The following is a 267,471-nucleotide window of genomic DNA, read 5'->3' as shown; positions in this document are numbered from 1 at the left end:
CTCCCATCCCGCCCTTTTTTCATCCGCTCCGTGCTTTATGTGACTCTGTCCGTTCATAATCAGAGTGACAGACAGACGCTCCGCAGATAAAGACGCAGAGAATGAAAGGGGAGAGCAGAGATTTTTGTTTGTGTGTATGTGAATGCTCGCAGTTGGGTGGGTGTGGGTGTGAACATCCCAAATATATTACCCCCCCCCCCCCAATTCTTTATCTTATGTGAGCTCAGGGATGTGTCATCCCAATCAAGAATGTATGACATGACTGAGATCTGTGCCAAACAACCACAACTGATATACAATTGGTGGACAGTGGCTCAAGAAGGTCAAAAACCCTACAGACTTTTTTCAGCAACTGCATAGCATGCCATCTAGTCAGCAGTAATACACACACCGGTTTCTTCTGGTCTGTGCCTCTACAACACAGATGGCTCGAGTCAGTGTAATTACCGTGGACAATGGGTGTGGTAGCCCACAACCAGTGCCACCACAGGCAGTACAACACACACACACACACACACACACACACACACACACACACACACACACACACACACACACACACACACACACACATGCACACAATGCATGTACATGCAGAAGCGATTTCAGCAACCAGTGGAAGCAAGGCAGGATTATAATTCCTGGACGGGGTGTTAAAGAACCAACAGAGGTGTAATATGTACATAGGGTATGGATGATTCATACCACTGGTGACGTGAACAAATGCACACACATGCATGTGCACATACTCTCCTTAACTATCTCTGTACTTTGGCTTTCTTTTTTCATTCACCTATTAAAGTGTTACAACTACCTCTGACGAATTCCAGCAAGCGATCTTACATAATCAACTTCAGACGGTATTGTATGAAATGTCAGCAAAGTTAAACACTTGTTCAGTTATAATTCTTCATGTGGAGAACCTTGACGGAGGAGAAAAAGGTTTCACTTCTTGTGTGACAGTGAAAAGAGGGAAGATGGGTCGCTGGATTAAAAGGCGTGTAGGGTGAGAGCAGACCGGATGAAAGAAAAAACCGGCAGCTGAGGGGACAACAAGTGCAGCAGGGTGGCGGTTGATGCCTCCCCCCACACACATTCACCCTCCAACCTCACCCCTTCGAAACGGCAAGAGCAAAAAAAAGGACAGAGAGAGGGAAAGAGGAAAAGAGAGCAAAGCTGTGGAGAATAAGGAATGGGAGAGAGAGAGTCAATGGGTTCTTTGTCATCAAAGAACTTGTTTATTTTCAAGTTTGCCAGTCCAACCGTCGCGAGACACATCACAGATATCACTCCTTCTGTCTCTCTGAATCACTTTTTGGCCCTCATTACACCAAAAAGGGTCATAAGGGGTCGAAGTTTGAACACTTTCAAGAGAACAGTGATTCATCAGTCATTGTCAACCAATATTTTCTTCTCTTCTCAAAGAACAAGAATTTAAAAAACACATCTAGGGTGTCCAACCGTCTATGTTGAGAGTCAAGGCCTCTACACAGTTATCCTCTGTCCACATTCTCCCTCCCTCTCTCCCTCCCTCTCTCCCTCCCTCTCTTCCCCAGCTGGTATTCGCACATGAGTAATGGGATTACCACAGCGAGTGGTGAGGGTGGTGCAGGAGGGAAGGAAGGGGGTGGGGAGGGTGACGTTGGAGGACAAATGAGACAGAGGAAGAGGGGGATCAATGGGAAGGCTGAGATGGCAACAAGAGATCCACCTTGAAGAAGTAGAAGAAGACAAATGTGGGATATGGCTTGATGGTGATAAACTATGACATATATACACACAACACACATATATAAACTTCTGGCTTCTTCATGATAGCTCCAAATTTGCACCGACTGATTTCTCAGATTCAGGGCCACTTAAAGAAACCCATCATGACTTAGGCTACTATTTTCATCCACAAGGCCCTAGACAGAAAAACCGCACTCTCTTTCTGTTGAATTACCATGGCAATGAGGGAGCTATTCAAGAACAAAAAGCTCCTTTTGCGGTGAGTAAAGTATGGAAAAAGCAAGCGGCCAGTGCCCATATGAAAGCGGGGTGGTGGGAGTTGGAAAGAGAGGGTAATGTGAGAGCGGGTGGAAGGCACAGAGAATGTGTGTTATATTAAACCAATGTCTGGCAGGGTGTCAAGCCTGTAATATATACAGAGAGCGAGGGGAGAGAGAGGGGGAGAAAGAGCAAAGGAAGGGAGATCAGTTAATTTAGCTCCGGGGACGTGACATTGATGGACGGGGGCCGTGGGGGAGGACTGAGGGGAGGCAAAGGAAGAATGAAACCTGTTCCGATGAGGAAGGGGGACAGAAGAACGTGAGCGAGGCAGGAGGGGTGTTGAGGAAGGTGCAAGTGTCAGGCTGGAGAGCAGAGAGAGGTATGCCTGGCTGTGTGACAGTAGCTATATTGAGCACAGCGTGTGTGTTGACACTGTCTCCTGTATCTCACTGAGGAACAAACTCTTCCTATTGGCACAGTACAGAGCTTCCTCTTCCCCTCTGTGACCAAAGTGCATGCTCTCTTCCTCCCATCCATCTCCTCTGTTTTTCTACCTTATCTTTGATTAAAATATATTCCCAGTCTCACCATTACATCTGTCTTACTCACCTGTTTCCACTCAGTACAGTTGCTTTGGACGCAATTTTTTTTTCTTCATTCTCTTTCTTCTGTCAGTCGTATTCAGTTATGTTTTATTTGCTTGAATGACAGGACGCTATTAATGCATGAGCAACAATTAAGCACTCAATAGAGGTCAGACCTTTGCCAAGGCCTAATATCCCATTGGCATTACTTTTACAGCCAACATATATGTGACAAGAGGAGGGAATAGTAATACTAATAATAGTAAGTGCTAACTTTTAGGTCCCTGTTTTGGTTAACGGTCACCGCTCTCATCAGCACTATTTCATTTTCCGCAGAAAAGCTCTAAATACTGACTGCATACTACCTGCTGAGCACCAAACAGCACACAAAGTTAGCGAGTAGCTGGTGAACATAGTGGAGCATTTAGCAGCCGCAGAGCCAGATACTGTATTTCCCTCAGGAGTTGGTGGAGACCAAAAACAGAGCTAAAAGGAGATTGAATTTTCACCAGGTGGTCAAAAAAACAACTCCTAATAACTGCTACTTTTGCTCTGTGTCAGTTGGATGTGTAAATGGGGGAATATTTGTGAGCATGTTTGCCATGAAAACAATCATTATTTGGAGCCCTTATAGCAATATAAGTTTGTCATGACGGCATTGTTAATTTACACCTGACCGAGTAGAGAAATTTGGTGATTTGAAATTTGGAAGTCTAGCCCAATGGTAGCACGGCTAGACAAAAGATCAGAGAGTCAGAACTAACTAGATGTATCCATAAATCTGCGCAGCAAATTAATGCCAGTTTCTCTGCCAGTTTCAAAGTCACAAATAGATGGAGGGAGGTGATCACAACCTTTACTGCTTTGTGGGGATAATGAAACGATTCAATTGTAACAATAACAACATTCAAATGTTAAAATGATTAAATAAAAAAATATATAAGAAGTACAGTACCAATATTCCTGACTCTGTTCCCCCGCTTTTATCTTATCTTTATGTTTCTGAATCAATTCTGTGTGTGTGTGTGTGTGTGTGTGTGTGTGTGTTGCATCTACTCTATGTGCAAAAGAGGCCAGATCCAGTAACAGCCTAAGCTTCTCTCTCCTCTCTCTCATCCTCAATTAGTTATCCTCACACCGGGCTAAGTCTGGGTCACTCTCCCCCTCCTCAGATTGGATCACCCAGAGGTGCTTGGCCGCCAGCCACCAAATACCCTCCACCCACCCAACCAATACCACACGCTCATCACATACAGAGAATAGCCCTGAGCCCTGGACAGATGCCCCTGCAGCCACATAACACCCAGAGGCTTGTTTCAAACATGAGTTCACATGCTTAACTGGGGGTGGGATGCAACAGCAGATGACGTTCAGCGGTCCTTCACCTGTTCAACTTGGGGATATTTTGATTTGATTGATTTGAGTTGAAAAACAACATTTGAACCAAAACAAGTAATACTGAACAGTGAGACCAGCTCGTAAACACACAAACTACCCCCTCTTTTTCCAAAGGACGATCTGGCAGAATCCGTCTCCTTGGCCAGTACCCTCAGTACACCCCTCCCCCCCCCTCCATCATCAGCTGGGCATGGAGACAGCAGGCCTGTAGGTGGTTCAGCTATGTGTCATACATTACATGCCAGTGCAGGGGAGGAGGACTGACACAGAGCATGTGTTACACTTGCTCAGTTTGATGTGCTCTGCCCTCGCACAGGCACCACTGTGGGTGGCATAGATATGTGTCATAATCACCATCATCCTTTGCTTTGTCGGATTTCTCCTCATAAGTGCGTGGCATGTGTGTGTGTGTGTGTGTGTGTGTGTATGTGTGTGTGTGTGTGTGAGAGTGAGTGAGTGATTGTTGCATTTCTATACTGTAGATCCCTTTGTGGAGGTGCCACGCCGTGGGCTCATTCACAGTGTGGGAGCTGCTGTTATACAGTGGCACTGATTCATTTTTTCTGACCTGTGTGTGCCATTGTGTATTGTAGCAGTTTGACACCTCATGTTTTACAATTATGCAAGTCCTTAAGTTATCTATTTACTGTTTTGTGAGTACAGTATATGCTCATGAACAGAATATAGACAAAATAATAATAATAATAATAATAATAATAATAATAATAATAATAATAATAAGTAGAAGAAGAAGAAGCTATAAAGATTTTTTTAATGTGTCAAAGAGAAAATTCAAAACTCAAGATCACCTCCCCAGGGTTTTCCAGGGCTTTCAACATCTCATCATTGGATGGAGAGGACCATAAATAGCTGTATTTGCTAGAGAAAACCCTGGAAAATATAGATTTATTTCGTCAAACTACTGTTTCCAAAGTCAAAAACATTCACAAGCATCCCTTGTAATTGTTGTGGCTGTCTAATATATTGTCCACATTTAAGAAGACAAAGAAAAAGAAGACATACTTTGTTAAACCCTGAGAGGAAATTAAATTTTTTCCACTCTGTTATAACACACATTACACAAACATGAAAATACACACCTGAAATACACACACATGCAAACAGTAACTATGCACATGCATTACTGTAATTGGAAAAATTTCAAAGCAAATTATTATTGTCAGGTCATTGTCAGGTATTATGAGACTCACATGATTGACTTTCCTTGTTTGTTTCTTGGTGGGGCATATTAATTAACTCAGAGACCCAGGTGTATGGAGTGCTCATGCATAGCAGCAACCGTGTTGGACTGAGAGAGAGCCTAAACCTAGTTGTTTTTTTCTATTTTGCTAGCACACTAAACTAAAATTGTGAACATGGAATGTGAAAGTTCACTCTTGACCTTGGACCTTGAAGGTGCTGTACTCGAAATACTGAAAACAAAGTGGTTTGGGATTGCTTCCACACAGCTCTCACAGACCGTTCCCCAACTCGTCAAATACCAACGCTTTGCCAAGGCTCGCATCCTGGTTATTGTTGAGTCGCTTTAAATCAGCGGAGAAAATAAAAGTAAGCTGTATGGAGGGTTTTTATGGGCGGCGGGAGCTCTATGTGATGTGTCATTCAGGGGGGCGGACGGCATCCCTGCTGTGTTTGTGTGTGTGTGTGTGCGTGTGTGTGTGTGTGTGTGTGTATGTGTGTGTGTGTGTGTGTGTGTTTCTTAGTGACGTTCAGATCTCCATAAAACTGAAGGAAGGTAGATGAAAGAATGGAGGACGCAAATGTACTAAATGACACATCCTTATCTCTCCCAAAGCGCACTAATGTTAATTTCCGTGGAGTGTCAGCATCCTGCCTTCATTCAGATTTTGGGCTTTTTATTGACAAAGTGAAGGCAGCGGGAATGACAGAAAAGATAAGAGAACAGAGCAGCTATAACATATTCACAGTCTCACTGCAGGATATTTATGTGATTATGATTACACTATTGTTCTACATTTACCCTGAAGCACTAAATTGTAAACACTTGGATTTGAATAGATGGCAGGAAGTCAAAGAATAGTAGCAGCATAAAATTAAAGTTCACCAGGTCTAAAACTCTAGGCTTGATACTTTCTTCTTTCTTTTTACACACACACACACACACACACACACACACACACACACACACACACACACACACACACACACACACACACTGAACAAAGACAATGTCAAGACAAGGCCAAATATATCTGCCATCTTTCAAGAAGTAGATGAATGGAAGAACATTGATTAATTATGTGTTTTTAAAGAGATTTCTGTTAAGCTGAGGTTATGTGGTATCGATTGCTATGAACAAAAGGAAAAACGTAGACCAATTCTTGAAGTTAAATTAAGTTGAAGTTCTTCAAAAGGCTAAAAACTATGGCAATGTCCTTGTTGTACCCACTCTAAAGGCATGTACATTTATTTGTGCTATACTCTTGAAAGTAAAACTGCAGCAGCAGAGGATACAAGAGCTTGCTGAAAACAATGTTTCTGGTTGAAAGTTTCAAACTTGTTATAGCTAAAAGTGATGTCACAGAGTGCTGGAGTTCACTTCACATCACTTCACATCAAAGTGAGAAGTTAAACCACTGGAGGGCAGCAAAGACACCATTTCAGGGGGTGTAAAATGAATCTTTAAAGGTGCTCTAAGCGATGTCACGCGTTTTTTAGGCTACAACATTTTTTGTCACATACAGCAAACATCTCCTCACTATCTGCTAGCTGCCTGTCCCCTGAACACTGTAAAAAAAACCAAAAAAAAAACACGGCCTCTGTAGACAGCCCAGGCTCCACAAACGCCAACAAAAACAAACTGTGCCAACCTGCACCACCAAACATAACTAACAGTCTTCCAGCATTCCAGCCATTAACCGACAAGAAGGATTTTGGGGTGGGGGTTGGGGGGTTAGTGCGCGGAAGCACGGAAGGGAGGGGGAGGGACGGGAGGAGGAGGAGGAGGAGGAGGGAGGAGGAGGAGGAGGAGGAGCAGTAGGAGGAGGAGGAGGAGGAGGGAGGAGGAGGAGCAGGAGAAGGAGGAGGAGGAGGAGGAGGAGGAGGGAGGGGCGAGCTAACCTCGTTTTGTTTGACAATACTTTGAACGTCAACAAGAAGTAACGTCAGCCAACATCGCTTAGACATTTAAACATTTAAAGTATATTTGGTGCTTTGCAGGTGAACTGGGAAGACGGAATTTCTGAGTTCCCATTTGAAAATGTCAACTGGAATTCCCCCAGAAGTTGGATTTGTGACTCGGAAACTCTCCATCCCCGACATCACAATCCAACATGGCTGCTCTGAGCATCAACAGTAGTGAAAGCTGTATGAATATACTGTTTTTAGCACATCTGTCTCATGTGTCTCTTTAAATCAGTTGTACATATAATACTCTCCATCTTCTATTTGTGAACATGTTGCTAGGGTGTTTGTACATGCAAAACACTGAATAATGCTAATTATCTGGTATTGCTAACAATGGCTAACCTGGCTAGGTCTCCCCAAGGTGTTAAATAAAATGGTTTACCAACTTGTTACTGCAACGTTTGAGTATAACATCATTCCCAGTTCTGACCTCCGACTTCCAAGGTAGGCCAAATGGAATGCAGCATCTCTCTCTCTGAATTCATATTTACTTCATGAAGATCACATCCTGCTTTTAATTTAATGACACTGTATTGACTTTCATACACCAGATTTGAGAACCTCTTTTTTTTTTTTTACATGATTCCTATGAAACTGCAATTTAATGGTAATTGATCAATTGTCAGTAACAATTACTTAATTTTTTTGGCATTTTGCTTCATGATTTGGTTCCAGGAAGCTGGAAATAAATGTGTCATATAACCACTAGGCCATCAGGACACATCAACAATATTTCAGATAATTTATTCATCGTTTAAGTTATTTAATAAGCAAAAATGACAACCAATTACTGGTTCCAGCTTTCAAATGTGAAGATCTTTTATTGTTATTCCCAATAAATATAAATATTGTTATTTATTGTTTATCGTAAATTCAATGTCTTTGGATGTTTGACTGTTTGTCGGACAAAATAAGCAATTAAAAGACACCACCTCGAGGTCTGGAAAGTTTTGATGGACATTTTTTACTACTTTATGACATGTTAGGAAAGTAATCCCTCCTGATAAATAACTTGTAAGTTGACTTGGAAGAGGCACTCACAAATCTGGTGCCTGAAAATTACCAGCTGAAATATTTGAATTATTTGCATACTAAAATAATCCTAATCAGTGAGAAGATTTTTTCAGTGAGGTAAATGCATAATTTTCTCAGTAAGCACACATGCATACTCTTTCCATGTGTGGCTTTGGTAGAGGGCAGGAGGTCGATGGGTGAGGCAACAGTAGCTTATACTGACACACACACACACACACACACACACACACACACACACACACACACACACACACACACACACACACACACACACACACACACACACACACACACACACACACACTGCTGCTTAGAGAAGGAAACGAGATCTGTCTAGTGGCACTTCACCGCTGGCACTGTCTCTCACTGGCACCAAAAAAACACACACACAAAACACACACACACACACACAACACACACAACACACACACACACACACACACACACACACACACACACACACACACACACACACACACACACACACACACAAACACACACACACACACTGCTGCTTAGAGAAGGAAACGAGATCTGTCTAGTGGCACTTCACCGCTGGCACTGTCTCTCACTGGCACCAACACACACACACACACACACACACACACACACACACACACACACACACACACACACACACACACACACACACACACACACACACACACACATACACACACACACACACACACACACACACACACACACACACACACACACACACACACACACACACACATACACATGCACTGGCAGTGTTCCTGGTTAAACTGACAGCTGGCGTTCTGTCTTCTCGTACGACTGACACAGTGAGGCCTTATTCGTAGCCAACTCCACCTTTAGGGTTCCTCCAAAGCCAAAAGAATTGCTACTGTGTTAACTGACTCCTCACCTAACCAGATATGTTGCTCTCCAGTTACTCGCTTCATGCCATAGTGTGGTTTTACAGTCATGGAGAGTGACTTTCATATCTAAGACGATGTCAAACATTTAGTGCTCTAACAATGACACACACAAACTTATGATCCCCATCAGCTCCCTCCTATAATAACTATCTGGAGATAGCATGACATTTTGACTCAGAAAAGTTACGTGGCATAAATAATGTATACAAGAAAAGTATGCGTGATGCTCTTTGTAGAGCATTATAAACCTGGTTTAAAAAAATAAACCAACATTAAACAAAGTGCAGTCATGGAAGAAGTACAATGTGGTAAGTAAAGTTACGAATTGACTGTTTCCAAGGTCAAGAATGAACCTTAAAGCTCAACAAGTGGGGAGTTTACAAATAAAAATTACACATGGTGGTTATTTTGGGTTGCCTTATTTTGGGTTGGTTTACTGGACATTTCTAAATTTAAATTATGCAAATGTTTTATGGTGTCTGGTCCAAACCTTCTAGGGTGAGGAGGGGGTTGTGTTCACATTGGGCTGATTTGGACTCATTACCTCAGAATTTCTATTTCTGCAACTCAAAATCTTACATAAGTAAAAAAAGTATTAACAGTATAATAAGTATTAACAGCTAAATGTTCTTGAAGTATCAAAAGTAAAAGTACTCAATATGCAGAAAACTGTCCCCTGTGGATGTTATATTAATGTATTAGTAATACTGATTAATACGCATTAATATGTAGTTTTTATTTTGTTGTTGTGGTAAGAGGATGTTAAACTACTTTTAATTATCTTGAATACTGTTGGGTAGTAACTGTTAAATACATGTAATGCGGTGAAAAGTACAATATTTCCCTCTGAAATGTAGTCGACTTCAAATGTCAAGTACTTGAGTAAATATACCTATAGTTACATTCCACCATTGAGTATATATATATATATCAGTATGAATGAGATATCTACAAAATGGCTACATTTTGGGAAAGAAGAAATATTACATATCGATGCGACAACACAGCAACACAGATCTACCCGAGTCACCCTGGTGATAGGATCACATGCTCACCACAGCCGTCCGTGACTCAACCCGGAGGTGGGTGTCTAAAAGCTGTCACACTTACACACTCCAGCATCCTACCTCAATCATCCACCTACTGTGCCTCACAGCAGAGGGAGGTGGGGGGGCGGGGGAGCAAGAGAGAGGGAGACAGACTGAAGAGGAGAGGCAGTTAACAAGAGAGGGAGACAGTGAGCCAGGAGAGGAGGAGGAGGAGGAGGAGGAGGAGGAGGAGGAGGAGGAGGAGGAGGAGGAGGAGGAGGAGAAGGAGGAGGAGTAGAATGCATGGAAGGAGACAAACCATCAGACAGAGAAACAAACACTTCTGGATGAGAGATGCAATATTGTTTGTCAATTAGCAGATGCCCCCTGACTCAGCTGAGATAAAATAAATGGAGGGACAGATGAAGATGATCTGACTCCTGTTCTCCCCCCACCAACAAGTCTGTTGGGTGAGAACTTATCTGCAGGTTGTGGGGACTCAGGATGAGTCCTTGCAGCTCTCTTCTACATGAGTTCTTCAAAGTGTCTACATTCAGTGGGTAATCATTGCAGCTCCAAACCATACCATATAGTGGTTAGTTTAGGTAAACAACCCAACAGTAATATAAAAAGTAACACTTACTTTGGGTCAAAACAAGCCATTGTCTCAGACTTTGATTTGTGACCTAATGGTTTTCTAGCCAGCGTAACTGGGTAAAGTGAACCCAGTGCTGAGTCGGCGCTGTATCACTGTACCACTTCTGACCCTGTGTTTTTTAATGTGCAGCTGGTTAGTTCAATCACTTCCATCAGAGCTTTTGATTCATTGATGTCGAGTATGGATTAAAGAATGGAGTCCCATGGAAATATTTATAAAACATTTCATTAATTGACGTCTATTTGGAAAAGGATTTGTTAAAACAATAGAAATGGAAACGCTGGAAAATGCTGGAGGGAGTTGCCCTTTTAAATGCCTGATTAAAACCTGTATTCTTAATGAAATTTGTGAATTCAGTTATTCATTTCACTTTGAAAACTGTATTTTGAAATTGATTTTGAAATTCCATTATTCATTTAGGCATTCATGAGTCTATTTTAAATGGTGTATTTATTGACTTATATAATTTGTTATCCTATTTATTCATGGATTAATATATTTATTTGTAAATTATTTTATATATTTCTTCTTTTAATTGGCCGTTGATGAAATACTTCATGATTTTGTCTATTTATCTATGCTTTCATAAGATAATAATAATAAAATAAAATAAAATATTTGACTAATTCCTGTTTTTTTGTCCAATTAAATATCAATTAATGAACGCTTTATAACTTTTTCCATGACACTTGTGGTCCTCCATAACTGAGAGGGTCACACAGCAACAGAAATATCAAGAATGGTGGTTGATGTAGTGTTCGAGGAAAGATAGCAAGTCTAACAGCTCCCTCCTCTGGTTGAAAAGTAGCACCACAAGATGAGGTACATTTCCTGTTTTGTAGATGAGGTTTCTCCAAGTGAAACCTGTGGTTCAACATGAAAACTGATATACAGAATAGAGAACAAACAAGACAAGAGGCAGGGGAGGGGATCATCTGTACAGTTTTTGTCTCCTGTTTTATTTGGATGAATGAAACACTTTCAGTTACAAAAATGACTTAAAATGAACAACACTGTACAATGAACAAGTAGAGTTATTTTTCTTCTTTTTTTGGTTTTCAAGATAAATACACTAAAAGGCTAACTTGCTACAACAAGGGAGAAGAATGGGGGGAGACAGAGAGGGAAATGGGGATAGGAAGGTAGGAAGGGTGGGGGGCTGCTCACAGGATAGAAGACACAAAGGGAGGAGTGATGGCAATACAACCATACTTGCGCGCGCGCACACTCGCACACACACACACACACACACACACACACACACACACACACACACACACACACACACACTGACTATTGTGACAGGGGGAATTAAAGCTATGTGTACTAGGAAGCTGGCAAACATATGTTACAGTTGACCGTACAGTTCATGTGTGAGTGGTTGGTTGTTATCCGAAGAACAGGGAATCTTTTTACTCGTTTTTGCAAATTGCTTCAGCGAACCACACCCATCCCACTTTTCAGCAACCCCCACCCAGTCAGGCACACACATGCTCGGTCACAGGTGGAAATGTAATAGACTGAGGCTCTCCCCCTCTTTAACAGCTAACAAGAAGAAACCACTTCCAGAGAAAAAATCTTAAACTTCCCTTTGTTAATGTTTGACAGTTCACTCTTTCTCACACACACACACACACACACACACACATCGAGGGGTAAAGGTCAGACAGGTAGACGTTAGGACCAAACATTGGGTAAACCAAATGAGAAAGGGGGGAGGGGAGGGGGTGAGAGAGGGCTTATGGGAGTCAAGCAGTACTCTCCGGCAGCACGAGCGGAAAGGACAAGAACTTAAGAAGGATCAGAACAGCTACAAAGATACCAAGAGAAACTTCATCATCATCATCATCATCATCATCATCATCATCGTCATCATCAAGATCATCATAATTATGAGAAGATTATTTTTCCAATGACAAATACTTAAAAATATACATTTCATCATCATCTTAATTATCATCTTAATTATCATTATTATTATTCCCCTTTTGATAGCTGAGGTTAACGCTTTAAAGACCGGCTCGCTAGGTGACGGAGGAGCTAGGAAGGGATGGATGGACAGAGAGAGGTGAAATATGCAGTGGAGGCGTTGTGTTGATGAGAAGGTCAAGTTAGAGCTCTTTGGTTTTATTCTTTAACATCTGACTCCGTTGCTGTGGTGCTGGAGAAACCTTTGGACTAAAGCTGTATTGTAGAAGAGACAGAGTGAAAGAGAGAGAGAGAGAGAGAGAGAGAGAGAGAGAGAGAGAGAATAAAGGGATGAAAGAGAGGAAGAGCATGTATGGCGTGGATGAGAGTGGGTGGTGGAGGAAGTAGAAGCAGCTTGTTTGTTGTTATTTTCTTTACTCTGCTCGCCGTGTCTCTCCTTCTCCAACAACAACTACATCCCTCACGCATTCATGTCCAGAGAGATTTGCTTTCTAATAGATTTTTACGTATCTTGACATGACAACTTCAAGTATTGATGCTTGCATTTTAAAGGAATAGTTTGACATTTTGGGGCTTTCTTGCTAAGAGTCAGATGAGAAGATTGAAACTACTCTCTCAAATCTGTATAGTAAATAGCCAGGGCATGGTTAGCTTAGCTTAGCATAACAGATTGGAAACAGGGGAAAAACAGATAGTCTGGCTCTGGCCAAATAAGGTGGAAATTATGAATCACTTTGCTAATTTAAATAGTTTTGTTTAGTTCAGTTCAAAGAATCAATCACTGAATATTTTCCCTTTTTCTAAAGCAAAGTGAATGCATCACTGTTGATGCATTCACAGCAGTAAGCAAACACATCACTCTTCATAAAAGCTGACATTCTAACTGCCTTCATTTCAGTGCCAAGTTCAGCCTGTAGCTGGTTAAAATTGTTACTTTCAGTACAAAACTAGGCCTACACAAGCTCTTTTTTTTAAGAGGAACCGCTCAGCAGACACTTATTTGCAACAGCGTTATCACAGCATAATTATTTATGTGGCTTTCAGTGTCTTTCGGTACCCTTTAAACCAGGCAGTAATGCACTGTAAATCTACGCTGAGCTAAAAAACAGTGCTCTCAGTTACCAGTGAGGGGAGCCTAACAGCTAAAAGCTACTGATTCAGTATATATTCAGTTTTGTTTGAATATGGTGCTACTGATTCATTCAAGTGCTCAGAACAAAATTGGCCTACCAGCACCTCCGAAGTTTAGTAATTCAAATATTTTAAAGTGTAAAATGCCAGTTTGTGGTTGTATAGGGGTTTCATTAGGCCGCAATGACTTCCTGTAGTCGTGTAGGATCTCATCTAACTCTCGGCAAGAAAATGAATAACTTTATTTCCTTAAAAGTTAAGCTATTCCTTTGAAGCTTCTTTGATATATGCTGCTGTAAACATACATCTCTAAACCTGTAGAGACGATGTAATTGGGTGGAGAGAGAAAAGAACATGCTGCCATTTAAGCCATAAGGAGAAAAGTAGAGTTACTGAACACTTGGGTGGACATCAGGATTATAGGGAGTGTGTACATCGTGCTGGATCTCATGGTGAGGCATTGACTTTGGTATCATTCACTAAGGGGGTATCCCCACCGGAGAGATGAACACAATACACCCGGTCCCTCAAACCCTGAGGTTCACAAAAAGGTGCCTCGTGAGAAACGCAGCAGAGCTCTGCTTCTACTTCCTCTGAATGCACAGAGAGGGCAAAATAACAAAATGATATAATCACATGCACACCTCTCCCTCCAACTTCCACTGTCTCAACACACACCGAGTCGTGAGAAGTGTCTGGATGTGTCACCTAGCAACCCCGGTCTCAGCCATTCCCCAGTAACCTGCCCTACGGCACTCCCTGGTGCACATGGACATCAACTGGTCAATATGCCCCCTCATCAGGCAATGAAGACCTAAAGGCGAGAGAGGGCTCGGCAACCTTGGTGATAAAGCTGCTCTGAGGTACTAATCTTGAAGCTTTTTTAAGCCCAAAAATGGATCCAGATATAATCCTAGATCTGTGCCAAAGAGCAGCTTTAAGCCCACAGTCCGTGTTTGACAGGGAGGAAGCAGTAAGGACCATATATGAGGAGAGGGCTGTGTTCAAAGCTCAACACAGACAGCGGGGGTGTTTTCCAGGGGGACAAGGTGTGTGCGTGTGTGTGGCCCGGAGCATGAACCAGTGGGGCCCTTTGACCTCAAAAGGTACCTTCTGAATCCCATGGAGAAAACTGCAATCTAGTCGATGATCTGTTACTTCCCAATCCCAAACCTCTGTGTGTGACTCCATTAGGACAACAACCTTTGACCCAGCCTTACTGCGTCTGCTCCCGGCCACACAAACACGCTCTCCACACGTACCATCCAGGTACCCTGATCCCCACTTGAACCCCGCATTTTAAAGCATTCATCTATTTGGTTTATCATCAAAGAATATGAGGTATATGATGAACTATCTCTCTTTTACATCCTACAGTGGATGAAGAAACCAACTTCTAGAAAAGTGGAAACAAAAAAACTGAAAAAGAGACAAAGTAAGAAGTTAGAGGGCAATTTACGGCTTAAATTCCAAAATCACCCTCTTCTCTCTTGACTCTTTCTTTCCTCTATATCTAGTAAAAAACTTTAGCCTTTGCCCCAGTTCATCTTCTTCTTTTGTGTTTTTTGGTAGTGTAGCTGTAAAGCTTTCAGTGTGTTCTCCCTGTGGAGAAAATATTGAGGACAGAAGCAGCACCACGTCTCAAAGAACACCTCATGCTATAATTTAGGCAGTTCTTCCACATATAAACTACATTTATGCATTCTCCATCGAAACAGAATTTTAACTTGCCTTGTTGTCTTATTATCAGGAGAAACAAAGACATCTGTCCGTCTAGAAAGCCTCTACCAATTTCTTTTTTTCCCCTTGAAAATTTCTGCAAATGATGAGGTGTTCGTCCACACAGTGCTGCCTCTCACTACTGTGAGCATCCCCTCCCCTTTGGGAGAAGAGTCGTCTCAGTAAGGAGGAGAATATCTTTATGGCTGACCACCCAAACAGCCATATTCTCTTATTAAGACCCTACAGGACATTTGGTTGCATTTCTGGTATTATTTGGTTTAAAGAAGTAAGAAAGAACATCAGCAGCGGGCAAAATAAAATCCATCACAAATACATCCCAGAATGTGAAAAAAGCACCTCTAGAAATAAATTAACAAATAAATAGCAAGGCAAAAAAGATAACAAGCAAATAAATCAACCCTACCCTGAATAATAAATAGTACAATCAAAGTCTAAATCAGCATTAATAAGGAGAAATAAAAAAGTCCAAAGAGAGATAGTTAAAATTTTTGGTCTAAAATCAAGTTATTATCATCAATGTTTTTTAGGATCTTTTTTTTTTTCTCAGTCTTTTTTGTACGTTTTTTTTCTTTTTAATACATTAGCGATAAGTAAGCAGTAGAACATAGATCTTTTTTCTACAAAATCTATAGTAGCACTAACAGATACATTCCGTCTAAGAGTCAATGTGGAGAAAAGGTTTCACCTTCAAGGTGCAAACCCCACATCTAAAGTTTGGTTCGTGAGACGATTCTCGTGTGTCGACTGTTTTCTGGTGTGGATCAAACCAAATATTCTTTGGATACATTTACGCCCAACTCTCAAACTGTCAACTTGACTGAGGCCGCTGCTGTGTGTATTATTCTGTGTCTGAAGTGTGTATAATGCCGTCTCTGGGGTCAAAATTAATGACAAGACATCACTGCGGCCCCTATTCATTTATTTTTTTTTTTTTTTTTTTTAACCATTTGGCCTTCCATTAACACTTAAGCACAGAAAAACGCACGGTTTTACCTCATACAAATTGACCCATTTCTGTGCCTCATGTTCCTGTTCCTCTCTACTGTGTTTGGTTTGGTTCAGTATTTGGTTTGGCATTTTTAAGGTTTGCTATTCAACTCTTTGTTTTTGGCTTTTTGTGTCTTTTTTTCAGCCAAGACAGTCTGTTTCTTTATCTAATAAAAATCTGGAAGCTAAATTTTCACAGTATTTTTTCCAACCACCTGATAAAAATTTCTAGCACGACTACGAAAAAAATAAGGAGCTCTTGTAGTAAGTAAGCGAGTACGTTATTCCAAATGAGTAATAAGCACTAAAGTACAGTACATAAAACAGCATCAAGAGACACAGCAGAGATAAACAATCAGAACCAACCAACAGAAAAATAAAAACAGATTTTTTTTTTTAGAAGATTTCAGTTCAGTGAGGTCATTTGCGTTTAGCTCCATCCAGGACCAGAGAGCTGAGCTGGAGAGAGTGAGAGGCAGAGGAGGAGAGGAATTGTCCTTCTTCTGTCCACCTGTCTATCTGCCTGTCTATCTATCCCTTCAGCCATGCTACAAAGTTTCAAAGCTGGGCGTATGCCGCAGCCCTAAAGCTAACAGACAGACAGACGGCTTCACCTATTTCAACGCCTGCACTTTGTTCTCCTCCCCTCCTCCCTCCAGCCACAGTTGGTTAGGGTTCTTTTTGGTTTGCTTCTGTCATTCCTTGGGTTGTGTGTTTTTTTTGGTTTGGGTTTATTTTTGGTATCCTCTTACAAAAAGTGTGACGCCTGCTCCCCTTCACTACAGTGTGTCCCTCCTTCGCCCTGATGTCCCAGCGTACCCTTCTTTCTGGGGGTTCGGAGTAAAGGATCAGTTCCCTAAATAAAGCTTCCCCCGTGGGTTTTTGGACGGGCCAGGTGGAGGGCATTACACCAGGGGGCTTACGTCCTGTTCCCTGCCCCTCTGTGTCTTTATTGTGTTCATATGTCTTGGCCGAGGCTCCTTAAGAACAGCCCAGCCTTGAGAATGCTTTGGTTTCCATTTGAGAATTAATGGCAGTCTGAGGTGGAAAATGACAGTGAAATGTGATCGATGGAGTGATGATGGAAACAGACAAATATCAGTAAACATGTCTAGACAGACAGGTGTCGGGGCGTCTATACTGATTGACGAGGCAGGAATGAGAGCTGGCTGTGACTAAACTTGGCTTTATTGACTTATTTAGCCTTCAGTCTCAATGGTTATTACTTTAAATCTCCAATCACAGCCCTATTTCATACTTTCAAAGTGGCCGCCACTCTTAACAAACATTATTAAGTCATTTTCAGTGTGTGAAGTTTTCCAGGGCATGTTCATTTAGCCATGGAGTCACTGATAATGGGTTATCTTTAAGAGTGAGGAAAGAGTGGTCTGATTAAGAGCACATAATGTCAGATGTTTAGGTCTTAATAAATTCATTCACACCTCGAAATCAACTCGCAGCGTGCCAACTCTATTTTGGATCTACAGCTCTTGGTGAGCATCTTTTCACCTGCGTCTTCTCTGTCCCTGCAGAATAGTCACGTTAAAAACAAAAATGCACACTGACAACACAAATGCATGTGATGAAGACAATGACGATGACACTGATGATGATTCAAACCCCAAAAGCTAAGACTAAAAAGGAAATAGCTGCGACAATAAATAGGAGTTGGATTGTAAAATATCACTAATAAATAATTGAAAAAGACATCCCAACTGTACTTCTCAAAACAGATACTTAGTAACAAGCCTCTGTCAAGGAAATGTGAAATAAAAAGGAGAGAGGAAAGCTTTCTATGCTCTTAGAACCAGAGGTAGGTAAAGAGACTAACACATTAGAATACAGTGGCAATCGTTCATACATGAACTCTTGACTGGTTCAATAACAATCTTTTACAAAATTATTCAATATATCTAGCATGAAAACCTAAAAGAGACACATGAGCTGACACAGACAAGATGAGTCGATGGCAGGATGGATTGGCTCTTGATGTGTGTGTGTGAGAAGCAGTAGTACAGTCCTGGTCCTGGATAGCTTCAGTATTTACACGTCCTTTGAATAAAGCTTTTCTCTCCGTATTTTTGGTTTTTGGTATTTGGGATTTTGGTATGGTTGTCGTTTTTTTTTTTTTTTTTTTTGTCATTGTGTATTTCTCCTCCACCTCCTCCTCAGGTAAATTTTTGGTTTAAACTTATCCTCCCTACTCCTCTTCCTTCAGACCCGCAGCTTTTCAAAATAATAAAAAAAGGGAAAACGTAAGCACAGTTCTCCTCTCCATTTCTTTTTTGTCCTTGCCGCCATTCCTTTGTCACATAGTAAAGTTATCTTTTGTCATTTTTGGTTTATGCACTTCGACATGCTTCTCTGCCATCTCTTCGTTAAGGAGTCATTGGTTTGTTTTCCTTTAGAGAGAAAGAGTGGAGAGGTGCCATGTCGATAGCACGTGTTATTGACAAAAAGGTCCCACGTTGCCTCCTCTCCATATGTTTGGATAGATAAAGATTTTTGGTTTCAATTCCCCCCCCCCCACCCTCCCTCCCTCCCCCTCTCTTTCACTTCTTTCTCTCCCTCTCTCCTCTTTCATTCTGTGTATTTTTGGCATCGAAAGACTGGGAGAGAAAGAGAGAGAGAGAGCCATTGCAAAAAAATAAAATAACAGAAGAAGAGCGCAAGAGAGAGAAAGAGATAGCTTTGGTGTGAAAGGCGATGTTCTCGTTTCCTCCTTCCTCCTCCTCTCTGATTGGCCCTTGGCGCTGTCACTCAATCTTGGCTCCGCCCAGAGAGGGCGGGCTGTGTGCCATTTCGCTGGAGGAGCAGGAAGAGGCGGGGCTGGAACAGGGCGAGGGGGAGCAGAGGGTGGGGCTGATGCTGCTGGCCGAGGGGAAGGGGGAGGCCTGGGAGGCTTTGGCTATGGCAGCGCTGAGCAGTCCAGCGCCGGGGTTCTGGCCCATGTGGAGGAGGGCGGGGTGGTTGAGGAAGAAGGAGGAGGGGAGGCCCCCTCCCTGGCTCCCACAGGCCCCCAGCATCACCTTACTGGCCCCCTCAAGACTGGAAAGGGGCAGCTGGCCACCACTGGCTGCTAGGGCTGAGGGAGGGAGCGAAGAGAAAAAGATGAAAGGAATATTCTACTTTTACAGTTTCAGAATCAACTTCATTTCATTAGTAAAATGCAGCCCTTTAGAGTCGCTGTTTGCTGTGTTTTAAGTTATTTTTTCGGGTTATAAACTCTCTGTCAGGCCTCCTCATCTACCACTACTGAAATTAATAATTTCCTACAGTACACAGCCAAGCCACATTAAGTGCCTGAACTTGTTGTATTCAGCAGAAGCAGGTCACCACCTCTTTAAAATGGAAAGCATAGGGAGCGGCCACAAGATGCTCACAGTTCGGTTTCCGTGTGAAAAAGTGCACCTGTCTGTTTTTTGGGGGGAATCATTTAAGTGAGAGTTTAGAAACCTTTAACTTAAAAAAACAAACACAATTTCAACACTGTGCCAATAGAGAATAACTGAATATTATCTGTAGCAAGATAATCTTTTGGGATCAGATACAGCACAGCAACAGGTAAGCTGACATGAGTGGTCTGTTGTTATGGAAACAAGGTCGACAATTGCCATAGAAATAAAATGGATTTCTATGTGAATAGCGCTTCATGCAGCGCATCTATCATTCAAAAAATGCTACATGTGTGTGCGCAGCCTAATAATGTTTGTGATTGCATAGCAACAGTAAAACAGATTTTTTTTTCTCCATTGGGGACAAAGCATTAAGCACCCATACTACTCAAAATGTCTTGTGGTTGCACTGCATCATGGTCTGTTGAGGCTACTTTTGGTGAAGAAATTGTTATTTCTGCCTATTCAGTGATCAATCTCTTGATGTACGAGCATTGAACATCAAAGTGGCGTGAAACAGTAAATCCAAAATGTGGCTCTTTCACTGTGACTCTGAGGGTCACTCTGATATTTGAAGTTGATTGAAACTGAAAACGTTAAATGAAATGCCAGAAACATCCCCAACAACAGTGTTTTCATCAGCGTAAAATGTTGTATGGTACATTTCTCCTTTAATTATCAACACATATGATGATCACAATGATGAAATGAAGAGATGAAAGGCTAAAGATGAGTGTGACAGCACAGACGCACACACAAAAACGTAGCCCATGCATCAACGTAATGATCGTCACACACATGCACACACTTGATGGGATGGAGTCATGGATGTTAATAGCAACATATGAGAAATGAGTCATTCTTCCTCTCTACAACTCTCTCTGCCTCAGCTGCTCCGTACTCTGGATGAGCAAACACCCTCGGCTGCCTATTCATCCGCGTCTCCAGTCTGTATTCTACCAGTGCGATTTGATTCACCTACCATGCATAACTGTATTAGTCATCATCACACTTCTATATTTTAATAGATCTCCCTCCCCTTTTTCATCATCTTACCACCAAGTATGATTAAAAATTAGGCTGACAGTAGTCGGGACTGTTTGGTCAGTTTTGCAGGATTGTTTTTTCTTGTGCTATTCTTATAGTGTTCTCAAGTGTAGGAAGGTGTGTGAGAGGGGATGTGTCGTGCACAGTATGTGTCTGAGTTTGAGAATTTATTGTGTGTATAGGAGTGTATAAGTGTAATGTTTGTGAAAGTGTTTGAGAGGAGAATGTATTGCCACAACATAAAAACTTGTCTCTGTGTATTTTTATTCTGTGACCCTAAGATTATATTCTGTTTATGCTAAGCTTTCTCTTTTTTTTTTTTTTAACTCTCCCAATAAACCCATTTCAGCATCTCTCTTTCTCTCTCTCTCTCTCTCTCTCTCTCTCTCTCTCTCTCTCTCTCTCTCTCTCTCTCTCTCTCTCACACACACCTTGGATAGTGGCCAGGGGATTGTTACCGAGGAGGGCTTGGTTCATCCCTGTGTTAACTCCCATCACAGTGTTCCTGTTGTATCACACAAACACACACACACACACACACACACACACACACACACACACACACACACACACACACACACACACACACACACACACACACACACACACACACACACACACACACACAAAAAAAAAAAAAAAAAAAAAAAAAAAAAAAAAAAAAAAAAAAAAAAAAAAAAAAAAAAAAAAAAAAAAAAAAAAAAAAAAAAGTAGTTTTAGCAGCAAGAACAAAAAAAAAAGCGAATTGAAGAAACCGGAGGGTAAATATAGCCCTGCACATGTAAAGAGCAGTAGTTAGCTGACAGTTGGCTGTACAGATGTAAACAAGAGGTTAGAAATGCAGAAAGAAATAGAACAACATTTTATAAAACACCAAAACCCTCATTAGCTATGCATTTATTAGTGCAGTTAGAAGCAATTCATTACAAGAACTCAGTATTCTGCACCAAACAAAAGTGCACTGTGCTGGATCATCTGCATGTGTGTGTCTCGGTCGCATTCACCTCAAGTTTGCAGCAAAATCGGTGATGTAGTTAGACACGTCACCGTTCTTTTTACCCATACGCCATAAGCTGTGAACACAAGAACCACACACACACAAACGCACACAGGGTTAGTACACTGCAGCACAGGGGAAGCAGTGGTGCCCAATGGCATGTTGGGATATCAGTGTGTGTGTCTGTGCACGCACAAACAATCACTGTGTGTCTGTACAGTATCAACCATTTAACTACAAACTGCAGGTGAACCGAGCATAGAGCAGGACAGTATTTGTGGTGACCATTTTATTGAAATGTATGGTTGTATGTGGCACTTTAATATTTTGCCTAAATGTATTCAGTTGTAGTGGCCACAACTGAACACATTTACTTCGAAAGAAAACCAAACATAAACCTAATACTTCAGTTCCCACAAATTACAAAAACGACTTTCTCCCCTTTAGTGGTATATAACCAGGCAGTAGCCTTTGTTTAATTTTCCAGAAGTTTTGCAATATCCTTAGCCATCATTTTGAGATTTTTGCTGCTGTACCAATATAATACAGATGCATGGAACTTGGTCTGTGGTGCTCCCTGCAGTGAAACAGAAAAGTGTGTGGGATGTTGCCATTCTGTTGAAGCATACTGGCCCCATTTAGAGACAGATATCTTAAAACCTGGCCAAATAAAATGAAAACTATCTGATTGGCCAGATATCCCTAAAGGTAAGTGGGGAAAAATGTTTTTTTCTTACATAATTTGGGTGAACTGACCCTTTGAAAACCGAACAACAATCCCTAACAATTTCCCTAACAATAATTGCCGTCAACTAAGTGATGGGGGAATCCCAGGCGGTGTATTGTAAACGTCTCTCGTCTCTTACCCTGTGTTGAGGTTGAGTGTGCTGTGGCTGGGAGTGGCTGGGCTGGCCGTGCTGCGGGGAGGAGGAGGAGTCACCGGGGAGGGTGCGGAGCTGAGAGAGGGGTGGGTGGAGGTGAGGCTGGAAGTCAGGGAGCAGACGGGCGACATGGTGGTCACTGTTGTGCTGAGACTGGTCACGGCCTGCGACAGCTGGCTGGACATCTGGCAGAGAGAAAGAAAGACTGAAACTGAAACTACATAGAGCTGAAAAACAGGGACATGCTTAGTTTCCTCATCATTAAATTATTACTATTCATTAAAATACACAACTAACTAACAAGTGCAAGAGTGATGTCCAGGTTGGATATTTACCATGTGAGGGCTGTAGCAGGGCGGTTTGTGCGTTGGTGGGGCAGTGGGGGGCTGGCTGGGCAGGGGAGGGGTGGCACTGGAGGGATTGATGCGTTTCTCTTTCTGCCGGTGGTTGCAGAACCAGACCCGGATCACCTCCTTCTCCATGTTGAGCTGCTCTGCAATCGACAGGATCTCTTCTGAGGTAGGCTTCTGGTTCTGAAGGAAGGGAGAGAGACAGGAATTCAGATAATTTCAGCAGTGCTATATTTCACCCACATGAGGCAGAAAGTTAAAAACACCAAGACATACATCTTTTGTATTAACACAAAGAGCAGAATTTGACATTTAAAAGCTCTGCGGAAAAATAAGGATTTAACAAATTTCTGTCCAGTATTTAGATGAGGCTTTACAATTTCATAAAACCCCTTTTTTTGTTACGCAATGAGCTTTTTTAAAATGTCTAATGAATTACAATTTTTTAAAATTTATTTTACCGTCATGAATGCGCGTTCCAGGGCCACGCGTACATTCGTCTCGATGCTGGTTCTCTTCTTTCTGCGGCGACCAGGAATCCCGTCGAAGCCCATAGAGGGAGAGGACAGGGAGCTGGGGCTGGGCATGGTACAGTCTGTGGACATGGTCTCTGATGAAGGAAAGGAAGCATAAAAATAGACTGTATGTCAGACTAATTATAACTGTTGCATACTTTAAACATAAATGTAAAGGACTGTTCGATGAAAACTCACCTGCATCATTGAGCCACTTCTCCAGCAGTGGCTTCAGCTTGCACATGTTCTTAAAGCTTAGGTTGAGGGCTTCAAAGCGGGAGATTGTGGTCTGACTGAAGTCGTTGCCATACAGCTTCCCCATGGCCAAACCAACATCTCCCTTGTGAAGGGATAAAAGAAGTACAGTCAAAATATATCAAAGAATAAGAAACTGCTAATGTAACCAGCACATGCACTCATACACAGTGTTTCTCCCTACCTGTGTGAAGCCCAGTTTGATGCGTCTCTGTTTGAAAGTACGGGCAAACTGTTCCAGCTCCTCCAGGTCACTGGGCTCCTCAGGGTGAGAGGTCACTGAGGGCACCGTGGTCACACCGCTCACCTCCATACTCTTATCTCGCTGTGGCGGGTTCGACGTCAGAGGAATGAAAGTGAGAATGAGAGGGAGGAGAGAGACAGAGGTGTATGTTTATCGCTAGTGCAGAGGCTGTGTTTTCCTTTTCCACAGATCTAAGCTTGAAAGTTTCCTCATACCTGTGCTTGGAGTCCCATTCTAGTTGAAGCAGACAGCAGGCTCCCTTGGTTTTGCTGAGGTAGCGAAATGAGATTTGGTGTCGATAGGAGTCCTGAGAAAAAAGAAGCAAATTTCCAACTATAATTATGACCACAAAAAAAATATTTCATGTTAACGACTTATTACTGCCAAAACCACTAAACACTATCCCAGTAAGAAGCCTGCCCACCTTGCTGGCCCTGCTGTGCCTGTGGGAGGAGGAACTGGGCAGGGGATGGGAGCGGGTGGCCGGGCACTAACACCAACTGCTGAAGCTGCAGCAACTGCTGGATGTCCTTTTCAATCAAGAGAGAATGGACAGATTAGAGAGAGAAAAAGAATGTATGACTTTATTAGAGATAGACAGATGGCTCAGTCACACAAACATGTGTTAGTATGTTATCTCCACCTGAGGACAGGAGCAGATTTGGATGTACAGAAAACATTGAAGGAGGAGGAAAAACTTACGTATGAGAAAATGTGGAAACTTTAAAACATTAAAGATATGATAGACATGTGAGAATAATAATGTTTCATGGCTTGATACTGGTTCCTCAATCAAGCCGCTCAGCAGGAAGTGGCTTTGATTGGCAGTCAGTACCTGGGCGGTGAGCTGGATTGGCTGGGAGAGGGTGAGCTGGGGTGGATGAGGTGGGACAGAGACACTTTGGGCTATCTGTTCCTGTGTGCTCTGTCCCTGGGACTGTGATTGGGCCTGCTGCCCCGTTTGTCCCGCCTGCTGCTGCTGCTGCTGGGCTTGCTGATTTGCTGCTGCGACTGCCTGAGCTTGCTGATTTGCTTGGGCAGCTGCGTGGGCAGCATGAGCGGCGTGTGCTGCACTGGACTGCTGCACAGCTGCAGCCAGGAGCTGTGCCTGAGCCTGCTGCAGCAACAGCTGCTGCTGCGCTGGCAACAGAGCTGTTAACTGGCGAAGACAAAGAGGAGAGGAGAGGAGAGGAGAGGAGAGGAGAGGAGGAGGAGGAGAGGAGAGGAGAGGAGAGGAGAGAGGAGAGGAGAGAATTAAGATAAAGTAGAAAATAAGGAAATAGGCAAAAGGAGACAAAGAAGGAAACAAAGTGTTCAAAAAGCAGCACAAGAGAAGCAAGCAGGGTAAAAGCAAAGCAAAGTGTGTGTCTGTGTCCTTATATTATAAGTTAGGCTTACCCCTGCTAGTTGGGAGCCGGTCAGCATGAGCTGTGTATGTTGCAGGGCCGTCTGTGAGGGGGTCGGGCCGTGAGAGAGAGGAAGGGCCGGGGACATCTCACCACACTCCTCCATCTTATGCTGTGTGCAAGACAGGAAAGAGAGCGGCAAATGCAGAAGATCATTAATTTAAAAAAACATGCATGTATCCAAAACATAAATCCTAAAATGAGCTTTATGCCTCCAGAACATTCTCCTTATCTCATTGCTGAAAACAGTATTTACACTTCTCCTTTCCAAGAAATTGTAGAGAATAACTGTTGAAAGCATGCCTGCACTAAAAAGTTTAAATTAGCAAATATTAAAAAACACAGAGAACCACTCTTCCCCAAACTTAGAATTGGTCAAAAAGACCAATTACAAACATATTATTTCAACTACATAAGCTTACCTGGCTTTTCAAGACCATGATAGGCAGTGTTGATTATTAAAATTCTATGGGTATTTTCAGATCAATGCTGCTGATAATCAGTAAGCTGATGAGAACTGTGTCTCTGTCTAAGGCAATGAGAGTCCACTAGTCTCTCCTTTCCTTGCACAAAGGGATGATCTCTACTCCCAGGATAAGGCATGTTTAAACTGGCAGGGGAGGGGGCACTTCCAGCGTGCTGATTTGCATATCTCCTGTGGTATGCAAATTAGGGCAATTTCACCTCTTGCTGAAAGCTGTAGCATTATAGATTTATTACAATTCTCATAGGCTTTGTGAAGGGAGAGTCATCATCATACTTTCAGTGAATTTGTTTACATTCAGGACAGGGTGGAGAGACACATTATGAACCTTAACGTTGAACGCAACAAAAGAACAATTGAATGCGCAGAGCTGAGGCAGCTACACTGTCAATAAACCTATTGTGGGAGGTTAAAACACAAAAGATGCACAAACATAAGACCAGACATATGTACAGACATGCACAGGCAGTTCAGTAACATGGACACACACACACACACACACACACACACACACACACAAAACATTGAGGGGTAAAGGTCAGACAGGTAGACATGAGGACACACAGAGGCCTACACACTCACCTTGCTGCTGCTCAGGGTTGGTGAAAGGGGAAAGGGATTGACTTTCATTGACTGAGCCTAGAGGAGATGGAACAGACTTCATATTAGAAATTAATTTCAAAAATGACTTTGAATGCATTATATTTAATTTAATCTATATTTTTTACTATTACAAAGATTGTATTTATCAACAGAATTTTTTTTTTTTAAACAATTTTGATCTTTTTTTAACAATTGTGTTAGTGATTTATAAAGAATGCGAAGATTTGCTGCTATTCTCTCTTATATTTTATTGGCAATTGAATATGTTTGAATTTTAAAATGGTTAATCAGACAAAACTCGCTATTCAAGATGTCTTCCACGCTTCTGAGGAACTGTAAATGGCATTTTTCACCATTTCTGACATCATAAGGACTAAAGGTTTAAAAAAAAAAAGAATACAAAATAATCGATAAAATAATCAAGATAATCAATAATGGAAATAACGAGCTGTAGCCTACAACTATCTTATTTTTTGTATTAATTATGTAGATGAAAGAGGTGGGAGATAAACTGTTAGAATCACAGGAGTCAGATGTACCTGGTGATTTGATTCAGGTCCATTCCGCTCTGAGTCTGTGTGGGAGGGAAAGGAAAAAGTGAGAAATTAATCACGTGTTAGAGCACAAATGCACAAACAGACAAACTGCGATATACGGTATGATGCATGAACTACTTTTTATATATTATTTATATTGATGTACTTTGTATATTTGCTGCCACTAACAGCAGCACATCTTACCCGTGCCCTCCATCGGTGACTCAGCCCCTGCTTTCTCTACCTCTACTGGCTTTGACATCCTGATATCTGTAACAGGAAGACACAGATAAATAAGTCAGCAAGGTTGATTCTTAAATCTGTGTCAGAGAGGGGAAAAAAAATGCAGACAGAAGCAGAACACATTTACGAAGCATTTGATCCGAATCTCGATGACGAAAGGGGAAAGAGGATGGCCAGGGCGTTGTTTTTTTAGATAGGTTAAGAGTGATTTCAGGTCACAGTCCTGTACAGTCCTACACACTGTACAACAAGCATTGTGGCTGAATCATTCACAAGTTGAATCCAGCCCACATTCATTCATTATTTCCAATTAGTGGTTTAAGAAAAGAGTAGGTTGACCCAAGGTGTTCTAAATTTAACTCAAGGTGTTTACGTGGGAGCAACTCAACGCTAAAAATGTCTCGTGTTGTGTGTCATTCATTACAAGACCACATCACTTCCTGGTTGATACTGTATTGGGACAGTCCCTATGGCAACAACAGTGAAGTGAGGGAGGCAAGAAATTCTCAAGTCTTTAATTTGATCTATTACAAAAGGAGTGGAGTATTTTGGCAGCAGAGAGTGTAGGAGAGATGGGGATGACAGTTTTGAAAGAATAAGTGTGTGTGTGTGTGTGTGTGTGGTTTACATGTCTGTACACATCTGTGTGTTTACTAGTGTTGTTTTATTAATCACCCGATGGTATCATCTCACTACAAAACTTTTTATTTGTCTGAAACCACAAACTGAAAGACGATTTTTTTGTTTTGTCCATTTGAAACCTTTTTTTTCTCTCGCTCTTGTTCTCTCTCCCCCTGACAAGCACACACAATCACACACACACACACACACACACACACACACACACACACACACACACACACACACACACACACACACACACACACACACACACACACACAGACGTAGAGCTACTTCCCTTTTGTGAAAACATGCAAATCTGCCCAACGACCAACTAATTATAACTGCCACCTGCATAATAAACTCTCAGTCTCCCTCCTCATTTTTGTCTCTCCCCTTTCACCCCTTCCTCTCCCTTTATCATTCCTCTCCTCATCCTGTTGTTTCTCACGTTGCACATGAAAGAGACACTAGACACTATATGTTACATTTTAATTCCACCATCAGCTTATTGCTGTGGTTTTATCAATATGAAACACTAAATACAGAAAATACTCTCATAAGACTTTCTGCAATGCCAGCAAGCGGTCAAGCCTGGTTTTCACCATCAGGGGGCAGCAGTAACACATGGAGAAGATGACTGCTCCACTGACCGCCACTGACCTGATGCCATTATCAAATGACCAAACCATCAGTCCAGTGCAATCATTATAAAGAACATAACTTAAAATGAGCCGCTCCCTGATCAAAAGCCCATTTAGCAGCACAAACACGTTTGTTTCAGTGAAACAAATGTGAGAACAGTGGACTTTGGGAAGTGGCAATCAGCTAGAAAAGCTTCACTCTGCCACCACACTTATAACACTGGGTCAGAACACACACACACACACTGACCACAGGATTTCCCTCAAACTTAACAGACTTCTGCAAAAAGCTAATTTGGTCACCCACCATGTGGATGCAAACATCTGGTTAATCTATAAGTAGATTGTGTTGATTTGTGGTTTTCCCATCATTACATATGACTCCTGTTTTGGCATGCCACCATGGCTATTAGTGAAACCAAAAAAACTGACCAATGTTGCTCAATTTCTGCAGTGTACAATACCAAAGCCAAATCCACCATATAAAATGATTGTCCAGCTCATAAAACAGCTGTAATGTGAAGTTCCCAAAGTACTGCCGCTGGTACTGTACTGCCTACTCGCAGGACACCCGGGGAAGGTGTATATTGATTCATGGTTCAAAATGGCCTACAGACAGTAGCATGGTGGATAATGTGGTCAGTAATACAGTAGTGGGACAGTATATCAAGATGCTGTGTCTTTTTCTCACTTCCCCTCCCGACTTCCCCTTGTACCGGGTTGAACGCTGAGTGCTAAACCCAACACTTACTGTCAGCGATGCTATTAATATTAGCCTGATCTCTACCTCTCTTTCACTCTATCTTTTTAAAACCTCCCCTCTCTTTTTCAACACATTGCTGCACACACACAAACACAACAAATTTTACTCGACACAGAGCAGAGTTACATGTTATGAATGTTTTTACGATTTTAGTGAATTTGTTTAATTAAGTGTGGGAAATAAGAGGCAGCATCTCTTATCAGTGGATCCTTGTTCTTCTTTGCATATGTGGTAAAAAGTTAATATACATAGAAGCATTTCTTTCAAAGTACAAGGTTAAATTACTATGTCTATTTCGTCCCTCATTAAGATGTTGTACTAATCTTACAGCAAAGCTCAGGGTTTACCTTCTACCCAGCGAGACCAGAGAGCTGCACTATACTCACTGTATCTTAAACAGAACAAATTTAACGCTGTATAATCCTGTGTCATGAATAAATGATGCAATAGAAAATGAACAAGGAACAACAGTGTCTGTGCTCAGACTGGACTGTTTCTGTTATTCTCCTCTGGGTATTTTGGCTAAGATGAAACTCTACTGCAACTACCCTGAACCCCCAACCCCCACTACCCCTCACCCACTTCCTGATTCAGGACACCACCCCAGCCCCAAGGGGGGTGTCTGGGAACTGGAGTCATCATACCTACTAACTACGGATTTCAAAAACCAAGAAGCGCTAATTGCAAATAAATATTTTTAATTTAGAAACTGAGCGTCAAATACTCGGCTATCCAGCTCAACTGCTTTCGCACATCTGGATGAAGATAAAGACAGAAGTTGATGTAGAAATTTGAGAATGAAATAAGGAGCTGAACAAAAAAAAATGGAAGTATAAATAAGTGAATGAAGACAGAATTTAAGAACAAAGCAAGGAACTGACGAGGAAAATCTAACAATAAAGTAAGACGCTAAAGGAAAACTTAAAGTGGCACAGCAGCATCATTATAGTCTGTGCCGCTGACACTGTTGGTTGTTTTATCAGTGTTAAGTTAAGCATTGTCAACTACACAAAAATTACTAATGACTTAAAATGCTAAATATGAACAAATTAAATTCCTTATGAATAAAAATAAATGCATATATATATATATATATATATATATATATATATATACACATATCACTTTGGAAGGCATTTGTCAATGAGAACCTCCCTGACGGTTTGCAAAATTATGTAAATGTTTCAGTTAAAAGAAATATTTTTTTTCACTTATTGCATTGATGCACTTTGAGCAGATGAGCGAGGTTGTAAATGCAGGAGGGGAGAAGACTTTAGTGATGGTACCATTAATTAAAATTGGGGAAATTCCTAATTTAGTCACTTATAATTTTGGCATTAATTAGCCAAACTGCAGAACTTTTTAAATCAACCTTAATAAAATGTACAAAATGCCTCATCATTTTTAACTATGCAAAATGAATATTAATATATTATATAGAAGTTTTTCTGACATTTAGTTTTCTTTGCATTAACCATAACTATTACTCTAATATGTACCTTTGTTTTATTTGCATTGTGATCTAATGTCATGTATCCTTGTTTGTTGCAGTTTGGTGGTCAGGAGGTATCACCCTGGTCAGAGTAATTTACCGGAGGTCACAGTAGTGATCACATCAGGTGAAGATTTGACTCGGTCATTTTTAATCCATGAATCACTCCATAAAAATTTTTTATCAGCACATCAAAGACTGAGAAATATGAGCTAATTGACATTTTAAAATTGATTTCTGGTAATTGGTGAGTCAGCTAACAGCCTGCTGTGCTTTTCTGTAAGTCTCGCTGGCGATCAACTAAGACTGTGTCTGGCACTTCTCTCAGCCTCAGCTGACCACCAAAACAAGGCCGAGGGGCAAGAAGAGTCTCATTCTTCTGCTTTGTTTTCATCAATTTTTAAATACTGAGGATGACAGCATTTCCCCTTTTGATTATCTGGATTTCTTTAAACAAGTAGTTTTGTGTCTAAGGTTTTAAAAATGTGTTTTGAATTAAATGACATCAATCTAAATATCAAAAGGGCAAAATAATCATCAGTGCAACCCCCCACAACTCCAACACACACACACACACACACACACACACACACACACACACACACACACACACACACACACAGAAAGTTAACACCGGTATCAAAGTTGCACGGGTCAGCTAATTACTGTATCTATAAACTGAACAGAAATGCAACATAACCACACTGCTAAACAATAAAAAGAAAAGGTGTTTTACGATGACAAATGATAAATAATACCAATATAGAAAATTACTGGCAGCAACACTGTTTTTTCATAAGACATTTTACTTTTTACTGTATTTTCCTCAAGCTTTTTTAGCATTCAGTATTCAGTATAAGCACAACTATATACACACACACACACACACACACACACACACACACACACACACACACACACACACACACACACACACACACACACACACACAGAAAGTTAACACCGGTATCAAAGTTGCACGGATCAGCTAATTACTGTATCTATAAACTGAACAGAAATGCAACATAACCACACTGCTAAACAATAAAAAGAAAAGGTGTTTTTACGATGACAAATGATAAATAATACCAATATAGAAAATTACTGGCAGCAACACTGTTTTTTCATAAGACATTTTACTTTTTACTGTATTTTCCCTGCGTTTTTGCTTCAGTATTCAGTATTCAGTATAAGCACAACTATATACACACACACACACACACACACACACACACACACACACACACACACACACACACACACACACACACACACACACACACACAAAGGCATGCTATGGGATGGCGAGGTGTCTGACCTTTCCCTCTGCCTGCGACAGGCGTCCACCCATCAATCCATCCATCCATCCAGCCACATCTTTCTCTTCGTACCACCTCTCGCTCTTTGATGTTCTCTAATTAGCTGAGCTTGTTAGACCCAATGGCATTAATCAACAGCGTAGACACAGTTCTCTTTCTTTCTCTCTCTCTCTCACACACACACACACACACACACACACACACACACACACACACACACACACACACACACACACACACACACACACACACACACACACACACACACACACACACATACACACAAAGCTTAATTGGTTGTGGTAAATGAAGGCCAGCAGAGAGAGAGCTGCACAGACAGTCACTCACCTGGCAACCACATACTGAAGAAGTCCTTTGCCGCTATTGCTGCTGTCTTGGTCATATCTGTGTCTGTGTGTGAGAGAGTGTGCTCTACGTAAAGAAAAACTCTCACTCTCCCCCTCTGTCTCAAACCAAAAAGGAGGAGTGTATTAAATCATATGGTTGAGAGAATTACTCTCTCTCTAGTCCACACCCCCTAAGCCCCACCTCCTCCCCACATCCTGCAACATACAACAGGAAGTAAGCCTCAAAAGAGTAGGAACTCAGCACACAGTAGAGAAAAATACAAGATTAAAGAAAAAAGAAAAGGAAGGGGGACATGCAAGAGGTTAGAGAGTGGGAGAGTGAGTGAGCGAGAAGATCGAAGAGATAGACGAGGAGAAAAAGAGGGGGATGACGGGTGCTGACGGAAAGTGATGGCGCGGCTGGAAACAGCCACTCACACACACACACGCTCACTCACACATGCAAGAGAAAAACAGCAGGCTTGACATTCTGACCGAAGAGCGTATGATACATTTGCACGATATATGTGACCCAGCGTACCTTCAAAACCTATCCAAAACTCAACTGAGCAGAGTTTTCTCTCAACTCTAAGATGTTCTCACAAGCTCTCGTAGACTGTTTTGTCTACCATGAGTCATGACAATCTCTCCATGGTCATATCTGTGTCTATGTGTGGCTGTGGGGTTGTTGTTAGTGAGAACATCAGTGGGAGTAAGGTGGTCCGTCGAGGGAGTTTGGCACCAACAAGAGAAGATGTGAGACATCCTCAGCCACAGCTCCACTCTAACCCGAGCAGAAGGAAAAACTCAGTCACAACACTCACTGTACCACTGACCACCACCACATTGTGGGCTGCACATAGTGATACACCAAAGAAAGCCACATTACGAATCTCTACATGTGACGAAGAGATGGGGCATGGAAGTGGAACATTACAGATGAACTAGATATGAGCTACTACCAGTGGTGCCCACTAGGATTAACAGACTAAGAAGCTGCCAAATAAGTGAAAATCTAGAGTCGGGGAATGATCTCGCGGAAGCAGAATAGCATGTTTCAGCAGAAATACTGTCTAGATTTTCAAATCTGGAAGTGTCAATGTGCTGCCCTGACAGTAAGCCAAGCCGACCACAAGGTGGCACTCTTGATTTAATCCTGATGAACAAATAAGATCCATCTATGGAAGAGGGGACAAGGCAGACCACCTGATCACCCCACCCCCTCCCTCCCCTTCCTTCTCCCTTGGTCCGAGTTCACTAATTCAAAAGCTAACGGCAGCAGAGTTCCCAAGTTTAACCTTATAAATACTTTATGTGGTGATTTACAACAGCCCAATGTACTGCTGGATAGACACTGAGAAATGCATATGGTGCTGCACTGGAGGTGCTCCCTGTTATACAGAGAAATATTTTTAAATCTGTCCTCATACATACAAATACTGATGTTCTGAGATATGTAAATATATATTTACTATGAGGACAATATCAGTACAAAAACTTGGGCTTTCTTAAAAGAAAACTCACAAATGCACAGTGTTTTCGGTAAATAGCTGGATATAGCCTACAGCTAAGACGATCAGTCGATTTATGATTGGTCATCCAACAGAAAATTAACTGTCGATTTTAATAAGCGATTAAACATTTCAAGTATTTTTCAAGCAATAACGGTGCTGTTCTTTGTAATATATATAGTAAACTGAATGTTTTTGGGTTCTGGCCTGAAATTGGAACACACACAGATTTTTATGATGCCACCTTGTTTTATGACATTCTAGAAAGCTATCTGTCAATAGTTAGTTACAGCCAGAGCAATTTGATTCCCCACTTCTTTCTTTTTTAGGTGGTGCTAATCAAACAACCAATATCACATTCCAACACCTTAAAGTGCAGGCTGGATACCAAACAGACTTACAGCCTGAGACAAATCTTCAGTTTCATCAATTTATTTGGCCAAATTTTTTAATTTCGTGATAATATTTTGGCCTTAGCAGGACATGCACGGACAGACTGCCAGGCCCGTCCCCAACAGTGACAGACTGCGCATTGGGGAGGGGGCGTTTCTCTGGGTCAGAGGTTGTCTGGGCAGCCCGGCTTTGGCTATGACCTTTGTTCAAATTTCAATCTACACACATAACTACCTAAGTGTGCGTCTTTGTGCATGTGTGTGTTTGCATATTTGTTTGAGTGGCTCACATAGGTGGCTGGTGAATCTAAGTGTGTGTGTGTGTGTGTGTGTGTGTGTGTGTGTGTGTGTGTGTACAGTTCATGGCCATGGGGGGCCTTCCAGCCCCAAGGAGATCTGATCCTTGGTTACCGTGGAGACCAGACCTAGCAACACTCCAGCCTCACCATTTAGGTAATTTTGGGCCACATGGTCACACTAGATAATAAACTGGGACATTATTAACTTGGAAAATAGACTAAATATATAAATAATTATATATATTTCAAGAATATGAGTTATGTTTACACAGTGTGTTTTGGTCACCCCCAGAAGTTATGTTTTTACAGTCTCACACACACACACACACACACACACACACACACACACACACACACACACACACACACACACACACACACACACTGCTGGTGGGACCCCAGAGAGGAAGATGGGGGAGGCTGAGGCCTCTAGAGCGCCATCAATCACTCCACTGTCAGAGAGAGAGGGAGAGGCAAGGAGGGAGGGTCACTAAAAGGGAGAAAAAGAGGAATAGTAAAGAAAAAAAGGAAGGGAATGAAGGAGAAGGAAAAGAGTGATGGGAATGAAGGTGAGAGATAAGGAGATAGGAATAAAAAGATTGGAGAGAAGATGTTAGCTGGGGGTGAGGACGCTGGGAGAGGCTGTGTGTGTATAATGGGTCATTGCAGGGACAATTCAGGGGTTTCCAAACCAGTTCAGTATCCCTCTATGGCTCGGTCCTCCTATATCTAGTACAGCCTCAGGCCTGGAGCACACACTGGCTCTAATTCATATAATCCATCATATTCCTCTCCTTATAGAGGGGACAGAGCACGGCTCGGGGATGGACCCACCAAGTCCTACACAAAGTCCGACAGCTAGACTCTATTCTACAAGGTGAGAGATTTAAAATCCAGTCTAGTGTATAAGTGTGTGTGTGTGTGTGTGTGTGTGTGTGTGTGTGTGTGTGTGTGTGTGTGTGTGTGTGTGTGTGTGTGTGTGCAGGTGAAGCCCCATGAGGAGTTGCTGGATTATAAACAGTAGGTCTAGCAGTGTGGAGACTACAGAGGTTGAGGTTTTGTATGAGAAGCAGCAGGGGCTAAAACACACTCACACTGTTGGCTACCATGGGACCTACGCCATCTCTCACACACATACACGCCGCCTACACCTTTACGACACCTATTCCTCTCCTGTCCTAATACCTCTCAATCGCTCCTTTTCCTCTGGCCCCTCCGCCCGTCCATCCTTCTCTCGCATCATTCCCCTCCTCTCTATCATCTCTGCAGCCCATAGGGAGCCGGGATTGTCTAGACAGACATCGCTCTCTCCCACGGCGCTACCAAGGTTGAAGCTCAAATCTTTTTCTTTTGCTCCTCTCACCCCCTCTTCTTCTTCTTCTTCTTCTTCTTCTGGCACAAAAGCTGAGGGTCTACTGGGAAGGACTGGTGGCCTTTATAGCCGGCTCGAGGAGCATTGAGGCCACTTTAGACCAAACTGTCACTGACAAGGCAGGTTGTTGTATAGAGCAAGCCTCCATATTCACCCAATTAAAATACAAAAAAATGTGTGTACTTAAGTTATGGCAGGCATAGTCTATGTGCTCTCCTTCCACCCACCCATCGCCTTTTTCACCTCGGTGAGTTTTTCAAACGCTCTCATCATCATCCCACTCATTTCTTGCGACCTTCCCCCTTTTCTTTCTCCAATTCAAACTTTCTCTTCTCCTCCTCTGTCTCTCTTTCTCTCTCAGACCTGCTGGTCAGCAGCAGCTGTGACATCACTGGCCACTGTTCTCAGCTCGGATTGGACACTCGGCCACGTTGCCAGGCAACAGCAGTGAAAGGTCTCAGTGTGAGCGTGTGTGTGTGGCGTGCAAGTGTATGTGTGTGTTTATGTCTGTTTATAGCTACGTGAGTGAAAGGTGTGTGAGCGATTTTCCTCGCCTTGCCCTTTATCTGTGCATGAAGAATGATCAGAACAGATCTACTTCTATGCTTTATCTCAGATCAAAGCATGTAGATGATTGGGCTGCATCGCCACTCTCCTCCACCACAGAAGAAGAGGGATGTGTGTGCATTGCCTTAATGAAAAAGAAAGATGGTACGAGTGTGCGGGCGTGTCAGTGTCTGCACTTGCATCGAACAAAATAAATGTGTATGTTTGTGTCGAATACGGGTATGTGTCTGTATGTTGTGTGTGTGTCTAAATGTGTGTGTATGTATGTGTGTAAGCCCCCGGGAGCGGGTGGTTATTGTATCTGACACAGCGGCTCTTTCTTGCGCCTCATATTTCTAGGCCGATCGATTCCTCTGACTCCCGACAAGACAATAATCGCACCTCCCTCTCTCACTCCATCACTACCATTATTACTGACCTCCCCAGGGAACGAATAGGGTGGAGGGAGGGAGAGAGAGAGGGATGAGGAAGGAAGGAAGGATGGAGGGAGGGAGGGAGAGGAATGAGAGGGGGACATAGAGCTGACAAAATGAGCCTATGATGATGAAAAAGCAAAAAGGGACAATGTTGAATATGAGGCGGCCTGGAGAAGTAACATCAGCAGGGTAGAAAGGAAAAGAGGATGAGAGCGGGGAAGTTAAGACATGGTGATGGAGGGATGAGGTCCAAGGGAGAAAAGAAAGGAGGAAAGACAAGGATGTGACATCTGTGTGAGGTGATAGAGTGAAAGAAAGAATGAGAGAAAGCTAAAACATTACAGGAAAGGACGGGAATGAGGCCTGAGCAAAAAAAAAAAGAAAAAAAGAAAAAGAAAAAGCGAGCAATATAGATCACGGCGAGAAAAGAATGGAGGACACAAGTGAAGGAGTGCAGAGACACGGAGGGCCGAACAGAGGGACAATAACGGAGAGAATTAGTGGAGGAGAGATGAAGGATTCGCACTATCTTCTCCTAATAAAGGAGAGAATGAGAGACAGGGAACAAGGGAGGAAGATAGAGGGGGAGGGAGGGTGGGGGTTAGACTAAGGTGAAAGAGGGAGAGACAGAGAAATATATAGGAACACACTCAGCCTAATACACACATAGAGCGATGGTTGTAGCGCTGTGGAGGTCAGCACTCAGAAATATTATTAAATTGACAAGAGTACAATAGTTGATTGGCAGGCCGACTCCTGCACTGCCATTCAGTGGAGAATAATGGAGACATGGACTCACACATACACACAAAATGCATGCACATCTGCAGTTTCACAGAACAATCAACACAGCACGTAGAGATGTAGACACACACACAAACGCTGTCTTTTGTCTGTTTCGTCCCTGCACGGGTGCGTCCGCGGTTGCCTGCACGAGCCTGTCACTGCTGTGTCTCTATGCTTTGAATCCAGATTACAATTACAGTAATTGGCTCTCAATTCTAGGGATTGCGGTTTGACCCCCTCACCTCTCTCTCTCTTTTCTTGCTCACTCCCTCATCCATCCCCACACATTTTGCTTCTTCCTCTACCTACCCCCCCCTCCTATTCCTCATCAATATTCCTCCACCTCCTTTCTACCTGTATCGCTACATCCATCTTTCTCTGGGTGCAATCCCTCCCTCTCCCTCCCTCTTTTTCTCTACCTTTCTTCCCCCTCCACATACACACTTATCCCTAGATATAACTATCCTTCCTTTCTGTTTTCCATCCATCCTACTCCCTGGCTGTTTTACTACTTTCCCCATCATTCCACCATTTTTGCCACTTTTCCTTCCTCAGCTACCCCTTCCTACCTTTCTCTCCAATAGTTGGGGAAACAGGGAACCTATTGTCCTTTATTCATGCTGTATTTATTATGGAGAGATAGCCGTTCAGCTATGCAGTTGGGGGGATATATTGTGCATTTGGGGAAAAGAGGTGAAAGAGCGATAGATAAAAAGACGGAGGTAAGGATAGGGGGTGATAGAGGTGGTGGTGATGGTGATGGTGTGTTGGGGAGGTGGTGGTGAAGCGAGCGAGGAGGAGGAGGGGGGTTAGGAAATTGGTCTGGCTAGCGGAACAGCTTTTCACCTCTCTCTCTCTCTCTCTCTCTCTCTCTCTCTTTTTCTCTCTCTCCCTCTCTTTCCCTCTCCCTCTCTCTATTCTGCTTTGTATTCTGCAGAGATGACAGGGGGAAAGCTTTATTGCTCCGAGTTTGTATCGATCGGGGCCCCTCTAAGGGGGGAGGCCGGGGGACGCGTTGAGCAGGCCCTTTCTCAATGACTGCAGCTTCAACAACCACCCCCCCTGCCCAAGCTTCCCCTCCTCTCCTGCTCACCCCCCTCCTCCTCCTCCTCCTTACAAACCCTCCTCTTGCTCGCTTGCTTGCTCTGAAATTCAAATTCAAGGCTCTTATTCTCAAAGGTTAGGAGAGGGAGAGCACAAGAAAGCAAGAGAGACAGAGAGATTGAATGAAGGAGAGATGGAGGCGTCTGGCTTCTTCCCCTGACTGAGGCCCTGAATGGAGCTGGGATCTGATAAGAAGAGCCCACAAACACAAACAAGGGGAGAAATAGAGAAATAAAGGAGAGCAAAAAAATGGCTAAGAGGAATACTTCAGCCCTCTTCTTTTCTTCTTTATATCCTTTCCCCTCTCACTAACTGCCCCCCCATACTGTATGTCCATTTTTTTCCAAGGTAAGAAGGATTTTGTTGACAGGTGAAGACTGAGGCGGGTCTGGGCATGCATAAACCTTTCTGCTTCTGTCCTCGTTAGAGAGACACGAGGAGAGCTGGGATCCACAGGAGCCAGAAAGAGCCCAGGTGGATCACACAGAATACTCTATTTATCTATTTCATTGAGTGCAAAATAAAATAAAAAATCACCTCTCACACCGGCTTGCAAAACAGAAATCTCAACAAAGCAGAGACAAAATCAAAATAACAAATCACCGCGCTTCAGCCTTCTTTTTTTATATCTCTTCTGTTTGACAAGCATTAAATAAAAAGGGGGCAAGACCAAACGTCAAAGCCACAGCCAACTTACCAAATACTCGACTCACACATGCACACACACACACACACACACACACACACACACACACACACACACACACACACACACACACACACACACACACACACACACACACACACACACACACACACACACACACACACACACACACAAACACACACACACAATTTATCCGTTAATGGCATGCACAGTGCTGCAGTGAGGCTGTCGAGAAGAACAGATTGTCCGTCAGGGAGTTACAGGGTTCAAGTCCATGACCAGAGGGCTAGAGGAAGGTTAGGGGGTTGTAGGTTCAACTCCCATGGGGCAAGGAGGATCCCTGCTGTCTCCCGTTCGACCCCAACCCTCCCCCCTATAGCTCCTCCAGGACAATATAACCCCACTGCTTCACCTCCCTCCACCCTCCTTTTCTCCTCTCCATCCCGCTGCTGGCCCTTTTAAGCCCTGCTTAGTCTGATCACACACGTGTAAACCTGAGCCTAGCCTCCAGACTCTCTCCATTTGTCTCAGATGTGCACATGCATGCACACATGCTGGCCTGCTCATAAACACACACACACACGCACACGCGCACGCGCACGCACGCACGCACGCACGCACGCACGCACGCACGCACACACACACACACACACACACACAAACACACACACACACACACACACTCATCCAGATAACTCACTGATGCACAGACATGTTTATAAAACTCCAATACACTCTCACAATTCAAATACAAATGATTTGCTCTTGCTATCTTCCGTTTTCCCATATTACAGCAAATCGTTTTATTTTTGACCTAAATCAGGATTGATACGGATTCTTTCCTTTTCCAGCGCCAGCTCACTTACTCCTCTTGTGGTAAAGACCAAACAGAAACACAGCATTGCCTCAGCTATCAGTTGCAACAGATGTGACTAGATATGGGATATTTGTGTAAACATTGGATACATATACTGTATATATATTGTCATTGATATTACCTGTGTGGTTTATGTGCAGCTCCAGATTGAGTTCTGCGATAGACTATACATCAGAGACTGCTGGATGCTACATGCCTGATTCATAGAAGAAAACACAAACACGCACGCACGCACGCACGCACGCACGCACGCACGCACGCACGCACAATAACCTGCAGGCCTATAACCTGTCTTGTTGGCTGGATGGATGGATACATTATTAAACACACAGGATTTCATATGTAGAAACAGAATATGAATGCTGCACTGGGTCTAACTGTGGACATACACTTGCTCGCTCTAGTCTTCACGCTTTTTCTTGAAACTCTTTAACTTATTACACTTAATATTTACTTAATATTGTCATTCTGTTTCTCCATATTGTAATTCTAATATGGCTACTTCTGTTTACTCTGTATATACAACACTTATTGCACGTCTGTCCATGTTGGAGGAGGGATCCTTCCTCTGTTGCTCTTCCTGAGGTTTCTCCCTTTTTTCACACTTAAAGGTTTGTTTTGTGGAGGTTTTCTTTCACTGAATTGAGGATCTAAGGCTAGAGGGGGATAATGTACAGATTTTAAGGCCCTCTGAGACAAATTTCTGATTTTGGGCTTTATAAATAAAATGAACTTGATTTGAGTTGTGCTTCTTTATTAAAAGGCTCTAATTCACCAGATAAAATGTGTAAAAACTGTCTGCCTTGATGTCACAAATGAGAGATCTTATTTTGGAGAGAGGTCACAGGCAATATGGTGAATGTATAATGTCATCATACTGACGATCATGGATCAGAGTCATCATAGAAAGCTGCCATAACAGGGTAAAAACCGCTGGATCCTACTGATTAACCAAAAGGCCCACACATAAGGAGAGGTCGAAAGGCAACTAAACCACAGCATGAGCGCTGTGTGTGTTTACATCTGTAGGGCGGGCGGGCCGGGCCCTGGCTCTCACGGTAATCAATGAACGAGGGAGGAAAGGGAGGTAGCGGGCGAGGCAGGGATGTGTGTGGGGGAGGGCGGGTGGGAGAAAATCGGTAAAGAAAGCAGGTTATCTCCTGTGATTAGGGGAGGGGGAATCCCCGTCTGGAGGGGAGGGGAGGGGAGGAGGTTGGAGTGGGTGAGGAGGGGTGAGGGAAGACCGGGGCTCATTGATAAAAAGAGAGAGAGGGTGGGAGAGGGGAGAAGGGGAGACTATGTTTGGCATCGAGAGAGAGCAGACAATTATCTGTATTGATTAGAGCGGCCCAGTACTGTGAAGACTGAGAAAACTATGACTGGATCAATAGAGAGAGAGACGGAGAGAAGGAGGGGGAGAGAGAGAGAGAGAGAGAGAGAGAGAGAGAGAGAGAGAGAGAGAGAGAAAGAGGGAGGGAGTTAGAGGATAGACAGACCAATAGAGAGAAACAAATGACAGAGATAAAAGATACATATAATGCCAAACATAAAGAGATAGAAACATAGTTTATGGTGCAAATCGAAGTCAAAGACCCAAGGTGGCATAAACGGTAAGAGGTGAGTGGGCTTTCAATGAAAGCACAAGTAGACACATTACATTGTTGATGCCATTACTCTTTATCATTGATTTGCCAGCACAACCACAGAGTTCATTCAACAAGCCCACCAGAGCCCTCCCGTTACCACAGCACACAGCTAATCAGAGAGAGAGGGAGAGAAAAAAAAACATTATCTAAATACACACTGAGCGACCACAGCCTGACCATTGAGACTGGTGGACTCAGACAAACCTGGCAACACAGAGAAAACTGACAGTTCTGCCAACAACAAAAGGTTGAGACCTTGGATGTATTAATAGGTACTGAAGTAACTTAACTGAATGCTGCGTCTAAACTGGTGCCCCATTTAGTCCAATTAAAATTGCACACAAAGTTTTTCAGGCTTCCGCATTTTTCCGAGTCCTTTACCAGCTCCCTGCATACATGAATGTCATGAAAATATTGACTATACACTACCGGTCAAAAGTTTGGGGTCACTTAGAAATTTCCATTCCACTCCATTATAGACAGAATACCAGCTGAGATCAGTTGCATTGTTTTTTTTAACCAGGGCAGCAGTTTTCAGATTACATTATGTGCTTACATAATTGCAAAAGGTAATGTAAAGATTTACAAAGAATATGTTTAGAGCATTTACTATCTAACTGGGATGTTTTGGGACCGATATGAGAGATATGAGATTGCTATGGACAAAGTACACACAGCGATGATAAGAGCAAATTACTTTTAACAACGTATCCACTTAATTTAAATAGCTCACGCTACTGTATTGTGTGAACAGTTAACTTATATGTGGCATTTTCTTTTGTGGGGTGCAAATGTTCCATAAAAACAAGTTCCTTTCCGAGACCATTTAGCAGAGCCACCGTCACTGCGTTCGGAGCATAGAGCTGCCTAAGACGATTGTGATTGGTTTAAAGAAATGCAAACAACCCAGAGCGGGTTTTTTTTCCTATCCCAGAATGTATGTGTGGTTTAGCACAGTACTGTGGAGAGACTAATAGTGTAGTAATTTACTAACAAATGTGTTTTTTTCTTCCATTGTGATTTATTATACATGCATTGTAAACCTTTGCTCTGGCAATACTTTGCTTAATTATGGTCCTGAGAGAGAGAGAGAGATAGAGAGAGAGAGAGCGAGAGAGAGAGAGAGAGAGAGAGAGAGGTGAAGAGAAAGTATTTCAGATGAGTGAGGAGGGAGAGAGTGTGTGTGTGTGTGTGTGTGTGTGTGTGTGTGTGTGTTGGAGCAGGCGGTGCTCAGGTAGGGGGCCTTACTGTGGGGCCTCTTTTTGTCCAGAACAAAAAACAAAATGGTGGAATAGGGCTGGAACAAAAGGTACATGGGGAAAAACAGGAGAGTGACAACCTGTGCTGAGTAAAAACATCCTGCTGGCATGCACGCACGCACACATGCATGCATTCAAGTACACACACACACACAATCCCTAATCAGACCCCATTGAGTGTGTGTGCAAGTACCCATTTACTACACTTCCGTTCGCAACTTACATTTCATGGAATCCTTGCGCCCCCCCCCCACCCACCTACCCCCACAGGGGACCACATCTGTCATACCTTAATTTATTGAACATTACAAGATGATAGAATTCAGCCTCCTAGTCTCTTGATATCATTTGACACTGAAGAGGAACATATTGTCAGAAAAGGTTTATACAAAAGCAAACAAATAGATGAAAAAACATAAACTCTGAATATAGGAGCCGAGCTGGATATTGAGGAAACCTTTGGTAAGGGCGGAAAATGTCAGGTTTGACAAATGACCTTTTAAACATGGAGCAGATGTAGAGAGTCATGTACACTGTGGACAGAGGGCAGCTCAACTGTCTGTCTTTTAACAGCAAGTGAAAAGATAAGCGTCACTGTTCCATACTGTTGAAATAAAACACTCACAAGTTTAAATCAAAATCTGGAACAAACCAAAGTGATTCCTAAATCAAAAGGGAATTTTATTCTAGCGGGGAAAAAGGTGGAAAAAGCAGTTTTGGATGTGTAATAAAGCCACAGAGGAAAATCCAAAAAAGACAGAGGGGAAGTGTACAAAGGCATTTGAGATGGGGTGTAACAGGAAAAAATAAATAAAGTAAGAAAAGAAAAATGTGACAGAGACAGAGAGGAAGGGGAGAACAGGGCATGAATTACAGGTGTGGAGTTATGCATGCATGACATCACTGGACCCCTCCTCCAGCCCTTGGGAATGGGCACCTTGGAAACGGTCGCTAAGGGAACAGAGTACTGAGAGAGAGAGGGGGGGGGGGACAAGATGGTCGAAAAAAGAGGTACAAGACAGATAGCTAATGAAACACTGAATTCAACCTTAGTAAACGCAAAGTCATGTGGTCGGAAAAAATGTTCATTCCCTAACAAACGTTTAACAACGTTTAACTTCCTAATGTCTCATTCAGCAAATGGGCCACCTCTGCCCATGGTGGGTGAAAAAGCAAGCTCCATCACAGCTAGAGCCTGCATTGTCCTCCTCCCCCATATACTGTGACCTCTCATCCACTCCAGTCATTTAGAGAAGGGAGATTTAGTGCAGCACCGATGCAGCGTGATGGTAAAAACCAGCACATGATAGAGAGGCAGAGATGGCCTCGGGTCTCCGGTTTTATACATGGAGAACTATTGATGGAAAAACATGTTGATGGACAAAGAGAAGCTGGTATAGTGAAATGTTGGCTGTTAATATACAGTATATGGGTGCTTGGAGGTTATTTCGACCAAGAAGCTAGAAGCTGTGTAAGTGGATTGAGAAATTGAAGTTAGCACACAACACCCACTTTGGTCTTTTGAGATGTCGGAGTAATGAACACACAAGCCCGAGCCCACAGCAAAGAACCTTTGTGCCATTCTGACCTCAGCTAACTCTCCTCGTCCCTGCAGACGATGCAGTGTCCACACTCACGCACACACACACACACACACACACACACACACACACACACACACACACACACACACACACACACACACACACACACACACACACACACACACAAACACACACACACACACACAGCGGCTGAATGGATGCACTTTGTCTGCCTCTGTCCCCTCCTTTTGAACAGTAAACAAGTCATTCTCAGCTCCCAACTTTAAGGCCCGATCAACATTACTACATCAAATAACTGCAGCTGCAAAAAAAATATATATATATTTTGCATCACCAAAGAGTTGCAGAGTTTATGCACATAACAAACACCTGCAGCATATTCGCAAAGCAGTATCATATACATATCAAAGGCTTAGATTTGGTAAGTAATATAGATTTGGTATGTATGCATAATATGTGATCAATATCTGTTGCTGAATAAAACATGCTGCTGGCTTTTGACAGGCCGATTTGAAATGGAGATGCTATGCTAATACCAAAGGCTTCGATGAGATTGGCCCTGAACCCTACACATACCAGAAGTTCACATTTAGACGCTCTCACCTGCACTCTCCATAATGCATGAGCTGCCTGAATATATATCACCCCCCGCACAGCTCAGTCACACACACACACACACACACACACACACGCATCCACGACAATGCGGAATGTGCGGAATGTGTGCACAATGACAGGGGTTTATATGCACAAGATAGCCATGCACACCTACATGCTGGCACATACTGTATCACACACACACACGTGTGCGCGCGCGCACACACACCACACACACAACAACACACACACACACACACACACACACACACACACACACACACAGCTCCCCACAACCTAAAGACACTTGCTCCATGGTGAGAATCTGATACCAGATGTATGTTGAAAAGAAATACAGCAAGAATAAAAACTGCTATTTGGTTTCAGTAAAAAAAAAAAAAGAGAAAAACTAAAGTTTGCTGTAATTTAGAAGCAGCGTTTGGCACCCTTAAATCTATTTTCTATTTACTGAGAAAATTTTGTAGACAGAAAAACAAGATAACTGTTTTCAAAGCGATTTCTATGGAACATGTCAGGGCCACATCCAGTAAAAACTAGAAAAACAGATGAAACACACTGTTTTTCTTCTTTGATCAAGTGGTGTGAGACACACAGACAGTGCTTAATCAAAACACTGGTAAGCCATCCTGAACTTCTAGGCTTTCAGCAGCAGGAAACAGGGTCAGGGTTGCAGAACAACTCAGTGTGAACTGGACTGGAGTTTGTGTGTGTGACGGCTTGTGTGTGCCTGTGTATGGGTCTGCTGTTTGTGAGAGACCATGTAAGTGATGTATGTTGGCTGCCAATTAACACACACACACACACACACACACACACACACACACACACACACACACACACACACACACACACACACACACACACACACACACACACACACACACACACACACAAGGTAGAGTCAGCCAAAGTGAGGAATGAGGAATTGCAAGTTAGAAAAGTAAAGACAGTTGAACAGTTAATATTACAGCTGGGAACATTACAGCTGGACAGAATATGATTTCTATACATTCTTATGACAGCCAATAGTAAATATGCATTTACAGGGTAGTATGTCTATTTTAGAAGACAACTGAATTTATGTAGTGCTTCCATCTCTCTGCCCCTGCTGGTCTTTAACCTTGGCCTCTGGTGCTTCTGCCTATCGCAATAAAGTCACCCTTCCTCCTCTTTACCTCTTTCTACCTCTCTCTCTCTCTCTCTCTCTTTCTTCCTGCTCCTCCTCTTCTCTGTCTCTGTCTGTTCCCCCGGCACCACTGTTGTCCACTGTTCCACTCATTCATAGTAAACACTATTGATTTTCAGCAGGGAAAATAAAAAAAAAGGCCATGAATTTTAATGCCCCTATCTGTCCCCTTCTCCATCTCTTCCTATCCCCCCTGCCTCTCCCTTCCCTTCACCCCCCTCCACCCCTTCTTTCCTGAGGGGAGGATAAAGAGATGGGGATCGTGTGTGCGTGTGTGTGTGTGCGTAGGTGCGTGTGTGTGCGCCGTATGTGTGAGTGTAAGGTGGTGCGGGGAGGGGGGTTGCATTTCTCATTTCCCAGCTGTGCCTCTCTCACACAACTGCTCCCCCCCTTCCTCCTCCTCACCCCATACACCTCTCCTTCTCCCCATCCTCTCCTCCTTCGTTCTTCTTCTTGTCCCTCTGTCGCTCCCCTCTCCTCTTCACACCGACTTTGACTCTGGGGAGTGGAAGCAAACGAAGCTCTCGCACAGATAGGGGCAGTCCCATTCTGCTGGTGCACATGCACTTAAACAAGTGATACAACTGCCCATCGGTCAAGGCCATGCACAGGCAAGACAAACACATACATATAAATGCCCTGATTTACACACACATAAACACACACACAGGCACCAGCGACACCAGCGACACCATTCCTTCACCGTCACCACATTTCAGCAGCGGTGGAGCCAAGTATTTAAATTTCCTTCCATTTTACTCACTTCCTTTTGCCTTCCAATTACTTCCTGCTCTATCCACGCTCTTGCCCCTCTGTCTCGTTGCCTTCATCTACCTTCGAACACCCCTCCACCCGCCCCCTCTCCTTTCTTTTATCTACCTCCCTTGCCAGGCCTCTCTCTCTTATACTCTATGTATTGATTTTGCTATAAGCGGTGTCCCGGTTGCGACAGGTTAGCGAAAACAGACAAAGGCAGACTTCATCAACCAGCGTTAAACACAGGAGCCACGTCCTCAATAATCACTCCATCACACAAAAGACGACGAGAGAGAGAGGGAGAGGAGGGAGTGGAGAGGAGCATGTAGAGAGTATTGACAAATAGCGAGGAGAAGAACAGAAGGGAAAAAGGGTGTTGGAGTATTTTCAAGGTTGTCTTTTTGTTTTCTTTAATTTTTAGGAAACACATGGACATATTCCACCGCTTGGCAGGGGCATCGGACTGAGGGAAACTGGGCCCTCATGTGAGGAGGACCAACAAAGATACTAGAATGAATAGCTGTGGATGAGGGGAGGGGCCATAGAGAATGTCTTGCTTCGCCCTGGCACTGCCGCCTGAATTAGACACCGGGAAGTTCATGCAAACACACATGAACAAACAAAAGTATCATGTCTTAAAATTTGTGATCTTAGCTGCATTTGTCATTTTCTTTGACAAGCACCCTTATTTTATTAACCTTGGGACTTGGCACATGCATACATTTGAGGCATGCTTCATGTTCTGTGCAACACCAGCTCCAACTAGTATCTGATTGAATTTTAGGTTCCTAAGGAGGATCTTTCTTCCACTAACCTCATTATAACAGCAAGTGTATGTGAACTTTGCTGGTCTTTTTAAAACAGTCTTCATTTGTGTGTGTGTGTGTGTGTGTGTGTGTGTGTGTGTGTGTGTGTGTGTGTGTGTGTGTGTGTGTGTGTGTTACATGCATGTGTGTGTGCATTTATGGGTGTGTGTGTGTGTGTGTGTGTGTGTATGCAGACGGTTTTCATCTCCACTTAATCTCACGCTCCTAATTCAGAGTGTACAATGAGCCGCCTAATAGGATGTGACTGGAGCGCCTGCTTTAGCGCTAGCTAGCTAGCCGCTAATGAGAGAGCAGCCACAGCCGGAGAATCAAAGCGCTTCATCAGCACTCCTAATTACTGTAAACCTCGTTAGCTGGCTGGAGAGCTAACGTCTGCTCTCGCTAACAAAGTACATCCAAATATAACACGGGCCTGGCCTGGTGTGTCCAAGTGAGAATCAAAGACTGTGCTGCTATCACACCCTGTGATTTCATTGTTCTAGTCTGTGTTGCAATTGCAAATACAGCAGAGGAGGTTTGTTGCTATTATGGCGGAAATGAAAAGCAGAGGAATAGATACAAGTAAAGTTACCAAATACCAAGTTCAATACCAAGTTTGCATTGTTACGACATTTTTCCAACTAACTGTGGGGCTGTGATATAGTACACTGAGGACTGAGGGTGTTAATGTTGCCCATCTATGAAGCAGCAGGTGTGTGGACAGCAGGTTTCCATGTAGCTCTGTCTGTTTGGCCGCTCACCCCCTCTCTATCACTGATCAAAGCACTTCCTTTCGACCCCCCCACCACCACCTTCTGCTGTTCCCCCCCCAGCTCCTAACATAATTTGACTGATGATTACACTTGTCACTCAAGGCAGCATGTGGCCAATTAGGAAGAGGAGTGAAGGAGGGGAGGGGCGAGCAGGTTGTAATGAAGGGGGTGGGCAGCAGGAAATTTCGGTTACAACTTTTCAACGCTTGTTCCACTCAGGTAGCCTTTTTAGCTCTTATCTGTGGGAGAAACAAATATTCGTTTTTGTTCAATTTTCCTTAAGAGACTCAAGAAACATCCACAAGATGCTCTTTCTTCTCCTCTCTCTGACCTTGTCTCATACTCTCTTGGCCACTTTCTCTCCATGTTCCAGGGTAATCACAGACTCATTTAAAGTCACTTTTGTACACTACCTCTGACTGGTGGTTAAGAGTGTGACCGCAGACTAGGCTTTTATGGGCCTTAATGTGTCCTACAGACACTTTGGCAACCAGGCTGCTGCAGCCTAAGATGCGGGCAGAGAGAGAGAGAGAGAGAGGGGGGGAGAGAGAGAGAGGACAGGACATATGAGGCCAACAGCCATGTCGACTTAACCAGGCTGAAAAAAGGGGGAACGAAAGAGGATGAAAGAGGAGGGAGGGAGAGGGACGTGCACGACAAAATGGACAGAACATCGGAGCGTCAAAAGAAAGGGGAGAGAGAGGTCACTTAGTCACTCCTTCGGCACCCCCCGCTCTGCGCCTCTTTCCTCGTCCCCTTTACAAGCAGACAAAGGGACAGAGGGGTGCAGCCCTTGTAAGGGAGGAGGGGTTTACGCCTCCCTCTGTCTTCCCCTCTTTCTCTTTGCCCCCTAATATTTATAGACGACCAGTGAATATTGTTGGTATGAATAGATGCAGGTAGAAACACACTGGAGGTGCATCAAAATCTAAAGTTCTATTAATTTATCCTGGAAAATTATCTATTGAAATATGTTTTTAAAGTTTAAAATTAATCAGATGTATTTAAAAAACAAATCTGGAGTATGTTTTAATATCCTGGGACTTGTTTTCACAAGCAATGCAAGAAAGAGTGGGACTATGCACTTATAAAAGAAAGGCAGAGTAAGAGAGATTGCACAAGGCAATGAGAGGGAGAAGAGGTGATGGAGTACAACAGATTAATTTCAGAACAGAGTGCTCCTGCCGAGAGAAGGATGGAGAGCAGGAAGGATATAGGGGATAAAGAAAAGGGAAAATGCAGAGAAGAGAAAAAGAGGAGGGAGATTAAACATGCATTTAACTCTCTTAAAGGGCTGAGCTGCTTTTGGAAAGTCTCCGTTGTGTACATGTGTGAGCGGAGTGCGTGTGCACTCTATAGGGTGCATTTGCGATGATGGGACATTGCTTATAGCAGACATGTTCGCTGCCTCCGCCTCAAAACCTGATCGCTAAGCACTCTCATCCACCCTCGTCTCTGAAGGACAGCAGTGGAACCCCAAAGGTTAATAGGACCCCTTTATTACCATAAATCTTATCAGCTAAATGAAATGGAGAGAAGGACCTCTGATTTAGTCGTCCGCTCTGCTGGGCTAAGGGGAGACACCCAATAAAACCCCTGGTCTTTTTTATTATCTAAATGTACTGGCACATGTGTGGGGTGGCAGAGGTTACAGCCTGCAGCAATCAACAACAAAAAAGACAGAGGCTGGCAAACACATATTGTTGGTGTGTTTATGAGAACAGTCATCTCAGCGAATAGACTGTCCAGTCCTTGCGTGTTTTGCTGCAAAGAAAGCTCTGGTTCCTCTGACCAGAGGAATGTCTGCTGCTGAGCCTTTGTGCTGATGTTTGAATAAATCAGGCAATCTTGGTGAAAAAAAACAACACTAAAATCAGATAATCAAGAGTTCAATATGGTCAGTGGGAGTTCAAAAGCTTGTTGGACTGCCTAGTCTGATGTGGGTGATTGGTGGCATGTGGCGAAGCCCACTCCAACCCTGATAACAGCCAGGCCACCACTGACTGAGCGTCCACACACACACATACTCAGAGCACAACAGGATGTCCCCCATGTAGAGGTCAAGTATGCTTGAGTTCTCCCTATGTACGTCATCTCTATGTTATTGAAAGAGAGAGAGGGAGAGGCAATGAGAAACAAAGTAAGAGGTATAAATCAATACCCAGAATGGAGTCAGGTGGTTTGTATGTGTTTATTCCTGCTGATGTGTTGATTAACTGCCCGCACACCCATGAACACAAGCTCCATCTATCCCTCTCTGTGTGTGTTCTCCAGGTGATAGCTCAGATTAAGTGGCCTGCTCACCCGGCCTCTGATTAGGACTAATGCTGGGCTGTATTTCACTGGACACAGCAACTACGTGCACACAATTATTCCTCAGAGTGCGAGCTTGTGTATGTGTATGCGGTGTGTGTCAATCCAATAATATAGTGAGTATGGACCACATTCAAGAATAATGGATGGCCTATAAATGCTACTCATCAAGCTCTGAATATGTTTGCATGATTTTTCTTGCTGTGTCCTGCTGTATCTGCTCTGAGTGTCTTTGTAAGTGTATGCATATTTAAAAGCATATGGGTAAAGGTCATTGATTGGCGAGAGTGTGTGTGTTTATATGTGTGGGGTAATGGTTATTAATACGCTAATGGCTGATGTACTGTATATGTGTGTGTGTGTGTGTGTGTCCACGTTCGTCCCGTTCCCCAGGAGAAACTCAATACCACTCACTGTTGCTAATGAGCTTTGGGACCTCATCAGCATTAATACTACATTAGTCTCAACCAACACACACATCAATGCACACACACACACACACACACACACACACACACACACACACACACACACACACACGGATACAGCCAATTAGGTCCACCACCTAACAATAACAATATATATATATACAACCTACTGCTGCACATGCACACCTATGCAAAATCCATAAAAAGGTAAACAGATAATAGGAATTTATAACACAAATAGCAGTTATCATTACACATTTAGATGTGTGTGGATTAATCATAAACTGTATAACAGGTTTAATTCCCAAATATATCAATTTAAACAGAATATTGTCACCTTAAGTATATAACTACAAGAGCAGGTGATTACATGCTCAGAAATTATGCTATGCTGTAATAAACAAGCCATTTCTGTTGCCAGATGATTTTAGTAATATCATATTTATACTTTTAATAATTGTCTTGGAGCAGGATTTCAAATGTGGTTAGTCTCATTGCATTAATGCATCAGTCAAACATAAGACGTCACTGCTGTGGCTCCTTTGGGCCCCTTTACGTTGTCAAACTGTGTCGGGCTGACATCTACGTGAGCCTAATATACGTAAATAGCCAAACAGATAGCCCATTAGCTCCTAAAGCATTCTGCCATCAGCCTGCTGCATTCAGAACTCTGTAGCTGGCTCATATACTGCAATCTAATTCTACTACCACAGGGAGAGGGAGGAGATAGAATTGTATTGTGACAGAGAGCAGGAGGGAGTGGGCGGAAAAGGAAGAAGAAGAGGAGAGAGAGGGCTACAGAGAAGGAGAGAGGTAGCTTAATGCAATAAAGCATGTAGTATTGACATCTTTCTCGTGTCTATTGATTCCCCATTATGTTGCTAACAAACCCAGGTTGACATTTTGTCATTTGCAATCATGTTAACACTGCGACTTGCACGCTCCCCTCCACAAATCGATCTATACCTACACACACTAGTTGGCACGTGTGCTCATGCTTGTGAACACACACACACACACACACAGACAGAGACACACACACACACACACACACACACCTTTCTCTCTCTCTCTCCCTCTTTCTCAGACAGACAGAGCAAATGGGTAAGCACATGCATAGTCTCACATCAGCCATCAAAGACATGTGCCAGCGCCCCATAAACATGTAGGAATGTCTTGAAAGTAGCCAGGAAGCACAGACACAGAACTGTAGATGTGGTGATTGATGGATTAAGACTGAACATTTTTTTGGAATACACTGTATGTAATAAAAACATCAGATTGGCCCTACATGATCAGAAAAGGTTATGAGGAATACAAATAGCAATAACTGTATGCACCTCTGTCTGAAATTCAGAGACAGTATTGAAGTGAGTCTAAAATCTAAGGGGTCTGTGTGAGAGTTAGACAGTATATGGTAGCAGATAGAGGTTAATGGTGTGTGACAGAAGGTGCATACCTGAGATAAACTGAATCTAGGTGTTTGTGTAAGTGTATGTGAATGAGAGAGAAAGAGAGAGAGAGAGAGAGAGAGAGAGAAAAAAAGCTCCAGTCTCAATGATGTCCCATCATATCATTTCATATCAAGCCCTGCACTGTGTGGAAAACCTGCGGATTCACCTCTATGTCCCATTAAACTTTCATACACCAGTTAATGCTGATGGCTTCACAAACCACTTTACTACACATACACACGCATAGTTCACATAGCAGCGGCCCTGACCTGTACCTTCACAGACACAGTGCCATTAAAAATAGAAGAAAACCTGGATCAGTTACTGCAGCTCGCTATCCAGGTGGAAAATGGCCTAACATCCTTGTTTTATGCTATATGATGGTTCTTCTGTTTCATGACGATGTGTATGTGTGTGTGTGTGTGTGTGTGTGTGTGTGTGTGAGCCCCCACAGGGGTTGTGCATGAGTGCTCGAGGCCTGTTGTAACATGAAAGAGAATACAAACACAGGGGGCAGAGAAGGGTCAGGTGGGGCCAAATCAAACTCTCCTGCTGTGACCTCTGACCCCGTACAAAGCTCCAACTCAGTGGAGTCAAGGCGCTGCCACTAGTCAAAGAAACAAGTTGACTGAGAGCTTGAGTCAAAAGACCTTAAACTCCCCTGAACACATGTGTGTGCAGGTATTAAAATGAGCTACCAGTGCCGGTTGGGGAAGCACAGATTAGAGCTCAAGGGCACAAGGCCTGTAATAGACAACAAGTTATTGAAGACACTTTTGTGGTGTGTCGACTCTATCTTGGTATTTCTGTGACTAAAAACTTCCAAGTGATGCCGTCTCTCGTTGTTTGCCAATGCACAATTCTTGAAGAAACAACAGCGCAGTCCTGTTTCAGTCCTGAGGTGTTGAACTGACCCTGGACCCTTTTAGCAACAAACCCTCTGAGTTTGAAAAGGACAGCACCTTGTACTGTGTTATCAGAATGGAATAAAATCAGCATAGCATTGTGAATCACTGTTATCCCACCATCTAAGGAATCCAGCAGCCTGTGTACACATCCCATCAGTTTGCCTGCTTATTCAGATGCTGGCCCCGGCCCGGGACGCTGCAACATAATGGCTCGCCCGTGGTTTACTCTCACCTCTCAAGCTCAAACTGGGTTTTCCTCTCCCTCCTCATTTTTCACTATGTCATCTACTCTTACTTTCACCCACTTCTCCCTCTCTCCCGCTCTCTCTTTCCACATTTTTTTTTATCTCATTCTGACATTCGCCATTTTTCAACATGCGGAGTGCAAAAACTCCTCCTCCCTGGTCCTCGCTCCTTCCCCTCGTCCTTCTTCCAACCAACCCCTCACCCCTCTCTTCTGTGTATATCTCTAAAGATATAGGTAACAGGTCCCTCTCATCCCTCTCCCCCTCTATCACCTATCCCTTCATTGTCACATGCTGTGCACTGCTGACTGATTATGTGGAGTAAGGGTGAAGCCTGGCATCTCTGAAATCAAATGGGCTTGAACTGATCTGGAAATGAGTGGAGAGCTGTGCACTAGGGGGAGAAGACTGGCCCTTTAAGATCCCATCCATCGAATAAGGTGCACACCAGCTACATTTACGCACCATTACGAACTGATAGCCAGTTACTGTATGTATATGCATTAGTGAATAACTTAAATACTGAGATGCGTCAGAAATAAAAGCCCATTGACCTCATATTTTATTTTCTCTCAATTCCCTTTACTTTGCTGTCTTTTAAGTGTGCACACACAGGATAGAAAACATAATAGAGCCAGCGCATCCTTCCCTCTCCAAAGATGTAGTGGGGGAAATGGCTGAGCAGCTGTTGCATGTCTGAGATACAGTCGTAGCTGGACTATGCTGGAGCTCTCTCACAACGACAGTCATAACATACTGAAGCCAGCCTGGCTGCTCCCACCATGCGTCCTTTTATTCCGCTTCAGCGCAGATGAAACGCAGACGGCGCCCCGGCCCCAGCCGGCACCCTCCCCCTCCCTGACTCCACACTCCCTCTGCTCCTCCGCTTTCAACCGTGCAGCAGCCAAGCAGCGATGGGACAGAGAGATGTGCTGGAAGTCTATTTCCAGTGGTGTTTACAAAGATGCGAGCCCCTAACCAGCATGCAAGTCAGAGCCACAACAGTCACCAGGCGAATCACAGATGTTCGCCAAGCTCACAGCCGAGTCACGAACATATTATCTATATAAATAAAACACAATGTCAAAACAGTATGAAATCAAACGTGAGAATAACGGTGTTTTCCTGTGTCCTCTACTACGTTCGTACTCCTCCGTGTACCTACTCTCTTCTTCTATCTCCTCCTCTCCCTGCTTCCACCGGCCCAGGAATCGATCTCCGCAGGATCGATAAGTTGGCATGAATATTCCCTGCCTGCCGAGAGTCTAGTTGGGGAGAGACGGAGACGGAGGCTGAGGCTCAGGCGCAGGCAGTGGAGGAGAGGGGAAGGATGGGGACAGAGACAGGAGAGAAATATACTCGGAGAAAGGGACATAGTCGGAGTGGAGATTAAGCAACACACGGATGGAACAGTGGCGCATCGTTCCACAGAATGGACAGCAAAAACGGACATTTTACGCAATTAATTTTCAATCAGTCTGGACATTTCAGATCGCTCGGGAAAGCTTCTGTGATTTGAAAAACCGCCCCGCAAGTGTAAAGGACTCCGTTTAAGCCTTCAAGACGAGCCGGAGGAGTGTGTGTGCGTGTGTTAGTGGGTGTGTGCGCCGACAACTCTCCCCGCTGCAAGTGCATCGGCACAGAGCAAAGGCGGGGCGGGTCTGCATGGCTGACTTTGGCCGACATGGAGGATGTGTAGCAGGAAGAAGAGAAAAAATGTCTTACCGGAGTTGGAGCGAAGAGCCAGAGGGGACTTGAGACGCCAGGCGTTGAGGTCAGGGGCAGTTCTCTGAAACACGAACGGCACTGGCAAGGGAACAAACATGATCTTCCTCCGGCTTCTTGTTTTGATGCAAATAATCTGACAGAATTGCTGTAATAAGCTCTGTCCTCTTCTGAAGCTTCTGTGTCTTCGTCCGTTTCTCTGGTAGACAGCTTTGGGAAAATATTTGGTATGGAGAGCTCACAACATTCACCGTTAGGTGTGTACACATGTAGGCAAGCGGCGCCCTTTTATTTACATTTGTGGATGTCGACTGGTGGCCGGCATTAGTTTTGGTGTAAATGTGCATAGAACATATATGTAGGATGGTCCCTTGAGTGCAGCAGTTATCTTACATACAGTCCAGACTAACACACAGACGGATAGAGAGGAGATCAGACCTCACTTCTGCAGGCTACCGGAAAAGTTGTGTTACAATTACAGGCCTATTGTAGTGGCGTTATATCAAAAGGCTGTATGTCACCTGCCTGTCGTTGATGCACCTGCGTCTCTCTGTTACCTTTGCACTGCTAGAGCGTTCTCCTTGAGTAAACATAGAGCTTATTTTATCCTCTCACTCCCTCACCAGTAATGTTTCCTATAGGTGTGAAAAGACATGAGAACAGTCGCTAGCCTACTCCTGTAGCATCACCAGGCGGGCTGAGCTTTGGTATTCGTTTTGCAATTTAAAACAGCACAATAAATGATGATACATAGAAAGAGGCAAGACAGTGTAAAAAGGCCAGCAGAGTTAGAAAGTCTTATTTGGATTTCTGTAGTATTTGGTTTGATCTATTGTATTTGGTCTCTAGCTGCACGCGCTCCTTCTTCTCTCTCCTTTGCATGAAGGCTACATATAGACATTCATCCGCTCGCGCAAAGCAGCGGATCGCGTCGCGAGCACATTTAAAACAGCTTCAATAAAGGCTATCATCAACAAATAAATAAACAAACAAGTGGGGGGTGGGGGGAAGGCTGCACGGACTCTCACACGCACACAAACACAACGCGCGCGCTTGGCCCTGACGCCCCTCCTCCCTCGTTCTCTGTCACAAGGCAGTAATTAAAACGCAATCAATCGATAGATAAATAAATACAGCGAATAAATAAATAATTTAAAATACTAAAAACGCAAAACAACGGAAATAAGAAAACGTATAGAATCCGGTTATGGTCTCGCGTTTTTTCGGAACACTTGCCTATCTCCGTCCATCCGTCTGTGTGTCTTTTTTGCCTGTCTGTTTGTCCCCGTTATTATCGGGAACCCCAATAGCTCATTCGACCCGGCTCCCTCCAGGATTGTAGCGATCTGCCACTAGGATGGCCGCAACATTGAGGCGAGAGAGGACCCGCTACTACTCACACATCACCACCCCACCCCCGCACCTCCCTCCCTCCTGCCCCTCACTCCCTCCTCCCACCCACCCCCATCTCCCTCGTTTTCACTACCGCTGCAAAAGGTATCCTGTATTGATTTCTGGATTTTTTCCCCCCTCTTAATAATACCGGCTATAATGATGCCAATGGTGATCAGTGCATTACAACCGGCCTGTTTGGGACGGGATGAAGACCCGATAGGAGAATCCATGGATACCTATAAGTGCTTAACGCTAATACCTACCATAATACCCAGCATGTAGACAATTAAGTTATCTCATCACTGCTGTTTTTATTAATAAGCTCTCCTGAGCGGACGAGAGTGTTATTCAGACATAGAAAGACAAGAGCGACCACTGCTGTTCCAAGAATGAGAAATGTGAAGTTGGTTGCAGGCTAAAAGGACTTTTGGGGGGTTTTGTTTTTTAAACCAGTATATAAATACTATGAATGCACAAACTACAACAATATATAAGTAAATAAAAATACATAAGAGAGCCAAGGTGTCAGGGGATGAGTTCCTCCATGATTGAGGTGATCACCACCTCTCTCTCCTCCCTCCTGCTCCCGGATCTTGTTCCCTCCGTCCGGGACACACACACACACACACACACACACACACACACACACACACACACACACACACACACACACACACACACCCCCCCCACACACACACACTCTGGCCTCCCCAGCCTCGCCTCCTGCCCTCTCCCTCCCCGGCACCGACATGTTACACGCTGTCAATTACAGGCCAGCATCAGTCAACGCCGGGCGCTTACACACCAGATTATTGTCGATATAGATTTTTAAATAGAAAAATCTATACCTTAAACATCACAGTCAATACGGGCAAATCAATAGGAATGAGCGAGCCCTTGCTCCTGTAGGGCCTGAAAGCCCCATCCGGCAGGACTGTTAATACTTGCTCACTTAATGCTGCGGGTGATTAGGCCTGTTTAAATGGAAATTGCACATATGATTTTGCCATCAGCATCAGACTTGTCATCAACAGACAGCCATATTGTCAAGAAATGTGTGCTGCGCCCTAAACTGGCATATTCTTAATTATGAAAAATATGTCATCCTTTGTAGTAGACAACCTGGTTTTATTGTCCTTCTCCCTCCGCTTCACGTATGACAGATGACATCCGCAGGTCCAATGAGGGAGAGGAGGGGAAGGGAGCAAGAGCAGGACAGAGAAGCGAGGAAGAGGAGAGAGAAGTAAGGGAGATGGAGGAATGAGACATGAAGAGTAAGAAGGGAGGAAGGAGAGGAGGAAAACTGATAGTAAAGAGTAAGGTGAAGCAAATGACAGAGAATGAGGGGAAAGGAAGTGAGGAAAGAAGAGGAGAGAGGAGAACGAAGGAGGGAAGGGAGAAGTGACTAGTTGTCCTTCAAAGACCCCCTTCTTTCCACAGAGGGAGCCATGCGCGCCCCCTTTCCCTCCTCCCTACACTCCTTCCAGACAAAAGCAATTATTTCTTGTAGAATGTAGTGTGGTTGTGCGCGTCTGTGGAAGAGAGGGATGGAGGGAGGGTGTGTGAGATTGAAAGAGGGGAAAATAAGATGGTGTTGGAGGGGTAGAGGAGGATGGGGAGGTGAGGAGGAGGGATGCTTACACCTACAGCATCCACCCCTTCGTCCTTCACACACTCTTCTGACCAAACTCTTCTTTTTCTTCCATCTGACATGACCGCAAAGACAACATAACAGAAAACTGTCAACTACAGTAAGTATTCACACGTGTAAAAAGACACCACCATCAAAGCACCTGCACATGAATTTCAGATGAATTCACAAACCGGCAGAGGATGCTTGGATGTCATTATCCTACAGTAGATGTAAGACCAAAAAACTTTTAAGGGAGAAACAAACTCTCTTCTTTCGCTGTCTTTTTCTTTCTCTCATACAAGTAGACACGTTGGCAAGTACAATTCACACATTAAAACACACAGAATACAAAGACTGAGATACCTGGAGATGACGTCTATCTAATTTTTGTCTTTGATTCTGTCCATCTGTCGATCTGTGTCTACGGCTGACCACCTAAATTCAGCGGAGTGCCCCCCTTGGTGTGTTTCATGCTTGGTGCCTACAGGGCCCCTGCAGCGATTCGGTCTGTACAGTTTCACTCCCCAGGGACCCGGAGAGACCCATGGGCCCAAAGACATAGAGAGAGAGAGAGAGAGAGAGAGAGATACCCTGGGGTGTCACTCCAGCCAATAACCCCTGCTGGACCATTCTCATCGGGGGCCCACACGGTCCTGATTGCCCACCTCCCTCCCTATCAAGCCTCCCAATCCATACAGAGATATATAGCTGGTTCCATTGTTTTCTAGGCTGTATCTTCCCCCTGCTGTATTGAAAAAATGCTTCTCCAAAATTGTCTCTTTCTCTCTCTTTACCTCTATTTTCTAACATAGAGTAATACTGTAATGGATGTAATATTGGATACTAAATACTAGCAGTAAAGTCCAGTGATCAAGGTTGATTATTGTATATTGGGCGTACAAGATATACATTTTTTTTACCATCATAGAAATATAATACAAATACAAATTATTTTTCTACAGGAGTACCCTCTGTATTTTCTCTCTACACAAGAATGGTCACTGCTTTCCTATCAATTACAAAATGAATACCGCTTTTACTTAGAATACAAATCATTGTACTGTATTTAGCACTATCTACACTCTATGGTGTGCTTTTGCAATGTAGTGATATTACTTAAAAGAATATATATAATTTCAATATTTATCTTTTGCAAAAATTATAAACTACTGTTACAATATACGACTATACAAATTTTCTCATGATGGCAAATGCATCTTTCATCTGTGGTCTATCTGTTAATAAAATATATGGATATCCTGTATATTATTACAATTCTTCCACCTGATCATTAATGTATGAAATTTTTTTTTTTTTTTTTTTTTTTTTTTTTTTTTTATATGTCTTTTTTATGCTAACAACTGTTATTCAGGAGTGTTTTATCAGATGTAATTGCACTACATTTCCCAAGAACAGGCACAGTATTAATGTCATGCTTTAATAAAATAAAATAAAAGTAACGATTGTTGAAAAGTACTTTGTTTGCAGATGGTGGTTTGGTTAGGTGTTTATTCTCTCCTACACTAGTTACAAACAAATGTATTCATTGAAAGCAATTTGTTCAATTCCTCACCAGAACATGTTTTCCATGTCATGTGCTGTAGGTCAGCATGTGGCATGAAATATTTATCCAATCAGAAAGAGCCAGGAGTATCCTTAGGCTATACATTAGTCATAACATGGACCATGCATTAGTCATATAGTTTATTGCACTCTTGGTAATTGCCTGTTATTCATTTTGAATGATTGAGTTGAATGGTTGAAAACACAGTGTTTAGAATATTATATAACAATTTGTTTTTATTGTATTGATGCAGAAGAAGCAGCAGCAAGTTCTTACTGAGGAATTATTCTTTTGCCTCCATAAAAAGATTGTGTATCTATACAGACTGCATGTGAAAATTGTGTGCGTGTGTGCAGCTGTTTCTTGTGCACCTTTCTATGTTTGTGTGTGTTTTTATGTGTGTATGACCCAGCTCATCCGCGGGTGTTCCATCCACGTCATGGTCGTAGTTAAATGGTGATGTCATGTTGACAAACGAGCTGGTTGAATTAAATTCTCACTCATCAATAACAGCGTCGGTCTGGAATCAATAGCAGCCAACAGTTGCGTTACTGGCTCTGTCAGCGGCCTAACAAGGCCCCATTAGAATGGACAACGCTCTCTCACTGTCGCCCCGTCCCGTCTCAACCCAGCAGCACAAAGCGCAAACGCACTCTTCTCATATCCTCCCTGCACACACACACACACACACACACACACACACACACACACACACACACACACCAATAACACAGCAAAATGCAATATTCACATAAAGCCATGCTCTGACATGATGTATAGATTTGTCAAGATAATATGGATATGATGCATGGGCTTTTATGAGGTTTGTTTGTTTGTTGTCTTTTGCCAGTGTGTGTGTGTGTGTGTGTGTGTGAGTGAGAGAGAGAGAGAGAGAGAGAGAGAGAGAGAGAGAGAGAGTGTGTAGTATTGTTTGTGCATCTTGGTTAGTGCCAATGGCAAGGTTGTGCAGGCTTTGGATCCCAACCACAGAGTTCAGATCCAACCAAGACCCAATCAATCCAAGAAGACACATGCAGGAGTAAAAGTGAGCTGTGTGTGTGTGTGTGTGTGTGTATAAATGTCAATGCCAAAACTCAGATACACACTCACATACACAGATACACATGTTGAGACAGACGCGGACACAAACCATGACTGTACACCACTATCTCCTTCCTTTCACTCCTGCATCCCACCACCTTCCCTTCTTTTCCTTTCCTTTACCGTACAAGCAGCTGATCCAGCTAAAGCCCTTGTTCTTTCTGTATTCCTTGTCTTTTTTATTAGTTTTTATTAACTTTGCCTCCCTCTCTCTGTCAGCACTCTCAATAATCAATGCTGATATATTGCCAATATCCAGCTCAGTCCCTTGTGCCATCTTTCACGAGGCTCTGTTATTGGGGGAGATTCGCCCAATAATAATGATATTTATTATAGATATTTATTATCTGGGTTTGTGGCGCACCCTGCTGAAGACTAACATGCCGAGAAACACACCGCACAGACACATAAATGCACACGCACGCACGCACACGCACACACACAATCTCTCTGGGGCTCTTTAATTTACACTGGTAATATCAGGCGATTATTCCCAATACAGATAGTGTAGGGTTATCAGCAGTGTTAGCACACAGTGGCCGTAACAGTATTCACTCAACATTATAGAGTCCACTGCACCTGAATGCGTGTGTGTGTGTGTGTGTGTGTGTGTGTGTGTGTGTGTGTGTGTGTGTATAGAGCCAAAGGTTCACCTATGGCAGCACCGGCCTACCGGCGCTGAGCAGTGTTTAGAAGCCAAGGGAGGGTTGATGGGAGGGGTCAAGATTCAAACAGTGCTTGGTCAGGGGAGGGGATGCAGTAGAGAGGGGACTGGACAATCTGGCCTCTCGCCCCCCCGCCCCCCCTCCCAGGCCTCATCTACACCCCCTCCATCCCTCCAGTAGCCAGGGCCCCAGACGGTAATCCACCCCAGTGCTCCTCATCCTTTCATGTATTGATTTCCTCTCCTGCGCCACGGTTACATGTCGCACCCACGTCATTGGGTCCTGGCTGCCTCTGCTACCACCGCCTGCCCTCTCCGCCTCACCCGTCCACCCAGCCCCCCCCCCACACACACACACACACACACACACACACACACCTTCAACAACAACAACACCAACTAAAAGAGGAGGTGGGGAGGAGAGGGGAGAAAAAAAAGAGTAGGAGGGGGGCTAAAGGGAGGAAAAAGAGGGCAGATAAAGCACTGCAGTATTTCAGCAAGGCAACCAGCATTTTAGAGGGATAGAAACAAACAGGAGAAGATGGAGAGAGAAATAACAGGAAAAAAAATCTGCCCCCGGGGGTTGCAAAGGATATTGTGGAAATAATCAGAGTGCGACACACGCTGGAAGTCCATGGCGAGAGATTTATTTCGAATTTGTCTTCGACAGTGAAATTCATCACTGAGTAGGCCTGTATCTGCTCTAATTCTATAGACACGTTTGGATGAATACGAGGAGCCATTGTTCCATTTTGTGAGAAAAAATTCATTATTTCAGCCACAATGATTAATCGATTTGTCAATTAATCAGCAATAATTTTATTATAGTTTAGAATATTTTTTGTTTAATTGTGTAATAGGCCCAAATTCCCTGGTTCCAACTTCTTCTCATGTAAATATTTCCTGCATTTCTCTGTTTTATATCCTTGTAAACTGAATATCTTTGAGTTTTGCCCTGTTGGTCTAACAAAACAAGATGTTTGACTGTTTTAAGACTTAACCTTATTACTTAACTATTTAATTTCCCTTTTCACCATATTCTAAAATTTTACAGATCAAACCGCTCTAAAACCCATCATTATCAATAGTTAAAATAATTGTTTGTTGCAGCACTATAAATACACTTAGAATAAATAGTCCAGTCTGCTCAGAAGCTCAAATGATCCTATCCTTGATTTATATAATTCAAGACAACCCCTACTTTTCTAAAATGTATTTTAAAGCTGGAGGCTTTATCCCTTTTTTTTCTTTTAAATCTCACACTTTTTTGATAAAACTCTTAACATGAACATTGATATGAATTTGTGTTTGTTAACATCCATGTGATCACTATATGCTCAAAAGTGTATCTAAGTGTGTGTGACATCCCCAAGTGAACGGATAAAGTATGTATGAGACAACATGCTGGGAGTACGACAGGTCAAGGTTATGTTTTGAGTGTGTATTGGATGAAGCTTGTGTGTCTGTCTGTGTGAGAGGTGTCTGTGAGCCCAAGGACAGCGTATGGATGTGAACGCATTGCTGTTGTGCTGTTGTGTGTCTGTCTCTGATCATATGTGTATATGTGCATGTGCTGAGAGGGATATGTCCGTGTGTGTGTGTGTGTGTGTGTGTGTGTGTGTGTGTGCTGAGCCTGCAGGTTCCTACTTCTCATCTAAAAAAGCGGTTAGTAAGAGTGACCATCTGGCAGTTGGAGCCTTATTGTCTGTGTGAGCCTGCATGCGTGCGTGTGTGTGTGTGTGTGTGTGTGTGTGTTCTTACATGTGCAATCTCACATGAGTAAAGAAACGTTTTCTTCATTTATCCATGCGTTTTCAAACCAACATGTATGTGTGTGTGTGTGTGTGTATGTGTGCATGTGTGAGAGAGCGTGGGCTGTAAGGCCATCCCTATCACCAGAGCAAACACAGGCCCCATCACTACAAAGCAAACAGCAGCTCGGCCCAGCGTATGCATTTTAAACACTTTATCTCTCATTGTCTAGCCAACACACACTCTGCGATAAAATAATATGTTATTTTAAATTTTCTGCAAATGCAAACTGCCAACAGAAAATGTAAACATTTAAAGCTTAAGCAAAACAATCTCCTCTGTCAGTGTCATCACCACTGTCATTGCCAGCTTCACCATCTCCATAATAATGCAGCCATTAAAGAGCATCCTTTAAAACATCATACATTTAATGTCACTGTAGCGCAGCAATACATTATTCCTGACAATGGAAGTGCTATTGAAGTTTTTTCTCTCCATGTTGCTGACAATAGTTGCTTTTCCTCGCTTGCCATTTGAAAGCACTTATCTTAAGTGGATCTACAAAGAGTAAATTGTAATTGCAACACAGTAATGCTATATATGGTCCATATATTGTGTGTTGTGCAAGGCACTCAACTACACGCTGAGACAGAAAAGCAGCAAATGACTAGAAAAGGTTAGCACAATTTGGTCAAGTACAGAGGCTACAGAACGAAAATGCTATCAACTAAATGTCTGAATTTCAGCCTCAACACTTAAGCCAAGAAAAGGTCAAATGCACACACAGACGCACACACAAATATACAAACAGATGTAAAACACATATGTTCTTGTGCACACACACAAAAGGAGACACAGTTTAGTTCTCACACACACACACACACACACACACACACACACACACACACACACACACACACACACACACACACACACACACACACGGATACAGCCAATTAGGTCCACCACCTTCAGAGAAACACCAGTGGGCATGTAAGATTCAGAGTCCAGTGGGCCTCTAAAGCCTAACACAGTCATAAGCCAGAAATAACACACACACGTCTCCAGTAGGCTCTGCAGACCATGTGAAATAGCAAGGCAAAGACAAAACACTCCATTCCATCACTGACATTTCCAATATCTGTCTATCCCTCATAAACCTCTGTTCGCCCATAAAGTGACTATTCTTCACAGATGAAAATGTTCCGTCCGGGCGGCTACCAGGCCGGTAACTCACTCACAGTTCCTCCTGATGCTTGATGTAATTACAAAAGTATGGATTCTCTTTACATTTTACAGTTTTTTGGCTGGGATACAGCCAGATGTGTTAAAGATAAAAAAGCTTAAATTATGACAATATATTCAATTGTAAATTTGGTGTAGTGATTTAAAAAATTGTTTATTAATCAGTGTTGTTTGCTCTTTTGTTTCTTCTCTGCATGTATCTACCTGCGCTGTGTTGGGAAGCTTTTTCAGTCGACCATCCCTTACAGCTCATAACTCTGTTCCCCCTCCTCCCCTCCTGCTCTTCTTCTCCTCCTATCACTCTGTTAATTCACTGCACTGTCACCGTTCAGTGTATTTACCTATCACCAATCTCTTTCCTTTTCCCTCTTCCTCTCCTCTCAATCCTTTTCTCCATCTCTGCCCCTGCGAACGGTGAGACTGTGTGAGTGAGCGTGCAGGAGATTTAGAGCGGGGATCAATAAGAAATTTAAAAATCAATGCACTTAGCGCCAGGAAATCAATGGGCCTAATCGGGATGCCAATCGGCCCAGTCAAAACAATTAAGAGGGTAGAAAAATGTTTAACAACCTCCTCTCTCTTGCTTACATAGACACAGGGGAGAGAGACGGAGGCCTAAAGAGGAATATCAGAGGCAGACAGAGAGGGATGAGATGGAGTGATATATGGGAAGGAAAGGCTCAGGAGAAAAAGCTCAAAGCTTAGACCCAAGGAAAGCAGGATTGGAGGGAGGGGCTGAGAAAGGCAGGGAGCGAGGGACTGGAATGGAGATAAAGAACAGTAAAAAGGAAGAATATGATGCAGTGGGGTGACAGTCATGAAGGACAACAGAGGAGAAAAGGGAAAGTTGAAGGATGTGGGTGGAAGGACAGAGCCAGATTCCTAATCCACACTTTTTACACAAATATTTTCGCTTTCGTTGCAAAAAGAAACATGTAAAAGATCTGAGGGTTACAAATAAGGTTACGGTTTGTGATCAGACACACAAAAGTAATACCCTCCCTCTGGAAGTGGCGCTATTTGGTTCATCAAAGGCATCCAAACCAGCTGCTCCCTATGGTCAGAGACAGTACAGTGTAGCACTCATCCTCACCAGACAGCCAATCAACTGACAGCCCAATCACAAACAACCCACTGTTGAACACTTCCAAATCAACGACATCAAAAAGAAGACATTCTCTCCCTGTTGAAGCGTCCAATCATACCGAGTGTTTGTCAGGCCGGGCACCCAATGAGGAAGCTGTGGATGAGTGCGGGAACGGCAAAATGGGTTGGCGTGTGGTGGGGGGGCTAATTTGGGGTCAATCAATAGATCTCCCCTCTCTCTATCTTCTGCCTGCTCACCACGCTAAAATCAATGGGAAAGCCAATAGTTCCCCGCCCCAGTGTGGATTAGTGAACACACAACTAATCAGCCAGTCACTGAAACTGACATCTCAGCTATTAACCTATTGATACAGGAGACACGTGTTAGACACACACACACACACACACACACACACACACACACACACACACACACACACACACACACACACACACACACACACACACACACACACACACACATTCCAATACATACAGCTGCAGTAGCAACGAGCGGAATATGGACAAACAAACACACAGAAAGGCTGTTTGAAGCTCCGTTTAAATAGCAGACACATTCGTTATAAATCTTATCTCATGTAAAATTAGAAATATTCCCAAAACAATATGGCCTGTTGCCCAGTGGTGTGATTAAGAAAGCAAAACTCCGAGCAGTGATGCTTTTTTAATCTCACAAGTCTGATAGTTGAGCTGTTTAACTATTGGACTGACCATCAACACCAACAATGTTCTCTGATTCAGAAGCAGCCAAGAGCCAGTCTCTCTCTCCTCTCCTCCCAGACATTACATCACATCAAATCACGTGCCTCATCTTTTCTGTGGGATCCCTGGCTTTAAGGGTCAAAGGGGGGACTCAAAATGACTCTGTGCGGACGTCAGCTTCGCTCTAATTCAGGTTTCAGCCACTGGCCAGCCAGCCAGCAGCCTCCGATAAGGAAAGAGGGAGTACTGTACATGTTCGAGAGAGAGAACGCGTGTTTGCTTGTAACACGGTGGCACATTGCCGGTTCAGACTGGTATATACATTTGACATATACAAGAGATTTTATAATAACTGGTTGTCAAGATATTGTGATAATAAACAGCAGAAGCATGCTGAAATTTCACTATTTTACGAGTTACTTTTTAATATAATCCAAACATCTGATTTAAGGTACATTTAACTGATAAGTGATTTAACATATGCCTGTCAAAATCACATTATGGACAATAAATTGCACAACTTAAAAGAAAACCATTGCCGGGGTTTGATGCCAAAACACCTCGCTGAGTTTCCTCAGGAAGATAAAATAATATGTACCTGGCTCTTAAGAGGAGCACTACACAAGGATCATTTTTCAAAAATAACAGCCTGACTAGCTTTCATCCCTTACTTTTGAAAGCTCTCTTGTTTTCTGAGATTGCCTCTCCTTCCTCTGTTCCTCCCCCCTCCCCTCCCCTCTCTGTCATGTTTTAGTTTTCATATGTTGGTTTTGTTCTTCCTCATTTTCCCCTTGTGTAAAAAATGAAAGGCTGAAAATAGGATGAGTGAGGGGGAAAAAAGGCAGGAGGCAAAAGCAGCGACTGTACATCAGTGAAATCACTGTCTGCAGTGCTGAGACTGCTCTCTTCTCCGCACTGACAGTTACAGACTTCAATACAGCCCCCAACCACATCCATATACATCACACTCTGCAAACCAAACCTTATCCATAGACAATGCAAAATTCTTCCTTTGCCCAGCGTTGAATTACTGTATACCAATGTGATATTCTTACAGCATGACAAGAGGAACAGCATTGATCAGCCACAGGCAGCTGCATAAAAACACCCTTTAAATTGCATTCAGACGTACAAGCTATTTGAAAAGCTACATGCATGTTTTTTGAATTAGTTATCAACCATGCACATTGTAGTGTGACAGCCGAGGCAAAGCAAGGATAACTGTCTGTCTTTTCCTATCTCTTTCTTCTTGACATCCTTTCCGCAATCCTTTTTCACACGTTAAACGCACAAAGAGAATGGAAGTGAGAGGCGTATGAATAGGAGTAGATTTTTGTTTTGTTTTTCTTTTCCTCTCTTCGCAGACTTTATTTCCATGGTTGACCCATCATGAGAGGCAGGCAGTCATGGCTCGGACGACATGCCTCTACATTTAGGCCCAATCCACACCTCGTCCTCCACACTGTTGTGGTTGTGATGGAGATGGAGAGCGAGAAACTTATTGAGAGAGAGAGACCTAGAGGAAGAGAGCGGAGGAGAGAGAGAAAGTGTGAAGGGGTATTGTTGAGCTATCCAGGCAAGTCTGGATGCATTGGTTCCGTATAACATTCCTATTCCACTTCAACAGAAGGATGCTGCCATTCTGAGAGAACGCAATCCTGATTTCTCGCTTGAGACCCAATATCTGCACCATACAAATAGGAGGATATGGAGGGAATGCGATACAGACTTGGAATATGGCTCTTTCTTCTTATCCTGCTCAGCCATATTGATGTTTTTGAGCCTTTCATTGCTCAGCCAAAATGAAGTCTTTCAGGGCCGGAGCCATTGACAGATTAAGAAAACATATCCTATTTTGTAGGACATGACAGAGGCTTACTTGTTATCTGAATAATATGAGGGCTGCTGAGGTGGCACGGAAACACTATTTGTGAAACATTGTGTGGTTAAACTCAGGGGTGAAATTACAGCCCGCTCTCACAACAAAAAAGTCAAACCGTGGAAGCGAAAGTACTTTTTCACTGTGGTTTAGCATCAATTTAGCTTTTTTCCCTTTTCTTCATCAGCTTATAGGGGGGGTAAAAAACATAACATTTTGTTATATAATTGATAATGGAAAAATCAGTCACTGATTACTCTCCAATATCCATAACCAAAACTTCTAACTTGGCCCTCAGGTAAGGCTGAAAACGTTGAGCTATAAATGGCAACACTGCTGAACCCTCACACAACAGAGAGACTGACAGGCTGGAAATCACGAAAGCCAAATCACAGAAAATTTATCACATCAAACAAAATGGCCGCAGTGTCTAAAATTGGTGGAGGAAAAAAAAATCTCTGCCATGTGACAACTGCACAATAATTTTTGCTACATAGAAAAATGGCATTAGTTAAGTCTACATTTAAATCTAGCACGAGAGGCAAGCAAGCAACATATAAAAATAGAGGCTCAGCAGAGATTTAGTGGCAAAAAGAGGATGTGTGGATAATAACAAAGAAAACAACAGGGGGGAAAAACTGAAAAAAAGGTCCAAGAGATGAACGACAGAAAATAAGGTGTGCTGCAGTCATCTGGAGTGTGTAAAAGGGTTATACTGAGATGTGGCATGTTCAGATGCGATAGACAGAAAGGAGAAAAAGGAGGAGGTGGGTAAGAGAGAGGTACAGGGAGAACAATTGAAAAAGGGCTGGTAGAGAGAGGGAAGAAGAGATTTAGGATTAAGGAACGAGTGTGGGGTAAAAGGAGAAGGATTAGGGGTTTGGGTGAGAGTAGGACAAAGTGAGAGGTGGGCAGGATAGAGGAGGGGAGAACAGGAGAGCAAGAGACACAGAAAGAGAAACTGCACAGGGCTTTTGACAGAGAGAGCAGGGATAAAAAGATGTATTTTTCCTGCCTCTGTTGTCCTCCCTCTCCTCTGGACAACTTCCCGCTGCTCTCCCCCTCTCTGCTGCCTTCCTCCTCTGTCTGACACAGTGGGAAGATAGGAAGGAAACCTAATCGAGCCAGACACACTGGCTGCTCTCTGCTGACACTCACAGGCGGAGGGCGGGCACTACAAATTCTGCTGACCAGCCCAGCCGAGACCCCCCTCACCTATCGGCCGGAGCGGCCATCAATCCGGCACAATAGCCTTAGGGAGGCTGTATGAGATGGGATGTGAGGGAAGGGGATGTGGTCCTGCGATGCTCAATGGGTAACGCACAGCACTAACACTGTCAAGAATTAGGAGTTTAATGCCTGCTGGGCATGAGAGAAAATATGTGGGTACTGGCATCCGTCACTATAATGTAAAGAATGATCTGGCATCCGATAGTATTGGTAAAAAAAAGGGCTCATATGATGAATAACCATAATAATCACACTTAAAACCTTTACCATTACAATAGCCTGGAACATGTGGTTGATTAATTGATTAGTTGATCAAAAGAAAATGGGTTCTAGTTATGAAAATAAATGCAATAATAAAATAATGCAGTAATCCTCTAAATAATTTTACAAGAAAAAAACACTTGCTTAGTTCTGTTTCATATTTAGTAAAATGTGTATTCGATTTTTTTTTGTTTATTACAGAGTATATTATTGAATTATAAAAAAAATCATTACACAATAATGAAAGTAAACTTTGCACATTTGCAGCTGATAAGTAGAGAAATGCATTTGCGGTGTTGGAGCACTATAGCAGTTAGAAATAAATAAAACTGTGGTACTGATTCTGTTACACAACTTAATGTAAACTGTATTAGAACTGAATTTCAGATAGCTGTTGTTTATACATCTGATGCATTTGTTTGTCACATAAAAGTTGTGCAATTGTCCCAGTATAGATGGTAAATGCTGGTAATTGTTTTTATTTTTGCAGAATTAAACATTGTTATATCCACAGCTTGCACCTATATGAAAGGAAAGCTGCCACCATCACTGCTTGTAGCCATGCAACTAAAAACAGCAGTTCCACAAGATAGTTGAGCTTACAGTAATTTTGTTTTTTCTTGTCAAATTTTAAATACTATCCAGACTCCAGGCCTCCTCTGACACTTCAAATCATACCTTAAAAGAGAAAACATTATTTAACTGTTGTGCTCACCACTGCGCATGAAAACGGTATGTATGTTTTCATTTTAAGATAGAAATCTACAGGATTCAGGTGTAAACTGGCGTATACAAAAGCATGGGTGTGGCAGGGTGCCAGGGTGTGAGCATGTACGGGGTCCAAAGCTGTGGCAGTGGGGCCGACGCTGGGCTACGTCCTGCAGGTAAAATGGACGAGGGTCAGTGTGTGTATGTTTGTGTGTGTGTGTCTGTGTGTGTGTGTGTGGGGGGTGTATGCCTCCCAGGTCATTGTGTGGGGGGAGGTAGTCATTACAGACTGACCGTTACGGTGACAAGCAGTGACACACTGAGGCTTCACTCGGGGGAATTAGATGGTGGACAGACGATGGGATGTGCAAAGGTTGTGTGGACATTGTACACGCGCTGAATTGTTCTTTTTTACTCTCTATACATTAAGTAGCTATGTGTGTACATGTGTGATTGTGATGCTGTGTTGCCATATATATATGTGTGTGTGTGTGTGTGTGTGTGTGTGTGTGTGTGTGTGTGTATGTGTGTCTAGGCTAGATAGCACATATTTGCTAATCTGGAAGGGGTAGCTGGGGAAGGGGGTAGGGTCAGAAGCCGTGGTCAGGTGTTAATTCACTGCTTCAAACCAGAGCCAAGCACCAAAACAAAAACCACAAGGATATATTCAAGGTCCAGTGTGGTTACCACCTCTTTGTCCCTCCCCCTGCCGATTTCATCTTTAGACTCCCCCTTGCTCTTACTTTCCTCCCTTCTGTCCTAAATTTCACCTCCTCTAATTCCATCTTCTCCCCCTCTCCCTATGCTCTCTCCTCTCGCTGGCCGGTCCAGTACCACCTTCTCCCCCAGCTGTTAGACACCCAAAGGTCATTCTGTCTGCAGGGTCATCAGTCTGGGATGAAGCTGAACTTTGACCCCAAGCCCTTGATGTATTCCAACCACAAACCCGCAGACACACTCACATAATGGGCATGTGTGGCCTCACAAGAGGCCTGCTTCATTGTGGTCATTTTTGATCAATTTATCACTTCTCTTTTGTCACTTATTAAAGTCTGTGCTGGTGAAGCTTCACTCTGTGCGGCTGCTGTACTGGTTGAGTGGTCAGGTTAAGAAACGCAACGCCATGACAACAGGATCCTTTCAGATGATTAATTCAACCACCATTTATCAGCTAATCAATGTGGCGATGATCGTGAATTGCCCATTGATTACACTCAATAACCACAATTGATACATGACTATGTGGGGAAAAACAAATCCTTCCACAGGACACAGACAGAGTCGTCTGCAACGTGTACTCACAAACCCAAAAAAAGACAACATGACGTTTGGACAATTTCTCTTCATTTTCCTCAATAGCAAAGTAGCCTAGATGAAAATATATTATTGACATTAAGCACCGCACTGACAATATGCCTGACTTTTTGGTTATCCTTAATAGTTTCTATGTGTAATATATAGTATGTTTACACCAACCATAAGCTACATCTTAAATATAAAGACATTATATTTAAATTAATATATATTATTAACACACGTTTTCATAATATTTTTCCGTAAGTAGACAAATTATTTCAGAAATTATTGAAACCATACGCAGTACACTTCGCAGGGCACTTGTCTTTCATTTTGGGGTGGAAGTTTTATATTTAGGCAAATGCTACATTTATATATTCTGTATATACCTACCGGTCACTGCTGGCCCCTTCTTGTCACAAAAACGATGAATCGTGCAACTGCAATCTTTCCGCCTTAATTGAGGGACTGGCCAAGCGACCTTTGACCTGGGGTCATTACCGCATTGTGCACCGGGCCGCGGAGAGCAGCCACACCATTTGGGAAAGGGAGTCGTGAGCAGAAAATTGATTAATTTTGTATGGCCTGTGGTGCTTGATAACAACTAGAGGTGGCCAGTAACAAAAAAAATTTATAGAAAAATCTACATCAAAGCCTACAAGAACGATTTCGCTTTGAGACACCAAAACTGAGCCAATAAACCGTTTTATGAAATGAGCTTTCGGACAGGCTGTATAGACTTTAACATAAACCATAAAATTGAATGTATCGGTTGTGTGGTCTGTTTCAAGTTGATAAGGTGACAGGGTGTCAGGATGCCAGTTCTCCAAAAAAAAAAAAAAAAAACTGCCCCAGCTCATATACAGGCTTATCATTGTAACATGCATCTCAATCCCATTTGGATAATCTAAGAAATATCAATAATCACTTTCCCTGAAAACGCTGCTTTTAAAATCCAGGCAGAATTATAGGCTATTGAGACCTTTTTATGAAGATACTGTATCGGGATATCTGCTTGCAGTTTTATTTTTCGAAATGTGCAGGTGCCATCACTTAATTAACAGCCTTTGAATATATTCTGTGTTTTTGACTTGACTCCTTATTATGGAAACTTTATAAAACTGCAGGTATTAGGCTATACTCGTCCTGATACATTTACAAGCAAGTCAAATTGCACTTTAGATTTATTTTACCTCTTCACTTTTCACATTTTTATCCGAATAAAAGAAAAAGAAAGGTTTTCTAAATATTTTCTAAATAGCCCCTGTATTGTAACGATTGTCTTAGGTCTAATTTGTTTCCAATAGAAACGCGTCCGTACGAGTTTATGTTGTCTTTTAATGCGTTAAACTCAAACAGTCACAATGCTGTCTGCTCTTGTGTTATATTTACTTTATTTATATTTGCACAAGACGACATTTTAAACAATTACTCCTGGTAATACCAGCCTGACAATGTTTGACAATATTTGACAACAAATACATGATTAGACCAATAAAAGCGAATTACACACACTAAGGTGCAAGTAAAATAAAAGGCCTGCTGAATATGGGAATTAGAGTTGCGAAATAGTTTTTTTGCAATTTAAAAAAAAAAATAAGCTCAAAATTAAAATCGAAATTTTTAACACCCTAAAGGCTGTATATCATACTCTGTTTACCTATACCGCTTTAAACACTGAAAAAGGAAACAATAAGTAATTACATTTTATTTAAATAATATGCATACATCCATAAATAGATTTTTTGGCGTAACAAGTTCCGCAGGATAGGCTGCAATATTGAAAAAGGATCAGAACTCGGAATTAGTCTTAAAATATTAATATGCAGAAAACATCTGCATGGAAATTTACATATTCTCAGGCAAAACGTAAACATGAACACCTGTAGACTGTCGATTTAAAAAGCGAAATGAAGTTTTAAAAAAAAAAAAGTTCGATATGACCAATAACTTTGAGTCGATCTGTGGATGCGGAGCGATTTGGAAATTTTGACTTTAAATGCAAAGCAACAGTGTTTAAAGTTCTCACCACAACTGCAACAGAATTCAAATTCTATTCGCTTTAAATTCTGGGTTTTAATTTAATTCCAAGCAACATTTCAGTTATAAGTTAAGTTATGGGTATATTTACTGTTCAATTACGCAAATCATTTGGAATAGTCTATTTAAACACACAAACTCACACACACATGTTGGCATATTGACATTGAAATTACACTGAATGGTTAGGACGCATATAATGATATAAAGAGACCACAACTCAAAACACCAACTATTGACGAGCATTATTATCATTATCGCGCATTAAGGAAACGTTTGGACACATGAAAAAAATTAGCTGTTGTTAGCATTATTATTTGACCTACTATTATTAGATATTAAGACGCAATATAGGTAAGTTTAGGGCTCTCGTGTGAATAAAGCATTATTTATCTATGGAGCAAGCATGAATATGCAACTAAGAAGTGATTTTAATGAAACATCCTTTTCTTAATAAGAGTGGTGCATAATATGCAAACTGGGGTAAAATAAATTACCCAAATACATGACATGACATATCTTGAATAAAAAAAGCGTCTCTTTTTCTTGCCTTAGAGCTGCATTCTCAACGAGAGCTGCCGGCTGACCACCGTGCTGTGCCTCGGTCTCATGGGGTTTAAAGTGTGTGCACTGTGGCTCACACTTCTCATGTTTGGCTGCTTTTTATGATGGCGACTCTGAGCCGTTCGCACCTACAGCTTGGTGTTTTTCATTATACAAAGGCACTACTAAATTAATCTATAACGAGACGAAATACGCCCTCGCAATGGCACGTCATACAGTTTCAAATTTACCTTAAACATACGTTGAAAAGCTCGCGTGGTGACGTGCAACATCTTGGCTCTAAAACCGGCAGTATAATCTACCTTTAGATTACATATTTACCTCCCAAAATCAAATATGCAACCCCGGGACACTCAGGCCTTGTGACAGTGTCGTCAGCTGAAAGTAGAAACAGAATGATTCCCATCAACACGTTTTGTTTTGAACATGTGAGGGCTTGTAGAGGCACTAGTGAGCTAGGCTACATCCTTGTAGTGTGTATTATTTTAATGGAGATCAAAGGTCAAGCAGAAATGTGTTTGGAAACCACATCTGAACCAAACCGCAGCAGTGATCATTCAGGACCACTGCCTGCCCCCTCTAAGGTGTGTGTCTATCAGTGCAAACCGAACACATGTTATCACAACGATGTTTAAGCGATGTTCTGGTGGTGAAATGACAGGATTACAGGACTTTGTTACGCGGTTTTAGACGATGTGGCTGCAGAGTTTTGGTAAATGATCATCGGGGACCGTGCAGGCAGCCAGCGGACAGCGGGAGCTCAGCAGCCAAGCAGAGCGAGAGGCAGGCAACGGCAGGGAGGTGTCCACTGTCCGCTCTCCTCTTCTCCTCTCTGCCGGTGCGAGCTCTCTGCTCGGCTTTATAAAGCCCATAGATCCCCTCCTTTTAATTGATTTTCTCATAATTAACTCAGTCTGTCCATCGATTTCCCTTCGGCGGCGTATCAGCCCTCACCGTGCAGTTGTTATTGTGCTATCTGCGGCCATCGGGATACCGACGAGCAAATATCGACCACACTGATTAAACCCCTCACGGCGCAGGTGAATGTGGCCGTAAACTGCTGTGTTACAGGCTACATTATGCACAAATTAAGACACAGGTTTCCCATTAACACACCGGCCTGCGCACCCACCTGTGCGTAAAGAGCGCTCTAATCAGCAGTGGCCTTTCACAATTAGGAGTCAACAACACAGAGGACTGAAAATGAGTCAAAGGAGTTTATATAGTGTAAATCGCTTTCTCTATTTAAACATAATTTATCTCCTCAAGCCAAACCTCCATGCCACCACATGTGCATACATTCAAATGTGAGCGTCGTTACGCGCAGAATAACAAACTGCATACAGCAACAGTGACAACAACCACACTTCGTTCATATGAGACAAGGAATATAAACATTAGCAGATGATGGGAGAAAGCATTGCAGGTGCAGAGCTGCAGCGTGACTTCCGTATATGCATAACACACAGAACATATTCCAAATCAAATATTCCCGCTATAATACAACATGCAGAGCAGGCAAGAAGACACAACGCTATTCGTCCACAGAGCAAAGGAGCAAGGGAGGGACAGAGAGAGAGAGAGAGAGAGAGAGAGAGAGAGAGAGAGAGTCAGAACACGAGGGTTGCCCCTGTGAATTAATTTCTATCTAATCAATAAAAAAGAACAAGACCATCCCCGCACAAAAAAAAATCATTAGGACCGATATTTTTCTAGCCCATCTCTCCACTGCCTTTCCCAGGGACGATGCCGTGAGTGCCGGGCTCCCCTGCAAGTGGATTTAAATCTTTCGCCTTTTGAATTGACACAGAAAGATTGTGATTTGAGAAAGGGAAAGGGGGAGTGTATATTACAGCTTAGGAGAGGAATGGTTAAAAGACACATGGAGGAAAAGAAGTTAAGTCTGCAGGATGCATATCTGAACCATCCCTTCACGCGCGCCCCTAGAATCATTTCCTTGTTTTTTTTGTGGATGTGAAAATTTACCAGTGCTTCCATCGGTGAACGTCTCCATCCCCGCCATGCGAGCAGCCTGTCTGGACAAGAGAGGGATGGAGAGCAAAAAGATGGGGGAGAGGGTACGGGGGCAGAGGTGTGTGCAAGAGGGGCCAGTGCATGGGGCGGCTGATCTGGGTTGGGGGCTCAGCATTAAACTGAGGGGTGGAGGGGTTAGAGGTGAGGCGGGGTGGGGTGGGGGAGGTTTGGAAGGATATGGCAACACCCTAACCTTTCATGTCCCCCTTTTCTCTCGCTCTCTCTCCTTGTCCCTCGTTGTCCCCGTTCCTCTCTCAATCTCTCACCCTCGATGTGTGTCTCTCAGCGGTTTCCATGGCAACCCGGTGGCTGTGCTGCTGAGGAGAAAGAGCTCTGGGCGCGTGCACGAGACAGGGAATGAGGGAGCAAGGCGAGACGGTCGTTTGCAGTGCAAGGTGGGGACCATGAAACATCTTAGGTAATTAGCAATCAGAGGTATTTCAAAGATGAAATATAACTGCACAAACCTCATGTTATGTTCTTCTAAAGATGCCAGTTTGCCAGTGTGATAGAGCCCATTTACTTTGTAGGGGCAAGATGTTTCAAGGAGCCAGCGTGACCCAGCTGCTGAGTGGCCTGCATAAGAATGGCATTGAGTATGTACAAACAACCATAAAGTTCTGCAAGGTTAGATTTTAAAAACGGGTTACGGGAGGTTTTACTCTAAATTCTGTAACTTCATGACATGACAGATGTTTCTGATAGTGAATATTCAGCAGGAGCTCTGCCGCTTTGAACATGAGGCCTGCTTAAATTGGTAATTCATCTATATACTGCCACCTACAGGTCGTAGAAAACAGTCCTTCCTGCTCAGCATGAGAAACGTGCAGGTCCTTTCTGCTCACACACTTACTAACAAGAGACTTACTACTTACTAACTTACTAACACTTCATTCATTTGGTTTGCATCATTCATTTGATTTACCAATGCAACCGGTCTGACATAACTTAATGAAGAAAGTTACACCAGATGTTGTGCAATGAAATACAATCTATTCTTGCAAAACTGAATAAGGAATACATCCAATAAAAATGGGGAATGACATGCAGCAAAGGGCCACAGGTCGGAATCTAACCCACGGCCACTGCGGTAAGGACTGAGCCTCTGTACATGGGGCGCACGGTCAACCAGGTGAGCTACCCAGGTGCCCCATATGTTGTCTTTTTTAAAATCTCTTTTGAAATCTGTTGTAACTGACTATAGCTTTACAACCACACGGTGCAGAAGTAAAAAAAGGAAGAAGGCGTTCGAGAAGATCACCTAATCTAATTTTCTCTCCTCAATAAAAGCCATAGAATTTCCCCCATCAGAGAGATGTACCATATGCTGCAGGGTATACATATAATAAAGGCAGCCCCAGTGGGCCGGCAGAAGGCTGTAGTGTCTATCAGCTTTAGATGACACGTTTCAATAGGAGACTGATTTAGGCCTGAGCTACCACAAGATGACTTGAGTCTCCATCCAATCAAAGAGGTGCGAAGAACACCTGCGGACAGTGGAATAAAGTCTACAGGAGGATGAGGACCGGTGTCCTGCAACACAACCCAGCATTACATTAGCTTTTGCACCCCAATACAATTTGCACCATGGAAGACAAGGCCACCTCTGATGCCTCTATGAAGTGTTTTAGGCAATAAACCGAAGTCACCTCGCCACATGTTCAGTGTGCTATGGTGTAAAAAAGAAAATAAAGGCTGCTTTATACATTTGAGTCCAAGTTAATCCCTACTGCAGGTTATAGAAAGTGAAAACACATGTTGAAATTGATCAATTCATTAAAAAAACACTACGGTTTTATTATTTGCAATTTTGGCTCAATCATTGTTTCTCTCTTACCATGCTCCCCCTGGTTGTTTGGTCCCCAGGCTACTGCAGCACAAGGGCTGCCACTGTCCTGCCCCAGCTCCGTAACCATAGCAACGGGATCTTTGACCCCGTCTGTGGAATCCTTGACCTGGATGTATATCAGCGAGGCATCAAAGGAGCCTATTGGCTGAAAGCTGCTGCTGTGCTGAAGCCGCAGAGGAGGGGTGACTGTGGCAGTGGTGATGGGGTGTGGGCTCTGAGGGTCAGTAGCAGGCCGAGAAGATGGGAGGATTCTGGGGTCCGCTGCGGCTGACGTACTCAAAACATCCCTTCAGCTAGGGGTGCAAGATATATCGACTCAATATCGTTATCGCAATATCACGTTCATCGAAAGTGCCGCAATAAGTATGCAATATTTTCTTTATTTTGTGGAGCGCTGCATCTCTTCAGTTGGTTGTGCGGCTTAGTTGTGTTTGATTTAGAGCCCGCTTGAAACGCTATAATGATCATCATTTCATTGGCCAGTTACTGTGGCATTTGCACGTTAGCGCACTGGTCCAATACATGACAAACCCTATGGAGCATACCACGTGTGTACATATTTCAACAGAGTGACAGTGTAAGTGAAGAAATAGAGACAACAAAACGGAACGAATCACAGAAGCTAAATAAAAGTCGTGTCTGGTAGTCTTTATTTATTTATTTTATACTTTACAACCAGTAAAACATGTCCTGTTCTGTAGACATGGTCATTATTTATTCATTCATGTTGGACCAGTCCAATATGACTGTCAGTTGAAATAAACCTTGTGTTGTAAGAACATTTGTTTAATTACTATTTTCATGCATTTTCCCATAATTTTTGTAATTTTACCTGTTTAAAAATATCTAAATTAATATCGATATCGCAATATTCATAATCAATATCGCAATATCACATTTTGTCAATATCGTGCAACCCTACCTTCAGCTGTGGCTTGTTGTGCCTTGATCACTAGCTTTGGACAATGAGGGTGTTATTTAAAGCATAAAGACATTCTGATACCATTCTGATCTGACACCACTATCATATACTGTATGTCTGTAAGTATTAAGTTAGAGCCAGCAGCCAGCTAGCTTAGCATAAAGACTGCAGACAGGGGTGAACAGCTACCCTAAGAAAAGAAAATTCCAATAACCACCACCCTTAAAGCTTACTATTTAAAGAACTCATGGCATCTGGCCAAGTAATAGTACCCCACATAATCGACTGTGAAATCACAAATTGTTAATATAGCATGTTAATTACTTTACAGGTGCTGGTAGGCAGACTTTGTTACCTTTGGACAGGCCAGCTGTTTCCCATGTTTCCCAATCTTTGCACTAAGCAGTTTATAACAGATACATATATATGACAGTTGTATAGATCTTCTAAAGATCTTCTTGGCTAGAAACATAGTTCACAAAATGTGAAATTATTCCTTTAAGCATCCAGACTGATTGGAAGATTGTGGAAGACTTTCTGCACAGATCTGTTCTGGGAGACACATTTCTGAGGTTCAGTCATAGCCATAACGAGTGATGCAGTAGTCTGAGCAAGTTTTAAAGCAAGATGAAATAAAAGGGTTGGAGATATGTCAGTGGGTGTAAAGCTGGGTCCAGATGGTAGCAGTCCAGTTGTTTGAGGAGTGTCATGGAGATGCCTCAGAGACCTAATTCCTCTGGGAGAGGGCAATCTGTTGGATAGAAGGGTGGGACTTGTTGAGGATGCTCTGCCTATAACTTGTCCTTGGATATTTGTGAGCATTATTATGTTCCTGAGTGCTCCAGATATGCGCCCCAATTTCTTTGACAAACAAATCTCTCATAGTGGCAGGGTCATCCAAGTGAGAGTCATTGTTGCAACACGGCAGCATCCTTTGAGTTGGATCTCTGTAGTTTTGCAGACTTCTCAGTGCCTGGGTCTCCCTATGGGCATCACATCACTGGTCTTGCTTTAAGACTGGGTGTGGTAAGAACTGGGCTTTCAAGAATCTCAGTTTTCCCCAAGGCAGGCCTGGGGCAGTTTAGCTGGCCATCAAACAGGCCTACTCTGAACAGTGTAGAAACAGCCCTATCAGGTTTTTCCCCCCGAGGGTTGGTCCCGCTTATTGTTCTCCATGATGGCTCGTCAATAATAAAACTTCATTGTACACTCTGCGTTTTTAAAGAGGTGGGGGGTGTCAGAGTGCTCTTAACTGACCTAATAGTGTCTTTAAGTCAGCAAGTGACAAGGAAGTACAGCTAAAACAGTGCCCTAAATATTTAAAACAAAAGAAAGAGACACGAGAGATCTGAGAGCAGAACTGAATCAACAAGAATGGGCCCCGAAATGTCAATAAAAATGACAATTAATTTAGCTTTGTTGCACAGCATCGATGGCTGCGGTTTGTGTGCACAATGGATTAAAGAAATATAAGTTAATAGATAAATTATTTACATTTTAAAAACTTTGGTTATTAAAATAAATTATAAATCAAAAAATCAAATCCGTTTTTTCCTCTGTGTCTGTTCATATCAAATCTGAGAGGTTCCTTCACTGGTCTAAAATGCCATGATGAACTAATTAGAAAAAGTCACCCGTCACAGTGCTTGCAACTGAAATGAGGAGACTCTTCAAAGTGCCCTTTAGCCGACATTTACATTATTTATTAATGGCTTGAAGGCCGCGTTGGTCTACATCAGAGCACTTAATTATGTCTAAGGAAGTCCAGCGAGTCAAAGACCCCACTCAATATCATAAACAAGCAACACGTATGTATAAAAAAAAAACATTTCTTAAGGTTACATTGAAACAAACATACTGACTCATCTCTGCCATTCCTTTTTAACATAAATATTGATTTAGCATCATCACAACTCTGATCCTGAAAACATACAACTTGACACAAGGCATAACATTCTCCCTATTTATTTTTGCCCTAGATTTTGAGGAGGTGCCATAATCTTTGTAGTACTACATGAATGTTAAGTATAATGTCATACGGGAAAGCACATACATTTTCTTTTAAAAGCAGAAAGAAAAGTGCACAATCTTAAATTTACAGGACAGGACTTTAGCTGTAAGGTTGTTGGCAATTTAATCGGGAGAAAGGCTATAAAGATTTTTTGAAAACGAAATGAAGAAGCACCATAATATCCATTTAATAGCTTAGGAAGCCATGAAATACATTTTACTATAAGTATCACTCATTTTGGTTTAAGAATCCTTCTTAACATCAGCAGTTTCACTGTTATTTTGTGCCTAAAAATGGCAGCTAAATGTATACTATAACTAACACTACGGTTTGTTAAATGTTCAGTTTGTTCAGGTGTAATTAATGATTTTTTTTAAACTATAATTTTAGGTACTATCTATAGGAAGTTATCTTGTGGACAGAAAATTACATTTTCATAAACCTATAGATAATCTTAACTGGAAATAATTTACATATTGTTTTGCAAAAATTCTAAGTGTAAAAACGTGTCTTACATCCTACAACTCAACACGCAAACCAGCAGTTTTGTGTAATTACGTACACTGTAATTGCTGGGCCTTTAAGCATGTGAATAGCACAAGGAAGAAAGGTGGGTCGTTTGAGAAGACGTACGAAGCACACACACCATTCTTGGGTTTCATCATGCTGACAGCTTAGAGCAAGGAGAAATAATTAAGGATCTGATCCACAGTGACCTGCACTCGATGAACCTCTTCAGACCGTTTGGGGGCAGGAGGAGGGCACACTCCCACTAATACAGGTACGGAGGGCGAAGGACTGGGAGAAAGAGATACAAGATGAGACAGAGGGACTTCAGAAGATGACAAGTTGTGCTAGGTGTAAGGGGTTTATGCTGATTTGTATAAGGCTTATTTTCAAAACTTCCTACAGGCAAAACAGCTGAAAAACTCATGCACATTGTATGGCACATAATATATAATTTTTGAAAACCGTAACAGCTGTCTGGTTATGAGTGTTTTAACAAGTACTTTATGTCTATAACAGCTTGTCTACAGTGTTTCTTAGTTGACATGGACAACTTTGGTGCTCGAGTGACAATTTTTGGAAATTTGAGTAACACAATCGTTAAGACGTGCGTTTCCATAATGTTCTTCTCTTTACAAAATTGGCAGCAAAGATTTACATTGTAGCAATTTTAGTTATTGGTTCAAGAAAGGTCAATGTGCAAAAACATCTTTAGGCCATCAAACCTTTATTATTCACCAAATATATCATATATAAAGATTTCAACAAAAAGAATTGGCATACCAAACAAATGTTTTTCTTTAACAAAAATGTTCCCCTGAATTATTATTTTTTAAGTATTTTTTTTTATCTTCTATGACTAATACAATCACACATAGAACAAATGCAAGATCAAAAACACACTAAAGTAAACATGGAAATATGTCCATTGTCCTCTGCCTTGCCCTGCACTCAGACAGTAGCAAGACTGCCTGCTTAAGTCGTGCCTGCATGAAGGGACTTGGAGGAGGGGCCTTATTGATCGTCTTCTATGAGTGAAGTCCAGGCATTAGTTCCAGCAGGGTGAGTAGACAGCTGTCCGTGAGCCACTCTACTGGGCCTACATAGCAGGGCTGAGTGGAGCTGGGATGTGCACTTTTGATTTTGATCTCCCCAACATCACTTCTATTGACCGACGCACTGTCCTGTGCTTTACTTGCTGAGAGAAGCACTTGCTGAGGCCTAGCTTGAAGCCCGGTCACAAGCCACCATTACATTATCCGAGTTGCTGTTGACAAGCTTGGGATGATGAGTCTTCCATGGTCCGCTGAGGCCTAGCCCTAATCACTGCTGTCATCTACTGGCAACTGCCGTATCCACTGACCACGGCAATCGCAAGTCGAGTTATCGTGGCACACATGGGCTGAGGATCCCAGGTTTGTTATCTAGGTGTATATGCGTGGGCTCCGCTCTCCAAAGTTGAACACAAAGATCAATCTGTACTGAGAGCAGCCTGCTTTTCCATCTGTGCTCAGTTCTCACACATTTTTAAAGATCAGAAACTTTTTTGGCATGTTTCTTTGTCCTTGAAATTAGTTTAATTAAAGAAAAGTGCCAGTTAACATTATCATTCAAGTCCAAAACCAAGAGAATTTAGAGCCATCTTGGAATCTGAATGCCCACGGTCTATGCATAAATGTGGAAAAAATGGGCAGCAAACACTTGATTACAAGTTTGGTATCATTGTGGCCCATTTAATTTGTGTACATGCATGTACGTGCGTAGTCTCAACCTTGACCGTGAGCATTTGACTGTCAACAGTATGTAGGTTATGTTTTTTTTTATTATTTGTGGCACATCAGTTGTCTTAACCTTATTTAAGATTAATAATGTAATGAGGGGCTTACCACTTGATCTTTTGGCACTGGCTTGCTTTCTCCTGTTCTTACTGAGACTAAGAACAATCTTGATACATCGTGTTTCATCCTGGTGTCCTACAAAGTAGCACCTGTGCATGGATCCCAAGGGAAAGCACATTGATTCATTATTATTCCATGTTCTTTCACAAATAATGGTAATGTTTCAACAAAATAATAATGATAATTCTGAAAATGTAAGGCCAGTTATGAACACAAACAACAAATGGTAAGAGCTGCCATCTAGTGGTTAACACATGGATTGCAACTTGCAGAAGGAGGCCTGTAAAATGCTTACAAATTCGCAGCATTCCCTACTTTTCAATTTATCAAAGCTAATACAATACACCCCAAAGAGTCTTATCAGCCTATACAGCCCAGCGAGTCTCTGTGCGCCCACCATTACTAGATGAAAACATTCTCCTAGCTCTCAGCAGCATTCGGCCCTCCTCGTAGTCATCCTGATCCACACTGATCAGCAGACGGACGCCCTCAGTGCCTGCTGCCATCCTCAGGGAGTCAGTGATGAAGACTCCCTTCAGGGCCTCCAGCAGAGCTCCGCTTAGGTAGTCACTCCAGAAGGCCTCCAGGTTGTCCAGCTCTGTGAACTTGATGTCGCAGACAATGGAACCCAGGTCTCTGGAACGAAGCAGGGAGTTGGCCTGGCTGAACAATTCAAACTGTCGCTCCAGGGGCTGCCGTTTGTCCGATGAGACACCCTCACGGAGTGCCGAGTCATGCTCCAGGTATTCGGCCCGGACACGCAGGCGGATATCTGATAATGGAAGAGGTAGGAGGAAGGTAGAAAATAGGGGTGACAGTGTGGTAGGGGAGAGTTAAGGGGTGAAATAATGATGGGGAAAGTAGATGTAAAAACATAAGGGAAGGCAAAGATATAGCAAGGTAAGGGGGGAGGAAAGAGAGAAAAAGAGGACAGTAGTGGAGGATGAGGAAAGATGGAAAAAGTGAAAAGAAGTGAACAGTCAAATTGGAGTAGCCCATGTTAAGTAACGGACAGAAAGGGAGGGGTCATGAAATCAAAACAGAAGAAAAACAAGGACAAGACAAAATCGTTAAAAACAGCTTATCTAAGTTGGTGCATTATATTAAGCAAGGATGAAAAAATAAAAAAGGGGGGGGGGGGTCAAGAGCACCAAAGGAAGATTGTGACCCAATAAACTGAATACTAAATGGACTGGAAATTGTACACTGAAATGCTTCAGGATATTTTTTTTGTCAAAAGGGCAAAGATAATGGTGCAGCAGAGCAAAGAAAACTGCTAATTATGTGAGGCACTGGAGCTAGACCAACCCAACTGTGTGCATTTTCTTGCGCTACATACTGCTGTGACCCGTTTAGCTTGTTTTGGTGAAAATGACATTTTGGAGCATTGAGAGAAATACTCTGCAACTGAACCAGTAGTCGAGTCCCTTTTCTTCCCAGGCAATTCCATCATTTTAAGTATTAATGTCAGCTGTTAGCTAGATGACTGCAGTGATCAAAAGAAACCGATGCATGAGAATTTTCAGTGCGACATCCTGCATGGTCTACAAAAATCATGGCTATAGAGTTCATGTAATGAATAAATTGAAATTAAATTGACACCCTGAGCAAAAATCGTGGTGGCAGTAATGAAAGCAACTTAGCAGTGTTAAGCCATGGAGTGGCTTTCTGTTCCAGCCCGGTGTTTAAAAACAGCAGATTCATTCTGATGAACATGTTTAATACCGAGAACAGATAGCTGCTGGAGTTCCGCAGTAACAGTATTGGTGGTCATGCAACAGCGCAGCGAGAAAGATCAGAGGATACATACTGTACTGAGTAAGAGCACCGCTGAGATCGTCCCCCATGTCATTATTCCAGAGCTTCGAGTGGAAACCAGCTGCTGACGACTTTTGCTGCAACAAAAATCCATCCCTTCCACTCAAACCCCTTTGGTAGAGGTAAACAGCATCTACTACCAATAACATCCATTTCACTAGAAACATTCTCATGTCTCATTGCAAAGTTGCGTAGAAACATTTTTTCCAAGCAGCCATAATTGCATCTCTAGGTATACAAAACCCAGCCTAACCAAACCTCTTTTTTTGAACGTTTAAAACAAGAGACTTATAAGGTGAAATCTTAAGGTGGAGTCTGCGATTCTGGAAAATGATTGTTAGGATTCGAACTCAACACCCAAATAAATACATCCCTCCCTTCAGTGTTGCTGAAGGGAGGGATGTCCCTCTTGCTCCCACTGCCTTCTCTTTATACATCTATGGCCTTCCCCGTCCTGCGCACGAGCACAAATGGATCAGATAGACGCTGAATTTGAAAAAGAAAAAAAAAGTGTATTGGATTAGAATCGCAGACTCCACCTTTAAAAGAGGAAACAAAAAATAAATAGCTTGTCAAAATGTTAAATGCCTTTCAATGTTAGAGTAAACTGACAGACTTTTTGGAGGAGTCTGAAGCATATTGGCACATAACAGAATAGGTCTATAGAATAGTGTTTGAAGCTCATACTTGTACTCTCATACTACAATGACAGAGTCTCAGTTATAGTACAGAATCATTACAAGAGAGCACCAAGGACCCAACTTGAACACTTAAGGTCTATACCTGGTTAACTATACGGTAGCTATGACTCCACTGAAAATGTTTTAACTCAAGAGTCACGTTTACCCCTTCTTCATTCATATTTAGTTTGGGGCTACGGGGTAGGCACAAGACTCCAGAGGGATAAAGTTTGGAAAATGTCAACATTAGAAATGCAAATGTTGAATTAAGGCATTGATTTTGCATGTCTTAACATTTGTAGGAGAGCACTGGCAAACACTGGCATTTGCATTCATGCTTCATAAGGCTGTAATTAGAGAACTACAAAAACAAAGGACTGGATCAAAGGGGATGCTTAATCGATAAGGTTTAGGAAATGTTTAAAATATGCAGGGTTGGGGATAAGACTTGCAGATGGAGATCATTCAATTTACAATTTAGTTTGCTCGTACAAAGAAGGCAAAATGTTTTTCTTCATAGAGGCATTATGGTACATGAATACTGAGAATATGAAATACTGACATTTTACAGGAATAAGACATTTGTGATTTGACAAATTATTAAACCCTGTCTCTATAACAATGTCTTAAATACTGAGGTTATTACCTTTCTTCAGGTCAATCCATTGAGAATACATGCAGATACAATTTGATACATTATTTTGTTACAGATCATGACTGTCTTCAGAGAATGTAAATTCATCCCCCTTTTTTCATGTATTGTTTTGCAACATTGATTAACAGTGGACTGCTAACAGCCGGTAAGTCTACTTCATGGCAAAAACTGCATCATGAAGACAAACATTTAAAAACAAAAATGGCAACGGTACAAAAAAGAATTGTCCAAAAGCAACAATACTCTTTAGTAGAGTACAATCAATCATAAAAAAAGATGGTAATCTGCATAGAGCATGCTGTAATTAGAGTGTTGGTGCAACAACTGTGGACAATGGAAACTCTGAAAGTGCTGCGATGGGAGACACTGTGCACACAACCAGGTGCAGAGGAAGTCAGTATTTAAATAGACAATTACAAGACATCTCTGAATAAAGTCAAAAGTGGGTGTTTTTATATTTTGACAAAGTCCCCCATGTTTGGCATAAGCCAATCACTGTTCACCAACAAAACTATAAAGTGTGGTGGTAGCAGCATCAGGCTACGGAGATGCTTCTTTGCAGCAGGCCCTGTATTGCTCGAGAAGGTAGAGTGTAAATTGAATGCAGCAAAATACAGAGAAATCTTGGATGAAAAACCTGCTGCTGTCTGCAAGAATACTATGACAGCAGAATAACCTATGAAGTTGTGCAGATTTGTTTATACTTCGACAAAGTCTTAATCTGTTAATCAGTGTCAAAAACACATGCACTGTGATTCAATGTTGCAAAATAAGGTGGGGGTTTGAAAACATTTTGTTTGTACAATATCCTTGCAAGCATGTTGACAAATGAGCAGTGACAGGATGTGTTTAAGCAGTTCGGTATTCTGATTTATCACAAAATGTCAAATAGGGCATCTATTTGTATGTCACCTAACTTTTTGCACTCTTAAAACAATATTCAGTACGGACTCAGTGAAATATTAAGTTAAAGCGCCGTTAACAGTTCGACCTTTTGGATAATTTCACTGTGTGAGGGCTGTGGCTATGATAAACAACCGCCCTTCATGCAATTACTGTATTTATGGATGGCCTCCATTTCTGCTTTCCCATTTCATACTGAGCAGGATGGAGGTAGAGATAGTGGCACTGAGGAGAAGGCCATTTAAAACCACAGGAACACAATGATAGTCATTTTGTTAGGGTTACAGAGCACTTCATGCTTCATCAGACACAGAGACATCCACTTAGACAGGACATTAGGAGGCACAGCTTTCATTTTCTCACTTTAAACACCAAGCCCGTTTGGCTTCCTCCATCTCACCCCCCCACCCCTTCCAAAAAAAAGTTTAAGTACCCATTTACGAGGAGTCACTTGGCACGGAGAGCTTCAACTCTTTATCGATCCGCTTTTCTGCTGAATGACTGACCAAGAGTGTGGAGAGTTAGAAGAGTATTGAGAGACAGGCAGACAGAACTCTCTTTTCCCCATAGACAAAAATCACTCTCTGTACCAATTTGCGTAGTTTGAGCATTTAGAGTTCGTTCTCTCCCTCTGACTGTGTGTAAGGAGGATACTGTTTTCCTGACACACAGGTTGGTCTGTTTAGAACTGCGAACACAGAGAAAGGAGAGAAAGAGAGAAAGAGACAAGCACAAGTGGGTTGGACATCTGTCGACTGGGTCGTTTTTTCAACATCAAGCAGGCATGGCACAGCACTCACTTCTCTTAGTTGTAATGAAGTCTGAGTCAGGGCAATAGTTGGTACTGACAAGTTAATCAGCTCAGCTTTACTGTAGCTCTATAACATGGTAGTGTCTAAGTGGGATGCTTGGGACTACTCTTACCTTGACCAATCCCCTTACCCTCACCTTCACCAACCCATTATTTAAGCTCCAACCATAACATTAATCAGATATGTCCATTAGACCAAGTAAGGGCCTTCACAAGCATCCCATTTAGATAGCACAAAACCACTACTGAGCTGAGGGTACAGACACCTTATGGGCATTTGTAACCGCAGTTGTCATTGTCAGAATGTAATTTAGACACTTCACTGAAAATGATCTGAGAGATGAATCATGACAAGAAAGAGTATTTGAGGTCTGTTTAAAAGCTAGGGGCCAGCATTGGACTGAACCGCCCTATCTATCTCTGCTCCCTCTTGACAAACGCACATCCAGGGCTCACACGGGGCACAGAGATAAGATACAGCAGGAGCTTCCTTCAGCAGAGCACTGTTGGGTTATTTTCCTCAGAACTGCTTGAGTAAAAGGTTACACGGGCATTTTTTGATACGGATGTCCGTTGGCAGCCATTTTAGATTCTCTGACATGGAATACGGGATCAGTCCTTATGAAAGGACGGGTAGCTGTGCAGAATAAGCATTTTCCTTTTAACTTGAGACTCCAGAGCTGGCTTACGTGAAGTTTCAGTTAGCCAGTATGAATTGAGTTGATTGAATCGTAAGGCAGATGCTTAAAACCACTCGTAATGAAGATAGTGTGAGAGTAAAGGATGGCCCCAAACCGTTTCCCACAAGCGGCAAAAACTGGCACCTTCACAAACATGTCCAACATATTTTTATTTTGTGTTTGCAGGTTAAAGACTGGGCTTTATTGTTCCAAGTCAGGCTCTTCAGTCTATTAATTAGTTGTCATTTACCAAGACCCAAACCATTCAAACATTAACCACAGATAACCTAAAGATAAACTTGATAAAACCAATTGATTGTTGTCTCTTTGTTTGAATAGAAAAAAAAATACCATAAATGTATATATAATGTCCCTACTTATGTATTAATATTGCATGTGTTGACTTTCTCTCAAATTTCACCAGCTTGATTGTATCTCCTGATATCTCCTGTAACACAACTTGCAAACTCCACCCTCTAACGTGGGAAGACCTCAGGTCACAGTGAGTATACTGCTATTTACACTCAGCCAAGTATTTGACCGCATTTAAGAATATGCCAGATTCAAATTGGAAAATAGTACAGTGGAACAATTAGGGCTTAGCTGCTCATTTAAAGTCTTGTGAGATCCTTAAAGCCGAAGATACACTTGCTTTTTAACCACTCGTTAGCATAGACAACCTCGTAGCGTTATTTCTGAGTACCTCCACGGCCAACGGATCAAACGATGAGATATGCGAGGCAGCAGCCATGCGTTTGGTAATGTTAAAAGCAAGTATATCAACAGCTTAACTTGTCTGGTAAGGATTGGTTCTCTTTATTATTTGCAATGTTTAGCAGCCACATTCAAAATAAGTTATTTTCTTTTTCAATATAATATACAACACAATACAAATATTAGCTATAATAAACAGAGCTAAACTATAAAAGTGTTTTGATCTAGGGTCTCAAATGCTATCTAGGTAACAAAGACTCACAATTATTGCAGGGCTTTCATCAACTTACTTTATAGTCATGTAATAGAAATGTGTATGTCAACACATGTACTATGTACATTTATAGTGAAAACAGACAGCCCTACCAAGACATAGAAGCAGTCAGTTGTCAGTTGGACATGTTTGTGAAAGCTCGGATATTATCCGCAGAGAATTTAAAAATATACTTTCTCTACATACAGTTTATCCCCATTATTGTGGTTTTAGTGAAATCAAATTAGTTGTCCAGAGATCTTTGTTGAAAAATCAAGTTGAGAAATCAGCTGAAAATGTTTTTGAAGTATTTAAGGCTTACTGCTGAGGACTCAGTTCTGTGAAACACTGACACCAACCCTTGTCAGAAATAGATAAGGAATCATCCACAGAGCACAACACTAAAGAACATTACAGGATGAATTTTTGAGGAGCAAATTACGTTTCCTGAGGGGGATAGGGTAGGGGGCAGCTACATTATGTACACAAGCATCGAATACAGAGCAAACGGGCAGCACCAACCCCTGTTGTAACAAGGCGTAGAGCCTCTTTTACCTTAGGCATCGGCCCAGACTTGTGAGAGAGCACATGACTGAGTTGATCACGCACACTGCAGTATGTATGGACTGAGTGGAGTGACAGACTTTTTTGTTTTGTTCCTCAGTCTCCCTTCTGTCTCCATGATCCATTGTGTCTTAGGTTATTCGATCTGAGTCACAATCCTGAGTCAACCTGGTGGAATCAAATGTGGAGTCAAGACAGCGACAGGTTTATAGTCACAGGCACATCACGCATCCTGAATAGCTAAGAGGGCTGTCCTCATGGAGTATGAATCATCAGTCTTTTGTTGTAATAAGTATTTCTGACCAATAGGCAATGATGGACGTTCAAATGAAATGTTTAAGAAGGTCTGCATGATAACTAAGCAAACTTCACACAAAAAGGCAAAGTGTTATGTCAATATTATTGTGCTGAGAGAAACTAGCATTGACTGATTAAAAGACAGGCAATAGTTGAAACGTGGAACAGGACATTGCTAATGGATTACATAGTGCTGCTTTCCAGTGGAGTTAGATTGTTTCAAACAACTGCTCAAGAGAATTTTTCAGGAATATATGTGAGGTTTGACAGTCAACACTTGTGACAACTTTGTATCAAGCTTGACAATAAAGCAGAACAAGGGTTGAATCTAGTTGTGACTGGACAGCTTCTTTTAGTATAGAGTAGACAAAAGGACAGGAGACAACCTACCAGTCTGCACTCTTATCAATAGCAGCAGATGAACAAAGGCCAATGGGTTAGAGACAAGGTGAAATGAGGGAAAAGAATGTCAAGATGGAGAAATGGATAGGGCGACAAAATCCCCATGATGTTGCATGTTTAATTAAGACAGTTAAGGAGATACGGTAAGTCTATACATAGTCAGAGCGTGAAAATGAAAACATCATGTGAACCGCTTGAGTATAAAGGAGATGTCAGTCAACTGAAAGTGAAGTGCAAGCTAGTTTCTTTCTGTCCAACAGTTGAATCAATTGTTGTGAATCAGAGATTTAAAGTCAGCATCCGCTGCTCAGACTGCGAATAAGGTGTTGACTTTCTGGTGCCATGAGACATTAAACTAAGTTGTCAGACCGAAACATAATTGTAGTAAGTGTGGTACACAAAAAAAAAAAAAAAAAAAAAATCATACTTTGTTAAAAAATAGCTCAAAAGTCACGGCCTATGTAGCAGAGACATATTTTATACCCAGGTGATATCAGCAAATACATAGTTAAGTTCTGCAATATTTAGCTTTATGTTCTTTTGCTGTCAGGAAGAGTTGCGGCAAATGGGACACTGGGATTGACAAAAAAAAAAAAAAAAAAATCTATAACATTGGTACACCTGGCAAATGTGTCCTTCATTTTGATTCTGTGACAATGACACCATAGTAATTTAATTAAAAGGGAAGTTGGAAAGCAGATAGAACGATTGAGAGTCCTAGTTTTAGTTGTGGCCAAACACAGATTATTTTTTGGTGGCGCATTCACATGGGATAAAAAAAAAAAAAAAAAAAAGTCTGTATTTTAATAAATTAACTGACATTATCCCCAGATATATTGTCATGGCTCTGTCAAAACTTTATTTTATAATTTCCAATGCAGCCAAAACAACCCCAAATCACAGAGATGCCGATTCACACAGGACTAATATTAACATGTAACCTCTGTGTTTGGCGAAATATGGTAGGTAATTTGCGGTGGAAGTTTTACTTGACAAATTATGGACATGGCAGATTCACACGAGATTAAGATAACAGACAACCTCTGCACCCATTACAAATTACCAGAGAGGTCCCCAGGTAATACTAGTTCCGTGCAAGGATATGAGAGTTGTTTATTATTTTCAAACAACAAGCGCATGCTGCCTGGATCTACAACAAAGGAACAAACGTATGTTTAAAACAACTCCTCTTTTGCTGGGGCAGTGGCTGGGCAGTGGCTATAATTTTGGAACGGAGTAGTAGCCACTATAGACAGTTTGAAAAAAACATTCAGACTTGGTATACAAACTCCTTAACTCAAGCTGAGGTTTAGCATAGACAAACAACATCAGAATTAAGGTGACAAAACAAGGATAGGTGGTGTTAACAGATTCCAAATGAAATTAGAGCTTATACGGTTAATGAAACGAATGGAAGGGAGAATTATCTGCAAGAGAAAATGGCGGGATGAAGACAGGAGGGGAGAGATGAAAAGCTAAAAGAGAGACAGGTTAAGAATGCTGGGGTTGCACTTACTGCAGGACGCTTTATGTGGTAGTGGTAGAGGAGGCAGTGGCGGGCCCTGTCTGCTAGTTTTCTTGGGCTTGCGGCTCCAGCCATTTCCCCTCTTCTTCCTCCTCCTTGCAGATGGCCCAGGCATAGGAGGGTAAATACCTGACAGAACATGCATGGAATCAGTTTGTGGAATTTGGACAATAAGACATGAGCATTTTGTTGTGGGATTTGCGGTTATCCTGTTTTATTTCTTTACCTGTCTGCCCCATTTCTGTTAATTGCTCCATGCTTATCAGTTTCTGCTTATATCTGATAAAAACATCCTTTCCTCCCCCCATGTAAAGTTCACCACAAGCATATGGTATGTAACCAGGCACTAATATTAGACCTAGGGCAGAAACATGGTCCATGCAAGTACGCAAACACAAATTACGTCTGGCCCAGCTGGCACAAATGTGCGTCCCTGGTGAACATACTGAACGTGTGCTCCTACGGTGAAGGAAACAAACGGCAGTCCTCTAGGGGACAATATAAAGATAATCAGAGTGTTTCCATGACCACAGTAAACAAAACGCGTCTATGGAGGAATGTGCACTGCCGTGCTTTCTGAACAGAAGGACGAAAAACAGACAGTGGGATGTGTGTCTGAATGAAGACGTGACGAAAAGTCATAAATATGCCAAAGCATACGGACATGTTCAGCTACAGCTGGGATAATTTTGAGCAGAAGTGAACCCAAAAAGAAGGGGTCAGCTTTATCTTGCCGTTTCATGCTATAGCACACCTAGCAGCAACGCTCAGACTCCTGCTCGCACTACGATTTTTAGGTGACACATTCCAGAAGGCAACAGCGCATGAAATCGATCTTCTTGGGAAAATCCATTTAGACTTAAATGGCGTACATGTACATTTCTAGCACAACGGCAGCAGGATGGAACAAACTAAATTTCCATGTCAGAAATGATGCTAGTGCTTCATCACCAAAACTGATTGATTTTGACTGATTAAAATGTTTGTGGAAACACTGTAGTGTATACTTCCAGTGAGCTAAATATTATACTACAGTGCACTTACCAATTCTCGATTGCTGTGTGAAATATGGAAGAGGTATTTCTGTCTGTCTGCAGTTATGTTGCATTCCAGAGGCGCACACCAACTCTCTGTTCTCTACTCCATACCTCTGTCCAACTCGCTCTGGAGATACTGAAAAACAAAAACAATGACAAGTATTTTGGTTAGTGTGAAACCATAATAGAAGTTATCTTAGGACACTTTTCATATAGAGCTGGTCTAGACCACACTCTTTAATTTCTAAAGACTCAACATTCCCCATGAGCAAGCACTTGGCGTGGCGGCGGCAAAGATAAACTTCCTTTTTAACAGGCAGAAACCTCAAACAGAACCTGGCTCTAGGTGATAATGAGCACCGCTGTGATTCATCCTCACCTGTCCTCCTCCTTTTGTGGGACACTAAAGGCAGCAGGTCATGGCGAGTGAGGACTCTCAGTAGTTGCAGCAGTGGCTCCAGGTTGCCATCACTAAGGTATCCTCGCCTCTCCAGCTCCAACAATAGCTCAAGGCCACTCTTGGGCTTATATGAGGCCACTAAGTGATGCTGGGAGCCCTGAGGCTTCAATCGCATCCAGGCTTTTAGCAGCTCAGGACTCGGGGACACGCCCAAGTCATCTGGATCGCTGCCACAGGGCTCAACTGTCCAACCTGTTGGGTCAAGGGGGTGTGGTGCAGGACAGGTTTCATCCAGAAGGAATGACAACACGTCAATGTCAGTCTCTGTCAGCTGACAACCAACTACGTCAAAGACCTCATGGAGAGACAACATCCCATAGTAGTTTAGGCACTCTGTTTCATCCCAGTAAAGTGAGTCCCTGAGTGGGCACTCTGGGTAATGCACGGCGGCCATGGGTCTGCCTATAGCCCCTCTCCACCTTACCACCTGTGTTAAACTGTTCAGGATAAAGAACACAAACATACAACCATTACATTAGACCATGCATTAGACATGTAACACTCTTAACTCTCCAACAGTAAAGTTACGAAATAACATATGATTCGTTCCAACCACGAACATAAATAAAGTAACGCTGTGCTCTACTGCAATATAAGTATGTAAAATTGTACTTGCTTTTTCCTGTAGAAACTACATCCTTATTTAAGCTGTTTGACCTCTATTTAATGCTATTGTGTACTAATCCTAAATTATATTCCGTATAGGCAGTTGTTAAAGAGATAGGTTTCTGGAAAAGCTTGAAAATACCACTTCTAGAACAAATGACAGCCAAGACCAGTAAGACACATTCCTCGTGAACTAGCAATTAACAAAAACCAACAGCAAGCCGTCTGCGGTTTGTTTGTTGCTAATGTTAAGGTAACCTTTCAGCGCCACGAACGTTCTTTAGTCATGTTTCAAAGCCCGTTTTAGCAAGCTCAACAGTCTTACCTGTTTTTGGTTTTAGCTAGACGCGGTCTTGAAACATGCAATGCAAACTTTTGTCAGCTAGGACTGTGCTTCGTTGTCTTCGTTTCAAATCAGCTGGAATCCAAAGAGACAAGGCGTTCCTCCAACACGAAGCAGCAAACGTCGGCAAATTACCCCTTGGCACGTTACGTAATTATGTCTGTGGAAAAAACATTTAACAAAATGCACTTTAAACAGCTGTTTAGCTAAATTACCAAACTTAAATGAAAAACAACAGCCACATCTGGTGTACTATGACACATATAACAGATACCCCGTTTTCTAGCTAGCTATACAAATAAATATATCGTGCATTTGCGATAACGGATTTGACTTCCTGGCTAAGAACGTTAGCTAGCTAGCTACACACAGGCCTTAGTAAATACGGGCCCTGGGTGATATCAGTGATAACGTAATACAAACGGGGAGAAAAGTATTCAATGTATTTTGAAAGCGATATTTAATATACCTGAAAACTAACGTTCCTAGCATAGAGGTTCCTTCCTAGTCATTAGCGTTGGATGGTCTGGGCGACTCCCGTGCAGTTCCGTACGGGCAGTAGCACAAAAACACTGAAAAACTGACCAATTACAGCCCTCCGCCTATGCCTCTGCTTGCTAAATGACGTACGGTCACGTTTTTATTTCACTGATCTGCAGTCAGATGTTCTCTGCGAGCTGCCTTATTGAATCAGCACAACTTAAAACAGACAGCCGATCCCAAGTCGGCTGATTTAATTCTATTGTCATAGCTTGAAACAAACACATGAAAACATGTAAAAAAAAGAAAAGAAAAGAAATTATTTTCAATGTGTTAGCAACCAAACCGAATCTTTCGGGTCAAACATAAAACATTAAACACCCCAACAACCAGCAAAAAAAAACAACTGTCCAAATTGATAGAAAATATTTTATCTTCACAGTTCAGTTTTTGTCATTAATCTGATTTTACTTTAAAAAGTCAGACTTTATTCTCAGAATTCAGATAAATACTGTTTCTTTACCCCCAACCAAAGTTGAAATCATGTCAATAACGTTAGTCTGCTCATATAAAAAAATAAATTCAGTTTCAAGAAATCTTTTAAAAAGTCTTCAGTGTTATTTTTATGTATTTGTTATGATATTATTAGGATATATTGCTATATAAAGCTGGACACACTCAAATATGATAGTAATGTCAATAAAATAAGACACGTGATAAATAAAAAATAATATATGTTTTTATTAATAATAAAAAACCCTACAGAAGATGAGTAGTCTCCGTTGCGGTCACTAGGTGGCGGTGTTTTGCGTCTAGACAGCAGGAAGTTAAATAACATCCACATCACATCCGTGAACCAGAACAGCAACAAAAAGGTTCTTCGATCAGTCCCACCAAAGTTCTGTTGTAAGTATACTTGGTTATACGATTATAAGTTGCCTCTTCAAACAGGTCTGGTCTTCTTTTTAATCGTCTGAAATATCCACCCACCGGCGCGATGTAACGTTTATAAATATGTATCTGCCTGGACCTGAAGTGGACATGAACGTTAGCGTAGACGCTAGCTGTTAAAATCTTTTGAACCAGCAAAGTTATCTTCGCTACACATTGTTTTTATTTAACTATACTTATGTACTGAATTTAGTAACGCTATTCAAGTTACTTTACAAATGAATACTTTAGGGATGTATGCTGGCAATAGTTTCTTCAGGGTCCTATCTAGCTAGTATCCTAGTGATGTGGCAGTGACCAAGCCCTTAAACTAAAAATGTCCACTACCCCATACTGCACTGTGGCTAAGCTAGTCTCCTTAGTAGTAGTAGTAGTAGTAGTAGTAGTAGTAGTAGTAGTAGTAGTAGTAGTAGTAGTAGTAGTTAGATGCCTACACCACATTTATGCAGAAATAAATGTGAAGTGTAGGCATATAACTGCTGTTATGAACAAAATAGTTGCTCATGTATTACACTTGCTTATTGATTTAGTTATAGTTCCACCTAATAACCATTCTGATTACTCTATCAATACAGACTTCAACTAATTGAAATTCATAAGGATTCAACCCTTCACCTTTGTGAAGCTATAACCAGCTAATGTTTGGTGTTTTGTATTTAATAAATACCTTAACATTAATTGATGAGTTATTTATCTGAATTGGACTTGATCAATTATCTGACAAAGAGAGAACTGATTAATCCAGTAAATGTGTCAGCAGTAGCGCTAGACATTTTTTTTTATACCAGTGGTTCACTAAATTATGATTCAGAATAATTAGTTTTTTACAGTTTTTGACAAAAACCTTTGATACCCAGCACTACTATATCTGGCTGTTTTGTTGGTGCCTGATATAAGCATCTGCTACATCATGCCAACCTAACTGTAGACAAAAATAAATGGGTAGGAACCAAAATGATGTTCAAATGATTTGTCTTACTCTTGCCCTACAGCAGACAGTTTATAGATGCCATCTGGAGCTCCAACGGGGGAGAACTGTCTTGTAGACATGGAGAGCAAAGCTGGAGACCTGTTCAGTGCTGAGGATGCTCATCCAACTGGCACAGGTGGAGCTGGAATCTTGGCAAAGTAAAGGATAAATATTTGTATTTATAGTCTGATGTCTGCTTAACTAATCACACAATTGTAATGATAATGCTATTATCATGAGGGCTTGTGATTCTATATTGCTTAAATTTCCTAAACCCTGTGTAAATATACTGAAGTACCTGCTACTATTGGTTATTAGTCTACAATGCAAGCAAATTATGTGAAATTGTCTCTCCTTATTGATATTTAAGGGCCTTTATGGGTACTTACAGTCAACAACTAGTCTCTGTAGGCTTGTTTTGGAATTTCGTAATACTTCTCTATGTATTCAGTTCTTATTGTCTTTGTCTTACTTCATAGGCTCTGGCTCCCCAAAGGCCTCTCAGTCGGTATGGCTAAAGAGTGGATCGACAGGCGTCGAGTGTCCATTCGACCATGGGCCAGCTTCGTGGACCAACGCAAGTTTTCAAAACCCCGCAACTTTGGAGAGTTGTGTCAGAGGGTGGTGAAAAACGTGGAAACGTTTAACAGCAACTATACCTTCATCTTCCTGGGTCTAATCCTCTACTGCATGTAAGGCAAATAAAGAGGAAATCATTTTGTGTCGTTTTGTCAGTGGGAATGTTCTTACTTACAGTCTTACCCAATACACACATGGACTTTCTTAGAGGGTTTTGGCCACTGGGTATATTAGAAAAGAAAAATGGAACAATCTGCGTAAGATTTGATTGAAAAGTAAAATACAATATTTTAAGGTTTAAACTAAATTAAATCTACAAATGCTGCTATAAGTAACGCCAACTTAATTGGACTGTTAATGTTTCTTCCCCTCAGTATCAGCTCTCCCATGCTACTGATTGCCTTGGCTGTGTTCGCTGGTGCCTTCTACATAATTCACCTCAAGTCCTTAGAGTCCAAACTGGTTGTCCTCGGTGAGTAAAGCTGTCAGGCATGCCTTGAGTTGCAATCCATTCATTCTGTACCTGCGAATATAGTGAATTCTTGAAATCACCATGCACACTGGAACCATATTCCAATATGAACCTTTGTGTTTGTACGTGTCTGCTAAGATAAGTTAAGCTTCCCCAGATAAAGTAAAATATTTTTTTTATTGATTTGTTTAGAAAATATGTGCTTAGTTTAGTTTTTTTTAGAAACTTGTTTTTGTTTCAATGAATATTAAATGGTTGCATCATATTTCTCTGTGATTTAGACAGGTCAAGAAATAAGTTAACTTATTTAAGAATAGAATAAATGCATGTCTGCGGCTGGTAGAAGAAAATCAAATATATCTTTGAGCTTTTTATATTTCTTACCACTCAAGCCTGCAAGAGGTAGCACAAAATATTTGTAATTAATGGCATAATATTTTTTTTGGTCATTTTCTTGTCAACCAGGCAAGGAGCTGACTGTCCCTCACCAGATGAGTCTGGCCGGAGCTGTTTCTCTACCTGTGTTCTGGTTGGCCGGAGCTGGAGCTGCAGTCTTTTGGGTTCTGGGTAAGCCAAACCACATTATTCTTGATATCTATAATTTTTTGGGGCATGCAGGATTATTTGTTGCAAAGTGTAACTCCTATGTGTTTTTTTTAATATTATTTCCATAGTAAATCATATTGTTACATTCAATGAAAGTCTCTGTGTGAGAGTGTCCGCTGCATTCCCTTAATGTATTCGTAAATGCATATAGACCCTCTTTGTCTAAGAAAAACCTTCTTACTCATTGTTTTTCCCATTACATTCCCCTTCCCTTCTCCATTTGTCACGTCTCCTCGCAGGAGCGACGCTGTTTGTGATTGGCTCTCATGCTGCGTTCCGTGAGCTGGAGGGATCCGACTTTGAAGAGCTCCTAATGGAGCCTGTGTGAAAAGCAGGCTGAACCCTCAGCGTGTGCTGGTCGACGATCAGTCATCACTTTGACCCTGTAATCACGTTAGCCCTGGGGGGTTGAGGAAGAGCTGCTCCTGGATCTGTTCCTTAGCTATCTGTGCATCCCATATTCCCTGTATTAGAATGCACCTTGTCTTGCCTCTAAAATAGTTGTTGTTGTTACAGTCTATATTGCCTTTTATTCAAACTCATTCATACACATAACATAATTTCTTAATAAGTATTTAAGCACATACAAATGTTATGCCTTTCCCTGCATATGTTATACCTTGAATGCCTCTGGTTTGTGTCAAACAGCCTCTCGCTCCCTGCAATGTCCCTTACACAGTGACATATCTTCAATTCAGGAATCTCTTATATTCTTTATCGTGATGTAGACATCTTTAGAAATAGCTTCTGTGTCTAAACCATCTGACAAGATTGCTGCTGACGTATGTAAAGATAATGTATACAATAAATTCAATGTTTGCAATTCTAAACTGCTACAAAAAAAATATAAATTTTCCAAAGGACAAGTGCCATTTAAAGCTTTCAAAATCTCGTATATAATGATCAATACTAAATGTTTTATTCAACAGAATACAAAAACACATTTGGTATCTCAGATAGGGTACATAACATAGATCGGTTGATGAGAAGACATCTTAAAAGGTCAGTACATAGTAATCGTGTTTGGTATTAGGGATAATATGGTACTTTGGTGACTGTTTTTGTGCATATTTATCAGCTCTACTTACAACATTCTACAGATGTAAAGGTCATTCTTTAAACCTGAATTATTTCTTCTTTTTTTTTTAAATTCATTATTCGTTTGTTTACATTTTGATGTAAGCTGGGTGTTTTTGTATTGAAATTACATTTTTGGAAGTGCAATAAACCTGATGTAAAGATTGAGATGCAGTTCTTTGTTATTTTGCCTTTTAATTAGTTTATTGTATTTGTCTAGTCTAAACTACAGTTGTTTCCTGTTTGTGCATCCATGGCAGGAGTTGTAGTGAACTCAGTGGCCTGTACATTTTGTCATTATTCTGGTTGGGTCTGAATACACAGTGGAATAGGACAGTTCCAACCCTTGTGGCTCCTCTTATCTATCTCTAGCACACCAAACACTGCAGCGCTCACAAACCCCCTCCTGTCCCCCATATGGTCCCCCTCTTGTCCCCCTTTTCATGTGACCTCTGTGACCTGTGCTCAGCAAGAGGATCCCGTACTCAGGTTGCCATGGCAATGACCTTGGAGGGCCCCCAGTCAGACACACACTCGTCCACAGACACACTCGCTTACACACTGCGGCAAAGGCGAGCGATCGATATTCTATTATACGGAGGGTGGCGTGGGGGGGAGAGAGGAGAGTTGCACTGCAGTGAGCTCACTGCAGAGACACAGGGGAAATTAGAGAGAGTGTGAGTGTGTTTGTCAGTGAGAGCGACAGAAAGTGGGTGTGCATGCAAGTTTGTGTGTGTATGTATGAGCAGGAGACACTGCATTTGTCATTGCACAGTGGTAGAGCAGTGCCAGAAAGTTTTTGTTTTTGTGTCACTCAAAGGGACATGTTCTAAATGTTCACAGGATGTGGCAAAGTGACCTCTCAGACCACCCAATCCTTATCTCTCATATTATAGAGCTGTATATTATGTATAATTTATTTGATTTGTGTACTAGGGGGGCAATAAGAGGTTCATTTAAAATAGATGACCCTTGTGGCACAGAGAGGTAGCACAATTACATTCTGTTCCCTTAAGATAAAAATACACTGCCTTGCTTTATTTTCAGGAATGTAACCTTTTGGAAATAACTTTATTAATCATAAATGTTGACATTGTTCGCTTTGAAAGACTGTCCTCTTGACTCTCATCCTGAAGCTCATGAATGTTGATGTCAGACAAGGCTCACACATTCACAGAGGTTTGGTGCATTACCCTGGGCTGCTGCCAACTCTTCCTCCTATGGCACTTAAACATTATGCAGTCTGATGTTTGATGTGGATATAAATTCACAACACGAGGTGGCATCCCATCATCTACTTTCTCATTTCCGAAGTGTTCCTACGACTGAAATCAACCAATTTGCACCCAAATGTGATTAAATAATGTCAGATAATTTAATCTCATATTTAAAGACGTGTCGGAATAATAGTCTTATATATTCCAGTAAATAAAAATTACTTTTAAGTTCTCAATTCATGTTGGAAGCTATCCCATATACATGGGGTGAGAAGGGGTATTATCATTAACACGATACAATCGACAGTAATACTGCCTATCACAATATGATGAATTAAATGCTACCATAGGGATTAACACCTCTTTTGTGCAGTCTTAATCAAAATGTAACAGCTCTCACAAACACATTATTTGTTAGAGGTCTATTGTAAGGGATGGCATTACATTCCTTTTATTTTGTATATAATATGCAACCTTGATGAGTGATGCATATTATAAGCCATTTTCAAGAAAATAGTAAAAAAAGAAGAAAAACTAAGGGATATGAAAGACATGCATATTATTCAAAGTGTGAAGTGTTGTTTTCAATGAGTAAAAAACAGATACAGAAAGAAAGACACACAAACAGGTCTAGGTTGTATTAAATGTTCTAGATGTTTATTGGTGTTGGTTTAATTTTTTGACACAAATGTTCTACTAGTTCAGTTTTTTTCTTCTTCTTGAATTTCAACTCTTGCAGCCATCTGAGATAGACCCAGCCTGAGACCGCTGGCTCTTCACTGGTCTCGTACATATACATGAACACAGACCTGGGTCTGACCGGGCTATACCAGGAACTGCACTGAACCAGAGCAGGACCCGATCTGGTAACAGACCCCAGGTGCATGGTCTCATCGTCACGACTCACCACATCACAGCACACTGCACCACATCATACCTGCAGTGACAGGAACCTGAATGCCTTGGTTGGTGTCTTGTGTCTTTTTGTAAAAACACAACCGAAAACCCTGCTCTGCTGTTACCGTTTTAGAATAGCCTCCTGAAAAAACAGCAAAAATAACTGAAACCAAATGGAAAAAAAGAGAGACACATATCTCTTGCTTTTTCCTATTTCACCAATATTGTTATTGTTATTCTTCATGAATGTATCTCTTGAGCTGTTTTTCAACATTTGTTTTTTTATTGTTTCATTTAAATTCAGTATAGAATTATATAGATTTCCTAGAGCACACAGAAAGATTGAATTGTATTTACCAACTTGGGGGGAGGGGGGGTGTACTGTAATAGTTATTAACAAGGACAATGGTTCACACAGTGCACACAAACAGAGACAAATGGGGCAGGGGTAGGGGAGGGGAGGGGTGTGAGAGACAGAGGGGGAGAGAAGGGGACGCCATGGGGTGTGCTTTGTTAGGCCTAAATGAGGAAAAAGCAGCTCTCACGTACCCCCCCTCCCTTCATAGAAATAAAAAAGACAAGTAAAATCATTGAAACCCCCCGTACCCCACATATTAAAAAAACAACAACACTGTGGCTGTTGAGAACTCAAGAGAAGGAAAATGGACGTAGTGAGAACGACAGGGAGATGACCACTCCGCTGGTCCTCCACAGACAGGAGACGGAGGCAAGAGGTGGCAGTCGAAGTGGTGTCGGCGGTGGGATCTCACTGTGTGATCTTTATATTTGTGTGTGTGATTGGAGGACAAGCAAAGGGTTGGCGAGGAGGGAAAAGAGAGAGGGGAACAAAGGTATAGAGACAGACAAGGACAAGAGAGCAGGGGAAGAACAGGGAGGGGAAGGAGCTGGATGGCCCTTTTTTGCAGAGCGTAGACACTCCCTTTGTATCCTTAGCTCATTCAAATCTACATACACAATATGCAGCTGCCGTTTGGTAGATATATTGGTTTATGTACACAGCAGTGAGAGAACACATGCAAAGAGTATCATAGGAGAATGGGGAGAAAGGGGGGCGGGTCAATGTAGAAAGTTGTAAAGGTGCTTTTGCTGTTTTTAATCTTTGGGGCGGTTGTGATGAAAATTGCTTCAAAGCGGTTTTTGTCTTTAAGGGGGGGAGGGAGAGGGGGGGAGGAGGAGGAGGGGGGCATCTGGAGGTGTGTCTTGCCAGGGGATGGAGTGACAGGGGAGAGAAATAAGTGGAAGATGTAGGGGGTTTGAGCAAAGATGCTCCATCGATCAATAGTATGTCTCCCTTTCCACCCAACCTGGATTGCAAATGAGAGAAAGAAAAAAGAGAAAAGTTCAGTTAATTCAATGTTTTCAAGTCATATTTTATAAAGATGTTTCATTAGTTAAAATACTAGTTCAATATTTTGGGAAGTACACTGCTGCCACCAGTCAGTTAGCTCACAGAAATAGTCCAGCACAACCTACTTTGGTTTAAGGGGTATAGCGCTTCATAAAAAGGAAAAAATACTAACCACCAGGGTTCCTACGGAGGAGAAGTTTTCGGATTTCATCATAAACAAAGATGAGAAAACTGTAGGGGAACGCACAAAACCACCAGCTAGGCCTGTGGGTAAAACAAGAGAACAACAAGGATTACAAATAATCCAGAACAGATTACACAAAATGTCTTAATATCAGAGTGACTGCATATGTATCCATGTGATACATGTGGTAATGGCACTCACTTTAGAGGATACATCCTGAGTGCCACATCCATGCCTGGGCAGTAGGACAGGAAGGCAGCCAGGGCTGTCTCTTCAAACAGGCCGAAGATCAAGATCTTGTTCCTGGGTTGAGAAACAACAAATATTAAAGAGGAGAAATGACGATACAAAAATTTAAATTTAAATTCCTTCTTCGTCATTCCTTCTTTAGATCATATTATGCCAAAAAGATAAATTACTGAAAGGACACAGTATATCACAGTACACTTGTCGGACTCACCTCATGCCCTGCTGGAACACAGAGTTACGTCTGGTCTTGCAGATGATGACATCAGCCCACTGCACGACTACAATACTGACAAAGAAGGCTGTGTGGCATGTGAACTCCACAATCTTCCTCTGCTCGTATGTCTGAGGGAAGGAGAGGACAGATACACAGTAACACGATGTATCAAAACCTGAGAAACACACCTAAAGTTCACTTAAGCACACAAAAACTACACACTTACCCATTGCTGCCCATAGCTGTCTTCCAGGTCGTTGGTAGAGCGGTCATCCCAATTTAGCCTGATGCCTACTAGTTGACTGGGCAGGAAACCATTTTCAGCCAAGATGACAAAGTAGGCGAAGAAGCCTCCCAGAGCCTGGATCATACCTGAGGAAAAAAGACAGAGAAAGATTTCAGAAAGGTGCAGGGATAATCTGGCAGTTGTTTGTGAACAATAAAAAGGAGGGTAAAGTTGATTTTAACACAAAATTACTTTCAGGCAACCAAGATCAAATGTCAATCCCAACCAAAGACTCATAGCTTGGATCAGCGCCACCAATCTTCATTACACCTACCAATTTGTCCATAGGCAATGCTGATAAGCCTCTCATTCACCAACTTGTCCCTGGCTGGGTTCCTGGGCTGACGCTTCATGATGTCACTCTCAGCTGTTTCATAAGCCAGTGAGATTGCTGGCACCTGAGGGAAGAGGGAGACATGGGAGCTTTTAGTACATTAGGACGGGTCATATCAACAGGAGCTGTACTCAGTGATGCCTGTGTGCAAGCGTAGAGCTGCCTTTGTCGTAAAAGACAGTGAGTGTTTGATCAGCTCTCACCATGTCAGTTCCCAGGTCAATACAAAGGATGGTGATGGTTCCCAGTGGCAGGGGGATGTTGACGATGATAAAGAACAGGAAGGGGGTGATCTCTGGGATGTTACTGGTCAGGGTGTAGGCAATGGACTTCTTAAGGTTATCAAAGATCAAACGGCCTGAAGGGAGAAAAACAGACAGGTTACATCAGGTACTAAGTCCTACTGTTTGAGTCTCTGAAACCACATGTACATCCTCTAATCAAGCATCACATGTTCCAGTTCTGTCCTTGGGGTCTTCTCACCTTCTTCCACTCCTGTGACAATAGAGGCAAAGTTGTCATCCAACAAGATCATGTCTGCAGCTTGTTTGGACACATCTGAGCCAGAGATTCCCATGGCAACACCAATGTCAGCCTTTTTCAGCGCAGGAGAGTCATTCACACCATCACCTGTGACAGCTACAATGGCACCCTGGGAGAGAAGAAGGAGGGTGAGTGATGAGGTCATAAAGCATACATTCATAGAAAAGTTATATCTGTTAAATGTATTCATCCCTCATTTACCCAGGTATTTTGATTTTAAAAGAGACCTACTTATTTTCTACAATCTATGCCAAAGCCAGAGATCAATACTCTTCATTCATATGACCATACGTTTATTAAAGTCAATACTTCATGAATAAACTGTATTGGTGTCATTTTGAACAACACTGATGGCAAAACATCCTCAATGTTTTCAAGACCTGAACAGATGTATTTCATTTTTACATCTTTCAAATAAAATTTTAGAATTAATTAATTGAATTTTAGTCAAATTAAGATAAAAAAAAAGTTCAATCTAACCACCTCAGTGAAAAAAAAAGTATCAGTCAGGCAATCCTAATTCCACAGATAACTAGCGCCATCTGCTGTTGTAAAAGTGTAATGCTACTTTTAAGTCTAGTCACTGAATGTCCACAATGTAATTGCAAGAAAAAAAACATTGTCTTCTATTCAAACCAATATAAAGCATGAGGGCACCACTGCTTGGATTAGATATTTGACTCCTACTCGTTTAAGTCATACCAAACCTTTTACTGTCAATAAGGCATTTTATCATATAAAACAATCTCAAAATGCTCTAACCAGTCTCTGGCAGCCCTCTACAATGATGAGCTTCTGTTGTGGGGAGGTCCTGGCAAAGACAATCTCTGTATGATTCCTCAGGATGTCGTCCATCTGATCCTGAGACAGATCTTTTAGGTCTGTACCGTGGACCACACAGGCCTTGGCATCCCTGAACACAGACATTGAAGCGTTGATGTCTCGTAATTTACCATCATTTGTATGCAATGTGTTTGTTCTTGTGTGATTATTCTTTACCTGGGGTTGACCTGGCTGACAGGTATGTTGAGACGAGCTGCAATGTCCTCCACTGTCTCGTTGCCCTCTGAAATGATGCCCACTCCCTTGGCAATGGCCTTGGCTGTGATTGGGTGATCTCCAGTGACCATAATGACCTAACAAGATCAACAAAAATGACATTTCATTACATGATCTCACAAATGCATTTTGACACAGAACCTTACTATAAAACACTGTAAGGAATAAAGATATCACATATTAGGCGTGTTAAAAAAAACAACTCACCTTGATACCAGCAGATCGGCATTTGCCAACAGCATCAGGCACAGCAGCACGGGGAGGGTCGATCATGGACATGAGGCCAACAAAGCAAAGGTTGTCTGTCTGGAAGTTGACATCCTCTGTGTCAAAGGCAAAGCCCTTGGGGTACTGATCTTCTGGCAGCAACACATGGCAGAAACCTGGAGGGAAAAAGAAATGAGTGATTTAGTGTTTGATTTGTGATGTGAATCAACCCAGATCTTCTATCCCTACTTCAGAAAAGTACATTCAATCTAAGCCTAGTTTTAATAATTCAACAGATCTTAAGCTGAAAAATAAAATGCTTTTTATATTATCTTGAGCTGTTGCAGATTTTGGAATTTGTCAAAATTTATAAATTGCTGTCACCTCTGATGTCAAGTATGGGGTTTTTACGCTAATGAAAGCACACCACTATAACTGCAACTGGTGTCCTTCAAGTAACATATCATAGCTGTCCAGTCACTGTCGCATAAAAAAGATTTCTAAATTTGATTTGGGTGATTTTATTTTTTTGATTTGAGTTTCTTTTTGGGTTGAGAATAGTCTTTTACCTTTTGTGGTAGAGAAACCCTTAAAAACCTTAGACAATATCAACAAATTTGTTGTCACAAAGGTGAAAACAGAGCCGTTTTTCTTTTTTATTCTGGAGATAAATGTTTTTTTGCTGGACAGTACTAGAAGGGTATATGTCAAATAAGCTATTAAGTAATGACTAATTGTTTTCCCATTAAGTTAAATTAAAGGAATGTTGCATTTTTTGTTAAATGGAAATGTAATATAGTATGGGGAATTACTAAACAAAGTGGAAAAGACATTTTCCAATTACTTAAAATCCCAATTTTCTCCTTTTGAACCTCAGGTCATGGTCATACTGTATTTACATTAAATTACATTTCATTTAGCTGACGCTTTTATCCAAAGTGACTTGCAATTGTGCATTCAACAATGACAGCTCAAATTCAGAACAGCAAGAATTACATAGAAGAAGTATATTAGCTTGAAATAAGGCAAACTACTAAGTGCCATGTGTAAGTGCAACATGTAAGGGCAATTTTTTACTATTATATGTAACCATCATCTTCTTAGCCAAGGTGCAGTCAGAAGAGATGTGTTTTTAGCCTGCAGCAGAAGATGTGTAGACTTTCAGCTGTCCTGATGTCAATGGGGAGCTCGTTCCACCATTTAGGAGCACTTTCTCCAGTTCTATCTATCCTTACCCAGTACTCTCTCTCCCAGTCCTCCCAGCTCCATGTAGGCATTCTGGAAAGCTTCCTTCAACTCCTCATCCATAGGTTGCTCCTTCCCCTGCACCAGGATGGTGGTGCAACGGTCCAGGATCCTCTCAGGGGCTCCCTTCATCACCAGCAGGTAGCGGTTGTCATTGGGATCCTCTGTCTCATGCACTGAGAGCTAGACGAGGAGAACGGGAAGTTAATGTGATGAAGTGAACAGGGTGTTTGTGCATACGTGAGTTTAATTTTGTGTGCACAGCTGTAATGCAACCTGTTACTTACCTGGTATTTGTTGGTGGAGTTAAAGGGGATCTCAGCCACCTTCTTGTTCCTATCCCTCATTGCCCTGACTGAGCCGCAGGAAAGCTCGATACACTTCAGCAGGGCTGACTCTGAGGCATCGCCGGCCACGTCACGCTTTAGGATGGGCAGTGAGTCTTGTCCTGCTTTGAACTGAGCACGGTTACACAGTCCAGCGACACGAGCCAGAGACAGCCATGTCACTGAGCTCTTGTCGAAAGAGGCACCTGGAGCGGGAACAGAAAAGTGAGTATTCTTAACCTTCATGATTCCTAGTGATCATTTATCCCTTCAACAGTAGTAACATATTTCATCAGCTGTATGCCCTGTCCTCACTAACCAGACTGGTCCTCGGTGGTGTCAGCCTCGTGGATCTGGTTGTCAAACCACATGTGGGCCACAGTCATCCTGTTCTGGGTCAGGGTTCCTGTCTTGTCGGAGCAGATGGTGGAGGTGGAGCCTAGGGTTTCCACAGCTTCCAAGTTCTTCACCAGGCAGTTCTTCTTAGCCATACGTTTGGCAGTCAGGGTCAGACATACCTGCAGACAAATACATGTATGATGTTAAATAATGCTAATTATCATTGTGTTTGTATGTATCACCTATGATGCTCCAAAATAGAATTTCTTGATGCCAAGTAAAGTGAGTTCATGGTACAATTAAATAAGAAGCAACCAAATAAATATATATTTTTAATAGCACCTTTCAAAATGAAAGAAAAATGCAAAAAAATAGCACCAAGGTTATGCAATACTTAAAAGCCTTAACTAAATGGAATAACAAACATGTTTCCATGAAATGGAACAATGTGAGCACTACAATCAGCAAACAAACACAAAGAAAGGAAATAAAAAAATTGTGTCCAAAAAGAAACTAATGAGAAACGATAACAGATTGCAAAAAATATACCACACGATACCAAAGTATCTATTTCAGGAGCAATTGAAAAGGGCCAGTATCTTATTATATGTCCACTTACAGTGACTGTGGCCAGCAGCCCTTCAGGCACGTTAGCCACGATGATGCCGATGAGGAAGATGACAGCCTCCAGCCAGGAGTAACCCAGGATGATGGCCAGGATAAAAAAGGTGACGCCCAGGAAGACGGCCACACCTGTGATAATGTGGATGAAGTGCTCAATCTCTTTGGCGATGGGGGTTTTGCCAGTCTCCAGGCCAGAGGTCAGAGTAGCAATGCGACCCATGACTGTACGGTCTCCGGTGCAGATAACAATGCCACGAGCTGTGCCTGGTTTGGAAAAAGAACAGAAATATAATGTAAAATAGAATTTGCAACATCAGTGCCTGTGTGATTAGTCCTATAAACAAAAACAATCTCAGTTACTACTATACAATTACCATTACATTTTAGTATAAGAGTAAAGTTAGGTGTAAACGTTATTACTTGGCTCAAATTAGTGGCTTTAATTCAAACCACAGGCACACAAGCTTATACAAGCATGTAATACTATTGCTATGGTGACCATACCTTCCACACAGTTGGTGGAGAAGAAAGCAACGTTTCGGGTCTCCAAGGGGTTGTCATGGGTACAGTCAGGTGACCTGCTCTGAGGTTCTGACTCGCCTGTTAGGGAGGAGTTATCAACCTAATGGGACACAGAAAAAGTAAAACATGTAGTTTCATACAACAAAAAGGAAGCATTTGAATGTGTGTGTGTGTGTGTGTGTGTGTGCACCTTGCAGCCATGGGCAGAAACCACCCTGATGTCAGCAGGGATCCTGTCTCCTCCCTTTACTTCAATCAGATCTCCGCCCACCACTTCTTCAGCATTGATGGTTACCTTCTCTCCCTCACGGATCACCAAAGCTTGCTGCAGGGAGAAATCAGTGATGGTTAGCAAATACACACACACACACACACACACACACACACACACACACACACACACACACACACACACACACACACACACACACACACACACACACACACACACACACACACACACACACACGCATTGGACACTAGAGAAACATGGACTCTCAGAATATGGGGAGTTACAGCAGAACGCAAAGAGCTTTTCCATCCCTTTATGTGAAAATAACTTTAAAGTAAAAATACCGTAGGCAAAATGAAATTCAATCATTCATTTTTATTATTTACACATGTGCTTTTCCTACTGTGACAAGTCAAAATGTCTTCCGTGAAAAAGGTATATATGCAGTATTCACCCTCTATCTCAGTGGCAGGCAGAAGGTAAAGTGTGTCGGCTTACATGACTTGAGGCAACAGCGTTTCTGCTAAGTCACATTATTCCAACCCATAATTTCTGTTGTCTCCCAAACATCATAAAATATTCACTTTAAAGGCTATATAGTCAATGTCCCCTTTCCAGAGGAAATCAAAATAAGCTTTTACTCATACGTTGGTTTCTTTTGAGCAAACATATTCACCTGAGGCACCATGTTCTTGAAAGACTCCATGATTTTGGAGCTCTTGGCCTCTTGAAAGTATGAGAAGCAACCAGTAATGACGACGACAGCTGTGAGCACAATACCTAGGTACAACTGGAGAGAGAGACAGAGACAGAGAGACAAACAAATGTGAGTGGCACTGAATCCAGTAGGTGTGATGCTAAAAATGCTTTGCCGAGGTGTCATTTATGTTTGGAATTCAGAGTCAGAAGTGTGATGGATGTGTTAAGGGGGTGTGTAGCTGGGCCAGTGTGTGTATGCATGTGTGTTTGTTTCTTTGTTTATTTAGATCCCCATGTGTATGAATTGCTCACATTGTCTCCTGCAGGTTCGTCCTCAGTGGCTGCCTGGATGGCGTAGGCCAGGAAGCAGAGGATGGCTCCGGTCCACAGCAGGATGGAGAATCCACCAAACAGCTGGCGACAGAACTTGACCCACTCTGGGGTGGTGGGAGGAGGGGTGAGAGCATTGGGACCATCTCTGATCAGATACTCTGCTGCCTTGGCATTGGTCAACCCCTGGAGGGAGCACAGAAGAATTGGGATGTGTAGTTAGCAGAGAAAGGCAGGTCTGCACTGATGCAAAGCCGACAAAAGCACACAGTTTGTTTCAGTTTGTTAACATTCTCATGTTTCTTTAGTATGTCTTTGGGGTTTAGGGGACTCTTGGTGTGGAATGCCAATTGTCTGTAATAAACTAATAGAAGTATGCCACCTAGTGGCCAACTGGAAAAACAGTCTCAAACCATAGCTGCAACATGGAGAGAAATAAATATAATCGACTCACCTGGACAATGTCAGTATTGAATTTCCTGCATACTTCCTCTATGGACATCTTATGTTCCGTCTGAAAACAAAATAAAATGCAGAGATAATCAATACTCTGCATGGATCAGTATGTTTAGTAGTTGCCATTTTTTGCATGCAAGGACAATTAGTAAAAAATAGTCCAAATTGAAACAAGCCATATGCTAATAAATAATGAAAAGGAGTTTTGAGCTTTTTGTATCAATTTTAGAACATCCAATGACTTAATGGCATACAATGTAATTGGAAATGTACTCCATGCATGCAGTTCACCTGAGAGATAAGAGTATCAGGGCAGCCAGATTTGGCGACCCAGCTGTCTGATTCTTGCACTGGGATGTGGGATCAAAGTGACGACCTTCTGATAACAAGTCACCCCTCTTACCAGCAAAAATACATTTGTTTTGGCCTGCATGAGAATGATTCCCCTTCTTTCCAATAGAGTTGGTGTCAATTCACTCTCCTTTACTATATCCTCAAAGAATATGTTCTTCAAAAGTTGAAAATCATTTACTTGCATCCTAAAAATGCATGGATTGTATCTAAAAATCTTTTGAAATAATGAAGGAATTGCCAAATTAATCAGCTTTTGACTGACTGGATCAAAAGTGAATGGGTCTCAAGCCAGCATTCAGTTCCACAAGTAATTCAGAGATAAGAAAAAGCTTTACTTACAATGGGTACTTCCTTCTTCAGGTCATCCATGTCCTTGGCTCCCCCCTTCTTCTTCTTGGGGGATCGGTCAGCTTTGTCCTGTGTGGTGGCAACGCGGTAACTGTCTGACCGCCCATACTACAGACACACACACATGTTTTATACATGCCTTCGGACTAGATTAAGGAGATAGTAGCATGTGCGCCCTTGTGTATAATCATAAGTGGTCTCTGGGCTTATACATGTTTATCCAAAAAACTATGCTTAAAATGCATTAAATGCTTTATTGTTCAGAGAGCTGTACTGTCTGGTATTCTAACAGTATGTACCAGTAAATGACTGCAACCATAATAAAGCCAGTGGGCTTTATTGAATTCCCCATGAGGTTTCTGTCTTGCACTATACACTAAATAATGTTGTACCCTTGTGAAGTGGCCTTGTGAAGTAGCCTGTATTTTGTAAATCATTCTCAGTTTATGAGGAGGATGAAGAGCCTATAAATAAAACCTATTATCATAATCATTATTTAAGACGTGAAAGATAAATGCATTACCATGGTAGCTTTGTTTTTTCTGAACATAAATATCTACATTAAGAGAACACTATCACCACACATTAAAGGATGTGCCTCCTGTCTACTCTGCCATATCCATTTGATCTCCACTGATCAAAAAAATTGTCGCTCTGATGTCAACAGCCTGATGGACACATCAAAACTGTAGGTTTGAACTAATCACTTCTTGGTCTTTTTCATTTATCTAGCAGGAAGGACTAAACAGAGAGAGCAGAAAAACAGAGTTTATACTCATCAAAGGCTTTCTGATTAGATTCTAGTATGTTCTACACTATAATACCAGATAAGCTACATCAGAGACTGTCTGTTGTTCCAGGTACTGTCCTTACTATAACTGTCCCCTCAGAAATTAGATAATGTTGTTAAAGTAGACATGAGTGGATGATAACAATAAATAAATGGAGAGGCAAGAAAACAATCCCTCCCAGGAGGTGTGATCGGGTCCTCGTGGTCAGGCCCTTCACTGACACAACCAAATCATCAAGGAAACTGCCCTTGATGGCAGATCAATACAGTCAGATATAAACTGATGGGTTCACAGAGTAGCAAAGTCCAGCTGATATGGAAGCCACATAACTTACCCTGAATCAGACAGAAACATCAATACCTAACTAATTAACTAATAATCAATGACAACAATCCTCCTAATTAAGGTATGCGTCTCAAAAAATGAGGTTAAAGGTTAAGATTTAATTGATAACTTAAATTAGATAAGAGGTACTGGTTGTGTGTTCCTTCACAGAAAATCAAAAACCCAACTGTGTGCTGAAATTCACTGAAATAAAATGAGCACCCTCTAGTGGTACAACCAGGTAGTACCATTATTAGGAGTGCCGCATGCACAGGTAATTGCTGCTTAACTACTTTGTTTGCATCTGATATCATAGTACAGATATAAACTACAAAGGAGCAAACTGATCTGTGCTTTGACATAATACTAGTATGTTTACTTTAAAATAAAATCGGTAAAAAGTCACTAATCAAACTTAAATATTTACAAAAGCACTAGTTAGGAAGTATGAATTGAGATCCCAAGTCCTCCACAAAAAGTCACACACCCGAACCACACCAAAACACACACACCTGCAGTGCGACAAAATGTGACTAACAAAGATCAACTTGCAACATTTTTCACTTTGGGGGCTGTAATTGTACTGCTGTTGTCCAAAACTCTTGTGGAAATTTGCATGTTGTAACAAAGACCTGTCTTTCTGGTTTGTCATGATAAAAAAAGGCTTCATGAAACATCATGTGAATGACAACTCTCACTTGCATAATAGTAGAGCGTAGGCTGCTCAAAGGCTGCTGCTGAATTCAATGTAAACAATGAAACCATTCGTTCAAGCATTTCTGTGGGAAGGAGCTGTTTGACCTGACTGCAAATACACACTCAATCACACACACACATGCAAGCACACATAGTTCTGCAACAAAAGAGCAGGTGAGCAAACCTCCTGCCACAGCAAGACCAGGCAGGCCTGGTGAGGCAAAGACTGCAGAGACTGATGCAGTGGAAAAGTACTGCTGCTCATCCCCTCTGAGACAAACCCTGAATGTGTGTGTGTGTGTGTGTGTGTGTGTGTGTGTGTGTCTCTGTGTGTGTGTGTGTGTGTGTGTGTGTGTGTGTGTGTGTGTGTGTGTGTGTGTGTGTGTGTGTGTGTGTGTGTGTGTGATTGAGAACGAGGGGTGTGTATGGGGGTGTTGGTTGGCATAAATATGAATATATTATATGTATGTATTATACATTGGAGAATAACTGAATGTATGACAGCTCCATAAGTCTATTTAGCAATCAAGGTGTTGAATAATATAGAAAGTTACAGATTTACTTCTAATCAGCTGTCAAACAGGCACCGTAATCTCACAGATGACAGACTGGCAGGTGTGTAAGTAAGCATTTGTTGGTATAACACTGTTGCTGTGGCTAGTTTGTCCACAGACAATGAGCAACGCTGCAAACACACATTAAGAGAGCATTGTCTGCTCAATGCCGCACCTGCTCTTGTGAGCATATGCACACTGAAATTGCTAACAAAAATATGGACACACCTATGGGACACACACAGGTCTTTCTCTTTCTCTCCCTATCACACACACACACACACACACACACACACACACACTTGCCTAGACAATAGATGTGGTCGGGAAGGAGATGGAGAGTGCCAAACAAAGCGATATGTGGTGAAAAGTAGAGACATGGAGAGATGGATGGTAAGGGGGTGGATGACAGACACGGTTGGGCACATGGAAAGGGAGACATCAGTGGGAGGTGAGAAGCAGGGACAGATAAAAGACTGAGAGAGGCATGTGGAGAAAGGGACAGAGAGTGAGTGAGAGAGAGAAGAGCTGTTGTCACCCTTATCTTATGCCTCTAATTAGATATAGACCAGCAGTCTTTGTCTGCTGGCTCTGTGTCAGTGTTTGACCAACAGTGACCCCACTCTAATAGATTGTGCAATCTTATTAATTGTGTGTGTGTGTCACTTTAAGCATGTGTTGTCATATGCTAATAGATTAAATTCCCACTCCGGGTGTCTGTGTGTGTACGTTCGCACATGTGAATGAGTAGTTTTCATTGTTGATCATTTTCATCACTCATTTCATAGTTTGCATGACAGCATGACTCAAAAAGAAAAGAGAGCTTGCTGATTTATCTTGTGTCTGTGTTTACAGTATGCTGAGTATGTTAAGTGCTTTATTTGTGTGTGTGTGTTAGCTTCTCCTTTTGCCCCCTTTATACAATACCATGCTGCCTGATAAGATTTGTCCTTGTTGCACCTACAGCATAATGTTAACATTTTTGCAAAAACATGAAACAAGTAAACCTTCAAACTATATGTCTGTCTACATTTTAATCTGTTAATATTGTAGTTAGTTAGTAGTATTTACTGCTCTGTCTATATATCCGTCTCTGTTATCTCCACCCTGATTTTAATTATTCAGCAGAGAAAGATAAAGTCTATATTGTGTACATATACAATTTGAGTATCCTTACATCTGGCAGGAAACATCAAAGTGTGCCCGCCTGTGTGCGTCTTTGTGGGAGTCTAGCTGTCTCACACAGCTCTGGGTAAGGTAATGAGAAAGGAAACAGAGACTTGTGGCTGGAATTACAGACGCTTGCTCTTCCACAAATGCACACTGACGAACAGACTGATGGACCGACACATCTCTGACATTGTCAGGATGCTCCTCTATGGATTACATAGTGCAATCATTTACATCCAGTTACAGATTGGCTTATTAAAATCTACTTAAAATATCAATAATTCAACAAAGTAAATTGCATTGTATCTGGTTGTGTGTTTCATTTGATCATAAATTATTCTGCAGGCCTGCTCTGGTTAACCAAACTAAATCTTGCATTTTATCCTCATGTAAACGGCTGTGATGAGTGATTGTGTTTGGAGGGCAAGTAACCATGGTGGCCGGCACGGCCATTGGCATGGTGATGAAGCTCAGCAGTGGCCCAGTACTCCTTGGATCCCCTGATGGGATACGGGACAAGTAAAAATTGATGCATCTGTAACAGTTTTCACTGCTGTATAACAAAGACAGGCAATTGGTTCAAGGAATTGGTGTGTGTCTGTGTGAGCAGAGGTGAGTCATTTTGTTGGCTACAGTCCATATGAGGAAGGGCGATGTTGAATGAATGAGAGAGAGACCAAGTGATTGTGAAATAATACAACAAGATAGTCCTGAGAAGGAAAGAGCTGCCACTCTATGTTTTAGGAAGAAATGCAGAGTGGCAGTGTATGAGAACTGGCTACAAATGTCAAACTTTGACTTCTTACGTACCATAAAACTACTCAGTTGTAATTTCTTTTGGCAAACTGTAAATCAAATGTTACTACACTGTTATGTTAGGGACTCCTTTAACAGGAAGAGCTGATGTGCACATATACACAAATGCTTGTTCCTCTTCATGTGGAACTCATATGAGGAAGCGGTTTGTAGGTGGAAGAAATACTACTCTGTTCCATTTTATAATTTGGCATCCGCCACAGTATTTTTCATTATGAGTCTACACTTCCTGTTTGTACAGAGCAGCCAATTGCATGGATCTCATCAGCTACTCTGCACTGACCATGTGAGAGCTACATAGGGCCTTATTGTGTCATCATTGCTAATTTCACTTGTGCTCTGGGCTCTTGGAAACTGTTTTACAAAATGTTAAGCCAATGATGTATGTTAAGGTTTCATCCATGTCAGCTTCTCTTGTAGTTCAGTGAGACGGCTGAGGCTGCAGGTTGAAGGCCCTCTGTCTTCAGTCTGGCCCGTTGCTTAGCTCATTCACGACAAATCGTAAAAAGGTGCCATTGTGAACGTGCATCAATTAAATCAATAAATTTGTATTTGTCACATAAAATCTTACGAGGTACAATTCCAGCTCCTTCAACTTGTGCAAGATTCATCATAAAGCACAATGTGGCCGCCAGATCGGCACACAGAAAAAGAGTCACCCGGTTGAATGGCGCCCGCACTCCAGGATCCAGCCAAGTTTAGGCGAAAGGACACCACAGCTAAGCTACCGCCATCCCGCTGGAAACCGCCATCCAGCTCACCGTCCAATGCCTGCACACTGGCCAGCATAGGTCTGTCTGTCAGAAAGGCCTATGCACATTCACAATATAAGTATCATAAACGGCAGCGTGTTGCATGTAATTTATGTTTTTAAAATAATAATGCATTGTTGACAATTCAATTTATTAAAACTGGATCTCAACCAGATGTTGCTGTCCCTCTCTATGAATTGTTAAATAAACAGTGTGTGTGTGTGTGTGTGGGGACCTCAAAATGTAAAAAGGTAAAATGTGTGCTGGTTTGTAATTTCATTTTAGCATCTGTCAAAGATGTGGACTTGAGACTTGAGACCATTTTGATGACTTGATTAAATTCACTGTCATACTTTTTGTACTAGCTATACAAACTAGCCAATAATTTTATTAGATGGGTTACTAATACCTTGTCATTTCACTTTATAAGGACCAGATAATACAGGTAAGAGTGCTTTATCTTGGGACTTGACTTACCTTAACTCAACTTGATTTGACATAACCTGTTACTTGACTTGCCCCCCAAAAAATAACTTGAGACTTACTTGGGACGTGAGCAAAGATGACTTGGTCACAACACTGGCAGTTGTAGAAATGCTAATATGCATGTGGTGTGTATATGTGTGTTGTTGGGTGTGTGTGTGTGTGTGTGTGTGTGTGTGTGTGTGTGTGTGTGTGTGTGTGTGTGTGTGTGTGTGTGTGACCTTGCAAGGTCATCGGGCCATCTGCTGTTTCTTGCAGCAGGATGGCTGGGCTCTAGGCCACAGTGGGGGGCTCAGGCTGTGGACCGAGGGACATAGCTGTTGGGATTAGCTAGTCTGATTACTACACTGGATTAGCCCATGCGCTTCATCCTCTCTTTATCTTTCCAACTCTTCTTTTTCTACAATTCTCTCTTAGGAAAAAATCAAATGCATAAATGCTGGTTCCACATTCATCATTAGGTCTTTGGTTTGTTGGTGAATGTCTTCTAACAGTACTGAGTAAACTAATGGATTAGATATACTATTATATATCTAACATAATTTTAACAGATGATTAGGATTTGACTGCATTATAAAAGAGAATGTAAAGATAGTATTTTTCTTATCTGTATCAGCCTTGAGAGTGAGATGAAGGCTTCTTATCTTTCTATTTAACAGAGTGAGCAGACATCAAAAGGAGGAGGTTCCAGATATCAGACTTAAAGAAGAAAGGGAAAAGATGGCGTAAAACTGTTCTGGTACAACAGTCCCCGGGGGACATTCTCTTACGATGTGTGGCAGTTAAAATTAAACAAGTACACGTAATGAATTAATCCGATTGAATAGTATAAATATATAGAGAAATAAAAAGATTGTGGCCGCTTAAGAGCACTAAGAGAAAATCTTAATCTCTAAACCACATAAACACAAAGAGACAGGTATAGAAGAACTCTCTTTAGCTCTCCAAGCATATGCATTGTGCTCTGTCACCAAACACAATCCAAACTTCAAGTTGTAACCCCTCCTGCCCCCCCCCCCCCCCACACTCACACTCTGTTGCCTTCTGTCCGTCCCATCATCATCTTCATCTGTTTTACAGAGACAGTTGTGTAACTGTGTATCTTTATAATGTAATGCACTGTCCACCCCCATGAGCTCAGAGGGATATATTTGCCCTGTAGTTTGTGTGTCTTGGCGTGTGTGTGTGTGTATGTGTGTGTGTGTGTGTGTGTGTGTGTGTGTGTGTGTGTGTGTGTGTGTGTGTGTGTGTGTGTGTGTGTGTGTGTGTGTGTGTGTGTGTGTGTGTGTATGTGTGGGTGGCCTGGTCTAGATTAGCATTGTAAATCTTGGTTCAATGGTACCTAACATGGCATTTCACCATGTTGTGAGAGAGGGCACCTTAGGACTCCTCAGCAGGTAGCTGATCAAACAGATATGTCCATGATGTGTATGCATGTATATTCATACACACAGCTACTGACTGTTCAACTAAAACAAATATCCATTTGCATATGAGATTTTCAAGCACATGATCTGTATTCAGTATGTCTAAATGAATGGAAAATCATTCACAATTCACTATTTAGGAATAACATTACTGCTAAACAACAGCATTACATGGTAACAAAGTGCAAATCAAATACAGCAAGGTTTTGTAAAATGATATGTTTTAAATTTGAACAAGCCTTTGTCCATTGTGGCTGCACAGTGTTACACTTTGTGCTTTGATGTATTCACACATGCACACATTTACAGTCACACAACAAACATAGACACATCTCCAGGACAACACCCAGAATTAGTCATGTTGTTGTAGTCAGGCAACCTAACCCCTCTGAATCGCTCTCATTATGGGAGACCATCAACACGTCAATGTTAGAAAACTGTTAGTCAATCACTGTGTCTACTGTAATCCTGTTTCAAAGTAATGTATGAAGGAGAAAGCACTGACCTTTACATTTTATTAGCATCACACAAGCTGCTACTGAGCACACAGCTCAGACTTTCTCCTGTTTTTTTTGCAAAGGCACAAAAGAAATCTGCACTCTATCCTTTAGCTGTTCTCTCACTAAGGACATTGCCCTCATTATAGTGGATTTTTACTGATCAAAGACAGACAAAAGGCTTGAAGGGGACAATGAAGAATAATTTCAAAGGTCACCATATTGACCTTAATTGACCCCTAGGCCACAAGGCAAAAAGATCCCAGCTGGCTGTGCGGTCAGAGAGATCATTGATTAGATCCTGTATGGGCATGCTTTTCTATTGGTTCCTGCAACGTGTTGGACAGATCAGCTGTGGTACAATGCAGCCTATCAGCATCAGGCAGCAGGTGCAGTGGGGAGGGATGTGCAGTACTCTGCACCAAACTGAGGGCTGGGCCTCTGCAGAGGCCACACACATCCAACTCCTGAACTACCGTCCACTACCACCTTCTAACATCTTCTCTATCACTGCACACGCCTCACTAGTGCCACTGCCAATATAAAAGAACAGGCTGTTGTAGAAACCTTTACATCGTGACACAGGGAATTAGTGAGTCTAATCGAAGTCCTATAGGGATTTTGGCACTAACAGGAGCGTCTCCTCAGCCATAATGCATTTAAAGCAGCTCAACCACACCCTTCGTCACCAGCTTGTATGACCTTCTGACAAAGCCTCAGTGCTGCTACTACACCTTCATCTCTCTATAGTCCCCCATCACTCCTGAGGCACCGGCCCACTTACACCACACCTCTCCACCATCACGCTCAGCCTTCAGTCAATGCCCTATGAAGATCATTCAGCCAACCCCATATCCTCTCCCTATCCCATCTGTCTCCTGCCCCCCTGATAACCAATCCCACAATGCACAGCAAGAGGAAACAGGAGCCATGGTAATGTGAGCCTCAGGTCATTATCCTGTAACAAGATACAGCCAGGCAGCTCTCTCCCACCATCCTCTGTCATTTTAAATCCCTCTCTCGTTCTCTCTCTACACCTGCAGACCAGCCACTACTGCCCTTCCTCTCTCTCTCTCGTTCTCTCTCTCTCTCTCTCACTCTCACACTCTCTCTCTCTTTGTCCCTCTTCCTTTTCAGCAGTGGCACCCTCCCCCATCAGTGTCATGTGTCTGAAGGTGAAAATCTCCTCCTATAGTCTCATCAGCACCAGCCATGTATAGCTGCGCCAATGCAGAGGGAAGGATGAGCAATGAGTGGTGTGTGAGTGAAAATACATTTCTTAGAGATAATCTGCCAAATTTAGACTATATCTCTGTGCCAGACAAAATGTACCGGTTGTCTCCCTAGCATCCCTGACACATGCCCAAGCTTTGCTCTATAGCATCACTGCTGTCTCTAAGCCCTTTGCTTTCTGTGTGCTCCTGGTGCCAGCCTATCACAGCTCTTTACAGGGAATTTCCACACTAGAGGCCCCGCCCCCGGTTTGACGCAGAAGGCACGTCGCAAGCTATGCCCCCTGCGGCCTTGGGAAAGGACAGCTGGCAATGCCATCGCACAGTGCGCCAGTGCAAAATTCGGGGGAAAAAAGACAGAAAGAGCGAGAAGGAAGTGTGATACTCGGTACACGTATCCATCCATGCATCCATCCATCACGCCATCCCCTCATCCATCTATCCATCCCCTTTGTCTTTCAGGGTGACCTCAGCAGGCATCGAGTGAAAGTCAAGGAAACACCCTTCACAGACCGCCATGACGCTCTTATTCTGTTTTATAATGTCAATTTCTGGAGAGCTGCGGCATCTTCCGAAGTGACACACCAATCCCTTCCACACAGCACCAGTAGCCTACATGCGCAAGCAGTCCCATCCCTTTTGACGCAGTCCCCCCTAAATCCTACATCTGAACGTCTCTACCGGCAGAGATGCTTGTGTAACTGCGATGACATCGGCTTGTACTGCCTCTACAGCTGCAGATATATCTCAGCACCGCACGGCCCCTTGTCTGCAGAGACCTGCCACCGCATCATTCAGCAGACAGACCGCGGTCGGAGATTAAAAATCACAATTCACGCAGGATGGAGATGGAGCAGAAATTGCGCAATGGCTCACACCGAGAGTAGCGCCGCGTTTTTCCACTTGCCTCATCTGATTAATTTGCATGCCGTTTATCCAGATAACGCATAACGGTGCGCACAGCAGATAGGAAATCTCATACTGGCAAACGTAGCCTAAATGTAACAAGCACATCGTGTTCCTGGTGTACTGGACGACGCATCGTTTCTTTAATCTATAGTGTATAAATGTGCTCACTGTCGGTGATTATCAAGATCCGTTATGTCACAAATTAAAGGGGAAATAAGCTGGTGAGGCGCTTATTCCCGGTAACCGCATTATGACGCATGGGTCATTGAGGGTGCTGAGGATGAGACTCCTCCGCTGATAGCGTCCAATGTAAGGACGCGATGGGCACAGTATCTCCCCGGTTCACCGCCAGATGCTTCTCCTGTGCTGGACCAGACCGGAGAGAGGGCAGTGCCAGCGGGGTTTAAAGCAGGAGATGACATGAGAGGGATGACGGGGGAGGGGGGGGAGGGGGGCAACGAGGGCATGAAGGACATCACAGTACATCGTGTTCATTCATCACCGAGGAAGTCATATAGCATAACGTAGCTAAATGTGTGCCTTCAAATCCAAAAAGAAATATCATTTTTTTAACCAAAGGCCAATGGTAGGTATACAGAATAGGTTTCTAACTGGGCCCCCCTCCCTCTCTCCCACACGAGAGCTCTCGGTTAAGAATAAACCGATTAGGCCTACCGTGGCTGGCAAGGTTATAGTCAATGTAAGGCCTATCAGAGACCTGAAATACATATGACACACTGACAACCTCTAAACCACACACCTACTCTAGCCTACTTGTGACACATTGGCATCGGCTTCCATTCATATGTGATCTCGGTGCCTATTTAAATTGACCGAGTGAATGAGAGAAAAGGACACCAGCCAATAAAATGTCAATATATTTATTCAAGTAAAACAATAATTGTATTCAAGTTAAAACCAGGCTAAATATCAAATTAAAGTGAGCGGTTAAGTTCCGCTGCTTTCTATAGACGCACTAGACAGGGGCTACTGGCTACATCAATTTGTCGCAGTCTAGGAGACCAGGGCAAAACATAGTTCCGCATTAGAGTCAACGCCACTCTAACAAGATTCGCATAAAGGAAAAAATGGCATCACATCAGCCCTTCCTCGTCATGAGTGAAATATCAGGCTACCGTTAATTTCTCAGGCCACTTCAGGGGGGCTACAACGCAGTTAAAAAGTTGGAATCGTCAGTCTTACCCCCATGTTGACGCAGTCACTCTTCTCCTCTCAGGTGATGCACGGCTTGAGAGGTGTCAGCCTCTCACGTTGAATTATATCAAAATGGCTTGCCTTGAAAAATAAAAGAGAATATGCTCAATTTTCAGGGTTGCTTAAATGAAAAATGAAAAATACGTCATGGCAGTTATCTAGCCTATAGATCTGACAAAATGTTTTTCTTTGGTTAAATAAACGGTCTCTCAAACCTTCCAAAGCGTTAGGCTACAGTTTTTTCCCCGTAAGACGTCTTTCAAATGGAATGCGGTCTCAAGCGGAGCATCACGCGGGGATGGGTTTCCTTCCTCTGCTCTCTGATACTTGCGGTGAAAGACCGGGGAAGCTACCGAGCCGCACTGCTACCTTTTCAGGACTTGATCTCCCTCCGCGGCTCTGCCGGTTACCGCAGTACTCCTCTAGCCACACCACTCCGCCAGTGGAAGAAGCGCCGCCTTGCAAATGAGTGACTCGACTCACGCAGCTGGCCAATCATAATTCGGAGTGTCTCATCGGTGATGGGAAGGCTGACCAATTGGTTTCGTTTCAGTCTTCCAGCGGGCCAATAGAAGGCCCATTCTGCCCCTCCTGCTTTACTGCAGAATTCCGAGGCTTGCAGCCAGCAGCATCGCGAATCTCTAGGCTGAAATTTCATATAAATGGACGCACAAGGTTAGATCATAGTTGTCGTGTATTTGTTTGTTCATCATGCAATATATTTATATAACATAAAATAGTGGATTTTTGTGCATTAATGCATGTGATAAGCATCCTTCGATGTCTCTTCGGCCGTGTTGGTCCTGTCATGAGCATGATGTGCACCTCGTCACTTCAGTAGTGGGCCTTGGTGCAGCAATACAGTCAGTGTGTGTGTGTGTGTGTGTGTGTGTGTGTGTGTGTGTGTGTGTGTGTGTGTGTGTGTGTGTGTGTGTGTGTGTGTGTGAGAGAGAGAGAATGCAGATAAAAAGACATGAAGTCAGAATCATATTTAATCTTATTATTTCACACTTCACAGTAATGTCATTGATGTGTTATTGCACAGCAGGGCATTGGGCTGGAGTCAACCTGACTGCCAGTGCATCAGGTGTACAGTTTTGACGGTGCAGAGTCAGCAGTTTTAGCTGATGTGGTGAGACTTGCACTCACCGGCAAAGGTAAAATACTGACATGGGCATAGACCTACCCCAGTGGAAGTAAATAATCAAGTCTGGCTTGTTTCAGCACTATAATCTGGGGTCTTTGGAGCTCCTACTCTATTTGACATTTATGCGGGCAGTTGTAAAAATGTTATCTACTGATGACGTGGGATTGGCTGCATCAAGTATCCATACACCGAGAGAGGAATAATCTCATCTAACAAATCAGACTACATTCTTTAAGCACTAGACAGGCAGAAAGATAGAGACACAGAGAATTATAGAAAAGAGACAGAGGGGGAGGTATGCCAATGGCAAGGACAGTGTGGGCATAAAGGACAAAACATGATAAAGAAAATGAGTATTTGACAGATTGTGTATTTTTCTGTAACAATGCTAAAAAAAAATTCAAAGACAGAGAGCATGAGAGAAAGAGACAGAGGACAAGTGAGATGAGGCTGGTCGTGAGTTGCCATTGCAGGGTGTTTTTCTTCTGTGGTTTTCACTAAAGGGACAATGCAGCAGTGAGAGCACAAATGCTTATATTCCCTGAGTTGCATATGCACACTAGCACACATATTCGTGCATGTAAAGCCATGTCTGATTTGCAAAGGAAAGCTGAGAGTCACGCTTGCTGTCCCTGCAGCAGATTGTTGCCATGCCTCACTGCCTTCCTTGCTGTAGGCCCAGACGATGACCACGCAGCACCATGAAACCCCAGAACATCAAAACTGGGTTAGCTCTGGGTTACAGTTACAGTCAGCTTCAACTGTTTTTAAACATGTTGCTATATGTTGCAGTTTTCTTTTAAATTTAAGCTATCTGAAATATTGCAGCTGACCAACTAATAATAGCACTAATTAAATTTAGCAGTGAGCTATCATGTGTTTGTTTATATTTTGTAACCTTCTACCATGGTGTAAAGTTTCAAATACACATTCTGTTCCCAGTGTGGCAAATCCCAACCATACAGCACTCACAGGATGTGAAAGCAAATGTTGACACTTTTACTTTACATTACTGTGATACCCAGGTCTGGTTTCCAAATAACACTTTGCATAGCTTATATGAATGGCAGGCTACTAGCTAGCACTGTGTAGACATTTCACTGCTATGAAAAGCAATATGAATATACTGTACACATGTTATTTAACCATCGCCAAAATGTGGGGATGGGTATTAGGCTTAAATCAAGCTATACAAGGGATGTAAAGTAACAGAAACACCAAATAAACTAAAAAACCTTTCAATAAAAAAAACTGTTTGGTAAAGCTCACGATTGTTTTTTGTGTGTGAATGAAGTCATTAATTGAAGGTTTAATTCGATGGATGGAGATTTTTTGAAGGGCAGCTTTAACAGTTTCTATTATTTTGCCCACCTAATGTCTACAGTATGACTGTTTTCCTGTGACTGTTAACTAATTTCTTACATATGCAATGCATATTGAATTATATAGCTTTACAAAATCTTTGCATCCTAGAAGTGTTGAGACATGTATAGCATATAGGAAACTGTAAGGATTAACAGATTTTGATCCTGAAGCCCACAGTGCTGCCCATGAAGGCGACTTTGTCACCGTGCTGCTGCTAATAAAGTTCTTTTCAATCTCATTTCAACCAAAATGGCTGACAGTAGTATCCTTCCTTAACCTCTGTCATACCTTCATGTTTCTTACTCCTTAGTGCCCCCCACCACCACAGACCTCCCTGCCTTGCCGGAAAAAAGGAAGACCCCCCCCCTCCCCCAATTGTAGGTCTCCACAGCAACAGCAGTCAGATGACCTTGTCTCAGACTTGTTCTGCTGAGTCAGAAATTGAAGGATGGGTGAGGGGGATGCAGGCAGAAAAGAATACCATGGAGAAAGAAAGAGAGGGAGAAATGGATGACACAGAGAGAAAGCTGGTTATTCTAGGTGATTCCGGCTCTGTGGATGCTGCTCTTGTAGACAGTGCAGTGTCATACTAATTTACATGAAGATCAAGATGTCTTGAAGCGTAGCTGTCCATAGATGACTCAACCAAGAGAGATAGAAGGCACTGTGCATGTGTGATAGTGTGCGTAGTCAGTGCTTTTGGAAAGTATGATATCAATGTGATAGTGTGTTAATTTTTTTTAAAGCAGGGTTGTATGGGGTCCTTATCCATAGTCAGAGTATTACCTACAGTACATGGTGATCGGCACGCCCCCACTTTGGTGTTTTAAAGGGTTTGTTCGGATTCACCAAAGTCACACAATAATACAACTAACCGATGGAGGCAGCGTTAGAACAGAAACTCCTGTGTTCTGCAAGGTAAAATTACTGTTTTTTGTCAAAGGAGTGTGGTGGCTTTGAAGAGAGCATAGAGGGATATAATGGCTTCAGTTCCCTATCGGAAAGGGCTGCTTGATGGCAAGGTAAAGTGGTGAACATTTTCGAAATTTAGCATACACTTAAACTGATATTGATTTTTTTAAGTAGGCCTTTTATAGGTGGCTAAAATACGTTTTGCTGCTGCCCGTGCTGGCCCTGACCACAGCAGTACGTTTCTTAGCTTCCGTGTTGAGGCTCCTGCCTGCTTCACTACAACATTGCTTACAACCCACTTAAAAAAATCTGAACTATCCCTTTAAAGTGTACTGTATGAGTCAGAGCTGCTGATGAATATCATATGTCATGAGGCGTTAGTGTCATGGACTATGTGTGTTGTTTAGGAAAATGTGTGGGCAAGACTAAAATAGAGTCAGTATATGTGCAGCAAGTGTTAGTGTATCTATATATGAATACACTACATAGCCAAAACAACCATTACATTCATATGTGATTGTTGAGCAACTCATTCCAAAACCACAGGCATGAAAATGGTGTTATAACAGCCTCCACTCTTCTGGGAAGGCTTTCCTCAAGATTTCAACATTTGGCTGCAGGGATTTGATCCCATCCAGCCACAAAAGCACCATGTGAGGTTGAGCACTGATGTTTGGTGATAAGGCCTGGCTTACAGTCTTCATTCCAGTTCACCCCATAGATGTCTGATGGGGTTAAAGTCAGGGATCTGTGCAGGAAAGACTTGTTTTTCCACACCAAACCAAAAAGACAAATTTCTTTATGGAATTTACTTTGTGCATGACTGCATTGCAATATTTAAAAAGGAAAGGACCTCAGCCAAACTGTTGCTGTGCAATGTTGGGATCACTTTATTCTATAGCGTTAAGATTTCTCTTTATTGGATTTTATAGACCTAGCTCAAATCACGATATATATTTGAGTGTGTGTGTGTGTGTGTGTGTGTGTGTGTGTGTGTGTGTTTGTGTGTGTGTGTGTGTGTTTGTGTGTGTGTGTGTGTGTGTGTGTGTGTGTGTGTGTGTGTGTGTGTGTGTGTGTGTGTGTGAGCGCATGAAGGTGATCATCCAGCTAATCTGGTTTTATAAATGTCTGACATAATCTGTGTTCTACTCACAGTGTCCAGAAGGGTGGAAAAGAGGCAGAGACAGAGAGAAAAGGGGAGAGGAGGAGAGAGAGAAAGAGTGACAGGAACAAAAAGAGGATAGTGCTGAGATCTCAGGGGATAGATGAAGGGAAGTCAGATGGGATTAAAGAGATGACAAAAAATAGGCGTGAGAAGAAAGTGGATGAAGAGAACAAGCAATAAGACAGAGATGAAAGGAGGAAAGAGCCAGGTGGGTGGTGGAAAATTCCTCTGGGATTTGGCCTGGAAACAGTGACACATGACTGTCAATGACGGTTCAGTCATGAAACGGGAGATGTGTGGCAAAGGGCAAGAGAGGAGAGATGCAGGGTAGAATCTGTATTCACAAATGGAATGCAAAAAAACCGAAGGGAAAACAACAATTTGTCAATATTAAAAAATATAAAAACTTAAAAAAAAAGGAGCAGCACAACTCATTTTCACATATGTTAAGAATGTCCGGGAGACTTTGATTACTGACACAGAAGCATTTAATGAATTCTCAATTGAGGAGAGTTTAGGATTACACAGTGCAGTGTAAGTGCCATCCCGACTCTCTGAAGTTCCTGTCTTCCTGAAGGTGTATTTAAACGCATGCTAAAGGCGTTAAGTTTAGCTGAACCTTCAATGTAAACAAAGATATCGCAGGCGCCTAAAACACAGATGGTCTCTCTCTGGGAAGTATGCAAAAGTGTGGCAGGCCCAACGACCTCCAAAAGGAGACTGTACTGAAACAAAACATTCCCTTATCATGCAGCTGCCTAGATACCCTGAATCCATAGAGGCACAAAGTTGAAGTACTTCTCTGCCTGGAAAGGTTATGAGGTTATGTTGGACAATGACTTGAATGAGACCTGGGGTACCACTGTCTCAACTTAGCATGAGTTCGTAAGATGGAAATTCCACCACAAATATAATGGAATAGGTTTGTCTGAAATCAAAATCCATTGGTGTGTGGAGAAGGAGTGAACGTACAGGCAGATAATTGGCAACTAGAAAGAAAGAAAGAGAAAAAAGGATTTATATTTAGCAGTTCTATCAATAGCCTATACTTGGAGAAATAACTGACAATACAGCTTAAGGGAACAAAACAAGTGGAACAACACATGAAACTGTACTGAGCTATTTCAAAATCTTCCTCCTCTTCAGGATTATTATTTGGTTTTCATGTTAACACATTTCTTTTTTCTCTCCTACACTACTATATTGCAGTGTGCATAATGTTAATTTTGTTGTTTTTTCCTCAGAAAAACTGAATACATTGTATTACATTTGTATACACTTACATTGTACACCTTGTGCAACTTGCTTTGGTAGAACTGGACTTATTATGGCTGTACCAATAAAGCACAATTTGAACAGGGCATGTCTTTTTTGGGTTTTATAAATCTGGGGGTAATTAACATTGTACAATTAAAAATATACACATGGTGAGTATTTTATAGGCTTTGTGATTAAAGTATTTTAGATACAGTATGTTCAAATATGACTTATTTTAGGCAACAAGGTCACCACTCCCTGTACTAGAAAAAAAAACAAGAAAAAAAGGTTTTTCCAGCCCTGAGAGGTGTAACAAAGCTAATAGACCTTTTTCACGGGCAGACATGTTGACATGTCATAGTAGGAAAAGCACAGGTGTATTCAAAACCATTAATGATGGCTGCATTCCACTTAGGAGAGGCCCTGGTATTGTGCATGCTGACTCACTGAAATAGCTTATTGGGACACTTAATGGAATTGAGCCATTGTTAAGGTTATCAATTTTAGCTGTGCTTTTCCTACTATGACAAGTCAAAATGTCTGCTGTGAAAAAGGTCCATACAAGAGGGAGGGAGATGTCAATCAAGGACTGTGTGTTCACACCCACACAGTGCTGAGAGGACATCTAATCAACCCAAATAATTGAAATCACCTGTGTGGGTTGATCATGAGCGCGCAGGACCTCTAAAGATTCAGTATTTTTTACATGGCTTGGAAACAGCATTTAGACTTAAAAGCTGTGGTAGGCGTTATGTTTTTGGGGCCGTTGGACAAAAATTCCATAATAACATTTCAGCATATTGTAATTTAATTGGTTTGAGAGAAAACTAGGCTTCTGCACCGCCTCCTGGCTCTGTTTCCAGGCTTTAGAATCTAGCCCATGACAGGAGACTTTGGCCAATCACATTCATCACACATCATCTCAGAGAGAGAGAGAGAGAGAGAAAGAGAGAGAGAGCATTCCTATTGGCTGTTCTGCACATGCTGACAGAAAGGGGAGAGTGAGAGCTGCAGAAAGAAGTCTCACACTAGCCCTGAATTCAAATGGACCTTTTTCACTTGTCATAGAAGGAAAAGCACAGGTGTTACTAATAACATTAACGATGGCTCTGTGCCATTTGAATTTCAGTAACCCACGCCAGCAAGCCAGCATGCACACCACAAGGGCCCTGGACCAGGGACATGTAATAAAAAAGCCTTTAATCATGTTATTAATTACACCTGTGCATTTCCTGCTATGACATGACAAAATGTCTGCCAGGATTACATTTGAAACCTTCTCAGGACACAATCACACACTTGAGTGCACACATACATGGACATACATATGCAGTATATTAGTACTGAGTTATTGATGAGGTATTCATCAATTCATGTGACAATCAACCCAAATGCACACATGATTTCAAGTTGCCACTATCGTACATTATTTTCAGTCACCTCCTTTCTCTTTCCACCTGTACTGGTTCTAAATAATTTCCTCTCCTCCCTGCATCCTCCCTATTGATTTATAATAAGAACTTGATACCGGATCCCCAAATGGTGGCTATTCAGTTCAATGGATGGCTTCTTATAATAAATACATGTTGCTCACACAGACAGTATATAATGGAACAAACTGCCTGCAAGCTTATCCTGTACTATACGGTAATTCCCCTACTATGTGACACAATCGTTAGCCTATTTTTACAAAAACGTTTGCTACGGAGCCATAACGTGAGGTACAAGGTAATGGAGCCTTTTACACATTGTCGTGTTTCTTTAGAACTAAACAATGAACAAATAGAATCTTTAAACACTTCAGATGTAAAGTTATTCGCTGTCAAGTGGCGCCAAAATGAATGCTAGTCAGTGGAATGCTAGCGGGAGGTGATGGCCAGGTAGGAACAAAATGGCACCATAGGAGGTTCAAGTTCTGAAGCGAAGCTTACCCCCTTGGTTGCTCACCATATAAGTTTCTCAGCTTCCGGGTTTACTTGTGTGATATGCAGCCCACTGAATATGCACAGTAGTGTTTCTCTCGCTGGCCCCCCCACAAGGTTTTGTTCAGCCCATAGACTTTACATTGTGGTGACATCACAGGTTTTTAAATCGCTTTTATCGGCTCAAATTAGTTTTTCAAATATAATAAAGTCCATGGATTAAAAAATTATAATAGAAAGAGAGTTGGCCTTGATGTAGTTCGAGGTGTCCTGGCATCAGTTTTACAGACGTCTCTTTCAGAATGGTGGCCTATGGGGAAAATCCTTTTTGGGCCGCAGAGGGATTTTTTGTTGCAAAAGCATGTGGCCGCTGTAGAAAATTGGCTGAGGAGCGCCCTTCCTGGGGGCCTGGACCTCCCTGACCCCTCCTCCTATACTCCTCCTCTGGTAGCTGTCCTTACTGCACCATCGCTACTGCAGCAAAACCCTGCTCCATTTTAACACCATGGGCCCTATTTTAACGATTTAAGTGCACGGCGTGAAGTACATGGCGCAGGTGCGTTTAGGGCGTGTCCAAATCCACTTTTACTAGTTTAATGGTGAAAAAAAGGGGGCAGGCTTTGCGCCACGCTGTGACGGGTGCTAGATAGGGCCCTATGTTTTTTTTTCTTGTTTTACTACTCTACCTACATCTTAGCTTTATAATACCACTTAATACCACCAATCTGAGTAATCTCTACAAACAGCAAACAAAAAATTGCACCATACTTTTAATGTGAAGCATCTGCACTCCTTCGAAAAATCGTTTTCTGATTTAAGTGGATTTGATTGTTGAAATAGTCATTGCTTTCAGATGGTTTCCTGGAAGATCATTAGCTGCTAATTTGTTGTACTTGAGTCAGTAGTTTTAATGTAACATCTTTTTTTTCTAAACTCAGTAATGATTAGATGGCACATCCATCCACCTGTTTACCATTTTATGAAACTGCTTTTAAGGAGGTATTTATTCTTAGTATGCCCCGAAAGCACACTTAAACTTCCATTAAGACTTCATAAATGCTAATATGCTAATATTCTGCCATTAAAACTTGATATGATACCCGTATGGGTTCATATTCAAGGTTCATATTTTAACATTTGACTCCAAAATGAAAAGTCAAACTATACTTTTTGTAGAGAGCTGTCTTTTCTTAACCGGAATAGTATTGTTGATTATGCAGAATATTTTGTACTGTCACACTGCCCCATTGTTACTTCAGCAGCTAAACCCTGTTTATCATAGTACATTACCTTTATCACTGATGATAAATTTCATACCACCTCCATTTCAAACTTTTAATTATTGTATCAGTCCACTAATTACGTAGAATGTGAAAAAATATTATCTCAGATTAAAAGGAATGCACTGCAAACTGCCCTCAAGATAGATTCATTAATTCACCTTGTTGATTGTAAAGCTTTATTATCTGATGTTTTTTAGGATTCTTGTAATTGTTTTTACTAGTTATTTTTGGCAATTGTGGTCGTCAAGTCTATGTTTTTGTTGTTGTTGCTGTTGTTGTTGTATGCCAGTTGTGTGATTTTCTAATTATTTCTTGTTCTCAGGTCTGCACTGTTGTCCCGAATTAGTTGACTTTACTAGAAATTTGCGTGGAAACCTGTTGCTTTAAACCATCTAAGTTTTTACACAAGGTGAAACTTAACAGGTTAAGTTGTATTTACACAGAGCGGTGAGTTGATGCAGTAGAAAAATTAAGTTGACATTAGTAGTCATTACTAAAAGTCCTTAGTAAACATAAATAATTTTTTTCTGGAGTCATGTTCACTAAAATAAGCATGTTAAGTTAAAGCTTTAGTGCGTAACTATTTTATATTAATGAACGTCCGTTACATTTAAGCTGTTGCCAAATGAGTTGATACAAAGGTCTCACTTTGCCAGAGCCCCCTCCACAATTGTGAAATTGTGCTCTGGTTTAATGGCATTTCTTTAAACCAATCAGAATCGTCATGGGCGGCGCTTAACTTCGCACAGAGCCGCTGCAAAATAGTTGTGTGAGAGAAAACTCGGACAGATAGTCTAGCTAGCTGTCTCAATTTACCCTGCAGAGATCTGAGGAGCGGTCAACAATAGTCCTCATAAATCCACCAAATTTAAAATTCCAACACAAAGAAAGCAGAAGGAAAAGGAAAATATATGCATTCGGCGGAATTTCCTGCAGCACCGGAGCAATCCCGGAAGTGGAACGTGTAGGATATAGACTAATACAAAGCTAAATATAGCTGCAAGCAGCAATGAGGGGGCCAAGCAGTACACTAGTAGGAATGGCATTGCCATGGTATGAGCAAGCACTCACAGCAACTTTGATGGCAATTGGATAAAGAATGGCTGAGATATCAGCTTATTTACTTTGTTACAGTGCCCCTAGAGGCCAAGTTACACCAATGTCCTTGTGCGCGCTCACAATCAAGTGCCAAGTCCCTGTACCAAGTTTGATTTTGATATGTAAGTGTTGCTGAGATATGAGCCTACTTCCTGTGATTATAGCGCCCCATAGTGGTCAAAGGTCACCAAATTTATTTTACGTCCTCGAGATTGGGTCTTGAATCTGTTAGAAAAATCTGAAATTCGTAATCGTTTGATTTCTGAGGAGGAAAAAGAAAGGCTTGGGTCCAATTGAAGATTAAAAACAAAAATACTTAAGAAAACAGAATGATGAAATGACAAGACACAAAGCAAATGTTACACTGTAGCTGACAGCGGACTGAATCATGCTTCTCCTTGATGGAGTCACATAAAAACAGTCTCAAATCTTTCTCAGTATTCCGAATTTATCCCAAAGGAGTTGAGGGTGGTTCCTCAAATTAAATCTTTCCGTATCAGATGTCTCTCAAAAGAAAAGGTGTTAGTTCCCAATTCATGTGTCTTGAGGCCACATCCGGTCACAGGATCCTACCAAGTCGGTGTCAATTGTTTCCAAACTACAGGAATACTCATTCTTTGTCCTAATCAAGTCTGGCCCAACAGTGGATGGTTCTCAAAGCTGTTTAAACAATAGGTCTTCTAGAGCTTCTACCTCTATGCTAAATAAAAGACATTGACTTAATCAATTTCTTTAGAAGCTAGGGTTGGGGTGAGGTAGTCGATTGCTGATTCTGGTGTGATGAAATCGGTATTGATTCAGTGTATTTTTCCTAGCTGCAGTGTTCATTTAACTAAAAGTATATTTTTTTATCAGACATCACCAATGGTTTAACTTTTTAGAAAGACTCCAAATGTATTGTGCTTCCTCAGGATAGGGTCCCAAGTTCATGTACCAAGTTTGGTTTTGATACGTGAAAGCATTGCTGAGATATGAGACTACTTCCTGTGATTATAGTGCCCCCATAGTGGTCAAAAGTGATCAAGTTTCTTGAGCCTCCTCCTAATTGGGTCACGAGTCCAAGTATTGAGATTGGTTTTGATACGTGAAAGCCTCCCCAAGATATGAGTTCACTTCCTGTTTAGCGGCTTCGCCGTCGATTTCAATTGGCTGTGACGGCATTGACTACCGGTAGCTCTCTCTCTCTCTCTCTCTCTCTCTCTCGTAGCCCTTTCACGGAGCTCCCGCAGCTCTTCGTTCAATAAACTGTCTGTATACTTACAAAGTTCTCAATGCTTCGGTTAACATGTAGGGACCCTCATTATGCTACCGTTGAAGTTTGGCGATACTTTGAGCCTTTTTAGTGGTACAAAATAGCGATCTGTTTTTACTTTCCCTGTGCCCCGAATACTAGCGTTGTAAGCTAATCAGCGGTCCGTGCTAGCTTCTTTCAAGCTACAAACACATTCGATTAGCATGAAAACATGTCCCAGAGAACGATCGAGTGGGTACACATCTGTTATTAACCCCTAGGTTAATTTTGCGCCGGAATTGTCCTTTAAGCCTATCAGCTCCACAAAACTCTCTCTATACTTTGCCTGGAACGCTACCAAGTCGTGAGTCGTGACTTGAAGTCGTAACTTACGGGTTGAAAATAATGACCTCTTGAAGAGTCCATCATGTTTTTTTAATCCTCCTGTCCTCCTTGGCTACTAGCGACTGTGTGGAAGAGGGGTGGGGGTGGTGAGTGATCACGGAAGGCTTGAGTCATGTGGATACGCCAACAGTTTTGTTGTCATTACTTAGAATTCCTCATGGTGGAGACAGAAACTACGCACTACAACTTTAAACATGCAAAAGAATATAACACATATAAGACACTAGGCTATTTATCACTACTTAACAATTAAGATTATATAATTATTATTTATTATTATTTGTTTTCCTTTTTGGCGGTATAGTTTTTAGAACAAAGTATTACACACGTTTGTTCCAATAAAGCAGAAGGGAACGCTAATAGCTATTTTGAGTGTATGCCGTAAGTATCTATTTTACATGCCATCAGTCCCCACCTGGGTCTCGGTCATGGTGCAACAATAAATAGACATAAATAGGCAACGTAAAGGAATTCTGCATATTGTAATCAAAACAATACACATACGATTGTGTAGTACTACAGGTTATGTTTATTAAATGAAGCGCAAAATATGTCGCCGACTAGAAATAACTAGTATAAGCTAGCGCTAGCTAACGTCAACGTTAGGAAGCCGCTAGCTAACTTTGTCGTGACTTTGCCTGGAACGCTACCAAGTTGTGAGTCGTGACTTGAAGTCGTAACTTACGGGTTAAAAATTGTGTCTAGAACGCAGCAATAGGCACAGAACAGTTCAAATGACCCCGCCCTTCCCATACAGAAACCATCCTTAGTTATCTCTGCTTAAGATGATCTGTGCACTGCATTCTTAAGCTGATTATTACAAACAACTAATGTGATTTAGTAATGAATATGGTTTTTAACAAAACATGAAAGAATAATTAGTGACCACTAAAAAGTTTAAATATAACTAAATTTGGGTTTACAGTGTGTCTTGAAAAATGATTAGATACAGTTTATATAAAAGCATTTATACCGTGTAAACAGATAATGTCTTTTATGTTGTAGGTTATTCTTACAGTTAGAGATGGTCCGATAACGATACCAGTATCGGTATCGGCTCCGATAGATACTGCCTAAAACGCTGGTATCGGGAAGTACTGGAGTTTATGCACCGATCCGATACTACTTAATAAAGCCCTAAAAAAATCTACTTTAAAGTAGTTTATTTATGTTCTTTTTCCGTTATAACTGACTGTCAAACTGGATAATAAAAGAAAGTTCTGTGGCGTTCATTGTTTGTGTTTGTTCATGTTTCACAAAGAGTTTAACCTGAGCCAGACAGACAACAAAGATAGAAATAATATCACATCCATACAGGGATAGTAGTATACAGTTGTTAAAACATAATAAAATATATGACACAATGGTATCGGATCGGTACTCGGTATCGGCTGATATGCAAGTTCAGGTATCGGAATCGGTATCGGGAAGCAAAAAATGGTATCGGGCCATCTCTACTTACAGTAGTTAAAATGTCTTACTTTGACAGGTGATTTCAGAAATAAAGAAACTTACAAGGCCTCTCTTTTCACTGAAGCCTCTCAGCCAGGAAAATATTTTTTGTTCACTACTTTCTATGTAGCTGAAATGTAGACTAATTCTCTGCCATATGTTTTCACCTATACTGAATTTTATAAGTTGTTAATTATCTGACTTTTATTTCTCCTAGTTAAATCCTTTTATTATTTTGTTAATGGTCATGTGCACATGAAGGTGTTTTCAGTTACAATGGCTGATGCCTTGGGTGCAAGGCAGGGTATTACATGATCTCACCAAACTCTACTGCGGACTAATACCAATAATAAAGGTGTAATTGTCATACCCTGAGGAATATGTCAATCAAGTACAATTTCTACATGCCCACACAGTCCTGAGAAAAAGTCTAATTAATCAATCTAAGTGAAAACACCTGTGTGGGTACACAGTGGTGTGATGTAAAGGGGCCTTAAAAAATACTTTAATATTTTGGGAAATACGCCTCTTCACTTTCTTGCTGAGTTAGATGAGAAGACTGATAACACTCTGTTATCACAAGAACCCCAGGAAGTGTGAGAGGGGCTGGTAGTTTGTTACCTTTGGACAAAGCAAGGCTAGTTGTTTCCCCCTGGTTCCAGTCTTTGTGCTAAGCTAAGCTAACCGGCTGCTGGCTGTAGCTTCATATTTTCATTACAGATGTGAGAGCGGTGTCACTCAAACTATCATCAGTGGTATAAATAAATGACCTTATGTACAGTATTTTTTATATGAGTTCTCATATAAAAAAAAATACTGTTCATAATGTAACATTCTTGAAGTACTTAACAAAGCATGGTCATTTGTATCTAATGCCCGGATGTCAAATTGCTTTATAAATGAGGTCACTAGGATGAGGGAAAACGGCTTTTGAGTACTACGATTATTCAGCAGATTAGCAGATGAGCTTTTCACCTAAAATGGACTGATGGACTCTGTAAAACCTATTAAGTGGTGCACTCCATTTGTAAGAATTTTTCAGAAGTGCTCTCTTGTCTCTCTCATTTTATCAACTACCCTTAAATCCTCTTTCCATTCCAGAGAGAGGCTGTGGTAGCCATTTTGCTGACTGTCTATCTGCCCGAGCTGCTTTGAAGCTGTTTGCTTTGTGTTTTTTTTTAGGTCTGCTGAGCTTGTAGTGTGCCATGCTCACTTATCAAACAAATAATAATAATAACGGTTTGCATGGTAAGCATGTACAGTAAGCAGCCTCGGGAGTGATGGGAATGATGAGTGTGGTAGCAGAGCTGTAGTCGAGCCATGTGCTCTGCAGGGGAACTGGTCCTTTAATACCCATCAGCCAACGAAGCAGAGGATGCTGGGAGCAGGTTGTCCTTGGAAACGACCTTGCAGGGGGGCTAAGGGATGAAAGAGGGAAGAGCACACATAAGGGGCAGATAAAGGATAGTAAAAGGGGGATTGGTACAGAGAGTGCAGGGAAGATGAAGGAAGCAGGGAGTGAGGGGAAAACTCACAGCAAAAAAGATGTAAAATGTGTTCATCTCTACCAAAACTGTGCATTTACTACTAAATATAACAGATGATACAATAAATAAAAACGATAGACGGATAGCCAGATAACAGACAGATGAATGAGATATAGATAGATAGATGATAGCACTAAGAGGATTTAAAGTTCAGCGACATAGTTCTGTCTCATTCCACCTCTCTGTCTCTTCCCCTCTCCCTCTGTGACAGACATGCGACGTCAACCCGTCCAGATTAAATTGACAGCATGCCACACACACTTACATTGCATAAGAATTTCTCTGATGAAAGAGAGGAATAAGAATAGGGCCCAGATTTAGAGGGGGTAATAATGTGGCTACAAAATGTGTGGTTGTAGTTGGGGGGTGAGGATAAAGAAGTCTTAAAAACTTAACTTAAATATTCTAATTGACTGCCTTGCCGAGAGTTAGATGAGAATGTCAATACCACTTTCACATCTGGATGGTAAGAATGAAGTTACAGCCAGCCGGCCAGCTTAGTTTAGCTTAGCATAAAGACTGGAAAGAGAGAAAGCCTTGCTCTGTCCAAAGGTAGGAAAGTCTGACCAGCAGCACCTCTAAAGCTCACTTATTAACACATAATATCCTGTTTATTTAATCCATACAAAAAAACTAACTGTAAAAAGGACAAGTTGTGGTTTTACAGGGTTTATGTACCAGACTATTTCTTGACAGAGAGCAGTAACTTCCTGAGGTCATGCCGACTTAATAGTCCAACACATAACCCATCAGCCAGGCTAGCTGGTTCCATCTGTTTCCAGTCTTTATGCTACACTAAGCTGACGTCTCCTAGCAGTAGCTTCACATTTACCGTACAGACATGAGATTGGTTGATCTTCTCATGTAACTTTTGGCATGAAAGTGTCCAGTTTCCAAAATGTGTACAACTAATACTTCAAAAATAAAATTTAGACATAACTTTTTAAACTTAAATGAGATACAAGACTGATTACGCTTCTAAACACTTTCATTCAGTATTTAACAGCATTTGATTATAACCTCCCCGCTAATCTCGACAATAGCCTAATGATGCGTTCACTTGCAGAGGCCTCCGCCATATGTGGTGTCAGCAGCAGACACAGTAGTGCTGTGGCCCCACCAGATGTGTTGCTGTGTGTGTGGCCCCATTCTGTTCAAGATGATTGAGTGCAAGTATGTTTGTGTGTGTTTGCATCTGTGTGTATCTGCCTTTGTGTATGTATATGAGAGATATTACAAAAGAAATAAAGACTCTAGTGTGTCTTAATATGTTGGCATCTGTGTGCGTCAGCATACTTGTGCATGCACAATGTGCGTCATTATGTGCTCTCTAGCCATGGGACTATTGTGTGTGTTAGTAGGGGGCTGCTGCTGCTGCTGCTGCTGTGCCCATTGAGTCAGTGTGATTGAGTGCTAGCCTGATGCTATGCTAGCTAGGCAACCTCAGCAATGTTTTCATTATTGCTACTCTGCTTGCTAATGTTAATAGTTCATTTGTCTTCTGAGTGTATGCCATCTGTGTGTGTATATGTGTGTATGTGTGTGTGTGTGTGTGTGTGTGTGTGTGTTTATGTCTTCTGTCCCCCAGGCTTGTCCACTGGATGTCTATTTGTGACCTTATCCCGAGCTCTGTTCAGACAGAAAGAGGCTGCTGTGTGCTCATTACTGTAAGACTCTCGCAGACATTGTTCCCTCAGTGGGAGTGTGGAGTGTGTGACTGGATAATTGGCTCTTCACTGGCCACTGCTTTGTCCCCTCTGTGTGCATTCACACGTACAAGCAGTAGCCCAAATGTAAGCGGATGGTCTGTGAGAGCCATGTCATGTGTATGACAGGTACTGTACATATGACATTGATCGTGACTGAAGCACTCGTTATTCAACAGCTACATAAGGTGTAGTGTAGTATTGAATAGTAAAGGGATCGCTAGCTGTCAGGGTCATCCTAATCAAGTGACCCTGGAGACTGGAGCAGGTTGCCCTGGCAACTATAGCGGTCCTCCTCCTCTCCATCCTCCTTTCATTTCACTCCTTGTCACATTACTTATCTGTCGCACATGCTGCACACACACATCCAGACAAGATGTTCATAGCAAAGGAGCATGTTTAAGATACAACTAAGAAATGCACAGTTCAGTGTAACAGGCGAGTCAGAGCCAAAATTAAATTATAATAACTTTACCTGCATGGGGAAGAGAGGGAAATGTTAGGGAAGAAGTAAAGGTGAAGATGTATGCAACCCACATCAAATATGTATGTGCTACCTTCAACCAAACATCAAACTACATCCCCATTGTATCCCTCCCCTGATGCTAAGAAGCTGGTCTATTTATCTCCTCAAAGCTGGATTTTGGATTCCTGCCAGGAGTGTCCAGCCTGCTGCTCGGATACTAATTAGAGTCTGATCACACCACCAATTTCCTCCACTAACGTTACTGGCTATGTCTGTGCCTTTATATACTACTGATTTATATTATATAAATATTTATTATATAAATATGTAATTTCTAGGAGAGTGGGTTGATTTTCCAACTTCTTATCAGATGTCCTTTTGACTCTTTGCACCCCCTTAATTAAGCTCTGCATTAGGGGAAATTCTCATCAAATTCTTTTAAGGAAAAACTCAGGAGCAGCACATCTCATTTCACATATGTGAAGAAGATTCGGGAGACCTTGATGAATTACACACAAGCATTTAATGATCACTCAATTGAGGAGAGAATTTAGGCAGGCAGTGCAGTTTAACCACGATGTGTTTTGTGTCGTGCCGTCCCAACTCTCTGAAGTTCTTCCTGAAGGTGTATTTAAACACATGCTGGAGGCGTTAAATTAAGCTGAACCTTCATGGTTAACAAAGATATTGTGGGCGTCCAAATATTTCAGCACAGATAAAATGTGTTGTGTGTTTACTTTCTCTATGGCCTTGGCAGGATGAGGCAGCACTGCCTTATCATACAACTGTTACGTCTGCCTTCTTCCATGAAGACACAGAGTTAAAGTGCTTCTCTGCTTGGAAAGGTTATGAGGTTATGTTGGACACTGACCTGAATGACCTGGGTACCACTGGGTACCACTGACAGTGGTACCTGGGTACCACTGTCTTAACTTACATAGCATGAGTTTGTAAGCTGGAAAGTCCACCACAAGACCTTAATCTTTACTGCATCCCAGCCTCTGAAATGAACTTTCCCACATCTATAAATAGCAGTAGCTGTTTAGAACAGGCCTCCAGACTATGTTGTGTTATGTGTCTATTTATGGCATTGGCTCTTAATTATTTTAATTCATCCTGCATGTTCTTGCATCCATGTTGTCCTCCCCCCCCCCAATTCTAAAAAAGCTGCAAGTCGTCTTGTGTCTTCTACAGACTTTTACTTGTACACTCCGTCCTTCTCACTCACACATTGCTCCCTCTCTTCTTCTTCTCTCCTTGTTTTCCTCTACATCCCTTTGCGAACGGATTCAATGGTGAGTTTAATTCTAGCGGTAACACGTCAGTTGCACTTGACTTTTTACTGCCCTAGATATTTGCGTCTTACATATGCATTTTCACATCGAACATCTTGAGTGTGTGTGTGTGTGTGTGTGTGTGTGTGTGTGTGTGTGTGTGTGTGTGTTTGTGTGTGTGTGTGTGTGTGTGTGTGTGCAGCATGTGTGAACAGATGAGCAATGTGACCGGGGTGATCCTAACGGCTGATTGGCTAATTCCCTGTCTTCTGAACCGTCCCATGATGCTTAGAGGAAGTAAAGCTCCCAAGGTTATGCATGCCAACAGATGGGGGAGCATGCGGCTAGCAACAACTGCACGCACGCACGCACGCACGCATGCACGCGCACGCACACACACACACACACACACACACACACGCACACACGCACACACACACAGACGGGTGAAGCAGAACTTTATCCTTGGCAAAGCCTTGGGGATTTTCACATTTCCATTTAAACTGCTAAAGACATGTTATAGCAGTAAATCACAGGTTATTCACATCCTCAGAAGAGCAAGGTGGGAGAAGGACAGAGGACGGTGGGATATGCTCTTGGAAGCAAACCTGTTTAAAAAACCTGCTGTCTTTTTTGTTATTTGTTTTGTGTTGAATAAAAATAGTGCTGAAACATCAATTGACAGAAATTTTGAAAAAAAGATAATGATGGTGATTGTTAAGAATAGCCATTTCTCAAGAAAAAAAATTTAATTTTGCTCGTTCATCACTAAACTTCTTGGTTTTGGACTCTTGGTTGCACATAATCTTGTACTTTGGGAAAATTCTTAACCATTTTCCAATAATTTAAGGGCTAAACAAAATGAAACACATCTACGGATTAATTCATTTCGAAAACAATTGATATGTGCAGCTCTAAACATAAACTAAGTGCATCCTCACATTGTTATGTCTATGCTGAAATCCAATTTGAAACTCTTCAAATTTCAAACACTTGAAACAAATTAGATGATGGCAAATCATTTTTGACTGGAAAACAACTGACTTACAACATGAGCCATCTCTATAATAATCGCGCAAACTCCATCCACTGATGAAGACCATAAGACACAATTGAAAGGTCCTGGAAACAATCACAACAGTAAGTTTCAAGTTAGCAAACAAGTTTTGCACCAAAGTGCTTTGTAAGTAGACCTTAAATTCAGATTTCTATTACAATTATTTGTTTTAGTCAAACATTAGACACATATTTTTTTATATATATATATATATATATATATATATACATATATAAGAATGGATCTTTGTATACAGCCCATATTGAGTGCCTGGCAACACTTACTTACTTAGAGTCAGATAATCCACAATCCAGCTGTTTAACTAATGCTGATGTATTAGCCACATTATTCAGCCTGAGGACACTGGTAGTGGCAAAGGTCGATAAGGATTAAGCTCTGCCCTATTACATACTGTTTACTTACAGTGGACAACTAATGTTAGGAGGTTAAACTACATCTGCTTGACAATAGAACTAAGGAACAGACTAGGTTATAATATAAGGAATATAATTAGGACTGACATCTTTGTGTCTTCCATCTGCTGACTGTGCTTGCAGATTCCATTGATAATTTCAACCCTTGGTGTGCTGTTTCTCTGAGGATTATGTAGGTTATGAACGAACATCTGGACACACCCTGGCAGGCCAACAGGCAGCCCCCCCCCCTCCGCCCTCCCCACACACACACAACTAAGTAATGATTCATGCCATGTTAGCTTGCACATGCTAACACGCTGTGCTACTAAATCAAGGCTTGTTTACTCTGAGTCGGACCATTCATTACTCTGTGAAAACAGATCATTATTCAAGTGTTTCCCTGGCAGCCATTTGAATGCATTGGTGTGTCTGTGTCAGAGCGTGTGTTTGTGTATCAGACAGCAAGGTTGCACGTGTGCCCAGAAATGTGATTTCGTATTGAATAGAAAGGGGGCTGATGAAGGGGAGGGAGTTTGGATGAGGCACTCAGTCGTTCAAATGTTGTGTCATCACTGGGAAATGAAACATCTGGCTCTGTGGTGGTGGTGTGTTGGCCTTGGCTGGCTGGTTTCACTAATTTACTCACTCAGTTGCAAACACAGAGTTACCCAGGCTGATTGGGAAGTCTGTCTCTCTTAGTGCTGGGGTAGCTCTATCGTAAATAATCCAGGTTAAACATATTGTGTTCATTTTATTTTAATGAACAGTCCTTATTATGACAAACATGTGGTGTACACGTTGATTTTGGTCCTGTTTAAAGTTGTTTTTGTTTGATTATTTGTTTATCTACATACAGTATGGCTGACAAATTGATTGAATAAATGAGTGCATAAATATAATGAAAGCAGATGCTTTTATACACAGAATGACGGGTCATGATAAATACATAAATCAAACTGTAGGATATGGTGTTCAGGGTCACCAGATCTCAATCCAATCGAGCACCTATGAGAGATTTTGGACCACAGCGTTAGTTAGACAGAGCTCTCCACCACCGTCATCAAAAAACAAATAAGGGAATATATTTTGGAAAAATGGTGTTCATCCCTCCAGTAAAGATCTACAGACATGGAGAATATATACCAAAGAGCATTGAGGCTGTTCTGGCAACACATGGTAGACCAGCATCTTTAATTTATCCCCCATCTGTAAGTCCCGGACACTAAAACAGGACCCCCCCCCCCCGCCCCCGGTGCCCCCAGTGCTGTGTTTATAGGATTAACACTTGTGTGTGTCACTTTTTATTGCACATGACTGATCATCACTACACAAGGATGAATTACCATCCAAGTATATGAAAACCTAACTGGTAGTTTTATGACCCCATCATTTGCTATCTCATCCTGCTGATTAAAGCATATTCCTCATCTGCTGCATCAAATTCATATGTTATAAGTGACTATACTTCATGACGACTAAAGGTCCTAAAACCCTGTCTCCTCTCTGTCTCGCTACCTTGTGAAAAAACCATTGAGAAAATGTGGAGGCGGTTAAGGGGAGTCACTCAGCATGTATAGAAAAGTGATGTAACCTGAGTTGATAGCATTAAGTATAAAACATAATTTTAAACCAAATGGCATCATGACTGCTTCTGGGAAACAAGCTGAAAATGTCACACAGACACACAAACATGGTTGCACCCATGCAAACACGGCAACTATTCACAACAGGCAACACTGTGTTTAAAGTGCTCATATTATGCTTTTAGGCTTTTTCCCTTTCCTTTATTGTTATATTGTTATATATCTTTTTGTGCACATTATAGGCGTACAAAGTGAAAAAGCCCAAAGTCCACCCCAAAGGGACTTAACATCTCCAACAGAAAACACTGTTCACAAACTGCTCCAAACAGCTCTATTGTAGTCCAGCCTTTACTGCCGTGACAAACGTTCGTCACTTTGTAACACATTATAATGCTTGCCTAGCTGCTAGCATGGCACAGCCTCATACTTTGCAACTGACTAGCTAGCAGTGCATGTGCGACTCCCAACAAAGATGCTCTACTGTGTTTTCTGCCCCCAACGGCTCCTTCCAGGCAGCGCTGCCTGGAAGGAGCCGTTGGGGGCAGAAAACACAGATAAACAACAAAGATGGAATAGAAGTGTGATGCTTCACTTGGTAGCTAAAACAGAGAGCTCAACACACAGGGTGAAAAGAGGAGCTGCAGCAATATGCAGTACAACAAAAAATATATTGTTTTTTGAAAATTAAACCACATAAACCTATTCTGGTACAACCTCTAAATACAATTATGAACCTGACATGCACTTTATGTGCATTTTACTATTTGCAACATGTATTTATCTCTCCTCCACCTGGATAATTGATATGACACACTTTATATTCTCAACAGGTATGTCAGCACGCACATATTTTTTTTTTGGTGGCTAATGTTAGCAAACGTTTGATAGGTTGTGCTTGACATTACTTAATTACTGACATTACTGAGTCAGATCACTGACCTTGTATTTTCACCATTATTCTGTAATGACCACTTGGGGCCACAGTGGCGCTCCTCAGCAAAATGTGCATTGGCTCGTTTTAACGTTCCATTTTTAGGTAATTTGCCTGATATTCTTTGTTCATTATTACAGAGTCATAGATGATTATATCTTATAAAATATATTTCAAGTGTTGACTTATACTATTTAATCTATGCTACAATGAACATTATTCTTTAATGACAACAATCATCTCGTAAACACAGTCATCGCCTTTTCCTGGACAAAAATATTAAAATTTGGGTTAAAACTCCTCCAGTATATAAAATTGTAAGTTACATCACTATGTAGAGAAATTCAAAACATAGTATATCTGCATTCACTATGTAAGTGTTGGTCCTGCCTTAGGCATGTAGAGAGCAAAGTGCTGTAATATTGAAAAGGACCATTATCAGTTTGTCTGATGGATGACACTGTTTGTTCTGGTTGTTTGTTTCAGTCATATTATGTAATTGTGTTTTGCTGTTACATACAGTTGCAAAGAAAATACTTAACAATTACTGTAATTATATCATTACAAATGTGTCAAGTTCTTTCACATAGAGAGGGCAGTTAAGTTTTCAAATATTTCTGTTTTCATAACGTAGTATGTAACTAATTCGATTTAACATGACTCGAATTTTCAAAGTGAGAACATTGGGAAACGAATAACACACACATTTGAACCAATCTGAGCCGAGCCAGGCCTCACCCAGCTGTTTGTTAGTCTTGTCTGCCCCTTCACCTTTATCTCCTCTTTAATCCCCAAAGCCTCTCTCTCTCTCTCTCTCTCTCTCTCTCTTCCTCCTTCACAGCATGTACCTCTTTATCTATTCCACCCGCTCTATCAGTTTCTCTCTCTTTCCATCCCTCTCCAGACACACATGCCTTCGCTATTGCGAGGGTGTCTCGACAGTGACACTCACCATGGTGCCAGTGTTCGTGCCCCCCTCGTCCTCTTGCTCTCCTCTCACACAGTTTGTCCTTCTGGCCTGGTGTTCACATAATTAGCCCCATTGAGAGATGATGGCAGAAGGAATGGAAAAAAAGAGGGAAGGAGAGAAATGAAGCTGAGAACAGGTGAGTGGAAAACAAGGCTACAATCATGGATTCCTAACTTACAATCTTCCTAAACTACTCCCAGTTTATTTTTTAAATATCAGCACCTGAAAAACTGCAGACACACATTCTGTCTCCATGGGGGTCCACTCGTGTTAATTTAATCCTCTAATAGGCTGTAAGGGTTAGTATCTACATCTAAAGAACCACTGAACCAAATCATCTTACTTAAGAGAATATTATTTAACTTTGTTAAATTGCTGCTTAATTCTGACCGTATGCTTTAATCTGTATTTCTTTCTTAAAATAGATATTCAAGATGGTTCAAGGTATACTCAGCCTTGTCAGGCTAAAACAGGCCTGTATTTAGAAACGTATGTGTGTCTCTACTCACCAACCAAGCCAACAGCATGCAGCCAAACATGCTCATCATTGTCATACACATGATGAGCCTGGGCAGATTTTCTCCATCAGGTCGCTGGTGGCTAAAAAGAGCACTCAGGTTAAGCCTGGATGCATGATGGATGTTTCTTTGTCTGCCTTTAACATGTGTTGCCACACATTTGTTTTACTGACAGTCAAGGTCACCTAATAAATCCTGCCTTACCTTCTTTGCAGGAATCAAATCAGCTGTTTCCTCCATCCCCCATCTTTTCTTTCCATGCCGATTCGCTCGATCCCTCTCTTCTGCCTCTATTTTTAACCAGCTTAGCAGCACTGAAGGCATGCAAGGTTTATTCTCTGCCTTCTCCTTCACTCATTACCTGGCTGCCAATTCACAAAGTCTGTTAATCCCATAATGCTGCAACTGCACAGATCACTGCTAGTTTAAAGAGAAGATGGCAAAGCGTGAGAACAGTTTCCCTTCAAGAATTTGTTCTATTCTGTTCAACTCCATTTGATTCTCAAAAATACTTTAAACTGAACTCCTCCTCTTTGCCTATCTTTACGTCTGAGTACTCCATTGACAGTGTGTGCATTCCCACCATACTAATGTAACACTCCTTCGATCAATACATATACAACCATTAGAGAGAGTTACAACTCCTGCTCGATCCCCAGATCGTATTTATTGATCAAGACATTTATTTAGTAGGCATCTTAAAGTATATTGCAAAGTCAGCATAGGCAGGGGTGTACTGATGGATGGGAAGGGTACCAAAGAGGAAGTGGATATATATATATATACAGTGCCTTGCGAAAGTATTCGGCCCCCTTGAACATTTCGACCTTTTGCCACATTTCAGGCCTCAAACATAAAGATATAAAACTGTAATTTTTTGTGAAGAATCAACAACAAGTGGGTCCCAATTATGAAGTGGAACGAAATTCATTGGCTATTTCAAACTTTTTTAACAAATAAAAAACTGAAAAAGTGGGCGTGCAAAATTATTCAGCCCCTTTACTTTCAGTGCAGCAAACTCTCTCCAGAAGTTCAGTGAGGATCTCTGAATGATCCAATGTTGACCTAAATGACTAATGATGATAAATAGAATCCACCTGAGTATAATCAAGTCTCCGTATAAATGCACCTGCTCTGTGATAGTCTCAGAGGTCCGTTTAAAGCGCAGAGAGCATCATGAAGAACAAGGAACACACCAGGCAGGTCCGAGATACTGTTGTGGAGAAGTTTAAAGCCGGATTTGGATACAAAAAGATTTCCCAAGCTTTAAACATCCCAAGGAGCACTGTGCAAGCGATAATATTGAAATGGAAGGAGTATCAGACCACTACAAATCTACGACGACCCGGGCCGTCCCTCTAAACTTTCAGCTCATACAATGAGAAGACTGATCAGAGATGCAGCCAAGAGGCCCATGATCACTCTGGATGAACTGCAGAGATCTACAGCTGAGGTGGGAGACTCTGTCCATAGGGACAACAATCAGTCGTATACTGCACAAATCTGGCCTTTATGGAAGAGTGGCAAGAAGAAAGCCATTTCTTAAAGATATCCATAAAAAGTGTCGTTTAAAGTTTGCCAAAAGCCACCTGGGAGACACACCAAACATGTGGAAGAAGGTGCTGTGGTCAGATGAAACCAAAATCAAACTTTTTGGCAACAATGCAAAACGTTATGTTTGGCGTAAAAGCAACACAGCTCATCACCCTCGAACACACCATCCCCACTGTCAAACATGGTGGTGGCAGCATCATGGTTTGGGCCTGCTTTTCTTCAGCAGGGACAGGGAAGATGGTTAAAATTGATGGGAAGATGGATGGAGCCAAATACAGGACCATTCTGGAAGAAAACCTGATGGAGTCTGCAAAGAAGACCTGAGACGGGGACGGAGATTTGTCTTCCAACAAGACAATGATCCAAAACATAAAGCAAAATCTACAATGGAATGGTTCACAAATAAACATATCCAGGTGTTAGAATGGCCAAGTCAAAGTCCAGACCTGAATCCAATCGAGAATCTGTGGAAAGAACTGAAAACTGCTGTTCACAAACGCTCTCCATCCAACCTCACTGAGCTTGAGCTGTTTTGCAAGGAGGAATGGGCAAAAATGTCAGTCTCTCGATGTGCAAAACTGATAGAGACATACCCCAAGCGACTTACAGCTGTAATCGCAGCAAAAGGTGGCTCTACAAAGTATTAACTTAAGGGGGCTGAATAATTTTGCACGCCCAATATTTCAGTTTTTTATTTGTTTAAAAGGTTTGAAATATCCAATAAATTTCGTTCCACTTCATGATTGTGTCCCACTTGTTGTTGATTCTTCACAAAAAATTACAGTTTTATATCTTTATGTTTGAGGCCTGAAATGTGGCAAAAGGTCGAAAAGTTCAAGGGGGCCGAATACTTTCGCAAGGCACTGTATATATATATATATATATATATATATACACACACAGCTTTTTAGCTAATAGGTGGGTATACTCCATAATACCCCAGACCTAACCCTTCACTACAACACTGAGTATAGGGCTCTGCAATTCAACTAAAATTAGAAAAACTACATTAATAAATAATCATGTTCATGGAAGCCATCTTAAACTGATCAGTTAAATCAGTTACCATATTGGTTAGAGCAGTGGAAGTTTTCAGTGCTTCTGCAGAGTGAGCTGACCTTGGTGTTAAGTCTTGAATGGCCTTCAGTTGCAGAATATATTATGTCAGCAGTAAACCCCTTACACATTGAGTTCTTCTTAGAATCCTCATCTAGCTGTGTGATCAGAATACAGGCAGAGAGCAGACTGCAGAGTCATGGCGGGCTGCTAGTCAGGCCTCACCTTTATCTGCAGTAGGAGAGGCGAGTCTGCACCAGGCCTGGCTCATCAGGACTCTGCTGCACTCAATATGGATAAGGTACACGACACAATTGGTTTAAACCATAGACTGTTAAACGTGCATCAGTGGTGCAGGAAGGTGATGTATGTATTCCTTATATATTCACTATAAAAGATATATTATATAAAAGCATGGACATTTGGGCTCCTCTGGTGCATTCTCAGTGCTAGAAATGAATCACGCGGATCTAAAAATGGTCCTCTTCTCGTGCCAGTAGACGTTTTCATGGACTGTGAGTACGGGATTGGAGGAAATGCAGCCTAAGATTAGAAATAGATGAGTCAGACATGAGCGGAGGAAGCAGAGAACAAGGGCCTGCCTCTGTATCAGGTGTGCTAAAGCCTCTCGCAGTTTCAGCCTTTCAATTCTAGAGCCCTCACATGGACATCTGTAGATACTGCAGCTGCAGTCTGACGGAGTGCACTTTTATGCTTGTACTCTACCTTATGATTTACTGATAAATGTATTAAGGGACAATACTCACTCATAACTAAAGCACTCCCTATTTCCCCAAAAAATATTCTGTATTAGATGTTATCATGTACTAGTCATAGATGTGACTCTCTGCTGTGCTAAACCCTCCTATACTTTCAGTCCATACTGCTACCACATGGTAAAATGGTGGAATTACAACTGGAGGTGAAAAATATCTGCAGCTGCAAAGAATAAAGAAATTAACAACTCTAGTTAACTTGTTTACCCAGATCACAATAGGTTTATTGAATCAACAACCGTCAATATGACTTTCAAAATATAATTCCCGAAGAGCAAAATAGATTAAAATTAACATCTTAATTGAGTAAAAGAGAAAATAGATCACATTTCTCAAAAGGCTATTTGATAAAAAATAAACCAGTTGGCACCAACACACAGAGACACCTTTGGGTTTGTGATTGAGCAGAAAAATAATGGACTAAGCATTTACTGACCTGTTTAACCCTTGACCCTGATAATGGATGGACATATCAGTTTACTATCAGGCTCTGTGTCCTGTCTAAACTCCATGAAGAACTAATCCTCCACTAGAGATGAATTGCAACAGATTTCATTGACATAATCCAGATTTATCCTAATCCATCTGAGCATGCTCATAGACAAAAGTGAAAAATAAAAAAAAAAGTTTACAGTTTTTTTAAAGTAACAGATATCCACAAAAAGGGAGGATGGATGGATGGATGGATGGATGCAAGTAAAAAAACAACAATCAAATGTTACAGCAAGAAGGCTACAGACAAATCAAGTTTCATCAGTTGCTAGCTCTCAAGTTATGTTCCCTTCCACCTGAGGTGAACCATGTGCCACTGAATTTTCACAAGGAAGGCAAAGGCCAGATGCAGAAGACAAGTAAAAAAAAATTAAAATCAAACATTTACACAAATAAGAGTATTGCTGCTGCAGTTATCCCCCTCACTGCAGTTTACACCCTGATGCCATTACGATTCGTAAGTCTCGTTTCGGCGCTGCCTGATTAACCGCAGCTAATAGCTTCTCCAAAGGATGCCTGTTTTACACCAACTTCATCCCAGCTGGGTTTGTAAACCAACAACAGCAGACAGATACGACTAGATAGAAGCAACATGTACCCATGCATTGTGTTTCTGCTAACCAAGTTATGTAAGTAACCATAATGTGTGCGATACTCCACATTCAATAATGCAAGGAAGTTTAGTTGAAACATGCTCTTGCTATTGTAATGTAACAGTGTACTTAAAATGTGTTCATGTCCTGACTATGATGGTAACATTTATACACAGCATATGGTATTTAAAACGACATTGTCTTTGATTTATCTACATTTGAACATTAACAGTTTCAATATATCCCTGCCACTGTATAAACAGTTGTGTAAATGTACATTAGCAACATTTTATATTATACTGGCTCAAGCTGATCAAGGTTTAAAAATTGTTTAATTTTCAAAATAAGCAACATACAACTGAACCCAATTATTTCATAGTAGTGGCAACCTGATCACAGATAAATATTTTTAAACAAAATGGCAAAACAGAACTCTGTCTTTGCAGCACAGACCTCAGAATTCGTAGCTAAGCATAAAATTCACATTCACACATCCTCACATTTTGCATTTGCATTGCTCAAGCTATCCCTTTCTCATGTAAGCCTGCAGAAATGTACACTCACACATGCACACATATTTACATACAAACACACACGCCTCTTCCGTGTCTTCTCACACAAACATGGCGGGCGACACAAAGCTTTCCCCACGTTTGACATTGGGGCCCTGATGATAGTCCTGGGGGTCGCTGTCTGTGTGCATGTAAGGAGGAGGGACCTCATTGTTTCCGGGATCATCCCAGCCAGAGGGGGCAGCAGAGTGATAATGCTCCCTCACATCTTCGCCATTCTCATCATCGTAATGGTAGGCATCCAGGTCCTGCCAGCAACAAGGCAACAGTAGACGTCATCCTTCATGTATGATAACATTTCTATTCGGCTCAATCTGTAACAAACATTGTGTCTACTTGTTTTAATAACAGACAACTGAAGTCTTATCCCACTCGTTGCCCTTTCAAAAACATCTGGTGCACAAGGTATTTTTGCATTCAGGATTTTTTTTTCTTGAAAGACTAAAACATGATACAGCAGTTTTCTGTCCATATTTTAAGGTAAAGTTTTATCTATGTCTGATGATTTGACTTTGAACTATTCAAGTACTGATCAAAGAAATTGTTTACCCCCTTGGCTTGATGAGTGAAACAAAAATAAATAAAGGAAGCTAAAACCTAGTAGTGAACTCCATCACTTCCTCGCATTGTGGCAAAACCTGAACCACAGAAGTGGACCACAGTCCTCGAGCTGTGTCCTTAAGCTAACCAGTGTATTTCTAACACTACTGCAGCTGTGCAGTGACACACCATTACCCATTAACTTTGATCAGACTCCAGTTAACATTAAGTTTTATCAGACTCCAGTCAGTGGCGTCTGAGATTTCCAAATCTCTGTTCGATATTAAAAAGGTAAAATAAAAGAAATAAATAAAAGACACACCTTAATTTATCTATGACGCCACAAATTGACAGCATAAGAAATAAATGAAGGATCTGGTTATTAGAATGTTGATTTTTCATTAAACCTTTCAACCCTCAACCCTAATATTCCCTTAAAAAAAGCTTAAAATAGAATTACAACTTTTCCACATTGTACAACAAGGAAAGTGTTAATTAAACACTGCATAATATTTGATGTTTATTAGTATATTTTAAAGTGTTCTCTCTCTCCCTGAAAGACAATGTTTCTGCACTTTCAACATTGGCTTAGATAGATAGATAGATAGATAGATAGATAGATAGATAGATAGATAGATAGATAGATAGATAGATAGATAGACTATGTATTCAGAAGGAAATGAAGGTGTCCAATAGCTTACACACATCTTACATACACATAGGCACACAGACATATGACATACACACACATACATACTACAAAAATACAAATGAAGATATCAATAGTGTGCCCTTACAGTAAAGTTAGAATGTAATTGCATTGATAGATGGATCTCTTCTAGATTGATCCAACAGCATTAAGAAGGGTGTAATTTTTAACAAACATGTTCCCTTACCGTGACTGGCTCAGCACTCCGGGTAGTGTAGTATTGGTCTTGCAGAGGTCTGTCCTCAGTCACCGGGGCATAACTTATGTTCAGTTGCTGAGCAAACATCAAACACAATATTTTAGGAGATAAAATCGAATGGGTTAACTTTTTTAAGCTATGTGTAGAACAAAATGCCACAAATGTCTGGTTTTTGATACGCTTGTCCTGACAGGCTTTTGTCGAAGGTGACTCACTCTGCTAGCGGAGCTGGTGGTCTTCTTGGGGGGAGGGGGCTTGTACTTGGGTGGACCACTGAAATACAAACACATACGGCTGTCTAGTGAATTAGATTAATATGAGACATACAGCGTGGCATTTCATCTAATGAACCGATTTGAAAATAACACACAGAACAAACAGCCAGACAAGAGAAAAAAAACAATAGTAAAGTAAACTGAAGTAAACTGTAGTCATCCAAACTTATTCAGTCAAACAGATACTCACTCTCCGTTGAGTTTCTTGTTACTGTGTTTGCGGTACATCGCTATGGCTGTTCCAATGATGGCCAAGAGTATTACGACCCCAATGATGGCTCCTATGATGCTGCCTGTAGAAGCACCCTTCTCTGGAAGACGAGTATCTGGTAAAATTAGAAAAAGAAGACCGACAATACCATTAAACAAGATCCGAAGTGGACATTAATTCCTTTTTTAACTGGACGGCACTGCTAAAGTCCATTCCATAACAAAGCCTTACTTGTTTTATATAGCCTATTATTTAACACAATGGTTTACAATCTTTTGGCCTTATGAACCCTCAAAATAAAACCATGTCCACCCTGACCCCTTGTCACTTATTGTTGCTGTGAGCAGTGCAACCAGTTGTGACATTGTTACATTTAAATCACTTTTTTTTTTCTTTAAACCAGAGGAGGTAGAACTTTGCAGTACTTTACAAGAAAAAGCAACAATCAAAGGACGGTTTTGGGAAATATGCTTATTTGCATTCTGGTGTTGAGTTAGGTGGGAAGATTGATACTATCATCATTTCTGTCCGTTTAATATTAAGCTCCAGCTAGCAGCCTGTTAGCTTAGCTTAGCAAATGGACTGGAATGGAGCGGTTGACCCCAGGCTAAGAAAGCATTCACACTGGCACAATCCAAGTGAGCTAACCCAAACTTTAGTCTAGAGCTTGCTGGCCCTGCTCTGGGGCAGGGTTAGCCCTAAATGAGTGGGGTTATCTCCTGAAAAACTACATTACAACATTTACATACTACATTCTATATAGTTCAAGTCTGCATGTAAGATAAGTAAAGTTACTCCACACTGTCGGACCCAGGACTAACAATAAAAAGGGTGGCCTTAATAAAGAGAGACTCAGCAATGTGTGTGTGTGTGTGGGCTAAGTGAAACACTGTGCTGGTGAAGTACAGAAAGGGTCTTGATTAGAGCGTTGAGTCACATGAATGATTAAGATGAACTAGAGGAATCATCGGAGGTTCCACTAATGAACCACGACCACACTGAACATGAACCGACACACACACGCACACGCACACCACGCACGCACGCACGGCACGCACGCACGCACGCACGCGCACACTGTGTGTTTACTGAAGGTGCAACCCGGCTCATTATCCCCCAGAAATCCCAGGGGATTATGCTAATGAGGGGGCGTTAAAGGGCAGAGAGGCTCTGAAGCTCATTTGATGAGAACAAACCCTGGTCCTAATAATTGGAAGGGTCATGATTGAATGTTGTTAGTCCTCTAATTACAATTCTCCTCTAACAATAGACTACTTTGAATATGTCCTAAAAATAATTTTCATTCTTTTGCACACACAAAAATGTCCCAATGATCATCTCTTTCTTTACTTATCATTACAACCCAGCACATCATCTATTACTGCTGACCCTGGCTGTACCCTAGCTTTGGTTTTCCACTCTCTTTTATACTTTTTATCGTGCTAAGTAATTCACAAAACCCATATTTGGAGGTCTCTGTGAACCATCTTTATAAACATTAATTTTGAAAAGTGAAATAATGGGAATGACAAAATGAAAAACATGACATTTAAAAAGAAAAATCTAAGTGGTTCTGAACCGTCAATATCAAAAGCACAATGTGCACCTTTATCTGCATAGTCACAACAATAACCGCTAAGCTTTCCAACTCTTTAACAATGAAACAAAAGGGGTTCCCTGGATATAGCAAATAGAAATCTTCTTTTGATGGGGTGAACTGAGTTAATTATGTTGTTTGGATTTATTCTGTGGGGTACAACTAAGTTTTCCATTGTTTTGTCCCCCAGCGCAAAACCAACGTGCTGGTGCCCTCATTGCATCTAAAGTAGTTTTCTGCTTCTGGAGGGACACAAACTGCCACGGCACTCATACATGGAGTGGAATATGGGTTTCATTTATACGTTATGTGTTTCCTTCTTAAGATTCAAATCAAACATGAATTAAATCTTTGCTTTAAATACCTTCCCAGTATTTTAACAACCACTGTAGCTTTGTTAGTAAGACAGGCTCTGTATATACTACATTTATATACAACGCTCTGTAATAACTACATTTGCATGTAACACACAACAGGCTGTATTTGTATGACTATTTTAATACATTGCAAACTATATATACATTTAGGTAGATTTAACATAAAAACAGAATAAAAATGCATTAAAATACATTTTTATGAAGTTTGCTCGACTGCAAAAGTGAGTTGTATATAAGTATAGGTTGATTGATATATTATTAGTACTTTGATATGAGACTAAATATTTTCTAGGATATTGATTAGTACAATGACATTACCAACATACATCCTTTACATAAAGGTTGAATTAGAGTAAAGTGATCTCTCAGTCTGTTCTAATAATCAACAATTATCTTCAAAAAATACCAACTGAAATACTAGATTTACAGCAAAAAAGTTGTTGATGGTTTCTAACACTTCTGTAATAAAGAGATGAGGACAAGCAGCTATTATGCTGAGAGGAAATTCAGGCTTGGCTGCAGGAAATTAAAACTAATTATTCATGCGACAGTCTGAATCTTAAAAAGTGTCTAACCATGAGCTTGTAAAACATACTTTCATTTCCGTTCACCCATAAAACACAGACTTCAGGTCATAAAATAACAAAGAATGTTTACTTTAAAATAAACAATACTAAATAATTAGTCTGATTTTTATTCATTAAAAAGTGTGTTGAACATTTTAATGCGGCATTTTCAAGTCACAACGGTTCTGAGAGGAGTGCTTTTCCATTTAGTAATTTAATGGCCATGGTGGGGTGGTTTGCCCAGAAAACCGAAGAATAAAAAACCAGGGTGTCTTAGAAAAACTCAAGCAAAAGAGACTGACTGGATGTGAAGTACTAGCAGGCATTCAGGCTCTATTAGATTTCCAACTGTTGGAACTGAAATTTGGCATTGAACACATCACATCTAATCACATAAATTCAAATATATGTAGTATAAACCATCTGCCACATGGTGGTGCTGTATTGCTTAAAAACCAAAGCAGTGCACAGCTACAGGGCACATTTATTCTAGACCTGATACCTGCCTGGTCTTCAGTGTTTTTGTGTTACTGCTTCCTCATTCCAGTGCTGTGTCTGTTTATCGTCACACTGCTCCCTCCTCCATTTTGGCTCCTGGGATTTTTTTAAACTCTATAAGAGCCCCCCCCCCCCTTTTGCCTTATCTCACAGGCGTCATTATCCAACCTAAGTCATTTTCACTCAGCAGGTTTCAGGTATAAAGTGGCTCCTTCTTTTCCGATAACCTCTGATAGAGAAGAGAGAGAGCTGCAGGAAAAGAGGCCAATTTTAGGGATTGAGGTGCGGTGCTTGTGTGTGAATGACTCAACTCGAGAGCGTGCCCTCTGTGTTGGCCCTGGACACCAGCCATGTCTTGCACTAATGAAACAGCCCAGACACAGAGAGAGAGAGAGACAGAGAGAGAGAGAGAGAGAGAGAGAGAGAGAGAGAGAGAGAGAGAGAGAGAGAGAGAGAGAGAGAGAGAGAGAGAGAGAGAGAGAGAGAGAGAGTGTGTGTGTGTGTGTGTACTGTGCGTCTGCTGGGCCTGTTTAAATCTCTGCAGCTCTTTGCCAAGGACATACAGCACTTAACCACACATATAGAGTACATTAAGGCCATAGACCTGCACAAACACAAAATACACACTCATGTACGCGCAAGAAGCAACTGGCATACTCATCACAGTCTGACATATTTACACAAACACACTGGTCTGCAGCGTGCCCTTTGCCCTGCTGCCTTTCCTTTCCAGACAGACATCACATGCATTCACAAGGACATACAGTATCTACATCCATATTTAAACAGAAGAATAGACACAAAAATGGTTAGCCTGCACAAATAACACCAAATATATTGCAGAGAGCTGTTCTGTATCTCCTATGTAACCATGTGGTGTTTATTCTTTACTGTGAATGCTGAGATGGTCCACAGTTCAAACAAAAAAGTTAAAAAGGTCAGCTCCATTTCGGTCAGCCAATCACTGCAGTGACCATACAGTCAGATACACATCTATCCCTTTCTATATGTGAGCCCTCCATTGCTCACCCATGCCTGCCTGGCCAAGCCAGTCAACCATAGAACACCACTCTCCCACAAGGCACAGAGGAGGGGGGGGGGAGGATGGAGTGGGAGTGAAGGAAGAGGAGATGAGCCTGGATGGTTGGCTGAAACGGTCGGAAATTACCGCAGACCCACTTCAGCAAGATGAAAATACCACCAGAATCTCTGGAGCTTTAAGATGCATGGCTAAATACCAGCCGCAGCTCTGCAGCCAGTGGCGAGAGTCTTTCAGTTTTACCTTTATTCTCTTCATTTCGGTCGCAAAAATACTTTTATAAAAGAAATAAATATTCAGGAGACTGATCAGCACACCTTGAAAAAACTTAACGCATATGAGTCACTGATGGGAAAGCTGAAAAGAGAAGGGAGTTTCGTTGAGAGATGAGTCAAGTCGAGATGACGGGTTTCAAACAGTGAGTGACATTGAGGAGTGAGGAGGTGAGAGGAGAGGAATCAAAAGAGAAAAAGAGGGTGAGGGAGCAGGAAGAGCCAAGTGAGATGGAGGCTGTGATTAAGATGCTGGCTTCAGATAAGTACAGAGGGATTTCCCGGCTGCTGCCTGCAACTGGCTGATCACACACACTGAGTGGATGAAGGAAAGAAGACAAAGATCTCACATCCCTCTCTTTCCCACTCAATCCCGTGTTCTCTCTTCCTGTGTGTTTACGTCTCTCCCTGAAGGGATTAAGGTTAACATGCTGGCCTATCCTCAGCGTCCCCGCACAGGCCGGGCTTTTGCTTCATTTATCTCTGCCTCCTCCCCTCTCCTTCCATCTCTCCCATCATCCCTCTTTCCTGTCACCGGTGTAATTTGGGATTCGCTTGTTTGGGCTGGTAATATGACAGCACAAATCTGCAGCGTCTCCCTCTGCATCTCTTATCTCCTGTACCTAACGAGTAGAGATAAGCCTGTTTTTATTACCCTCCCTGACCTCTTCCACAAATCTGTCTACACACAGGCATGTGCACACAGGTTTTTACAACACCAAATGCCAACTAGCCAACTTTAAAATCAGAAAAAAAATCTTCTCTTCTAGAGTGCTGTAGATCTATTAGAGAAGAGGTTGAGATATACTGTACATGTGGTTGGTCTTGGTTTAGGAGATTTGCAGACCACCAGAAAAAAACAATCCTTGAAAAAACAATCCTACTGTAGCTGATGATCAAATGCATTCCAGATAGGTTCGCAGTTGACCAAATTATCCAAAGCCTGAGGCATCCTGTTGGCTCAGCAGGACGTAGCCTTGCCATGTGGCAGTGACGTTGTGGGATTGTCCTGCATGTGAATTTTGCTACATGCCATCTTCCCCTCTTTTTCTCCCACGCATCTTTTGAGAGTCACTCTCCAGTATGCTTTTTAGTATAGTGAGAAATGTCTATTTAATTATATAAATCAACAGCGCTTGATCACTCCACCACCATTAATGTCTTTGAAGGAGCAAATTTTTTTTTTGATTTAGTATTCCCTTTTAATATCAGCGAGTTTTTCTTTGTTGTTTTAAAGAAGTCAGTGGAAACTTAAGTATCAGCAAAGGTTTGCCCTTAAAGTTTGAACATAATGAGACAAACCAGTTTAAGCTGAAATTCGAGCCTTTTGAACTCAGCTGAGACACAAGCTACAGTACCGCGGGCTACCACGGTCACAGCAGAGTGCCTGGAGATGAGATTAGGACCGAATGAATTGATGGCCTCTGAAAGAGATTAAGATAAAGAACAGTACATGTAATCTCATTGCTCACTAAGAGAAAAGGGGAATACTAGTCTTTAGATTCAGAGGTTAACACACACCCTATCCATCTATAGATTCAGGTTGAGCTGTGTGTACACCTGCCGAATACAGTAACCCAATAATCAACCACATAGATAACTGCACAGAATAGAGTGAGAAGAAGATAAGAGGAGGGGAGAGAGTGAGCAAAAGGAGGCAGAAAAAGAGCAAAAACTGAAAAAAAGAGGTTATGGCTACACTGCCAGGGAACATACATGAGCTGCAGGCCTGGACACACTTATAAATTATTCACAATCAATGCAAGTGCTACCGAGTTGAGTGCTGCAGCTACCTCTGACATTAATTTTATGGCAGTTGAAGACTTGCTACACCCACTACCACAATCACCGTAGCCATCACTGTCATTTACTATTCAGCTGCACTTATGATGCTATTACAATTCATTTCAGCACAAAACAAATCACATCAAATTGATTGCGCTTGTTCGGACAACACGACCAGCTGAACGGCTCTGAAGGGACAGACTCTACCAATCTGACAGAAGGAAACGCTGATTGTGTGTGTGTGTGTGTGTGTGTGTGTGTGTGTGTGTGTGTGTGTGTGTGTGTGTGTGTGTGTGTGTTGCCAGGGTTTTGGGGTTTGGGCAGATCAGTGATGGTGGTCATTTCTAATCTACTGTGATTCCAGAGCTCAGCATCGTGCATTTCAACTGTCTCAGGATTAAATTCATGTCACCGGCACCGCATCTGGGTGCACATACTGCGAGTGTGCGGGTGTATGTGTGTGCGTTTTGACATTTTAATAAGCTGTGTGGTGATAATGTGAAAACTCAGTATGGTGTGTGTGTGTGTGTGTGTGTGTGTGTGTGTGTGAGATGCTGCTCTCCCTCTCCCTCTCTGGGGAGACAGTGTGTTCCCTGCCACAGTGCATCAAAGCACACTCCGTTGCCTTGGGAGAAGGCAGGAACTCATTCTCCCTCTCCATCTCTTCCCCCTCTCCATGCCTCCATCATCCCTGCCCCTCTATCTCCCTCTCTTTCTTTCTGACAAGGTCGCTGTTAGCCTCTTGCTGTCTGCCCGTCAATATTTACAGTCCACTTTACACTGGCACTGAGGTGGTCGGCTGCAGCCAGCAGAGAAAGCGGGGTTGCATTAGCCAAATGTAGCTGTCCACTCAGGACATGAATGATCTGTTGTACTACAAGCAGCACTCTGGTCCTACTATTCCTCTCTCTCTTTCTCACACACACACACACACACACACACACACACACACACACACACACACACACACACACACACACACACACACACACACACACACACACAACAACACACACACACACACACACACACACACACACACACACACACACAGAAGGGTAGGAGGTAACAGGTAAAGCTGGAAACAGCATGCAGATACTTAACAGAACAAGTGCTCAAAAAGCACATGTTAAATTGTCATCACATCCGTGGGACCACATTAAATGTCTAAACCAGCACTTTTAAATTAAAAACATTAAGCCAATTATAATACAATACTAAAGTGATGATATTAAAATGCTACGTTTATATGACTTATATGATTATAAGTATATATTCTCTAATAGTTCAGAATAATTGTAAAAATATTAAGACAACTTATTTTGTATTCTATTTTGTGCTTTGAATGCTCTGACAGCAGTAAAATAGTTATATTATTAGCGATGACAGCAATGCAGGTATTGTTTTCACCTAGTTAGTTTTTGTGTGTGTGTGTGTGTGTGTGTGTGTGTGTGTGTGTGTGTGTGTGTGTGTGTGTGTGTGTGCGTGCGTGCGTGCGTGCGTGCGTGCGTGCGTGCGTGGTCATGGCAAAATGTGGTTCTGGAGATACCTAGTGTAGCGGGAACTACTACAGAAGCGGATTTGCCAGGAGTTTATACCATATGTGTGTCTTTCTGTGGCCATATTTTGTCACCATGATAGCGTCGCAACTTTGAAAGATACAGTCCCAAAACTTTACATATGTCGTTGCGATCAAAATGAAGGCCGGGTTGGTAGATGGGTGTGCTCCAATCAAGGGCGCTGGAAGTAGGAGGGTAGGAAGCAGGGAAAGGGGCCATTGCTCTTGCCATTAACCCACCTCATTTAAAAAAAAATCTGTACAAAAACAGAACTGTCAAAGCAACAATTAGTGGTTTTATAGTAAGTTACCATTTGTTACCATGTAACCATTTCTTGTACTTCCAGCACCTCTGTGCAGCATCTGGTGACAAGTTGCCCGGCCAGGTAACTCCCTGTAAAACCACAAACTGTCATTTGTGTTTTTGTACAGATTAAACAAACAAGATATAACTTGGTAATTATTGAGCTTCAGGTGGATTTTTCAAGGTTGGGGAGAGTCACGCTAGCTGTTTTCCTCCTGCTTCTCTATGATAAGATAAGCTATTCACATCTGGGCTATTTAGCTCCATTCTTAGCATATACACTTGAAATATGTTTGATCTCTTCTTCTAAGTCTCTGCAAGAAAGCAAATAAGCATGTTTTCCAAAATGTCAAACTGTTTCTGTGAAAGTGAGAAATTCAAAGGGCTTTTCAAATAGCAGCAGGTGTCCTACATTACAGTGTAACACACAAGAAAATGTGTGTATATAAAGGTGAAAGTAATCAGGTTATTATGGTAATCTCTTAGATCAAATTACATGAGGTAATGAGGTAACTAGCAGCTAACCTACCCACCCAGGGAAAATACTTTAATTCACAGTATATGTTACAATCTGAGAATATCCAGACACCTATTTGACCTCACAATGCCTTTAGGCTTCCCATACATCTTCTCGCCCTGCTTTTTCTCCTCACCCCACCCCCACACCACGCTCTCCTCCTCTACCAGTGTCACTGCGGCCTCGAGGCCAGGCAGTCAGGAGCAGCTGGTATGTTTACCTGCCCTCCTAACCACTGCTAACCTCTGGCTCCAAGGGACTCTCACCTCATTACCTCACCACTCAGCCACACATACAACACAAACTGCACTATCCTCTTAGATTTCTCGCCTACAGCTGGGATGCTACACTGTAATAGGCTCTGTGTGCTGCAATCTATTCATCAGCCTGTTGTGCAGAAATATTACATAAAATAAAAGGGGGAAAAAATAACGTTGAGGACTTGGCTACCGCTCCTTTCCACTATCTTTCTCTGAAGTGGAAGAGTCAGTTCGTTCGTTCCTCTCAACTCTCGCCAACTCACATGAGAGTGCTCTTCATGTTGCTCTCCTACCAAGTTCCTCACACAGACTGCCAGAAAGGAAACAACTCACAGATGAGGAGACAGTGGTGAAGGATGGAAGAGTGTAGAACATATAGGAAAGAACATAGAACTGAAAGAATAGAAGATTCAAGCTGGAGGGTGGAGAAGTAGATCATGTGTAGGAGGGAAAGAAATCAAAGAGAAAAAGTATGTGTGGCACAAAGAAAAGTTGCAAATGCCCCACTCTTTCAGCTTAATGACATATAAAACTAATGATCCTCTTGCAGAATTTGTGTTTTTTTGTTAGGATAATGATTTCCTTTCAAGTGTTGTTTACTGTGTGTTTGTACCTGCTGTATTGTTGACCGCAAAGTAGGCAGCCTAAAAAGCCTCGCACGGAGTCCTGAGAGTGCCATACCAGTAATAGGCCCCATCTCTTCCTCAAACTGCCTCTCATCAGCTACTGATTAATGACACACAGACCCATAATGGCCCTGTGTGCTCTTCACATTCATTCACTTTCCTCTTCATCCCATGCCCCTGGAGACAAACCACAACAATGCGAGCAGACGAGACACCAAGAAATTACGCTCTCGCCAAACTCAAATTCAAACCCTCATTAAGAAAGATGTGTCCTCCATTGCCATTCAGTTATGCATTGCTCCTGGTAGCGGGTGGACAGGAACAATAGAATATAGAAGAGATGGGAAGGTGGAAACGAAAGCATTCAGAGTTCAATTTATCTATATGGGACTAAAGAATGGTTTCATCAATGTTTAAATGTGGTTGATTGGCTGCTTGGCGTGGAGTGCTGGGGATTTATGCATTGGTAAAAAGGCAAAATGCAACATATACTGTATTTTGGCTCAAGATGTACACAGACACACTCACTACACACATTCACTGCACTTTGAATACAGAACTGTGTACCGAAGTTCATCATTGTGTCGGTTGAACAGCCCTGTCAACAATACATCACGCTGTAACTCTTTGGCCAGTGTCTTTAAAGTACAAAAACAAACACATATGTAAGCATGCATGCTGGCAGGCACACACATGTCAAGGCCTTGCACGAGCAGTAAAGCACAAGTGCACACAGACCTCAACATCCAATCTGATGTGCTTTCTTATGCATGTGCACAGATGCAAATATTCACATTTGTGGACACGCTTCAACCCTCACATGTCACGGATGAAAAATATCAAACTGCGGTACATACATCAAACGACATTACACCTACAGCTACACATTACAAGTAGCTGCCGTTAAAAACCCTCTCAGCATCAGTGATGAACAAATTTACATTCTCATCCTCCATCGAATGCACTGAAGGCAATGCCACTGATTTCATTGTTGCAAAACCAAAAATGGTTGCAGGCGCAGGTTAGTTTATTGGAAATGCTCTTTAATGGACAATTCATGTGAATATTTTAATGTTACAAAACTCTTCAATCTTTTCCACCTCCCATTTTTGTCTGTTCAGATGCTCCTACTTTCCCGTCTGTCCCATCCCGACTGTTTATCAGCGTGCGTGCGTGCGTGCGTGCGCGTGTGCGCGCGCGGGCGTAGCGACGTGCCGCGTGCGCGTGCGCGTGCGTGCGTGCGTGTGATTTTCTTAGCAGCAGTATTTATGTTCAGTGTTTGAGAGTGTATGGGGTAATCAATAGTGTTTCAGTGAAGGACACTAAAGGAGCCCAAATCCAAGCCGGCATGAAAGACAACATGACAGAAACACTTGCTGCTCGACCTGAAGGGGCTCAGTGTGATATCTGACCGTTGTCAAGAGCTCAGACACACACATACATGCACACACTCCTTTACACACGCACTGAGACACGCCTGCAAACGCACAAGAGTATCTTCAAATACAGTTAAAAACATTTACACACTGCTACATCAAAGAAGGAAAACTAATGAGTTATTGACCGATGAGTGCGCGCGCACACACACACACACACACACACACACACACACACACACACACACACACACACACACACACACACACCCCTATTGCACACCCAATGCATCCATTCCACGCATAAGAGACGTGACTAGCATCCTTGTCACAACTAAGCAGTGTGCTATAATGACAGTGTGTGTACGTGTGCATGCCTGCCTATTTGTGTGTGTATGTGTTTAAGTGCATGCATGTGCTGGGCTCAGTGTGTACACAAGTCATTATTAGAGGTTTAGTGTGTGCTCACCAGTCAGTCAGACTCCAGTCAGAGGAGTCAGCTTAAGGGCTCATAGCAGCTCCCTGAGGAGACACTAAATACCATCAGCCGTTTAAATCCATCCATGACCATTTTAAATATGCAGCACACACTCACTCCATTTTTAATAATGGCTGTGAGCAAGACAGAGGCAGAAAAAAGGAGAGAGAAGAGACAGATAGAGAGAAAGAAAAGGAGAGGGGCCAACTGAAGAAGAGGGACAGGGAGAAATATGAGGGGAAAGGGGGAGAGCAGAGTCTGTTGCATTGATTTCTTGGCAGTTTGGCACTGGCCCTGATTCGCCTGGAAAAGCCACAGATGTGTCAGAGCCAGTTAGGCACGCCAGAAGAGAAGGAGCATGCACACACACCCAACTCAGTAACATGCATGTACACACACAACTCATGTGCAAACCACCCCCCCCCCACACACACACACACTCATAAATAGAAAAAATACACAGTGTGCACTCAAAGTGTCTGTGAGTGTGTGGATTACAAAGGCACCTGTGTGAAAGGAGCGAGTTAAAGCCAGGCATGATGCAAGGGGTTTTGATGCCTTTCTGAGGGAAAACCAGGCATTTCTCTCTGAAGGTAGAGTCAAAAATAGATACTATTACACACACTTAGATGGGCAGTAAATGTCTCCTTAATCCATGGCTTAACTTAGCTCAAAACCCCGTTTGCTCTGCTCAGCATCCAAAGCACACCTGACTGTGTGTGGGTGCATGCACAGCCCAGCGGAACAGCTGGAAACAGGCCGGATGTACATTTTGATCTGAGGGCGGATGAGACATTAGGATCAAAGTCTGGGACTGGGGAGAATCAACTGATTTTAGCAGTGAATCCATGAGCAATCTCTAGACAGACTACCTGATTAGATAGGCATTTGTGGCATACATCCTGCATGAAAAGTGAAGGGAATATTGATAATAAAGCCTGGGGCAGAATTGTCTCTGGGTCTTCTTAGCTGAAAATGGCGCAAACTAATGTCAAGTTCAAGGGTTCGGTTTCCATCGGGGGTCACCGGTGCTACTGTAATGAGTTTCCATCAAATCTTTGTTCGATGTATTATTACAAAAGACAAATATTTGAATAATAAACCATTTATATTTATTTTATTAAAAAGAACAAAAAAAAAAATACTATTTCAATAAATACATAGCAGCTGTAAAAGGATTATATCTGATTGGTTATTATTACTATTAAAATAGTCTCGCATTGCCAGACCTATCTCCACAGTGCTGTGAAGTAAGGTCTGGCTACACCACAGATGCATTCTAGGATAGGAGAAAAAAAAAAGTTTCAATCTCTTACCAGTGTATCGGCGTGTGTACTTCGTCCTTAGCAATCCTCTCATATCAGTCCCAAAATGTCCCAGATAGATAGTAAATGCCGTTAACATATTATTTGTGAATCTTAACAATCATTTACCGAAAGAACCAAACAGGCCTGCCTTATTACACGATCCAAATGTCTTCAAAACTTTCCATTTTCAGCGTATAGCTTACTAGCTCAAAGGTTGTTGTTGTTTCCCGTAGTGGAGAAACGCGCCGGATGTCAGGCTTTATCCTGGAAATGTACTTCCGTTGATCAAGACTACAATTAAACTACTAGGCCACTAAACAATTAATTCAAGTTTTTTTGCTTGTTAAGTCAATTTAGATAAAGCTACGGAGCTTTAGTTGCCTACAATAAGACATGGAGTCTTATTGAAGCTCGTACCAAATGGGTGTTACATATGTATGTATAAAAGCTATACAGAAGTTATATGTATCTTCCATACACATTTATAAACTACATGCGTTTTCACTACCTATTGAGTTAATGAGAGAAACAACAGGTGCAAGCTCCACCTGAGTGTGCAACACTTCACACCGCTTCAGTAAATCCTATATGTCAACAGCAGTCGCTCAGCAATCGCTCAGCAGGAATGATGTCATCCTCTGTATAATAGAACGGTAGCTTGCTTAACACCATTTCCTGCTTTGGACAAACACACACACGCCTACGCAGCTCGGTCCCTCTTGCTCCAGGTGACAGGTGTGTCACAGCAGTGTGGCAGGAACCCGGTGATATCTAACCCAACAGACTGAATGACCGGTTAGTCAGCTAGCCGGCTGACTTACTGACCGAGAGGATAAGAGCTCACTCACTGTCACGCCGGCTGCACTGTGTAAACGTGGGTCTATTCTTCTCACATAAAGAAAAGGGTGAATGTGTCACTCTCAGTTCAAACAGGGTTACATGTGGAGATGCTCAGACCTACAGAGACACCCCGGCATCTGAGATGTAGATTAGACATGGTATGTTTATTACCCTCTGTGCCACAGATAAAACCAGTTCCGAGACCTGAGTTCATTTGGCTGTCAGTAAAGACACAATAGGACAGTCACACTTTCTTTGGCGTGCCACTCTGGAATGTTAATCACCACAGAAACCTATTATCTTCACATCCTCTCGTTCCCTCCCCCCATTTGTCTTCCTCTCCTTTTAAAACCTGACAAACTCATTGCTCGTTACTAGAAAGTACCATTGTTTCATTGAGTGCACATGTAGAGGCAGACAGAGACATGAGGCGGAGGAGATAAGAGGAGGCGCAGCAGTGAGGGGAGGCCTGCCTGACTGCTGACATAAATTGGAGATCATAAAAAGTGTCGTCCCGGAATTAATCTGCGAAGAATGAATAAAGTGGAGTACCGTAGGGAGGTGTGTGTGTGTGTGTGTGTGTGTGTATATAGATCAGTCTTGAATCCATAATGAAGACAACAATGCAAGGCAACATGAAACACATGAATTTCAAATTTATTCATAAAAGCTTGATGATCTTGGTTCATGAGGATGTGTGGACATTTTTTTTTCTAAGAGTGAGTGTGTGTGTGTGTGTGTGTGTGTGTGTGTGTGTGTGTGTGTGTGTGTGTGTGTGTGTGTGTGTGTGTCCGTGCCTCAGCTGTGACATACTCCGTGCCTCTCTCTCTGATGCAGCGCCTACAGGAAGTGCCACATACATCATGAATTTTATGCATAAGGCTGAATGTCAACATTGATGCATAATTTTTGCAGTAAAATGCTAAATGTCACCAAACACCAGGCTCTGTTTCGACTGACGGGCGGGCCCTCGTATAACCAGAGGATGTGCTGGCAGCCAGAAGTTGCCACGCCAGCCATCACACCAGAACTGAAAGGCTACAACTTTACTGTACGCAGATGTGGCAGGAGTGGCAGAGTAGGCGACAAGAGAGATCGGGGGGACAAGGAGGGTAATGAAAGCAGATTTGAAGTGCTTTTGTGTTTATTTTTTCCCCAACACAAATGCATTTGCAAAAAGTGAAACAATATCACCCTGTAAAACATGATTTATTTCCCAACATAGTTTTACCCTTTTATTTTCCCTTAAGTAGCATGAAAACTCTATTCCACTGTCTGACTGACAGCATCATACATTGTATATCTTCTTCCAGCTCTTAATTGAAGCAATATATAATGTAATTCCATATGATGAACATTCAATCTGATATATTTGGTATCTTTGGAGACTATTTTTCCTCTCACCTTTGATGTCTAGCCAAGAAGATAGTTTTGGTTCAATTTCTGTTATATCTGTCTCAGATTTCTACAGCCACCTCAATACAATAGAGGTGAATGTGTGTGGTGCTCACGGCACTGATGCCCCAGTTACACCTGGTATTAACGTGTGATAATAACATTTAATCCAATTAGTCCAATCAATCAAATTAGTTCAGTGGATTGGCATCACTTTTTAAATCACTTTTTGCAAGGGAAGACTTTATAACTTTTTTCCAGGCTTTCTTTAGCTAGCGGGAACATGGATGTAGTAAGTAGAACTGGTGGACACCATGTTAAAAGATGGCGCCCCCATTGATTCTGAAAGTTGCTTACCGGGCACATACCCCTGGGAAAATCTCAGCAGGCTTCCTTGCGCTTCTGGGCCTATGGAGTGTGGACAGAGTCCTGACAAGCTGGTTGAAAGCATATGCATCCCAGACTTCCCCTGCCCGAGCCGACTGACTTCCTGTTGGCTCCCCGCACACATTAATGGGATATAATTATCTATTCAATGGAAAGCGGTTACATTAAAATCCCTTAAAGCCTGGACAAATAAAAATGAAACTATCTGCATGGCTGGATACCACAAGCAATATGTGCCAAATGCTTTTTTGTTATTGGGGTGAACGGACCCTTTTACATTGGCTTTCATTGTCTTACCACTAATTTATACTAATTACACCCAAAGGGAAGAGAAAAACAATATATATATATATATATATATATATATATATATATATATATATATATATATATATATATAAAAATATATATATATATATATACACACACACACACACAAATGCTCATAAATTGAGAAAATACACAGTGTGCACTCAAAGTGTCACAGAATGTGAGGACAGGAGGAAGAGAGGAGAGGAGAGGAGAGAATAAGTAGCAAGTGATGCAGATATGCAGCTTAAACTCTCCCTCCAAGGCAGAAGACCAGCTGAGCTCTCCAAATGAAAAAATACACTATTAATATATATGTGGAGAGCTGGCATCAAGTATTTTTTAACAAGACACACAAAAGGAGGAGTGTGCATGAGCATACACAAAACCTCCACCAACAACAGGCAGCTACAGTTACATAAAGAAGTTTGACATTCTTGTATTTTAAAGTGCTAAGTTGGTGCTTATGACCTTTAAGGTTGAAGGAGTGAGTAATGAGGAGCGGGTCGACCCAGCCAGGCCTGCCTGAGAGGCTGCTGAATGACAGACAGGGATAAAGGGATGGGTGAGAGAAAGACATGCAGAGAGAGAAAGTAAGAAAGAAGAAATATGAAGGCACTGTCATCCCCCTTTTCCTCCCTCCGGCTCCCCCAGCTGTTGTTCTCTCTCCCTCTCTATCACTTCTAATTGTCACTCATCCCTCCAATCCTTGTCTAACCACTTGTGTTGCCCTCCCCCCTCCGCTGCCGTCCCCTCACTCGCTTGCTCTCTCCCTCCTCTTCTTTCCCTCTTTTTCTCCATCCACACAAATGACTCATTGAAACAGGTCAAGTGTTACAAAATTCCCCCTGCAGCTCAACCTGCCTAATACAAGGCCTGGCTCATTGCACCAAGACAAGTAATACGCTGCCTACTCACTGAGAGAGGGATGCACGCACACACACACACACACACACACACACACACACACACACACACACACACACACACACACACACACACACACAAGTAAACATTAAAAGTAATTCGATATAGCCGTATTTACCATTTTAATCCAATTATTACAGTAAAAGATGTCAAAAACTAATTCCCATTGCTTATGATAAACAAAGTCTTTCTAGATCTGAATCTACATGGAAACAAAAAAGAAAAACACCACAACCATTTTCTCTTAATAGAGCTGACTCGGTTGATTGACAGAAAAAGAATCTTCATCTATTTGATGAGCGAAAAAAATCATAATTTTTCAAACAAAAAATGTAAACATTTACTAGTTCCCGCTTCTAAATTAAGGTTACTTAATTCTAAGGATTTTCTGTGTTTTATGTGATACTAAACAAAAGATCTTTGAGGTTTGAACTGCTAGTCGGAAAAAATTATTTCAACCTTGGGCTTTTGTAAATTGTGAAAGGCAATGTTTGGCATTTTCTGACATTCTGTAGACCACATGATGAACAAAAAATAATCTACAGATTAATCAGTTATGAAAATTATTGTCAGTTGCGGCCCTCCATATCAATACTACAGTAAATAAACAGTAAAGCCAGTATAACAATTGTGAAGAAACCACATTAAAAAACACACTGCCTCTCCATACCTCTCCCACCTATCCCCACTAATGAATAGCAATTGTGTGAAAGAAAACCCTGAAGCACTAGAGTCAAAGTGGTATTAAGAGGAGGACAGCAGAGTAAAGGGCCCTAAAATTGGATAAATGGCAGAGAAAAACTAAAGTCAACACACACTCTTGCCCTTTAACACACACCATGACAAACCTGGTCCTACACAGTACAGTATGCAAGTGTGTTTGCTCTGCAGGCAGTGTCGGGATATAGAAATGTAACAGCTCCATATATCAGGACGGTGGGGACCTATGGAGGATAAACGACCTGCGAGCAGTACCTGGACAGTGTGTGTAATACACAGATAAATAACTGGGAGCCATATGATGACACACAGACTCCCAAAGAGAGCATGTAAACCACCGCACAAACACAAGACGATAGAGACCAAAAATAAAGACAAACCATAGCACGCACTAGTTTATAAGAGTTTTGTTAGTCTGAATCCCCAGGGAACTCTGGCCGTCTGGGAGGGTAATGACTTAGGAAAACTGAAATGTACTGGAACATAAATTAATCAAAAATGCGAGTGCTCAGTGCCATCTATTTTTGCAGTTTATACCCCGTTGTTGGCTGCACAACAAAGAAGTTCCAGCTATTACACACAGTGAACAGAGCAAAATTTTGCATCGATGTTTCCGCTCGCTGCTCCTGTTGAAGGCAGGCTGGTCAGATTAGAGGTCTGTGGCTGAGATGAACCAGTTATTACTGTCAAGGTGACAAAGATCACATTCAAGTTTGTGGGAGCGTTAATTGACTTGTGTTCATAAACATTTCACATAGAGCCACTGTAATGCCAAATGCCAATTTTGAATAACATTTAATTTCCTCCTCCAAGATAAGACCTTTTGTCCGTTCAAGACTATTTTATGCTATCACTTCCCTAAGATGACAGTTACATGGAAAGAGGACGCTGCAGTATGGATGTGTTTGGCATGGCAATGTTGAGTTATTTTCTAAACTCAAACTCTCCCTCTCTCACATTATACACTGAAGTGCACTTCAACTGCGTTTTGGGGATGTTGCCCATGATGCCTCGGCTGTGGGGTTGAGTGACAGGGGATGTAGTTGAAAATGACGAGGACCCTGAAGGAGAGGAGGGGGTAAAAAGGGGCCAAAGACATACAGGAGACCCCCAGCTGCTTCATTATGTTCACAGATCACAGTAGTGCTCTACATGAGGGACACAAACGCTTGATGGTGTTTTAAGCCCCCAATGTCTCCTTCCAGGCAGTGCTGCGACCGTTGACTTCAAGGCACCTAACCCTAACCACAACCATTGCCTAATCGACTTCAAGGCAGCGCTGCGACTGTTGACTTCAAGGCACCTAACCCTAACCATTGCCTAATCCTAGTCCCTTCCAGGCAGCGCTGCCTTGGGGGCTTAAAGCACAGATAAACCACACAAACACATGTAAACACACGCAGACAAGTAAAGGACAGCGTCTGAGAGCCAGCACTGTCTGACTTAACAGCCTGGAGCAGTTTGATCTTGTGCATACAGATTTCTGTTTCTCGGAGCAATAATTAATGGGCTAAATCAATAATGTAATTCCCTTTTAAAATTATGCCTCTGGGTTCAATAGCAAGTAATTGGAGATGTGTTGGAAATGAGAAAAGAGGAAGTAGAATGATTAGAGAGGATTTTACACCCTGAGACGTCTGGACACACACACACACACACACACACACACTTTGTTAACAGATTGTCAATGCTCTAACATTTAGTCCGCAGCAGACGATAAGAAGATAGGAGCATCAGAGAAGAGGACGGGGCAGAATAAGTGATTACAGGAAAAGCGATGTCTAGATAAGATGACAGACAGATGAATGAATGTGGAGGCAGTTTGTGGATATAAAGGAGGAGCTGACACATGCACATGAGCAGACAAAGACACACATGCAAACACACATGCAATATTGTGAAGTCCTGACAGTCCTCTCCTCACTATGGCTGTTATTTAATGTCAAACAAAGAAAGCATAGAGAAAGCAAGACTTGAACGCTACAGGGGAACCGTCCCGTGCAGATAAAATCACTTTGGACTGCTGATGAAGGCGCACAGTCCAGTCAGCTCCATCACTCACACTGCAGACACAGTGAATCTATAAATGTATATAAAGCTGTGTAATGCTTCAATAATATCGTGTATCAACGTTCAGGGTAATGTTAATGGTATATGTATGAATAACAAATACAATCTACATAGTATGAGTCTTTTTTGTGTGTGTGTGCGCAGTAGGCATTCACAAAATACACACACTATACAATAATTGTATAATTTTGAAATATATGTAATATAAATGGCATAAACCATGATATAGCATATCATATAAAAATAATAACATGGTGGCGATATATGTGATATATATGTGTGGGTGTGTTTTTCTTCAGACTGAATAAAGTCTTCATCTCATCTTTTTAAAAATGTGATTAAAAACTAATACAATCTGTTACTGGCCTTTTTGTTTTCAGTTTTTCCTGTTGTAATGCATAACAGGGGAACATAGTTCATTCCATTGAACAGTGATTAATTTATATATACTTTTAACTTACTGCATTTATTCGTATGATAACAGACTTCAGAAAATATTCTTATTAATATTATGACAATGATATCACCATAAATACATACACAATGGTAATGGCTTCACAGACTAATTTAATCATAATAGCATGGGTCATGATACAATTCAATTCTGATGGGATTTCGAGACATCAAGAAAAACATAGCAGCACAAACAGTTGTTCAACAGTTCGTGATTAACTCCCACACAGAATAAAAAATACATTTGCATGCACATTGCATACTGGCAGGCAGACAAACATCTGCACAGCAGTTAGATGTGCACGAACACAATCATCCACGATTTACTTTGGACTTAACAGTCCACAGAAGACCTGAGGGACTGAAGATCTCCAGTCACTAAGACCAAATATTTGCAAATTCCTTTAGTTTTTATCTCCATATTTCATCTCTCATTCTGTATGTTTATATCTGAGGTTATTCAGACGTGCATGTGCCAGTGCGTGCATGTACTTTGTAAGAGCTGCCTGTTGAGACGGTGAATTAAAACAGCAAGTGCATTTGATCTGCAAAGCACTCCAGGGCAAATACGCACACAATGAGACACACACACACACACACACACACACACACACACACACACAGGCTTGCATACAGCATCAAAATCATTTCCGTCACATAATCTATTCTTAGGAGCAGCAACAAACCATTCTTTCCCTGATATAAATCTCTTTTATTCATACCCACACACACACACACACACACACACACACACACACACACACACACACACACACACACACACACACACACACACACACACACACACACACACACACACACACACACACACACACACACACACACACACACACACACACACAGACGTGTGCACACTTAGCTCAAAGCTACACTCCCTGGTGGTCATAATGCATTCACATAATGTTCTTTGTTTTCTATTTTCTAGAACAGGATTTGTTCCAGGTAAGTCACAGCATGAAGACCTTTTGGGGCTCATTTATCTCACAAACATGCATGCACTCACGCTGTAACTTCCATCTGGTGATGGTGGGCGTTGGTGCAGGTGTGTCGAGGTCAGCGGCATTTAAAGCTTCTTTCCCATCACACAATTTGATGCGAGAAGCTAAATCAACACAGCTGCAACAACTCAGCCCTCATCGTCGTCCTCCCTTCACTCAGCCGTCTTCCACTCCATCTTTAAATCAGGCGTCTCCTCCCTTTCTCTGTTCTGATTTTTGTCCTTTTGCTCTCTTCGTCCTCCCAGACTCCTCCTCTCTTCTATTTTCCCCTTTTATTCAATCTTGCATTAGTCACTGTTAAATGTATATGCCGGCTAGCTCTCTGTAGCTTTTGCCAGTACACAAGGCCTTAGATCTCAATCCTCCACCCCTTCACCCTGCTCACACCATCCAACCCTCTTTGCCCTCTATCTTGCTCAATCCCTCTCTCCCTGCCCTTCTCTGCCTTCCTAGCAGTCGGCCCGAGCATGTGCTACCCCGGGGGAGACGTGCCTCATCCGCCCAACAATGCACTGCAACCACACAGTTATCTCCAGCCCTGTCAGCACGGGACAGGAAGAGTAAATGCCCAGGGCCTCGAGGGGAAACAGGAGCATCCACTTCCCCCTGTCTGTATGCCTGGGTCAGTATACTATTTATATAAGAGTGTGTGTGTGTGTGTGTGTGAGAGAGAGTGTGAGTGTGAGTGTGTGTGTGTGTGAACAAAACTGAATGACCAGAAGCCAGAAGATCAGATGTTATCGCTTACCGCTTGAGGAAGAGGAATGATACAATTTCCAATTTCCTGTGATTATTTACAAATGTAACTTCCTCTGCACTTTGCGTTCACCTTGCTCAACACGATAACAATACTCTATTTGATTAAAGAAACTTTTAAAGCACCCGCTCTCGTATAAAATAATGTGTTCATTACTTTGACAGGAAAGTCCTTGTGATATTTTTGTTGAAAATGATGTTGTCAATCAAACAAGCTTGTCCATAATTTGACAAGAGCATTTTTTTCAGTATATTTTTTCAGTATATATTAAGATGTGGAACAACTAGTATTTTCATTTGCATTTGTTAACATAAGGCAATTCCCGTTTCCAGAACAAACAGTGGAGGAGTGGTTGTTGCCTGACGCTGCTGCCTCCCCCACATCCACTCAAAACAAAATCTAAAAAAGTAACTAAACTAAGCAACGACAGCAAATTAGAGCAGACATCATAATTTCTTAAAAAATTAAATAAAAATACCAACGGCACTATAACCTGTGCCACTGAAAAATACCTCTTTCAAAAACAACCATGGTTTGGTATGGCTCAGATAGTGTGAAATTAAGAACTCCATACACTTTCTTTAAAAATTTTGATTTCAATTTAATTTCAATACAGAGTGAAAGTAAGTGATATCAATAGTGAAATCAATAAATGGGTGTGTGGAATACAAAAGAAGTGTAGTATAGTGAGACTATAGATGATTAGAACAGTGACATAATGTTTATATGTTTTTTTATGTTTTATATGTTAAGACTTTGTACACTGACTATGAGGTTTAAGTATTGACATCTTTAAATGGAGGAAGTTCATATTAGGACTACACGATATGAGGAAAATATGCGTTAACAATATTACTTGCGATAAATAAACACATATTAAAGTCTACTCAGTTCTGCATTTCTGCTGCTTTCAGGAATTCTGCTAAAATACAAAAATTGTTTGTTGAATTTAAAACAAATGAAAGGAAAGAATTTTCAACAACAGGAAACAAAAAAATCACTCAATTTCTTTTCTTTCGCAATATGTATATCACGCCAGTTGATATGCGAGGATGATAAAAAAAACTATATATTGTGCAGCCCTAGTTCATATCCACATCAAATTAACAATGCAGTCTACTGTAGCGATTTTTAGCCATGCTGGTCGGACCACGACTTTGGTCCAGAAATATCTCAACAAATACTGGATTCATGCCATGAAATCAGACATTCATGATCCACAGAAGATGATTCCTACTGAATCTGATGATCCTAAGTTTTCTTCACATGTGAGTGAAATGTCTCAACATTTTTTGGCACGTGGCATTGGTTATGTGGTATGCACCTTAACCCCTTGTAATAATTTTGGTGACCCCTATACTTTTCATCCAGCACTATCGTCAGGTCAAGATCAGTTTGGTATTTGGTAGTAAACCAAACTAATGACATTGCCATCAGACTACCTGCTAAACATCAGCATGTTAGCATTGTCACTGTGAGCATTGCTTTTAGCTCCTCACAAAGCTGCTAGCATGGCTGTGGTTTTGGTCTTGTTATACAGTGCAGAGGGAAAGAAAGCAATTGGAGAAGTTCACACAAACTTCGAAAAAGTTGTCTAGACCCACAGACATCACCAGACGCTTGTTATCTCTCCTTGTGATGTACTGTCAGGCGTGTAGAGCCTTCTTCAGTCTAGTCTTCAGATGAATCCTGTGCTTGCACTGAGGTCAAATGATTGACTTGACCAGTAAAGAACATTCCACAGTTTGGCCATAAATCTCCTTAATTACCTTGTCTCTATGCTTAGGATCATTGTCCTAAAACTGGAGGAGTATGTACAAAAACTAAGAGCTATAAATCAGAACCAATGTACTGGACAGAGCCAAAATAATGACAAACACATTACTGATAGTTAAAAGATGAGCCAGATAAAATATGAAGTGTTTGATACAAGTATTCCAGTAACTGCAAGACACACACAGACAGACAGACAGACAGACAGACAGACAGACACACATACACCTGAAGATTTGATGATTTGGCAAAAGCAAGAACAAGAAGAAGACAGTCGCTTTAAAGCCAAGAAAAATATGCAGGAACCTACTTTAATAATTGAGGTCAGAGGCAGACACTTGCTTTAATCCATGTGAAGGCCCAGGTCACCACATCCATCACTCAGAAATGCATGCAACAGTCTAGGCCATTCATCACTCACTCTGGGATTTATTAGTTAGCTCTGGAGCCAGAGGGTGAGAGGTTAAATGAGCAGCATTGTGTTAGCAGTTATCAGCAGAAAGAGCCCAAAGTGGGTATGTGTGCTAATCCACACACACACACACACACAGATGTTTAATCAACACTGCGGCTGGAGCTGCCAGAGCTGGAAGTTAAATATACAGCCATGTACAACATGCATGTTTGAAACAGTACACACACACACACACACACACACACACACACACACACACACACACACACACACACACACACACACACACACACACACACACACACACACACACACACACACACACACACACACACACACTTAAGCTCAAACACTTTACCATACAAACATCCTGTGGAAATATGAGCTGTCCAGCAAAGCACTCCACAGGCACCTAACCACATGGACATGAACATACTTCTTCAGCACGCTGTATGACCAAATAACACACTCGCATGCTCAAGTCTAATATACTCCTACACACAAACACAACTTGATATAAACAGGGCCACTACCAGCCAGCCGGATTGCCCAGGGGCACCGCACCATGTCTCATCACTGTAAGCTAATGTTGAACACAGCAGTAGTGCTTGGCGTAGCTGCTGTCACTTTGGCTTCAGATCCAGGTTATTTGCTCGGAGCTCAAATAGGCCAGGTTCTGCGTTGCGGGGTTACCACTTTCACATGAGGTGCATTCTATTTCAGTGACAAACGCAATGCAAAATGTAAGTGTTGAAAAGGCTTTTATTACTAGGTACAGATTAAAAGCCTTTCTGCAGTGCTTTAACATTCAGCTAGAAAACCAAAGAAGTCAGAGTGTGTCTGTGTGTGGAGTGTGTGTAAGTGCTCTCTATCTCACCAGCCTCAAATCCAAAGCAATTAGAAAGGCCAGATGGTGGGCTGGACTCACAGTAAATAGCTCTGCATTGACAGAAGAAGCCTGCAACAAAAATTAACTGTGACAAGGAGCCAGGATGACACACAGATACATGACGGCATCAAAGCACCAGGCAAACATCGGGGATGCGCTGCCATAACCGCCATAAACCAACTGCCACAGTTGTGGGGATGTTACAGCACAACTTGATTGGATCGTGGTGGCAATACAGAGGGGGTACTTGTATGCAAAACCAAATAAGGCAGGTGCACATACACGCATGAACACACACTTTCTCTCCAATGCCAGAACATTCATACATAAACCTGTACACACTCAGACAACCCTCTATTTGCCCTTCTGTTAAAATTTGACCAAACCAGTTTGGTTTAGTCAGAGTTTAAACAATGCAGCCTTTGAGAGGCGCTCCATTCACCCAGTTTCAGCTTGGCCTGCACATTCCCCAACTGAAAACACAAAGTGCCTCCCTCCAGGATAACCACTGAAGCTACAGCCACACATTCCTGAACTCTATCATTTTGTGTGTGTGTGTGTGTGTGTGTGTGTGTGTGTGTGTGTGTGTGTGTGTGTGTGTGTGTGTGTGTGCGTGCGTGCGTGTGTGTGTGCGTGTGCGTGCGTGTGCGTGTTATATTGGAGCTCCACTGAATGTAAGGATTATATATCTTGAAATAAGAGTGCATTTGCGCTTTGTATCATCACTCTTCATAATCCACATGCTCAGGTGAAAAATGTGCCCTTTAAAAACAACAGCAGCAGTCTCCTACATACCTGTTACCAAGGCAGCAAGTTAACTTCAAGTTTACTTCAGCCAACCAGGGACAATTATACAAATCAGGGACTGAGAGGAGGTGGAGCTTGAGTACAGGACAATTGTTATCCACAAAATGGCTTCTCCTTTTCCTGTGCTCAGTTTCCCCATAAGCCTGTTATCACACCTCTGTTGACACACACAGATATTTATCAACACTGAAATGAGACAAACAGCCAGCCCAGGAAATGAGAGTGAAAAAAACAAACAAATGGGGGTGGGAGGGGGTGGTGTGTCTGGACTGTGAAGGATGGGTGACAAGAGACTGAGAGGCCACTTCATATCCCGATCAATTAATCTATAAATCTAATCAGTGAGAATCAATGGCTGGCACTTGTATTCAATCTGGCTCCTCAGTCATCCAAGTTAACCTCAAGAGACAGAGGGAAGAAAAGGAGAAACAGACACCACACGCAGCAACACTGGAACATTTCAAAAATCAAGAAATCTTTAATAGCAACCAAATACGAAAAAATATTGATAGACATGACATAATGGTGACAACAATTCTAGTCGTTTTCTCTTTTTTTTTTTTCAAAAGACCATCATATATTTGAAATTAACAAAAATACAAAAAGAAAACGTTTACACAGAGCAGTCAATAACAAAAAGCACATTTTGGGGTAAGACTGTTTTGTTGTGTGTACAGTTCATTTGTATAGAAGAAGCACATTTGCCAGTTTTGGCAGCAATCACAGCGCAGCAGTGAAAAATAAAGCACTCAGAAAAGAAATTATAAAGCACTGCAAAATAACAGAAAAGAGGGGAAACCGTAATAGGCGAAAATAAATCCTTCATGCTTGCTGTCACTGAGAAATACACAAACGTGACACCATAAATTAGTAATATCTTTTTCTCTGCTACATATTTATATATTTATACTATGTACACAGGGAGGTTTTCTCTTCTTATTTTTTTTCTTTTATGCAAGGGAGATGGGAGATGTTAAGGCTTTCATTAATCATCAGATGTTTGGAGCCGAAGGAATAGCAACAGTAAAGAAAAAGAAAAATATTGGGTATTTTTACTACCTAACCTTGTGCTAGACCCAGGCCAGGATCGTGGATTTCTCTAAAAGCATTTTGTCTGACAAGCCTTACTTGGGTGCTGAGGTGGGTGGCAACAGTGTTTGTGTGTGTATATATATATATATATATATATATATATATATATATATATATATATATATATATATATATATATATATATATATATATATATATATATATATATATATATATTTATATTGTGTGTGTGTGTGTGTGTGTGTGTGTGTGTGTGTGTGTGTGTGTGTGTGTGTGTGTCTCTGTCTGTCTGTGGGTGGAGGCGGTGTCGCGGTGGCGGAGGTGGCTGAAGTGAGAAAAGTTGAAAACAACATTTAGCAGATGAGTGGGAAGTTGAGCTATCAAAACAGATCGGGGGGGGGGGTTAGGTCAGTACAATGGCGTTTTTTATGAAAGCTGTATTCCCTGTGTAGAACAAAAGTGGAACTCTCAAAACGGTTTCCTAAAAAGCCCGTTTTTCTGACACTGGGTGAAAGGTGTGTGTCCCTGAACGTGTAGTTGTCTCAGTTCTACATGGTCATTGATAGAAAGCAGTGGAGCAGGGGGCACATCATGCTGCAGGTCTTTCCACAGTAACAGGACACAGTATATGTCCTGACAGAGCCACTGAGAAAGAAGAAGAGAAAATAGTGTGTTTTGTGTGTGTGTGTATATATCTATGTGAGCGCATTTGTGTGGGCTTATGTCAGGAGATGGCAGAGTTGTCAGGTATGAGGTGTCTTCTACACAGTTGGGCTGTGGGAGTGAACATAATGAGAGTGACTGAGCAGTGTTTGTGTGTGGGCGAATGTTTCTCTGCATTCTGCGTATATGTACAGTATGTGTGTCCGAGTGAGTGTGTTTTCGAAATGCACAATAATATCTTCAGTTTGCCAGTGTTCCATGGTGACAAAGGGTGGCTACTCGGGTTACAGCCCCAATGGCAGCGAGACACACACACACACACAGTGTGGTCACAGTCTACCTGATAAATGATTGTGGGTATTTTTGTTGTGCGGGGTATGTGTCAAGGAGAAACCAATATTGTGTGCTTATTATTTGGAAATGCAGGCAATGCTAACTTAAAAAAAATTATAACACACACACACACACACACACACACACACACACACACACACACACACACACACACACACACACACACACACACACACACACACACACACACACACACACACACACACACACACACACACACACACACACACACACACACACACACACACACACACACACAAAAACACACACACCTTTAGGCTTTAGGCAAACTCAGTCAGTTCAGTGTGTTTTTACACCCAAACCACAGAGGTATTCATTAGATTAAAAATTACATTCTGAATTCCCCTCTGAGACATTTGAACTTTAGGCTTAGCCAACCCAGAACGCTTTCCTTACTTCCACAACACTGGCTCCATCGATCTGATATTTACATTGTCATAGATATCCACATTTTCACATGAAAAATAAAAATGCTTACATATATAGTACACAGATACCTCACACCAAAATGTACATAACAGTTTTGTCCCTTATCACTATTTTGACCCCGAAAACCAAGTATTACACTTATATTTCTCTTTGCAGTGGTGACACACAAAAGTGCAAAAATAAGTAATACATTTTTTATTTAGAGTGGTTGTGGCAAATCAGCGATGTTCAGTAAATTTAATGTACTCCAGGTTGACAGGAGTTGCATTTATGTATAAGCTAAGGCCATTAGACGATAATCCTATTGAACACACTGGCTTACAATATGCTAGACTGTGCTAAAACATTGAATGCTGCCTCTGTTTTTTGGATCTGCCTCCTGTGTCTCTCTCCCATTTTCTTTCTGCCTCTCAGGTTAACAGCCATCACAATGGCAAACTATGACTGGCTCGCCCTATACAGATACTTGTACAGTATGAGAGTGTTTTTCACCTCTATAGCTTAAGGTTAAAAACAACTATGATAGGAAATGCCGGCAAGCACAGTCATCCTTCCTCTTGTCAATGGGTCACCCTGCATTTGACCGCATGACCTGCAGCAAACTGCAACCCAGATCTTTGCTGGGCCTTACAAGTGGGCAGTACAGTCATTGAGAGCACTCACCAGATTCCCAGTGGGTCAAAGGGGGAGTTGATTAGAAGGCCAGGATTAGAGGAGCTACAGTAGGGCTTCTCTCTAAGATTGTCCATCACAGTCATCCAGTGGCTACATAGATACAGTGACGCATGCAAATGTACACGCTGAGGCTCGAAAACAGCAACGTGCAGTAGCCACAGAGTAATATTTGCCTGAGCGGGCCTCCGGTGGCTTGTTAAAAGGATAAATTAACAGTCAGGAGACGAATCAGCCCTGAAGCTGCATCATAAAGGGCCATTTCACTGCCTGTTGCCTGTTAGTCAATATGACTCCCATAGCTTGGCTGTGGACGCAACCTTTTATGTCTCCCGATCAATTGACTACATTAAACAACATTCACTAATGGAAAATATTACATGATCTCATTGAAAATCTATCTAACATAACACGGTCGTACTTTGGGGTGGGGTTCTGTTACATCCGGGCCACTTACTAAAGTGCGGGAGAAGGAAGTAGCATCCATGCAGTGGGGTGAACATGGCCACTCCAGGTGGATTAGTCAGTCCTGGCATGTCAGGACAGGCCAGGCTGGAATAGAGTAAGTGGGGCGTTTGACACATTAGGAGCAGTAAAATACTCCTCTGCTCTCTGTGGCCGTGACCTCGACATTACCAGATAAATCATAAACTCCCCATAAATGCTGGGAGAGAGGGATGAAGGGGAGACAGAGGCATGATAGAGAGATAGAGGTGGGAGGGGAAGGAATTGCCACGTCATAAACGATAAGTGGTGGCAATCTGTTGGTCCCGGCTAAGCGAGTGACTTCACGGCTCATTACCAATGAAGCTCCTCCTGTCAGGAGCGCTCTGAAGAAACGGGGATGAGGAGGAAGAAGAAAAGAAGAGACATGCTCCTCTCTCATCCTCCTGCATCCCTCTCTCCATCCCTTGACCCTGTCAGATCGACTACACCTCATTCCCTCATCTCTTGTTTACCGTCTCTTACCTCCAGGCACAGTACAAAAGTTTGCATGTGAATACCTTGTTAAGAACTTAGCTCAAACTCTCTGCAAACTTACTTTGTTAAATTCAGCTGCTCTTGTATTAGTGCAGCACAAGGACCTAATGTTCTTTTTACATTTTGTAAATTCAAGCTTACCTACTGTCGCTGAAAGTTTGCAGAGAAGTTTGAGAGAAAGGCAGAGAGAGCGGAAATGAAAGCTTGCCAGTAGACATGAGCAAATACTTTGTTTTCTTCTCTAAATCACCTGACAGCTACTGTCTATACCTTCAAAATTTTCTTCCCAACCCATCACTAGCTACTAACTACCCACTTGCTGTCACAGCACAACGCATTACCAAAACAAAAAGTTTCCCACAGGAGGACTGGAAAAAGCAGGCAACACGTAACTGCTTGACAAGTCCTTCCACTTGTACTGTTTTGGTGAAGAAAAGAGTGAATATGCAAGTGAGTTACCTCCTCTATAGCCAAGCTTGTATCATGATACCATCATCCTTCTCCCACACACACTACATAGTTTCTCTTTAAGTGTGTCTGTCAAGAGTCCTTGTCAAGGTCCCAGTGATAGCGATAGCATGAGTAGAAGCAGTGGGAGACAGGTTGTTTCTTTTTCTCCGTTTGATTTTCAGTTCTTATGGACCAGATAACAGCAACACTTCTTTCAGAGTACCCCTCTGCACCGTCCTGTTCATTCAGTCCATTCTGGGGCTGCTGTGATTAATAATAGGCTATGTTTAGAATCAATTTTCAAAAATAAAAGTGATATCATTTTCTCTTCTCTATCAGACAGGGACCTGTAGCCACAAAATCCTTGGGAGGAATCCTCCATCCCTCTTTTTTTTTCTCCGCCTCCTCCTCCTCTTCCTCCTCCTCCTCCTTTCCCGTTCTACTTCTCTATACGTAAACAGCAGTCCGTGAGATGACGGAGCCATCCCGCTGGGACTCCATGTCATCATCCAGGTAATCGCCAATCATATCGTCCTGGTCATGCGGTGGGCGAAGCTGAAGGATGGGGGCTCCTCCACTGAAGTGGTCATACCTCTCCTCCTTCTCCAGCTCATCAAACTTCCTCCTCTCCGCGTCGTCTAACTCATTGCTTAGCAGGATGTCTTGGGCGGTGGGTGTAGTGGCAACAACTTCAGGCCGGCCCCCCATGGTGAGCGGCTGGTGGTGGTGGTTGTTTTTCTCTCCAAGGCCCTGGTGGGATGAGCCGTCGTTGTAAACGTAGACGGGGCCATTGTTGTTACCGCCTCCGCTGCCTGCGCCTACACCCGTGCCGTTCTTGCTGGCCTTCTTGCCACCGCCAAATATGCGCGTCTTCATGTCACTGCCGCCATTGCCGCGGTAACCCTGCCGTTGTCTGCGGCTACGGGTGACAAGCACGGCAATGAGAGCGGCGACCAAAAGGAGGGCCAGCAGGGAGCCAATCACAGCTCCCGCCACCATGCCAGCATTGGATGGGTTCACTGAGGGCTCTGTAGGGGGGAGGAGAGGCAGGGAGGGAGAAAAAGGAAGAAAGGAATATGGTTGAGAAAGGGAAAAAAAGAGAACCGTGTGAAACAGAGTGCAAGAGGGAAAATATTGACAGCATAAAAAGGAGAAGTAAGAAAGGGTAATGTCAGGGAAAAACAAGAAAAGGTAGGAGTTGGATGATGTCAGTGGTGCTGGTCCAAACTGTATTCAATGAAGTGTGTAAGTGCTGAGATGACAGTACAGTCAAAAGTGTGTGTGTGTGTGTGTGTGTGTGTGTGTGTGTGTGTGTGTGTGTGTGTGTGTGTGTGTGTGTGTGTGTGTGTGTGTGTGTGTGTGCTGAGACTCTTCCTACGCTGACATTTCCTCCTCTCCCTCAGAGCTGCTCCTGTCCCCATTCCCACAGCCACGTCACAACGTTGCAGCCACGTTTCCCCATGTTGCCCTTCAACGGCCAGGGTCTATCCAAGGCTCACAACAAATCACAACGCAAGACAGGGGGGAGGGGTAGGAGGGGAGGAAGTGCAAGACACATACGCACACTTTCATGAAGGAGCGGGGAATGTCACGTGCAGGGGCAGAACAGGTGGAGGCCATGCAGGATAATGATGGATGGAGGAGTAGAGGTTGGAAATTAAATGAAGAGGATGAGGAGGATGATGAGGAGGAGGAGGAGGAGGAGGAGGAGGAGGCGGCGGAATGAGTGAGTGACAAAGTGACACAGCAGAATGACAACTCTTCCTGGAAGCCATAAACATAGAGCAGGGGGACAGTTTGGCACCACTCTCCACAAAAAGGCCCTGCTCGAGTGCATGTCGGTCCTAGACGTGTATCCATTTTGATTCCAGCACTATTGGTTTAGTCATGACTGCCATGCCACACATACACGTGAGACAAAGCCATTTTAGGTTAATTTTGAATTCAACAAAGGCCTTCTTAGAGTGCTGACTGGCTAAGGAGGCTATAAGTAAAACTCGGGCAATATTCAATTCACAGTATTTCTGTTTGTGTATCAAAACCCCAAGCGTGAAGACGTCTCATATGACTTGTCAGTCATATAGTACTCCTTCTCTGAACTAACACTTCCCACTCCCTCGACATCCCTTTTTCAGTAATTTATTTTAGTACAGTATTTGAAAGTAGGTATTTGAACAACAAAAAGATACAACTGCTTTTGCAGAGCAGGAAACCACCAGTTGACATTAAGGCTGTGTATCGTTTTAAATTATATATTTTTTTTTATTTATTGTGGCAATAACACACCTACGTTTCAGTACCAAAACCACCAACACTAAAACAATACTGTTCTTGATTCCTTACTTTTAGGAATATAAACCTGTTTTTCTAGAAGAGCCTCTTCTGCTGTTCAGCAAAATCTGCCTATTAAAATACATTGGTTAAGTTTGCAGCCATACAGCCTACATAAAATACCATGTAACATCAGCAAAATTATGATGCAAATCAGGACATATCTGATCAAAGTTGAGCAAAACCAAAAGCCATGGACACATTTCAGTCAGCAGTCAAAAAGTATTGAGGTTTGATCCCAGGCCTAGGTAAGACACTACTGGCGAGCCTCAAGGAGAACCATGACAGTGTTACTGCTGTGCACAGGCTTTTCAGGGCCATGAGTTCAGGGCTCTAAGTGCTTTCTGGGAGTATGACAACTCCCTGCAGACCCTGGGACTGTTTCCTCCATGTGGTCATCATCAATAACTCAGTGGGCAGAGAGTATGGCACTAACACTGCCAGAGTTAAGGGCCAGCTCCATCTATGCTGTTTGCATTCATTGTACTGTGAAGCACTTTATACAAAAATATTGTTACGTTATTTTAAAAGTACATAGGTAATAACAACTTGTAGGAAGGAGGGGTACTTCAGTATGGCACTTCAGTATGATGGATAGGATAAACAGCTTAGACTAGTTTTTGCAACTAGGTGCCTCGTGTCAGAGCTATAAAGCGTAAAGTAAGAGTACAGTACTTTTAGTAGAAGGGAATATTGATGCCTGGATGTATATTGTTATTCCCACATTTACAGGGTTCAAATCTCTTTGGTTTGAAAGTTTGGGGGTGTATTATATATTATTTATGAATACATGTATTCTTTTTTTTTTATTTAATGTATTTGTTCATTCGATAATTTTGGATGCCCCAGAAGCAATAATCAAAATGCATTAAGGTGACTCTTTCAATCCCTGAAGAAGGCACATTTTTTGCATAAATACAATCTTATGCAATATTTATCATCCATCATTCTAAAGTGTTCCTGCTTCCTTCAGGTTTGAGCATATATAATTATTATTATTGAGCACAATAAAACAAAATAACTGTTTAAATATTTTAATTTTCGTCCCTGGTTGAACGTGATCAAGAACACTTGACCAAGCTCAGTCTGTTACTCTGGCTTTCCTTTCCACTCCATGCACTTTTCACCAGCTGTTACAGAAGATTAACCAGTAGACGCTGCTGTTGAAATCCCTGCCTAAATTTAAAAGCAGTGAATCAGCCGGTTCTTATTGTCATTCCCATTTGAAATCCATCAGAAGCCGGCCCCTCTTGTTAAGTGTACAGAGAGCTGACAGAATTACTCTTGTAACACGGATTCTTGTCAAGAAAGAAACGGGTAGTCTACTGCTGTCTACACCTGTGCTCCACTCTTCTCTCCTCTTTATTTCTGCCTCTCCTCCACTGCCGCTTTCTCCATCTCTGCCTCCATTTCACTAGCCGTCTCCTGCATACACTCTTACCATCGCCTCTAAATCCATTTTCCCTGCCATCTCTCCAATTTATGTTTACGTTTACCAAGTTACTTTTCTGCTCTGTGCTTCGCTTTCAACATATGCCTAGGGAAAAAATTAATTTCATGTGGGTATATTTTCTCTTCCTTTCTTTCAATTTCTGCCACCAGCCTCCTCAGGCACACTGTCTCTCTCTCCCCTCCTAGTCTTCCCCGAGCAGTGCTAAACATTCCTGTTCACACACATGAGAGTGAGAGCTAGCCCTCAGTGTCCACTTGTAACAGGAACACAAGAAATGCATTATCACCTCAGGCTCTGTGGAGCTCCAGCACATGCAGCGTGGCAACTATCTCTGTGCAAACTTGGGGTTGGATGCTGCCACACATTGCCATCACATCAAAAGGAATTACACTAAAATTTAAATGCAAATTCTACTTAAATTCCTCTCATCCAATTATTTTTAATGCGTCGCTCAAGTCAGTTCTTACGTGTATCTTTCAAAGTCTATGCTGGCAAATCCCTATGTGGGTGATAATTCATGTTTTATTCTTCCCTTCTGAAGACAACACGTAAAAGTTTCAAGAGATAGATGTAAAAGAAGCCACCCCAGGCTCCCAGTACAGGCCCACGACAGACCCAGACACATCCTAACAAAGTACCAATGGAATTTATTTCAGTGGGTGAGGAGAGGACATCTTTTAAACATGTTGGATGAGCAAAAAAACTACAATATGCATGCTGTGTGGATAACAAGGCGAGAAAAAAAACAAACATGCATAACTATAGTACTGCCACCCCTCCACACAAACACACACACACACACACACACACACAAAATACTGTGGAAGCCAAAAAACAGCATGCTTCCTATGAAGTCCCGTCCAGCACGACTGTAAGCTCCAAGTGACCGCAAGTAATGAGAGAGATGGAGCGGAAGTAATGTCTACTGCAGCCTCCCAAAAACACGCATAGTCCCATACACACAAACTCATACACACACCATCATGGTCTTCTCATCAGTGGTCTGACGCTGGGAAGGGCTGCACCTAGAGCATAGCTTAGTAGTGTTCTGTCAGCATGTGCAACTTATTGAACAGAGCTGTGTGTGTGTGTGTGTGTGTGTGTGTGTGTGTGTGTGTGTGTGTGTGTGTGTGTGTGTGTGTGTGTGCGCGCGCTCGCTCTAATGAGGGGTGGGCAGGGGGCCAGTAGCAGGCTGGAGGGAGACTTGGCTCCATCAGACCTGTTCTCTAGCAGTTTTCGCATGGCCAGAGACACACACTGACAGATACAGGCAGACGCACGCATGCACACACGCATGCACACACACAAACCCAGTGGAGGAAAATGTCCAAGCCCCTTGCTCTTAAAGTGAATTGGGGACATTTAACTTTTTTCAGGTTCAGCTGATGGGGGACAAAATAAGACGGAAGATGGAGGGAATCTGGGTTAGCCACACAGCAACCCCTGCAAGAGGAGACTGGAATGGATGGATGAAGGGATGGAGACTACTAAGCTGTGTTTAAGAAAGAGCTACTGGTATTTAAAAGTTAAGCTTAAAGAGAGAGGGAGATAGCACGGGCCTGGATAGGAGAGAGGGAGAGAATGCTGGGGGCAGGAGTCTTTTCTTTGAGCGGGGAGATCAGCACCAGACTTGTGCAGGCTGAAAGACAACCTGAGAGAGATAAGGAGGGCGAGGAGAGAGCATATGCTAACTGAGAGGATGAGAGATGCAATGAAAAAAGCAAACTGCAGCGAGATAGCGAGGGAGAGATAAATCGAAAGAAAGAGGAGGGGAGAGCAGGGTAGGACGTGTGTGAGTAAGCAGCAGGATCGAAGATGAGAGGAGGAGAGGCAAGGAGAAGAGAGGACATCCATCCCTCTCTCTGCCTCCAGGAGTACAGGACAAGACTGAGGGCAGAGGACACAAGCAAACACCCACACAGACAGACACACAAGTGTGTCGATTTATATATAAGTGTTGGGTTGTGTGTGTGTGTGTGTGTGTGTGTGTGTGTGTGTGTGTGTGTGTGTGTGTGTGTGTGTGTGTGTCATGCAATTGTGGGGTAGAGAGGAGCGAGGGACCTGCTATGCAGCAGGTGCTGGCCATTTCACGCCTGTCGGCCCCTCTTAGCCCTGTTTGTCTACACACATTCACATTAGCCTCCACAGGTCTGCATCGCACTCCCATCTGGAGTCCTTCCACATCTTTCTCTCGCTCCGTTTTGACCGTCATCCACCCTTTCATTTCACTCACAACCCTTCTTGCTGGTTACCTCAGTCACCACTTAACTGCCAGCGAATTTAGCTCACATCTTATCTTCCTTCTCTGCCAGTGAGTAAGAGAGGAGTGGGAAGGAGAGAGGAGGTGGTCGGCCACAAGAGAGCAAGAGGAGATGGAGGAGGGAGACGATAGGACAAGGAAACTGTGGGAAGTTCAACAATGGAAGAGACCAGAGAAACCATAAAGAAAAAAAGACAAGAGAGAGGAAGAGAGAAAAAAAGGAGAAAGTGGGATGAAGAATTGGAGTGGAGTTGAAATGTAGGATAAAAGACACAGCGAGAAAGGAGCGGATTGTGGAATGAGGAGAGAAGCAGCCAGGAGCTGAAGCAGCAAAGGGTGACTGATCCGCTCTGAGAGGCTTGGAGACAGACAGACACACACGCCATGCTGAGAGATAGCGGAGGCCAATAGCGGTGGAGATAGGATGCAGTGGCACAAGATTCCCATGGGAGTTTTAAATGCCGTCAGCATCCGCTCTCTCTCCCTCTCTCTCTCTCTCTTGGTGTGAGGATTGCATGCTGGCACTGATCTATCTTGGTGCACTATCTCTGGCTTTTTAGTCTAAAAGCAGCAGCCTCCATCTTCCTCCCTCTGCGCCCTGGATCTTTGTATCTGCCTTGCTTGTTGCTTGTAATACACAGCAGGAGATGGTGACATCCTTTGTGCTACAGAAGCTTTTAGAAGTTACACTACTGTGCAGCAGTACAGAATGGCCCCCAGAGGAGTGATGACGCATGCTGTGGCACCATAAGGAGCCAAGGGACTTGAAGAAAGATGGGGAGTGAGAGAGAAAGACAAAAAAAAAAAAAAACTGAGGCAAGAGGACAAGAAAAAAAGAAAACGAGGGCATAAAGTAGCTGGGTTGCTCTTAAACTAAAGCCACCAGAGAAATGCACTTTTTCCCTCATCACAGGCAGTTTACCCCCATATCAGCAGAAAATAACTTCTGGTTAAGTGCAGGCAAAAGAGTGGAGGGGGATGTATTTTGTATGAGGTGAAATGCAGGAGTGAACCCTGATTAGCAGTGCAGCTAAAGCTATTGAGGAACAGAGGTATGGACTGTTTTTCATCCGAGCTGGCATCGTTCTGGATGGTTTAACTTCGAGACCTGAGGTGGTACAACAAGCTACACAGCACACAGACAGATGCTTACACCTGAATACACGCACACACGCACGCACGCACGCACACACACACACACACACACACACACACACACACACACACACACACACACACACACACACACACACACACACACACACACACACACACACACACACACACACACACACACACACACACACACACACACACACACACACACACACACACACACACACACACACACACACACACACACACACACACACACCCCTTGTCTTGGCTAAACCCAAGGCAACACTGAAATACCACTTCATTTCAAACAGTGTCACTATTCATCACTTTTAGTGATTGCAGCCTTATATTCAAGTCCCTGACTCTAATGAACACTACTCATTTGCTTTGCTTAAAAGGTCCCATGACATGGTGCTCTTTGGATGCTTTTCTATAGACCTTAGTAGTCCCCTAATACTGTATCTGAAGTCTCTTTCCCGAAATTCAGCCTTGGTGCATAATAACAGCCACTAGAGCCAGTCCCACAATGAGCTTTTGGATGTGCCATTTCTGTGTCTGTAGCTACTGAGGAGGAGAGAGGGGGGGCAAGGTGGAGGGTGGGGGTGTGGCCTTGACCAACTGCCACTTTGCTAGTTTGAAAGCCATGATGTCTCTCTCTCATGGGTGGGCTAAATTCTCTGGGTGGGCAAAGCAGAGAAAGGGGAGGTAACCTTGCTCCTTATGACCTCATAAGGAGCAAGATTCCAGATCAGCCCATCTGAGCTTTCATTTTCTCAAAGGCAGAGCAGGACACCCAGGGCTCGGTTTACACCTATCGCCATTTCTAGCCACTGGGGGACCATAGGCAGGCTGGGGGAATGTATATTAATGTTAAAAAACCTCATAAAGTGAAATTTTCACGCCATGGGACCTTTAAGCCCCTGACCATCGGCAGAAAAGGCAGTCAGACTGATCAGTTGGCTCCCCGGGGTCCAAAAAGTGCCTTGGAACACACCAAAGCGACGCTGTCTTGAGTGTACGTTCTGCGCATGCGCGAGACGTAATACAAAAAATGAAAACCGGGGGGGGTGCCCGGATAGCTCAGTTGGTAGAGCGGGCGCCCATATATAGAGGTTTACTCCTCGACACAGCGGCCCGGGTTCGACTCCGACCTGCGCCCCTTTGCTGCATGTCGTTCCCCCTCTCTCTCTCCTTTCATGTCTTCTGCTGTCCTATCAAAATAAAGGCTGAAAATACCCTAAAAAAAATAAAATAATGAAAACCGGAAATGACTCTGAAATGGGTCTGGCTTCTGCAGCAGATAGTAATGGCGGCTTGTTCTGAAACTGAAACGTGTTTCTGAAAACATTTTAAGCGAGAAATAGGCCATACAGTTGCTGAATCTGTCTTCATTTCAGATCGACAAAGGTCAGTTTAAAAGATTTTCGTCAGATTTTGAGAGGTGTCATTTCGGGGTCCGACTGCCCGCCCTCCGACCCAGCAAGTCAGGTCGGCCAAAATGAAGGCCGACAGCTCCTCTGACGACCGGCGGCACGGAACACACTGAACAGACTCAAGTCACTGACCTCGCCAGACTGTCCGACGGCCGATTATCGTGTTGGTGTGTCAGGGCCATTAGGCTCTCCTGTCATTAGTGATTAGGGTACTGCTAAGAAGCTAGTCAGTTGCTTTTGTGATCATGACTTTTTCGGGCGAACTGCTTGCTCTCATTTTACAAAGAGGAAAAGCGAAAATATCATCATGCACCACTTACAATGTGAACTACCTTGAAAAACCTTGTGAAAAAACACTTTGTAAATGCCATTTGATGTGCAAAGCCGATAGACAGACCTTGGGTACCGCTGAGGCACAGAAACTTTGATAATTCAGTGTTATCGAGTGCATGCAAAGAGACATGGAAAAGTGACATGCATTCTTAATAGGATGAAGAGAAAGAGAGAGATGAAAAGTGGAAAGGGAGAACCCGAAAGCACGCAAATGCATGCACATACACATTCACTCTCTAAAAACAGTCACACACATACACACCATTGACAGAGCAGCTGGACCCTCTAGCCCTACACTACACACCCAAGACAGTCTTCAGCACAGAGAATGTGTATGTGTTCATGTGACATGTAAGGCAGAACAAAGGTGTGTATCCCTGGGGAAAACATGAGAGCACAGCACACCAGGAAATGTGTAGCATGTGTTATTAAAGTGCACTTGGTTCCAGTTCATCAGTTCAGACGATATAAATGTTTTCTAATACAAGCCAGGGAAAGGTTTAGAGGATAAACGAGACCCAAGTGAGCCACAAATGTGTGTTTCATCTCACTTCTAAAATGTTCACTGCCTTTTGGTGTCCAATTCATCAGTGTGATAGGACATTTGCAACTTGTGTAAATTACACTTTGTCTTGGTTTTAACCTACTTAGAGCTGCAAATGGGTAGATTTGTGATGACAGGAATAATATTAATGCTATTTCATCAAATCATAGAGAGGTGCACAAAAAGAACACGCATTACTTGTTTTCTTTGACAGCTGCAACGTTGTACTTGTACTCCAAAGCAGGTTTAAGTATATTTTTTTTAATGTTATCTGACCTACATCTTGAAGACCGCTTATGCACATGCTATGCATTTAGACTTTTTCGTTTACATGTGTTGGGATGTGTGCTTGTTTGGGTCCTTCAACTCACCTCTGACAAAAACTGTGACCTGGTCCTTGCCGGTCCCGATGCGGTTTTCGACCTCGCAGACAAAAGTGGTGTTGACAGCGCTGTCCACCTTCAGCACCTTCAGCACGTTATCTGTGATCTGCACTGTGTCTGGCATCTCTCCTGACATCCTGCAGGGACATGAGCATATCGGCATGAGAAAGAAGAAAATGGAGAAGACCAAAAAGGAGCGGGGATGAGAATAGGATTGTGGTTTGTTTGACTTTGGGCAAAATGAGAGCATTGAGACAGACGTACATTTACAGAAATATGCTGTATTGTGCAATGTCATCAAATTCCACTAATCTTGATCGGCAGTGCAAAACTAATCAGTTTTCCCCTTCCTCAAAAGGCAATCCATTATCACACGGTGGAGGAAAATACGATGGGGACAGAAGGAAAATCAAGACTGCTGGATCCGGGCCCAAAATCTCATCTCTCCCATATTTTGTACCAGACTTTCCTCTTCTTTTTTTTTTCTTCAAATTTTGTCACAGTTAAGTTAATAGCTATAGATAATACAGAAAAAGGGGAGAGAAAGAATTATATTGTGGTTCTCATTATGCGAGGGTTAAATCTCGAGTCGCAGAGTCCATTATGAGAAATTATACGGCTATCTCCATAATCAGAGCACAGGGCTGTAGTGGCAATAAAAAAGCACTGATTACAGCTCTGTGGACCTGGGAATGAAGGGCAAGGAAAGGGGAACTAGAGAAAAAGAGAAAGAGAAAGCAAGAAACACTGGGGAAAAGAGTCACGGACCAAGAGAAAATAAAGAGATGATGGATGCACGGATACTCACGTCTTCCACTGGGCGGTCAATGGAGGGGGGTTTCCACTAGCCAGGCAGGTGAGCACCACATGTGTACGACCCACGTACCAGTTATTGTCATAACCCACTACGGTTACTTCAGGAGCGTCTGAGGGAAGGACAGATGAATGACAGAAGGGAGGAGAAAAAAAAATAGATATGAGCTCAATTAATCACTCCAAGGCTTCATGTTAGAGCGTGAACAGCAAAGGCATTCATGGACTAATAAGTCCTGGGTTTTGTGTGTGTGTGTGTGTGTGTGTGTGTGTGTGTGTGTGTGTGTGTGTGTGTGTGTGTGTGTGTGTGTGTGTGTGTGTGTGTGTGTGTGTGTGTGTGTGTGTGTGTGTGTGTGTGTGTGTGTGTGTGAGGTGTCTTACGTTGTACTGCTAGCTTCAACGGAAAGCTCTCTGGTTTGACCTGGGTCCTGTGTGCCACCACGCAGCTAAGGTCTTTCCCGTTGTCTGCTGCTGTGGGAACCATGTGGTACTCGCTGGTCATGGTCACGGTGTTGTTGGCACCCGGCTTAGACACTGTTGTCGCATTGCCATTGGCTGTGGTCACCCAGGAAATCTGGGCAGCGGGGCGGCCATCCACAGACTCACAGCGTGCCACAACGACTGGATTAGTGCCTGCTTCCACTGTTACGATGGAGGCAGAGTTCTGAGGCTTAGCTGATGGATGGACGGATGGATTGATGCAAGGGCGGAGGTTGGAGAGAGGAAAAGACACAGAGTGGCAGAGAGAAGATTAAAGGATGTAGAAATAGATAAAATGGAAATAAGACAGCTGAGGGAAAAGATAATGTGCACCATTATTGATAAACAATTTGAGTCACCAGCCTGGCAAAAGCAAATCCAAAACCTCAATCTCCAAACATGCTCCGTCCACCCACTCGCCCTCTCTCTCTCCTCAGTCTATTTTCTCTCCAGAGCCTACATTGATAAATACTTTCGAGCACCAATGCAAACACCCAAACCCTATATCTTATCCTCTCCCTCAATTTCTTTAATCTATTCTTTCTCTATCAACCTGCCAGTGATACATTTCCCTGACTGGTCCAGTGCATTTCCATTCACAAATTCTAAATCACTACATGATCTCTGTCATCCCCCACCCACTCTACTCTACCTCCCTCCTTATACCTCCTCAATTTCCCTCTGTGATACTAGTGTGGGATCAGAGGAGAGCAGGCAGGACAGCAGCTGACAGCAGGAATGACAAGCAGCCAGATCAATATAGTGCCTTAGGGGAAGCAGGGAGGCATGATGTGTTGGAGAGAGAAGAGAGCGGAGCAGAGGCACTGGTGCCGGGCCAAGGTTAGACCAATGGTTCGATTGCATTAACAAGAACACAATTGATCTGACAATACCACTTATAATAGCAATTAAGCAGAGCTGGACATGCTTTTAACCTGCCTGCTACCTTTGGGGGAGGGAGAGAGATAGAGAGAGGTAGGAGGAGAGTACTTTGCATTTATAAAAGCATGGTAAATATGCACACGCTCGTTAGACAGATGGGTGACAGATTTAAGAAAAAACTAACACGTAACAGCTTCAATGCAGTTTGATTCAACAAGTCTCTAGAAACTCTTCTGGAGTGACAAGCACCATGGAACACAGAACTAGGTTTTTGGCAAGAAAAGCTAATTAATTGAGAAAGGTAGTTTAAGACAGTTGGCTAATTCTCGTGTTTGACTAATCAATCCATTCACGGTTTGAAAGTCTAAACTACAGATCTTTAAGAACGGGTTAGTCAGGGTCGTGTTGAGTTGGATTCCTTTGTACCTGACAAAGAGGGCTTGAAAAGCGGTACTTTTCCAAATGTGATAAAATATCAATTATAAAACAAAACTTTAACAATGTTTCAAGTCCTCGAGAGGCAGAAACCTGTGATGGGTTTGAACCCAGAAGCACATGTTAGTAGGGTTTGGTACCGAAACATTTGGTGAAATGTTTGGTTTGTAATTTTCAATATTTCATGTTTTGGATGTTTGACGTGGAGTGATTTTATTGATGATAATAGATTTGTTGTCTAGTTACTAGAGACACACCGATAGATAGGCCAGTTTTCACGTGCTCGGCCATGACCGGCAGGTCAGTCTCACATATGCCGATTTCATGCCAGTCAACCCTACAATTAACTGACAACATAAGTTATATGACTTACAGTTCTCAAGGACGCACGCACACACAGACGCGACAGCATAGTCTCTTTTTCCTTTTCTCAACTTTTCCACCGTGTGTCGCACGTACCCGCTCATGGTGTGAAGCGCTTGTCCGCGCTATTCTCGCACATGTAGGGAACCTCGTGAATTAACCTGCAACATGTCAGCTGTTTGGAAATTCTTCAGCGTGTGTGCAGTAGATAACAAGTTTGCAATATTCAACACCTGCAAGGAAAAAGTAGGGCGTGGAGGGACGACACCAAAATCTAATATTTTTAGTTGGATATTGGATGTGAAAAGAAGGAAATGGTTCTAATGTTGGACTTTAGATGTGTGTGAATTTCCCACACCAGGAGTAATTTATATAGTACTATTTTATAGTGATCCATTATCTGTTCAAAAAAGTTTCTATGTTCTGTGCAAAATGTTCTATTAAAGAAAAGATAGAAAAATATTTGTGTGTGCTATATAGTGGTTAGAAAATAATGAAATCGGAATCGGCTGGCCTAACTCAATGAAAATCGGAATCGGCCTAGAAAGTTGTAATCGGTGCTTCTCTACTAGTTACCTAGACATCTTTGCTATCTTTACATCAAGGACCAGAATGGAAACAGCAGATCTCTGTGTGTCCAATAATGTGTCACCCATCTGTATATACACATTATGTAGGTTATGTTAGTGACCTACCCAGCATGACGAGGTACGTGATGCCTTGCTCGTTGCCTCTGGGGTAGGTAGCATACTCGCAGATGTACTTCCCCTCATCGGTCATCCTTACATTGCTTATCTCGATGGAGGGACTGGCCAGGTTTGGAGGACTGGGCGTGAAGCTGACTCGGCCCTTCACGGGTGAGTCGGGGTAGTTGGGATCAAAGTTTGGGTGAAACACAGCGATGTTGATCCTGTCTCCGTCCTTCGGCTCGTAAATCCACGTGACCTGTTGTGGAGGAGGCACTGGGTCAGTGGTTAGGATGCGTACAGTGATTGACACTGGAGAGCATTTTAAGACATCCACATTTTGCAGTAAACTCCACAGGGCAGCGTTTACAGCATCATAATCAAATACGTGGAGCCGGTATGAATATGGATGTGACTTTTTCAGGAGCAGCTCTCTCTCTCTCTCTCTAAACGACAACAATGTTGTGTACTTCCCACTTCATTGAGATGCAACTAAGAAGTGTTTACATTACCATATTCAATCCCCTGAAGCAAAATGAAGCTTAGTATTTGTTTGTTTGGAGTATTAAAACATTAAGCCTAAATGTGATAAAAACCTATTACTAGCCTTAGGATTATTTCTGTGGGCTATGATTTGCTAGATTAATGTTTAATGGGCTAGGTAAACAAGGCAAATGGACCTGTATTACCATTTTATGTTTACTTGATTGCAATGAATTTCTCTTTTCCATCTGTCAGACTAAGTTTCACACACCTGCAGAATCAGGTTGATAGATAATTGACAAATACTTTAATTTTACAGGAAAATGGGCATATGTTTAGTCCGATACTACATTGTTTATTTATTGGTTTACTTAATTGCCCATGTGTTTGCTTCAATTGTGAAAGCAATTTCAACAAATTGTACTGTGTCAAGTCAGCACAATGAGCTGCAATTTGGGGATGCAGCAGACATTTTTATTAGAATTTCATACCACAAACCCAGTTTAGAGCTTATATGACTGTGTAAGTAATCAAATCCTAACTGAAAAAAAAGAAAATAAACTTGTATCATGAGAGTGTGTCTGACCATTGTGAGCTGTATCCCAGTGGCATCAGTGAAGGCACAGCGCAGGTTAACTGTCTGGCCGGGATACGACAACACCTCTGGCTCCACCTTCACCCGCTGACCTGACACTCCTAGGAGAAGGAAGGAGAGAGAGAGAGAGAGAGAGAGAGAGAGAGAGAGAGAGAGAGAGAGAGAGAAGAGAGAGAGAGAGAGAGAGAGAGAGAGAGAGAGAGAGAGAGAGATACATTAATGTCTGCTGCATCCTTCCTTCCCAATCTAGGAAACATGGAAAGGGAGCAGAGGAAAATTGTGTTAGTCTCCTGATGATAAATGAGGACAGTGTGGATGTGTCTGGTACAACAGAGGACAGCATTAGTGAACCCAGGCAGGTAGGCCAAGAATCTCTCCATGACTGCGCCTGTGTGTGGATGCACTGGCCGAAAATAAAAAAGGGGATGTGTTGTTGGGAAAAAAAAAAGAAGAAAGCCAGTTCTCTTTTGCACATAAGTCATAAATCATCTGGATGGTTTATGCTTTTCTTTAGCCTGCCATTTGCTGTGCCGACACATTCCTGTGTTACAGCAACGAGTCAAAATAAATATGCTTTTCTTAGTTGTGTCGGTGGGTGGGTGAGAAATAGAAAGAGCAAGGCAGTTTAAAAAATTCCTTCTGTGCTTGTGTGCTTGTGTGCGTGTGTGTGTGTGTGTGTGTGTGTGTGTGTAATCCAGGTCTCTGTGAAAATGTAATTACTTGTATGAGTAAGTGCGCATTAGTGTATGTCAGCAAGATGGCTCCTGTTTTAAGTAAGAGTGGATTACCTGCGGATACACAACTTCAAATGTCTGCAGCCAGGGCTACGTATGCAGATACGTGTGTGCTTACAATGCGTTTAGCAGCAAGCTACACACATACAACAGCACCAGTGGAAACATAATTTCCCCTAAAGACAAACAATTACTTGCGGAACTAGTTTGTGCTGAGCCAAAGCTGTTGTGTTGAAACTAATATGATCTGCAGGGCTGATGGAACACACACACAAAGAACACCCACACACATGAAACCCATAGGCTAGTAGATAAGAGGAAAGTGCCAGTGCTGTCTTTCACTTTTGACGAGCAATAAACACCACACCTTCTCTACTCTTGGAAGATCTGAGATATCAATACGAGAGAGGAAGGAGCGAAAGACTGAGTGGGAAAGTGGAGGAAAACAAGCCTTTCCTAGAATAACACCAGCTCTCCAAGGACCAGCCCAATTTACAACCACAAAACAACCCCCTTGAAGCCACTGAGGAACCTCTGGACAACCACTAAGCATCCTGTGGGATCTACAGAGAGCCTTATTGGGCTGGAACGAAGTCATGGACACATACACGAGCATATCTGTGCAAGTAGACACACAAAAGTATGTACACACACAAACACACTTATACAGTAGAGCTGGGCAATATATCAATATTATATCGATATCGTGATATGAGACTAGATATCGTCTTAGATTCTGGATATCGTAATATGGCATGGCGAGTGTTGTCTTTTCCTGGTTTTAAAGGCTGCGTTACAGTAGAGTGATGTCATTTTCTGAATTTACCAGACTGTTGTAACTGTTCTATTATTTGCCTTTACCCACTTAGTCATTATCTCCACATTACTGATGATTATTTATCAAAAATCTCATTGTGTAAATATTTTGTGAAAGCAACATTAGTCAACACTACAATATCGTTGCGGTATCGATATCAAGGTATTTGGTCAAAAATATTGTGACATTTGATTTTCTCCATATCGCCCAGCCCTATTATACAGTACGTCTCACGACAGCTTTATTGTCGATCTCTTGGCCCCTGATTTTCAAATATCTAGAGCATTTTAGTAAAGATGAAACTAAAACCCTCTGTCAATCTACCTAGTCCGACTCACTACAGGTTAGCTGTACTCTGGTAAACAAAGGATGTAGCAGAGCAAAAGAAAAGGGGATGAAGGGTAATTGAAACTCTTGATTACTAGTCTTGAGGGTCAGAGGTCAATACACAACGTGGCACTGAAGATAAAGTTACTCTGCCTCAGGTTTCACTTGTATGCACATGTGCAAATTCACATACAAACACATGCACAGCTGTTGTGTAATGTGGGGGCAGAGCCGAGCTGGGCCTGTTGTCTGTCATTCTGAGGCAATAAGAGGAGAGCCAACACAGGTCAGCTCCTGCCAGAGCTCAGATGAGAGACAGGCTGGCCTTATGAGGCCCTTTACAGCCCCAGGGAAATAAATATTATATACAAGACATACAAAGACTTGCAGTCCTCGTCTTCCATGATAGTCCCCGAATCCCAGCCCTGAATTCTCAGAGACTTGGTGTCATTAGAACAGCAGACACAAAAGAAAAAGTCAGTGTGTGCAAGTGCGTGTACATGAACACAACAGGCTTTAGGAAATGCTGAGGCAAGGTGGCATTTCAAATAGTAATTGTCAGTATAAATATTTAGAGAGCATTGGTCATATTAAACAGAAGAGAGAGACAGGAGGCGGAGGGAGACAGGAACTAAGGGAATTAGAGAATAAAAGACGGTTCAAGGGTAAGACTGAGAAGAAAGGAGAAGCGACAGAGGGAGAGAGACAGAGGGAGAGAAAGAGAGGGTTGGAGGGGAGGAGAGTGATAACAGAAGCCTTGTGTCACCGCTGCTCTACTTAACAGTAGCTCTGCTGCCTGCAGGTGACGTACAAAGAACGCCAACAAATGCACACAAACAAACAAATGCATGCACGCACAAACGGCACTCTTCAGCATCCTCAAGTAGTCAGATGTCACCAATCATCCTAAATCCTGTCACCAATCATTATGTCACACACACACACACACACACACACACACACACACACACACACACACACACACACAACACACACAAACACACACACACACAAACACACAACACACACACACACACACACACACACACACACACACACACACACACACACACACGATGGCGCCGCAACAGCCTTGCCATATTAACACAGTCCTCACAGATCCCAACATGCGTCTGTGAAGAGGAAAATGAATCCGGAAGGAAGGAGAAGACCAGATACAGCCTGGGAATGCCAAAGTAATGGGAGGATGAGTGTGTGTGTGTGTGTGTGTGTGTGTGTTGGGGGGGGTGTAAGGAAAGTGTGTGAAGAGAACGCGGTGCCAGAAATAGAGAATGAAAGAGGGAGTGCAAAGAAAAAGTGATTAGAAGAGAGAGGAGGAGATTCTCGAAGGGGAGACGGTGTGAGCTATAAACAAGGTTAATAGGAGACATCTGAGGGACAAAAGAGAGACATTTAGAAGGGAGAAATAAGAGGAGTGAGAGAGGAAGTAGGTGAAAAAGAGACCAAGAGAGAAACTAAAAATGGAGAGGTGGAGGGTTAGTACAGGTGGAGAGAAACAGAGCGAGGAGAGGCAGATGAGGGGAGGTGAGACGGGAGGTGTAGAGCGGTGAGAGGCAGGATAGACTCCACACCTGACCTTGTGAGAAACACTGTGGTTGTGAATAGAGAAAGAAAAAAACGTGAAAAAGACTGAATGAGCCAGAGGATGCGAGAGAGCGAGCAAAAGAAAAAAAAAAAAAAAAAAATACTCAAAATCCTAATTTTCTCTGCAGCACATTTGAGCCAGCCGTGGCTTATAAAATGAACATACGCTTATCAGCCTGACTCGCTGCCTGGCTGGCTGACTCTGACGCCTAACGGCATTCATGTCCTCTGCCTGATCCCCGCTATAGTGGAGAAAAGCACAACGTCAGGGGGACAGGGAGTGCAGGCCTGAAATCACCTGAAATATCTAATGGCCTTCAGAGCTCACTTTCTGCCATTTCATCAAGCTAGCGGCTATGCACTGTCAGGTGGGCTAGAATGAAGCTTACCCATTTCCTGTGTTCTAGAAGATTGCTTCCCAGACACACACTGTGTGTGTGTGTGTGTGTGTGTGTGTGTGTGTGTGTGTGTGTGTGTGTGTGTGTGTGTGTGTGTGTGTGTGTGTGTGTGTGTGTGTGTGTGTGAGTCCGAGAGAACGTGAGAAACAAAAAGGAAATGTGGGTGTGTTTTTGCTTTGGCCTTTCTAGTGCATTGCTGTCTCAATAAGCATTCTGGCCTTTCATTATTCTTCCAGGTCTGTGTGAATTTCTCAATATCCATTATTCTCTTGTTGTTATTGTTGTGCCCACCCGCTCTACTCCTGAAGAATAATAGCTTTGATACAGGCAGTATGGAGTGTCACCATCGGTCTCTGCCTGCTGTCTCGCTCTCTTTCCCCCTCTGACTTTTCTTTCTCAAACATAATCTTTTTCTTACAGGAGAATTAGAATAATTCCCATCCCACCTTTCAAACTCGATGACTTTGACATGCTGAGTTTTGGACCCGAGGGGGGGCACTTGTGATGTTGTGATGATGCTGCAAGCGCCATTTTGGTAGACTTCACAATAAAAAAAAAAAACACCTGTGCAGTATATATGCAGTGTTGGTGGCTTAATGATTGCTTGCCTATGAACAAAATAATGTAAAACAGCTAATCATGACTACACCACTTGCATTTACAGCTCCAATCCTCTTTGGGTCGATGCACAGGCATAAATTATCTTTGAGCTGGATGCTCAATGAATAAATGTCCATTAAAAATAAAAAGGTACAGGGATGTTTACAAAGTGTGTTTACAAAGGCCAGGTTTTACACCACCTATGACCTTCCTTAAAACTGTTCAGTTGTGCATATGGAGGGCTCATTTTCTTTTCCTCGCTCATAATAAATGCATATTAAGGGTCTACGTTATTACATATTCACTACTACATTCAACAGTAACAAGAAGACACTGTGGGTTGAAGGCATCCTTGAATTTTCACCCATACAAGAACCTGAGTGTTGAAAAATTGTAAAAAGGATGATCCATCAGATCATGTTACTTTGTCCATTGTTTGATGATTTAAGTTTTATTCTCAGTGCGGCTGTGTGTGCATGTTTGTACGCTGGCATTGAATACAAGTGGTTTCTTAATGAAAGCTCTGCCAAATACCAGCTTTGTGAGGCTCCCAATGTGCAATTTCAGTTGTTTTTTTGAGACATTGGCACAGAAAAGCCGATTCAATTCCACGATTATTACTGGGGTTGCAGTTGTGTACAGTGCAGCTTGTAGGTATTGGGACAGTGACACATTTTCTTGTTGTTTTCGCTCTGTACTCCAGCAAATGGACTTGAAATGAAGCAATAACTAAGATTAAAGTTCTGACTTTCAACTTTAAGGGTGTTTGAGAGCGTTTACTTCCATTCTGTCCACCTCCTGTATGAAGAGTCAGAGACCTTTTTGTACATAGAATTTTGAACAGTGCTGCAAGACCCAGCAGGGCAACAATTCCTACGTTGTCCAACTAAAACGGATATTAACACTCTACAATTAAAACTGATAGTCAGGAATTTACCCTCATAATAACAGTTTTATTTCAAATTTATGTGAATGTAAAAAAAAAAAAGTGAATGTACAAATGTTTCATAACTAACCTGTATATCCCTCATGAAGAGCAACAGTGTCCACTGTTCCCCCCTCACTAAATCTTCAATACTGTTCCCTTTATCACGCCAAATACTGTAATATTGCAGTTATTGTGAGTAATGCACCTGTTATTTGGGTGCTGACTGTTCATCTCTTTTGAACTGCGTTAGCTCCTCCATGCAGCTTTGAAAACTCCTAAACAGAGACGGTCAAACGTGTATTAAAGCTGACACTTTCTATATGCTACTCTAGTTTTCTGTGATTTCTGTGTGACGTTGCCATTATTGTGTCAACACCAAAACAGTGACACTGCTGGGGCTGCGTGTCATATCCAAACTGCTGCTGGTATGTACTAATAGCCTTTATCAGCTGGAGTCTGGAACAGCACAAACCTGAACCTGCTGTCGGCTGCTGCTACCTGACACTGCTGCAGTGCTGGTTCCTCTGACCTTAACACACGCAAACGCAAATGTGGATACACATACAGCCACACAAACCCACAATGAACGTGCATACACTGCGCATGCGCACACGCATTTTAGATGTGGATACTTTGGTATGCAGGGAGCAGAGTGGGAATGCAGCTTAGCTTTGACAGGCGAGACAGTTTGACAAGCCAAGAATAAAACTAGGAAATGAGGACTTGAGATGTGTCTCAGCTTCTCATTGACCTTTCTACTGGGCTCTCTCTATAACGGGCCAATCAATATCACATGAGAAAGCTACATTTAGAAGTAGCCACTGCTCATTATGGACTTCTCTGTTGACAGCCTATTATAATCCATTAATTTACTAGTGGGGGCAATCGGTTGGTTTTATAAAGAAGCACACTTTAAAGACCAAGGCTATCGTGTAAAATCTGTACACAAAAATCACCAGAGATGTTCAACCAGCTTGGGAATGTAACAAAAAAAACACAGTTGTAAAAGGGTTTGGTGTTACAGCGAGGTTGCATGCAGGAGACAGCAGGTAAAAAAACCAACCTCCGTGATGCAACAGGACCAGAAGAGGGAAAAAAAGGTGCAGGAAGAAGGCAGTGCTACATCTCACTTTGTACCCAGTGACATGATGAAATATATGATAACTGACTCCGAACACAGTGTGGAAAGAGAAGGGAAATCAGACACAGGACAAAATGAGGAAAGTAAGGCAGAAATGCATGAAATGTAACAGAAGGGGAGAGAGTGAGAAATAGGGGTTTGGAGGGAGGGACACAGGGAGACATGAACAGGCTTCAAAGTGCCAAGGAGAAATGAACAGCTGGAGGAGAAATCTGCACAGGGAGGTGTGAGTGAGTGTGTGTGTGTGTGTGTGTGTGTGTGTGTGTGTGTGTGTGTGTGTGTGTGTGTGTGTGTGTGTGTGTGTGTGTGTGTGTGTATATATATATATATATACATACACACACACTGATGCATATTCCCATTTAGCTGCCTGTTTATAACAAACATGCCCTAGGACTCAAGTGAATATCATTTGCTAAAATAAGCGTTTGCCAATTCAATTAAGTGCATCATCTTTATAAAAAAAGACCCAGCAGGGAAGTTTAAAAATCCTTTAAAAAAAGACTTCAAAAAGTTTCATACTCTGGAAACTGAACACTTCAGCTTCAAATGCCAAAACCTGCTGCCTCCAAATCTGGACCATGACCTTAGTCTTGCCCCGAGACTATATGTCTGAACAGTAGGCATGAGTTTGAGAGTAAAGTGAAACTGACCAAATAGAGGAATAGAGGAACAATAGAGCATGCATATATCTCTCTCTCTGTGGACCTCTCCCACCCTCTTTCCATCCTCACTTACTACGTACATTAGGGCTGCACGATATGAGGAAAATATGCGATATTTGGTAACGTTGTTGAATATCGCGATAACGATATTACTTGCAATAAATAAACAGATATTAAAGTTTTCTCAGTTCTGCAGCTTTCAGTATTCTGCTAAAATACAACAAACTGCTTGTTGAATTTAAAACAAATGAAAGGAAATCATTTCCCAAATTTTATTGAACAAATTGAACATTAAATTGAATATTAAAGGCAGCACTAAAAAAAGAATGATGGTTACATTTTAAAGTGCAGTTTTCTACTGATAGTTCCTTTCAACTAACAAAAAAAAAATCTCTTCGTGATATGTCGCAGCCTTTCGCGATGTGTATATTGCACCAGTTGATATCGCGATGACGATAAAAGAAAAACGATATACATATATACACAAAGAGAATATTTCTGGTGTAACCAGCTCTGGCGGTCAAACAGGTCTGAAATAGGAATCCTGTTTGGACGAAATCGAAAAAAACAGGAGTGATTCATCAACTATGCATGGTGGTTTCTTTTGTTTTACTGTATCGCACCTCGCAACAGATGAACCTTACAACCAACAACATACACAACACACTTAATCATTCAACATCTGCCAAGCCAAGAGAAAACTGTGCATAAGTGATAAAAATGACTTGCACTGTGTGTGTGTGTGTGGCCGTGCTGAGACAAAACACTTCTCCACACGTAAAACTACTAGGGAAAGAATAACCACATATATACAGCCACACATGATAAACACACACACACACACACACACACACACACACACACACACACACACACACACACACACACACACACACACACACACACACACACACACACACACACACACACACACACACACACACACACACACACACACACACACACACACACACACACACACACACACAAACACACACACACACACACACACACACACACACAAGAGAGGCACTCTTCTCCACTGGGTGAATAATTCATCCCCGGGTAAGAACGAAAGCCCCGTGCTCTCCTCCTCCTCCTCTTGTCTCTTCATTATTGATAAACACCAACATCTACACTGTACCTGACCCAGGAGAGAGAGAAGAAAGAGAGTGAATAAAAGGAAAGAAAGAGACGAAAAGTTAATAAAGCGATAAAGAATGACAGTGGCATGGGAAGAAATGCAGCAGCTACCGTATAAAGTAGAAGTGCATAAAGAACTGAAATAAAAAAAAAAAAAAATGACCAGGGGCATAACATGCGAGCGTGGTTTTATGGCCTTGCATGTATTCATCTGCCGCGGGGCCTGTTTAGAGTCAGCAAAGTCTTGCTCGTAACAGACAGTTTACTGTGGACAGAAAGGACACGGCTCTCCTGAGCCAAACAAATAACTGCTTCTATACTGCCTTGCTACTGCTATCGCTCCAACCCACTGAATAAGTGACTGAATAACTTACTGGCTGGATGGCTGACAGACACCCAGCTCCCCTGCGGCTCCTGGCTCTGCTTTGTCTGCTCGGGCCCTGCACATCATTCTACCTCCACCGCACTTGCCTTCTCTCGGCATCGCTCACTTATTTCTTTCTTTTCTTCTTCCCCCCTCTGTGCCATCACCCTGTCCTGTCTTTTCATTTTGGAATAAATCCTTTTCATCCCTCTGGCTCATTCTGCTCTTCCTTGACAACTTTTTTTTTTTATTCTACTAGTTCTTTTTCTGTCTGACTTCTTCATTCTAGCCCCGTGCCATCGTTCCTCATGGTAATTGTACCGGGCATGTTATTTTAGCCCTGCATGTAATTTTGGGGTTTTACCACCGGCTGACCATTGTGACAGATCTGCAGTCTGTGTGCAAGCATAAAATGTAAATCTAAAGCTTTGGGAAAACATTTTGAAAGACAGGTCTAGCGTCAGTGTGTGGGAAATATCTTGATCTATTCCCCATTATGCACGCTGAGGCCCTACACCTCTCAGGTTTAGCAGTAAGCTCGCCAAAAGAATCCTTCACACATCACTCTGTGTGACTTTGAAAGTGTGTGTGTGTGTGTGTGTGTGTGTGTGTGTGTGTGTGTGTGTGTGTGTGTGTGTGTGTGTGTGTGTGTGTGTGTGTGTGTGTGTGTGTGTGTGTGTGTGTGTGCAAAGTCTGGTAGCATTTCACTTCGGGAATAGCCATGAATTAAAGGATCAGGCTAAGTCAGAAGTGCACAGCTGGAGAAAAGTGCCAGGTACTTCTACAAATGTCCAAATGGGCTATGTGTGTGCGTCTGTGTGTCTCTCTTCGTCCATAATTTCCTGTATGTATGTGTGTGTGTGTGTGTGTGTGTGTGTGTGTGTGTGTGTGTGTGTGTGTGTATACATCCTTCCCTCGGTATGTCAGTTGTTAACATAATGTGATTATGCGTCCTATTTTTGCCTCCTTAACAACACTTGGATGTGAGAGTCTACCGAGGTGTCAGAGAGGATATTTCAGGCTGGGTGTGATCCTTTCCGCAAACTAAAAACCGAGCCGCCTGTTTAAGTGAAAGGAATTCCATGACAACCCCCCCTCCAGACCTAAACACAGCTGTGTTTCCTGGTTCTTCATCGCCAACGTTCACCTTTACTTCACCTTCATTTCCCAGCTGCTCTTCCCACAGTGTCAGTCGCCGCCACTCAGCCCACTACTGATGAGCCCATTGGTCAACAACGCTGTCAACATGCAGCTTATTCATAGTTGAGGGGGTGAGAGACCAATCCAATTTATACTGCACATTAAAGGATTAAAATGCAGTACGGTGATATGAGAGAGACGGATATTAGCACAGTCAATCTGTCAGGAGGATCACAAAGCGTGTTACCAAATCAATGCTGGCCATATGGAAGACAGAAGGTCAGACACCACGTGCAAACAAACAAGGAGGTGCGTACCAATATTATGATAAACGGATGACTGTGTCCCTCACAACAACCAGCTGGATTGAATTACTGACAGCAAGTCTGTATAGGAGCACGGAAAAGAAGTCTACACGGGAAGATTTGAGAGGACAGGCAAGTTATGTCCCAAAATATGACACCCACCACCAAAAAAAAAAAGTGTAGAGTGTGTCTACTCTTGCAAAAGTATTGCATATAAGAGATATAGAGAGATGATTAGTCCACCTGCATTTTGAAAATACGAAGAAATGCGACAGATTTAAAATTACTTTTATTTATTTATTTTTTTACATAAAGACAAATGAGAGCTACACTGAGGTGGGAAGATAGCAATGATTAGTAAACATCAGGCAGGTAGGATGTGGGAAAACGAAACAAAAAGATAGGAGTGGGGGACAATAGATAACTTAAGCAATTAAAAGCAGAAAGAATGCACGCTTTGTGTATTAGAAGAGCATTGTATGCGTCAAAGTTTTCTTCCCGCAGGTCTGCAGTGAGCTGAGAGGGCGGAGGTGAACGGCCTATTGTCTTCAAGTCTCAACAGGAGGCAGGTAAAATGAAACTTCTCACTTCAACACATACCTCCAATCAGTTCTCCCATAAAAGAGGAGGGGAAAGGTGATACTGAGAAGGGAGGGGATGAAACCGGGATAGAAAGTAAAAGAGAAAGAAAGTTTGGACTGCAGTTTCTATACAGGTACAATGGATCAGGACATTAATACACAGCATGGACGTATGAGGAAGTCCAGCTCAGGGTTGTTGTCTGGCCCTCCCTCCAGCTCTTCCCTTTGTACTTAACGTTAAGATCAACTGTGAGTATTCTCTGAAGGACAGTCACTATGACAACTTGCCTTGGGAACATGGTGTATTGTTTTGATGCTGGCGGTCGGATGGATGACAGATCAAAAGAGGGAGTGGCGCATAACCCGATATTTCCTCTCAAATCAATCGGTTAAATCAAATTAAACAAAAGACACTGAAAATATGTGGCAGTCTGCCTGCATAGTCACAGTCAATGTAAAATAATAAAATAAACAACTTTAATTATCCTTTTAAAAAAAAAAGGCATGACGTGCATGACAACTCAAATAATACTTATCTACTTATCTGAATAAATCAGACTGGTCACACTTAAAATTTTACAATAAATAAACAAAAACTATATACACCAAAGGTAAATAGCCAGAGGAGATAAAGAACTTATAAGAGCTATAGTCTGCGATCAGTAACTTCTCTAGATTTTAGAGAATAAACAGCTTTCCGTCCACAACACCTTTACCTGTCTGAGAGGCGAAGAGCAGTGAATCAAGTTTCTCCTCAATAACAGTATGAACCCTGGGCTGAGCCTGTAATGGCTCGGCAGTCACAATGATGCTACAACTGATCTGACTGTGACTGAAGCCACTTCACAGAGATCATAAGGAGGAGCATGACAACAAATGCATGCACACCAGAAAACACACAAGCTGCTTGAGCCGTCCCCCTGTCAGGTCGTTATTACATTGGTTTGGTGCCGCCTTTGTTTACCATCTACACCCTTAAGCCAGAGTGACAGATAGAGGATTGGGAAGTGAGGGATAGATAGATGGAGGTATGAACAGACAGAGATGGCCCTGCCATGCTCCAGTGGCCAGCTTCAAGGACAGACGGGCTCTTCAATATCACAGCTTATGTGTAATTAGACAGTGCTCTGTCACGCACCAAAGAATTGCTCCTATTTGTGTCATATTAAACGCAGCATGGATATCCCCTACTGTGCGTTGCCATTGAGACCTAATGCAAAAGGGGAGCAAAGGGGGATTTGTACAAATTTAATTACATTCATAATTCGCCCATCTTTTGCTGTAATCACTTGGGGTTAAGTATATCCACTTCTCAGCTAACCACCCACACCCTATGTTGCCTTAGTAAGCAGTGTAACATCTGTTTTTCAGGGGATTTTCAGGCTGAAACTATCTAAGTGAAAGTAAACATAGTTCCTGGTATGCAGTGGTAAAATATTAACAGCTATACACTTTCTACCAAAGTGTTGCAAGCTTTTGGTTTGGAGCACAGTAGCTCACGTGTGTTTGTTTGTGTGTGGCTGTCTGCTTGTGTATGATACGGTGTCTCTAAAGCCACCTGCAGTGTCTCTGAAAGGCAGGGGAAAATCTCACAGTGTGCATCTTTGTGCGTCTGTTTCGGAGTCTTTGTGTGTCTGCCTGAGTGTATTGGGTGCACCTTGCAGCCAAATCGTGGCCCAAGCAGGCAGCCTTTTCGACTGAGAGGGAAAGGGAGTGAAGCAGATCAAACACAAGCCAACTAATCACAGACGCCGGCTAATTAGCGCAGTCCTCAAAGGGGAACCAGGAATGAGTGATGATTCCCCCTTATGAATTTCCTAGTGACGCTGTGCCGTATGTAACCATGAACACTCACCGGTCACAGAGAGGAGAGACCGGAGCGGGTAAAGTGCAAATAGAGTCACCAGTGATCTGGCCTTTTTGTAATCTTATCATCGGAGAGCATAGGGGGCAAAGTAGCGCTCAATATCTCTTATCTGGGTTTCAGTCATGTGCACAGAACACACAAACACCATCACACACACACACCATCACACACACACACCATCACACACACCCCAAAGTTTTATCTCAACATCCTTAAATTAGACTGCACGTAACGTTTCCCATTAAGGGATTTTTGGAGCGATTAAATCGAGAGTGCGGTGATATTCCAGCCTGCAGAGCGAAGCGCAGGTTGCGGTTCCTGTGCACGGGCTCTGAGAGCTGATTAGCAGGCGGATCTGCCACGCTGATCCCAGATTTCCACAAGATCAGAGGCCGAGCTGTGAGCACGGCGGCAGCGGCAGCAGCAGCCAATTACAGATGTGACACGCACCCGCATTGCTTATGCACACGCGCCCTGCCACACAGACGCAACCACATGCCTGTCCTGAGACAGATTCCTCCAGGCTGAAGTCATCAAAGTGACGTGAAACCGTCCACCCCCCCCATCCTCCTCCAACTCCTCTCCCTCTTCTCTTCTAATCTCAGACAAGAGGGCACCTGTCAGAGAATGCTCAGTTCACCAGCCAGCCAATCCTCGCAGAAACAGAGGAAGAGACACAGAATGAAATGAACAGAGAGAGCCAATAAAGATTCTGTTAAGTCTACAGTATGTGAAGACATGCAGGGCACTGATGGGAGTAAACCCAAATAGAATCCACTTCATCATTCTTCAAGTGTCCAAGTCCCATTTTGTCTCTATACATCTTAACTTGAAGCTAAACATAGATGTTCTAATTCTAGCTTTGGGCCTGGCTTTGAACAACGCTGTCATTGGGTGGATAAACACAAACACACAGACATGCAACATTTCTCTCATTTTGCCAGATTTGTGGGGGGCAATACCCTCCCTTTTCCCTCTGCAGTGCTGCCATCAATGGCCAGGATTTCTTTCACATGATAACTGCGTGACAGTTGGCATTCATGTGACAGACAAACACACAGAGACTCCAGACTTATTGTTTTGACAAAAATCCTGGTGTGCTTTGAACGTTAATAGCTACATCAGGGAGGCTGGAAAGTGAAACGAATTGGTGAGGCTGGCCAGAGAAGACAAACAGATCCGAGGATAAAATATCAAATGATGCTCGCCAATTTACAGTTGAGTAATGGCGTAACAGAGAACCAAAAGACTTGTAGATAAACAAGAACATCAGAAACATTGGAGAGGAGGCAAAGAGAGATATGGGGGGTGGGGGGGATGCTGCGGAGCAACAGCTGCTGAAAATCACATCTGCTCCAAGTGGAGTCATCAGCGAACAGACAGACTGGAACCGACCCACTGAGGCAAGCCCCAGGGAGAGTGAGGGTTGGACAGAGGAAGAGTGGAAGGGGGGTGGGGGGGGGTGAGGCTGATGAGGATAAGATGAGAAGGACACAATTAAAAGAGATGGAGAGTTGAAAAAAGATGAAAAGGAAATGGCAGTGCACAGAAGCAGACAGAACTTCTGCAACCTGTTACTCTTTCCCCCAAATGGAGGTGATGGGAGTAATGGGGTGATAGTGGGGTGGGTTGGTAGATGATTTTGCAGGGAACAGGACACTCCAATCACTTGTTGTCCTTTTCTTTTTTCCCCCCTTTACCCGCCCCCTTCCCTGACATCCTTCCTCCATCTCTCTCTCTCCCTCCCCCTTCTTTCTCTTCAGTGAGACTGACAGAACAAGAGAAGCCTGTTAGAGTAAAGATGAAAGGCCTGTGAGGGAGGTGTGTGTGTGTGTGTGTGTGTGTGTGTGTATGTGTATATATGTGCGTGTGTGTGTATGTGTATATATGTGTGTGTGTGTGTGTGTGTGTGTGTGTGTGTGTGTGTGTGTGTGTGTATATATGTGTGTGTGTGTGTGTATGTGTATATATGTGTGTGTGTGTGTGTATGTGTATATATATGTGTGTGTGTGTGTGTGTGTGTGTGTGTGTGTGTGTGTGTGTGTGTGTGTGTGTGTGTGTGTGTGTGTGTGTGTGTGTGTGTGTGTGTGTGTTGAATGAATGACCCCTGTTATCCCTCATCCCCCACTGGAGCCATCCTGCCTTAACACAATGGCAACAAAAAAAATACATACAACACAACACAACAGGGGCTGCCGTGGAGGTCACACTGTGGCATGCGTGTTTGACGTGCAAGTGTTTTTCGAGTGGTTATTCTTACTCGAACCATGTTCCCACAGTAGAAAATGAGACGCATCAAACATCTCTCCAACAAGGCTGCCTCAGCATGAACATCATCTAATGCATCACTTTGTGTCCTGTAGTGTACACCTTCGGCCTGCGGAGAAGCACCCTGAGGAGAGGTAGGGACCCTGAGAAGTACACATTGTTCATTCATGACAGCAGCCACTGGCAGCGAGGGCAACCCCGTAGCAGAGTAAGCGATGTCATTTGGCAGCAAATGAAGGGGAAAGAGTAAAGCAGTTTATGCTAGCGTCTCTGCGAGGTCTCGCAGCTAGCTTTAACATTAAGTTAGCCTGGGCGCAGGACAGAGCTCAGCTTGTGTTCACGTCTCTGCATGGTGGAATAAACATAGCTGCTGCTTCACAGTTTCCTCTAGCTCGTCGTCTCCTTCCCTCTCATCTCTCCCTCCTCCGTTGTCACCCCCGCTGCTTAAAAGAACAATCTACCGACGCAGCATGCCTTTCCAAAATATTTACTCACTCAGTATTGGCTGAACACAAAGGCCATTCTCTTACACTCTCTGATGTCTACTATTCAAACAAATCATGAACTTGCTGACTGCACCTGCTCTCTATCGCCCGCACACACTTGTTTACTGTTGGGATTCCTCCCTTCCTAAATCTTACATCTGGTTCGTGCATTTGACTGATCTGGAGTTTGGTGAAGAAAAACAAGTATAGCTGCAAGCATAGTCACCCCACCTATAGCCTGCGGCAGGGAGGGTGTATCTGCTGCGCACATGCACGCACACACACACGATTCAATACCCCTGACACTGTCTTAACACCTTTTCCTGTGCAGCTTGTGCCCTTCTTTCCTCTCTCTTCCCCTCTCTTTCCCATATCACAATCTGTCACCTTACATTCTCCCCTCGGTCCTCCTTAATCTTTTTCTCATTGCATCCTTTCTGCTAACCAATTTTCGAAGCAGCTTTTCTAACTAATCCAACATGTTCTGTTTTTAGCAAGCGAATCCAAATATAAGTTCATTAACAATCAAGCGCTGAAATCAGTTGCCATGTTGCAACGCTCTGGCTTTTCCTGGCTCCTCATTCATTAGCATATGTTTGAAAACCAAGTCTAAATGAGATGATCAGAGATGATGATGAACTACAAACAAAGACCCAGAATTTTTACTATGATGTGGTTGCATGTCATGCTTGTTTTTAATGTGTCACACTTGTGATTTTTTTTTTTTAACTAGGCGCTCAAAATAGATGCAAATTAATGGAGTTATAAGGCCTGGGCGCCCAGAGTAATGACATCCCCAGGGTGCCTGCTGTTTTCGGGTGATTGTTCAAGCACTCCTGTGGGGGTGCGCATGCTAATAAGTAATAATGTTCTATCAAAGTGAAATGTTGCATTTAGTCTCCTGTCTTGTAGTTCTACAGTATTTTTGACTTCTTTCCAGCCTTCCCATTTTCCTCTCTGAAGGAGGATGTGGTTCCATGGGCCACACCTGTGTCTCATTACCACCACTAATGGTACAGTACAGGCTTCTCCTTCCTCTCACCATTGTGCTCTCACTCTTTTCCTCCCTTTAGCTACTGCCAACATACATTTACCTCTAACAGCAGGGCCTGCACTATACTGCTTCCCCTTGCTCATCTCACTGAATGCCATTTACATGATCTCTGCAGCTCTGTTTCTCCTGCCTTCATAGACTCAGCACAAGCGGGCTTTGTCAACTGGCAGGTGATCTAATGATTTTGTGCTAGATTGACCCATGATTCCAATTTGCCAGTCACTTGAACAGACATCTCTACTTTTTAGCACTTGTACGACTGTCAATATTGTGTACCTCTGGTATGGACTCCCATATTTATATTAAACGATAAATGATCGTCCTGGGAAAAATACGTCGGTAACAGCTTCAGAATTTCAATTAATCGTCCAGCCCTACCGTACTGATATACAGTTGAGTGCATTGCTGGTCTTGTAACTTCCCCCTATGTGGCTACGGCAAAACTAGAGTGAGAAAAAATGTTTCTTGCCATTGCTCTGCTAAAGATTATCAAAGCATTTTTAAACAGTGTTTATTGGATCGAGTTGAGATAACCACGTGTGAAAAAAAATGCAGACGCAAAGTCAACACTTGCACTCACTACTTTTTTGTTTATCACCTCAGCCAGAGTACTGCTGTAATATTTCAAGCTGCATGTTCTGTAACATCTCAGGCTTCAGACTCGCTGAGCTGACCTGTACTTGGTGTTATGATATACGGCACAGGCAGCTGCCCTGCTGGACTCAACTCCACTTTCTTCACTGATATTATTAAGTCATGTACAGTAATACTGTACTTTTACCAGGCAAATTCATTTCAAACTGAAATAAAAAGTTTTGTTTTACAATCTTGCACAGTTTTGAATTTTTTGAAAGTTTTCTAAGCAAATACATTTTTGGTTCTTAGAAGGATGGAAAAAGTCAGAACATTTCAATTACTGGATAATACATATGACAATAATTTGACAGAAATAAAAAAACAACATGTATTTAATGTATTTATCTAAAATCCAATCCAAGTGTCACATTACAATCTAGACCAGAGATCTTCAACAGGGGGTCCAGGACCCCTAGGGGGTCCTCAGAGTCACTGCAGGGGGGCCTCCAAATTATTGTCCAAAAGGTTTTTTCATAAATTAAAATGTCTTAACATAATTCTGACATATTATTAGCAAATAAAACCACCTATCACCACTGATGATAGGCTCACTGGCCTATAGGTAAGGTAGTCACTAAGATAGCCATTTACTAAGGGTGTGACGAGATCTCGTTTTACGAGGTCTCGCGAGATTAAAACGTGACGAGATTTCTCGTCGAGGTGAAAAGTTGTCTCGTGAGGCGATGTGATGTCAGCATGATGGAGCGTTCTATTGAAGATCCCCCTGCCACTTTTAAATCATTTGTGTGGCAACATTTTGGTTTTCCTGCGGAAATAATAAACGGCGAAAGAGTGACAGACAAGACGAACACCAGCCGTTCGTAATCTCGCGTAATCTCGCGAGATCTCGTAAAACGAGATCTCGTCACACCCTTATAGTTGATTTCAAAATGCACCTAAATTGTTTTGCATTTTGTGATTTTTCAGTTGAATAAAAAACTATTTTCCATTCATATATTTCATCAGAGGATTTCTTTAAATTTTTTTAAAAAATCTCGTCTCGTTCTCGTGAACCCAATCTCGTGATGTGTCTCGTCGAGTAAGCGTCTCGCCACACCCCTACCATTTACCCATACAGTTAATCCTAAGATTATTGTGCCACATGTTTAATATTAAAAGATGATTTATAAAATCATGCCAACAATTATTGTTTTAATAGCTTGGTATTCTATGCAAAAATATAAAGGCTTTAGGTAGCCTACACGTTATTGTAGGCCCAGTTTAATATGCAACCTCATTTTATACAATATATGAAGTAGGGGGTCCCTGCTCCATCTCTTTTTTAGCTAAGGGGTCCTTGGCTTAATAAACGTTGAAGACCCCTGATCTAGACAGGTTTGTGACTTTCATAGAAATCCAGTCTAATATTGAATTATGCATTAAATATGTAATCAGACCGGCATTACTAGGATATCATAGCCTATATCTGATTCCCTTAAGGCCAATTAACCCTCATGTCAGCATTAAATGACTGAGTAAAAACTCAAAGTGCATTCATTATACTTGACAAATGAATGCATTACAGATGGTGATTATACGAGTCTTAAAACATACTACTGGATGGAAAAAGAAGACAGTTGAGCATTAGCCTTGATAGCTTCAGAGATAACTTGGTCCAGAGTGTGATGGCTGCCCAAGATGAGCAGAGGGGACTGAGTGGCTATAAGCATTAGAAGATCATGGACAGGCTCCCTCCTACGCTGTGCATATCAATTATTCTAATGCAATGAAAACTCAGCTTGACACATGTTGACGCTGCATAATTATGTCATCTACAAGGGACGAGCTTTTTAAAAGGGCAGAAGTGTGGTGCGGCGAAGTGTCTGTCAATCGAGAGGTTGTATTTTCTAAAATGTCAATAAATGTCTAAAGAATGGTTTACTTTTAGCTCGTTGGGACCTATAAACCCAAATTATGGAAATAATTTTAGATCAATGGGTACAAAAAGGACACCAGTGGTGAGAAGAATGAGCACTCAGAGGTGAATATCTTAATATAGCCAGCAAGTCCCCCACACCTTTTCACAATAACGAACGATCCAATTCTTTAAGTAGTATCCTGACTGACAGGGCCCAGATCCTCTCACCCATGGCCTCTCGCCATCCATCAATCCATACTGACAGTCCGACCTTCATCCCTCTCCATGTAAATAAACACCAGAGAGAGGAAGGGAGGAGCAAAGAGCAGGGGGAGAGGGAGATGAAATCAAAGTAGGACACTCAAACCTGAGACAAGCAGACCGATTTAGGTTCAGAGAGGAAAAGGAAGAAGGGGGGTAGATAAAACTCACATTGGGCTGAGGTGATGAAGGGAGAGACGGGAGAGAGCGAGTAATCTGGAAGGAATGAGGAGGAGATATAAATTGAAAGAGAGGAAGGGAACTGGCTGGCACAGGGATGACAGCCAAATGAGCGGCCACATGAGAGGGAGTCATGTAAAAGAATGCAGAGGAGAAGGATAGAGGAGGGCGGACAAAGAGAAAGATATATGTAGAACATCAACAATCTATGCCAGATAAAGCAATTCTGTGTCAAATGTAAAGAGCAAAATGGAGAGGGAGACAGTGGGGGAAAAAGGAGTGAAAAAGAGACAAACCAGTGAACAAGGGAAAGTTGGTAGGTGGAGCCTGAGGGACTTATATTTAAAACCAGAACAACTGAGAACACTTGTGTTAGTTTACACAAGCAGAGGAACCACATCCTCTTCCTCACCTCACCCCCATCCCATCTTCCCGAGGCTGTGTCTATTTAAATGTGTGTTTAAACGACGAGTGCTACCGCTCTAATCACGGCTGGCATCACAGCACATTCCCTCTCTCCTTCTCCCTCTCTACTACCCCCCTCTACACCCCCAAAGCATGCAGCCTTCTTCTGTCGCTCAGACCCGGCACACACTCGACACACACACGTATACGAGCACCCCGCATGACTGTGCCGTGCCAGAGATAAATTCATGAATCACTGGTGCACAAATCAGCCGCGAGCTTGTTGTGAGAAGAGGAAAGTGGGAAGAGAGGGAAAGGACAGAAGTAAGCGGTTAAAGTGTTTCCTTTAAAAGCTTTTAAAAAAAGGAGGTGGCTTCAGGAGATGGCTCCCAGCAGGCTGAGGGAACGAGCACACACCCAGAGGGCCTCGGTGTAGTACTAGTCAGCAGAGAAGATACCGTCTCTCCTGCTCTCTCTGTCTCTTTTCCGCTCCTCTTTCATCCCCTCCCTTTCGGCTTTTCCTAAAGAGGCCAAGATAGAAAACCAAAACAGCAAGCAGCCAAATAACGAGCAAGTGAATGATATGTGTGCAGCGTAAACATGCATATCGCATAGGAACTGCCAAATATTTGACTTTCTGCACAAAAATGCCCTTTAAAAAGGAGAGTATCAAGGACTTGTGTACCAAGAAACCCTGTTGGAAAAGGCACTACGGTGGTTCATCCACACAACAGAAAGTCCCTCCATCAGCCTCCATTTCAAGAGAAATTACCCAATCATCTCTTGTTACAAAGCCACCTTCCCTCTAGGGCCACGACTCAAAGGCAGGCCTGTCCATTGATACAGGTGTAGTGCAGAGAGAGGAAAGGAAAGGGGGAGTGAGGACAATAGATGGCCTTTTCAATGGTCTCCCTCGGCTCACCTGGATTAGGGGGAGAGAGTCTGAGGGGAGGAAGGAGGAGGAGGGTCTCACAGCTTGGGCTGAGAACAATACTGTCTCTGTTTTCAGTAACACCAAGTGCATCCATTCTGTCTGGCAGCAGCCAGCTGACTGCCTGGACAAAAAAACAACATTTCACGGTTGCTGCTGTTGAATGTTCATTTCTTCCTGTGCAAATGTATGTTGAATAAGATTTAAAAAATAAATAAGATGTGATTTACAGTGCCCATGGTGACATCTTGGACAACAGTCCAATACTCAAAGATGAAAACAGAAAATAACTACATTTGACAAACTGGCACGAGCAAATGTTTGGAATCTTGCTTGAGAAGTGCAAACAATTAATCAACAGTTTCCCATTAATTTTCTGTTGAATGACTAATCGATTAAACCATAATAACTGAATTTATACTATATTCTAAAAGGTTAATGTACATACTCTTTTAGGTTGCATAACAGAGGAACAACTTTTATATTGTGTTGTTGGTTGAAGGATTTTATAAAAACAAAGTTAAATCACATTTCTATTGACATATCCATCAAGACGGTTATGGAAACTGATAGATACAACAAATCAGCATTTTTAATATTTTTTGTATATGCTCTATAAGTTCAAAACTAAAATTTAAAAAGTCAGAGTACCAAGATGGATCAGATAAACAAATGAAGATTTATAGTGATACTATGCATATATTCAATTCAAAACATGTGCATAGTACCTAAATTGTACCATAGTAAAAAAACTAATTACATTAATCATCACAATGCTAGTTTGCAGTTGAAGTATTAGATTGCACTACATTGTACGCTGGGAATTAACTCTTCAAATGTAAGCCCCTTTCAACGTCAGTGTGAGATTCTTGTTATAGGAGTCAAGTTATATTACTGGCCTAGTAAGCGCCTGCGGGGGAGAGGAGTGTGTGACAGCATGTCGCAGCAGGGGAGTGGACATCGTCAGCCTGATCCCGCCACGGCACGACAGGTTAGCGCTGCTGAAATGAAATAAAACCCTGCATCTGTTTCCATTTTAACTCTCATGCTTTGCTCACCGGCTTACTTGATTTTGTTCTGTCACTTCCCCTTTCCTGTCCTCTGTATAGTAATCAAGTGATTCAACCATCAAATCAGCGCTGAGAATGGTGTGCATGTGTCTGCGACATATGCACTGTTTGTGCGCTGCGTGTGCGGTCGTGTGTAAGGATGTTGGAGTGATGAGTGTTGTTTGTGCAGCCTGGGCAAGGGAGATGGAGGGAGGGTAGGGTGAGACAATCAGCGGGGAAGGGTGAGGCTGGATGAAACACTGTAAAAGTGTCACAGCAACTTAACCTTCAAAAAAATGCCCACCAGGGTGGAGAGGAAGGAGGTTTTCTTTCCTATTAAAAAAGAAAGAGGGAGAGGAGGAAAAGTGTAAGAGAGAGAGTGATTGATGTGAAGAAGGGAAAAGAAACAGAAGACCTCGTTAGGGGGGATAGGAAGGTACATATGCCTGCAATACAAATATCTGTAGGGAGAGCACGGACTGTTGAGAAGGTATGAGAGGAAAGTAGGGCGAGAGACAGAGGGAGCAAATGAGAGTAGGAGAGGGAAAGTAGCATAGGTAGTTTGGATAGGGAAAGAAGAGAAACTCTGGGGCTGACATAGGTGGAGGAGACAACTAGGGAATTGGACATTGGGACAGGCAGAGGAAAAACGCTGCAGAAGAGAGGGAGAGAGATTAAGGGGGAAAGAGAGAGTAAGAGGATAGCAGAAAGTAACAGACATTCCAATTACAGAAGCAGAAACGAGGGATTGATGACTAAGAACTCTGCAAAGGAGAACAAAGAACAGGACGAGAGGAGGAAAGAGATACAGTAAGAGACAGCAGTTTACTGAGCAGATGGAGCAATTATGCAGACCAAATTACAGAGAGAAGAAGTTTGGAGCATTAGGAGAAGACGTAAACAGAGAAAGACAGAGAGGGCAGAGGAAGAATGACTCAAGATGGAGGAGTGAAAGTAAAGGCACACATGTGACAGGGGGAGAGTGACAGAGGGGACCAAGGGGCCGATTAGAGAGCAGGCAATCAGTTGAACTCCTGAATGAGACAAATCGTTTTAACGAAGGAGGACCTGCACTCCCTAAGGAGCCACACCAAACACATCCCAGCACACCCTGTTGACAAAGCACAGGCCTGATAACTGAATAAACCTGCTGCCTCTATTTGACCTTAATTTGCTGTTTGCTTCAGGGGAGGATTTCAATCCTCCTGCCATTTCATGGCTCTGGGGACCAATGACCACTGTGCTGCCTGTTTATCGGCATAGCATGGCGGCACATTTTTAAACTGATATCAATGGCAAGATCGCAACAATGCTGGTTGGCGTGTGAAACACAAGAACACTCCACTTGCTTTCATGAGAAATAAACCTGTTGTGCATTATATCTGTGATGGCGTATTCTGTTTTCTTATCTCATATTTCTGAGATGATATCTGTAAGAATACCACATTTTCTTTATATTACAGTGTGTAATTCTACCTTGTTCCTCAGATAAGTCTGCTGGGATCACGAGAAAAGCTGACCGAGTTGAAAGCAGCTGGTGTGCATAAGGTTTTGGGGAGCATGACTCTATATCCAGCTCCCAGAGCCCTGACAGGACCCTGTCACACCAAATTCAATTTCCTCCAGTAGCCAGCCTGTCCACTGCCTCCGATAGGTGTGAATTTGACCTCACCTCGTCTAAGTCAGATGTGACGAAGATGCAGCACGTCTGTGTGCCAGTATTAATAGAGGAGCAAAGGTGTGCGCAGGTAGGTAACAAAACGGCTGTAGCTAATGTTGCTAGTAACACGTGTTGATAAAAGGAACAAAATGTTTGAAGAAAAAAAAAATTAGACTGAAAAGGAAGTAAAAGCAAAAGCTGGCTCGACATTTCACAATCTGGGGGCATGGAGGACACAGGGAGGGATTAGCGGAGGAGGAGGGGAGAGAGATGGTTCATGGTGCTGTCATGCCGACAGAGCGAGCCCTAAATGTTTTCAATATCACATAAGGGCACTGCATCATCCACCATTCGATACCAGATCAATAACGCAAACCACCTTCCACCTCACAAACTACATTTAGACACATTAAGGTGACTGCTAATGAGCTGCCGTGTGTGTGTGTGTGTGTGTGTGTGTGTGTGTGTGTGTGTGTGTGTGTGTGTGTGTGTGTGTGTGTGTGTGTGTGTGTGTATATATATGTAGGGACACGCTGAGGAGGACACAGTCAAGGGCCTCCGTGCTTAGTTGCACATAGATCTGCTGAGTCCACTATGGGGAGGATTTCTGAAATAAAAGAATGCGACAAAGACAGAAGAAAGAGAAGGAAAGATGACAGGGAGAGGGTACAGGTCAGGTAACTATAATAAAAAGAGAAAGGTTGGTACAAGCAGTCCTTTACTGTCCACAATGGAGGGCTCTTTGGCTGTTAAATATGCATCTCTTGCTTTAAGAGAGGGAGTAGAAGAGGGGCGGGAGGTGCGACTAAATTACAAATGAGCTGATCATTCTTGGCCTCCCTGGTTCACTCCCTCACACAGTTGTTCTTCTAAACGAAATCCTCCTTCATCCGCTCTGCCAAGATGCTGCGGTGTGGAATTTGAAAATGTCGACATCCTCAACCCCCCCCTACTCCTCCTTTGCCGCTCCCCATCGGTGATTTTACTACAGCGGGGTCACAGAGACGCCCATCTCCCAAGTCTAGTTAATTAAGGGGATTTTATTTTAAAGAGTTTGGCTGCCTTTCAATGGATCTTCAATTGGAATTACCGCTCATTCTCCACATTGGCTGAGCTGGAATGGCTTTGACCTGCATCTCCCTAAATTCCATCCAGGGTTTGTTATGGCACTTACCCACTGCTAGTACCAGCTCTACTCAGCTCGACCGCGGTGCCCCGTCCTCCTTTTTCCTTTGCAAATTTAGTACCGCCTCATGCGTGAGGTGAGCGTGGCTGGTTGTCATAGCGACGCCGCAGGAAACTGCCGTGACCTAACGCGACACACACAGAACGTCGAAGGTGTGTTGTTTTTGATTCTGCCACAGCCAGAAGACAAATGTTTCAAGAGAAGCTGGAGGCAGCAAAAAAAAAAAAAACTATTTAAAAATGGCGAGTTTGTTCAGGACACCCCCCGTCTGTCGCTAGCAACGATGACGCAGTGATTAGTGACGATTCTCTCCGACCAATCAGTAGTCTGCAGGTTTTCACGTCACATTTTGGTATCGCCTCAGCTTGCTTGGAAACTCGATGGAGGGGATACTAAAAAAAAAAAAAAAAGGTACCAGGGACTTTTTTTCATAATGGAAAAACAAAAAAGGCGAGTAGAGTCGAGGCGAGTAGAGTCGAGGCGAGTCGAGCAGGTACCTTGTAATAGAAAAACGCCATTAGACGTAAGGAAATGCAGAACTGGCAGAAGGTATCTTGACTAATGGCATGGAAATGTGTGCTACTCCTGCAAATAGTCTTAAAACTCTCCCATTATTAAGAAACACGTGGGTGGTTACGGTACATTATGGAATGGTCTCTTGCAGTGAACTCATATCAATGTGTGAGCTAATGCACACAGTTTCGTACACAGATAGTGTAGATAGCATCTTAGCCCAACACTCCTGCCAAGAACATCATCGACCCCAGCAGTTGTGTTTTTAGAAACCCTTGAGCTGCCCCTATACATATTAATGACACTTGGCATTCCTTCTAAGACAAGGATTTCTGCTCATTTTCCTTTGGATCAGATGGGAGCGACTCCAGCAGTCTGGCAACCCTGGGAGCCAAATACAAACATCCCCGTGGGGGGCTCTCAGTGTGACCTAACCCAACACAGGCCGGCTGCCATCCATCCAGTATGAACATGTAGGCGGAGGGGGGGAAACGGAGACTTCTAACATGGAGATGGAACCGTCAGAGCTCCTGGTTTGCGCTCTTGTTGCAGGAAAGCCACTATCATTACTTACAAGTTGAAGGAAAAGGCGTCCTTAAAGAGAGTCAGTTAAATGAGCAGGGAGCGATTAAAAAAAGGATGTCCTTAGATGTGATGTCTGTGGAAGATAACAGGGTTGCTGATGAGGATGATACACACCATTTCCTGAAGGAAACACTAACGCACACATGCAATGTCATCCTGCAATGTGACGGTTCCTCCCCATTATTGGAATGTCATCTGACTTACAGCGCAGCCTCCAGTTACAGCCCTTATTCATCACCAGCTGTATAGTGTGTGTGTGTGTGTGTGTGTGTGTGTGTGTGTGTGTGTGTGTGTGTGTGTGTGTGTGTGTGTGTGTGTGTGTGTGTGTGTACTCAATTGTGTTTGTGGTGCAATACTGCGGCCTAAAATGCAACAAGATGCAGTGACTCGTGCTCATCGACCTCCCTCTCTTCAGATCCATCCATCCTGTCTAATAATATTTGCCAAGTCAACAATTATTCTGATGGATCTTTTGAGTTTCTGGATCATTAAAACTCATTTATCAAAATATCTGTATATCTAAGACCCTGATAAAATTTGAGGAACAACATTATTTTTAAATCAATATTAATCATATAATACTTCCATATAAAAAAGGGTTTTTAAAAATGCCTACTGCTAAAATGTTTTCAATGCACCCATTAAAAAAGGTTTCCATCCGTCTCTAGTTTAATGTTCGATAAGACGTACTCCATTTCAAGGCAGCCATTACATACTGCCACTAAGCTGAAATCACTGTTATCCAATACCGTACATGGTGAAATAACATGTAATAATAGAAAGCCATCTAAATCATTAGGATCATTTGGTGAAATGCCAAATATTTGCTTCAGTCAGTCTACAATTTAGTTATTTAAAATTAATGGGGCCACATTTGACTTGCACACACACACACACACACACACAATCTCACATCTCCATTAAGCTGTAAATCCAGGCACACATTTATGTCTGAATCAACCAACTCTTAATGGTGATTATAAGGGGGAGGAGGAGGTTATTGATGTGTCATTTAAACAGGAAGGTCCGTTATTAAGTGTGTGTGTGTACGTACTAGCGAACGCCACGGCCAGAACAAGACTTTCTTACACACATATAGACACACACCTGACCTTTTCCAAATCCTTCTGACATTTACAGGGCCGGTGCGAAGGGGCGAGGACAGCTCATTTACATAATGATAGGACCTAACTGAGACAGCCATTAACACAAAGAGCAAACCAAGACCGAAGCCCCTTGCTTCACTGGGCCTAATGAGCTACTAAGGACTTACTTTCTCCTTCTTTTATTATTAGGGAGGAAAAGAAACAAACTCCCCGCATTATTCATCAATCAAATTCCTCTTAATAGACAAAGTCTCTCTCTCTCTAAGGAAATAGAGCTAATAGTTTGAGCTATTGCACAAGTAGGACTGCCAAAAGAAACATCAGTTGCCTGTGTGTGTGTGTGTGTGTGTGTGTGTGTGTGTGTGTGTGTGTGTGTGTGTGTGTGTGTGTGTGTGTGTGTGTGTGTTCACAAGTCATTTATTGGAATGATAAAATACACCATTTCAGAGGGGCAGATATCGCTCTGGCTGACAAGAAATCCTACAGCCGTTATGACCGACCATGGTGAGTGAGGTTACATGTGGTTTATTTTCCTGTCTGTCTGCATGTTGTTCCTGTCATAAACAGCATGGGCTTCAGTCCATGGGAGACAGGGGAGGAAGGCCATTTGAATAAACCAATGACTAGGACAATGTCACTTAAAAAAAGCACAGGACAGGAATGAAAGATAGATGAAAATAAAGAGACGAGAACAAGGCCCCTGTATGTACTCGCTGGCAGGGGTGGGGGAGGGAGCGAGGGATGGCGGGAGAGAGGGAGTTTTCAAGTGGCGGGTGGGAAAGAGAGGAGGTGGGGCGTCGCCTGTCTTAATCAGACGCTGTCCGTTAAGTTCTCCAGCAAATCCTGAAACTCAGCTACAACCCTGCGCACTGCAGCAGGCTGCCGAAAAGCCACCTGTTCCCTCCAAACTAAGGAGAGCCATCAAGAGTAGCTTTGCATCTGAATTAGCTTTGCTGGAGGACTCCAGGTATACAAAGACAAACCATTGGTTTATTGTGAGCAGAGAAGGAAGCAGCCTCCTCCCCCGGCCCTGACCCTGCATGCCCACTAGTTTCTCAGGCAGCCAGTCACCCCCTGCACACACGCAGCTTACTCAGCCATAAAGACAATACCATAGCCTCATAACCCCCACCCCAAACTCCCCCTCACATAATCCCACCCATCTTCCAATAAAAACATCTCCATGGCAATGGGCCAAGCCTTTCTGACCCACATCCGTGGTCCCTCACAACCTTGACTTGGGGGGTGGGGGTAGCATTATAGTGTAATTTCAGAGCTTAAACTGGATCCCACCTGCCAGTTTCTATTAGTTTTATATACATATGTAACCACAGAAGCCTAACTTAATTAAAAACCCATCAACCTCAATATTGAATTTTTTTTACATTACAGCAAAAGCATAGTGAAAACTTGCCGAGAATTAAATCACATCTCTCACACGCAGGATGGAAGGTGGAGGTAAGTGGTTGCTGTCAAAGCTTGAGAAGAAGTTGGAACCACAAAATGCAAAGCAGACATGTAAAAAAGGTTCAGCTCCACAGCTGTAGCTTAGGTTGCATAATTTCACTATTACCCAAAAGAGTGTCAGAGGTTCACTCTGGGGGGAAAAAAATAGAGTTTAACGAAAAGAAAACTAAAAGGAGTGTTTTTGCTTGTACTGGTTAAACCTTGCGTTTTTCCTCACTCATAAATATGTAAACCTTTTGTTTTGTTTTCCCCCCACTCTTGTCCCTCTCCTAAGAGCACTTCATGTTCGGTAAAATGAAATTGGACAAAAAAGGCCCACTGCATGAATAAGTGAGAAGAGTGACTGTGCTTATGAGTCGTGATTAAAACAATCTAACAATCAAATACGTTACAGCTACAGTATACAGTATACTGTAGCTGTGCCAGAGCGTTAGATCTAGGCCTACATTCTTGCCCCAATTACTGCACAAAACAAATAGCTGGCCTAGCAAGAAGCAATGAAAATGTTGAACTGGTTTCATGCCACAGGCATTCATATGTTAATGGGTTAACTGCATGCCAGGAATATTTTCTCTTGTTTGTGGGCCTACTCACTGTGGCAGTGGTACCTGTAGGCTACCTGTGCTTAAGTGAAGTGGAAAATGTCTGAATAATTAACCTGTTTAATCAGGTAGCCAGGGAGGCAGGGCTGACTGTTACCTTGTTTAAAGGAATAGCAACTAATTTACAATGAATGCCTACACTGGGAGTGGTTCACTGAACGAAAACTATGCAGAAGAACCCCAAATTAGGAAGAAAGTGTACATGATTGAGTTTCAAGTTGTTGCCCCCTAGGTTACTCTCTGTGTACATTAAAAGCTGTTCCCAGACCCATTTTTCTCAACTGAAGTGTAACTAATAGAAGACGATGTGCGGACAGAGGGAAGAAACAGGGAGCAGGGGGGCGAAGAGGAGGAGAACGGTGGCTGAAGAACAGACTGGAACAGTGACTCGGTTTAAAAGAGCAGAGGACTATACTACAGAAGCCAGCAGGTAGCCTACCTGAGAAAAACACCTTGCTCCACAGAGCCACACCTTAGGAAAACTAAACATGGCGTTGAGTCACCGACCGAAACTGTGGTCAAAGACCGATACAAATGATTCATGTCCGAAATTATGGTAAAAATGAGGAAATGGAAACGGGTAGTAGTTTAAAATAGCATTTCACTTGACTGTATTAAAAAAAATCGTAATACATTGTAAGTGTTAAAGCTGAAAACCTCGCCAGTAGCCTACAGCGAGTGAGGAAATCACCTGCCGGATTTTCTGCTCCTGTCACCGGCCTGACAGGTGGTGGTCAGGTTTAAATGTATCTTAAATTATTAGAGCTTTGAGAAGAATTGAAAGGCAGTGTGCTGCTCACAACCAACTGGACACTATTAAGTTTGTATAAGTGATCATTTCTTACCGTGTTGACGAAGTATCGACGCGACCAAGCAGAGCAGTCCGATCATTTTTGAGCAGGCATGCCAGATTTGGGCATCATGTCTCGCCATGGTCGATTACTGTCCCCTCTATGAAACTAGGCACGCAGTCTCTCCGGAATAAATGTAAAATCGAAACCTTCAGATGCGGGTCAGTTTCTGTGTAAAAGATTACTCACTCAAGGCAAAAAAAATAAACTTGTTTGGCTACAGGACAGACCAGGAGTCCGACAGAGATTCTTGTTTCAAATGTCCCTCGCTGCGCCTTTAAGACGGAGTCTGCTAAAAAAATATATTGAAAATCCTTGTGAATTCGTCCTGGCAGCGCACAGGTGAATATTCCCCCCCAGCTGGTGCTCTGGATGTAATGAAGTGCTGCCGCGCTCTCTCTACTCCAACAACTAGTTCCTCTGAGCGCGCGGCTGTCCGACTGTGTGTGACTGACTGGGTGATGTCATCAGGCTGAGAGTCAGCCCTGCTTTCCAAAAAACCAATTAGGACCTCTGGGAACAACTTGTTGAAATCGACAACAGTGTTTTATCACATTTGAAAACAAAACGTGCACCTAGATAGCATCTAAAGTGCAGCATGTTTTATTTTGATTTCTGTCATACATGGAAATTATCCGAAAGTGTGTTGCATATCCAGGAATACGGCGATATCTTTAGTAGCCTATCAGCTCATCCACATTGCCTTAAAATAATTGTAATCAGTTTGCACCGACCGCTCTAAATGCATACAATTAAATAAGCAGCAAATGTATTATATTATCTACAGAAAAGTGGCACTCGACCTAAAAAACAATGTAAAGTTACAGTGTATCCGAGTCAGACAGTTTGGATGTAGTGGTGAGGTACGTTGAAACAGATGATTCTCACGCCCTCTGCTGTTTGTTTCTGCACACACAATTGGGATGAGCTCATATAAACTCTAGCACAACAGATGCCAAAATCAATAAACATTCATTAAATAACGGCAAAATACAAATCGTGTGGCAGTCAGAAAAATCAAATCAAGAGGAAACAGCTTCTCATGTATCTATTTGCAGACTCTCTTGTTGATGAGATTTTTTTTTTCTTCCACGGAATAACTTCCAATTCATTTTTGCCCTATTTTTCCTCTGAGGCAGGGTGCATACTAGCATAGCAAAGGCATTCTTTGGTTTAGGTCTAATCCCTATACCCAAGTGTTTTACAGCCAATGTAATTACATCTCCATAAGTCTCACAGTTTAAACCGTGCTGCTCGGTTCCTTCTGTTCTGTTCCTCTTCCAGATTCCCCTCCAGTGTCACCCTCTTATTTTCAGACTGTATTTCTGAAGATGCTGATAATGATCAGAGGTCAAACCATGTTATGCACACCAGAAAAACAAATTAACAGTTGAAAAATATTCCTCTTTTGGAGATTTATGTCTTCAAAGAGACAGGATGAGTTTAATTTTCTTTCCCACTCCTTGTCCACTGTTAATCCAGAGACTGTGGAAGGATATGCATTGCAAAGAAAGCAGCTGTGGGTTTTAAAATGCCAACAGTACTTTGCATAACCATCTTTTAATTTTGCAGCCTTCTTTGACTCTCTATCTGATCGTTTGAGCACCAGCACAGTCAGAGAAAGTGTGCAGGGACCACCTGTACTACCGCTGCTACCACTAAATCGTTTGCATTCATGGTAGCATAACAGGCTTTAAAGAAAACGGCCACCAAATCGAGGATTTCATTGCCTTTCCTCCCAATACTCATCTATTTTTCATAACCACACCAAATCGACCTTCACACCTTCCACTTTCCACCTACCACCCAATTCACTGATACAGTGCATCACCTCTTTTTTTCTCTCGCCATCTCACACCCCAAACAGTGTAAGGCTTACAGCTTCCCTTCGTTTACACTTCACTTTCCTCTCCTTCCATCTCATTCCTTCCCCCTTCTCTCCCTCCCTCTCTCCCTCTTCCCGCATCATTCGATTTCCTTTGTCCACTCGTCCTTCACTCCTTGCTGCTATTCATCCTGTCCTCCATTCTAGTGTTCTCCGGGGGTCTGTGGCAGTGATAATGAAGCGCCTAGTTAACAGATATTAGCTCATTGGCAGTGGATTCATTAGACAGAGCCAAGGCTTATGGTGATTATTTACCCATAGAGGCGGGGCCACAGGATCAGTACCATGCTCTGTGTCAGCAGCCACAGGCTTCTTTGAAGTCATACTGTCTCTTTTCCCTTGCAACACTCTCACACTTCTCAGCTCCCTGGGTTTTTCTCTTTCTGTCTGAGCATCTCTCCCTCCACACATCTCCCTCCTTGCTGCTCTCCCATTTTTTTTCTCTCTTTCCCTGTCATTAGACACCCACAATACATATCTGCATTCCTCTCTTTTACTATCTCTCTTCACCGCCCCCATTCACCCAATGGTAATTATGGTAAAATCTGTAATAGTGCTCAGAGGAGCTGATAATACCTTTAGCTTAATTAAAGACATTTATGGGATGCAAAGACATGTAGCCTAGAGGTTGCTGTGCACCCACACTAACCCAAACTCTTTATTTCTCGCTTTTTCATCTCCCTCAATCCCTCACTTTCTGCTATTCTTATCGTTTTTCTCTGTTACACACATTGTGATACACACCAGTACATGCTCATTCCTTTTGTCAAACTGAATGTTAAGGTCAGAAGTTCTGTAACTAATCACCCAGAAGTTCAGCTTTGAAGTGTTGTAAAACATTGTATGGCCTACATTATGATGTGGGGCCATGGTAATATCAGTACATGTAGTTTATCAGCCTCAAACATACACACACACACACACACACACACACACACACACACACACACACACACACACACATATAGCAATAATGACAGTCTTTTCCTGTTGATTATCCCAGTGTTGGTCGCGCCACATCCTGTTGGGCTGAAAGATGCGCAGCAAACTTGTTAACATGACAGTCCGGAACACCAGTAATTTAGTAGGAAAGTGATACTTGGTGTTCTGGAGCATACTTAGAAAGGTCACAGTGTTGCAGAGACAGCTGGCAGTAAGGGTGTTTTTCTTTTCTTTCGATGTGTGATGGAGTCTGGTTTTCTCACCGTTATTCTTGTTTCTTCCTTTGCGGTATTTTCCTCTCACTCTGGCATCACAGGTATGAAATACTTTCTGTGATTTTTAGAAATATGTGCCTAAACTGATCTTGCTGGGAAGAGAGTCTAAATGTCCCAGCTAATGTTGCTTAGAGTGCAAACATGAATGAACCTGTTTCCTCCATATTTATTGGCTTTAATCTGACCATCTTTAAAGAATAGATTCACATTTTAAAAGTCTGTTCTAAAACGACCCTCACATGTCCATATATACTTTGAAAGAGTTAATGGTCGTTGTAATTGTTTCCTATTGTCCATACTGGCTGCAAATAAATCCCTTTTCTAAAGTGATTTCACTGTAAGACAAAATCCAAAGTACAATACAGTGTACTTTTTTTTAAAATGCATTTTAAGCTAATACGATGCTTCAGAATTCCGTGTTCCAAAAGTTAGTCTTTTTTGTACAAAGTTCTCTTTTTCTGTTACTGCCCATCCACCACAGCTCAGATAAGAAATGCTGTCCAGGGACACTGAAAGAGGAAATTTGGTGCTAAAAAGATTGTAACTTTGGAAGATACCCATAAGATTTGACTCTGACTACTGAAGCCCCATATAAGCTTCCACAAAACTCCTGTCCCCCATCACTTATATTGAAATAGCTTTGAAAGGGGATCTTTTTGGGGCCAGTATGGACAGAAGGAACTGTTACAGGGACCAATAACTCTATACATATGGGAGTCTTGTTTTAAGACAGACTTGAAACATATGAACCTATACTTGTAGGACAGGATATAAAAACAGACATCAGCCCTGTAGTAAAAGTGCAGAATTTGAAGGCCTTCTGAAAGACTCGTCTGAATAATTCACCTGTTATAATGCTTTAATTTTGTCCTCTCTTCCTCAGAGTGGGACGATGTTGTGTTGGCTCGAGAGGGCATGCCTACCACCTTGGTCTGTACTGATGCAACAGTGAGGGGTGCCATGGCCATTAACTGGATGGTGAAGCCACTTGGTGTGGATGAATGGAAACTGGTTCTCTCAGCCAGCGAAAGGGAAGAATTCTTAGGTCGTGCCTCGAAGGCATCCATGCGATTGACTGACCCCAACTTTAAAGACACTGGGGTTTTCTCTCTGTTCTTTCTTCCCAAAGAGGAGGACAGCGGTCTCTACTCATGCTTGATAAAGCAACACGAGAGGAAACTGAGTGAAAAGATTATCCTCTTAGCCATCCTTACAGGTAGAAAAAAACAACAGGTGATTTGTGACATTTGTCGTACACCAGCTGTGCCCCATAGGAACGTCTCAACTCCATACATCTTAGTTTGTAAAGCAAACATGTAGTGTTATCCATTTAAATATCTATGCACATTAGTTAGTTGTTTTTGATTTTAGTGACATCTATATACTTCTATTTTCTTTTTAAAGTCTTTTAAATCTCTTTTTACATATGCTATTATGAAATGTTACATAACTAATATTTGCTTGAGTGCTAAATTAATGGGAACCTAAAATAAATTACCTTTGTCGCACTTCATTTATATATTCTGCAAAGGTACTTGTACTTATTTTGCTGGTGATAGTTCTCTGCTTTAAGAAGTAAACATGTAACTGCCGAACATTTACTTGTAATGGAATATATTCCATATTATACACTTTTACTTGAGTAAAACATTTAAATACCTCTTCCACCCCTATTATCCTGTGTCCTCCCTCATCTCCAGTCACAGTTGTCCCCGCTGCACCCATTCCTCAGCACAGCACCCTGCGGCTGATTGCCAGTGTTAAACCTGACAATGCTGTCACCAAGATCACCTGGGGGGTTAAAAAAAAAAAAAAAAAAAAAAAAAAGAAAAAAAGCCAAACTGCCCCAGGTTGTATAGCAGAAAAAAATTTTTTGCTTTTACAGTGACAATGGAACCTATGTCTGTATGGTTCACCTGTGGGGTAAAAGCAGCAACACTCTTGTCACCTTCAATGTGGACGTGACTGTTGATGGTGAGACTGATTTGAGAGAGAGAGAGAGAGAGAGAGAGAGAGAGAGAGAGAGAGAGAGAGAGAGAGAGAGAGAGAGAGAGAGAGAGAAACAAAAGCATTGTGGAATTGAATACATTTATTGTTGCTTTTGTTGATGGTATGAGTGGCCATCCGTGCTAGAAACTCCAGCAGTAGCATTATTTATTTAAGCATCCTATAGCAACAGTTCTTCAAAGTATTGACTTTTATAGACCAGTTTCAAGATTCAAAAGTCTACTGTAGATCTTCACTAAAATTCAGCCAGTCCTCCTGTGAATATTATAGTTGCTACATTAATGTATTATTCATCGTTATTTGTTTTTGCTTCCTTTCTCTCCACAGCTGACAATGTGGTCTCATTTACCAATGCAACACATGGTGAGTGACTTGTAACACAAGCAGTCTAAAAGTCCTGTGTCAGCAGCTTGCTAATCAGGCAGAGCCGAATGCAAGACCAACTGAAGAAGTCACTCTCAGCATATAAGAACTTAATCCATATTGTTGTAGGAATTTTTCCCCTATCTCCATTTCCCTACTCTCCTACTATTCTGTTTACTCTCTCTGTCTACACATCACTCTTCATTTGCCCTCTTTTTTTCTGAGCTCTCTGTCTGCTTGTCTTCATATTCGTCTTCCTCACTGTCTCATCTATTTTATCATTCTGGTTTCCTTGGTCTTTTCTCTCCTTGCCTGCAGAAAGAGATATCTCCACCGCCACTCAGGCTGGGATACCCTTCCCCCTGACCTGTCCTGTTGTCCAGGGGGACTACGTCCGTCTGCTGTGGCAACCTCCAAGCAGCAGGAGGCACAGTCAAATGAGACTGGTGCACCAGTACAACCGCTGGAGGGGCTCCACCTCCTTGACTGAGCACAGCAAGAAACTCCAGTTTGCCGGCCCACCCTATAATGCAGAAGCCGGTAGCTTCTCCTTTCTGCTCACACCTGAGTGGAAAGATGGCGGCCTCTACGTCTGTGAAGTGATCCTCAATGACAACGGCTTCATCCAGAAGACCATGCTCAGCGTGCTTAAAGGTACAGGTAGGGGTTAGGAGGAGGAGAAAGACAACAAGGAGGTGGATTAGGAAGAATAAAACAAGGGGTGGCCGGGGATGTTTTTATGAGACAAGTGGTGTCACTTTTATTATAACCTTGTGTATGTGCTGTATAACATGACATTTTGTGGATGCTGTAATACAAAACAGCTGTGATGAAAGAGCTAAATAAACAGAGGAAGGACAAATTAAAGGCAAAACCAACATAAAATGTCTCACCTTATAAGGTGCTGGGCCATCAGGAGCCACCACAATAGCTTTTACGCTCCAAGTCACTGCTGGGGGGATTGAACATCATTCTTCCAAAAGATATTCCCTCATTTGGTGTTTGGATCATGAAATATTCCATAGCTGTTCAATTGGGTTGAGATCTGGTGACTGCAACGGCCATAACACATGACCCCTCATGAGCTGGTTGGAGGCATATGCATTTATTATCTTTCTCCACCCATGTATTCCGTTTTTTACTTTACTGCAGTTTAACTAAAGGAATACTTTGACATTTAGGTAAATATGCTTATTTGTTTTCTTGCCGAAAGTTAGATGAGCAGCCTGTTGTACCACTCTTATGTCTGTGCTTTAAGAATGAGGCTGAAGCCAGGAGGCAATTAGATTAGCTTAGCATAAGAAGTGGGTTATGCCAGAACAGAATTAGTTTGTACGAGGTGTTGTGAGAACAATTTACCTGTTCGGCCACGTTGGAAATTAATTTTATTTTTATTTTATTTTATAGAAGGCTACACTGGAAGGTGGAGTGAAAAGCCAGATGTCATAGAGAGGGGGAGATGTAATTTTGGTTAATTATGGGGATGATGCATATTTTCAGGCAGTCTGTCCTGAAAGCCATTCATAACAGTGAACTTGGTTATTCAAATGAAAAGTAAAATAAATAGTTGTGCCAATAATGAAAAAAGAGAGCTAGAGAGAATAGTGCAAACCCTGGCTCCCCTCTCACCTCTGCACAGCAAGCTAAACACAAAATTGTCGGTTTCTGAAAGTTGCAGAAATGGTGGGACACTGCCTCTCCACTGGTTGCCTGGCAACCTCACTGTGACAAAAAGACTCGAAAGTCACTGTAACCTCGTGTTACAGCACATAATTCCCCTTAAAACAGTTTTTTGCATTTCTGTATGGATTAAACAAAGATGTAACATGTTGGTTAATGAGCTGTAGATATGTTACATTGTACAGAGCCAGGCTAGCTGTTTCCCTCTGCTTCCAGTCTCTATTCTAAGCTAAGCTAATCGCCTATTTTGCTCCAGCTCCATACTGACTGTAGCACACAGAGTGGTATTGATGTTCTCATCTAATTCACTTAGCCTAAATATAAACTTAGTCCTTTCTTAATCTAAACAGTGTACATGACAGTAGTACATGGCAGTGGGTGACACAGTCAATTTAGAGACTTCCCTGTAGCCAAAAGACCCATTCTAGAAGCATTTGCCTTGCTGAAGCAAGATACTGAATTCTCACCAGCTCCCAGTTCATTGTTCTCACAGATCATACACTGTGGAATAAGTGTGAAGAGAATTTCCTGAAGCTATTGATAAAATGTCACATTATTAAATGAATAGCTACATTTACAATAGTCTATTGCTCATGAAAAGGAACATTTGCTCGATTCATACATTTAAAGAGAAATAACTGAGCAGAACACCTGTTGATCTTTATCAGAGAGCGTTGAGGAGGTTTGCAGAAACACGCAGAATACATACAGAACCCAACACACACACATACACATACAATGCCCTGTCATGGCAGCCTTGGAAGACTTTACTAATCACAGTCCCACTGGCATCCATCACAGCCGCGCAGATATGACCAGCCGATCCGTCACTGTCACCCTGCTTCACACATCTGTATCCCTCATACACACACACACACACACACACACACACACACACACACACACACACACACACAACACACACACACACACACACACACACACACACACACACACACACGCATACACATCCACCCCACCAATCATGTGGCGCATATATTTTTACCCCACCTCATTATAAGTATCATTATGTATGATTATACCTGCTGCCCTCCCACTAAGACTGTATGTGGCCCACACTGATCACACTAATCAAGGCTGAAATGTGGATGCTTTTCTGTGTGTGTGTGTGTGTATGTGTGTGTGTGTGTGTGTGTGTGTGTGTGTGTGTGTGTGTGTGTGTGTGTGTGTGTGTGTGTGTGTGTGTGTGTGTGTGTGTGTGTGTGTGTGTGGAGCTGTGGAGCTTGATTACACCCAGATGGATCCTCATTTCAGTTTGATGAGACACTAAGCATCAGTCACAGTCAACCAATGCATTAGCAGGAAATCACTTTAATGAATATATATTATTTTGACCCCTCTCTGAATTGTTCTTTGTTTTTCATATCACTTTCCCTTTACCCCATTACTCTCTATCTGTCCTTGGCCTTTTCTATATTCACACACTACCCTTTACTAACTTTCTCATCCTGCCTTGCTCCTTCCTCCTCCCTCCTGTCTGTCTTTTTCACTTACTCATCCTTCCTTCCATTTCTTTTCATTTGTTTCATCCCTCTGTAACATTTTCCCTCCCTTATCCTCCTACACTCCTCTCCCCTCCCCCACGCTGCTCTGCATCACATCCACAGTTACAACCAGCTCTTCCTCCTCAGAGCTGAAACTGAGGTGCCTGTATTCAGGGGTGTCCCAGGTCCGAAGTGCTGCTTGGAAATACCAGGATACGGGTCGCCGGCTGCATTTGTTAAGCAGCGAGCCTGGCAGCATGACCACCATTCTGCCCTTACCCATCACCTCTGACACAGCTGGGAACTACACCTGCACCCTACAGCTGCAAAATGGGCAGACCATCTCGGCAACGCAAGCTGTCACACTGCCCCATAAAGGTGGCAGGGATGGTATGGTATAACGCAGACTGGCCTGTTTTCTGATTTTCTTTATCGACACTATGTTATTTGACTAGCCCAGGAGTCCTGACAACCACAGTAGAGATAATGAACCATGAATGTGGAAGATTCTCAGATATGTGCTCCGTGAAGCATTCTACGGTGCATTCAAGCCAACCTCAGGTCAATTCATCAGGCAGAAAGCCTACAGTTTACATAGGAAAAAAACCGATACGTCATGATTCCTTAATGTAGTTAAAAAGGTCACAGGTGAAGACTTCTATGAAGTTGTGATTTGCAGATAATATCCAGCGGGAATAACTCCATTTACGTGCCCATTTTTCATAAAAAATCCACCACAGTGCTAATACTGTGCTCAGCCTCTTCTTCTATAAAACATAAAACTTAAAGGCGTGGTAATCGTTTTTCTCATCACACTCACCCAGCTGATATGTGAATATAAGAAGACAGGACCTTAGGACATATCTCCCCACAAAAACTAAATAATTCAGGCTTATTGTATTGGTGGCTGTGGGGTGAGCACAGGAGGATGTGACAGTTGAATGGATCCCTTAGCAGAGATGAGTTTACTCCCCGTACTCTAATAGATCACTTGGGTTGAGGGGCCCAGAGCTCATCATGATGCACACTGATGGTACGGCTATAAGAGTAATGGAAATGGAGGAAAGAGAGAGAAGGTGATAAAGATAGGGAGAGGAAAAGAGGCAGCAAGATTTTGCCTGATTGCAGAGGCTGGATCAGAAAGAAATGTATGTAGTGGGTGTGCATTTGCCCAATGTAACATGAGGAATTTAGACTGAGCAGAGTGAGCAGTTAAATATTGTGAGGGTTGGATGGCCTACATTTACACTGTTGAAAAGTGACAGGTTGCACAAACGTTGCAATAGTGCAAGATAGCTCAAACGTTTGTTATTGGTTAATAATGAATAGTATGACAATAAGCAGTGACAGTTAAGGGTTTATAAATGGTTGCTCTGGGTAGCAGTAGGCATCCAGAGACAGTGGGATTTGCCACAGAGTTGGCTCTAAGAACAAACTGAAACAACATTTTAGCTCACTGGAAATAGCCTAATATATAAATTTAATTTGGGGATATCGTATGTGCTGTAAGCCAAATCTAAAAGCATAGTGCTGGTTGTAGAAGTTAAAACAAATTTAGCATAATAGAATTTCTTTCACCAGTGGCACAGTTCAGAGAATGCAAAATGGAAGCAATCATTGTGCTCTGCAGCACATAATGTACTTCAAATGTCAGGGGTTTTTCTACAATCATTTGCCATCCTGAGTTGGCCCATCATCTGCAAAGCATTAAATCAGTTCTTTGGTCTGCCTTCTATCAGACACCCTCCTCTACAATCAAACTGATATAAATCCACCCCCACCCCCCCACCTCATTTGAGATGAAATAGACGACGTAGGAAGGAAGTGCAAATAGAGGAAAGGAAAAGGTGAGATAGAGGAAGATGAGTGAAAGGTGGAGAGATGGATGTGGTAGTGAGAAACTGGAAGCATTTATGCCCCACTTCACTGCACTCAATTACCATAATTCATGTGTTAAAGCTGGCATGGAGAACAGTGCAGGTCAGTCTTGGGGTCAGCACTCACCACAGTATTCCATTAGCAACCTCTACACATACTCACCAATCAATTACATCTCACACAGCATATAATGATTGATCATTTTTGAACCCGGCTAAAAGCTGTGACACCAGGACTAAGGTGAAGCCCGTGGGCCAAACTAAATTTGATAAGATGTCTGAGTGGACTTTAATTTTGCCAGGTTTCTGTCCATCAGATGACCTCAAATGCCACAGAGAGACACTGCATGAACTGTTTAGAAAAGATGACTCAATAAAAAAGGGCTGTTTTGGTAGCTCTGTAGTAACTGTTCTGTTTATTAGGCTTCTCTTTGGTTATCCAATGTCTGACAGATCTGATCGTTTTGTGCTCCATGAAAAGTGAGCAGGTAGCGACAGAACACTTGTTAAGGTACACTAAATTACAGCAGTCTGTCTCTGTGGAAACGAGTACATCCCTTTTGATCCTTATGTCACCCTGTGGCTGTGTTTTGCAAGACTGATGTCATCCTCATTATGCAAACAAACCTGACAAGTTTGATAGCATGCATGAGCTCTTCCAACTGAATTTAACTGGTACTACAGTGAGCAAATGGTTTGCTTATGTAATGTTTGCGATAATCATGCCCACGCTTTCTATCCACCTGTTTTCCGATGCTGCATTGACAGGGTTCAGCTGAAAGACTGCTATTTACATTGTTTGTCATTTTGCCTGGAGGCAGTTTGTTGCTAGGATCAGATGTTAAGAGAGTGTGCATGGAAAAGTCTCTCCTGACTTTACTTACATAACTACAAACATATTTAGATTATGAAATAGGGAACAGATAGGGTTTGCAAAAAGTCAAATCAAACTACTGTTTATGGAAGTGGCATTTGCTGAGGTTTTGTGTAATGATCTGACAGCATCTGGTCTCTTTGATACTGGTTCTATTCTTCTTCTCGTTCATGTTTCAAATTGACAGCGTCTACTGTCCAGGCTGAGGGTCTGTCAGATCAATGCCTACTCAGCTGTCGTACAGACTATTCACTCTGTCTGACAGAGCCTGGATTTCTTCGCCTTCTTCCACTGCACCCATTGTCTGTGACTGACAGTAGCATGATGCAAATGCCTGTAACATGTTTAGCAAATCTCAATTGCAACATGTCTTCAAATCTATAGCTTGCAAAAAAAGGTTGCCCCCCTCTTGACCTGAACAATAGAGCAAAATGGAGAACAAACAGCAATAGCGTTGCCATTCAACCACACACTCAGCTCTACAAGTTTTATATTAGCACTGTTCTTGGAAACATTAATGGCTTTTTTCTGTCTCACTTTTGTCTTTCCCTTTAGTCGAGAGTGTCAGTGTGACCACCCCCTCCCTGCTCCCTTCTCTCTCTGCTTTATTACTCCTGGTGCCCCTAGTTGCTGCGGCTGTCGGTGTGTTGCTATGGAGACAGAAACACATTTCTGATCGCGGTGAGTCTTCCGGCGTTTTCTTTTTTTGACAGCTTTCCATGTTTCGTCCAGCCCTGTTGGCTGTCACTGAGTGATGTGAGCCAAGACATCCTCTGGGGTTGTTGTAATAAATTTGGCCCCAAGTCCCCCCTCCCTGTAAGTTTGAGTGTGTATATATGTGTGTGAGTCTATATTGGTAACTATCTCTCTGTTCTCAGGTATTGAGCAGTCTCTGTCCGTCCACTCGGGTGAAGCAGAGAACATCTATGAAAATCCTGAGGATATCAGACAGGTGATGAATTCAGACATTATCTATAACTAAATATCCTCTGATGGATTTCCCTACTCATGTTACCCTCACCTTCTCCTCTTCCTCTCCTCCCCTCTGGTATTTAGCACTCTTTCTCTTCTCTTATTGTTTCTCCCACCCTCCCCTTTCCTATCTTGTCTCATTTTTACTGTTTTTATTTTTTGCTTTTCTCATCTGTTTCTGTTTTTCCTCTGATTTCCACTATCACTCCCTCTCTGTCACTTGTTGTTCATTAGACATGTTTTCTTCGCTCTCCTCCCTTCCCAACAGGCTCCTCCCCAGGGCTCAGTCTACATGGTGAGTTATTGTGTCGTCCCCTGCACACACACAAAGGCGTGGTGAATATGTGTGTTTGTGAGGAGTTGTGGAACACACATTCACCAATGCATACAGATTCTCACTCTCTCTATTGCTTCCTCCCTAAGCTGTCAACAGACTATGTCTTCCCTCACACTTGCAGTCCTCTCCTCCAATCTGTCAGCCCTCTCTCAGATAAACCCATTGCCTATCAACTGTCACCCTTACATTAGTGGTATTAACAAATTAATCTTATTACACAGGGTACAGAGGGACATAAATCTGGCCTCAGTACCATGAGTCTCTCTTTATCCTCCTCTTCACTGTCCCACTCTTCCCCTGCCTCTCTTCCCCCTTTTCTTCTTTATGCCAGGATTTGAAGCCAAGAGGAGAGGATGATGTCTATAAGGAACTGGAGCGGTAAGCAAAAAGCCTTGCATCACCTGTGTGTGTTTTTATATGTTGAACTGTATGTGTGTGTGTGTGTGTGTGTGTGTGTGTGTGTGTGTGTGTGTGTGTGTGTGTGTGTGTGTGTGTGTGTGTGTGTGTGTGTGTGTGTGTGCACGTCACTCATATGCCCCTCACATTCCTCTCACACTCACCAATCACGCTGGCCTGAACATCACCCTGACACTGTGGCATATCATCACGCCATGCGCTGACAGGCAGCGCTCCTTCGCCCCTGTGTTGTTGTTGCGTGGGCTGTCTGTGTTTAAGGAAGAATAAAAGAGACTGGGGGACAAGAGATTTTTGTGTGAGTTTGTCTTTGTGCTTTGTTTTCAGATACTAACAGTGTCAGGACCGATCACCTACCCACATCTCATCCTCACCCAACTGTCACATCCGTTCAGGTCCCAGCTGCAGCAGAAGGCCTTTATAAACAAAAGTAACAACTGAATGTCAGAGTTGGGATTTGAAGAAAAACTTCAGTGCTTTAGGGAAATGCAACTCAATTGTTTGAATGTTTTTTTGTTGTATTGTAAGCTATTGCTCTTTAATAGTACTTTTTTACTGATTTGCTTTGATGACTGCACATAGAGAGGGGAAAATATTTTCACATAAGGCTCTAAAATTTGTCCAAAATGTGTGAAAGTTAATGTTATATTGTCTCTTATTTACTTTTGGTATTGTACCAATTGTCTTCTATGGACATCTGTATTTTATTATAGACATTTCAAAATAAACATGTTGTCTTTAATGTTGCTTGTCTGAAAAACATTTTTTCAACTAATTTCTAAGCGCTTTCGCCTTTGAGACTTCTGATCAGTGCAGGCTTCCGTAGTCCTCGTAGTGGAAGAATGGCTGGCTGGATGTTACTCCGCTGTATTTTAGGGCCTCATTTACAACGAATTCATCGTTCACCGGACCAGTCTCGACCTGAAGGCAGGGGCGGGAGAAGGGTAGGGGTATTTATAATGTTTTGCATTTGTTTGAGAACAGCTGACTGCAAAAACTGAGCAGTATTTAATGTCTTAGCATTGATGTAGCTCGGGCTACGTCCCCGGAAGTGTCAGATGTTTGTTATTGAAACCCTGCTGTCACTGCCGGGGTGACGGTTTGTAAATGAATGAAATGCCAGGCGCACATCAATAAATACGCTTGTCTTCGTGTCCAATTACTTTTTGTTTCACCGTCACAGTGACAGCCAGTCTGTAAGTGAAGCCTCATAAACTGTTTTTGTTTTTGTCATTGACATTAGGTGAAAGGAAACTTTGCCAAAACGGGAGAAGAAAAGATAGAAGCTGAACAGAAAACTAATAATAAGAAAAAACATGCATGTTAATTTTAACAGAGCCACTGTAAAGACGGTGTGTAGCTGCAACGTATATCACCCTGTCTCTTTAAATGGCTACAGTCAGTGCTACTAGCTAGCTATCTAATGTTAGCTATCTGAAAGGCAGACGTTAGCAACAGTGCTCACGTAATGAACAACATTTTCTCTCACAGCAAGGATGGACCTACCAACCCAGGAGTCTGGAGAAACACACTGACAGCATCATCGGTTGGGTCAGTATGATTGATAATACTGTATTGGAAAGATTAAGAAGTTCTGTCAAGTAAAGTTTACTCCAGTTCTGAGGTCTTTACACTGGCTCCCTGTCTGATTTCAAAATACTACTGTTGGTTTATAAAGCACTGAATGGTTTAGGGCCACAATACATTTCTGATCTTCTGCTACATTATGAACCATCCAGACCTCTCAGGTTGTCTGGGATAGTACCTACTCTTTGTCCCCAGAGTCAAAACTAAACATTGAAAAGCAGTATTGCGTTTTTATGCCCCACATATTTGGAACAAACATTAGGCTAACTCCCAGAAAACTGTCCGCTGCAACTCTTTTCTTTTAAATAAAGCCTTAAGACTTTTCTGTTTGCTACTGCTTTTTATTAAATAACACAATTATAAATTTCCTACACTGCACTGTAACATTTATTTTTGTATTTTAAACCTATCGTATTCTATTTCAGCTTTTTATTTCCTATTCTCTTTAGTCTTTAACAGCCGTTTTTAAATTGTATTAACATGACTGTTTCTTTTGCACTTTTCCTCAATGCTTTTAACGCATTTTATGTAAAGCACTTTGAATTGACTTGTTGCTGTAATGTGTTATATAAATAAGCTTTTCTTTTCTCTGTCCAGGCTTCAGCACTGTGGTCTCTGTCTTACTACAGCTCTCCTCTTCTCATCTGCTATCTGTACAGGAAAGGTAGGATGTAAGAATTATGATTGATGGAAAACGCAGTGAGACTTATTCTCCACTATTTACTGCAGTCAAGACCAGAGGTAAAATATTAGTTGATTTGTTGACCAACTGAAAATTAATAAGCAACAATTTTTATAAGTCACTTATTAAGGGATAACGGCACATAATCTCTGGTTCCAGTGTCGCAAATTTGTGGATTTGCTGCTTTTCTCTATTTTATAGTGTTGTAAATTGAATAGTTTTGGACTATTGGTTGGACAAAACAAGACATATGACGATGTCACCTCATCAATTAATTGTAAAAACAATCATCACATTAAATGAAAATAAAAATAAAAAATTGGTTGAGAAATATAAAGAATTTGGTTTCATGAAATGTATAACAGTGGAACTTAGGAACATCAGTTTGATTTTATATATATATATTTATTTATTATTATTATTTTTTTCTTCTATGACATTTCTCCTTCCATTAAGGAAGAAAAACTGCCACTGGGTATGATGTTCTGTTCTCCTACAAGTGGGATTAATATAAAGTTAATCAGCTGAATCATCCAGTCAGACTGCCGCAATAGAAATTAATTGCTTGAGGTTGTGTGCTACTCCGTAGTGTATAATTGAGCTTCTGATATTGATTTATGCATATCGTTGTAGGGTAGTTGTCCTACTGTGAATTTTTGTGTTGGTGCCTGTTAATGAGGCTCAGATCTAGCAGGGAAAGAGAAGGGGGTGAGGGGTGGAGGTTGGTTTGTGGATGTCTGAAGTCACTGTTGCTTTGTGTATTTTTAGGTTACATCTGCAGCAGTAAGCTGATTCCAGTGAGTCAGTATGTGGGAACAGTGCTGGTGTGTCTTCTAGGAGTGGCCTGTCTTAGAGGTGAGGCTACAGATTTCAACTGATTGGCAGGCAATGACTAATTAAATTCATTCATCTTTAAGATATCATAACAGATGCTGTATATTCTGCATGCCAATAAGATTTCATTAACATTGAGACCGTTGCACAAGGTCTACACCCCAAAAGCATACTAAACGCATCCTCGACGCTTTGCAGCAAAATGTTGTTTGTGTTTCATGTGTACTCAGCCTATATCTCTCTCTGTTTTTGCTGTATTTCTTCCTTCCTCTCTCCCTTCCTCCCTCCCTCCCTTTCTTCCTTCCTTCCTTCATTCTCTCCCCCAGGGTGGGGGAGATGGAAAAACTCTGAGTATCTTCAGTTTATCACCATTCTTGAAGAAACCAAGAAGAATCACACACCAGCAACCAAGGTGAGGTCATGGCAACTTGATACAAGTATGACCATTTTGGGGGGAATAAGGGGACAAAATAATAATTACTCATGTGTTTGTAAGTATCCATATTAATTAGGGCTGAAACGATTCCTCGAGTAACTCCAATAATTCGATTACGAAAAATCCTTGATGCAAAATGATTTGCTTCGAATCTTCGTTTAATTAATGTTAACAACGTCGTATCGTTCACGGTGTTTCCGCACGGAGGATTATTACTGTTGCACACCGGGCGACACATGCCGTGAAGACTGATAACAAAACGAAGGAAGAGTGTAAGGGGCTAAGAGAAGAGACAGGCTGGAGAAAACGACAGAAAGTGTCCAAAGTTTGGAATCAGTTCAAACGTAATTAAAACCAAAACTCTGTACAGTGTGTCTACTGCAAAATGAAACTAGCTTATCACAATAATAGCACAACATAAATGCTTCAGCATCTCAACAGAAAACATCCGAGTCTAACCTAATCCTCCATTCCACGAAGTGTACCCGGCAAAAGTAAATAACAGTCGTATGGCCGATAAAAAACACAACAACTACCAAAAACAAAGACAAGAAAATACGTAGTGGTGACCACAATTTGATCTAAAGAGCCGACTTGTTGACTATTCCTTCGGAAAAACAGCTGATTGTTGCGCACCATTTTCTCTCACTCTTTCTCTTTGAGAAACAGCTGATCAACGATCTACTAGCATAAGTGTAACAGAGCTGTGTGACATTGTAATCAAATATATAAATGAAAATATGTTGAGTATAACTAATATTTACATATAGGCCTATAAACAGATCAGTCTCAGGTTGAAACTTGTAGTTCTGAAAGTTAAGTTGTACAACTTAAGGTAATGTTTATGTATGTTTAATGTATGCCTTAGTTTGTGGTTGTTATTGCATTTCAGAAAATGTTTTCTTTAAAAACAATGTAATATGGCACTTAAATGCACTTAATATGTTTAGTTTTTTTGAGAGATGATATGGTAAGCAATGTAGGCAATAAAAATGTAGCTTTTTCCGAAAATTAAACCAAACTATTTTATATTATTGCTCTTCAATAAAACAAAAGTATTTTTTATCGGATTACTCAAATAAACGATGGAATAATCGGTAGAATACTCAATTACTAAAATAATCGATAGCTGTAGCCCTAATATTAATACATCAAACGTATCTGCTTTTTTGTTTGTGCTTTTCATTTAGAAAAATCTAAGGTGCTATGACTTTGACTTCTCGTGCTGGCCTTCGGATTTCAGCTGGACAGAAGTCAGCAGTCCGTAAGTGTCTTCTATTTTATTGCCATTTGAAATTACCATGTGTTTGCTGCAATTCTAGTCCAATCAAGGTCAGTTCATTATTAGACAAATTCATTCACAGAAACGTTGATTAATGTGCATTGTCCTTTATAAATGAATACATACGTGAAATTAAATGATGAATAAATCCACCCTAAGCACTGAATAAATGCATCCAGTGATGTCAAATGTTTTGGCGCTCATCTGTTTCATTGTAAGCCTTTGACTCTGTGTTGACAGAAAACTATCCAAGGCTGGTGTTTCTCTGCTAAAGCCAGAGCCCAGACTAAGAGGAGCAGCAGACAGTGTCCTCAACTCTGTGCGCACTCTACCATGCCACATCATCAGGTAAATGCAGTATATGCAGCACCATCCAAAAATGAAGACTCTGCATGACTGCAGGACGACACTGCAGATTTGTTACTAGTATCACAGGGGATAGATACAGTCTGCTTTATAGTAGGTTTGCATCTTATATCACCCCTATTCATTCTCATTTTCCCAGGAAATTATGAAGTATTTGTCCAATGTCGCTACAATGTCATCAAATATATTGTCTTCCTCTCCAGTTTTCTTATTGCCCACTCATTTGGGAGGAGGATGCTGTACCCTGGCTCTGTAGCTTTACTGCAGAAAGCCATGAGGCCCATGCTTCTGCAAGGCCAGGCTAGGTTAATAGAAGAGGTAAAAAAACTGCCACCACACACTCCGTCTTAACTGTCTATACGAACTTCAATAAATAACGATCATCATTCTCTGTCGATTTTCCTACATTTTGTCACAGTTTGATGGCCAAAGGAACAAGCTTGTGGCCTGCGATGGCAATGAGATCGACACAATGTTTGTGGATCGGAGGAGAGACGGGAGACAGACTGGCCAGACCCTGGTTAGTGTCTGGATCAGTTTGTTGTTTTTGTGCCTTGGGCTTGTTCCAGGGTCCAACAAAACTCATGTCCCATCAGTCACACTACGGGTAGCTCTTGAAATGTATGATTTCTGCCACAGGTCATCTGCTGTGAGGGGAACGCAGGCTTCTATGAGGTGGGCTGCATGAACACTCCACTGGAGGGTGAGGAATCCACTACGTCAAAAGAGTCAATATATTTTATAGTGCTCTAGCACAGAATGAAATTGTATACTGCAGTTAAATCTTGTGTTGATGTGCTCTGTAGGTGGCTACTCTGTGCTGGGCTGGAATCACCCTGGCTTTGGAGGCAGTACGGTAAGCAGTGTTTCCAGATTTGGTACTATATCTTTTAAACTAGCATTAGCTTACAGCGCATAGCTGTGCTTCACATAGTCCTGACAAACAACACAGTGGAAAACAAAGGCATGTCGAAATTCTGGTTTCAGTTTGACAGCATTGCACAAGAGGCTATCACTGGAGTGAAATGAAGCATTCTAAATCCGTGCATGTTTTTTTAAGGTGGGTTGAGTGTTGCTGCTATGTTTAATAATGCAGGGATGTTGCTATTTTACTTGTATTTTTCTGCCAGGGAGTGCCATTCCCCCAGAATGAGGCCAACGCCATGGATGTAGTGATCCAGTTTGCGATCCACAAACTCGGCTTCCAGCTCACCGACATTGTCGTATATGCTTGGTCCATAGGAGGCTTCACAGGTACCCAAAGACCAGGACAATACACGAGGGGCACTATGCTACACATGTGAATCATGTTTTTTAGTCCTTCCTTCCTGCTTCTGCTTATCCCTCTATCTCTCCATTCCCTTTCTCAGCCAGTTGGGCAGTGATGTCATACCCAGAGATCCAGTCTTTAGTGTTGGACGCCTCCTTCGATGACCTCCTTCCTCTGGCCCTCAAGGTCATGCCAGACAGCTGGAGTGAGTCCTTGGGGTTGAAGGTCATACATCTATTAATTGTTGCAGCAGGGAGCTTTGTTCAAGCAACTGAAATATCTTTGTTCTCCCTTAGGACCGTTGGTACAGCACACAGTTAGGCAGTACATGAACCTCAACAACGCTGAGCAGCTTCTCAAGTGAGTGGGGCAGTCTATTTATAGTGTCACTAATCATAAAAGTCAAAGTCTGCATCATTGAACATTACGCAACATATTGGAGTGTAATTGTGAAACCAACCTTTTTTGTTGTTGTTGTTGGCGTAGCTGGCAGTGATGTGGCTGATGATTAACACAACTCCTTCTCTTCCTCCAGATATCAGGGACCAGTCCTGCTCATCAGGAGAACCAGAGATGAGATCATCACCACGACGTGAGTCCCCACAGTCCATTTTAAAATCTCTGTGTGTAGTATAGCAGGATTACTTTCCATTGGGTTTACACATGCATGCTTTTAGCAGGAAATTGGTTGAAATAGGATGTTGAGTTCAGAACAAATGTGATTTAAAAGTTGAGTTCATTGTTACAGTTTTCATTGGGTTTACACATGCATGCTGTTAACAGGAAATTGGTTGAAATAGGATGTGGAGTTCAGAACAGATGTGATTTTAAAAGTTGAGTTCATTGTTACAGTTAGTAAGTTAAGTGGGACATGATTATCATTGTCATCATCATTGTTCTATATAAACAATAGATGCATATCAAATGGCATGCCAGCTTCTGCATAACATTTTAGCACTATACCTTACGCCATAGTTATATAAACATAATTATAAAAACACACATTCACACCAGAAAACTACCCAGCACTTGAATTATCTGTTTACAACACAGTAATTGTCAGTATGGTCGGTGAGGGTTAAGTGCCCCGCTAGTTAATGCAGAGGCAAGAGGAAGCATTTACTAGCCTACTCAGTAACACTATATAATAGTAAGAAGTACACTGTATATTACAGGGGTCCAGAGGACGTCATGTCTAACAGAGGCAACGACCTCCTGCTCAAGCTGCTACAATTCAGGTCGGTATTCTCCTTGCTGGATACGATCAATGTATTTGGACTTGTTGAGTGATGCATATATAAGTGGTGATGTCATTTCCCTGCCTAGGTATCCAAAAATAATGACAGATGAAGGGGTTAGAGTTGTCAGACAATGGCTGGGATCCTCCAATCCCTTAGAAGAAGGTATGTGTGACTACCATTTCACTGTGTTGGGATACTTTTCAATTGCCTTTTGTGTAAATTAGAATATAATTTATTGTATTGTACTCAAGAAAAAATGTGTATATCTGCATTTAGGATTTGAACATGTGTGTAGTAAGTTGGTATTATAACCGCTGTGTTTAATGACAGCTCACTCTTTCTCTGCAGCATCTGTGTACAGTGGCTACGAGGTGGACGATGACTGGTGTGTGTCTGTGCTGCAGTCGTATCAGGCAGACAGAGATGTTTTGTTTCCATGGAGCGTTGGTAAGCCCCTGGGTCATTTCACATTTACAAGGCAAATAAACTGCACACAGTACTACCGTCATACATACATTATACACCTCAAAGTACTTTTACATGCATCACACACCGTTATGTATGTTATGTATGTATGTTACCAGGTGAGGATATGACTCTGGAGGGAAGGCGGCAGCTGGCTCTTTTCTTGGTGAGGAAATAATCATTTGTTATCCATGCGCTCAGTCTCAGTGTGTGCAGTTCTTTCTTCAGCCACCTGTTGTCTTTATCGCACTGCTCCAAGTCAGGATACAAAGTCTGATTTCCTTTTCTCCAATAAGCACCATTTTCTTGTTTAAGGTTGGCTTACCTTCCCCCTTCTCTCGCACTCTGAAAAAACACATCACAGCTATTCACAGACATCATTACCACTGAGGAACACTATTCTGGTCGCCATAGTAACCAGCTCACCTGTGCTCTCAGGTTGACTGCTGTAATATATTTCACCGCGCTCAGCTTATTGAAGTCATTTAACATCAAACAAGAGCGGTGCCGTCAATTACAGCTAATGCTATGCTTTTCCTCCCTCGGTAATTCCTTCTGAATTAGGCTTTATTCACCTGTGTAAATCCTTAAGAGATGGGAGAGATTTGTAAGGCACTGAGCCAGAAAGACTGAACCTAATGTAATCAAGTTCTGCACTTTTTGTTCATCACCCTCCCACACCTCATTCTCCATTCCTCCTCCATCCCTGTCTTTTCTCTCTCCCAGGCACGGAAGTACATGCGGAACTTTGAAACGACACACTGCACTCCTCTCCCCGCCTCCGAGTTCCACTCACCCTGGAGACTGTAAAGGAAGATGGATGGACGAGAGGAAACAAGCAGTGAGGATGTGGATGGCCTGTGGTCAAAAGAGCGCGTTCCTGGCATGGTGTGAATGCATTAGTGATTTTGCTTCAGATTTTTTCCAAGACAGATTCATTGTCATGTATAGTGTTGCTGTGGTGGCATCTGGCAAGATCTGGTCTACTCCCCCCTCCCATAAACCTGTAAAATATGGTACATCTTTTCTTTTGAGGTTTTTATTCATACTTTTCAGTGTTAGTCTCCAAAAGAAAAAGGGAGAATAAAAGATGCATTTTATGTAAATGCAAAAAAGCCATCCCTCACTCCTTCCATCATTCCCCTCTTTGGCTGTATTTGTAAAGAAGCAAGTATAAGTAGGAATGCATTGCTACAATTTAAATATTATAAAACAATCTTAATAGGAGTTTTAGTATTTTAAATAATTTAAATGCAGCCAAAATGTAAAAGCTTTTCAGGTTTATTTGTTTTATGTGGACACTATCTATGAACAAAGCTGTATCTAACATGATCTTGCTTTTACATGTTCCATTAAATATGCTGAATAAAATGTTTGACATAAGGGACTGAATTCATTTGCTCAGTACTTGATACAAGTGTTCAACAAATTGCACAGATATACAAGAGACTTAGATTAATAGATTGCCTTTGAACAATACACTGCTGAAGACGTATTGTCTGTCATAAGAGCTTTATTGAATTCCCTTTGTACTACAATCAATTTGGAAAATGAATATTAAAATGATTACATTGACAAAAATGTGGAAATAACTCCTGATTTACATAATGCTAAGGGCAAGTCACATCATTTTCCTGAAGTTGTCCATGGCTTCTTTCACTTTTTCAAGTTCAGTTTGACTCTGCCGTAGCTGTGGAGAAAAGAAAGTAATTATTTACCAGAAATTCACATGTCTCTCACACACTGAGAAACCCTGTGAGTCAATTTCTTTTTCCCACCTTATCAGCATCCTGCTCTTGCACCTTCACTGGCACCTTCTCCTTGTAGTCGCTCTTTGCCATTTTCTCTCTCATCTTCTCCATCTGTTTTTCCAAGTCACCTTTCTTTGTCATCAGCTTAGTCACTTCCTTCTCCACATCGATGAGACCCTGGGGGAATTAAAGGTGAAGTGAAGACAAGGACTACAGTTGTAAATTATGATCTTGTTAGTTTAGGTCAGTAGAGAAGGAACAGAGGAAACACTATTCTCAAATTCAAGTGGAGGAGACCTAGTTTAAAAAGGATTCCTAGCATGATTACCAGCTAGGTGAGGTGCATTCCTGCTCTTAGACTATTCAGGTACTCATGTAACCTGTCAAACCAGAACCAGTGAATTCAACTGTTTTGCAATTTTAAGAACAATAGTATGGTAAACAACATAATCATGCATCAGCACACTGTCCAATGAAGCTAAAACAAAATCACCAGAACTAATGTATTTACACGTCAGGTCTTGGGTAGAGTGATGGAAAGAAACCAAACAAAATTGAACAGATTACCCTGCCCTCACCTTGAGCATAAGGTTGACAGTACACCTGTCAGAGGCGATGGCCACAGCACAGCCTCCTGGGACAGGCTGGTTGCCGGTCACAGCAATGACGGCCTGAGAATAAGACAAGGTCTGAATCTGCAGACTGTACTTCTGCACCAGGGACACGGTCGCAGAGTCTATGCACTGGAGGTAGCCTGGGAGACAAATGGGCACATCGAAGTTTAGGCATCATAAATGATAATTTGTTGAAAAGATGCATTCAGGATTCAATACCATCTGTGGTTGAAACAATTAAGTGTGAATAGAAAACAGATAAAGTCCTTGACTTTATCCGTTTTCTGTTCACACTTAATTGGTATTGAATTCTGAATGCATCTTTTCAACAAATTATCATCTTACTTAAATGTAAAGTAAATGCACAGTAGTATTCACGGCAAAATGTACTTAAATTCTCAAAAGTAAAGTACTCCTGTGTACTACACTGTTATTACTGATGTGTAAGCAGCATTTAATGTTGTAGCTGGCCGAGGTGGCGCCCATTTTAACGACTCTATAAACTGTTCTGTAGTTTATTCTATAACAATGCTTCACATCGTATAAGTTCATCAGGTCTTCTATGTAAAATCTTTATCATCAATCTATAGAATAAAAAGGTACAATATTTGCCTGTGAAATGCAGTGAGGTAAAGGTATAAAGTAGCATTAAATGGAAATAATCAGCTCTTAATGATTTTCTTTATCTAAAATAATTGCTCTAAACCAACTAAGTACAAAGTATCACAACACAACAAGAAATAGGAAAAATGGCTCTAGTGAAGAGAGGAACTATATTAAACTCTTAATACGCTCTACCTGTCATATGCATATTTCTGTTTCTAAATGTACCGGTACTGTCAACCTAAAAATTTAATTTACTGAATGGATCCTATTCATTTTCTTTTGTCTTTTTGTTGAATTGTTTTTTAAGTTATATTGTCATGTGTGCTGTGTGTATGGGCATGTATTAAATAAAAAAAATAAAAAAAGATAGCCTATATATATATATTTTTTTTAATAATGATATTTTATGTAAGAGGTCGCAATCTAAAAAGGTTGGGAACCACTTTTTTTTTCGCTTTCTTAATCTGAAAAGTAAACATATCACAGCTGAAGTATCATATTTTACAGTAACTTTAATGATTTAGTTTGTGTCTGTCATCTTACAGTCAGCTCTGGTCTTGGTCAGGTTGTAGTCGGCCCTCAGTGACCGGATCGTCTTGATCACAGTCATTACGAACTCCATGTCACGGTCGACCTCCTCACTGTGCCAGCAGAACTACAACAAGACAAGACAAAAAACATATTGCTCACAAAGACAGAAGGAGAGCATCACCCAAAAATGAACTTTGGTGAGTATAATTTTAAATAGGCCACGTTCATCCTCTCACAAGATCTGAAACTGCAACTTTACAAAAAAGTTGACCAGTGCAGTCATTTGTACATCCTCTTTTGTTTTTAAGATTATTTTTTGGGGCATTTTTAGGCCTTTATAATGACAGGACAGCTTAGACATGAAAGTGGAGAGAGAAGGGAATGACACGCAGCAAAGGTCCGCAGGACCGAGCCTCTGTATATGGGTGTGCGCTCTACCAGGTGAGCTACCCAGGCGCCCCCTGTACATCCTCATTTACCCTTTCCTTGTCTCACCTCCTCTGTATTAGGGTAGGGTGTGACACTAATGCTGGGGGGATCACTCTGAGGTCGTCGTCGTGGTAACCTCTGGTAGAGCTCCTCACTGACGAAGGGCATAATAGGAGAAAGAAGGCGCAGACCGACATCTAAACAGGTGTAAAGGGTTTGTCTGCACACCAGGGCCTGTCTCTGGCTGGCGCTGTCTTCCTCTGCTTTACTGAACACTGGTTTCACACTTTCCTGGAGGACAAGGAGAGTGGGAGGGAACAGATTTGGCACCAAGTCTTCTGCAAAAACATTTAACTTTTTACATGCACTCACATAATCCATTTAAGATGAAGGGAGCTGGGATGCTCAGTGGTCTCAAAGGTTCTTACCAGGTAGACGTCACAGAGCTCGTACAGCCAGAAGTTGTAGATGGCGGTCGTGATGGTTGGGAAGTCATAGGCCTTGAAGCCAGCATCACAGAGACCAACAGCAGCACTCAGTCGAGACAGAATCCACCTGTCTGATACGCTCTCCTCCCCACACAACTGAGGGGGATTGGATGAAGGGTAAAAGAGGAAGAGATTCAATTAACAAGACTCGTGTACAGGGTACCTCCCAAATGTCAATGTGTACACGTTTATGAATACAAAGCAGGGCAGCAAAGGGGTAAAAACCAACCCCCAGACAAATAATGGTAACAAAAAAAAATGGATGGAGTGGAGATGCAGTGCTTGTTTATGTTGTCTTTGTCCTTCATCTTTTCCCCCGGTCTCACCTGGGCTTTCTCTGATGGTACAAAGTTGTCTCCCAGCGTCTTCATGGCAAACTTCACAGCGTTCCACAGTTTGTTGCAGAAGTGACGGTAACCGAGGATGCGGTTGACATCCAGGTTGATATCCCTACCTGAAAGACACGCACAGGAATACAGGATCGTTTCAGTGTGTATTAAAATAGATTGCTTTCGTAACAACTGACCTTGTACTTACTGATTGTAATGCAGCGTTTTGATATATTTGATGTACTCAAGGTTGAGATCCAGGCTGTTGGCCAATGGAGGCACAACAAAAGGAGAAAGTAAATGAACAAAAAAAGAAAAATGAGTTCACCTTGGCCAGTGTAGGCACACAGGGCGAACCGGAGAGCATCTGTGCCGCACTCTGGGATGCCATTTGGGTAGTCTGATGCCTGGCCCTGCTTTGCCTTCTCCACCTCCACTGGATCCAAGTTGCTGTCCATCAAAAGGGCATGAAGACCCTAGAGGGTAGGGGTAGGTGCATGGGAAATAAGGAGGGATGTCACCACTGAAAAGAAAATGTGTTAAACAATTTTCTCTTTTCATCTTGAGAATGTGTTTAACTGCTTGATGTTTTAATAGGCAGGAAAGGACCTTTAAAAAGGGTTTTATTATTAAGGGTAAAGTGCAATTCACTACAAGTCCTTTAGTGCCCTCTAGAGGACAGGTCTGCTTCGTCCGACGGAGCAGTTTCCGCCCAGCTGGTGAAGAGATTGATGGCTCAATAAAAGCTTGTTGGAAGCAAAAAAGGGTTCTAATTAAAGCTTTCATAAGAGTATGGGCCTCAAGGGAGCAATGGATGTGGGGTGACCATGTAAAAGGCAACCCAAATGGGAGAGAAGAGAGACTATGTATTTGTGTCTGAACATGCATTAAAGCGTGATTTGGCTTTACCTCCAGGGAGATCCCTGTAATGACATCCAGAGGGTCAATGACGTTGCCCAAAGATTTGCTCATCTTCCTTCCGTGAGCATCCCTCACCACTGCATGCAGATAAACCTGAAGGAAAGCATCATCATTACTTAAGGCCATTTTATAGTCCTGCGACATGCGTCGCTGCAACGTGTAGTTACATTTTTCGAGAGGTGCACATCAGGCTACGGCGTAGGGTCTGGCGTAGACGCAGAGGGGTCTACGGGGGTGCGCTGTCGATTCGACGCACAACTATAAAAAGGCCTTAAGTCATGTCCTGCTAATAGCACAAATATCACATCATGTTGGGTTATGTTCCTGTTTGGGCAGTGTTGATTGGTCTCACCTCTTTGAAGGGCAGCTTGCCTGTCAATTTGAGGCCCATCATAACCATTCGAGCAACCCAGAAGAACAGGATGTCATGGCCCGTCTCCAGCAAGGTGCCAGGGTAGAACACATTCAGGTCCTGGGTCTATAGGAAGACCCCAAATAGCGTCATTTTTGATGGAAATACATAAAGAAATAAAAGACAACACTGATAAAAGGTCATATTTATACAGAATGTTTTGAGAGGTACAGTGACCGGTGAACCAGTTTCAAATATTAAAGTAAAAGTGTACTTAGAATTTGGGTGGCAGCATTTCCAGTTACTACACTTTTCTTTATTACACAATTTGCAGTTTTAGAGCAGCGTTTCTACTGCAGAAGACAGCTTTACGATCTACTGCAAAAAGTGCCATTTGTGTCAGTAGAAAGGTGGTTAACCTCACTGGGGATTTCCACCGAATGCAGAACGTCTGCGGACCGGCTCCGCTGCGTGTCGGCTCCGTGCTCCGCCATCCGTCATTACCCACCAGGTCTGGATTTGTTGCGTAACAACTGCGGCCATGACTGACAGCTGAAATCATGAGGGCCCACGAGATCTCGCAAATTCACGTAGAATAGGACCACAAAATCAACAACAGTTTGTTTCCATCCAGAGGAGTAGAGGGGAAACAACTCTGTGCTGTGTTTTCAGGGTGCAGTGCAGGGAAATATGATCCGCCGTGAGCACTGTGTATTTTATTTAGAAAATTAACCGGATATTTATTTTGTTTCTGTGCTCGACTTCCTGTCCCACACTATCTGCCGTGTGCTGAATTGCTGCGGAGCTCTCCGGCGTCCGGCAAAAATAGAAGCTCTGTGTATCTGCTCCGGAGGGCTGCGGATCGCCGGAGCTGTGCCGGAGTCGGAACGCAGACGTTCTGCAGTCAGTGGAAATACACACATCGACTTTAATGGAAACCTAATGACTCTGCCGCCGTTCCGGAGCGGATCCACAGACGTTCCGCAACCGGTGGAAATTGGAGGTCAGTCTTTTACCTCATTAGGCCATCCAAAGATGGAGAAGGGGAAAATGCCAGACGAGAACCAAGTGTCCAGAACATCGTCATCTGAAACCCAGGAACAAAAGTTATCTCATCTGTATGAATATGGAGTACAATTAATTACATTAGGTGAATCTGTGTAGTAGCAAAACATGAACCGATTAGATAAGCTGTATAACAATCGTGGTAATGAGACAGCTAAATTAAAAAGTGTTCACTCTTACCTTGTCTGAGGGTAATTTTGTCAGCAGACACATTGAAGCGTTTTGCAGCCTTCTCTCTGGCCTCCTCCTCCGATCTCCCACTCATCCAGTAATGACCGTCCATGTCCTCGAGGGAAAAAAAAAATAGTTGTAGAGTAGATGAATAAAAGAAATAGTCAAAGAAATGTGGAATAACAAAAAGCTTTTATCAGTCATCTAAATGCATCCAGACCTTGACAATAGTGACAGGCATCATCTTACCTCTCCTGGTTTAACGGAGGGATCGTTGACAGTGATGAAGTAAGCAGGAATACGGTGACCCCACCACAGCTGCCGAGAGATACACCAGTCCCTGAGAGGAAGATGGATGGATGAAATCTGAAACATGACTCACGACACACTTGTTTGTGCAAAATAATCAATCAATCTATCTATCTATTCTATCTATCTATCTATCTATCTATCTATCTATCTATCTATCTATCTATCTATCTATCTATCTATCTATCTATCTATCTATCTATCTATCTATCTATCTATCAAGCTGCATTAGTCAGGTAATCAATTAACTCATCCTATTGGCAATCAATTCATTATTTAGAAAAAATTTTGAGCAAAACTGCCATACATTCTCTGGTTAAAGCTTCTCAATGTGATTTGCAGTTTTTCTTTGTCTTATGTGATAGTAAATTATATTTTGAGGTTTTGAACTGTTGGTCTGACAAACCAAGCATTTAGAAGAGATCACCTTGGGTTCTGACCAAAGATTTTTTTTCACTATTTATTTTCTGGCATTTTAAAGACTAAAATATTTAGCGAATAATCAAGGAAATAATATGAGGATTAATTATTAAATAACCGTTATTGCAGCCCTACTTTTGTGGGATTCTTTCAAAAGAATATTACCATATTCCCTCCATCAAAGTTACATTTAAAATGATTAACTGCCAAGTTTTCAGTGTTATGGCCAAAAGTGCAGATATTGTATGTATCACTGTGATAACACGGTCTACCATAAATGAAGTTGGCCCTAACTGCTCAGAGCTATTTTGAAGTATAAAGAATAAGTATAAAACAGAGGAAACACATTTGAAATAAAGAGATAATTACCTGATGTTGTCCATCCAGTTGAACCACGTCTTGAGGTGGTGATCAGGAATGATTTTGAGCCGTCCCTCTCTGACAGCGTCTGCAGCCTGCTTGCCCATATCTGTGCAGTTCACATACCACTGCGGCTTCAGCAGCGGCTCCACAATGTCTTTGGAACGACTAATAGGGTAGATTCACAATGGGGCTTAAAGGATGATCCTGAACAGGATGAAAAAATCTAAAACACAAATAACCTGTCTTCTACTTATGCACACATGAACCTCACTTTACCTGCAGACTGGGACAACCATAGGGTTGTCTTTGATCTCTTTAAAGTGGCCTCTGTCCTTTAGAGCCTGCAGCACGGCCTTCCTGGCCTCAAAACGCTTCATGCCCTGGGGGACAGACAGAATAGTTAAAAATGAGAAATTAAGACATAAAACTAATACACCAAGCATACTGTGAAGAAACCTGACTTTTAATGTCACGACACAAATGCACACACCGCAGGGGGAAGGGCAATAATGAGACACTATACCAGGAAGGGAGGAGGCACGTTAATGAGGAGGCCATTCTCGTCCAAGATGTTGATGAAGGCCAGATTGTGTCTCTCTCCAACCTCGTAGTCATTATGGTCATGGGCTGGGGTAATTTTGACAGCACCTGAACAGAAAATGGTGCAGAGGGACAGGAGAGGCAGAGAGAGGAAAAAAAGAGAACAGCCATTATAAGGAAAGTGGCCTGGCTTAACGACTTGTTATGATTACTTATTCTCAGCACACTGCAGACCCAAAGGCACATTGTCTCTTTCTGTAACCATGCCTACCTGTTCCAAAGCTCATATCCACAAATTCATCTGAGACAATCGGCATCTTGCGGTCACAGAAGGGGTGCCGCACCATTTTTCCCTTCAGATGCTGATATCTGGGGTCAGCAGGGTGGACAGCTACAGCAGAGTCTCCCAACATAGTCTCAATACGAGTTGTTGCCACGATCACTTCCTCGTCTAAGCAAAAGAAAGAGAAATGTGAAGAAAGGTTTTACTGAAGTGGCACAAGGTGTCTTTCATTCAAAATATCGTGCTCTCTATGCGCTCACACACCTGATCCGTCCACCTTGTAGGCGAAAGACACCAACACTCCAAACTCCACTTTCTCTTTGTACCCAGGCACAGGCAACAGAGTCCTGCCGCTGAGCTCCTTCTTATCCACCTGCAAACCACCCAGAAGATTTAACCAGGCACAGCACGGCTAGGGGCAGGGTTAACAACGTAGGGCTAGGTACTGATTGAAAACATTTAATATCATTTGCTATAAATTCCAAGATTACACTTTTTTTAAGTACTGAAGAGGGAATTCATAATTGTATAACGATATTTTTCTACTAAAAACATTTCGTCTCCTTTTTAAGGATTATTTTTGCTCATTTTGCCATTGCATACCTCCATTCAGGCAATGTTTTTATTTAACACACAACAAAAAATGTTAAATCTCAACCAATGCACAGGTTTAAAACCCTTAAATTAAAAAATAATAAGAATAGAAACAAGTAGACACATTTTTGTGATTTTACTGGAAATTGCCTAGGCCTTTATCACTGTAATAAGATGCATACTTGCCTCTATGTCAGAGATGGCAGAGTTTAGTGTGCAGGACCAGTTGACCAGCCGCTTGCTCCTGTAGATCACTCCCTCATCATGCATGCGGATAAAAGCCTCTTGGACTGCATAGGAAAGTTTCTTGACAGACAAACGGGTATATTCATGAGAATGAGGAATTCTGATTCTATTCACATTAGTTTAGGGATTTCAGAAAACTCACAGGGTCCATAGTAAAGCAGGCTCTGTCCCAGTCCAGAGAGGAGCCCAGCTTCTTCAGCTGGTGGTAGATACGGTCTCCCTTCCTAAAAAGGCAAAGGGGCTAAGTTATACCTGTGCCTTTATTCCAATATTTATCCCAGTTCAGTTGACATATTTTGTGAAAGGTAAGCGGAAATAGTTTATTTTTGGAACTCATTTATGTCCTTCCTGGAAAAGAAAATGCATATATAAATAACATATGGGAGGATTTGGTTCTGCCTTTCATTTGAATATTTGTTGTGTAGTTTAATTTATTTTTTATTTACTCTTTGTTATTATTTTATTTGATATTATTTTATTTTTTATTTGAAACGTTTGTCCGACTTGGGAAAAGTATGTACATGGAGGGGCACATGTTTATATACTGATGTGTTTCTTTCCGTGTTATGATTGAAATCTTAATAAAAACATTGTACATTCTTTCTATTACTTCCTTCACTCACTCATTCTTCCATTTCCAAATTTCCTGGATGAAGTTTTCCCTGCCCAGATCATGGCGGCTCAGACCCCTCTCTCTCATCAGCTTTTTTTCCACCACCACCTGGGTGGCGATGCCAGCGTGATCACAGCCCGGGTTCCACAAGGTGGTCTCCCCTAGCATCCTGTGCCTGGACGGACAGAAGAAAGCACACCAATTCAAACACACGGTCCAAATCACAAAAAGTGCAAATGAAATCGACAGAAATCCCATGGTGCAACAAAAGTCTCACTGAAAATATGACTTTCCAATTGTAGTTACCATCTGGTCAGAGAATCCTGAATGGCGTTGGTGAGGGCGTGACCCAGGTGAAGTGATCCAGTCACATTAGGTGGAGGGATGCACATCATGAAGACGCCACGAGGGTTCTGGTCACTAATACTCTTCCTCTGTAGAATGTAGTGAGGGAGAAAGACATGTTATTGCAGACTGAAATGACAAATAAAAAATATTATATTTTCTGTTGAGTGAATATGGCACAAGTGGGAGGACTTCCTTACCCCATACTCAGGCTTGAAGAATCCCTGTTTCTCCCACCATGAATACCAGGCAGCCTCCACATACTGAGGACTATAAGAGTCAGGAAGCGGGCTAATGACATCTGATACCAGAGGAGAAAGAGAGAAAGGATTGACATATGGACCTGAGACTGAAGCTATTCATATTATGGAGGGTATGCACAAGGGGTTGGGGCAAAAATCGATTCTTAGATGAATCAAATTATGTCTCAATGCAGAAGGTCAATAATCGGAAATGTAAAACCCAATTCTCGACATAATGATCGCCTGTAACGGTTTTGAAAGACCGAGCTATACGTTCCCTATGGCTGAACCAATTAGATGGTGAAACATAAACAGGCACGTCATGTTTACGTTCTTAGCTAGGCTACTTTTTGAGTTTTGGTGAGGATGGCTGAGCGTGAGCAACACAAGAGGGATACAATCCAATCTGCTCCCCCTGGCCTAAAAGCTAGCGCATGTTAGCATCTTGGCTTCTATGAAGTTGAAGGAAAAAGGGATCTGGACAAGAGCCACAATGTATCCAAGTTGTGTCTAACTAAACTTAACTATTTTGGGAACACAACAAACATGAGAAACCATATTTCATGTTTCTGGTAAAGTTATTAATAGTAGTAAATAAATTAATCTGTTTATTTTAATTATGGATCATCATAAATACGCTAGGTTTTTAAAAGTAGCAAGTAGTCACGAAGTGAGAAAAAATAGATGATAGAATAGATGTATAGATGTCAAAAATGTTGATGCATCGATCATTGTTTTATACTCACATTGTAGCCCTCTGCATCCGAATCAAATTATGAGATGCCTAGATATTCCCAATCCTAGTATGCACGGATGTCACTTTTTCACATAATAAAATCCCCCACACCACCACTAAGGGGCAAAACAAGCCTGCAATGACTGCTATGAATGGGGAAAGCTTCAACACCACATACTGATATGGTATGGTGATGTCACGAGCATTCCTTCTGTTACAAGAGAGAAAATACTGATCAATCACCTTTTTTCTCCCCAGGAGCAGTGGGAACACTGTATGTGATAACTCCCAACTCCTTCTTTTCCGGTTTGGCCTTTTTCTATAAGAGAAAAAAACAGATGATGTCAAGTGATCTTAACCTATGCAACAACAAAAAAAAAGTTGTATTGTTGACTATATTCAGGTTTTATTTTAAAATAAAATAAGTTCTATTTGTAGAAGTTAAGTATCCATACCTCGGTCAGTGGCTGAGTCTTTTTCTTCGCCTCCATGTCCTTCTTCTGCTGAAACTTTTCCAGCTTTTCTCTCTTCTTAGCTTCCTTCTTCAGCTGGGCTTCTGTCTTTGGTGGACCTGAAGGAGGAAACATGAAGAAAATCAGAATACTGTGTACAGAAAAAAAAAAAGAATATTCATGATCTGTGGGACAGGACTTCCTGACCATTAGCTGTGGCATCGGCAGAATCAACAGCAGGACTGGCATTATCAGCTTTAGTATTTGCAGCAGCATTTGTTTTCGGAGTAAATGGCACCATCTTTTCACAAAGAGTCATCTTCCCCAACACCTTCAGGAACTGAGGCTGATTTGTGCAAGTCGTGAACCACCTTGTAACATTGGTCAAGACTTTCCTGTCTGATGGCTCCAACACCTAAAAAGAAAAAAATGGAATCAGACTATGGTTGACTGGTATATGGTATATGCTTTATAACACAGTCAAATGTTGACAGGCGCCAAACATGGCTGAGATTTCTCAGTATTAAATTGTTCCGACTACAGAAACATACTGAGACAAGTGTTGCACCACATACGTACATATTTGAAAGGGAGAAGAACAGCAGTAGCTACAGCCATATCAGCCAGGGTGACGGTCTCCCCCACCAAGAAGGTTCTTGGTTCCAGTGCCTGATCGAGAACCTTCAGAACGCGTATCAACTCCGCACGGGAACTCTGCTGGAGCTGAGAAGGCACAAGTCATTTAAGAATAATACCTCACAAGAAGATCACACACATGTCCAAGTAAGCATTTGGATACTCCTCTCACCTTATTATCCACTCCCATCACCCCCATCAGTGGGAAGACGACAGCACAGGACACTGGAGTGAGTTCATTGTCTGCAAAGCTGAGCCACTGCCACACCTGGCTCTGCTGCTTTGTATCTATACCAGTCCTGTTCCCCTGATTAGCCAGGTACCAGGCCACAGCACTGGCCCCGCTCAGGACGGAGTCACCTTCCCCAGCGCCCAGCAGCAGGGTCGGTCTGGAGCGGGCATTCAGGGATGCAGGAGGGTCCTCTGTGAGGGTCCGCAGGCAGGAGGACGTACAAAACTCTGCAGCTATGAGAGCCAGAAGGCTCCTGAAGTCATCAGGGTGAGGGGACACGTAGAGAGTGGCCATCTCTGGTGGAGACACAGGCATTATGTACATTATGAACTGGTGATTTGTGCATATTTTCTTTTTGCTAGTAGTTAGGGCTGGGCGATATATCGATATAAACAAATATATCGATATATTTTTAAATGAGATATGGAATTAGACCATATCGCATATATCGATATAGTTCAAATGTGATCCTTGCTCCCATAGATATGTCGCCGTGAGGTTCTAAACATACGTCAAAACCCGCCGCCATCTTGGAACAGGGGTCCGAAGCATCCAGATCAACGCTAAAGATGCCGGACTTTTGTACTGCTTAATTATGTTCGATAGAGGAAATGAAAAGAACAAACAGCATGGATAACATTTAACAGGTGACAATGTGTTTTTATGATTATATATGCCGCCGACCAGCAATCTGAGCTCTGGCGCAGCGGGAGGCGGAGAGCCCCGGTCGGCCGCAGCGCTCTTCCCCGGGCAAAAACACAGCTCGCCCGCTGCTGCGCGGTCCCCGCTGATCCAGATCGGACCAGCCAAAGACAGAGTTGTGACCGGTAGGATCTTACACCGTAGTCCAGGACGAACTGTATGTCGATATCGGCGGAAAGTTCCACTAAGTTTGCCGGCGGCAGGCGGACGGAAAGAAGCTACAGCGGGGCAGCGACCGTCTGCGGCTGCAGGATCTGGAGCTCAGTGCGTCGTAAAATTACATGTAACGCGCTTAAATACATACAGAAATAAATAGTGGAGGAATGAGCCTGGACATTTCAGTCTGTTTAAACTTCACCTTGAAGCAGAAACTCTTAGTTCAGAAGGGTGAAGTTTCCGTTTGGACTCAGATCTGTGAACCGATCATAATAAATGTCTTTGTTTTGTAGTCGATAGTTCATCTTTTAGTTTACTTAAGTGGAAGCAGTATCAAGTGGAAGAATGGGACTATAACCTAGGCTTACAGGCATGAGGCATTACATTTTGAACAAAGTAGATTATATTAATATCAAAAGCTTAATTGACCTTTGGAACGAATCACAAATAGCCTATGGAGCTTTGATTTCAAAAAAGTTACTCCTGTTATACAGTATTTAGGTTTACATTTTATTGTTATTTGAACAGCTGAGCATTTAATCATGAACCAGGTGAAGAAACCGGTTTATTATTTATTTGATTTTGCAACTGTTTCTATGAAACTACTTGTGACATGTCATATTTGTTTTGGGCTTTGACTGAACATTTGCTCTCACTTTGCGGAAAAAATATCGGGATATATATCGTATATCGATATTCAGCCAAAATATATCGGGATATGACTTTTGGTCCATATCGCCCAGCCCTACTAGTAGTTAAAACAAATCCAAACAAATATGCCTGACGTGATTCTCTAAGACATTCTTTAACTACCTGACAATGGTGGAGTGGGTGTGTTTGCCTGTCATACCAGTTAAATAGCGTGACATCTACGGTAAGGTTAACAAGGGGATATGAGCTTTGTAAACAAACTGGTTTAAACGTAACAATTTATGAAAACCATTTTCAGCATCGTATACTGAACTACATCATCGTTCCAAAGTGTCAAACGATGTCTGTGTTAGCTGGTTAGTTATCTGTTTCACTTGATGCAACCTCTGCCACCTGTCAAAGGCTGACGAAAAGTCATGCCAAACAGGCTAGTTAGCTTTAGCTAATCAGACAAACTTAACGTTAAACCAAAGAGATTAATTCGAGTTTTTGTGTGTGCTTGCGGAGCTTTAAGCGTGTTTACAAACGTAGCGATTATTTTAAACTCGTAATAAGCCCTCGTATAATAAACCCATGGCTTGTTATTGAAAATGTCTTTAAGAATGTATCCATACCTTTGAACGAAACAGAAAGAGAAGTCAGCTTAAGTTAGCATTCACAGCAGAGCCAAATGAGTCCTCTCTCTCTCTCTCTCTCCGCCGTCTGATGCAACCATGCGACGAGCTAGCAACGTGTTCCGGGTTTACGCGCTGCTTCCGCCACAAACCGGAGGTCTATAAAATGTTTTATTTTTTAATAATGATAAAAATATGAATAATGGTTAAAAACAACAACGACCAACAACCAATGGTTTAAAAAGTATACAAAAAGAATATTAAAGTAATAGCATTAACATCAAAGTGTATAAAAATACACACATCTAAATAAAAATACTGAAGTATCATGATCAAAATGTTTCCAAAGTAAAAGAAAAATCCTGCATTCAAAGTTTAGAGTATCACAAGTAAAAGTACTCCCTATCCATTATTATATCATTATATATATATATATATATATATATATAAACATTATTGGATTATTAGTATTGATGCTTTGACAATTGCAAAGCAATACTTGCAATGCTATGTGCTGGTTGAGATGGAGCTTATTTTGACTACTTTTTTTTATTTAGCTGCTTGGTAGTTTAATCTATAACAATGCATAATTCATAACCTTCTCATTAGTTTTATATGCAAAATTCTAATTCAAAGTAACTACTTACTTACTCTACTGTATCTGTCAGTGTTTGAAGTACAATATTTCCCCTGAAATGTAGTGGAAAATAATAGAAAGTAGAAGCAAATGGAACTACTTAAGTAAAGTAACTCTTAATTTCACTTAAGTATATTAGCATTCATATTTTATATCTGGAAGGTTTTGATGTGAATACAGGTATGTAACAAAAGTCTTGTTTTTGAGGAAGGAAAACATTTTTTATTGCAAAGAAAAAAAAAATTATATGCCAGCATTCTCTTTTATTATAATGTACGTTAAGCAAACCTTTATCATAACATTTATCATACAATAATTGTTTTGAATAATTACATCCAAAAGCCTAGTGCACAGTGTTTTTAATTCACAGTTGGGTCACTTATAACAGCAGCAGATTATTTGGACAGCTAGCCACAGTGAAGTGTAAGACCTGCAGTATAAGCCATTTGTAATTCACTAAATTTGTTTAAAAAACATATGGCTATCCCTTTATATTAACTGCATATCAAATGACATCAAACTGAAATAGTGCCCCCTCTTTCACACTCTTACTCAAAGAAATTTACAAACCAAAACTGGAGAAAACATTTGAAAAGGTTTGTTACTAATGGCATCATGTGGACTTTCCCTTCACTTTTCACTCTGACTCCTGCCCAAAAGCTTCTCTTACCGCACCAATGACCATATCCACCATCCCCGT

General features: G+C 42.1%; 8 protein-coding genes and 1 long non-coding RNA gene across 18 annotated transcripts; 3 read left to right on the top strand and 6 right to left on the bottom strand.

Annotated features, from left to right (window-relative positions):
- Nucleotides 1–19,114: 19,114 nt before the first annotated feature.
- Nucleotides 19,115–57,757, bottom strand: pou2f2a (POU class 2 homeobox 2a). Of its 3 annotated transcripts, XM_039806812.1 has the most exons (16): nt 56,374–57,757; nt 27,476–27,541; nt 27,275–27,309; nt 26,715–26,771; nt 25,641–25,760; nt 25,078–25,401; nt 24,667–24,772; nt 24,458–24,549; nt 24,183–24,323; nt 23,942–24,083; nt 23,690–23,838; nt 23,214–23,411; nt 22,864–23,063; nt 22,005–22,073; nt 21,432–21,505; nt 19,115–19,643 (listed from the first exon to the last, which is right to left on the bottom strand). In XM_039806812.1, exons 1-16 carry the CDS (start codon nt 56,471–56,473, stop codon nt 19,315–19,317), a joined length of 2,202 nt encoding a protein of 733 aa, XP_039662746.1. In that variant the 5' UTR covers nt 56,474–57,757; the 3' UTR covers nt 19,115–19,314. The 3 variants fall into 3 exon arrangements, with proteins under 3 accessions (XP_039662746.1, XP_039662747.1, XP_039662748.1); XM_039806813.1 differs by lacking the exon at nt 25,078–25,401 and having other exon boundaries at nt 56,374–57,754; XM_039806814.1 differs by lacking the exons at nt 25,078–25,401; nt 56,374–57,757 and adding an exon at nt 32,702–32,807 and having other exon boundaries at nt 19,315–19,643.
- A 25,788-nt stretch (nt 57,758–83,545) lies between these two features.
- Nucleotides 83,546–97,087, bottom strand: dedd1 (death effector domain-containing 1). Of its 2 annotated transcripts, XM_039805272.1 has the most exons (7): nt 96,953–97,087; nt 96,466–96,643; nt 95,454–95,971; nt 95,082–95,210; nt 94,029–94,166; nt 85,133–85,507; nt 83,546–84,824 (listed from the first exon to the last, which is right to left on the bottom strand). In XM_039805272.1, the coding sequence occupies exons 3-7, from the start codon at nt 95,926–95,928 to the stop codon at nt 84,811–84,813; spliced, it is 1,131 nt and encodes a 376-aa protein (XP_039661206.1). In that variant the 5' UTR covers nt 95,929–95,971; nt 96,466–96,643; nt 96,953–97,087; the 3' UTR covers nt 83,546–84,810. The 2 variants fall into 2 exon arrangements, with proteins under 2 accessions (XP_039661206.1, XP_039661205.1); XM_039805271.1 differs by having other exon boundaries at nt 83,546–85,507.
- A 667-nt stretch (nt 97,088–97,754) lies between these two features.
- rabac1 (Rab acceptor 1 (prenylated)) lies at nt 97,755–101,786 on the top strand. The gene is made up of 6 exons (XM_039807295.1): nt 97,755–97,869; nt 98,907–99,042; nt 99,364–99,576; nt 99,838–99,935; nt 100,401–100,502; nt 100,781–101,786. The coding sequence occupies exons 2-6, from the start codon at nt 98,921–98,923 to the stop codon at nt 100,867–100,869; spliced, it is 624 nt and encodes a 207-aa protein (XP_039663229.1). The 5' UTR covers nt 97,755–97,869; nt 98,907–98,920; the 3' UTR covers nt 100,870–101,786.
- A 1,680-nt stretch (nt 101,787–103,466) lies between these two features.
- atp1a3b (ATPase Na+/K+ transporting subunit alpha 3b) lies at nt 103,467–124,907 on the bottom strand. 2 transcript variants are annotated; one of them, XM_039805938.1, is made up of 23 exons: nt 124,734–124,907; nt 124,507–124,599; nt 113,644–113,760; nt 112,949–113,008; nt 112,477–112,680; nt 112,142–112,255; nt 111,424–111,558; nt 111,216–111,333; nt 110,707–110,975; nt 110,068–110,266; nt 109,710–109,954; nt 109,413–109,605; nt 108,178–108,353; nt 107,911–108,047; nt 107,674–107,824; nt 106,852–107,020; nt 106,572–106,726; nt 106,309–106,432; nt 105,975–106,120; nt 105,746–105,876; nt 105,487–105,588; nt 105,274–105,365; nt 103,467–105,057 (listed from the first exon to the last, which is right to left on the bottom strand). In XM_039805938.1, exons 2-23 carry the CDS (start codon nt 124,510–124,512, stop codon nt 105,029–105,031), a joined length of 3,072 nt encoding a protein of 1,023 aa, XP_039661872.1. In that variant the 5' UTR covers nt 124,513–124,599; nt 124,734–124,907; the 3' UTR covers nt 103,467–105,028. The 2 variants fall into 2 exon arrangements, with proteins under 2 accessions (XP_039661872.1, XP_039661873.1); XM_039805939.1 differs by having other exon boundaries at nt 113,644–113,721.
- Nucleotides 124,908–128,979: 4,072 nt separating this feature from the next.
- LOC120562289 lies at nt 128,980–148,988 on the bottom strand. 3 transcript variants are annotated; one of them, XR_005639733.1, is made up of 4 exons: nt 148,428–148,988; nt 148,215–148,305; nt 147,688–147,753; nt 128,980–130,096 (listed from the first exon to the last, which is right to left on the bottom strand). It is a non-coding gene; the product is annotated as an uncharacterized LOC120562289 (long non-coding RNA). The 3 variants fall into 3 exon arrangements; XR_005639731.1 differs by lacking the exon at nt 128,980–130,096 and adding an exon at nt 137,699–139,173 and having other exon boundaries at nt 148,428–148,987; XR_005639732.1 differs by lacking the exon at nt 128,980–130,096 and adding an exon at nt 144,980–145,226 and having other exon boundaries at nt 148,428–148,987.
- A 2,815-nt stretch (nt 148,989–151,803) lies between these two features.
- si:ch73-22o12.1 (nectin-2) lies at nt 151,804–229,907 on the bottom strand. 3 transcript variants are annotated; one of them, XM_039805942.1, is made up of 10 exons: nt 229,444–229,905; nt 199,729–199,838; nt 198,669–198,918; nt 196,195–196,488; nt 195,809–195,926; nt 194,989–195,137; nt 155,180–155,315; nt 154,930–155,008; nt 154,703–154,789; nt 151,804–153,514 (listed from the first exon to the last, which is right to left on the bottom strand). In XM_039805942.1, exons 1-10 carry the CDS (start codon nt 229,529–229,531, stop codon nt 153,308–153,310), a joined length of 1,518 nt encoding a protein of 505 aa, XP_039661876.1. In that variant the 5' UTR covers nt 229,532–229,905; the 3' UTR covers nt 151,804–153,307. The 3 variants fall into 3 exon arrangements, with proteins under 3 accessions (XP_039661876.1, XP_039661877.1, XP_039661874.1); XM_039805943.1 differs by having other exon boundaries at nt 154,930–154,987; nt 229,444–229,904; XM_039805940.1 differs by lacking the exons at nt 151,804–153,514; nt 154,703–154,789; nt 154,930–155,008; nt 155,180–155,315 and adding an exon at nt 184,394–186,172 and having other exon boundaries at nt 229,444–229,907.
- Nucleotides 229,908–232,382: 2,475 nt separating this feature from the next.
- On the top strand, nt 232,383–243,281 carry g6fl (g6f-like). Its single transcript, XM_039805666.1, has 10 exons — nt 232,383–232,592; nt 233,435–233,767; nt 234,886–234,921; nt 235,240–235,575; nt 238,230–238,496; nt 241,413–241,538; nt 241,736–241,809; nt 242,098–242,124; nt 242,388–242,544; nt 242,908–243,281. Exons 1-9 carry the CDS (start codon nt 232,520–232,522, stop codon nt 242,502–242,504), a joined length of 1,389 nt encoding a protein of 462 aa, XP_039661600.1. The 5' UTR covers nt 232,383–232,519; the 3' UTR covers nt 242,505–242,544; nt 242,908–243,281.
- Nucleotides 243,282–243,378: 97 nt separating this feature from the next.
- Nucleotides 243,379–252,126, top strand: abhd16a (abhydrolase domain containing 16A, phospholipase). The gene is made up of 20 exons (XM_039805665.1): nt 243,379–243,524; nt 244,072–244,131; nt 244,765–244,831; nt 245,618–245,704; nt 246,010–246,095; nt 247,310–247,383; nt 247,642–247,749; nt 247,971–248,085; nt 248,186–248,287; nt 248,407–248,470; nt 248,574–248,623; nt 248,898–249,021; nt 249,138–249,242; nt 249,334–249,397; nt 249,573–249,629; nt 250,213–250,275; nt 250,364–250,440; nt 250,627–250,725; nt 250,863–250,909; nt 251,470–252,126. The coding sequence occupies exons 1-20, from the start codon at nt 243,423–243,425 to the stop codon at nt 251,551–251,553; spliced, it is 1,635 nt and encodes a 544-aa protein (XP_039661599.1). The 5' UTR covers nt 243,379–243,422; the 3' UTR covers nt 251,554–252,126.
- Nucleotides 252,127–252,238: 112 nt separating this feature from the next.
- vars1 (valyl-tRNA synthetase 1) lies at nt 252,239–266,254 on the bottom strand. 2 transcript variants are annotated; one of them, XM_039805662.1, is made up of 29 exons: nt 266,135–266,254; nt 263,952–264,307; nt 263,723–263,866; nt 263,351–263,558; nt 263,147–263,262; nt 262,935–263,010; nt 261,914–262,014; nt 261,675–261,802; nt 261,379–261,543; nt 260,898–260,979; nt 260,696–260,815; nt 260,180–260,288; nt 259,904–260,083; nt 259,616–259,740; nt 259,369–259,472; nt 259,099–259,257; nt 258,250–258,340; nt 258,010–258,115; nt 257,781–257,851; nt 256,765–256,890; nt 256,401–256,505; nt 255,820–255,967; nt 255,489–255,616; nt 255,103–255,258; nt 254,741–254,965; nt 254,258–254,369; nt 253,073–253,248; nt 252,522–252,671; nt 252,239–252,433 (listed from the first exon to the last, which is right to left on the bottom strand). In XM_039805662.1, exons 2-29 carry the CDS (start codon nt 264,303–264,305, stop codon nt 252,365–252,367), a joined length of 3,834 nt encoding a protein of 1,277 aa, XP_039661596.1. In that variant the 5' UTR covers nt 264,306–264,307; nt 266,135–266,254; the 3' UTR covers nt 252,239–252,364. The 2 variants fall into 2 exon arrangements, with proteins under 2 accessions (XP_039661596.1, XP_039661597.1); XM_039805663.1 differs by lacking the exons at nt 263,147–263,262; nt 263,351–263,558; nt 263,723–263,866; nt 263,952–264,307; nt 266,135–266,254 and having other exon boundaries at nt 261,914–262,016; nt 262,936–263,006.
- Between the last annotated feature and the right edge of the window lie 1,217 nt (nt 266,255–267,471).

The sequence above is a fragment of the Perca fluviatilis genome, chromosome 7 (genome assembly GCF_010015445.1).
Source record: "Perca fluviatilis chromosome 7, GENO_Pfluv_1.0, whole genome shotgun sequence".
Lineage (NCBI taxonomy): Eukaryota > Metazoa > Chordata > Actinopteri > Perciformes > Percidae > Perca > Perca fluviatilis.
Note: the sequence above shows the minus strand (reverse complement) of the source record. Positions and strands in the feature narration are given on the sequence as shown.

Excerpts from the sequence above, each read along its gene's own strand:
- pou2f2a (XM_039806812.1), bottom strand. The coding sequence starts at position 56,473 with ATGTTTGTTCCCTTGCCAGTGCCGTTCGTGTTTCAGAGAACTGCCCCT. Across the intron at positions 25,761-26,714 it reads CAACCCTGAGCAGCAGCAAG|CATAAGATGGAGGAGTGTGG; the intron begins GTGAGTGTGTAG and ends TCTTGCACACAG. Across the intron at positions 23,839-23,941 it reads GAAGTGGCTCAATGATGCAG|AGACCATGTCCACAGACTGT; the intron begins GTGAGTTTTCAT and ends TTCCTTCATCAG.
- dedd1 (XM_039805271.1), bottom strand. The coding sequence starts at position 95,928 with ATGGCCGCCGTGCATTACCCAGAGTGCCCACTCAGGGACTCACTTTAC. Across the intron at positions 95,211-95,453 it reads CCACAAAAGGAGGAGGACAG|TATCTCCAGAGCGAGTTGGA; the intron begins GTGAGGATGAAT and ends TTTGTTTTTCAG. Across the intron at positions 94,167-95,081 it reads CACACAGCAATCGAGAATTG|GTATTTACCCTCCTATGCCT; the intron begins GTAAGTGCACTG and ends ATGTTCTGTCAG.
- rabac1 (XM_039807295.1), top strand. The coding sequence starts at position 98,921 with ATGCCATCTGGAGCTCCAACGGGGGAGAACTGTCTTGTAGACATGGAG. Across the intron at positions 99,043-99,363 it reads GGAGCTGGAATCTTGGCAAA|GCTCTGGCTCCCCAAAGGCC; the intron begins GTAAAGGATAAA and ends CTTACTTCATAG. Across the intron at positions 99,936-100,400 it reads GTCCAAACTGGTTGTCCTCG|GCAAGGAGCTGACTGTCCCT; the intron begins GTGAGTAAAGCT and ends CTTGTCAACCAG.
- atp1a3b (XM_039805938.1), bottom strand. Across the intron at positions 111,334-111,423 it reads TTTCTGCCCATGGCTGCAAG|GTTGATAACTCCTCCCTAAC; the intron begins GTGCACACACAC and ends GTGTCCCATTAG. Across the intron at positions 110,267-110,706 it reads GGCTGCTGGCCACAGTCACT|GTATGTCTGACCCTGACTGC; the intron begins GTAAGTGGACAT and ends ATTTGTCTGCAG.
- si:ch73-22o12.1 (XM_039805940.1), bottom strand. The coding sequence starts at position 229,531 with ATGGCGAGACATGATGCCCAAATCTGGCATGCCTGCTCAAAAATGATC. Across the intron at positions 196,489-198,668 it reads CACGTACCTCGTCATGCTGG|CTAAGCCTCAGAACTCTGCC; the intron begins GTAGGTCACTAA and ends TCCATCCATCAG. Across the intron at positions 195,138-195,808 it reads TTGACCGCCCAGTGGAAGAC|GATGTCAGGAGAGATGCCAG; the intron begins GTGAGTATCCGT and ends ATGTCCCTGCAG.
- g6fl (XM_039805666.1), top strand. The coding sequence starts at position 232,520 with ATGGAGTCTGGTTTTCTCACCGTTATTCTTGTTTCTTCCTTTGCGGTA. Across the intron at positions 235,576-238,229 it reads CATGCTCAGCGTGCTTAAAG|TTACAACCAGCTCTTCCTCC; the intron begins GTACAGGTAGGG and ends TCACATCCACAG. Across the intron at positions 242,125-242,387 it reads CCCAGGGCTCAGTCTACATG|GGTACAGAGGGACATAAATC; the intron begins GTGAGTTATTGT and ends CTTATTACACAG.
- abhd16a (XM_039805665.1), top strand. The coding sequence starts at position 243,423 with ATGGCTGGCTGGATGTTACTCCGCTGTATTTTAGGGCCTCATTTACAA. Across the intron at positions 247,384-247,641 it reads TGGACAGAAGTCAGCAGTCC|AAAACTATCCAAGGCTGGTG; the intron begins GTAAGTGTCTTC and ends CTGTGTTGACAG. Across the intron at positions 250,441-250,626 it reads CTCCAATCCCTTAGAAGAAG|CATCTGTGTACAGTGGCTAC; the intron begins GTATGTGTGACT and ends CTTTCTCTGCAG.
- vars1 (XM_039805662.1), bottom strand. The coding sequence starts at position 264,305 with ATGGCCACTCTCTACGTGTCCCCTCACCCTGATGACTTCAGGAGCCTT. Across the intron at positions 262,015-262,934 it reads TGCTCCTGGGGAGAAAAAAG|ATGTCATTAGCCCGCTTCCT; the intron begins GTGATTGATCAG and ends CTCTGGTATCAG. Across the intron at positions 255,259-255,488 it reads TACCATCAGAGAAAGCCCAG|TTGTGTGGGGAGGAGAGCGT; the intron begins GTGAGACCGGGG and ends AATCCCCCTCAG.